The 280405-nt window shown below is 53.6% G+C and overlaps 3 protein-coding genes across 5 annotated transcripts; 1 reads left to right on the forward strand and 2 right to left on the reverse strand.

The window, feature by feature from the left end:
- Positions 1-3205: 3205 nt before the first annotated feature.
- On the reverse strand, positions 3206-20923 carry MBTD1 (mbt domain containing 1). Its single transcript, XM_064150490.1, is given in 17 exon segments — positions 3206-3941; positions 4984-5061; positions 5655-5889; positions 6244-6326; positions 8627-8774; positions 9552-9659; positions 9876-9905; positions 9907-9932; positions 10817-11051; positions 12242-12330; positions 12778-12923; positions 13678-13751; positions 13753-13783; positions 18591-18675; positions 18767-18881; positions 19690-19823; positions 20726-20923. Coding segments are annotated over 17 exon segments (1890 nt in total). The 5' UTR covers positions 20880-20923; the 3' UTR covers positions 3206-3822.
- A 7778-nt stretch (positions 20924-28701) lies between these two features.
- On the forward strand, positions 28702-35687 carry UTP18 (UTP18 small subunit processome component). Of its 2 annotated transcripts, XM_064150492.1 has the most exons (14): positions 28702-29023; positions 29236-29363; positions 29465-29560; positions 30029-30108; positions 30205-30290; positions 30709-30834; positions 31780-31954; positions 32271-32371; positions 33131-33221; positions 33510-33633; positions 34207-34381; positions 34962-35104; positions 35434-35493; positions 35566-35687. In XM_064150492.1, exons 1-13 carry the CDS (start codon positions 28733-28735, stop codon positions 35456-35458), a joined length of 1641 nt encoding a protein of 546 aa, XP_064006562.1. In that variant the 5' UTR covers positions 28702-28732; the 3' UTR covers positions 35459-35493; positions 35566-35687. The 2 variants fall into 2 exon arrangements, with proteins under 2 accessions (XP_064006562.1, XP_064006561.1); XM_064150491.1 differs by having other exon boundaries at positions 35434-35687.
- A 45300-nt stretch (positions 35688-80987) lies between these two features.
- Positions 80988-222911, reverse strand: CA10 (carbonic anhydrase 10). Of its 2 annotated transcripts, none has more exons than XM_064150496.1 (10): positions 222660-222911; positions 221625-222103; positions 190769-190843; positions 160757-160899; positions 109508-109693; positions 92105-92200; positions 90321-90393; positions 86060-86214; positions 83703-83877; positions 80988-82191 (listed from the first exon to the last, which is right to left on the reverse strand). In XM_064150496.1, exons 2-10 carry the CDS (start codon positions 221683-221685, stop codon positions 82169-82171), a joined length of 987 nt encoding a protein of 328 aa, XP_064006566.1. In that variant the 5' UTR covers positions 221686-222103; positions 222660-222911; the 3' UTR covers positions 80988-82168. The 2 variants fall into 2 exon arrangements, with proteins under 2 accessions (XP_064006566.1, XP_064006565.1); XM_064150495.1 differs by having other exon boundaries at positions 221625-222106.
- Positions 222912-280405: the final 57494 nt, after the last annotated feature.

Genomic DNA, 280405 nt, shown 5'->3' on the forward strand with positions numbered 1-280405 from the left:
CAACGCCTCCAGGGACAGTGATAAGCTGTAGATGAGCCACCTTCAGGACAGTTTGGTGGCCTCGATGACTCCACCCTAGTCCTGCTCGAGCCTGCTGCTGTGGCCATGCTCAGCCCAGCAGCCCCAGCTGCCTCCCCCTGGGTTTTCCACGTCAGGGGTTTGAATCTCCTTGGAGGGGATCTGCAAGCTGTTTCTGTAGGCTGAGGAGCAGCTAACCAAAGCACCCACGGCTCAGAAGGGCTTTTTATCGTTTTTATTTTGTGTAAAAAAGGCAGATTTAGTGAATTATTTTTCTTCTTGTACACAAAGTTATAGTTTTAATGCTTTCCACATCCATGCTGAAAAATCTGCAGGTCTCGTAAAAAGGAAAGAAACATTAATCCCCTCCAAAAAGCATATTCCACGTGGTTATGTACAGCGTGAGAGAGCCTGAACCCACTCTCCCACCAACCCACACGATGACAAGAAATAAAAGTATCATTTGTACAGATACTGATCTCTATCAAATACAGACAGAAACGATGTAAAAACCCTTTTGTTTTGTTTCACCTTGATTGCCGCCCCAGCGCTTCCCCAGGGGCCAGAGCCGATCCTCTGCTCTAAAAATGGCTGTGGCTTCTGCTTTTAAATACCAAAATCAAAAGGAAGAAAAAGTTCATTGAAATCACAGTTTTCCCCAAATGCCTTCCCAGCAAAGGATTGTTACCAAATGTATTAGCACCATGGTACAGAGACCGACGGGAGAGGGCATTCACGTCACAGAACAGAAACGAACGACACTGAGACCCGTGTTAGTATCCGAGAGCGAGGGACCGGGCACTGCTGCAGCCTCCCTCGCAGGCAGCGCGAAGAGGGTTAAGGGTTGTAGTTAAAAGCCCGAGGTCAGCAAAGGGGTTCTGAGCAGCAGGGAGGGTGCAGAACCCGCGCTCCCCGCAGGTACAAAGCCTGCTGTGCCCCTGCTGCGGGGAGCCTGACCCCAGGAGAGGCTTCAGGTGCCCGACACTTTGCTGCTTTCTAGCCAAGTCACAGAGTTTGGAGTGAAGATGAAGCTCTCTAGAGCTGTGCCAAGCACCCTGAAGCCCCCACTGTGGGCACAGCAGCCAGCTCGCTCTGGAGACCACTGACAGTGCCTGCTGGTTTGGCTCAGGTGCTCCTGCAGCCTCTCCTAAGCAGCGGCCATCGCTGCGGTGCCTCGCTTAGGGCAGGTCCCGCTGTCCTTGACAGACACGTTAGGGGCCTTCTGGATTCAGAGCCAGCCAGGAGGGGCTGCAGGCAGCTCCTGCTGCGGCCAGGTGTGTGCTACCGGCACCCGACACAGCTTAGTGTTTCGTGAGTGAAAGAGCTGCTCTGACAACATCAAGGACTGACAGACCACCAGCAGAGCTCCCTGCACTGGAGAGAGGGAGGGTTTCAGAGCCTACCTTCCCTCCTGACACCTCGAGACTAAGAGTCCAGGTCGGAGGGCTGAGAGCTGCGCTGGTTAGCAGCCTCCCGAGCACGGAACGCAAATCGAGGCAGCAGCTCCCCTGCTGAAGCCAGAGGCTATGGAGGACACAGGAGCAAGCTGGCGCCAGCCCTGCTCCAGCTGCCTGGGACAACCTGCAAGGTGCTGCATTCAAATCAAACCAAGGAGAGGTACTTACCAAACCCAGCCAAAGCTTCCAGACCTGGAATTTTCAGCAGGTTGAAGTGAGAACAGAGAACAAAGAACAGTCAAGGCTCAAAGTGCCATTGCAATGGCCTCTACTACTTCTCCAATCCAGGCTGTTCAAGAGAGACATCATGGGTGGGTCAGAATCTAAGAGGAAGCATCTGAAGTCTCCCAAGCCTGACAGAGTCCTTTTTATGGCTATTCCAGAGAGCTAAAATGTCTTTGCCACCTGAAGTTACAGATCCCTACAGTTTGAGAACCAGCTGCTGTCAGCACAAGAAGCTTTTGTTACAGAGGGGTCACTGTCTAAGGGACTTTAGCAGTAAGGGAAAAGAGCTGCAGACATTCCTACGTTACACAGGACACTGGTGACTTCCAGTAGCAATACAAAACGTTACACAACTAACCCCTCTTGCATAGAATGAGGTAAACCTGTGCATATCACCCACACCATGTACCCAGGGGTAGAGCAAGAGTCAGAGAAGACTCAGATTGCTGGTTTGCAACTTTCTATGCACGGCTCGAAGCTCAGACAACAATGTACAGAAATGGTCTCCTGGGGCTCGGGGGTGCTGTCCTTAAAGCATATCCTAGGCTGCAGGAACACAGAGGGTCACAGCATGATGAAGCCCTAACTGATGGTCAGGAGTCACTGCTTGTTGTACTGCTCTGAAGGGGACCTGCTGAGCCCCAGAAGCACTTCTAGAACACATGTGGTGAATTCCTGAGAGTTTAGTTAATGAACCTCACTGGGAAAAGCTGAAGCTCTTGGTGCAGTTGTTCCAGTCACAGCTCTGCAGGGCTGCTTCACCCTCTGCTGAGCGACTCCATGGACCAGACCACTCACAAACCTACCGAGATTTCAAGTTTGGAAAGAGAACATCCAGGTGACTATGAGCTGACACCAAGATCTCACCCACTTGCCTGGCAGTTGCCGCACCCTCCCGCACAACCTGGACCGTCAGCATTTGGACAGTGAAGCAAGTGGGGCTAAGGGGGTGCTGAGATAGAAGGATTCTAGATAATGAGCACATCCAGTTCAGGAACCCTCCTCTAGTGTGTGATTTACAGGCTGGTTTCAGTCTCAGCTTGCACACATGGCATCACTGCAGCTGTGCAGAACCGAACTCAGTGTTAACCTTCCATCGATGGCTCCTTTTAGCTCACCTGAAACCACAGAACATCAGCTTTGAATGTTCACAAGGAAGTCATTCAGATGGGAAGGGAACAGCTGGGTCCTTATGAACTGAAGAAAAACTCATCACAAGAACACTCAGAAACTCCTTCCCACTACCAAGGCTTGAGTTACTGTCTAAGCTTCCTCTTCAGTCAAACTCATAGCTGAACGTCCCCAAGCCAGGGGGTGTCTGAAGTTCCAGTTTGGCAGAGGGCTCTGTAAACATCTGCTGAAGCATTCCATGACTACAGACACCAATGTACAAGACTAGAGCTTGACAGTCCCAGTCCACTGCCTGCTGTGGTCAATGGATACAAGGCTACTGATGTTGATGGGCACTGAATCAGACCCTAAGAAAGCTTAAAAAAAGAACTTACACAAACCCAAGTACTTTAAACTAAAGAACATCTCCAAAAGTCCCAATGCTCCCCAGGTGATGGCTCCATTGCAACTGGGACTACTCACTGAGTAGAGCTGTCCAGGACTATCTGCCACAAACAATTGGTTCCTCTAAATTAGGGCATGAAGGCCTTCTCCTAACAATAAAACCCAGAGGCGTGACCAGTGCAGCTGACAAGAGTCTAAAAGTCTCCCAACTTGTACCCAAAAGGTTCATTTGTTACGACAGTTCGTTTGGATTTGAACCCTACCTTCCTCCGACCGCTTCCCACAGCCATGCTGATTAAACTTTAATCTTACCAAAAAATTAGAATTTCAGTTCTAGTTAACAATGCACAATAAATCTGAACTGGAAAATATTACAAAATTCTTTCAAAAGCTTCAAATACAACACAAAAGTGTCCGTTTTTTGTCTGTAATAAATTGAAAAAATCTTTTTCACTAAAATAGTTTCCCACCCTTCCGTAAAAAGTCTGAGCCGAGCCTGCCCCGGCTGCCGCCAGCAAAGCGCCCCGGGGCCAGCAGCACAACCGCACCAGTCCTGCAGAGACGCTCTGCTCCCGTCACCAACACTGCCCTGCTCCTCCCTGCTGCCTCAGGGCTCCTGCTTGATGTAGTAACTGGCAGAGCCATTGCTCTCCTGGTCGGATGCTCCCTGGAGGAAGCTGTACTCCTCCCCATCCAGCAGCTCCTCCTTCAGCTGCAGTGACGGCACTGGAAGGGAAAGATGAACATTAAAGAGCTACAAAATCCCAAGCAGGGACTCCACCACTGCCCTGGCAGCCTGCTCCAGGGCTTGAGAACCCTTCTGGGGGAGGCTGTTTGCTCTTGCCCCATCACTTGTCCCAGAAGAGACTTGCCCCAGCTGGCTCTGCTGCCAAGAACCCATCACAGCTGGGTGCAGTGCTTGGGAAGCTGCCCCCAGCCAGTGCTCCCTGCTGGCTCTGCTGCTGAGAACCCATCACAGCTGGATGCAGTGCTTGGGAAGCTGCCCCCAGCCAGTGCTTCCTGCTGTCTCTGCTGCTGAAGGAGTTTCTGCAGTGGCACAGCAGAACAACAGGAACCTGAGCGTCTCCTCTTGACCTGGCCCCATCACAGCAAAGTTCACTCTGCTCAGTTCTGCTGCTGGCTTCTCAACAGCTCCAGTCAGGAGGTAAAGCTCCACATTAGGGATCTGCACCCTGGCAGCAGCAGAATGGCTCAAAGGCACCTGGAGTGTGCTGTGGGAACACAGGGAGCCAAGACCCTTCTGCAATAGCCTCCAGCTGAAGACACGTGCAGAGGTTCTTGTAACCTGTGGTGACCTTACCACAGAAGCTGTGCACTGCACAGCTCTGGCTGAACCCTTCTGCAAGACTCAGTCCTGAACAATGAAAGGCTCCAGCAGCCAGTTCCCTGCCATTACTTCCTGCGCCTCAGCACTTCTGCTGCCACCATCTATGAAGAATAAGCATGTAGGAGGCAGCCAGCTCTAACTTTTCCTAACCTTGTTCTCTCATCTGCTTTGGAGGAAGAGGATTTTTTAGCACTGAGCAAGCAGAAGAACCCATCAGAGGTTCCTGCTTGTCTCCACAGCTCTGCACTTCAGGTTAGTGAGCAGAGCAAACTCCACCAGAACCCAGCTCCTCATGGCACTAGGAAGGAGATTTTCCTTTCCAGAGTCTGTCACACATCTCCAACTAGAACTGGGACTTCGGAACCTGAGCCCACAAGCTCAAACCAACAGGCCAAGGGCAAACACCACTTTGTCACCCACTTTTCTTGTGTCCTTTGTACTGCTGTGATTTAGCTTTTTTCTTCTGTTTGGATGAACTTGACTGGCTGTCTCTGGAGGCTGCAAACACAAACAGAATCACATCAGAATTCACACCTGAAGTTCAATCCTTTGAAAAAAGCCTTCAGGGTGTGCCAAAGCAGCTGTGCAGCCAGAGGCTGCCCTGCAGTGATCGGATGGAGGCAGAGCACCTCTCCTGGGGGAAGCCTCCCATTGAACTGCTAGCAGCAGCTACCAACCCTGCCACTGCCCAGCCAGCAGCAATGATGACAGACTGGTCTGACAGGACAGGCCTTGATGCACTGAAGTCTTCCCACAGAAAGCCTTCTGCACAAGAGCAGCTCTGCACAGGCTGAGCTCCCTCAGCTGCAGTCTGGGGAGCGCTGCCAGCTCTCAGTGATACCACTCCGAGCTGGCAGCCAAGCACCAGGCTTCCTCCTTGGATCAAGCAAGCATCCTCTGGCATTACAACAGCTAAACAGCCTCAGAAACACACAGAAGTGCTTCAGAAGTTGCAGTGGGAGTGGAGCTGCGTCCTTCCGAGCAGGAGTGGGGACTTGCTCTGGTAACCGAGCGCGGGAAGGACGGAGACACAACTCACCCCCGCGAACCCGTAAGGGCTGGTGAGCAACGGCTTAAGGAGCAGGACTCACACTGTGGTGCTGGAGGCTGCAGCTGGTACCCAGTCAGCTGGCACCAGCCCACTGGGTAGAGGTCTGGGGACTCGCAGTCCACCCACTGGTCGTACTCCTCCTCCCAGCCGTCAAAGTGGATGCGCAGCAGGCGGTGGATGATGCGCGTGACGGTGGCCACGCACACCAGCCGCGGCTCCATCAGGTCCACGGCCTCCAGCTTCATCCCCACGTGGAACCCATGGTTGGGGACCTCCTGTAGGGGCAGCCAGCAGGCACAGGGCAGGTGTTAATGAGTTAGGCTGAGTGTTGAAGCCAGGGCAGCAGGCAAACACCAGAGAGCACTTCTGAAGCTTCCTGCAGCTTTGGCACTTGAGCAGCACTGCGATGGCTCTCACTGCTGACAGCCTCTGCTTGCCCAGCTTCTCAAAGATGTATTTCGTGACAGCACAGAGTCGTTTGGGCTGGAAAGGGCCTCCAAGATGGAGTCCAGCCGCCAGCCTAAGATCACCGTGGCCACTGAAACCTGAGCACTCTGCACAAGTGGGTCATCCCATGGGGCATGCAGACAGAGAGGCAGAGGAAGGCCAAATCCCAGCATGCTCCTTACCTTGTTGAAGAGCTTGACAGGCGCTGCTATGGAGTCAGTTTCCCTGAGGTAGTCAAACCATTTAAAGGGGAGTTTTGCATAACCTGTGAAGTTTAAACAACATTTTCACACATGGACTGCAGGCCTCAGGCCTCTCAACAACAACAACCACCTCCTGCCTACTGAGTCATGGCCTAAGGACAACAAAAGAGCAAAACATTAATACCAGAAACCCAACTCCCTGAGCTTCAGTCTAAGGGGGGCAGTCGGTCACTTGGACACTGCCCACTGGCACCAAAGGAGATGAATGTAAGTTCTGGGCAGTACAGCAAGAGCCACTGCATGCCAAGTCAATCATTCATGCCTGAGGCTCTGCCCACACCGATCCTTTGTCTCTGGCAATGTCCCCTGATTGCCCCAGAACAGATCGTGGCATCGAGCACAAGCAGCGTCTGTCCTGTGGGGAAGAGCTCCCCTGCTGCAACACTCCAGTTGTTAGGAGCAAGCAGGGATGCTTTCCCAGGCTAAAATCAGCAGGAATACAGAAGAGGAGAGGATTGTTACCTTTCACTTTCCATTTCTAAGAGCTATTATGAAAGGGAGAAAGTCTCGTCCAATGTATTCAGCTGCTGGTCAGCTGCTGACTATGCATAAACCACACAGGACTGCTCTGGGGCACCTTCTACAGCTGCTCTACCAGCCAGGCCTCACATTCAGCTGGAGCAGTAACAGCTTGGAAGAGTCTTTGTGCTGGGGAGCTATGGAACTGCTGGATCTTCGTCGTCAGCAGATTTAGAAGAGCTGCCAGGAGCCAGCACTGCAGGGGCCAGCCTCCTCAGGTGACTAACGCCTCACAGCCCAGAATGGCCACACCTTTGTGCATCCCAATCTGAGCAGCTCATCTTCTGCTGACTTCAGAAAGAGGTGCAGATGTTTGGAAGGAATGGGTCCATGGACACAAAGTCCCAGTGCCTTCACAACTGTCACATGGCTCCAGGGGTGCTTGGCAGAGTGCGTCAGGCCAGAAACATCACAGCTGCACCAGCAGCTGGGACTGGACACCTGACTGCTCTGCATCTCCCTGCTTTCCTCTGCCACACCAACACAGCTGCAGGCAGCTCCTTTGCTTAGCTCCTCAGCACACAAACACAAGCAGACAGCGGGTCCCTGCTGCAGCAGGCAGAACAAAGACACTGTCCATTTTCAAGCTCCCAAGTTTGCCAAGTAACAACTGCCCCCCCAGAGCTCTGATCCCACTGGCTGTGTTAATGCACATTTTGCTCTGTGTGTTACTCCTGCTAATTCCTCTCTCGAGTGGTTTTTAGACCACTGCAGGAGAGATTTGTAACCTGAGTGATGGTACCGGAGTGTCAGGGCAGAACTGCCATCAGAGGGAGCACATAGAGGGAAAGGCTGAGGCTGCCAGGGTCAGAGAAACAGAGCATCACCACTGTGTTACCAAAACTCACTGCTGTGTAAGTGATGTCTGAAGAGCCAAGAGGAAAAGGCTCACCCCAGAAGGAGGGGTTCTCCCATTCTGCCTCAGCAGTTCCACGTTCCCATGTGCAGTGGATTGCTGTGCACTGACTGCATGCTGCTATCCTCCCAGGAAACCCTCCCTTTGCAAGTACTCTTGCCCTGCACCTCTCTGAGGGGGTGATTATGCCCACAAGTTTCTTGGGCAATACACTGAATGAACTGACTGCAAGCACCAGAGCCTGCCCAGCTGTGCTGCCTGCAGGCTCGGACAGATTCATTCAGGTGCACTAACGGCAGTGGTAGGAAATGGTCTTCCTCACGTTGCATGAGACTGCCTTTGTGGTCATCACCGAGCACAACAGCTTCGTGAATGCAAGCAGAAGCCTGCAAGAATGGGAGTGGAGAAAAATCCACACAGGATTATCTGCTGGGCCACAGCTAGCTACAGCCCAGGAGCACCGCAGGGGAACGTGAAGGCAGCACAGGGCTGCTGGGCAGGCAGCTTTTCCTCCCAGACAGCTCCAAAGGCAAAGCTCCTGCTTTCTGTGCACATTCTTCACAAAGCAGCTGGCACTGCTGGGCATCAGCCCAGCCTGAGACCCTTGGGCAGTGTCTGTTAACCCTTTTGGTGGCAATGCTATGTTCTCAGCAGGCCTTTGGGTGTCTACCAGAGCTCCCACACACCACAGCTCGGTTGCTATTCTCAGTTCCAACAGCAAAAGCAAGTTGCAGCCAGAGAACCACTCAGGTGTCCATTTGACTTTTTCTAAGTGACAATTTCTTATGGTTTAGGTTCTTCTGAAGTTATGCTGCTGGATTTGCTTCAGACTTGAGACTCAAGTCCTGAGCTAAGAAACAAAGCACATTGCACATACAACATCACTGCAAATATTGAAAGCAAAAGGTGGTCAGAATGCTTAAGTACCTCTGGGTGGAGTTAGTTCAATCATGTTAATTTCACAGAAACCAACAGGGAAAATAGAAGGGGAAGTGGCATGGTAACAAAACCAATCAGACCCATCTGCTGCTTCTGAGCCATCAATCCCAATCATAAGATAGCCATCTGCTAAAACCTTTGTAAAGAGAAACAAAATGGGACATTAAACACCTTCGGCTGGGGAGGAGGCTAGAGAGAAAGCATGCCAGGTTTGAGAGGGTGACAGGGGCTCAGGGGCAAAGGGAAGCACACTGAAAAGGACATTCACTCATCACAAGCCCCCAGTCACAGCCTGTCTCCAAGGTGTGCACTGCTGTCACACAGCCCCTTGCAGGCTGCAGAGGCAGGAGATGAGCACTTCCTTCCCCTCAGCTCTGGTTTTGTTCTCATCAACAGCAGTTCCACTTCCACAGCTCTATGTTTGGGCTGCTCTTTGGCTTGCAAGGACTCATTGCACACATCAGACTCAAATCACAACCTCAACTGCTCACTGCTAGGGTGAGCAACTGCTCTAAGCTACTCTGTACATTTGCTTCCTCTGGTAAAGGAGATTTTACATGGATGGGCTCCCTTTCAACCAAGGCAAGAGAGAAGCACACCCTGGAAATCTCTTCACAGGCTTCTGCAAGGAAGTAAGAGGAGCTTTGAGCAGCCTCTGAATAGCAGCAAACACTTGGTGTAATTTGCACAAATTAATCTCACCAACACATTATATCTTAAAAGTAGGGCTGAATTTCCAGAGACTAAAGCCTGAACAAAACTTGACCTGAGCACACTGCTGTGCACAGGAGATGTGAACAGTTACTGCACCCCAGCAGCTCTCCCTGGCCTTTAGTTTGGTTCTGAGCCCCAGTAAAGGTGGGGGGCAAAAGCAATCCCAGCTACCTATCCCAGACATGGTTTGTTTTCTTACCTTTCTTAATAGTTTGCCACACATATTGCGTGAAAGGTTTAAGGGGTCTATAGCTTCCAGCTTCATTCCTTCTTTAAACCACTCTCCAGCTGAGTCGACCTCTTTTACCTACAGAACAGCACCAGGAGCTCAGACTAACAAGCCTGGAAGAGAAGAGCCCCACACTGCCAGGGCACCAGACTCTGCCAGCTCTGCTCGTGCCCAGGAGGACAGCTCAGCCAAGGGCTTCAGCAAGAAGTGCTTGTGCTGGACTCAGACTTTCAGGGCCTGCTTTACCACACCAGAAGCAGAGCACACAAGTGCTGCCTGCCAGCAAACTCTCACCTTCAGAAACAAGTGGGGGGGAGCATCAAAAATGTCCATCCTGTTTCTTTGTCAGATCTGCAAGGGACCATGGCACAGGTTACTCACAGGTGTAGCAGAGCGACATGCTGCAAGCACCCCTCTGGGAGGTGCTGTTTATCCCGAGGGCACCACACACATCTGGAGGACATTTCCCACTTTTCCTCATTGACTTCCACCCGACAGACCTCTGCCCTTCACCTTCCCTGCCCATCTCCTAATGCCCTCTGCTCCAGCGGAATCTGGCATTGCACAAACCTGCGAGTTGACTCTGCAGCCTCTCCTGAAACACCTGTGTATGCTGCACTGGGCAAGAGCCCAGAATGGAGACACACAGAGCTGGCACTGCAGGGCTGTGCCACCCCAGGCACCAGCAAGAGCAATGCCATGCCTGGGTGCTGCAGTTCAAGGTTTTCCTGCCCAAACAGCTCGCCAGTCACTGCTCATCAGTGACGCTTTCCAGGTACTGACATACTGCAAACTCAACTGGAATTGATTTTGGCTTCTCTAGCAAAACACACAAATGATACTGGTAACAAGTTCCTGGTTGTTACAGAATTGGCAAGACTCACAGCCTGCATGGGTTGGAAGGAACCCTCAAGGCCATCCTGTCTGACCCCCCTGCAGGCAGTAGGGACACCTCCAACTACAGCAGGATGCCCAGGGCCACACCGAGTCTGACTTTGAATGACTCCAGGGATGAAGCCTCAACCACATCCCTGGGAAGCCTGTTCCAGGGTCTCACCACTATCACTGCACAGAACCTCCTCCTGATGTCCAACCTCAACCCACCCTGCTCCAGTTCCACACCACTGCCTCTCGCCCGACTGCCAGAGACCCTTCTCAGGCCCCGCGCAGCTCCCCGGGCATCTGTGCAGAGCAGCCCCGCAGCTGCCGGCAGGGCCCTGCCCAGGCAGGCTCACCCGAGCGCTTGAAGCGGTGCCCGATGCTGCGGGACCAGCCCACGTGGTGGATCAGGGGGCTATACATGTGGCACCAAAAGTCGTCGCTCTTGTCCTCGCTCTCCTCGTACACCAGCCGCAGGCGGCCCCCAATGACGCTCTCCACCACGGCCACCCTGGTGCGGCACAGGTGCGTCTTGTCCACCACCTCCACCCTCATGGCCGTTTTGAATGGGTACTGCATGCTCTCGGACACCTTGAGGTGACAGGAGAGACCCTCGGTGAGCGCAGCCTCAGCCTCCCCTCGGTCACCTGCTGCTAGAGCAGCGCTCTGCGCTCAGGCTCTGGCTATCAGGCCTCGCGAGCACAGCAGGGCGAGTGAAGGCTTCCAGGCAGCCACGCAGGAGGGGCCTGCAGTGCTTTAACTGCATCGAGCAGAGCCCCTCACGATTCTCACACAGCCCACAGGAGCTTTCCACTGACATAATGAATGTTTCTTCAGCTGCTCACAATGGATAAAGCGACCTCGAGAAACAGCTGTAGCCAAGACCCCACCAAGATTGCTTTCTTTGCCAGCCACTCAACATACATCACGTGAGGAAGAGGATGGCAGCAGCTTATCATAAAAGGCATGGAAGAAAAACACCTTTGAGACAATCAAAGCTGGCTACTCACAAACACTTCTCCACAACATCCCAAAAAGGAAGAGCATGGGAGGAGACGTCCCTCTGCCTGGTGGCAGCACGTTGTTTCATCACCGCTGCCTCTCACTTAGGAGCTCCCCAAAGAGCTGAGGTCTTGCCATTTTAATTTGGCTGCCAGCTGAGCTAGACTTGTAGGCAGCAGGACGTGACTGCACAAACACTTTTTGTCTGCTGTTCCTCTACCACTGGATGCAGTGCAAGCCAAGGAGTAAGCCCCAGGTTCCTGCTGGAAGGCAGGTACCATGGCAGAGCAGCGGCGAGCACGCACATCACACTGCAGGGGCAGCTGACAAAGAGACGTGACTTAAACCCAGCACAGCCACCTCCAGCGTGAATGCTCAACAGGAACACTTCCAAGTGCCTAATTACTGTGCCTGGGTCTGCACTACAGTAACACCTCTGGTTCAGTTTCTTGAACCAGTGCACGACAAAAATCATCCCTGAATTAAGAGAATCAGATTTATCGCAGGGTAGCTTATTGGCACTGTTCTAAACTGGGGTGCTTTAGAATTAAAACTGATCAGCTAGTTTTAAAGAAAATGGCTCTCTGCTAGAGGGAAGAGCTCTCCACACAGACACTGACAAGTGTGGACACACATGGAGAAGAGACTCCAAGGAAAACTGCATTTAAGAGTACCACTGCCCCTGCAAGAGGAGCTAACCTGCCACTGCAAGGCACTCCAGCCCTGCCCACTGCTGCAACCTGGTTTAAAGCAGATGATTGACATTGCATCAGCCTTACCTTCTGAGAAAAGTCAGGAGGAAGTGTTTTGGCACCAGTGAGTCGTTTCACTAGAAAAGCTTTCCAGTTTGTGTATTTGTGTTGGATGGCTGTTGCAAATGAAGGGGAAAAAATCAGCCTCTGATTTGTAATTGTGTCCATTAGAGACAGTATTAGAGTCTGGAATACGCAAAGAAGAGATCCCAGGTGACTTAAAAATCCTGGATGACAACAACGACAAAAAGCTCTGTAAAGAAGGAATGCTACCCGAGGTTAAGGCTAGGGCTCGCCAGGGCAGAGAGGGCACTGACACGCTAGAGACCCAGGCAGTGCCTGTCCACGGCACCGACGCCACCTGCTGCCACCTCACTTCAGACACGGAGCTGCACCAGGTGGGTGCTACACCAAAACCGCTTTCAGCATCACTCTTATCTTGCCGAATGCTAACAGGATTTACTCCTAACTGCTGACAGAGTTAAAAACTCTCTGGACCAGGATCAGTGAAGTTCAACACAGATAGACTCTGAAAGCAATCAGCAAGGCCACCGGGTACATACTTCGAGGAGGGACTAAGGGCTTCCCACTGGTTGCACACCAACCAACTGGGTGGATGTCAGACCCACAAACGTTGCACCAGAAGTCAAGACTTGAATCGTTTTCGAAGCCTTCATATCTCAGCAGGGCATTGTAGCCTGGAAGAGAGCAACCCAGGGGGAAACAGACAAACATTAATGGGATTATAAACCACAGATTCCCCTTTCCTTACCAGCTGGGAGCAGGTCTCACCGGGCCAGCAAGACCACACTTCTCCCCAGACCATGCCATGAGAGTAACAATGTGGTTACAGCACAGAACACTCAGCTGAGCGCCTGCGCACTGCCGGGCAACTCACACTGCCACTCAGCTGAGCACCCATGCTCTGCCAGGTGACTCACACTGCCACTCAGCTGAGCACCCATGCTCTGCCAGGTGACTCACACTGCCACTCAGCTGAGCACCCATAGCTGAGCACCCATGCTCTGCCAGGTGACTCACACTGCCACTCAGCTAAGCTTCTGTGCGCTGCTGGCTGACTCACACAAGTGTCTGTGCACTGCCAGGCAACTCACACTGCCACTCAGCCGAGTGCCCATGCTCTGCCAGGTGACTCGCACAAGTGTCTGTGCACTGCCAGGCAACTCACAGTGCCACTGAAACTCTTGAGCTCTGCAGGCTCTCTGGAGGAGGCTACCACTGCCTGCCACAGTACCTTAGCACTGTGACCCTGACATTTTCACTTTGACCTGTCAGCAGTGACATGTCCTGAGGACTCAGAGTCACTCAAGTGCTAAAATCCATTACCTATGTGCACAGCCTTGACAAACCTGGCCAGTGCCAACTCCATGCTGCCCAGGTGCCACTGACAAAGCGATCAGCTCCCGTGAGTGGTTCCCTGAAGTCTCTTTACCTGCTAATTCACAATTCCAGCTATCCAGAAGACTTTGGTGGGCAGGCTGCAGTCAGTGTTTGGAACCTCCACTCGTACGCCTTCCTGAGATGTCGCCCCAGCAGGTGCCCATGGGTTGCCTGTCCATTTGGAGTGGGGGGAAAAGTCACCAGGTTACCACACACCAGAATGATTTTCTGTTCTATCAGGGGCTCATGAGTGACTTGCAGGACAAAGCCACCACTGCTTATGTGCAGGACAAAGCCACCACTGCCTATGACAAGGCAGCAGCATATGTTTAGAAAACATTCTCTCTGTGCCTGGCCTCAGCCTGAAGCTGCTATGCAGGGCCCTGGCTGGATCCAGCTGTTGCTCTATCCCCTGCAGGCTGCCAAGCCCCACACACACAGACTGCACACACTCACAGGCCAGATCTGCTCTGCTGGCTTCCAGCTGGGTGCAAGCTCCTGACTTTTTTTCCTGAAGAGGAAGTTCTTCACCATGAGAGTGGTGAGAGGCTGGAATGGGTTGCCCAGGGAGGTGGTTGAGGCCAGGCTGGCTGAGGCTGTGTGCAGCCTGCTCTAGGGCTGGGGTGTCCTGGGCACGGCAGGGGGGTTGGAACTGGCTGCTCCTTGTGCTCCCTTCCAGCCCTGACTGATTTTGCAGTTTCAGTGAGGACGGTGCAATTCCTCTGCAACTCCACTCGTGGGTCTGGAAGTCCAACCCTGCCCCACAGCCATGCTGGCAGCCAGAAACACTGCTGAGAAAGTGCCCAAGTTCTGCCTTGGATCTGCTTCTGTCACTTGTCACAGTGGGGATTGTCACCCACTGGCTCTCACCCCCTCAGAGAGCAGGCTTGAAGATCGCCTGCAGGCAGCACTCCTCGAAGCAAGAAGGAGCAGCAGAAGCCTCAGAGGTGCCTGGCTGCCAGGAGGTGCCCCACACAGTCTCAAAGGCTCAGACTCATGTGGCAGTACCAAACAAAGCCATGTTTGCTGATCTGTTAAGGGTCTGTGCAAGCTGAAGGTGCGAATAGCATTCAGTTTGCTGTCTCAAGGAGATCTTGTGGTAGAGCAGAGCACCATGACAGGCAGGGCTGGTCCTGCAGAGCCACCTGAAGTGCACAGTGCTGAAGAGTTCAAACCCTCAGGAGTTACTCGGCTGAGGTTATACTAACAAAACAGAAATGACTCAGCCTACATTAAACCTTGGCTACCAGGAAGGGGAAGATTCAGATTTGGGGTATTTTAGAACATTCTAAGGTGCTCTGAGAAGAAATTCTCAGTTCAGAGAGCATCCAGATAGCACAGGGACAGCTGAAGGGGACCTCCAGATGTGTCCTGCAGTGGGCAGACATTGCTCTAAGCTGTCTCACACTTACCAAGCCCTCTGCAAACACAAATGCAGTGGGCACAGCCTCCAGCTCCACAGAATCCTGGCCAAGAGCCACAAGTGAAGAAAGCTGGATGAATCCTGAATGACTGTAAATCACAATCCTGGCTTCTGTTGGCAGCTGGCAATAGACAGCTAGGGCTGCTAAAAGCCAAACTCATCTGAATGGGATACCCTTCCCTGGGAGAAATCTTGGAGGCTGGGCAGGTAGAACTTAAAACTGGTTTTAAGTATCAAGAGAGAAACAAGTGAGGCTGCCAGTTTGCTGTTCCTGAAGCCTGCTCTCCATGTTCTGCTATGTCCTATCTACACCCAGCCAGCCTGCAGAGCCCCTTTGCTACCATCTGGCAGACACAGAACACCACTTGAAGCGTGCTGCAGCTACAGCTTCTCAGTCAAGTCCTGTTCCACCTTCACTGTCACTTCCACACTGACATCTGTAGCTTTTGGGACTGATTGGAGAAATCAACTCTCCCATGTGCCCACTGGAGTAAATCTTGTTGTCATGCATCGAGGCACAGCAGAGAATACAGCAGCACTGAATCCTTTCATCACTGAGCTGCACTCAGTGGCAGCGTTTTACTGCCTGCTCATCTCCATGGATTCAGAGGCAAAAGCACATCCCAGCACCTCTCCTCACAGCAAGGAGCAGAAGTGTTCCAAATCTGCATTCCAGATGTGGATTGGTATAGAGGGAAATAGCAGAAAGGTGAATTTGTCCTTGTCTGTGGAAAGATGGGTTCTGCTAGTTCTCCTACACCAATCCAGATGGCTCGCCCTCCAGGAGGAGGCCATCCTGTGCAGCATCACTGCTGCAGTGCCAGAGAACGTGGCTGTGCTGATGGCTCCCAGCACACTTGGAGCACTGAGCCATCTCCTTGCACTCCTCCCTGAGGAGCACTAAGCCAGGGCTGGAGAAGCCTCCTGCCTTCAGCTCTCCATCTGCTCCATCACCCAACGGTTGCACAGTGCTTTGAGGAACCCCAAGAGCACTGTGCAAGTGTCAGGCCTGGTTTGTCTGCTGGCTGAAGGGGAACTGGCACGGTGAGAACTAGCAGAACCATCATGGACAGGTAAGAACAAATTTACCTCTCAGGCCTGGGGCGCAGAGATCCACTTCATGTCACTCCTCAACAAGGAAGAGCTGGTTCATTGCTTCCTGCTCCAGGAGATGACATGGGAGGGCTATCTGTGAGCAGCAGCTGCTTTTCTGCAAGGTAAGTTTCAGTCAGGAAGGTCCTGTGTGACAGGAGCCCCTACAAGCTAAGTGTCCCCATGCTGAGCTGAGCACAGGCCTCCTGGGTCAGATGAGCTCCTGCAGCTCCCACAGCTTTGGGATGGCAACCACACAGCCAGGGCTGCTGACCTGCAGCTTCAACCAGGACTTTGATGACAGAGTGATGCTACCAGCTCCCAAAGTGTAGGGACACCTGTGCAATAGCAGTGCCCCCACCAAGGTAATGCCAGAGAATACAATGTCCAAAAGGGGCTAGAGTAAGCAGATCCAAGGCAAGCACTGCCACCTCCTGTGGCATCCTGGGAATGCTCCCTGCAGCAAAGCAGCCAGCGACAAGAGAGACCAAGGAAAGGAAAACAGTTCAGCTTAGGACAAAAACTATACTGGAAGACAGAGAGAAATCACACGAGACCTGAAATACTGCAGCGTGCCAGGTTATAAAACAATCATAGGTGAGCAAAATCCTAGGCCTGGTCCTTCCCTGAGTTTCTTTAGTACTGATCCCAGCACTCCCTGTCAAATGCCCACACAGACCCACCTGGCACAGCCAGATTCATGTTTTATCTAATGACAAACCTAAGGGCAGACGTGTCACGATTTTACTGCCAGTGCAACACTTCTATCTGGCCAGAACAAGCCTTAGACACTCACTCACAAGTGTGTCTGGAACCCCTACTACAGCTAGTAGACAAACACCAGCTAACACAAACTGCTGCGCACCACAGCAATGCAGCACCCAGAGGCAGGAACCAATCCAGACAGACACAGGGTGCTGCTCTTAGAGTGGAGAGGCAGAGGCACCCAGCAAGGGCACTGATGCCTGTTCAGCTCTGGCTGCTTTAAACAATGGATTTTGCAGAACTAACTACAGCAGTGCTAACTGCAAATCACACTCCTCTAACACTGACACCCCCCAGAGCAGGAACCTCCCAGGAGATTGCAGGAGGTGCATTTTACCTGTATGAACAATGAAAAGGGGGGACAGAAAAGCAGAACATTCAGGCTTAGCAGAGCTGTTGCTGTGCAGCCTGTGGAAGGGCTGAAGGTTAAGGTTGGGATGGTGCCAGTCCCCCGCCCCAGGGCACGGTGCAGCCCTAGGAATGAAGCAGCAAGAAGGAAGAAGCTCCTCTTGGCATGGGAAGTTCCAGCAGAGTTCCCAAGTGAGCTGGCTGCTGCCGCTGCTTCCTGGCCAAGGATGCTGTGCCCCATAGCCTGTGCTGTCAGAGCAGCACAGCCACCCTATCACACAGCAGCTCTGGATGTGCACTCCTGAAATCACTCACTCCAGAACTGCAGAGCTGCCAGCAGCCCCAGCCTGCTCACTTAGCACGCGGAGTTCCACACAGAGCCATGAAGCTCTGTGCTGGGCAGCACTCAAGGCCTCAGAGCATAAAGGTTGCTATTCAGAAAGTGCCAACTGCCAAGAGCCCTCAGCTCCTACTGGTTTAGGAGTTGACACAGCTCAGCAGGAATCCCAGAGCTGGACAGAAAGTATCCCTCTCCTCCACCCTGGGGAGAGCTCCCACCAAAGAAAATGTTTGTTTTGATTGCAATTTTTCATCAGATAGCTCTGAGCAAAAGAAAGCTTTTGTAAGGAGATGGAAGAGTGCCACTGCCCACGTGGGCAGGAACAGCTGAGAAAGCACTTTCTGAGAAAGTTTGTACTTGGGACAGAAAGCACTGACAGGGCTCGGCAGGGCCCCAGGACTGGGGCTTGACAGGCACACTGAAGACATGTTGATGAATATTTTTCTGACACTAATCGTTGCAGTGACTGAGGTATTTGAAAGCTTTGTAGCTCTGGTACAAAGACACAAAACCTCTCATTTGAGATGTAGAACAAGATTTCCTTTCCCTCTATTTCTGCACTACTGACAGGGAGAGTCTGACTGAAAACTAAGGAAATGAATCCTCAGCCCAGTCCAAACACATCACCTAAAGATGGATTCAGCACCATGGAGCGAGCCTGGCTCAGTCTCAACAGCCTCTCAGAGGTCCTCACACTGAGCTGGTTGGTCTGATGCTTTTGATGATTCTGGCCCTTGAATGTGAGAAAAGGAACTTCCCAAGTGCTGAAGAAGTCTTCCTTGTACCTTGCTCACTGTGCCCGAGAGTAACTGAGTGTCCGGAGCGGTGTCCGGGGCAGACCAACCCGAGTGCAGCTAAAAGCAGTCACACACAGCCAACAAGCTTCACAGTCCCAGGCCACAAAGCAGATTTGGATTGGAGTGCTCTGTCAAGCTGAGCTGGAGCAGCAGCATGGCACTCCCTGTCTCCTGCACACACAGAGGGCAGAGCAGGCACTGGAAGTACTCACGTGTCTAAAGCAGGTGACAGGAGCTGCTGTGAAGCTATTGCTGTTGATGTAGTTACCCCAGCTGAAACCTTCCACAGGGACAGCTGCTAAGAGAAAGAGATTTTGTTTAGGAAGCTGCTGGTGAGCCCCAAGTCCTGAGTAGCAGGGAGCTCTGTCCTGTTTCTGTGCCATTACCTGCTTTTGTCTTTGCCTGGTTTTGCAGGGTTGCCTGGTACTGAGCATAAGCTGCCAACTTAGCCACTAGAGGTTGTTTCTGCAGGACTTTAGCCTTCTTGGTTGGAGGTTTACCCTAAAACACAAACGTCCCAGTAAATAAAGTCAGCCCAAACCCCCAGCAGGAAATTTCCACAGGGCTGTGGCATCTCTCTGCTACATTTCACTACAATCAGACCACCACGGAACCGAGGGTGACTAAGTTCCACAAAACCACATGGAATATTAAATGAAGCCAAAAACCAGCAGCAAAGAAATGTCCAAAAGATGCCTTTTGAGCTGGCATTCCAGCTGGAACAACACCCCAGGCTCACTCTGCTTTACCTGAAAAACAGATAGCTTTTAACAGCAGCTCACAACCTGCAATCCCCCTCACACCACTGCAGGCTCCTGGCATCTGCTGCACTCCACCCCAGCCAGGGTGGGATGATGCCTGTGCAGCTCTTTGGAGCTTTGCTCAGATGTTACAAATGCACCTTTGTGACTTGGGGATTGATACTGAAAGCGAACAGACCAAGCCCCACTTTGCCAGTCCCTCCAGTCAGAAAACCTTCTAAAGCACACCACAGCAATTCTAACCTCTGACAGCCTCTAAAACCAGGCAGTACCTGGCCAGGATAAACCATGCAACTTCAGGTCACTACAGATGGAGACTGGAGATCTCTCCTGACCCGACTCTCACAGAGGGGCCCCTGCATCCGGACTGTAATCGGGAGCCATCTGCCCTCTGGGCAAGGCAAATTGGTCATCACTGAGGCAGTCTGGAGCTCTGGCTTAGGAAACCCCTTCGGTGAAAGGTTCCCCCACACGTTACCTGCAGGCATCACGCAAGGCTGACACACACAGACAAGAAGTAGGTAAAGAAACTGTGTCTGTACCGCTACCTGAAGCCTGGCCAGAATGCTGGCCTTCTTGGAGTTGGAGGAGTAGCTCCTGGAGCAGGAGACGCTGCAGAAGCGCTTGGTTTTGGAGTAGAAGGCGTCCCGGACCCCAACCATCCCACACATCTCACAGGTGGCTGTTGGGAGAGCAGAGAAGCCCAGGGTCAGCAGTGCCACAGGGCAGCGGCAGAACACAGACTAGGCAAGGCAGCACCACTAAACAGCTTCCTGGGGCTCGACCCTGGAGGCAAATGGCAGCACCAGTGGCAGCGAGACAGTGAGAACCCCAAATGCATGGGCAAAGAGAGGCCTCCTTTCTGCTTCCTGTCCACTTCATCCCGGTGGAGTGAGTGACCCAGCTAAAGCAGCTGACAGTGAGCTGTGTGTGCTCAGGGAAACACTGCTCTGGGTCTGGCCTCCCAGTCTTTGTTCCCTCTAAATAGGGAACACTGCTGCCTGAAGATAAAAGCAGAAAGCAGCACACCCAAAGGCCTCCAGCCCGGCAACTCTCTCCTAGCTGGAGTCGTGCTTCAGAGGCTGACAGCAACACCCACTGAGTTGTTCCATGATGAATGAGGGTTTGCAACCAGCTTACTGAGGCAACACCAAGACTGTACCCAGAGAGCTTTACGCTGGCACACTTCATATGGCAGCAGCTAAGAAGCTTTCCTAGGACAGGCAGAAACACCTCAACACATTTTATGTGTAACACAGGAAGGAAGAACACAGGCCCAGGCTCAGGGAACACAGTGCCATGCCATGGCCCTCAGGGCTCCAAGGATAGTGTCCACAAACGCACACAGCTCTGCACACCTACATGCACAGCACACAGCTGAAGGCAGGGTGGATGCTGCCAGAAGGATTCAAAAGCTTTTTGCATTTCATTTCAGCAAAACCCAACCAACTGCTCCCTCCCATAACAAACCAGCCCCAGCCCTTCAGCAGTTTTGGTCCAGCTCTGGAACCAGACCCTGTAGACTCATGGCACAGGCTGAGCCCCATCAGTAGCAAACTCTGCGCCCCTGCTCCATAGACTTACCCATGCCAGATTTGCCATCTGGATACGTATAAACCTGTCCATTGTTCTTTATAATTGGGAGGCTGGACGGCAGAGGGGCAACCTCCTCTTCACTCTCGTCTGAGCTGGAGCTGCTGCTGGTGTCCTCACTACAGCTATCATAGCCGTCAAACATCCCGAACGAGTCGCAGCTTCTCCTTCCTGCTTGTGAAGTTTGCTCTGTCTGAAAGCAAAAATACCACCAACAGCCCCTCCAGAGAACAGCTCAGCATTCTGAATGCAAGGATTTCGAGGCCAAGCTCCAGACGTTTCAAAGTCAGCCTTCCAAAGCAGAGGCACTAATGCCCTGCTCCATCAGCACAAGCCAGGTGTTGCCCATTTTGTGAGGCTTGCTGCAGCCAGAAGTGGTCAGGGTTTGATACTGGGATACACAGGAGGTCAAAAGCTCTCCTAGCCCATGGAATGCACAGCAGCAGCTCATGCACTGCTTTTTCTTGGTACCTCCAGAGTTCATTAAACCTGGCGTGCTGGGTAACTACAGCCACAGATCTTCCATGCAAATGAGCACACTCCAGATGGCCGCAGTCAGCTGCACTAAGATTCATTCATCTGAGGAAGCTGGGCAGAGAAAACCCAGTTCAGCCAGGAGGGCACTGCTGGTAGAGCAGCAGAGGTAACTGCAGCTCTCTGCTCTCCCGGGCTCAGGGGGCTATCAGCAAACCCCTTGGCTTGCTGGGACTCAGAGTCCCTTGTGTGCGTCAGGAACCCCTCTCCACCTCCTGGGGATGCTCTGAGGATTAATCCATTAGCAGTGATGAGGAACTCAGTTACTATGGCAATGGGGGCTGTGTGAATGCTGGAAGATAGAAAGGTGACTAAGCTGGCACTGCCACACAGAACTTGTTACGTAAGTTTTCCTAGAGCCACAGCCCTGAGGTCAGGTCACTGCAGTTCGGGAGCAGTTTCCAAAGCCATCACACACTGCGCAGATGCAGTGCAGATGCAGTGCTGGCTGCCTGACATCCAGTGCATGGCCTCAACACACTGACAGCCTCCACTTCCACTAATGCCCTGCCCAGCTCTACTGAAACAGGACTACTGCCACGTGAGCTGCCTTCATCGAACCACAACAATAATTACACCACTTCCAAGTGTTTCCATTACCCTTAACAGCCTCTGCTGCCTGAGAGCAAAAACAGATAAAGAGAGGACAAAGGAAGCACACGTTAGGAGAATGGAGGACAGCCAAGAGAACAGAAAAGTCATTAACAAAGCCTTTGCCTCTACTTCCTCTTCCAAGAGCTAATTTTCCTGCAGTCACTGCAGACTGAAACCCAATAACAAATACCAACAAGGACACACAATCGGACTTGTCCTTCTGAAGTTGTCTTTGGAGTTGTAGCTTTAAGGTTTCATCACAGTAATTCCCCAAATCCCTCTCCTAGAGAGTGTGTGCCTGAACATCTTCACTGCTGGCTCCCAGCCAAGCCTTTTCCTGCCATGCTACCCCTTTATTAAAGTATTCTCTGATCCCCTTTGCAATCTGACTAAATCCTATTGTGGAAGGATTTCCTTACAGTTAAAAGGGAACACCGATTTCCACACTGACCCCATCCTGCATCCAACAGAAAGAGCCCAACAAACAAAAGGCACTCAGCACAAAAGGGACTGCAGGAAGGTAAACAAATGTAAATGCCTTACAGCAGCTGGCAAAGCCAGCCTAAGGCCAGGGTGATGTGCACCAGGCACTCCTCAGCCTGAAAGCATCTCCAAGCCCAACAAAGCTCAGGACAGGGCAGAACTCGCAGCTCCCTGAAGGAACTGCCACCTGCCTGCAGCAGGCAGGGTAACAGGCACAGCCCTCGGAGGAAGCCTGAGCGCGGCAGTCCAAAACCCAGCCCTGGCTGTACTGAGCCCTACCTGCGTGCCACCACCGGTGCCAGCCGGGAGGGGCCCGAGCAGAGCCTGTTGATGTGTGCACGTGTGTGCAGGCCCAGGCAGAAGCTGAGCACAACGTTGCCATGGATACACGGCTCTGCCAAAAGTGCCAGGACCCCGCAGCACTCCCAGGCCAGTCACCCCTCAGGAGCTCAGCAGCTCCTGGCTGACTCCCAGCTGTGCCCTCCCCTGACAGTCTCTGCTAAGACGAGAGGCGGCGCCGTGCTGGCCACTGACACCGGTGCCAGCAGAACGCCACGGGCAGGTCCCAGAGCTGTGGCAGAGCACACACGGGCAAGCTCCCTCCTCGTTCTCTCAGCCTCTCCAAGCCAGCTGATCTGACTTCACCAGGATATCAGGGCCTCATCCCATGGAAAGAGGGCTCAAGCCTTTAGCGCAGGCGGCAAGTGAAGGCAGCCCTGGGAGAGCTCTGCCACACAGCGACTCTGCTTTGCCCAGGCTCCGTCAGCTGAGGTCCGAAGTGCTGCGGCACTCAGAGGGCAGACGTGCAGCCCACTGCCAGTCCCTCCAGTTGCCAGTGCAATGGCAGAGCAGCCCTCCAGCCAGCGCTGCCCCCGGTGGCACAGAAGGGAAGCCAGGCTGCTCCAGGCAAGCTGAAGCATGGTGCAAGATCACAATCACAGCTCCCACAGTAGCACAGTTGGCTCTTGTTATCTCTCGGCATCACATATATTTAGAACCTCAATATTACTGCCAACGCTTCTTTGCCAAAATACCCTCAGCTGAGAAAGAAAACATTTTTGCTTCCTCAATGGGAAGCTGAACCCTCCACTAAGAAATTCTTTCCTCAGCACGCTGCAAAGAAGCAAACTTGCTGCTGAGTCAAGCTGCACTGTCAAAATGAGCCTCAGACCTCACCTTTGCATCCACTCCATCCTGGGCCAAGCAGTCCCAGTTCAGGTTGTTTTGTTCCTGGTTTTAAAGGCGAGCTGGAGGCTCGGTGAGATTTTTATCCAGCCTTTTTGCCAGAGAATCTGTGCAAGACTTTCTGTACTTTATAGTTACTCTCTGGATTGCAGTTCTGGGGGAACTGCTCAAAATCTGGTTTGTGAGGCACAGGAAAGTATGAATTGAGCAGCAAAAATCCTACCAAGTACTCCATGTGCAGAAGCCAGCGGAATTAGGGAAGATGGTAAGCAAGGAGCCACATTGGAACTCTGTTGAAGCAGTTCAAAACACCTCTGTTTTGATAACAAACACCAGAAAGGTTCATTTGAACCCATGTTGAAACACAGCACTTGTAGAAAGCAGTGAACAACACAGGGAATCTCTGACAGCTCTTCTGCAGAACTTGGATGGAGCCTGCAAAAGAACAGGACCTCCAACATTTGAGACAGGCAAAGCCCAGGGCACAACTCTGCACTCAAAGGTCAGAACTGGCATCCTCACAGAGGACAAGACCTGCCTGAAGCAGAGCCACAACCAAGTGAAAGCAGCTGCCTCAGTTACAGCAGCAGCCTGCCTCTCCTGGCGGGCCCCTGCCAGCTGTGAGCAGTGGTGTGCTGTGAGCTGACCAGCAAATCTTGTCCGACACAGAAGCACCCAACCATGGCAACTCTGGGATGGAGCCTCAAAGAGCAACCTGTGAGGTGTCCCCACTGCACTGAGACACTGTCCATCACCCAGTCCTTCCGTCCAAAAGGCTCTCAGGCTCCCAGCAGTAGTAACTCAGTCTAACAGTGCCAGCCCTGGTAAAAATCAACTCATGTTTCGTAACACAGGCACAAAAGGAAACAAAAGTTGTCCGCTCTTAGAAGCTGAATTTAGCACTACAATTCATGTCAAGGAGGCTGCCTTGTCCTCAAAGATGAACCAGAGTAGTGCCCTTCACCTAACAAATGAGAGAACCGCATCCTGCCTCTCTGCAAAGCATTCTCTGAGCAGGAGGCTGCTTATGACAAAGGGCAGAACCTTGCAGCTTCTCCACACCAAAAAAGCAGCAGCAGCAGCATAAGTAACTCCAGCACCAACAGGGAGTCTACCAGCACATGAAGCAAGAGCAATGCACAGACAAAAGAACAGGACAAACTTTAAGGCTTATTTTCTTAATGAGATTACTGGCTCCTCACAGGGAAGATCTTCAGAGTAACCCCAAGGCCATGGGAAGAAGGCTGGCAAAGCCACCCCTATGCTGATTTGCTTGGGGCTTTCCTTGCATGCTTTTCTTTATTGAAGAGATGGGTGGGGAAAGGAACTCTTAAGAACTGCTTTCTTACTCTGCCCAGCTTCCCATTTTCCTGTTCTCCCTCTCTCCTTCCTGCAAACACTTGCCAACAATGTGTTTTTAAGAAATACTCCTAACTAACCATTACAGCAGACAAGCAGCACAGAAGAATAGGCTTAAGGAAACTGTTTTCCCTGAGAGCAGGAAGGCAATGAACAAAGGCGGAGCAGAGCTCACTCCTAGCACAGTCCCAGAAACACATCCACTTGCACTTGGTCAGCACACGACAGCAGTGTTCTGGGAGCACTAGGAGCATAAAAAATGGTCCTGAAGGAAGAACAATGCAGGGCCAAAACACAAAATAAACCCAGTCTGTGTTAGACTCAGGAAATCGCTTCAGTGGGTCGAGGAGAGGTGTGCTCAAGCATTGGCCAGGCTCACGAGAAAGTTCTTCTGACAGTGAACACTTGCTACAAAGACATACCCTATCAAGTACCCAAACTGTAAGAGAGTGCCCCCAGGTAAGAGCAGGATGGCCCAAAACAGTCACAGAAAGATCTCCAAATGGTTGCTGTTGCTACTGAACCAATCCAATTCCCAAAAGCAGTTGAGAGTGCAAGAGCTGTAGCTGAACAAAGGCTGAGCAGCAACCAGGCTGGAACCCCAGAAACAGAAGTACAGGCAGATGGTGTTGGAGGCCAAGGTCAACAAGGTCACCACAACCTTCCAGCCAAGGGTCCATGGCAAGACCTTTACTTTAATCACATCTCCTCAGCCTGTACATTTCCAAGTGGTGATCGGTGTGGTACACAGCTTTTGTTTGCAGAAGCACATCAATGTTTAATGCTTTGAGCTTGGTTTTAGCTCTGGATGTCAGATTAAGGAAATGAGAGGATGGGACTAATTTATTACAACTCTTGTGAGCATAAGCTGGCCAAAAGAACAGGGTGCAGCTATGCCAGCACGCCTCTGCCGGGCTACAGTCTGACTGTGCCTCAGAGCAAGACACAAAGGGCAACTCAAGCCTGGTACTACGGTAAAGAAAACACACTTCAGCCTCCATTAGAAACAAACAAGGATACCCCAAAGCCAAACACCTTGGGATTCCTGGAAACCAGAACCAGCCACACTTACTTTTGCACGTGAGCAACTCACCTCTCTCTGGGAGTGTGCCTTCTGCTCCTATTAGAAGCAAAATCTCTGCTGGAAAATTACAGAAATGTGTTTTCCTGTCTCTTCATTTGCTATGTCTGACAGCATTTTGTCTGAAGCCAGTTTCTGCTGTTTGCCAATGGTTTTGTCCATAGCCTCTTCCCCAGGGGGTTTCACACAAGAGGAGAGACTCTTTCATAAAAAAATACACCGCATTAGCAGGCAGTTCTGGACAGGGCACCTGAAACAGCCAAGCTCTGAGCACAAAGCCCAACATCCAACACAAACTCCACTCTGCTTCTACAAAGCCTCTACAGAGCATCTGCAAGAGGCAGCCCCCCCCCCGAAGCTAAATATACCCCCCCAAACACACCATCAACCCCAATCCCAGGTCTCCAACACCTGAATTCATTCCATGTGCTGAGAGGCAGATTTAGCAACCAGCGCCGACTTACCTGAGGAATGGAGGCATGCAGCAGTGGAGTGCAGCAGGGAGCAAAAGCCTTGCAAAAGTCAACCAAATTTTAGGAGGTGAGAGAAATGAAAGGCAATGGAGAGGGAACTTTTGCACACCTTATCATTACTGCCAGTCATCCATCTCTTTAGGGAACAGCAATGAAGAGAATTCACTTTAATCTACAGGCTGCACACTCTGCAGAACACCTAAGCTGCTCCTGTGGCACCACCAGCATCTTCCACACAGGACAGCAGAGACTTCTGCTGTGCCTCCCTATAGCTTAGGCACCTGCTCCACAGGATCCCCAGGGAAAAGCAATGAGTAGAGGCTACTGACCTAGCACGGTGGGCTGCTTTTGCAAAGGAACAGATTGGTTTAGTTCCCATTTAATGCTCCAGATTAGAGTCTCTCACAGCCTTTCTACTCCATTCCTTACAAGTCGTAACTGGACTGCAACAGACAGAACAAGGAAATCAGTCAGTGCAGGTTCTCAGACCTGCACAGTAACTTGAATTTCAAACACGGGAGATTGCCCTGCAGCTCCCTGCTTCAGCTGCTGCTGGATGTGAAAAATCACAGGGGCTGGCACCCACATCCTCGGTCGTCCTCACATACTTCCAGTTTCTCCCGTAATCAGCAGAGACTTTGTAGCAGGATTTTATTTTTTTTTTAAGCCACAGTGGACAGAAATTGCTACATTTAAAACACTTCCAGCAACAGCCTGACAGTGGAACTGGTTTCACAGGTTTACTGCTCCTCACATGAAGAGTAAAGTCACAATATCGACAGCCATAAAAGCTACACAGAAGCGTCAACCGGTTGCAAAGAGACCACAGCTTTCGAAGCGCTAATATCAAAGAGAAGAGCACTTTAAACGTGCGCGCTGGGAAACTAAACCTTAGAGGTCTTAACTGCAAGAGAACCCTGCTGCAAACCCGGCACTTGAGCGGACCCGCAGAAGCGCAGCCGACTGCGCCGGACTCGCTCGGAGCGAGATCGACTCGAACTGCTCCCGGCCGCCAGCAGGAAGGAGGAGGGGGACGGAGGAAGGGAAAGCCTTACCCTAGCCCGGGGGGAGCGCGGGGCTCGGCCGGCACCGGGGAGCACAACAAAGGGGCCCCGCCGCTGCCTGCTCCACGTGCCCGCCTCTCCTCCACCGGTGACAGGTCCGCGGCTCTCCCCGCGCCCCTCGGGCCCCCTCCGCCTCGGAGGGCGGCTCAGCTCCGCAGGGCCGTCCGCGAGAAACTTTTTGTGGCAACATTCCGCAGAAAGCCAGCCCGAAGCTACCCCACCCCGCGGGGAGCCGGCACGGTGGAGCCCCCCGCCCCAGGCTGCCGCCCCCTCCACTCAGCGGAGCCCCGCGGCGCCCCTCCGCACACCTCCAGAACCGGAGCGTGCCGGGGCTGCTCCCCTCCCACAGCGGCGCGGCGGCGGCCGCCGGCCTCCACCGGCACCGGCACCCACAGGAGAACCGCGCAGCCCCCAGCCCCCCACCCCGCTGCCTCTCCCCCACGCCCCCAGGCTGCCTCCAGTGCCCCGTCGCGGGCTCGCCTCGGGCGCCGGGGGGCCGCCTGCTCCCTCAGCGGGGCAGCCCCCGCCGCGGCTGCTGCCTCCCCGGGGCTGCGGAGGCACTCACCAGGTCCTTTGTGTTTGCCATCAGGCCCTCATGGGCAGGAGCCGCCCGCTGCCTCTGCCCCCTCCCCTCGGGTCGGCCCCCTCCGCCTGCCGCCTCCCCCTGCGAGGGGCCGGGCCGGCGGGGCAGGAGGCGGCCCGCGAAGTTGAGGCTCCGCTCGGCGGCGAAAGGAGCCCAACTCCTGCGCCGAGTATCAACAACATCAGCGCAGGCCCCGCGCATGCGCCGCGCCCGCCCGCGCGCCATTGGCCTTCGCCTTTTGGGGCCTCCTCGCTCGCCGTACCCCCGGGCCGGACCATTCGGAAACGGAGGTGCCCGGAGCTGCTGCAGAGGCCGGGAGCAGGAGCGCCCCAGCGCTGCTCTGCTTGCCGTTCGCTAGGCAATCGGAGCGTGGGGCGGCTGCCGAGCGGCCGCTGAGGGACCTCTGTGGCCAGGAGGGGGAACCCCCCCCGGGGGCGGAGTGGTGCGGCCCAGCCGCGAGCAGGGTCACGTGGGACGCGGGCTGGGGGAGGGGCGGTGGAGAAAGGAGTCACGTGATATATGGCCGGGTACGTCCGGATCACGTGATCGGGGCGGGACACAGCGCGCAGCCTATCACGGCGCGGAGAGGTCACGTGCCCCCCGCATGCAGTTCCGCTTCCGGCGGGCGGCAGGCGCGGAGCGATGGAGGCTGCGGCGGGCGGCGCGCCGCGGGGAGAGCGGGCGAAGAGGAGGAGGAGGAATGCGAAGGAGGCGAAGAAGGCAGCGAAGCAGCTTCAGCTGCGCGCAGAGGCGGCGGCAGCCCAGCGGGCGGCGGCTAAGCAGGCGGCGTCTGAGGCGGCTCGCCGCGCCAAGCACTTGAGGGTTCTCGGCCGCACGTCGGGCGCTGAGAGGGAGCTGGAAGAGCTTGTGTTCGGTGACAGCCTCAACGTAGAGGAGGACGAGCTGCTGCACCGCCTGGCGGACCCCACGCGGGTAAGTCTTGGGGCCCAGCGGGCAGCCGCAGCCTCTCGGTCTGTGCTGAGGCCTGGCCGTGCCAGCGGGAGCGTGGTGAGGCGGCGGTTTGTGTGGTCCTGGTCAGACGCTGGCTTCGACTCTTGTCCTCAGCCTGCTCCCCGATGCAATGTCTCTCACTTTCCAGTACTGGCCTGTGGCTGTGCTGAAATGGTCTGTCTGGTTGCTTTCAGCTAAATGCTACAGGGAGGAGTAGTCTGCAGAAAGACTCCAGCGATTCGGAGGTAGAAAATGAAGCAAAAGGTAAAATCTCGTCCAGGAAGCCAGCCTGGGTGGATGAAGATGATGAGGCTGAGGAAAAGTAAGCCCAAGTTTGCAGGAAGGAGTTCAATGTCACACTGAGAGTGACTCTGAGTGACTTCAGTTGGAGTAATCTTCATGTTCTGTGTTTTTTCCCTCTAGCGTTGATATGACCCATAGGTATAGGAAAGACTTCATGAAAAGTGATGCTGAGAAGGTGCTCACTAAGAAGAAACTGAAAAGAAGGCTTGAAGAGCAGTGAGTTCCATTAACGTTTTCCTGATGTTTGGTGTCACTTTACCCACTGCATTCGTGTGGTCTGTGTAGAGCAGGTGCTTCTTGCAGGCTTGGCAGTGTTTGTGTATTCAAAGCAATGCTAAGAATACCAAAGTCATTGCTGTGCAAGTAGGGTGGTGCAGTCTGCCTGCATAGTGTGGCCTGCAGGAATGAGTTGGGCAGCAAAGCAGAGCTCCAGGTGGCTTTGGATTGCCTTGGTATCAGCGTGCAGCCTTGCAGAAATCGGCTCTGGGGTGTCAGCTTTACTGTAGTCAGCAAACCAGCACAGCACAGAAAGCATCTGCAGAGTGTTCAGTTGTAAGTGGGCTTGGAGAATGATGACTGTAGAGCGATAGAACCACTGGGCTGGAAAAGATCTGTACTGGGGAGAAGGAAATCAGTCTCTCTGAGGAGCTGTGTTTTTTCCCTCTTCTCATCCCTCTTTGCTAGGTTTCAGCGAGCTGTGGGAGGAATTCCTGCTTGGGCTGATTTAGACAACAGGAAGAAATCCAAAAAGACTGCAAGTGATAGTAAGTGAATCCATGACTGTCCTGCTGAGTGCCTCTGATTCTCTGTTCAGCTCCCTCCCTTCCTGTCCCCTCTCCAATGGGCTTTGTCTCAACTAGGTGACAGTGATGAAGATGATGATCTGCTCTGTAGGACTGGCAATTTCATAGCAAGCTCAGAGTCCCTGCCCAGAGGAATTCTGAAGGTAAAGGCAAGCCTGCTTCCACCTCAGTTCAGCCTGTGTCTGTGCTTTTCTGTTGCTGTTTGGGCTGTAAAATTAGTGAGTGGGTGAACTGTAACTGGAAACTCTAAAGAGCAAACGGCTGGAGAAATTGAGAGCTTACATCATGAGAGCATGAAACATCAGACCAGAATGGATTGTGTGACATCAGAAACACTTCATGTACCCCAGAGTAGCATCTCTTGGTAGGATTTTCGTTCTGCAGGGGAAGGGTGGAATTCTCCAGCTGTGAGGCTGCTGAAGTGGCTCAAGAAGCCGCAGCCTTCAATGAGTGTGTCACACTGTCTGCTCTACAGCTGTTTCTGATGGGTCAGGGTAAAGAGCAATGAACTTGGCTGTTCCCCAGCATGAGCTGTGTTTCTGATCTGCTCTGTCTGTGCAGCTGAAGACCTGCCTGCCTGCCAACCAGGAGCGCTTGGCTAACGGCAAGCTGGCCACGGTGCAGTTCCACCCTTCTGCCCAGGTGGTCATGACTGCTGGGCATGACCGCTCTGTGTCCCTCTTCCAGGTGAGCAAGCTGGGTCTCTGCTGTGCCAGTGCCTCGGGTGGCTTTCTTTGCTCTCCCCCTGTGACTCTGCTCACAGAGACTGTGGTGTTGGGGGTCATGGAGGTTAAAGGCAGCTTGTTGGAAGACGTTTCCGCCTGTGGCTCCCTGCCTGCCCCCTGCAGAGTGCAGGCAAACTCAGCTGTATCAGAAGGGTTTGGTGAAGGTTTTTAAAATGCTTGAGTTTCAGGTTTGCAGGGGGGAGGGCTAAGAAGATTTGACTGATGTGGTTTGCAGAGCAGCACAGGGAGCAGGCCACTTGCATCCTCAACTGTAACTGCTGTGAAATCAGCTCGGAGGTGGAGAGGCTGCTGCAGCAGCAGGAAGCTGCTTAGTTAGGGATGCTTCTGCCCTGCTGTTCGAGGGTAAAAGATCATAACTACTTAGGAGCTGCAGGAAAGAGCGATGCAAAACAAAGATATCTGTTTAGAAAGGCACAATAGGAGTGTTTATGTGAATCAAGCATGGGCAAGGCAGGGAAGAGTAAGAGTTGTGGAGCAAATCCAGGGAGGCTGGGAGCAAGGAGCTGGAGGGAAGAGAATGCTGCACACTGGTGTGACTCTTGCCATTAAATCTCTTGTACTCCAAGGAGTAATAGGCACTGACTTGAACCTAGGAAGCTGCATCTAAACATGAGAAACTTCCTTACTTTGAGGGTGGTGGAGCACTGGAGCAGGCTGCTCAGACAGGTGGATGAGTCTCCATCTTTAGAGTCATTCAAACCCGCCTGGATGCTGTCCTGTGCAGCCTCTTCTGGGTGAGCCTGCTCTGGCAGGGGGCTGGACTTGATCTGCTGAAGGCCCTTCCAATCCCTACCATTCTGGTTCTGGGTGCTGCTGGTCACTGTGGATTTTCTGTGTCAGAGTATTTGGTGTGTTCCTTAATGTGCTGCTCTGTGGCTTTTTGAAGGTGGATGGTATAAGGAATCCAAAAATCCAGAGCATCTATTTGGAGAGCTTTCCAATTTACAAGGCTCGTTTCAGTGTTGATGGAGAACAAGTTATAGCCACTGGAACTCACCACAGGATGTTCTTCGTGTATGACATGATGAGTGGAAGCATCATTCCCATACAGAAAGTGAGAGGTAGGCTTTGCAGTGCTCCGAGGGCCTGGCTGTGGCTGAAGCTGTCCCTAGAGCAGATGGCAGCTGAATGTGCTTTGGAAGGAGGGGCCCTGGACTGCTGGAATTTAGGGTTTTAACTTGTCCCTAGGGCTTCTCACTGGCCTAGCTTTGGTTTGTCTGGGATGTTAATGGCCACACCTAGACAAGGCTGAATGGCAGCTTTGCTGTGAGAGGGCAGTTCAGGGATGAGAAGCTGAGGTGGGGTCAGGACGTGCCTCTGAAGGTTGGGGCAAAGGGTGAATGATGCCAGTGTGAAGCTCTGAATCTCCTTCTCCAGGTGTGGATGAAAGATTCCTCAGAAGCTTTGAGCTCTCTCCAGATGGATCATTTATGCTTGTGACAGGAACTTCGGGGTACCTTCACCTGCTGTCAATGAAGGTAGCTTCAGCTGTTGGTGCTTTCCCTTTGGCTCTGCTTGCTCTCCTTGAATGGGCAAAGCAAGCTGCCTCCCAGCTGAAGCAAGGGTGTGATGCGCGCTGTGACAGCCCTCAAAGATGAGCTGCTGAATGACTAAACAGCTCTTTTGGGGGGCTGAGAATTCTTTTCTGCCTTTGCAGCTCCCTCTGGAGCTGGTGGAGCTCACCCAGGGTTTGGTGGGGTCTTTGCAGCTGTCACTGCCGAGAGCCACAGGTCCTGGCTGTATTTCAGCTGTTGCATGAACACTGCTGGCAGAAGGAGATGTCTCAGCATGAAAACAGGCATCTGGGGGAGGAGGCAATGGAGACCTGCTTTTTTGGGCATGGTGCTGGTGTACCCTGCTAGTGAATCATGCCATCCACTGAGTCATGCTGCAGGCAGGTTCTTTCAGTTACCTTTCAAAATGCCATCTGCTCGCAGCTGGACTTGGCCTAAACCTCTGCTAGGAGAAGTGTCTTCTGAAAAGAAAGTCCATTTCCATTGCACCATGAAAAGCCCTCAGGGAGAGAGCAGATGAGCAGCTGTGGAAGGAGCTGAAGTGGTGTAATAACAAACTGCCCCTGCACTCCTGAGCACTGATCTGTAGGCACTGAGGGTGGTGAGGCTGTTCTTTGAGTGTCAGAGTGGCTAACTTGAGATTTCTGTGGGACAGGAGGATGGAAACCACCTTCCTGCAGATCTCTGGTAGCATCATTGTCACCATTGTTGTTCATCCTGTAGACAAAAGAGCTGGTCAGCACCATGAAGATAAATGGGAGGTGCACTGCCTCTGCTTTCACTCCAGACAGCAGTCAGATCTACAGCTACTCCAGTAAGTGTTCTCTGGCAGCACTCATTCCAAGCCCACTTCCATCACACAAGGTTTTCTGAGTCAGTCATTGTTTTACAAAGGTGATAAAAAGACTTTATGCCTTGTGAGCTCTGAAAGTCCAACCAAGAAACAGAGGAATTATTTTACTGTGTCCTTAGTTGGGTTAAAAATATCCTAGACCTGATAGTTGTAAATCAGCTAACAGCTGGCATGATGAAACTTAACAAGACAGACAAGCCTTGTGCCCTGTGAATGTCACTTCTATCATCTCCTTTATTCTGCAACCAGAGGAAGGTGACGTTTTCATTTGGGATGTGAGAAGCAGAAAGTGTCTGCACAAGTTTGAAGATGAAGGTTGCTTGGAAGGAAAGTGCATTGCTGTTTCAAGAAATAACCAGTATGTGGCATGTGGGTGAGTGGCTCCTCTCCATCTCATCTGGGAGCTCATGTGCTGGTGACTGGAGGGTGAAGGGACATGCAGTAGGCTTGCTTTTAGTAAGGTGAGAGCAGAGGTGAAGAGATGAATATTGCCTATTGCTGATGATAACTGAGGTTGTTCTAGGGGTACCTTGAGACTCTGGCACTGAGCACCTGCGCCACTCCTTGCATGTTGCTGTTGCCAAGTATGGGGGTTGCAGTTGTGTGCTCATACTGAAACCATAACTTCTGTGGCACAAACGCTGACTCAGGCTCAGGTGTCTGGTCTGGTTCTCTTTTGTGTACTCAAATGTGGCTCCTGCAAGATGCCTTCAAATGTGGCTTTGTGTGTTAGATGTGAACTGCGTCTGTGTGCTAAAAGAAGCCCTAGGACAGCCCTGTCCACTAAATGCTGTTGTAAACATCTGAGCACAGTCAGGCTCCAAACAAGATACCCTTGTAAACCCCCATAGCTAGTTGAGAATGACAGTTATAGCTGCATGGTGTCTGTAGGCCAGTGCTGTGAGTGTTGCTGCATGGTGTCATCTCTGCTCATTTCTGTTTCCAGCTCAGCTTCTGGAGTTGTAAATTTGTATACGACTGATGTCTGCCTCAGAGCAAGCCGCCCTAAGCCAGTGAAAGCCATCATGAACCTGGTCACAGCTGCCACCTGTGTCACCTTCAATCCCACCACGGAAATCTTGGCAGTGGCTTCCTGTGAAGCAGATGAGGCTGTCAAGTTGGTATGTCCAGCTTCAGAGCCAGGGCTTTGTGTCTTGGTCAGAAGTGTTCTGGGGACATCGTAGAGCTGATCTCGAGCAGATCTGCAGACTCGGCTGGAGCAAGCAGCTGAGGAGGTGCCTGGGGTCCTGTACAGCTCCAAGGAAAGGAGGCTTTCTCTTAGGGCAGCTCTGACACTGGCACTTGAGGGGCTGGGGCAGCTTTGCCCTTTTGGTTATGCCCTGATTGCAGTGTGGTAAGAGCGAACTTCAGCAGTGTGTGCTGCAGCACCCTTGCTCAGTGGAGGTTTGCCTGGCTCCTTCACAGCGTTGCCAGCATTGTCAGAGCTGTGGCCAGCAGTGGAGCTGCTGAATTGACTTGAGAAGCTGCAGGCCTGCTTTTATTGGTTAGCTGCCAGCAGCAGGAAGGGCATTGCAGTAACTTGCTTCTTGCAGTGCCCCTGCACCTTCTTTGCAGTACAGCTCTAAAGTGCTGTGGGATAGGAGTGACCTGAACACTGAGCTTCAGCTTCCTGTTTGTGCTTTGGCTGGGATGTTGATGGTCTTCCCTGATGGCCACCACTGACCAGCTGCATCTCCATAGGTGCACATTCCTTCCTACACTGTGTTTGCCAACTTCCCCGTCTTCAGAAGAAAACAGATTTATCTGGCTCAGTCCATGGACTTCTCTCCCAGGAGTGGCTTTTTCTCTGTAGGAAACAACAAAGGCAAAGCTTTGCTCTTCAGGTAAGCACTGGGTCAGATTCACTAAGTCCAGGAAACACATTTGGAGGAGGGGGCAGACAACTGGCAAAAGATAAAGCTTGGCTTTGTGATCAGGGCCTTGGACCAGATGGTCTCCAGAAGAGGTCCCTTCCACCCTCAGCTGGGTCTGCATCTTGTGATGGCTCTCCAGGGCCATGCAGCACCTGCTGCTCCCTCACTTTTGGTACACCCACGATCCAGTTTAGGGAGAGCAAAGCAGCCCTGCAGAAAGTTGTTGCTGCTTTGGTGTGCACTCAGCAGGCTGCTGAGGAGTTTTAAATCTGTCTCAACTGTTCTGTTTTTTTCTTCAGGCTGAAACATTATTCAGATTTTTAAAAGAAGATACAGGAGAAGGTGGAGCAGGAACTGAGGTAAAAGCAGCACCAGAACTGGTGACAGTGTTGTCTTGAGGAGCAAGATCCTCTGTGCTGCTCTTTCCCCAGGTGCTGTAACCTGCACAAGGATGCAGACAAAATCCCACAAGTCTTTTATTTATCATGGAAGTCCAAGAAGACTCCTCCAGCATTGGTGGTTTTTAATAAATGTCCCTGGTGGGTTTTCAGAAGTTGATCAGCTGTTTGTGATGGTTTGTAGAAGCAAATGGCTGAGGTGATTTTAATGGTTGGTGCTTGCTGTGTCTTCAAGAGATGCTTAAATGCCTTCACTTATTAGAAGCACGTGAGGCACCCCAGTGCCCAAAGCCTGGTTTGGTGCAAGCTGCAGCCTCTGCTCCGTGCGTTCAGCTTGAACTTTTCCATCAGGAAGGTTCTTTTGGAGCTGAGTTGGAAACTGGAGCTGGTTGACTGGAGGAGCAAGTTAACCTCAAACCCTGTTGCTGTAGGTGCTCTTGTGCAGCCCAGCACTACAGATGAAAGAGTGAGGAACAGCACCCTCAGGAATGCCTGCTGCCTCCTGCTGCCACGACAGCTCTGTAATCTGGTTCTAATTGAGGAGGACCCCGGTCTTATCTTTCTGTGAGAGCTAAGCATCCCAAGTATCACTTTGTACCTGATTCCTGAATGTGACATTCTGGTGCCATTAGGGTCATCTAGCAAGGCCTGCTGTACAGCTGTTGTTGGTACCTCATCTGATGCACTCCTGATCACTTTGCTCCTGCAGTGGCCAGCTCTTTCTTTTTCAACGTGAGCATAAAGTTAACTAGGAATGTGCTCAGTGATGGCATCATAAATAACCTTGCTTTGAGGATAAACTAACATGGCCTGTCCACTCTGCATGAGGGAGCACTTGGACAGTAAGAGCAAGAGCCAACTGCTCCAGTGAGCAGTAGTGAAGTTGTTAAGCCCTGGGTGAAGGTGGCATTACAGAGCAGGAGCTCTGAGCACGAGAAAAAAAGCTAATTCTGGAACACTGCTAAAGATGGGCCAGGCTGTAGTTAAATTCCTGGCATCCATCTCTGATGTAATGGGGTCTAAATGGCTTTGCTGGGGATTCAGTGTCAGGTGCGAACTCTGATTCCAGGAGAGGGAAAAGAGGAACCTACGCTGGAGGTGTTGGGCCTGGTGTTGGACCTTCTGCAGTGCTCCCCCTGAGCTGCAGCGGGGGAGTCAAATGAAACCCTCGGCAGCTTCCTCAGGGCGGTCGCTGCAGCATTCCTCTGTTCCCAGCAGTCCCGGTGATATGGGGCTGCTGGGCGCGGGCTGTGTGTCGCCACTAGAGGGCAGCAGGGGGCCGCCGCTGGGCGCGGGCTGTGTCGCCACTAGAGGGCAGCAGGGAGCCGCCGCTGGGCGCGGGCTGTGTGTCGCCACTAGAGGGCAGCAGGGAGCCGCCGCTGGGCGCGGGCTGTGTGTCGCCACTAGAGGGCAGCAGGGAGCCGCCGCTGTGGCTCTGCTCACCTCTGCGGCCGTCATTAGCGAGGTGCCGTCGGTGACGTCAGTACTACCCCATGGCAGCGCTTTAAACCAAAGGCTTCCAAAGGAGGAGCGGTTTCCAAGTGTTCGTTTTGCTAAAGCTCTCCGAAGCAGCCGGGAAGTGTTTTAGCAGCCCTCGGTCCGTGTGCCTGAGGCGCTGCCCTCTGCACGGTGCCTGCAAGTAGCGCCCGCCCCGGAGCAAGGCAGTGCAGGTCCGGGAGCAGGACTAGAGTCAGTGGGTTGGGTGGGGCTGGTGCTCAGCCTTACCCGTCCTGCTGGTCTGCGGGTGTGCGGGGCGTGGGTTGGATGGGGCAGGAGAATGCATGGAGGTGTCATGGACCCAGTGAGCTGCTGGGACTCGCTGCAAGCGACCTGGGAGAGGTGAACCTTTCTCTGTGTGCCTTCCATGGTGCACATGGCACGTGTTAAGCTCTACACAGTTCTGGAGAGCACAGCAGGGTGGGAGGTGGTAGATTTTGTATTAACTGCCTTCATTTTTGCCACCAGAAAATGTCCTGCCTCATCCAATATCAGCTAGGGAAAGCCTTTGCCTCACGAAGCAGAGCTCAAGGTGCTTGTTGCGTTTCTTGCCGTGACACTTGGTGTACTGAGCAGGTCCTGGAGGCTGCATAGTGGCAAGCACCGTTCCCAGGGGGTCCAGGCACGTGTCTGTGCAGTGGGGTGAGTTAAGAGCACATGGCTGTGTACTCTCATTCAAGGAACTTGGCTCTGTCAGCTTGCCAAGTGTGACGAGCAGAGAAGTTAAGAGCTCCTGACCTATTTAAAACCTCTTTGTGTTTAATTCCTTGTAAAACTTCTTTAGCATTGCTTATTTCCTGGCGTTGCCAGGCTGATGTCCTTTTAATGAATTATTTCTCTGCTTTCCCTCTCCTTCCATTCTCCTTGGCAAAATAAATTTAATTGATGTAGTCCATTAAATATTTATCAGGGCAGCCTTTCCCCTCCAGGCTGTGATCTTGTCTGATTTTGCCAGCTGAAGAGAATTAGTCTGGTTAGTGGTTAGAAAGGAAAGCTCCAAGGGAAAGAAGCCCTGACTGGCACTGCTTGTTTAGGAGCTTATTGGCTCTGCTGCTGCTGAAGAGCTGTTTATGGTGCAGGTGGTTTAGCAAACTCCAAAAGGACAGAAGGACTTTTTCCCTCCCATGTCTTGCTCAACATCCAGGGCTGCTGCTCTCAGAACTGCTTGGCAAGCTACTGTTCTGGAATTCCCTGCCATATGGAACTGTTTCAACTGCCACATGATATTCCCAGACAACAAGTTGGGTCCTCCTCTTTGGCTGGAGTGCTGAACCCAGCCCCTGGATGAGGCAGTTGCAGCACACCTTGGCGGGGAGCTGGGTTCTCTCCTAAGGATGTGTCTCTGAGCATTTAAAGGCCTCTGGTGCTTCTTTAAACCCCTTTTTGGCTGTAATGTGTAGAAACTAGGGGAAGATTCAGAGCTCTTCTGGAGGGTACCTGAAACAGGTCTGTAGAGGATAAACTCAGTCAGTGCTGTCCAGTAGCTGTAGCAGTCTGGCAACCACCAGTTCCTCCTACTCTGGATGCTGCTGCATTTGTGCTGCTTTGCCTCTTGCATGACAAGCAGCAGCTCCTGCCGTCACCTCAGAGCAGCTGCAGCCCTGGAACCCAACTTCACTCTAGTGACTGTAATGCTTTTGCCATGTGCTGATTCTCCCCAGAGGGAGAAAATCTGAATGCCCTAGAAGAGTTTCCAAACAGAGTAACAGACAGGTGGGTGTTGGAGCTCTTGAGAGGAGGTGAAACTCTGAGGCTGGCTTTGCTGCCTTAGCTGCACAAAGTAAGCCCAAACCCAACGTTTTCAGGTGCCTGCACCTCCAAAACCTGTCTGTGCTGGTGCAAGAGGGTGCCAGGAGCAGCTGAAGGTGAGGCTCCCAGGGTGAGTTAACGGAAGATCCAGCTCTGGAAGGTCTGACTCAATTGCAGCTAAAGGACAGGTTGGTGCCAGAGGGCTCTGGGAAGAGGCAGCCCTGCCCCAGGTGGAGCTCTTACCCAGGCAGGTCTTGGCTGGCGCTGGCAGGAGTTTTGGGTGGATCCTCGTGGGTCGTGATCTGAGGCTGCAGACCACCTATGATTAGAGAGATGCTGAACACCTGAGCTCTGGCTGCTGCCCCAGCAGGGGCTCACCTGAGGGGCTCAGCCCTCCTCTCCTGCACTGCCCGAGGGGAGCTGCTCACCTGCAGGTGCCCTGCAGGCCGTGCCAGCCTGGCAGAGTGGAACCGACCTAGGGAATGCCCAGGCCGGGCCCTGTTCTGCAGCACGGGAGAGGCAGGTCCCCATTTCTGCATCCAGACTCTCCTGTGCTCACAGCACTGCCTTTGTCCCGCTCCGCAGGGCCCTGCCGAGGGTCGCAGTGCCTGGGCTGTGCTGGCAAGCAGCATCTCTTCGTTTCAGTGCTGGGCACTCAGGGGCTGCTCCATCCCAGAGCTCAGAGAGCATGCTGGTACCTTGGGCATCACCAGCAGGTCTCTGAGCAGTGATCGGTTCCTTACGTTTGTAAATCTTCCACAGGCTCACTGTGTGCTCTGGGGCTGCCCTGGGGTCTCCATCCTCTTCCTCCCCATGGCCTTCAGCTGCCTGCCCGTGGTCTGCTGGCTCTCTGGCAGAGTTGATGGGACAGACTGACCACTCAGTTTGCTCTTCTTTCGTGCTTCTTCCCCAAGCCCCCAGTTCAAGGTTTTTATTGCTAACCAGCTAATGACTGTCAGTTACAGATACATCCTGTGAGCATTGCAGACTCCTAAGCAGTCCTCAGCTAACACAGGATCAGTTGAGTGGCCGAGGTGGTGTTAGGTCAGTGGTTGGACTCAACCTCAGAGGTCTCCAACCTCAGAGGTCTCCAACCCCAACGGCTCTGTGGTTCTGTGACCTGTAAGTGCCTTCAGGAAGACAAACCCTGATTGTTCCACCCAAGGCTGTCACACAAAGGGCAAGTGCAGGGGTTTGAGTCTGGGGGGCTGCAGTTCTTCCTTTAAAAGCTCCCTGAGATCAGCACTAAGCCACCCAGTACAGAGCAGGAGGGCAGCAGCTCTTCAGGCTCCCCTGCCCTACCTGCTGCCTACGGGCAGGAAACGACTCCCACAGCTCAGCTGCCGCAGATGGCAAACGCAGCAGGGACTGCGCCCAGAACGCGAACCACGTCGGGGGCTGCTCCTCTGCTCTCAGCTTCCTCATCCCAGCCCATCCTGCTCGCCTTGCCGAGCTGAGCAGGGGCATGGAGACCCCAGGTTCGCTCCTCCTTTTCCAGCAGGCAGCTGGAGAGCCACCGTTGATACAAAGTTCACAGGGAAGAAACACAAAGCTTCAGCCTGACAGTTTTACCCGTCTCCTGAGCAGTCAAGGGGAGGATTCGGCTCTGCTGGCAGCCCAAGCTGCTCTGTATTCCATCTTCCTTATGCTGCTGGTAGCTTCCGGGCCCCGCCAAACCCACCCAATTAGCACATCTCCTTCCTACAGCGCAACTACCCTGCGGCTCTCGGAGCAGACTCGGACTGTCTGCAGGCGAGAGGCAGCGGAGCAGCCGCTGCGGGTGTGGCTCATGGTGGGAAAGGAACTTTGGCTGTTAAATCAATGGGTAAACAAATGCACAGAGCTTTGCAGCGCCTTAGCCGAAAGCCGAACGGCAACAGCTGGGATCAGAGAAGCTGCTCACAATTCCACACCAGCCCTGGCTGCAGCTGTCTCAGAAGCAGAGGGGCAAGGCAGCCAGGGAGGGGGCCCCAGCTCGCTGCCTCCGCTCGGCCCCAGCCCCGCAGCGGCAGTTGGCTCCTTCGGGGAAGCCTTCTCTGAAGTGCCCTAAGCCACAGAATTTCTTACAGCAGTCAGAGCTCAGATCCCCCGGCCAGGGGAACAAGGTCGAGGGGCTGTGAGCACCCTCCCCATCTGTGCAGAGCAAGCTCTTTGCCCCAGCCTCCAGCTTTGCCTCAGCGTCCCCACAGTGCTTCACAGCAAACCCCCCTCAGTCCCCTGAGAGAGCAAGCAGCCCCCTGCCCCTCCCGGAGCCCCTCTCCCCTCCCCGCGGTGGGGCTGCTCTCTTCCCTTAAGCCTAAGGGCTTCAGCACCATTCAAAATCCTCAGAGGAATAAAAGCACCAAATTTACTGTTCGTTTGGCTTAGGCAGGGGGACCAGAAGCCAAACAAACATCTTTCAGTGAGTTGAAGGTACTCTGTGGGTGGATTTTACTGCTGCTGCTGCTGGGAGCGGAGGAGTTACTGCAGCTGGTTCGTGTCTGACTGGTTTGCTCCTGCACGCCTTGGGCATCCAGCTCAGGGGAAAGCTGCGGTGCTGAGAGCCAGCTCGTTCGTATTGCAAGGCACCGAAAGCAGCAAAGCCTTCCCCAAGCGACCCCAGTGACTGATCTGCTGATGGCAGCACCCACAGCTCCCCTGATAACCTTCTCTTTGATCAGCTCTTTGACCTCCAGGTCAGAGCACTTTTGATGTAGCCTGCCAGGCATTAACCAGCTCTCATTTACAGGTCCTGTTTCAAAGCACAAGGCACTGTTTAGGTTTCTCCAGGTGCATTTCTGCCTGTCTTTAAAGGGCTTGCACGCAGCACTGCGAACCCAGACTCGTGTTTATGTCGTTCAGAACTCAGAGGAGGCTGTGAAGATGTTCAGTGGGAGCTTTGCTTTGCTGTACACTGAGAGAGCAAAGCAGAAACAAAAAGCTCCTGCTAAGGAAGGCTGCTGCCATTTCTGAGCAGCAGCCTGGTGGGTAAGAAGCAGCCCCAGCAGAGCCCTGCAGACGCTGGTAGTGGCACGATGGATGGTGGTGTTTGTTTGCTTTAGCGCCTGTGTCTGCACCGGGCCCCAGCTGCCGCCGCTCTCCCAGCTCTGCTGCCCCTGTCAAAAGCTCTGCCATTATTAGCTTGGTACACCCCAGGGATTTCAAAGCCCCAACTTCTGCTCCTGTTGTATTTCCTAGTCTATGGTCTTTAAAAGAAAAAGGAGAGAACATCTACAGAAGCCCATAAAGTGTTATTTACTCAAGAGGTGGACGGTTTCCTTCCAGCAGCCACTACCTATCTTCTGTACAGATGGAAGTGACAAAGTGTAGGAAGGCTTCACACAACGGCCCTGGGGAAGGCAGGGCTCCTGTGGGCAGTCACCACCTCCACTGGCACTTCTTCCCACACAAGCTCTTGTCACCTTTCCCCCTCGCCCTACGAGTGGGCCACGTGCCAATGGCCATGCCATGCACCTTCAGGAGAGCTCCACACCATCAGGCCTGGTTGCAGAGCACCAGGTGGTGAATAGTGCCACATCCAGCTGGCAGTTGGCACCAGTGGTGTTCCCCAGGGATCAGTGCTGGGAACGGTCCTGTTCAATATCTCCATTGATGATCTGGACCAGGGGATTGAGCCCAGCGTCAGTATGTTTGCAGATGACACCAAGCTAGGAGCAGCTGTGGAGCTGTTGGAGGGTAGCAGAGCCCTGCAGAGGGACCTGGCCAGGCTGCATGGGTGGGCAGAGGCCAAGGGGATGAGACTGAACAAGGCCAAGGGCAGGGTCCTACAGTTTGGCCACAACAACCCCAAGCAGCACTACAGGCTGGGGCCAGAGTGGCTGAGAGCAGCCAGGCAGAGAGGGACCTGGGGGTGCTGGGAGAGAGGAGCTGAAGATGAGGCAGCAGTGCCCAGGTGGGCAGCAGAGCCAATGGCATCCTGGGCTGGCTCAGGAGCAGTGTGGGCAGCAGGACAAAGGAGGTTCTTGTGCCCCTGTGCTCAGCACTGCTCAGGCCACCCCTGGAGTGCTGTGCCCAGTTCTGGGCTCCTCAGTTCAAGAGAGATATTGAGGTGCTGGAAGGTGCCCAGAGCAGGGCAGCAAGGCTGGGGAGGGGCCTGGAGCAGAGCCCTGTGAGGAGAGGCTGAGGGAGCTGGGGGGGGTGCAGCCTGCAGCAGAGGAGGCTCAGGGCAGAGCTGATTGCTGCCTGCAGCTGCCTGCAGGGAGGCTGTAGCCAGGTGGGGTTGGGCTCTGCTGCCAGGCAGCCAGCAGCAGCAGAAGGGGACAGAGGCTCAAGCTGTGCCAGGGCAGGTTCAGGCTGGATGTTGTTAGGAAGTTCCTGGCAGAGAGAGTGATTGGCATTGGAATGGGCTGCCCAGGGAGGTGGTGGAGTGGCCGTGGCAGGAGGTGTTGAAGCCAAGCCTGGCTGGGGCACTTAGTGCCATGGTCTGGTTGGTTGGGCAGGGCTGGGTGCTAGGCTGGGCTGGGTGAGCCTGGAGCTCTCTTCCAGCCTGGCTGATTCTCTGAACATCCACAGACAGGGGTTGGGAATAGCTTTGCTCTGGTGGTGGCAAGTTGGAAGCCAAACACTCCGGGTGAGGCAGGTGGAGTCCTTTCACAAGCTGGTTTCCTCAGGCAGCAACTGAGGCCATGCAAGTGCTGCGTGTTCGGAGTCATGCTCCCAGCATTGTGTCTCCGGGAAGGAGAAGGGATGACTGCGAGGGGCTCGGGCAGGTTTGCTTTGCTCCTCGGAATGGTATCGTGCATGATTGAGCAGAGCTTTGCTCAATTCTCAAAGCAATTTACCAGAATTGAGAGCAGAACGTTGGGCAGCCCAAGCTGCTCAGCCCTGGATGATTACTTCTTATTCCAAACCAATTACAATAAAGGGAAAATGGGTTATGTTCCTGGAAAAATATGACTCTTGCCAAAGAGCGGCAGAGGAACAACACTGATACACAACCAGAGCCACAGAACCCACTGAAGGAAACAAAGTCCACAGCAGGCCCGGAGATGCCTCATTAAGACCCTGAGTTCTTCATGTTTAGTGCTGCTAAGAGAGTGCTCCGAAGCAGGCTGTGTGCTGCGGGGCAGGGACTCTGCTTTCCCGGCTCTGCATCCTGAGCTCCGGCTCCACACGGGGCAGAAGCTGCTGATGCAACACTGCTGCTGGTGGATCAAAGCCAACCAACTGCCTCTGCTGTTGGCTGCTCTCAGTCCATGGACACAGGACCCCTTCCCAGCTCTGGAGATGGACACTTTGCACTGACGAACTCTGGGCTGTGTTCCTCACACCACTGCCTGCTGTTGCCTTTCTGCAGCTGCAAACAGGGGAGGGAAAGCTGCCACTATTTCCAGAGATCTCTGCAGCTGGGAGTGAGCCCTGTTTGGAACCCAAGACCTCATCAGCCTCTGTCTGAGGGAGGCAGGTGGGGGCTGCATCAGCCACCAGTGCTGAGTGTTTTCTGTTTACCAACCACAAACTGACTTTGGGAACTGAAAATGTTTGGTGTCCACACCGTGCCCCCTGAGCCAGTTTTGGACTCCCTCCCTTGCCCAGCACATTGAGTCCAGCAGTAAACCTACACTTGGGAAGTCCAGAGAAATTATGGAGCAGAACTTGGAGGAACATTCCAGCTTCCCACAAATAAATCAGTTAGATGCTGCTGAGGGCTGCCAGTTGAACAGGAGACTCCAGCACCTGCTGTCCCTGCCTGAGCAGCAGTCTGGTGCCAGGTGACGTCAGGCACTGGCACTGGCATGCCAGCCACGTACAGACCCAATTACTTGCAAATGAAGCTGACATCTTTTGGCCTCCTGTGCTGGAGCTGTTCATCAGCTGTCTTACCTCTGCCAGGTGTCACTTGATTCTTTGGGAACTGATCTGCTGCCTCACGGCAGCTGCTCACTAGAAGCTTTCTGAAGGCTGTTACCTTTTGGAACCCTCTTCCGTACGATTTGGACTCAGTCTTACTCGTGGCTAAGCAGCAGAGCAGATCAATTTACCACCTCAAGGTGATAACCAGAGCAGGACACACTGCATTTGCCTTTGCACAAACAAGGCCTCACAAACCTTTTGGGGTTTTACAGCATCCTTTTGCTTTGTGCCTGCCCACAGCAGAGGAGCTCTGCTCTGCGGCTGGACTCAGAGGTGCCCTATTCACACGCAGTAGCAAACGTTCAAGGGAAATTAATTCAGGCCTTAGGTGTGAGAAGCTGAAAATGGATTTGTGAGTCTGTGCAAACAAACAAGAGAGTCCCCAGGTAAAGCAGAAGGCAGAAGAGGAAGAAGCCCAGCCCTACAGCAGGTCCCTTCAACTCTCCTTTCCCCAGCTTCACCGAGCACTTGTGCTGAGGTCTCCTGTCCATTCCTCCCAGACCTTCACTCCAGCTCTCCCCCACCTGTGTCACCACTACAGAATTTTTCCTGACTGCTGGAAGAATCAGGAGACAGCCCCAGCACAGCTGTCCATGCCTGGACTTTTGGACATGCCTTTTGGACTTTTCTTAAACCCCCCTAAGCTTTGTGCCGCCACTCTAAGTGCTGCAGAGACACTGCGGTAGGATGTTCAGAGACTCTTCAGCCTCTTTCTCCCTTCCAGCAGCAGCAGATGAGGTTATTACAGATTTACCTCTCCCAGCTCCAGCCCCAGGTTACAATTAACATCCTGAGCTGCAGGAGCTTTTCAAAGCTATCAATTTTACCCAGGGTGCAGCAACTTACTCTTTGCCTTTATCCCACTTGGGTTAGTTATATCAAAAAGAAATAAGTGAGGTTGGAAAGCAAAGATGCAAGGGGAGAAAAAGCAATTTATCACTGTAAGAAGGATTTAGTCCTGCAAATGAGTTTTCCCCAGCAGTTACCAGAGGCAGCAATGGCAGAGCTGCACCCTTTGGCAGAGCTGCCAGAGCCAGGGAGCCCAGGGACCTGCAGCCCAGAGCAGCCAGGAGAGTCCTAGCTGAGCACAGTGCTGGGGACGAGGCAGCAAAGGACAGCCCTGGAGAGCCACTTCTGCTCCTGCAGGCACCAGCAAAGCAGCTCCCTGTGGGAATGCTCACAGGAGGTGTGTGCTGTGTGATGGAGGGGCTGGGCAGGGGTGCTCTGGGCTTTACCCGCTTGGGCACTCTCAGCTGGGGCAGTCCCCGGGAACAGAGAGATGCTGCTTCCTAGGGGGCTTCTCTTGCCATATTTGCTAACAGAGTCACAGAACTGTTTGGGTTGGGAAAGCCCTCTGAGTTCCAGTCCAACCATTGACCCAACACCACCATGGCCACTAAAACGCGTTCACACCTTTCTTGAGCCCCTCCAGGGAGGGGGACTCCACCACCTCCCTGGGCAGCCTGTGCCAGTCCCTGAGCATTCTTGCAGCAAAGAAATTTTTCCTGATCTCCAACCTGCCCCTCTCCTGGCACAATTCCAGGCCATTCTTGGCTTGCTCTGTGACCTCAACTGCTTCATATGTCCCCGGTGGTGACTTTCATGCTGTCGAGTGATACCAACCAGAGTGCTGTGACCTCAGCCAGAGGCACTTGCCATGTCCTTGGGGAGGCAGAGCCAGCTTCTGCTGCGGGTGTGCTGAAGCTGGAGCAGGCACTTGGGAGCAGCTCACCCAATCCCTTCTCGCCAATACTTGGTGCCCAGGGCTGGGGCATTGGCTGAGCTGTCCCCTAGGACACCACAGGCTGTGCTTTTGACAGCCGAGGCCCTCAGCCATGCCTCGCAGCTGAAGAGGCAGCGCAAGGGCTGCCTTTGCCAGGACGGCTCTGTCGCGGTGCAGCCCGCAGGGGAGAGGTCTGGGTCCTGTGGCCACAAGATGGCAATGGCAGAGCAGGCGTCCGAGTGCCTCGGCCGCGGGAGCAGGCGGCGCCCACCCGTGCCGACCCGTGCCGTGCAGCTGCTGCTTCCTCTCCCAGCCCCCGGTGCAGCTGCAGACCAGTCGAGGCAGCTGCTGGGGAAGGTCTCCCGGTTCCCCCTCGCCCGGAGGCCAGTGGAAGGCAGCAGCACTGCCGCGGTGTGGCTCTGGCGTTCCCGGCCCGCTGCAGGTACCCCAATCGCTGTTCAGTAGTGGCCTTGGTGCTTGAGCTCGCAGCAGCAGCTGCACAGCTTCCCTGCTTGCTCTCGATCCTCGGTCTTGCCTGTACAAAGGGGTTTGGAATGTTCCCTCTTAGAGGCTTTCACGGGGCAGGGGCATGACGTGGGACATTCCCACCGAGGAAACAGGGAGCTGTCAGCACCTCATTGCTGCAGGCTCCGTCCTCACCTCCTCCCCACTCCAGAAAACCTGCCTGGGACCGGCAGCACTGACTCCTGCGGCGTCCCAGCCCCAGCAGCTGCGTGCTCTGGTCCAGCTGTCTGCAGAGGTGGCCAGAAAGGCTCTGCAGTGGAGTAGGGAGGCAGAGGTAGCTTTGTGGCAAGGCAGGAGGGCAGTGAGAGTCAGGAACCAGAACTCCAGAGGTAGGACTAGGGACTGGGGAGTGAGATGGCAAAAAAGCAGCTGTGGGAAATCTGAAGCTAGCAGGCTGGTGATGTACCATAAGGCAAGTGGCAGTTCTGCGTCTTGGTTCGGGTTTCTCTGCTTGTCTGGGGGGCGTTGGTTTGTTTGGCGTTTTTCTGTTAGGCTGGGGTTTTGTTTGGCTGAGGTTTGTTAGAGGGGGAAGTTGGTTTGGTTGGGAGGTTTTTGTTTGTTTGTTTCAACAAACTCTGACCTCTGCAAAGCCTAACTGGGAGTGCTGTCAGTGCCAGTACCTGCAGCTGTTTCTAGACGTCTGGGGTTCAGTCCTGTGAACAGGAGTCGAGGCGTGGCAGAGATGAAGGTCTCAGGAGAGGTAACTGCTGGTTGGAACATGGCAGGTATCAAAGATCAGCCCTTAAAGAACTCACATGCTGTTTCCCTGCTTTGATTAAAGTGATGTTGCCTTAAATCCTCTCCATTTTGTGGGATCCACACTGTGAGCTGGCTAGGAGGAGAGACAAGCCCAGGTGCAAGGCTGAAGGCAGAGCCCTCTCTGGATCTGGCTGCTGCTCACAGCACATCTCTATTTCCTTTCCTTTCAGATGCTGCATGTGACATGGCTCAGGCTTCCTAATAGAGCTGGCACAAGTTCAGGCTGCTATGGCTGTCCCAGCAGGGCCTGTCCTGAGCCATCAAGGCACACTGGCTCCTTACATGCTCATTTTTCACATCTCCTGCTTGATTCTGTTGGAAGCTTATAGCAGAGGTTAAAAACATCATCTGCACTGGGGCTCCTCTCCAGCTGCTGAGGGCTTATTTCAACCCTGACCCTTTAAGATGCTGCAGCCAGCCTGCTTCATCTGTCACTGCCTGGAAAGGAGGCCTGCTCCCCAGGCACGATGCATCACTTGCTGCTGCTGCTCTTTCTGGCCCTGTGGACCCAGCCCACCCCATCTCCTGTTAACAGTGGCTCTGGCAGATGCACAGGAAGGGCAAGGACCTGCTGGCACCAGCAGAGCATCTCACCTCTCTTGGACCAGCAGAGTTTTTTCCACATCATGCCCCGGGTGATTTGAAAATACTCTGCAGCTCTGTAAGGAAGAAGAGGGCTGCTGAGGGTCTGTGTAACTGAGATGGTTGCTGATGAGCTCTGTTGGGTTGGCTTCTCAAAGGCCTCTACTGGGAGCCCCCCCATGTGAGACTGATCCCAGAGCTCTGCCACCACTCTGCTGAGGATGGTGCCCTGGCAGTGCTGTCTGGCTGCCTTTGCCCTCATGGATTGCAGCTCCTTTGCTGGTCAAAACCCTCCACCCTCAGCAGCTGCAGAGGGAGTCCCTTCTCCCCCCAGTGTTTCTGAGAAAGAGCCTTGTGCCAAGTGCTTGGGTCGAGTGTTTTGTGTTAGCTCAGGACGCTTTAACCTGTGTAAATGCAACCGCACAAAGTGTCAGTGTCCTGCCCTGGTCACTGCTCAGGAAGATGGTCAGAAACAGTCCAGGCAACCAGGGTCTGGTGTCCTCATTAGCCTCTGAACCATCTCTCTTCTTCGTCCTACCCAACAAAAAACATCTCAAGAGCATCTGCAGCTCTGAAATCTAAATCAGGAAGCAGATCTGATGGGAAAGCTCAGTCTAATGTTGCAGTGTGCTGCACAGTGAGTGCAGTGAGGAAGGCTGGGGGACTGCTGCTGGTCTGGCAATGCTGATGGCAGTGTGGGCTCTGCTGCCTGGTGCTGTGCCGCTGCTGCTCCCAGCTTTGTGAGACTTTCTTCCAGGGAAGAGTTTTAAAGGCCCTGAGTTATCCACTCCCTTCCTGTGCTGCAGGGTAATGACTTTGATCTTAGATTCCATAAATTGCAGGGAGGGTCCTCAGGTACCTAGAGCTGAAATGTGATGCTGAGAACAATTTTAAAAAAGGATCAGTCTTTTATAGCTCTAAAATTTGGAACAATTTTGTCCTCTATGAAATGCTGGTTCTGCCTGGACACCCAGCCAAAGCCCCGGCTCCAGAGAGCACCTTTACATGCTTCCTATCAATGCACAGAGGCTTTCAGCTTGTGGCCTGGCTCCCTATAGGCTTTGGGCTACCTGCTGGGACCAGAGATGCTTTCCTGCCTCAGCACAGACTGTGGCCAGAGCTGGAGGTCAGAGGAGCATTTTCTGACGGCTTCATGTAAAATTCAGGAGTCCTACACTTGAAAGTAAAAGGAAGCTAAGACTGGGCAGTCTGGTTAGGGTTTTGCTGTGGTTTTGTTCTTGGAGTAAAATCTATTTTGAGTTGACTCAACCATCCAAAGTGAGTCAGAGTGCCAGGATGTGGCCCCTGGGATGCCAATCGGTGAGCTCTTGTGGCTGCAACATACCTGAGTCCCTCCGTGTAGGCAGAGCTCAGTCTCCCTGCATGAATCCAGCTCATGGTGAATGGAGGTGCTGGGACCATCTTAGCCTTGGATGCTGGCTACAGGAGAGTGCCAGACTCCCCCTGCGACCAGGCTGGCATAAACTGGCATTGGGTTTGTTGGTTTAGGCCTTGCTGTAACTTTGTGAACCCTGTTGGTTCCTGGCAGGACAATCCAGCTCTGCAGTGTAGCATCTCAGCAACTGATCCAAAGCTTCCCAGCACTGAATCACAGCTTCTTCCTCCAGCAGCCCGGCTGATGGAGCTCAGCCTTGCTGCAGCCCTGTGAGGTGCCAGGCGTGGAGTGCAGGTGATGTTCTGGAGATGGATGGGGCAGTGTGCAGGGGAAGACAGGGGAGAGGAGGGGAAGGGCAGGCTGAGAGCGTGAATGGAATCCGTGGCTGAAGTCTTCACTGCCGCTCTCATGGAGTGTGAGGAATGGGGAGGTTTCAGCAGACTCTGGTTTCAAAGCTGAGTAATGGTAGTTGACAATTACATTGTTGCAGACGATTTAGTGTTGGCCACCTTTGCCCCGCTGGTGCGGGTCCAAGCCTGCTCTGCTCTCGCTGCACATCCGTCAGGGCTGCACAGCTGCAGAGTATTTCCTGCTGTCACCACTGACCTTATTGGGAGCAGTGCTTGATTTAGGGCTGCAACCTTTTGCAGTAATTCCTTCTAGCAGCAGCACAGACCACAATTTGAGCAGAATTAATATGACTTTAGCCTGCAGTCATAAAATAAATCCATGGGCTTTTTTTCCTGGCCAAGGAATCAGCCCTCTTGTAATTCCTTCCCTCCTTCCCTCCTTCCTTCCTTCCTTCCTTCCTTCCTTCCTTCCTTCCTTCCTTCCTTCCTTCCTTCCTTCCTTCCTTCCTTCCTTCCTTCCTTCCTTCCTTCCTTCCTTCCTTCCTTCCTTCCTCCTTCTTCCTTTTTCCATTTTCCCTTCTTGTTTCCCTCCCCCCCAATTTAAAATTGTGATTCCCTCAGCCCATGCCAAGCCTGAAGAGTGCATTTCGATAGCATTCCCTGTTGCTGTCCTGCCTGGAGGCCTCATCTCAGTGCTGTTAACAGAATCCTTGGCTTAGATACAGTCAGGGTGGAAGCATCAAATGTCAAATCAGTCCCAACAGCTCTCTGTCCACTACTGGCCTGCTGGGCTCTGCTTGGGGAAGGGATTGAGAATAGCAGCCAGTGACAAACATTGCTGTGTGGGATGCCCACTGCAGGGACACTGCTGCTCTGCATTTGGGTGCTGCCTCTTGGTGTGGCTCCTTCACAACTGTTGATCTGTGCCTCAGGAGAACAGCAGAGCTGGGTAGATGGAGCCAGCACCCACAGGAAGGGATGCAGGCTGCAATTGGGGTGGCAGTGGCAGCAGGTCAGAGGTGATCATCAAGGAGCAGCAGGCCCTTAGAAGTGGTATGCTCCAGCTCTGACTTGTGATCCCTTTCCCCTGGCCTGGAACATGTCACCCAAAGCAGCAGTGCAGTACCTGGCCTGCTGCAAGGCAAGGACAATACTTTCTTCTCTGGGAGAAATGAGTGTTAGGGTCTGTCTGTCAGTGCCTAGGAAACACTCCTGCTGGTCTGACACAGAGAGCAGGCAGCTGCTGCTAGGCTTGCTGCAATAACTCAGCTTTGAGAGAAGGCAGCAGGCAGCCACAGGAATTAACTTCACCAAGCAGAGGGGAAGGGGCCTGGGGCTGCCTGCTCTGCCTCCCGTGGCAGTGACACTGGCTGCAGAGGCAGGAGCTGTGCTGCCCTCACTGCATTCACCCCCTGCAGCCCTGGCAATCTCTTATAAATGGAAGGGGAAAGAAGATGTGACTCAATATGTGACTCAGTATGTGACTCAATATGTGCCTCAGTATGTGACTCAATATGTGCCTCAGTATGTGACTCAGTATGTGCCTCAGTATGTGACTCAATATGTGACTCAGTATGTGCTTCAGTATGTGACTCAGTATGTGACTCAATATGTGACTCATTATGTGCTTCAGTATGTGACTCAATATGTGACTCAATATGTGCCTCAGTATGTGACTCAGTATGTGCCTCAGTATGTGCCTCAATATGTGACTCAGTATGTGCCTCAGTATGTGACTCAATATGTGACTCAATATGTGCCTCAGTATGTGACTCAGTATGTGCCTCAGTATGTGACTCAGTATGTGCCTCAGTATGTGACTCAGTATGTGACTCAGTATGTGACTCAATATGTGACTCAGTATGTGCCTCAGTATGTGCCTCAGTATGTGACTCAGTATGTGCCTCAGTATGTGCCTCAGTATGTGACTCAGTATGTGCCTCAGTATGTGACTCAGTATGTGCCTCAGTATGTGACTCAATATGTGACTCAGTATGTGACTCAATATGTGACTCAGTATGTGCCTCAGTATGTGCCTCAGTATGTGCCTCAGTATGTTGTTTAACAAGTGCCTCAGTATGTGACTCACACCTCAAGGTGTGATTTAATGCTCATGGCTTTGCTGGTGGCTTGTCAGTGTGTGGAGCTGCCTGGATGTGGTGTGGAGCTGCATTGGATGTGGTGTGGCAAAGTGTTCTGCCCTCCTCAAAGTGTCTTAGCCAGCATTTGCTTCTTCCTTGCTGACTCCTGTGTGTTGTCATAGCACCAGGGGTTTAATGTGCATGGGATTAAAGGTATTTTGGGACCCTAAACTGTGATTTTCTTCTTTAAAACTGTCAGCAAAACATGGGCAGCCTTTCTTTCTGTGCTGCTAGCTGAGAAGAGATGAGTGTTAGGGTAATTTTGATCATTTCAGGGGAAACTGCCCCTCTCTGTCCTGATGGGATTGGATGGCTTCTCTCTGGGGTGTGGTGGTGGCAAACCAAGGGCTTTAGGTGCCCTTTGATAACTTGGTTTGAGCAGTCCAAGGGAAGCTTTCCCCAGTGGTAGATGTGTGGTGGCAGCATGCTAAGAAACTCATGCAGCTGGGCACAGCAGAACTTCATTGAGGCGCCTGAGCTCTGCCAGCACAGGGCAGCTGTGCTAGGTGAGGAGTTAGGCACAGGACCTGTGCTGGTGGCCCCTGACTAACTTCCTCTGCTCTGCGCCGAAGATTTGCTGCTTCATTGCTGAGATCAGGTGAAGTCACCACCATGGAAGCTGTCACAGGGTCTAGGTGACTTTAGAGCTCTAAAGGCCAGACTGAGAGGTCACCTTCCTAAGAGACACCAGTCCTGCAGCAAGTGCTGGGCACTGCAGGGCCATTGGCCAAACCATCCTGCAGGGTGCATTTCTTACGAGGGCCTTCCTATGGGATCTTAAAGTGCCCTAACGATGCCTTGCCCCTCACGGGAAGGGCTTTGGAGAGTTATCAACCCCATTACACGAGTAAGTGAGGCCCAGAGTGGTTAAGAGATTTGGGCAGTGGTGCACAGCAAATCCAGTGAGCCATGAAAACGACTCTGCAGTTCTTGATCCCATTTCTGTCTTTGAATTCAAAGACCACATCTGAGTTTTGAGGTGGGAAAACAACTCAGAGCTCTCAGGTCCTCTTGCTCCAGCCTTGCTGCTTCTCAGTTCTGTAGACAAAGGTGGTTGGAAAAATAGTTTTCTCCTCTTCATTGAAGAGGCCTTTTGAAAGCAAAATTGCTGTGGCCTTTTACTGTGCCATCTGCTCCAAAAACCTTCAGAAGAGCTCAAGTCTGAGCCCAGCAAGCTCTAACTGGGACTGGAATGTCAGGTGCCTTGAGCATGCTGGGGGAGGCTCTGAAGCTCTCTCACCACATCTCACTGTCTTTGTCCTGGGTCTTTTTGTTCTCCTGGGTGAGCTGAGCTGTGGATGAGGCTGGTCAGATAACTTCTGTGTGAGCGAGTCCTGCAGCACAGGCACTGAGGAGCTCTGGGAGCATAATTCTCCACCTTCCTTCTCACATGTGCAGCAGCCCTCAGGCTGCTTCTGTTTCTCTCCCCTTCCCCTTCCTTTAACCAATATGGATTACCCCAAGCCAGGTTATTTCCACTGATACATATTTTCTGTAGGTATTAGATCCATTATTTATGTGTGCAGGTACAGCCGAGCTGGCTCCAATTTCACAGAGCAGTTAGGGGCTATTAGCAGTGGTGGTCTCAGCTTGCTCTCCCTGCTGCATGCTGTGCTGCTAATGTCCCCTGAGCACAACAAATATCAATATGAAAAATGAAAACTATCCAACTGAGAATCATCTCCATGACTTCACTCATGAGAGGAATTTATCCTTCACAGTCTGGAAGAGTCATAATGTTTCCAATTCTGCCAGTGCTGGACTAGCCATAAAGAAAAGCTCCTCAAGGGCTGAGCCTTCCCTGTAATTCATTTACTTGATTGATTGGTTTTGATGAATGTGGCCATAATTATAAGCACTTTCACTGGGCAGGGATGTGAGCCGTTCTGAAGGGGCTGCTTTAGTGGTTGCTGTTGTTTTGCTAAGCTGTTAGAGAAGGCATCATCATGACATCAAAAGGGAGCATTGCATGAGACTGGGAAGTGAGCTGGCTGGGTTTCACCTGAAGGTCTCTACAACTCTGGGATGAAGACCCAAAGATTTCAGGGGTGCTGTGACACAGACCTTGCTGTCCTAGCCCAGCTCAGCAGAGCTCTGAGGGATGCTGTGACACAGACCTTGCTGTCCTAGCCCAGCACAGTTCTGAGGTGCACACCCAGGGCTCACCGTTGATGTATCTCCATGGAGAAGGTTTATAACATTCTGAACAGATGTTTGCTCTGATCAGCCCCTTCCCCTACTCCCTGCTGCTCTGTGGAGCTGTGACACCGGGGGCAGTGGTGTTCATGACTGCCGACTCCAAGTCACGGGTTTTTGTTGTTTTTAAATCTTCCTTACATGGCTTTAGCTGACAATTCTTGGGATTTAAAAGATATTTTGAATTTCTTTCTTGTTGGCCTCCTCACTCTCTCCCTTTGTATTGATGACAACAGCCCAAGCACATCTCTGCCTCTCCACACTGCCACTCGTGTGATTTTTAAGTGGAAACAGTTTCAGTTCCCCTCGGCATGTTTGTTTTGCACTGGACTCGTGCTGACATGTGAGCAAGAGCTGATCCACGGCAGGGGAAATGGCTTTGTTTGATTTCACTGGTCATTGCTTTTGGGCAAGGGTTTGGTGTCCAGTGGAATGGGAGAGGGATTGCTTCACTGAAGGATGTGTGAACGGGAGTGCAGCTCAGGAAAGGTGTGCACAGGACGTGTCCCCTCTGCTCCCAGCCTGCAATTGCCCTGTGGGGATTTACTGAAATTCAGAGCGTGCTGCTCCCAGACTGTTGGATTCCAAACACGAAATTGGAGCTGGCTCACATATATCCTTATATATAAATAACAGCAAATAGATGCACAGCTAAGTGCCTGCACAGGCAGAAAGCCTGGGCATTGAAATGCAGATTGCTCGATGAAGATGCATCCCTGCACCCTGCGCCCAGCAGAAGAGTTGTGCTGGTATGAATCACAAAGCTGCAGAAACCAAAAAGGCCCAGCCATGGTTTTCGTTTGGAGTTGGTTCAGAGTTTATGAAAGCCACGAAGGTTATTTTCAGTAGGTGTAACTGATCATGACTGGTAGAGCTGCCCTGCTCCTGATAGCTGCAAATCTGCTGTCAACTGATGGAGCATAAAAAGCTGTCCCCTTGCAGGAGAGAACATGCTCAGGAGATAGGCTGGCTGCAGACGCAGGCTCCCTGGGTTCAGCACTTGTCAGAGCCGCTGATAAAGGAATGCCACCACCCATCTGTAAACCAAGAGCCAGCCCAGCTCCAAACCTTGAACATAATCTTCTATTACTTTCCTGTACTAAATTCTTCCCAGCGTGTTCAGACATGTCACAGGAAGAGATTCACTCAGAATCTGTTTCTGCTATTACATGATACATTAAAAAAGGGTGTTTAAAGGACCCCATTTATTGACCAGGGCAGAGGATGGGAGGTGCCATCAGTGCCACTGCATTTCTGGCTGCTGCAGAAGTTACCGTGCTTGGTTGACAGAGTTGAGCACACACTCAGCATCCCTGCAAGCCCTGGCCCCCGGCTCAGGGCAGCGTGGCTGAGGTCAGTTCAGTCATGTCCATTGCTGCCAGATGAGGAGAGCTGCCAGGTCAGGTCAGTCGTGTCCATTGCAGACTTCATGCATTTTAGGTTCCCTCTCGGTTTCCGTGTGAGGCTTGCTGTGCTCAAGGCTAGTGGCATTGCTGGGGGAAAATGCTGCAAGGGAACTGTGCACCTCAGGAGGTGCTGCTAGCAGAAAGGAAGGCAGGCAACCAACTTCCCTTCTGTATGTTCACGAGGGCTTCACTAGCAAAGTTCTGCTCGCTGTGTTGTCCTGAGTGGCCTGGGCAGACCAGGAGAAGCTGGGCTGTCTGAACACTTCAGCACATGGGACAAGCTCATACCACATCTCTTGTGGCACAAGTGTCGTGCTCAGCCAGAGTGAATCAAGGCTTCTGATTTCATCCTGTCATTCTTTTTACTGTGTGGAAAACTTAATCTGACTTTCAACCTGGCTCTGAGCAGTGGAAGAGGCTACAGTTTTCTGGCTGCAGATAACAAAAGGTATCTAGAGCCCAAAAACGAAAGGGTGAAAATCCAGGCAGTCCGTGCTGCGTGCCTGCATGTGGGTATCTGCTGTTTACCCCCTTTGAACGAGGCCCCTGCTGAAGAGATTTGGAAGGCGTTTGGTTGTTCTGGTTCAACTCTAGCATCTGGTTTTGTTTTCTGCTCTTTTGAAATTAAGCTTGTGAGGAATCTTTTCAAGCCGGGGTTACGCAGCCCCTTTTATCCTAACTGCAAAGCATTAGTGGCAAACGCCTCGTGCCAGAGGGAGCTGCTCTTTGCGAGAGGCTGCACAGATCAAACAAGTTGTTATTAAACCCGGATTCTTGCCTGATAACATCCACCATCTGGGAGCAGCGATTGCAGATACGAAATTAGATTCACCAGGGGAGATGGTTGTGCTGCCTGATGTGGAAGCAGCTTTGATAGAACAGGGAGCAGAGCTCTCTAGGACACAGGGAGCTCCGGGGATTTCTCACAGGAATGCGTTTCTGCCCTGAGGGCAGTGGGTGATGACAAGTCCCAGTTTCACGCACTCAGCCTTGCCTGTCACTTTCTTATGGCACTTCTTTGTTTCCACGCAGTCGCGGTTATCCTGGCATCACACATCTGTCTGCTACCGCGTCCAGGTGAGAGCTGCCACCAGACCGGCGGCGCTCAGGCAGATCCTGCTCTTCAGACAGCATCTGACGGGGTTCTCAAAGTGCTGAGTACTTGGAGCTATCAGCAGATGCTGAGCAGATCTTTGTGCCTTATCCTTGTTTTCTGAGGCTACGGAAAGGTTTTTGCGGAAGAGGATGAGTGAGGATCTCAGCACTCCCGTGCTGGCCTCCAGCCGTTAGGCTGCTCCCCCGGCGACTGTGTCGCACTGCACTGCCCTTAGGTGTTTGCTTTGCATTTGAATGCCAAACCTCGCGGCCTCGGGAGCTGACTGCTTTGGTCTCTTTCTCAAGCTGTACTTTGCTACCTTGTGCAGTCTGGTGAAGTCAAACTTCTCCACAGACAAAAGGTTAGCAAAACTTCCCCTGGGAGGGGCTGGACCAGAGCCGCCAAGCGCAAGCACCTCCTGTGGATTAAATCCCTTTGCACGTAGAACCTCTTGTCGGGTTTCTCTCCACCCCCACACTCAAGGAAAATGAACTTTTTGGACTTTGTGTGGGAATGGAGAGCCACTGCCTGTGACACCGCGACATGGGACCTGATGTGCCCCCATCTGACTCCTGCTGGGCCAGGGCTCTCTTGGATTTCCTTAAGCAAACCAGCAGCACCAGGGGACAAGGAAGTGATGTTCCACATCAAGACCCAGAGCTTAGATGTCCTCCCTCTGGCTCTGCCCACAGACGTTCAGCCCTGAACCCAACTCCTGCTGCGGGGGAAGGTCTCGTGGAGCGATATGAAAACCCTGCAGCAGGAAGCATGTTTCACATCTGCAGCCAGCTAATTGTTTTCACAGATCAGTGTCTGCAGTCTGCTGCTCATTCCTCACCTTTGCTGTCATTAAAAATGGTAACAGCCAAAGACTGTGCTTGTCACAACACTTACACCTAAAGCAGCCGAAATGATGCCAAGGCAGCTGCTGAGTGGTTCCACAGCGCTTCTCATTCAGACTTTACACAGGGCTGAAAGTGAAAAATACCTTGTGGCTGCTTTGCCTCTTTGCTTGCTTTTGGGATGGTTTGCCAAGGCCACAAAGCTCCACTTAAAATCAAGTTATTGGCTTAAAACTCTGAGGCAGGTCTGCAGTGAGCAAAGTGAGCAGAATGCCCCTGCACAGACACTTCTTGTGCTGCTGGTACTCTGGTTAGCATCAGCATGGCCAGGCTGGGAGGGGCAGGTGGAGCTGGAATACCTTTTCTCTTTGTGTTAAGGAAAACTGGGGGACTTAGAAACCCTCTTGGGTAAAGCTTCCATTTTCTTTGACTGATTGCTCTAAATCTGCCCTTTCCTAAATCTTGTGAGGGGGTGGAGTGACAGGAAGGGGGTTTCAGTCAGAATGTTGCCTCTGAAGGAGCTGTGATATGTAAAGTGAAAGATCTGCAGCCCACCCTTCTGAAATCTCTGCTGGTCCTTCCTGTTGGGAGAGCTGCAAACACTATGAAAGTGTTTTAGGTTCCCTAATCTGCTGGAGGCTGAAGTGATGAGGCTGTGGGAATTTCTTCCAGGGCAGTGGCATCCATGTGCAGGTTTGTGTCCAGGCTGAGCTTTGTTGGTTATGGTCTCCTATTGGAAGGCAAGAGCTGAGCAGGTTGGTACAATAATGCAAGGCCTTTGCTGGAAAACAGGAATCTTTTCTATGTTAACTTCCAGCCAGCAGAGGAGCAGTAATGAAACAGCATCACACAGGGGTTGGCAGCTGTGCAACAGCTACAGCTTAGGTTCTCGACTCTCCTTTGACTACTGCAGCTCTCTACTGAGGAGCAGAACAAGCACTTGGATTTGTAATTTTCTCCCTACAGAAGGGGGTCTGTGTGTGTGGGGGGGTTATTGTTGGTCAGTGGCAGCCCCCTCACACTGAGCCTCTGGCAGGATACTCCTCTGGAGAGCCTGTGGAAGGGGCTTTTAAAGCTGTAGTGGCTGACTCTGGTGTAAGTTCTGTCCTGTAGAAAGTTCTCGTTATTCCCTTTCTCTAGAGGAAGCAAAAAGCTGCCTTGAGAGCTCCCTTTGATGCACAGCCTGCCTGGATGGAGGGCAGCTCCTGCTGCTGCCCATGCACATCTGGAGCTTTGGTTTTCAGCCTGAATGGGTGCTTTGCATTAACCTCTGCACCTGGCTCTGCTCAGAATGTCTTTGGACATAATTCAGTGAGGAAAAACTCCTGTGTGATGGCTCCACCTGAAGATGCAGCAGGAATCAGGGGTAGCCCGGAGCTTCTTTCCCTTTGTGCTCTGATGGAATGCCCAAAGAAAGACATTGCTGGCTGAGGGGTGGCTTAGAAGCAGCAGGCAGAGAGAGCATGCATCCCCCTCCTCACTTTTGAGGTGCACTGGCTGTGAATGATGAGCTGGGGAGGTGTCTGTGGGTGCACTGCACTGGTGGGACTCAGAGGGTGGTGCATGGAGTTGAAGGGAGGCTGAATGCTGCCCGATGCTGCATACTGCAGCACAAGGCACAGGTCCTGGCTGCACTGTGGCTCTTACTCTTGAGTACATCGGATGTGTGTTGAGTCCAGAAGCACTCTTGATTTCAGTGGGAGCAGAACTCCACAATGAATTGCTCCTTCAGCTTCAAGAAACTAATGCTTCAAAGAGTGTGCTAGGGGAGGTGAGAGCAGTGTGTTGATCACAAGGGTCTGTTTGCCTGCAGTCCATTAGCACAGTTGGGAGACAATGATAATGCCATAAATGAGCACACTTGACCAGTGCTTGGGAAAATTGGCTTGTTAGCCGGAACCAATGGGCTGGGAACCTGAAATTAGACCTGTGGGACTTATTACACTTCAGAGATACTTAGAGCTGGAGGCAGGAGGATCGAGATTTTAAGCACCAAAGAATGCATACCTTTAAATGCCAAGTTAGGCAGGGAAGGCACAGTGACATGGCTTTTAATTGCTGTTAGCTTGCAGAGATGATCCTGACGCTGGAAGACTTTTCTCGAGGCCATAATGAAAATCAAAGTCCACACAGCCCAGCATTCTGCAGCCAAGCACAGAGGAGCTTTGAGGCTGGGTGAAGCTGCAGGAGGCTGCCGAGTTTTGTCTGTTGAGAGCAAGGCTGTGCAGAAGTGGTGCCTCATGAGTGCTGCTTCGAGGAAAGCTCTGCTGTGTGCTGCTGGAGCCTTCTGAGAGTTTGTGTTGGTCAGAAACAACTGCACAAACATTTGAGGTCTCAGCATTGTCACTGATGCTGCACCTTATGGTCACGGAGTGCTTTACAAGTGCACAGAAACACTGCACCTCTGTGCTGGACTTGCACAGATGTCTCACAGGGGAGAAGCAATGAATCTGATCCAGGCAGAACTTCTGTCCCTCTGCAGAGCTGCCTTTCATAAAGGAGTGAATGTGGCCTAGGGCAAAAAAAACACAAACCAGCAACAAACCATCATCATAGTGGCTGTAGGGGCTGTGGTGCCTCATCACCAATGTGATGAGCAAAGTAGTTCTCCTAACGACAGAAGGTCTTTGATGCTAACCAAGAATGTCCAAGGCAAGGAAGCTGCATGGCTCTATTGACAGGGTCTGTTGATATGACCTGTGTGAGCAACGCTGCTGTGATGTTACATGTTCACAGCTAATTAAGCTTCTTGGTGGCTTAATGAGGCTTGCTCTTAGCCTGCAACCTCATTGAAATTACAGTTGCTATCTAGATTAAAATTATTACTGGGGAAAAGAAGTTGCAAAGGGATATTTTAGGAGTGATAAAAAGTAGGCAAGAGGAACGAGAAGTAAGAGTGGGTGAGAGGTTGGCATGGAGCTGCTCATGGGAACCACAAGAGCGCTTCTGGTGATCTTCTAAACTCCCCCCCAGATTTCCTTCCTCTTCGTGCTGAGCTGACTGCCATAAACCAGTGTCCTTAGTAACATCTAGGCATGACACTGCCCTTACTGGGGCTTTGGGAGAAGAAATGTTGCTTTGGAACTTGTGGGAAGGATTTGCCCCAGCAGAGGAAGTGGCAGTGTCGTTGCTTCTCACACGCATGCCTCATGCCCTCCTGCCTTAGGAGCTGTGCTGTATCTCTTAATCTTACCAGGTGAGGCCGTAGCTCTGTTGGAAGCAGAGCTCCAGACAGCTGTTCAACAACATGCACAGCAAATCTATCATGGAATTCATATACCTGCAAAGGTTGGTAAGCAAAACAGCCCTCCCACAAATTAAAGTCCTAATAGGATTTATGCAAATCCCATCTCCCACCTGAAATGCTGCCTGTTCTTTATCAAAACTTCTTTCCCTTAACACAAGCTCGCTGCCACTTCTGTTTTTCATGCTGCTTTAAACAAAAGTAGGGGGAAGAAATAATTTAAAGCTGATGCAGAATTTGTAATTAAAAGCACCCAAAAAACAAGCAACAACCCCCAGTGTTCTGCATGCTGTAATTCCCAAAGCAGTGACACTCTCAGCTCCTGCCTGAATGTTCTCAAGCCTGAAATCCATACACTCTGGTCAAGGTCTGGCTTTAAATTGTGTGTTTGTTATTATGTTAAGCAGAGGAATGATGATGCTTTGGCTGGGGAGAGGCCTCTCAGACTTTGCATCTTTCCCCTTCTCTTTGCTTAGCACAATTTATAACCTGCTTTCTCATCAGTATTTTAATTGCAGTGAATTCTCTGCTCTGTGCCCAGTGTGCTGCGGGAGCTTGCTTTGGCTGATCTCGATTTACAGTTCTGCACTGAGCTGGCCAAGGTGCAAGGCTGGGATGTGCAGCTGTGCCCTCCACACTCTACCTCTTCCTTCAGGTTTGAAGAACCAAGACCCTGATGTACTCACATCTTGCTCTGCAACAGACACATTTCCCCCTTAGGCCTCTCTCTCCATCAGATATCCTCTGTTTTATCACCACAGCCTCTTTGCAGTCTCTTCTGTGTGTGGCCGGGGGCAGGAACTGGCTGTGGGGGGTTGATTGCTTTTTCCTCGCCCCCCTGCGTTTCAATCCTTGCAGTCTTTGACAGCTCTTCAGTTGGATTCACCAGACTTCGGAGGGCTCAGTTTCGTGTGGAGGCAGAGAGGAGTTAAGCGAAGCTTTGCCGTACCCAGAGGAGTTTGGCTGAAGTGCCCTCCGGAGTGCTGCTCTGCTGGCTCTGCTCCTGGAGGAAGTGTAACTGCTCCAGGGATTCTTCTGACTTATTTCCCAGGCTTCCACTGCAAATGAGGGGTGACCAAAACAAACAAATAAACAAACAACCAAACAGCAGATCAGACTCTGGGGAGATCCAAGCTGGATGTGCAGAGGAGACTCCTGCTTTGCTGTGTGCATGGTTCCTGCTGGCGTGGCCCAGGCTGCGTGCCCGTGCGAAGAGCAGAGCACAGCTGAAGCTCTGAAGCCGTTGAGGTCTCCCTGGAGGTCAATAAGCGTTTCTGGTGCTCAGCCCTCCTTCCTGTCAGGCCTTAAATGTCAGATTTTTGATCCACATTTACAAAGGTGACTCATTGTGAGTGCTTTGTTGCATGCTGGGCTGGGAAGGACAGATAATGGAGTTTTGATACCAGGATGCAGAAGAGAGCTCATTATTGCAGGAGTCAGAGAGTTAACATCTGCATTAAAGCTGTGACAGCTGTGACAGCCTGGCAGTGCCAGCCTGCTATAAACCTCCAGGGCTTGCTCCTCGTTCCTCAGGCTCCTGTCAGTCTCTGCAGTTATCACACACATCAAGACTCACAACACAAACTTTCTTTCCGTCTCTGCCACACTGTTTCTGAGCCCAATGGGATGGAAGACGTGACCTCTAGTTTTGTTTCAGACACACTTGGCCAGCAACTGCTGCTAACAGGGTGAGGAGGAAAGCCCTACCTGGGACCCTGCACACTGCTCTGAGTGCCCTGCCGTGGGAGGTTAACACTTTGCTCCCTGCTGTGCAAAAAGGGGGTGAGGAGAGGGGAAAAAATAATGGAAAGACAAAAGAGTTTCCTTTTGGTGAGACTGGGGTCATGGGCATGAGAGTCAGACAGTGGATCTCTGCATCGTGGGCATGAGAGTCAGACAGTGGATCTCTGCATCATAGATTAAATTAGGGTCAGGCAGTGGGCATTAGAGTCGGACCCAGTGGATCTCTTTGTGCTATGGCTACAGGGGTGTTCCATGGGGACATTTATTCATAGGCTCATGGACCAGTTTGGGTTGGAAGGGACTTTGAAGATCATCTACCTCCAACCCCCCTCCATGGGTAGGGACACCTCCCACCAGCCCAGGTTGCTTAAGGCCTCATCCAGCCTTGCCTTGGACACCTCCAGGGAGGGGACATCCACAAGCTCCTTGGACAACCTGTTCCAGTGTCTGCCCACCCTCACTGTAATGGATTTCTTCCTAATATGTAATATTCTGCACTTTGCTTGCATTTTTCTGCAGCAGTGTGCTCCCAAAGCAAGCCTTTGGCAGCTGCCTGGAGGTGCTGAGGACAGAGCACACCAAGGGCTTCCCCAGCAGCTTCAGCTGTGCCAGCAAACAGCACTCTCAAAGTCCTTCAGTGGCTGTGTTCCCCTCAACTGATTGCTGGTTTGATTTGTCTTTGTTTTCTCGTTTCGGTCTGCTTGGTAGTCTGCAGTGCCTCTGGTGAGTGGTGCACCTAAGCACCTACAATGAACGACGGCGATAGCGACTGCAGCCCTGGGGCTGCACAGCGCACTCTATGGGGACTTGGTTACTTGAGCCCGGAGAAGGCTCTTCTCTTGCTACTCGAACAGCTCAGTCTGTCACCTCCAGGTCTACCCACACAGTTTCTCATTCTTTGCCTTGTGTCCGGCCCATGCTTTGAAGCCAGCCGTGTGGTTCAGCAAGCAGCAAGAAAGCCTGCTCAGTCTCCTCTGAGCCAAGACACAACACATTTTTTTCTCTGCCTGGGTTATTTTCCCCTTCTCTAAGTTAAACAGTGTTAAGTGCTTTGAGAGCTGATCAAACAGATTGCTTTGGTAGCTGATCCTGCCCTCCTCATTGACCTGAGAAACAGGCTGTAGATCCAGGCCATGCTCTTGTTCCGTTTCACTGAGGATGTTCTCAATTTGCAGGCTGCACAGATGTTTGTTTTAAGATTTTCCAGCAAATGGAAAGCTGTCTGCAAACGGCTGCCTGTGGAGGGAAGGGATTCAGAAAGACAAAGTATGCATAAATGCAAAAGGTGGCAGCAAACCCTGCTGGGAAGGTGTGCCAGGGCCACAGACGTGTGTGGGAACTGCAGTGGCCTTTGTTTTCCTGGTACTTGCCACTAGTGCCAAGTGGATGTGCAGCGAGCACAGCCCCAGCTGCCGGGGTCCGTGTGCCCCTGTGCCGGGGCCTCGGCGTCAGCTCTGAGCTGAGGGCACAGCCCAGCCTCCTGCCAGCTGACTTCTGGATCTCGAATGCAACTGTCAAAGGCACAAACAGCCCCCTCGAAATCTGCAGCGCCCAACCCAACCACTGCCTTCACTCACACGGCAGAGGTGCTCGCAGCTTTCCCGAGGGGTGTTCATTTTACTGTCGTTGCTGTCTTCTTGGACCACAGCTCTTTCTGCAGAGGGCAGGAAGGGGAGCACTGCTCACACTGTGGCTTGTGAGCTGCCCCTGCTCCCAGCGTGGAGCTGCCCTTTTTGGTAAGCAGCTACAGCATAGCTTTACTTTCACTAGTTGTATCTTGGCTCCATGCCTGCCAGCGAGATGACAGCCTTCCAAAATGCAGGGCTCCCATAACTGCACAGACAGGTTCTCCTCATAGCCCATTCCCATGTGATTTACCCTCCAGTCCATCATCTGTCAGTGCTCAGTGACAGCTTTTAGTGAAGGATATCAAAGGGGTAAAATCTGAGGCTCTCCAGAATTTCCCAGGGCTACTCCTCTCTGCCTCACACACACCACCACTCCCCCCCCAACACCTTTTTTTAATGTTCTTCTTGAACCTGCCACACAACAGCAGATCATTTTGTGCGGAAGGGCTGGCTGGGTTCTGTGTGCTGTGGTCTGTCTTCTTCTGGTGTTGACCTCAGCACATTGCATTTATTTTCTTCAGATTTGGAGAACTTCTGCCCGTGCTCTTCCCTGCCTGTCAAATGCAATGGGATCTGATCGATGGAGGAAGAGCTGCCAATGAGATCCTAGTCCTGGAGAGAATCTTCAGTGATTTAAAGGGCACTTAAAGCTAGGAACAAGGCTTAAATATGTGTTCTGGGGCCTCAAGCAATTGCTGAGCACCTGCCTTCATCTCTTCATCCTGAAATTTGGGTTGCAGGGCACAGTAGCTTGCCAGCCTAACCCAGGTCATGTGATACAGCTGCTCTTCTGGTCTCTTTTGTGTCTTCCCTGCCCTTTTTCTGTAGTGTTTTCTGCTGCTGTATGGAGGGAGCTGATTCTGCCTGTAAATCAGCTGGAGCCGGAATGGGAAGAGTTCACTTTCCTTGCAGACACTGCAATATTCAAATCAAATCATATATAAATCTACAAACTGCTCTTGTAGTGCCCAAACCCTCTGGAGTCAGGCAGCAGTCCCCGTGTGCAGACAAGGCTGTGAGGAAGGCCTTCCCAGCACGCCAAAAGCAGTGCTGGAGCTCACTCAGGAGCTCTCCTTTTCAGCAGTGTGCAGGTTCCAAGTGTGCTTTTTGAGCTGGGGGTTGCCTCTATTGGGTTGCAGACAGTTTCACCCCAAACCTGCCTGCCCTGTGCACAGCTCCCGTGGGTGCAGCACGCTGCGGGCAGCACAGTGCAAGGGTGCGCGGCTGCGGCAGGGCAGTGCCCGCCCAGGTGCCTGCCCAAGGGACAGCTTGCAGAGCCCTACAAGAGTGACTCGGAGAGACTTGCACCTTCTGCCTGCTCTCAGCTGGTGAGTGCAGAGCCAGAAGGCTGCAGAGGCACTGCTGGAGTGCTGCTTTCTCTGATGAGTGCAGGACTGCCTTTATCCCATGGCAGCACTGAGTGAAACTCGCACTGCTAAGACGCTTTGTTTCTTAAGGAGCTTAAGCTTCTGGCTGCAGCAGTGTGGAGGAATCCTGGCATGGCTGCTACCTGCAAGTGCCAGGGGAAGCATCCTGGCAGCCAGTTTCCTTTGGGTGTTGCCGTGCTTGTCCTCTGACTTGTCTGGGGTTCTGTTCGCAGCTGTGAAGCTGAGCAGGCTGTGGACAAGAGCAGTCCTCATCTGAATGAGCAAACGCCATTGCCATTCACCCCTCCCGCTGGCAAGGAGTAGCTGCATTAAGGATGCTCACCTGGCCACAACTCTGGGGGCAGTTACCTCCAGTGTTCACCACATGTCAACTGCTGAAGAAATAATCAAGCATCTCCTGTGCTGGGGGTGGGGGAAAGGGCTCAGATTTCTTCACTGAGTAAATGCATCACGAATTTTGGAAGCTTTACAAGTAGAGGAAGGTTTTGCACTGAACTCTGTGGCTGCTTTTATGTTGCTTGCTGACCAAAACTTGAGCTAAACCGAGTGGGAAATCTGCAGTGTCTTTCTGTACCCAGTCCTTGATAACATTTTGTTCTGTAGCTAAATTGTAATTTCAGTCCCTGTTATAATTGGAGTAATTTGATTTTAAGAGTGCTGAACCATGAGAAATGCTCCATCAGCCGAGGAGATCACATAGGGTGTGAGCCAGCTGGCAAAACCTGAGATGGGCATGTCTGTGATGGCCTTGGGAACAGCAGAGTCTTTGGGTGGCTTCTTCGGATCCCAGTTCCTTCGGAGCAGAGTGCCCAGGCCATTGGCACTGGAGTGGTTTTGCACTGGGCAATGTTTCTGTTTTCCATCTTGACATTTCCTCATCTTCAATACACAAAAATTGTCAACAAGTAAGCTGCATCCCCCCCACCTCCCCCTTTATTTTCCCTTCAAAGGTGCCCTTGCAGAGACTGAGCTTTGGTGTGCTGCTTGCTGCTGGACAGAGCTGGCAGAGCCAGCAGGAATGAGGCTGGCTGTGCTTTGTGGATGGGAGGGAACCTTGCAGCACAAAGCTGAAGCCAAGCCAGATAGTCGCATTCAGCTCGGTGGAGGCCCTTGGCAAGCAGACTTCACTCCGTGGTGCAGGCTGCTGAGGTTCTAGTCCTGGCCCTGGCTCCTTCCAGTAGCAATTCCAAGGTAAACTTAGCTCACTCCAGTGCAAACATGAAACCTTTGCTCATCCCTGTGGTCATGGGAGAGCTGTGTTGGTGCTGTGGATTTGTTTGATCCACTTGAGCTCTCTCTGAATGTTGTGTGTGAGTCTGGGTCTGTGTCAGGTGTAGCCCAGGCAGGTCATGAGCTGCCTTTGTCTTATGGCCACGCGCACCTGGGACCAGAGCCAGCAGCCCCCGGCAGCTCTTCAGTGGCTGTTGGCATCGTTCTGCTGGCAAACTGCTTGTGAGCAGATGGGGAAAGTCCAGATTTAGCCAAACATCAAAGTTTTTCCAATTCTGCAACCTGAACAATTGTCTCTGAACAGCTGAGGATGTGTAAGTTTACTGCCGTTGTGTTGTGCAGTCACTTCTGCTCCCCCAGAAGGCCTGGCTGCAGCACTGGTGCCAGCATGGGTGCAGTCACTTCTGCTCCCCCAGAAGGCCTGGCTGCAGCACTGGTGCCAGCATGGGTGCAGTCACTTCTGCTCCCCCAGAATGCCTGGGTGCAGCACTGGTGCTGGCCTGGGTGCAGTCACTTCTGCTCCCCCAGAAGGCCTGGCTGCAGCACTGGTGCCAGCCTGGGTGCAGTCACTTCTGCTCCCCCAGAAGGCCTGGCTGCAGCACTGGTGCCAGCCTGGGTGCAGTCACTTCTGCTCCCCCAGAAGGCCTGGGTGCAGAACTGGTGCTGGCCTGGCTGCAGCACTGGTGGCAGCCTCTCAGCGGAGGGAGATGTGATGAGTGTTGGAGTTCCCTGGCACGTAGCTTTGTGGCTGTGGTGCTTCCTTCAATCCATATGTTCATGAACTTTCATTCCCTTGCTTTTCAGTCTCAGTCTGGCCTGGCTCCCACTGTGTCAGCTGCCATCTCTATGGAAAGTCCACCAATTCCAGTTCTTTGGTGTCAGCCATTCCTCTGCTGACACAGAGGCTCCAGAGCTGTGTTTTGTATGGCCCCAGGAGTCTAAAGCTGTCTGTGCTCTAAGTGTCCTCTCATGAGCTGAGATGTCTTGGGCTGTGTGGGGTTGGGCTTTGTTTTTCAGGTAAAGAAGCTCTTTTGGAAGTAAAACATGCAGGGGAGGAACTACAAAACACTTAGCAAAGGCCTTACTGTAAAGCTAAATATTTCACCCTAACAGACTTCTGGGCTCTACCTGAGCTTTCACTCACAGCTTCGCCCGAGACAGCACTCAGCAAAATCCTTCAGTGAGATCTTTTTAATAGCTGAGTGTCTTTGTGGGGGCCTCCTGGGGTCAATTTCCTTCCTTCCTTCTGGGGTTAAGCTTTATTGGTTCGTTAGTTTGGGATTTTGGGGGTGTTGATCTTGGGGTTTCTTGTTTGATTGATTCTTTTGGTTTTTAACCAGTGAAGAGAGCAGAAAACCTCAGAGTCCAGAGGTGCTGCTGTATAGTGAAGGGAGCAGCCAGCTTTAAGGCTCATTTTTTTGCCTGCTGTGCACAGCTTTGTGGTTTCGAGGGAGGTTATCGATGCTCTCTGCCTCCATCCTGGCTCATCACCGAGTGTGGAGGTCTCTAAGGGGCTTCACAGGCTGTGTGTAGTCACCATGGCATCAGCAAGGCACGTGAGAGGTGCTTTAGGTGTCACTGGACTCAGCTCCAGGCTCTGTTGGTAACCTAAGTCACTGCTTCAATGCCGAAGGGGAAACAGCATGACCTCATCAAGGGAAAGCTCCACAGAGCATCTGAAGCTCTGCATTTCCATTCCCTCCTCTTCTTCTGGGGGCTTTGAAGAACCTCAGCCTTTTAAAATTCTGAGATCCCTCTCTGACTGCATGATAAATTTGTGATTATCTAATCCAATTTATATGGTAAGAGGGTAATTTCTTTATCCTCTGCATTAGGATTCCTGTCCACACTGTGGTAATTCCCCATGGAGGGCAGGCTCTTTTATAGGGTGCTTAAATCTGAGTCTCATCTAATACAAAATCTAACAGGACCAGGAAACACATAAAGTAATGCTCAAGCTCCAGCAATAACTCCATTGATTATTTTAAGGCAAACTGTAAACAAACTCTTTCCTGCAGCACCACCATGTCATAAGCACAGCACTAATGATCTCCATGAGCTGTGATTTGCCAGCCTTTGATCACTTCGCTCCAGATGATCTGCGTTCTGAGCAAGGGGCCCAGCTGATAGCTACAGCCCTGGGGCCTGATCTGCAGAGGAAGAGCATGGAACAAGGACAGGGCACTGGGGGCTGAGGAAATGGAGAAGTGACCTGGCCCTGTGCATCATCTATGGTTTGGGGAGGGAAAGGGAAAGTCCATGTTGGAAAGATGGGGGGGATGATGGGAAGTGATGTCCCATGTGAAATGTAAATGTCTGACAACTTTTGCTCCCTGACTTACTTTTCTTTATGGCCAAATATTAGGATGCTAGGAGCAGAGTGCCGACATCTGCACTGGGCACGCTCATTCAAGGGCACAGCTTGGTGAGTCTAATAAAAAGAGGACTTTAAACCCCCACCATAATAATGGTTACCACTGGCTTGTAAAATCCAGCCCAGTGAACGCTGGCACCAAATAATACTGGGTTTGACTGCAGTAGGAAAAATATTTCCCCTTCTTGGTGACTCAGCTGTTACAGATGTGGTTCAGAGGGATCCCAAACCCTCAGCCACCTTCTTGGGTCACTCCCCAGCTGGGCTGTGGAGAGCAGGAGGTGTTTCCCTGCAGCTGCATTTAGTTCACAGAGCTGCTGTGTACTTCCCCCCCTTACAATCTCCTTCAAGTAACTGATAAACATTTACCTGTAAGTTCCAACAAAGTTAAGGTTTTGCCTTCAGTGGAAGCTTTGAGGAGATGACCTTCCCTCAAAGAATGCACACTGCAAGCCCTTGGAGTGGCACAGATGTGAGTCCTTGGCGTGGCACAGGGTGCAAGCCCTTGGAGTGGCACAGATGTGAGTCCTTGGCGTGGCACAGGGTGCAAGCCCTTGGAGTGGCACAGATGTGAGTCCTTGGTGTGGCACAGGGTGCAAGCCCTTGGAGTGGCACAGATGTGAGCCCTTGGAGTGGCATAGGGTGCAAGCCCTTGGAGTGACACAGATGTGAGTCCTTGGAGTGGCACAGGGTGCAAGCTGCTAAAAAAGAGTGCCAGGAAAAGGCTGTTCCTGTGCTGAGCAAAGGGAGTGGCTGCCTGGTGCTAGGGAGAGCAAAGGTGCCCAGCTCTGATCGTGAGCGAGCACGAAGGGGGCTCAGGGGGCACCGTGACTGCGGCAGCACTCTGACGCTTTGGCGTCACCCAGGGCCAGCCGCGGGCCGTGCCGAGGGACATGCCCCGGGAGCCGCTGGCGCTGGCTCGCTGCCGCCAGCCTTCTTGCAGGGTTCCCGGCTGAGCTCAGTGCGGTGACAACCACACTGAGCGAGAGGCTTCTTCTGGCAGGCTGCGCCCAGCGAGTGATCACATCTGGCACCTGAGGCGAGCAGAGGTGTGGAGATCAACGTGGCAGGAATATCATGGAGTGCTTCGTGCTGGGGCCCGGAGGTGGATAACGACAACCAGCAGCACGGACCGCGGGCGCAAGGCTGCGTCAGTCAGGTCACTGATTCCCGCCAGGAATCCCCCAGCTCTTCTCTTACCTCACAGCCCTGATGCTTTTCGTTTTAATTGAAAGGGAATAATAAAAGCTCTTCTCTACCGTGAATGCAAAGTGGATTCGTTGAAACCTTCTTCAAAGAAGAGTAAACAACAAAGGAAAACAGCCCCGACCTGCAAACAAGCTGACAGCTGTGGGGAGATGTAAACTTGCTTGGGGACTATTTGCACCGCTCTGTCCCCAGCAGGGACTCCGGCTGCTAACGCTGAGAGGCTCTCCTCGCTGGATGCAGATCGGGGGGATGCTGCCCTCGGAATGCTGAAGGAGACTGCCAGCTGCAGAGGCTTGGGACAACATGTGCCTGGCTGGCCTGTCCCTCAGCTCCCCAGCGCTCACCTGGGCTTGCCCCAGCCTCCTTCCTGTGCTCTGAACACATTTTGGAAGTTTAGTGCTTCAGGCACAGAGAGCTGCAGCTGATGCTGAGTCAGGGCAGGATTCAGGCTTTCGGGAGTGCCTTCTCTTCACTGCCTGTCATCTATGCCTGCAAACCAGCAGCCTCCCAGTTCTCCTATTTATGCCTCTTCCCTCTTGCTGAGTTTCCAGACGTGCTGCAATGCTGCTACTCATCTGAAATTCCGGATCAGTGAGGTGTGTAGCTGGCAGTGCGTTGGTCATTATATCTGTGGCTCACCTGCTGCCTTACCTCTTAGGACACACCATTAGTTTGCTTCTTAAAGAGTGTTTCTAAACGGGTGCACAGGCAGCCCTGAACTCTTTCATCATCTTCCCTTTGAAGAGAAGAACTAGATCCTTGTAAACTCTTTTATTAGCTCCAGTAATCATTTGCAGCAATACTTAGCACGTTCAAAATATGCTTTTAAGGTGTCAGTTCTGCTCCAACACCTTTTGATTCACTTTGCAGCTTTATTTACTGAATCCTTCTGCAGCCAAGAGATGCTGGCTGCAGCAGTAATTGTGTTAGAGCATCGCCCTGTGTGCTCCCGGCTGCCTCAGGCCTAACTCCAGTGTGCCGTGCAGCTGGACAGGCTGATTGTGCTAATGAAAAAGACAATGAAGCTGCAGCGTGCTTTAGATCCTTCAGTCACAAGAGACTTCACGTTCAGAATGTGAAAATTAACAGCCAGTCATCATACCTTATGTACAGCCCTTGGTGCCTCTCTCTTCATACTTAATCACCAGGCTGTGCTGATGTAAATGCCATGGGCGCACTGATCTGGCAGGATCCAACATCCCCATTAGCCTTCCTTTAATGAAGTCATTTCTCCAGTTTGTAAAGCACCTGGAGGGGAAGGGGCTGCAAGCATCCCCTGCGCTGTGCTGATGGGCTTGGGCAGCAGGGATGTGGCCTCTGAAGTCTTTGGCTTTCTTTCTTTCTTCCCAAGCTACCAAAATGAGCTGGGCTGAAGAACCAGAGCCAAGCTGGATGTGGATCTGGGCCACCTGATCTAGTGGAAAGTGTCCCTGCCCATGGCAGGGTTGGGACTAGATGATCCTCGAGGTCCCTTCCAGCCCTGACAGCTCTGTGGCTCTGTGAGAGCAGGAATCGCCAGGTGCTAGGATGTGGTGTTTGTAACGTGGAACTGCAGAGGCAGTTATCCAATAAAATCCTCCCTTGAGTTCTCCTCTCCCTAAGCCCTGGACCAAAAGCTGGGCTTTAGCTGAAGGAATGCCAAAGGGCCACACAAAACCAGAGCTCCCGGGCGAGCGACAGCTGAATGTAGTGCAACAGAAGGAAATTTAAGGGCATTGTTTCCATTGAATTTATTTACACCTTAAAGGGTGAATTATCTCCTCATAATGTGAAAAGCTCTGAATTAACCGAGGGAGAGAAAATAAATGCACAAAAGGCAACTCCTTGACAGCCTTGTCAATACACGTGCTTGGAACTGGCAGCTTGAGGAATGATGGTATCAGCCTAAAAAATGAAAATCCAGAGGGCTCTGCAGACATGAGGTGAAGATGAGAACATCATCGCGGCAGAGCTGTGATGGATGAGCCTCCTTGCCCGCCGGAGCCCCGTGCCTGGCAGCCTCTCCTATGGCACTGCGTGAGAAACCTGCTCCTGGCTGAGCGGTGGTGCTTGGAGCAGCAGCAGCGGGGAGAGGAACTGCTCTGCAGTGGCACTGGTTCCACACATGAGCCCACGGGAGAGCTACGGAAGCCCTCGGGGGTTTGGGTGCAATCTGGAGTCCATTTGCCCTGGCACAGGGAAATCATTCAACGAGCTTTTTACAGCCGTGTTCACCTCTGCTTTGGGATGCTGTACAGCCCGCTGCGGAGAGCAGCTCACTGCAGCCTGCTGGCACCGAGAAACAAAGAGTTTGAGTACGGCAGGGGGAAGAAAAGAAGCTGCTGGAGAGAGGAGTAGATGTAGCTGGTCACAGCGGCTGCCTGGGCGCCAGGCGTGCTGCCTGGGGGACCTCAAGTGAGACACCAGCTGACCCCGCCCTGCTCATCGCTTGCAGCTGGGTTGCTGCTGCTCCGTGCACACCGTGGGGGTGTCTGAGGAGCTTCTCTTGCCCCAGGCCTCTCCTTTGCACAGCTTCTGCAAAGCTCAGGTGCCAGGGTTTGCAACCACCAGAGTTCCTCAAAGTAAGTTAGGTTTTGGCTGACTGAAAGGTGGAGAAAAATGATTCCTCTGGAGCATGGCAGCTTCGTATCACCTCCCCCCCCCGGCCTGTACCGATGAAGAGGATTGTTCTGACCCAGGTACCGGACCCTGTGCTTGGGCTTGATGAGTCTCATGAGGTTCACCTGGGCCCAACTCACCACCTGTGACCCAGCAGCTCAGGCTGTGTTAATCTGATCCCTGTTCACATTTGGTCTTTACCTCCAGGGCTTGATCTTCTGCTTGTCTTCAGAGTTTGAGGAAGCCAAGGGGCTCTGCTGCATGCCCAGGCAGGGAGCACACAAGGCTGCTTCGGCAGGGGTCAGCTGCTGCAGGTAACAGCACTGCTCGCAGCAGCTTGCGCCGGGGTTCAGGAGGCTCCGGCTGCAGCAGGACGGCTGCTGTAGCCCTGGGTGTGGGCTGGGGACTGCTGCCTGCAGGGGTGAGTAGCTCACCATGTCTTTGCTCTTTGAAAGGCCAGGCCCAGGTCTGGACTCTCTCACAGGGATGAGCTCAGAAATCCTATGAAAACCTGAGGGGAGGAAGCAGCCCAGGCCTGAGGCATTCCTGGCTGCAGGCACTGCCTTGTCCTGGCTCCACTGTCTTTCTGGATTTTCCTTCTGGGATCATGTCTCCAGTGGGATCTAGTGTGGGTGTTTCTGGGGTGCTGAAATGCCTCTGGGAGAAGAGAGAACTTCCCCCGATATTAGAAGGGAAAGCAAAATGCTAGGGCATGAATTTGAGCCTGGAACTTCCACAGGCATTGTGCAGCTGCTGGCAGAACCCCAAAGCAGTTAGGGCAGCTGGAGAGGCTTCACTCTCTTGTCTGGGGTGCTGCAAATAACCCCGGTGCCTAGGGGCTGGGGGGTGCTGCTGTGTGCAGCAGGTAGCTGTGGTTTGGAACTGCCTCATGCATGTGCTGCAGAGCATGGGGTGACTGTCCCCAGGCAGGCATCCCAGGGGCTGCATGAAGCACCCTGCTCTGCTTCCAGTGGGCATTGCTCTGCAGCCCTTGCATACTGTGTGCTTTCTGTAGAGTCACCTTTGAAAATGGATCACTGCTGGACTGGGGCCTTCAAACACATGGAGAAAGAAGGAGGCAACATTTGTCTCATGGCAACAGCTCCTCAGCACAGTGCAGAGGGCTGGGGAGAAGGTTTCTTTGTCTCACAAAGCACAAGACACTGCTGTGTACAATTTGTGTTCCAGTTCCTCCCAGGAGAATGTTCCCCACTCTAAAGCTGCTCTGGACATGGCTATTTCTCAAAGGCCTGGCTGATGAAGCAGGATCACATCCCTGAGCTGGGCTCGTTCCTGAGTCACTCATTTGCCTGGTTTGGTGTCTGCCTTGCCCTTGCTGTGCCACTGCCCAGCAGCAGCCTAGCAGGAGAGCATGGAGAGCTCAGAGAATCATTGACTACTGCTGCACTTGGGTTGCTCTGAGCACCAGGACATAGGAATAGTCTCTACTGGTTCTGATTTGCATTTGCTCCACTTTACAACCATCTCTTTTTTAACCTCACCCTTACCACTTGGCTTTAAAGTACCATTTCCCTCTTCTGACCACAGTTTGGTTGTCTTGCTGCTTGTGGATGTTATGAAAGCCTGTTCTGAGCCCTGATGGGATGGACTCTGGTGTGCTTTGATTTTGTTTGTACCCTGTCTGCTGCTGCTCAGTGAGCTTTTCAGTGTTTGATTTGTGCTCACTATGGGGAGCGAGAAGATGCAGAGAGAAATATACAAGCAGTGAAATGATCTGGAAATGGAAAACAACAAATTGGAGGTGCAGCCTGGGCACAGAACCTGGTGTTTGGGTGGAATTACTTCTGTGAGTAGCCCTGTACTAGCTCCTGACGTCTGCCATGGTCACCTCACCTATAAAGGGTGGTTTGTCCCTTCCAAGGCATCTGGAAAGCTACCATCATTCTCCAAGTGCTCAGTATTGTTCTCCAAGCCTTGCCGGCTGCAGTCTGATAGCTCAGGTCTGCCTGGTCAGATCTAACCATGGTACTGCTGGGGATTGCCTTTCTCTGGTGATACTGGCAGGAATGGGGAAATCCTGCACTGTCCTGCCTGTGTCTGTGCTGTGAGCCTATCCAGAACTTTCCAAGGGCTTCCCTTGCTGCAGCCCCTGACTTGTTGCTGTGATCATTTTTACACCAACCCTTCCCTGCTGCGCTGTGGTTTTATGGTGGTGTCTGAGGTGCGAACACAGAGCGAGGAGGGGCAGTGATTTGTCACAGGCTGCAAGCACGGGGCTGGTGGAACAAACCTCCCCCAAGCCCCGGGCTGTGGGCAAGTCCCAGGAAGCTGATTACTGCTTCTCCCGAGCACACATGGTTCCTTCTGCAGCACTGGCAGCTCCTCACTCTGCTCAGCTCAGCTCAGCTCAGCTCAGCTCTCACTGTAAATAACTTCCCGAGCAGGGAGTGCTTTAAAAGATGGCTTCTCTTGCTGGGCTCTCTTCCCATCAATAACCCTGATGGCTGCTGACACAGGCCAGCCCTCCTGGGCTAGGTTGTTTGCACGGTTTATGCCCTGGGTTCTCCTTCCCCCGGATTTTTCTTCCATCAGTATTCCTCACTGTAAAATATTAATCATATTTGGTCTGCCCATAGCTCTTAGGCTGCTTTAACGTTAAGAGGAAAATTATGGATGCGTTTGTGAGTGACTGTCTTGAACTCATGTTCCCCTCAGCACCACAAAGGGCAGCAGAGGTCTGTGCCAGTGCATTCCTCTCTAATACAGCCGTGGCGCTTATTTTCTCTGCCAGTGTTTGTGATATCAATCAGAAAAGATTTCCAAAGTGAGTTTGATTTGCAGTGGCTGTGCAGAGCAGATGGACATGTGCTGAGTGTAGTCACATCCTGCAGTGCACTGCAGGGTGGTTGGGGTCTGCCAGCAGAGCTGAGTGAAGAGCTGTGCCAACTGCCTCCACTGGGTGCTCCAGGCTGAACCGTGCCATGAAGCGCATGGCTGTGTGGGCTGTAGAGATGGAATCTGTCCTGGGGAGTCTGTCTGCAAGTTCACAGGCTCACAGGATGTTAGGGGTTGGAAGAGACCCAAAGAGATCATGGAGTCCACCCCCCCTGCTAGAGCAGGACCATACTATCTAACACAGATCACAGAGGAACACATCCAGGCAGTTGTTGTGAGCTTTCCACAGCCAGTGGGAATCCTGCATGCATTTGTGCAGCAGGACAGAGACATCCCTGTGCCTGTGGCAAATGGAGCAGCTCCAGGCAGACAGCATTGAGACCTCTGCAGCACCTTCTGCAGGCCTAACCTCTTTGACATAGAATGGTCAAGATCTTTCAGGCAAGCAAAATACCTGTGGTGCTTTGATTGAAATCACACAAGGGAGGCTGTTGAGAGAAGGAAAGCTCTGTCCCACACATCACCCTTGTGTGAAGGTGGTGCTTCCAGAAGGCTAAATACAGGCAAAGGGCTTCTTTGGGTTTCTGAATTAGCCAGGTGAGGAACATAATAATAGCCCCAGGAAGTCTATTCTAAATGTTTTCTGCCTTTCTGCCCATGGCAGGGGGGTTGGAACTAGATGGTCCTTGTGGTCCCTTCCAGCCCTGACTGATTCTGTGATTCTTGCACAGGTTGGGCTGGATAGAAAGCAGGCAGCTGCTCTGAGGAAAAGATGGTCAATGGGAGCCTACACCTGAGCTTGTCATGACCCAGGGGGCAGTTTGAGCCAGGCTGTGTGGGACACAGAAGTTCAGTCCTCACCTGCTGGACAGAGGTACTTCAGAGCACATCCAGCCATGGCTGCCGAAGGCTCTCCGAGTGCCCTCTCCTGTGCGTGGCGCATTGCTGTGCAGACAGGCAGGAGCAGGCACTGCCAGCCCTTCTTTTCAAAAACGACTTTCCATGGAGTTCTGAAATGTGCCCAAGCCCCAGGAACCAAACACAGCAGTTCAGCATCATTCCGAATTGCAGTCGCGTGCTCCTGAGCCATCAAATGAGCAGAGAGGCTTTGTTTGTGTGCTCATCCTTCTTGTGAACAACCTGCTGAAGGTCATGGCTCGAGCAGGGAAGTAATTGGATTTCAGACACCATATGCTGTGGGATGCTTCTGACGTCCCTAAGGAATGATGCAGGCTACCACTTCTTCCCAGGATCTGTTGCCATCCCGCCGAAATGACTGTTGGCTCCGAAGCTTTTGTGGAGAGAAGCATCCTGAAGCCATTCTTGGCTGCTCTTTTCCCTCTCTGCCCACCACCGGGAGGTGCCCAATGCAGAAAAGAGGGAGCTGAGGGGCAGCTCTCTCAGCACCCTGCTGGGTGGAAGGCTGGGGGCACTTCACCTGCTCTCCTCCTGCTTTCTGTCAGCCACCAGAGGCACAGCTGCGCTGACACTGCAGTTGGGGCCACTGAGAGTCCCTGCAGAGACTTCCCCCAGGGTGGCAGCCGTGTCCTCTGCTGTTTGCCATGCATGTCCTCTGCCTCTGCGGCAGGTGAGATGTAAGGCGCTGGGAAAGGAGTCGCTTCCCAAAGTGTGGAGGCTGGAATCACTCTGCTCCTGGCTCCCTGTTTGTACTCTGAATTACACTGGGATTCAGCAGGGCTTTTAGCAGCCAAAACCCTGTTGGTGTGTGCTGTATCTTGGGCCAGCTGATTTAAGGTCTCAGAAGGGGATGTTTGCTTCAGTTAGCTCAGTGCTCTGGGGAGACACCACACAGCCCAATCTGTCTGCCTGCTGCTGGGGTCAGCTCCGAGGCAGAGCTGGGCCTGGCCATCTGTGCTGGAGGAGCGTGGGCAGTGCTGGGGCGCTCGGCAGGGCAGCTCCAGCACCCAGGGAGAGATGTGTAATGGAGCAGGGCTCCAGCATGGCAACACTTCGGCATGGCCGGCTGGGAACGGCACAGCCTTCCTGCTGCTGGCACGGTGTAAATCACCTGTGAAGGGAGGCAGGAGGCTCTGAAGTCAGCTACACTGCTGCCTCATTCCAGGGAAAACTCGGGACAGAGGGAAAAGATCAGTCTGTCCCCTTCTGATCCCTCTGAATCCTGCTTTCTGCTGCTGTGCCTGTGACTGCCTGTGCTGCCCTCACGTAGCTCCTCAGACCTGCACCACTTACTCCAGCGCGGGTATGGTGTTTCCTCACCATGTCGGCACATCCCCACCTGGTTCCCATATGTAGTTTATGGTCACTCACTCATCTTACAAGCTAAACCTGGCAGTTAGCCAAGAGGCTTTTGGCTTTCTCTCAGGTCCTGGAGATTGGCTCACAGAACCACCCCAAACAGCACCGAGGAGGCTCCCCCAGTGTTGGTAGTGAAGGAACTGAGAAGGGCCCTGTGAGGACGACTCAGCGTTGACCAAACTCAAGCATCACACTTGTGCCTTGCAGTGTGCTGGATGCCAGTCCCTGAACCGGTGTCCCTGAAACGGGATCTTTCTGCTGGCTGCTGCCTGTCTCCTGTGCTGGGAGTGGCCAGCCCAGGCTGAGCTTCACAGCCTTACCCTTGCGTCCTGGGGCAGCTGTGACCTTGTTTAGACTCTGGTTCTTCCCTCCCTGGCAGGGTGGGAGCATCTGCTTGAATTCATAAACTGGCATTTTTCCCCCTTTCTATTTTTCTAATGCCTCTTCTAGGGATTTCCCCCCCCCCCCCTATTAAAATACTGAGAGTTATTTCCCCATCCTCAGAAGATTTATTATCCTGTTTCTCATTTTTCTGTTCTGAGTATATGTTTGACACATCTTTAGTTATTAGAATAGAAGCCTGACACTGTGGGAAACAGAAAATGTTTGCCTGCATTACATCTCACATTATAAATGGTTCTTGTTCTCTGCTGTGCAAACAGGCTTCTGGAATAATTTGAGGGTAGGCTGCTGAGAGCTGCAGTAAGCCACTGCCAGTAAATCAGCATTTCTTACAGCAAACTCTCCCTGCTTTGTCAGCCACTAGAGCTGGGGAATAAAATCCAATACAGAGCATCAAAGCAAGGGACAGTTCTGGCTGATCTGCTGGAACATCTCTGCAGCCAGGAGCCAGGCATTGGGGGATTCCTGCGTGGGGTCCAGCACAGAGCTCTGAGGCGTGCAGCAGGACGTGCAGAACATCTGCACTGTTGCTGCTTTCCTGGTGGTTGCAGTAGAACATAGCAGCCAGCTGCACTTCTTCCAGACCTTGACTTCTGGGGAAGGATCAGCAGCTAAGGAAGGTTTCAGCTTTATTTGTGGGTTGCAGGGGAACTTTATGGCTACTAACATTGTTGGGTGCTACTTGGACAAAGGTTTTGGCAGCTCTGCAAATTTGGGTCTTCTGGTGTTTTGGTGATCAAAGGAGCTGGGTAATTTTGGTACCTGCTGTGACAGCACATTCTTACCTGGCCCAGCAGAAGGTCACTTTTGAGCATCTCCTCCCAGCAAGAAGCTCTTCATGCCTCTTCTCACCAGACGTGCCATGGCAGGCAAAAGATCTCCATCTGAATAGCTTGAGCAGGGATGGTATCAAGGCCATAAGCTCAGCTCTGTGAGCATCCAGCCTCCTGCTGAGCACTGTGGGCAGAAGACCCTGGAGGGGCTACCATGTGCACATGTGACTGCGCTGCCAGCCTCTGAATACCCAAGGGTTGCCTGTGCCAGCTGCTTGGTACTGGAACTTCCTCTTTTTGCTCAAGGGCATGTTGAAGAGCTGTGGCTTCTCTGGGTGCTCAGTGCCTCCTGACACAGAGGAACCTGACTGAGCTAACTGGAGCTAGATCAGAGCTAGCCGGAAGGTGAGGAACGTGCAAGGTGTTCGATTGTGAGCTTTACTTTGGTCTCTTTCTGCTGCAACCTCTCATTAACCCAAAGCTCAGCAAGCACCGGCAAGAAGGGGCTCATTAGTTGCAGAATGGAGCCGCAGTGTTGACAAACACATCTGCAGAGCCCTGGAGCGACGACTCCGTTTCTCCATTCGCAGGGCTCCTGTGCTGCAGCCTCACCTAATCCAAAGCCCAGCGTGACTCCTTCCCAGGACCAGCTCCTTCTATCATATCTCTCCCTCCTCTTAAATCCCTTCAATCAGCTTTCAGTAAAATAGAAAATAGGTTTTATTTCTTATTTAAAGTTTTATAATTGAGGTCTGCCTTATCTTCCCTACCTTCTGTCACTTGCAAACTTGGTTCAACAACTGCCAGATGCATGTCCAGAAGTACAGACTGAAGCACTCTGCACTCCGTGCCCTCAGGAGCGCCACAGCCTCAGCAATCCCAGAGGCTTCAAAAACCCAAGGCTTCCCAGAACATAGTGGGAACGATCCCAACCCCACAGGTTTCAGTGTTACAGATCCCTAGAGACCCTCTGCACTGCTGTGTGTGACTGGTGCTGTGCTCAGCTCTCTGCTGGCAAGGTAAATGGAAGGTGCTAAGTGTGGTTTATTTCAGCTGCAGACATTATTCACCCTCCACGGAACAATCCCCGTGTGACATTTCTGTGGTGGTGCTGGGGATTTCTCAGGTTGCTGCACAGAGTTAAGCTGGTAGATGGAAATCGTTTGGAATGCTCAGAGTGAAATAGCTCAAGGGTCAGATGTGCTAATAGGGTCCTGGGCCAAGGTCCTCAGACCAGAACCCTGCTACACATGCGGCACCTCTGTCACACCCACCCAGGCCACCCTCTGCTCCTTCACTGGTGACTTCTCTGCACCTCTCCCCCAGCAGCTGCACTGTTGGCAGCTTCAGGCTGCTGAAGCCAGCGTCTGAAATGTCTTTAGAGTGCTCCAGGTCCCTCTCTTCTTGTAGTGCCTGTTTCCCACTTGGTACAAACAACTCACTGCTCAGCTCTGGTACCTTCTCAGTTCATTCATTTTTCTGCAAGCTTCAGTGTGATCTCTAGATCAGTGCTAGGAATGATGGAGCAGTGTGAGGTCTGCCCTCTCCTCAGACTACTCCCCCCCACACCCTACAAAAAGAGTTCTTTCGTGTGCAGGAAGGTCAAACGTGCGCTGTGTGAACTTGTTAAACACATTTATTGAGCTCTTGACAGTAACCAAACACAGTGAATGACCATTAGAAACAAGAGAAAAGGCATTCATTCCACTCGGCCAGCTCCCGCTGCAGCTGCAAGGATCCCTTTTCACCACCGCCTGACGGCGGCGGATTTGTTTCTCCCAGTAATGAGTCAGGAGGGAAAATGAGGGTTTCAAACTGAGATACCTTTCAACTGCTTTCTGTTCTGAGTCCAGCTCCTGCCAGCAACGGACCATAAGGTGGAGTTGCAGTGGTACCAGCTCTAAGTGCATTCTCCACTGCTAGCAACTCACTTAAGGTGGCTGCAGCTAAGTGAATGGGGGGAAGAGGGGAAGGAAAAAAGAAAAGAAAGATAAAAGAAAACAGCAAAACTAACCCAAAGCCCCAAACAGTGCAGCCACCAGCTGTAGAAAGCAAAAGTAAATCAAAGCAAGGTTCCTAAATGAACTTGTTAAACACAGTTATTGAGCCGTCGGTAGGACCGACACAAGGCCTGACCCGCTGTAAAACAAGAAACAGAGAATGGATCACTTCTGGTCTTGGCAAAGCCTACTACAGATATGTGACAAAGAGGGAGATAGCTCAGCTTCCTTTGCTGCTCTGCAGTGATATATTTACAACACTTATCTCTCGGAGTCTGTCCCTTTTTCATTCAGTGAGCAGAAAGATCATAACCTAGAAATAAGTTTCCTCTGCAGTCTTCTTGCACTGCCTTGTCAGTACCCATGAATGGTAGTGAAATGATGAGAGCTTTCCAAGGATTACTTGGCACACAGAACACAACTCCACTTTGGTGCTGCACCCAGCCACCTTTTTGTCTGTCCTTTGTTTAACTCTTTTTTTTTTTTTAAGTTTTATGTTTAGTTTGAGGGAAGGGGAGAAGGAGGAAGAATTTCCTATGTACAAAGGCTGAAAAGTCTTTCTTTGTGAAGCTAAATTAGTTCAGGAAAACGGTATCAAAATTGTAATCACATTTACTGCCAGACTGTCTTTTGACTCGGCTGTGTTTAATGATCACCGACCACATGAATGAAGTGTGAGCTGAGTTCCCCCCTGGCAGCTCTCTTCTCACCGCGCTGCTGCCGCAGCCCGCAGAGGGAGGCTGCAGTCCAGGTTGTGTCCCGTCCACTGAGCTGATGGCTTCTGCCTGCTCTGCCTGCCTTACTTCAGGAGCCATTCGTTTACTGAAAGAGGAACAAAGGACAAAGGGCTGTGCTTTAATCACCCTCGAACACGAGGCTCTGGAGTCAATACCACTGAGCACTTCAAATGTCTCGGGAAAGCCAGGAGGCTCCGTTCCCTCCTCCTGGAAGAGAGGGAAGTCTGAAGGACTGTGTCCCTGAGGCCCTGCTGCAGAAAATGTGCTTTCTTTACTACCCTTCAGTGCTATCGTTCAACCCTAGGATGGCTCAGGTTGGAAGGGAAATCAGAGCTCATCTAATCCAACCTCCCCACCGTGGGCAGGGACCACCTCTCAACTAGACTCATCCAGCCTGGCCTTGAACACCTCCAGGCAAGAGGCAGCCAACAGCCTCCCTGGGCAGCCTGTGCCAGACTCTCACCATCCCCACACTGGAGAACTTCTCTCTCAGCTCCAGCCTAACCCTGCTCTGCCTCAGCTCCAAACCATTCCTTCTTGGCCTGTCTTGGACCCCCTCAGCACAAGTCCCTCTGCAGCCTTCCTGCAGGATCCCTTCAGCTACTGGCAGGTGGCTCTAAGGTCCCCCTGGAGCCTTCTCCTCTCCAGGCTGAACACTCCCAGCTCTCTCAGCCTGTGCTCACAGCAGAGGTGTTCTGTAGTGCTTAATGGACTCAGTTCCTCTGTTCTGAGGAAGCCAAAGGGTTGTGTGGGACCCATCCAGGCTGTGCTGTGAGCCCAGCCGTGGCAGTGTGAAGCTCCACCAGTGGGTGACTGGCTGGGCTCATGTAATGCGCCCTGTGCAGTCCAGCACTTCCCAGTGGGGGTGCTTGTTATGCTGGGGCACCTCTAAAGCTCAGTCTTTTCTTGTCATGAGGTCAGCTCTCATCAGGACCAGCTGATTCTTTCCCAGGTGGGCAACACAGAGCAAAATGCACTTTGTAAGGTGAGACGACTCTAAAATGAGGCTAGCAAACAGCCTGTCCTGCCTGCTTTTAGGTGTCCCAGCCTGTATCCTGTCATGCCTCTCCTAGAATCAAAAAATCATAGATTCATCCAGGTCAGAAGAGACCTCCAAACTCATGCAGTCCAACCTAGCACCCAGCCCTTTACAGTCAACTAGACCATGGCACTAAGTGCCTCACCCAGGCTTGGCTTCAACACCTCCAGGCATGGCGACTCCACCACCTCCCTGGGCAGCCCATTCCAATGCCAATCACTCTCTCTGCCAACAACTTCCTCCTAACATCCAGCCTAGACCTGCCCTGGCACAGCTTGAGGCTGTGTCCTCCTCTTCTGGTGCTGGCTGCCTGGGAGCAGAGCCCAACCCCACCTGGCTACAGCCTCCCTGCAGGTAGTTGTAGACAGCAATGAGGTCACCCCTGAGCCTCTCTGGGCTCGTTCCCTGATGCACTTCCAATGTGCCAGGTCTGACTCACAGCACTGTCCCCAGACCCAGAGCCTCATCTCTGGCTGCAAGCTTTGCTCCGCACTTGGGTTTGCCAAGGGAAGGGCTGGGTGCCAGCACAGGCAGCTGGTTCTGGAGGCAGCACCTACCTCTATACTGTAGTTTCTGTGCTCTATTGTTTGGGCAGTCTTTTCCCTGTAAACTGAAGTTGATGTTGGTTCGGATGCAGCGGTTGTTGAGGGGCTGGACCGGCCGGAAGTTGTCGCTCATGCTCAGGAATATCTGGGATGGCTGATTCTGGCTGAGCAGGCGTAAGGAATGCATCTGCACAAAGCACAAAGCAAGGACTCAGTGCTGGGCAGTGCTCATGCTGAGCAACAGGCAGCACCGAGCTCACTACAGAGGGTGGTGAAACAGTGTCACTGATTTTAGTCAGTGGTGGCCTTGGAAGAGTTAAACCAAGGTTAAAACAATTCCTTCCCTACTCCTCTGCTTCTGAGCCCCATTTTAACTGGAGGTAACTGGTTTTGTGTGGAGCTTGCCAGATGTTCTTGGCTGACCAGGAGACAAATGGCATCTGCAGTTCTGGATGGCAGCAGCTGCTGCAGAGGACCTGATGAACAACAAAAGCTAACTCTGAAGTTTTGTAGTTGTTGGTGCAGCTTCCACTTAAGAAGGGTGATGCTCAAGCACCAGGTAGGGCTGCTCGGGGTGGCGAGGGTAACTGCCAGGCATGCTGCTGAAGTCAGGAGATTAATGGTGCCAAACAGTGCAATCCTCTCCCTGTCGACAGCTCTGCCTTGATGCTCTGCTTGTGCTGCTCTTACAGCAGGCTCTGGCCTTCCTTTGAGCTGGGTATGGCTCAGGTATTGAGCTGGTATTGGAGCTGGATCAGGTATTGGAGCTGGGTATGGATCAGGTCTTGCTGAACCACCCAGGTTTGTTAGTGCCTGGGTGCAGACTACAAGCAGACAATGCAACTGTGCCACCAGCAGAGGGTGTTTACTGGTGTGAGTCAAACCCCTTCAAACTCTCTGTAACTGGAGAGAGCAGGGGAAAAAAAGGCTCACATTTGTGAATTGCAACCCCCTGAAGTATTTTAGTTTAAAAACACATAAAGGAAATCTTTTCCACGTCAGTGTACAATTTCAGAGGTGTGGCTGGGGCACTGAAAGCTGGAATGGGGAAATGCAGGAGCTGGGTTTGATGTGCTGAAAATCTTTAGCAGCTTCCAGGGCAAACCTGGGCTGAGCATTACTCTTTCCACCCGAGCACACAATGCAATTAGTGAGTGTTCCATGAAATCAATTTGCAGCACTAATAATGGAGGATGTAACTAAGCAGCAAAGCGTGACAACAGTGAGCGTCAGGAGACTGCAACTCCGAGGTGCTGGCAGAGGCTCCAGACATGTCCTGATCCCTGTTCCATGCGTTAATGCTGTCGCTGAAAACGCTGCTTGTAGCAATGTTCAGGTCCCTGCTTGAAGAGTGGGAAAGGCCTGAGCGTGGCTGTGCCTGGCTGCCTCCTCCTCCCAGCCTGCCCGCTCAGAAAGGCAGCAAAGAGCCTCCTCTGCACCCGCACCACGCGGGACAGGAGCACCACAAAGCTAAAACACCTCTCAGGCTTTTTAAAGTCATCTTACCTCCAGTGTTCCTGCGGCTTCATATCCCACAGCAGCACTCCTTTTGTCATTCCTCCTTTCTCCCAGGCCAGGCTGCTCTGCTGCAGGCTTGGGCCTCAGCAGACAGTGGATTTGGGATTCTAATGGGTGTTAGTTCAGCTCAGCTCTCAGCTCTGTGAGCAGCTCACTGGTGGCAGCTCTGCAGAGGACCGTGCTTGCTGTTGGGTTTGTGGTTGTCTGAGGTTAGGAATGCGAGTGTGAGCAAGGAATGGAGGCTTGGTGGCTCCCAGCTGCTGTGCTTCCTCAGCAGCAGGATCTGACCCAGAGACTCATGGTGCTTTCTTTTGCATCGTTTATCCTGCTTCTCCCTAAGCAGCTTCAGTACAGCAGTCTGAGCTGTCTTCAAGTATTGCAGTGCTGCCCTGCCACCTGGCTCCACACCGGCAAGCACCAGGTGCTGGACCTCTGCCACCCTGATGTGCTGGCAACGTGCACTGAAATGGCCACAAGTGTCACTCCCAGTCTGTCTGCTTCCTCCTGGCCTTGGTTACTCTCAGTAACCTCAGCTACTGCTCTACAGCACTGCCAGACATTGTGTGGCACCCCCACATCGCCACTCACAGAATTAGAGAAGAATTTTGTTTGGACCACTTGGTTCAGAGCCTCACCACGAGCAGAGGCCACCCCCGGGTGCCCCTGTGTGTGTGTGCAGACACTCAGGGAGCCCTGGAGAGTGAACATTATTCTTCTGGCAGAGCTGCAGCAACTCAGGCAGAGATCCCTACAGCGAAAGGTCGAACCTGGTTTCTGCATGTAAAGCCAGAACCCCCTGTTTAAAATACTCCTTTGCAGCAGAAGCAGGCAGAGCAGCCCTTTCCTTTTACCTGCATCCTGGTTATGTAGACAGGCTTGTTCATGATGATCCAGCTCGCTGTCTCGTAGCAGGGCGGGATGGTCATTGACCCGTCGTACGTGATGAAGCTGGACGTCTCGGGATACAGCTCCTCGATGTTAAGCCCCTGTAGCAAGTATGCATCATCTGCAGAGCAAAGAGGGGAACAATGCAGGTAGAACAGCTCCCCACAAAACCTCCCACCGGCACGCCTCTGCCAGTGTCACTGGAACAGGAAGCACAAGGAGAACCTGCACTCAGTGCGTGGGACAGGATGCCCAGGAAGCCCTTCGGTGAGTTCAGCACAAGCACTCACAGTGCAGCTCTGAGTTGGGCTAAAGGGCTGCAGTTAAAGGCTTCTAGAAGCTGCAGTCACTGATTTTGATGCAGCAGCCTTTGGGGAATGTCACTGCTTCGGGAGTGGGTAACAACTTCTGCTCAGCAGAGCCTCGGCAAGGCCAAGAGTGTTAAAACTGAGCTGTGCTTCTACCCCGGGGGGAAGTTAAGGTTAATGCGTGGTAATAAAGCTGCTCAGCGATGCCTGCTCGCCCTTCATGTGCCCCGTGGGGGCATGCAGTGTGAGCTCACTCAGAATGCTACAGCCAGATTGGGAAAGTACACCAGAGAGCAGCTTGTGGGGGCCCTGCTTTTAATGTGTCTCCGTGGGAATTAAGGAGGTTCTCTCTGCAGCAGGACTCACCCTGGGGCCATGCACCACAATGTAATGAGATAGGGTTGCGCCTTTCAAGGCTCAGCCTTTCCTGCACTCTGCACACTTCTGGCCCTGGAATATTTTTGGCAATGCTGTCAAAACTGGAGCTGTGGTTTTCCTGCCAAACCTTAGGCTGTAGGAGTTCCTTAATGGGAAATGGGGGTTCAGACTCTTCACTTCTTGTACTCTACTGCTGTGAGGCAGCTGGAGGAAGCTGTGCTGCTCACCAGCCACGACACTGGGAGGTTTCTTTGTGTGCTATCAGCTGCATGGATGAGGGCTAAGATGTGGGCAAGGGAAGAGACTTATTCAGTTGTTTGCCCTTTTGAAACACAAGAGGAAGTGGCACTGGTCTGAGTAGATGGGCAAGGAAGATTGCATAGTGAACCAGGAGACACTAGGCAGCCTCAAGGACCGTGTTGTGGGTGCATCATGTATGGCAGTGTCAATAAGGAAGGCACTTCTGCTGGGTTCTCTCATGGGTTTGTGCCCCTTTCACCCTGAGTTTAAACAGGTTTTGGTTTTGTATTATTATTTGTGCCTGTGTTTGGTTTATATTCCCATGGGAAGTCAGGTGAGTCCAGGGAATGGCCTGAGAAAAGACTGCAGGATGAGCTCTGGTTATCCACATGTTCCCACGGCAGCTCTGCTGCTCCCCTTGTCCACATCCTGAGCAAAGCTTCCTGTTCTCAGCTGGGGCTGCACCAATATTAGACCACAACACTTCTGTGCCTTGCCTTACATTTGTTGCAAGGGAACAGTTCAAACTGGCCAAAAATCTCCGTGTGTGATCTCTTGCCAGAACCAAAGCTCTGACAAAGCCATTCGGCCTCTGCCAGGTGCTCAGCATCCTTCCTGCCCTCAGCCAGCTTCTGTTTGCCTGCGCCTGGGGGTGACTCCCAAACAACTGAGCTCTGCTCTCCACAGATTAGGTTTCACCTTCATTTTCATCAAGGCCTTGCCTGACAATTGCTTAGCAGATCATGGAAATCCTCTAACATTCCCAGGTGTGCAGCAGGTGTGTGGGGTCTGCTTTCACAGCAAGTTCCAGCAGCACTGCTAGGGAACATTTTATTCACTGGCTGCAGGCAGCTCCACAGGACCCTGCAGTGGTTATCCAAGAAGGGGGAGCACAGCTCTGCCCAGATTACATTGACAGGAGACTGATGCTCAGTTTTTCATCCTCAGCTAGAGTTTCTCCACTTAGTAGCCTGCACAAGTCACATAGACCCAGGCTGACAGGGACTCGTTTTGAGTACCTGAGGTTAGTCCCTTGGGGCCCATGTTGAGACTGCTGAGCTCATTCTGATTGTGACAGGAGCTTCAAGAGCTTAGTCCTTCAGAGAATGCCCTGAAACCTGGACCTTGAGATAGCCAGAGCCTCCTGTGTCCAGAAATCTGATCTGGAGCTTTTCCAGGATCATGTCTTAGAAAAGGAGTCATTTATTCACTTGGTCATTACCTATGGAACAGCAGAAGGTGGATCTGGGGCCAGCTAGGAGAGCTGCAGCTCCTCTGCTAGCTGGGTGTGGGGCAGTGCTTTGGTGGAGAACAAGCCCAAGCTTTCACACTGAGTTTGGGAAATCTGAAATGTGATGTTGAGCAAACACTGAGTGAGAGCTAATGTGCCATAACTGCTCTGAAAGCAAGCTACCAGCCCCCCAGATATCCATCCAGAGGAATATTAAAGCAGTTTTTCTTTCGAGATAGTCAGAGAGCTCCTGGCCAAAGCCAAGTGTTTCAGCTCGGCCACAGCAGGTCACTTGGGCTGTGAGGCAGGAATAAAATAAGCATTTAAAAGCTACTTAAAAATTCCTTGGGGTCTGCTTTACTGCAGCCATCAATAGCTAAGAGCAGAAATTCCCCTTCTAAAGCAGTTTGCCAGTGGAAATTCCATGCAGCAGCATGGAGCTCTCTCAGTTTTGTGGCTATTCTTAAGAGAGATATTCCTCCAGTTCTGTGCCCAACTGTCCTGACTCTGAGCCTCTGCTCCACTTACCAACTGCTCCATGCTCCTATCCAGCATGCTGGGACTGGTCCTTCTGTCTGCAGCCTGCTGGGTATTGACTGCAGGAGTGGACCCCTAAAGCACAAGCTAAAATCCTGCAGGTGCTGATGGCAGACCAGAAACCCTGACAGTGTGAAGGGGGCAATCAGTTTTCAGCAGCGATGCTCTCATCCATCAGGCCAGACAACTGCAGAATTACTTTCAATAACACTTTCACGTTGCCAATTTACACCATAAAGCTCCCAGTCAATACTTGTTACTACAGCCAGGAGCTCAGCCTCCTGCAGAACATTCTGGGCACTCTCTGCCCAGGATTTCAGCTGGAGGTAGCCATGGTTAAAATGGAACCACTTCTGTTAATCGTCGATTTGCAGCCGGTTTTGAGTTCACCTGCACGTGAGATCTCAACCAGTAACCCCACATTAGGTGTGATTGGAATTGCATTTTCCTTCTGAAGAGGCAAAGCCACCGATACAAGGTGGCAGGATGGTGCCAGCTGCAGAGGGCAGGGGTGGCCACTGCCAAGGGCAGTGCACAAGGCAAACACTTGCTTTTGGGAAGGTGCTGCTGTGGGCGACGCTGCACACTCAGCCTTGCAATTGGGAGGTGCTCCTGCCCCTGCTCGTGGCCTCTCCCCTGCTCTGAGCCGCCACAAGCTGGCCAGCCTCTGCTCAGCTCTAGTGGAAGTGTGACGCCAGCCCTGGAGTCCCAGTGCCCATCCCAGCTAAGCGCAGGTAGTGCAGCCTCTGTCAGGTGTTCAGCGCTCACTGTGCAGCAGCCAGAGGCTGGGTTTTACAACACTTTGCTTTTTCAGATGACTGTGGGCTTTCTGCAAGTTAAATTCCAGCATCATTGAACTTACTAACTTGAGGGCTGCTTGCAGTCCAAGTGGGTATTTGACAAAGGGAATAGGATTTTGAGAAGAGGCTTGATTTGTTCCCCTCAGATGTGTGCATTTTCCATGGCTTCCTCTAGAGCAGCCTCATTTCACTGACATTTCAGCTCCAGTTCTGCACCAGCTCCATATAGTTTCCAGGAATTATTGATCATTATTAGTGAAGGGCCTCCTAAATGTGAGTACAACATTGCACACACTGTGTTGAGCTCTCCATGCAGCCAGCAATGCAGCAAGAGTGGCGCAGGACTGCCAGGAAAGCATTAATGAGCCCAAAGCCATAGCTAATGGGGCAGCAGCCCAGACAGTTCCATTTGCTGCAATCCAGGCTGCTCTGCGTGCTGCTTTTGCTGCTAACAGCAGGCAGCTTCTGCCCAGTGTTCTGTGTGAATACTGTGGGTATTTGTTCAGGGTCATCTAATTAATTTATTGCTCCTTCAAACATAAAATAGACTTTGAAGCTCAGACCTCACTTGCTGAACTGATGACCTCAATAAGTTTACCTTGTGGAGCTGCTGTCAATGCAGACTCTGATTTCTGCCCATAATCAAGAGCCTCCCTTTTCAGGGGAACACTCAACAGGTGGTTTACTACCAGAAGCACACAACTGCTAGCCAAGGAAAGGAAAAAGAACTTACTTTTATAGGTTATTCTGGTTATGGTGTCTCTGTTCAGCATTCGGTTTAGAAATGGGTTTGATGACTCAGACACCTGCAGGAGAGACAATGCAGAGCGTCAGCACCTCACTGCCACCTCCTTCCTGGCACTGCAGCTCTTCTGTGCACTCCCTCCCTTCATTCTCTCTCTCCTGCTCCTCCTTCAAATGGCTCCTGCCTTTATTTTCCACTGTTGAGGGAAGAGGCAATAATGATTAAGGTATTTTCCTAAAGGAACTCGTTGGAAAGTTGGTGGCTAAAAGCAAACAAGCCCCAGGGGCTGAGCAAGTAAACCCCAGTTGGGTGAGCAGCCCTGGGAAGGGTCCTGTCCTGCAGCCCTGCTGGGATGTGCAGGCAGTGAATGCCACCAGGCAGGGGTTCACACAGCTCTCCCTGAGGTTTCAGTTTGGTGAGAAATGCACTCTCCTGGCAGCAGAGGGGTCAGGCTGCAGGTGACATCTGTCTGCCCTTCGTGTGGGGCACAGCTGGGCAATGTCCACATTTCCCCCTCCCTGGATACCCACAAAGGTGTGTAAGGACAAGTGCAGACCCTGCACCAGGCACCAGCATAGATTGGGGTGGTCCTGTTGGGAAGCAGGTCCATGGAGAAAGTCCTTGGAGTGCTGGTGTTCCTGTGTTCCTGTGTGCCCTGCCCTGGGTGATCCTGCTCTGGCAGGGGGATCGGATGGGATGATCTCTGGAGGTCCCTTCCAACCCCTACCATCCTGTGTGCAGAGACACTGCCATGTGTGCACACACACAAAGTGCTCAGGCTACAGTGACAGAAAGGGACCTGAAGAGGATGTGAGGGCTTCAGAGGCACTGTTGTGGCATTGTGCTGGGCTGTAAGTACTTTACCAACAGGATCACTGCTGATCATCACGGGTGAGTCAATGAGTCACTGCACTGCAAGGGGTCTGTTTATTGCTGGTTAGCAACAAAAGCTGTGCCACAATTCTACCTGGAGATGTTACCTTTGCAGGCAGCCTTCAAACCCCCTTGTGCTAGTTTGAGGCTAACTGGAATATTTTAATGTGAGAGATTAGATTCTAGGCTGTGAAAAGGAAACAGTGGTGAAGCACTCACAGGCTTGCTGAGATGCACACAACAAGGACACAAACAGAGATGAGACAGAGTGTCTCTGTCAGAGCCTCTGTTTCTCTTCAGCTTGGATCTGTGTAACCCAGCTAATCTTTCTACTTCTAACCCCCCTTGCTGATCCTCCAAACTCACATGTAAGGCAGACTCTGGGGTAAGGTAGAGGGGTGGAAAGAAGGTGGAAGGGTGGTTGGGAGCCCCTCCTGGGGACTCTGGCTTCTGGGAGGGCTGTTGTGTTTCTGGATTCCCTTAAACTTGTATACTGCTGTACACATCTGTAAATAGCTGCCTGTACCTTGTGACTATCTGCTTGCACCTTGTGCTAAGCTGTGAATAGAAAGCTTCATTCCTTAACTAGTCTGGGTGGTTTCATAAGAGTGGGAGGGGGCAGGGAACTGCCAAACCATCACACCCCTGCTCAGCTTGCAGCCGTTCTGTGATGTGGTTGTTCTGTCGGGCACTGCTGCTCTTGCACACCTCTTGCTCATCCAGCAGTACCTCTCTGTGTTTTGAAAGCTCAAGGCTTCACCAAAAGTTTAGTTCAGACTTAGGAAAAGAGCCAAGGCCACTGGACAGCCTGGCAGCAGCTCTGCCTGGCAGGCAGCCCTGGGGAAAGCCCAGCTCAGGTTCCACCCTGGCTGCCAGCTTTGATCACACTGGGCACTTACCTTCATAAATATGGAAACCACCACCAGCCCGTTGGGACTCTTGGCAGCCTCTGTGACATTCGTGTACAGCTCGTGGTTGTAGTGGATTAGCTGAACCTAGGAGAGAGGGGAGGGAAAGATCACAATTAAACGGCAGCAAATCATCCACCAGGCTGTTTGCAAACACTCTATGGTAGGATCCCAGCCTTGGCTCGGCTGCTGGGCAGCAGGGCAGCTGTCCAGGGCTGTGCAGCAGGCCTGGTTCCCACCGTCTGGCTCTGACTGGCACAGCACCAGCAGGTTTCCTTCGGAGCTGCCTGTAAGTGAACCTCCCCACACGGAGTTATGAATTGCACTGCAGGGGCTGACATCATCTCTCTGTCACAGCAGCTCGGCCATGGGCAGCAGGTGAGCTGTGCCTTTCAGCCTGCAGCCATGCACAGGGGAGCCAGGAGTTGAAATATTTGAGGAAACATATGGGAGAGAGGATTTGAGCTGTGTAGCCAGCACTGGCAGGGCTCCAAACGCTGACATCCGACGGCTCCAGACTTTGCAAACTCACTCACAGAAGCTCCTGCAGCTGGGCTCTTGCTCTGCTGTTGTTAACAGATTCTCCCCAGCTCCTGCGGCTTTCCTTCTGCTCTTTGGCTGTATGATTTGCTGGGACTTGGAAATGCTGCAGCCACAGCTTCTCTCTCTCTCCCTGCATGTCAGTGTCTAACCCAGATCCACAGCAGGGACTTGGCTGGGCTTGTGGCACACTGTGGCCACAAACACTGCAGTTCTTAGCCTTATGTTGTTACTTAAAAAGATGAACAACTTTGGTGAACTCAGAGGCAGTTGAGTGCTTTTAGCAACAGGGAAGGCTCAGCCTTCTGTAGCCTAAAGATTCCTGTCTTAGTTTCCAGCTGTCAGTTAGCAAAGCAAGGTCACTGCTGGCGTTCTCAGACCTGCAGCAGTCTGGATTTGAACATCTTCCAGGTGCTGGCAGAGATCCAAAGGCTGCCCACTGCCATTTCTGGACTGACACACTCTGGACAAGAGAAGTGTTAGATTGCTCTGTGTCTGGTGGTTGTTTTTACTGCGCCAATGACCAAAGGTACTCCTGAGCAGGACAAAGCCAGGCAAGGGGGCAGTGGGGCTCAGTGCCTGCCCTGGTGGCTGTCATTCAGGTGAAGGCAATGTCTGTGCTTCAGTGGGGAAACACAGGTGCAAGGGTTGCCCTGCAAGACTGACCTAGCTGCACGCTCCAGAGTCACAAAGCCACAGCCTTGCTGTGCCATCCAGAGCTGTCTGTCCATCTAGAGCTGTCCATCCACCACTGTGCCAATGGTGATCTGAACAACAGCAGCATTCAAACCCACCTGCAACCTGCACTGCCTGTGAGAGGCTGAGAAACAAAGGCTGTGTCCAGACTCCGGGAGTGGCACTGGTCAAACAAGTAAGGTTAGGGTCAAAACTACTGCACTGATGTCTTATTCCCAGTTACTTCTGCCCTGTCAGGAGTGGGCACTGTGGGCTGGCCTCTGAACAGCTACACAGGAGGCATTTCTAGAGGCAAACCATCCAAACTGCAGCAAGAAGTGAACATGTCAGAGCAGCAATGGCCTCATCTCCTGCACCCCGTGAGCAGGCAGCCAGGTGAAGGCAGCAGTTTTCTAGAGGCCTCCTAAAGAGTTAGCAAAAGTATTTACAGCACAAAGAGCTCAGGAGCTCGTTAGTCAGCACCTCCTGCTGCTGCTGAACTTGGAGAACATCGTGGTTCTGGGGGCTGCACTCTGCAGTCTGAAGGCTCAGGAAGGTGTTTCTCTTTGCCATCCACAGCAGCTTGTGAGTTGTTGAGGAAATCCGTGGTCAGGTCTGCTTCAGACTGGGATTTCTTCTGCATGAGGTGCCAGAAGGGCGAAGCATTGGGTTAGGAGCCCAAAAGGTCTGGTGCAGTAAGGGGTAACAGCAAGTACAGACTCCCCTCCCTGCCGCAGAGGCCCTGGGTCAGCATCAAGCTCTCAGTGTTCCTGATGAGACTTAGAGAAGCAAACCCTCTGAAGATGTCACCCCACAGAGATCGTTTGTCAGGCTCACTGTAAGGAGTCTTCTGCCCAGTGCAGTGCCAGGGCACACAGCCACATCCTCTGCCCCATCCTGCCGATTCTCTTCTCACACCTCACTCTGGGAACGAGCTGCTTTGCTTTGCTCTGCTCTGCCAAGCTGCCCTCACCATGCCAGGCTTCACTGTTTCTCAGAGGTCCCAGAGCTGAATGAAGAGAGGATTTTTTTTCTCCTCCGTCACTTTCTCTCTTAGAGCTGTCTCTTTCCTCCTTGCACCCCAATTCATTTGAAGCTGTTTCCATGGCAGTGTGGTTTGCCTTGCTTAAACAGGAGGAGTGCCCATGTAAGGAGAGACAATTTTCCAGGTTCCTCACACGGAACAGACTAATTTAGAAGGGTACAAATGAATAAAGATGTCTTAGAGAACATGACATGCAGGGCAAACCCCATCACTCCCTGGGAAATTCCTTCTTTTGCGGATAATTGAAAGTTGCCCAACCCCTGTCAGCTTGCAGCCTGCACCAAGTGCGACTGGAATCTGCCGTGGAGCTGGACCCGCTGATGTGAAACCCTCCCTCTTGCAAATGATATTGCTGAATTAATCCCAAAGCACAACAAGAGCAACCCTGCAGCGCTCAGAGTGCCCTTGAGTACAGCTCGCGTTGCGGGGCTCAGACGCAGCGCAGGATCTCGTTAGAACCTGTCGATAGCTTTCGAGGGTTCCCCCTTTAACATTCCTCTGCCCCAGCACAATGGAGAGTTCTTTGCTGTCCTCCGTCTGCAGGGAGCAGAGGAGCATTAAGATGAATCATTCCCTTTTAGCTGATGGGACTCCAGAAGGTGCCCAGGAGCCTGCAGCGCACCGAGAGCAGCCCCAGCGCTCTGCACCACCCGACGGCAGGGCTGAGCTGCCGAGCACTCCTCAGCCGGTGCCTGGCGCTGCTGCGGTGGCTCCTGCCCTGCCCACGCTGGGCAGAAGAGCCGATTCCCCTTCCCCACACTAGTGCCCGTGCGCTCCCAGCCCTGCTCTCTGCCTGCGCCCTGGTGCAGCTCAGCCCTGAGCTGCCTGAGCTGCCTGCTCCTGCCACGCCTCTGCTGCCTGCCCTGGTCTTTCCTCCGGGCGCACTGTGCCTCCCTGGGTAGAGCTGGGAGCAGAAGGGCTTCTGTGTGGCATCTGGCCAAGGCTCCTTCTGGCTCAGTTTGCCGTGCTGATGGAGGCACAAGTCCCAGAGACTCTTCATCAGTCTTCTGGTGATTTTCTAGGCTGGGCCATGACCTCCTGTGTGCTGCAGAGCTCTGACCAAGCCTCTTAAAAGGGACAGCTCAGCCTGAAGTGTGCTGCTGCAGGGAGAAAAAACAAAGGGAGAGGATCTGAATGTCACAGTGCTCGATGCACAAATGTTTCCACAGTCACCTTGTCCTTTATTCTCACCTGGAAGTGTCAGAATTGAGTGCAGAGATGTTTTGATTTGGAAATGACAAAGGTGTAGGGCAGGAAGTGGGTGGCAGCAGGGACCAGCTGTAACTAATGTTTGTGCTGTGTTACCTGATAAACTGTTGGGATACCTGATGGAGAGCAAGCACAAAGCCTGTCTCCAGCACAGCAGGGAACTAAAGCAAGTGGAATTGCTTAGGAAGACACCTTAAATGCTTGTTTTGATTCAGAGTCCTTGTAAAAAGTGGCTAAGAGTTCTGTGAGGAAGAAAGGACACGTTTTTGTTTATCCAAAGTTCAGCAGCAACAGAAACAGAAATGTCACTTGTTCACGGCAGGTGTCCAGAGAGGACAATCATTTGAACGAGTGATTAGTAAGAGCAGTGAGCACTGCAGTGTTACACTGCAGCTGCTCCTGCAGGGCCTGTGGAACCCTTGGGAAGAGCAACAATGCCACATCACCCAGGAGCCTTTTATGAGTGGATCCGAGCAGGCTCCTGCCCCATGGAAATGTCCTCCTCTCTTCCAGAGAGCTGGATGAAGGGAACGTCCAAGCTGAGCCCCAGAGGTGCACAGCTGGGTCTGTGCTGCTGGGTGACTTCAGGAGGGTTTCTGGCAGGGTCTTCCATAGCCCAGAACCCTCAGCAGGGCTGGTGCTGGCTGACCTGCCAGTCACCCACTGCTGTCATTCACTGTTAGCTGGTGAGCAAGAGCTGGGTAAACAGACCAACCACACTGCTCTGCAACTCACTCTGCCTGAGCATCAAAGTCAATGTTTAATGTTGATGATGACTTGGCTGATGTAAAATTGTACTGCAAGCTGTAATTTGGCACTGACCCAATCCACCATCTACAGAAGATACATCTTAAGAGGGAGCAGGGAAAAAGGCTGCCAGCATCTCTGGGCTCCTGCAGGATGTTCTGCCTGAACACTCCATTTCCCCACTTCAAGCACAGCAGATGCTCAGACACCACGGCGGTGAAACCTGTGCTTGGGAGATGCAGTTCTGCAATGGTGCTCTGAATGGCTGGCAGAACTCTGCATTTCTTTTGCAGCCAGCCCAGAAAGCAGCAGAAAATGGCTCCTGTGCGTCCAAAGCAGTGTTTGTTGCTATTTCTGCCCTTCCCTGTGCTGCCCTGAGCCAGAGTCAAAGAACACAGGTGCAAGGTCGCCCAGCAGTGCGACAGCGGCACACCAGCCGCTCAGTCCCTCACCAATACCTGATGCCAGCCAGGCTCTGCCTGCCTTGCCAGAGCACCATCTGGAGCCACAGTCCTGTTCCAAGGCTGGCATGATGGGCAAGAGCAGACAGAGAAGTATCACAGACTGATGGATGAAAGAATGGGGGGACACAGCTACAGACTCTGGGCTGGGGAGCAGCCAGTTGTTCATTCTGGCCTTCGCTGTCCTCATTTGAACTCCAGTAGGGAAATACTGGTCCAGCTCAAGTCAGCCTGGTGCTGACTAACAGCAGAGAAAAGGTATGGGTTAGGATTGCAAACCAGAAGCAGGAAGGAAGCAGTTACCAGCTGTACCTGCTCTCCTGAGTGCAGAAGTTAAACATTGTTAAAAATAGCATTTTTCTGGGGCAAAACCCAAGCACAGGAGTTTATATTCTGAGACCAGCTGCATGGTCTGCATGTGAGGGAAGCACAGAAGAACTCAGGCTGTGTTTTAAGAGGCTGTTGGTGCAAAAAGAAGTTCAGAATACAGCTTTGAGAGAAGACTCCAGGGGAACCTCAGAGCTGCCTTCCAATAGCTGAAGGAATCCTCTAGGAAGGCTGCAGAAGGACTTTTCATGAGAGTGTCTGAGACAAGCCAAGGGGGAACGGTTTGAAGCTGAGGCAGAGTAGGGTTAGACTGGAACTGGGAAGAAGTTCTTCAGGCTGAGGGTAGTGAGACTGGCACAGGCTGCCCAGGGAGGCTGTGGCTGCCTCCTCCCTGGAAGTGTTAGAGGGCAGGTTGGATGAGTCCTTGAGCAGCCAAGTCTAGTTGAGAGGTGTCCCTACCCATGGCAAGGAGGGTGGAGCAGATGAACTCTGAGCTGCCTTCCACCTGAGCCATTCCAGGATTGTCTAACGCAGACCCTCTGCATGCCTGCTGCCTTTGCCAGGCTGACATCACTGAGGGGGAGCCGATGCCAGCGTGCGGCAGTGAGCGCTGCGCTGTGTGCCGAGATGGTTACCACCTGCAGGCAGCGCTGAGCAGGGCCTCAGGCGCAGACAGTGCTGCCTGCAGAGCCGGAGCAGCAGGAGCTGTCCTGCTAAAGCAGCTCAGTTTGCCAGGGAGGAGAGCTGGGAGTGCAGTGTCAGAAATGCTGCCCGCAATGCAGCCTTCACTTCAGGCACCAACGCTGCGGCCCGGGGGGCTTGCCAGGCTGCTGCCAGCACAGCAGCCCAGGGGCAGTAAGGCACCGGGGACTGACTAGCAGCAAAATGATAGCTAACAGAGGACTGATTTCTGGTTTAGTAAGTGCAGCATCTCTGCCAAGCCCACGTTCTACATTCTAATCAATCTAAATACCCAGAGCTGGGGTTAACTGCACAGTTAGGTGCTGCTGTCACTCCAGCCTTGGCAAAGCCCCTTCGTGCCAGTCTGGAGGGAGACACAGAGTGAAAGGACAAGGAGAAAGCTGATTTCTCCTTGCTTTACCAAAACATCCTTGAATGTGAGCTCAGCTGAAAGCCTGAATTCTGTCTCGGGGTCCCCTGATCTCCTCGAGAAAAGATGATCCTAGATTCTATTAGAAGTTACTGGTTTCTCAGCAAACAGCAGGGAGTTTTTCCTGGGAGAAAGGTTTTAATAATTCAAATTAGTCAATACTGGAGCACAGGAGGTTATTTGATCTTGTTCAGAACCTGACACTTTGCAGAAGGGAAGCAAAAATGCAATCTCTCTAATAAATCACTTTGTGCAGAAGTGGGAGCCAAGCAGAAGAAATTTGCTGCGGGAGAAAAGAGGGCAACTCACCAGGGAAATAGGTTGGCTCAAAATAATTGTGAGCTTCAACATCAAGGTTGAGATTTTTAGGACATTTCCAGAAAAAAAAGCAATGTGCAGGGCTCTGAGGAGGAGCTGTAGAAGTGCATCTGTTAGTACCTGGGGGCATTACGTCTCTCCAACACGCTACAGAAAGCTGCTGTTGGCTCTCTGCTCCAGCCCAGGGTTCAGTTTGTCTGCTCTTCCCCTGGAGTTGCTGCCCAGCTCAGCTGGTCTGCAGGCTGGGCTGGATCCCTGCACAGAGCTGAGGGTGCCCACCTCGATCTAACTGGCTGGAGTGTGGCTCCAGTAGGCCCCTGTCAACTCTGAGTGCTGTCAGCAGATGGAAAGGTGAAATCGAACCCATGCTCATGCACCAACGTGCCCAGCACGGGCTGGGCTCTGGCTGAGCCACTCCTCCTGCTCGGACGTTCCTGCAGTGCAGTCTGTGCCACCTCAGCCGGCGGCGCTGGCCTTGCCCAGACGCAGAGCTGCACATTGCCCAGCAGCACCGAACTTCTCCCTGCCCTTTTCTCCTTCTTCCTCTCACTTCACACCTGTCATTTTCTCATCTCAGTATCGCTCCCCAGCTGTGCCATTCCTCACTGTGCATTTCCTCAAAGAACAAAATGGTCCTTAAATATACCCTGGGCTGCTCTGGCAATGGTGCTCAGAGGGCAGTGAGTATAGCTCTGAGACCAGACTGCTGCTTTTTCCAGGGGCTGTCACAGCGGGAAGGGGCAGCTCTGCTGCTCTGTGGCCAGCATCACACTGAGGATGTCACAGGTTGCCCTGCAAGCACTTCTGAAAGCACAGAACTATCAGGTGAGATGCTCCAGCAGGGTACAGCACTGCCCCTTCTCCTTGTGCTCTGCATCCTGGTTTTGAGCTCTGATGTCACACAGCATCACTGAATCTCAGACATGCAAAGGCTCTCAAATGTTGCTTCAACTGTGCTTTAAATGGCATTTAGCTGTGCTTGAAACACCTCGCTCCTCACGAACACTGGAGGCCTGGCCTGCAGCTGACAGGATGATGCAGCTCAGCAACTCCATTGGTTTTCTGGAACCCTCCATTTGTTTTATTTTGTGTTGTAAACGATGCACACCTTCAGGTTTAATAATGCTCATTCACTGTGAGTTATCAGCTGCCACTTCCAGAGCACAGCACCAGGAGCACCATCCAGCAGCACACAGGTAAAATCGATCTGCCTTCAGCTGCCCAAAGATTGTTTGATGATCACAACCAAAACATCAATGAGTTTACAAGAAAGATGGATGGCACCATGAAGCTCAACTGCCTGCTAGTGAGCAAGTCTGTGTCTCTTTAAAAGCTCTCTTTTCACTCTCATCACTTGGTAATTCCTACAGTGCTGGCAATTTCTAGATCCTTTATCACTTGGCAGTGCTTTCTGTGCATCAAATAATCAAAACTGAACGTGAAGTCCATAGATAAGATCAGAGTGAAGCCAAAACCTGTTGCATTTGGGTGGATTTCAATGTTTTCCATCCCAGGGGTTGCATCCTGCTTTCATGGTGCTGTGGCAGGCACTCTCTCTTGTGCACTGTGGACACATCCTCCCTCCCTTCACCTTTGCTGGCATGCCCATGGGTCACTGGGCTGTCGGTGCCCACGAAGATTTGCGGGGCAGACCCGGAGGAGGCTGCCTGAAAGGCAGGATTCCAGCAGAAGATTTCCATCTCTCTTTGAAGTTTCCATGCCCAGCACTGGCTCTCTGGCAAGGAGGTGTGCGTTTCAAATAGGCCACGCAGAAGGGCTTTGGGAACTACACATTCTGCTTTGAGCTTTTTTTTTCACCCTCCCATTTTTCCTGTCATCATTTTCCTGGATGTCTCAGCGGCAGTCCCGTGAGAAGGGAGCAGGCAGGCATTCATTACAGCCGGGAAGAGCAGGGGGGATTCCCCCCCTTTTTTTCTAATTAAGGGCCCCAGGGAGCAGCTCTGGCAGTGAGGAGGAAGGGCAGGTCCTCCATTGTGCCTTTTGTGGCTCAGGAACAGTAGAGAGGGAGGCTCTAAGCTACAAATCAAACAGTGAAAATCCTCTTAGCTGAACACACCCTTGGGCTTCCCACAGAAGGAGGCCCTGCGCTAACCAGGGGCAGCAGCGGTTGGTTTCGCTGAAGCAGAGCTTTGCTGGGAAATGCTGACGAGCCGAAAGCAAAGCGCCTCCTGCAGGGACCTCGCCTGGGGAGGGCTTTGCCTGAAACACGAGCAGAGGCTATCAGAAACGTCCCTGTCTGCCTGCCACGTCGTCTGGTGACCTAGCCACGAGCTGGAGACCTGCCAGACCTCATCTCCAGTTTGCCCTGCAGGAATCTGTGCATTCGCCCCCAGCGGCGCTGCCCCTGTGTATGAAGGGTGGGTGTGGGTACAGGCAGATGGTCCACAGGAGCTTCCAGGCTCCTGTGGAGAAGACTGACTTGAACCACACTCCTGGGACTGGGCTGTAATTTGCAGCCTTGGAGGTGCATGGAAATACTCCTGCTTGATGCCTGTCTCATGGCACTGCCTAAAGCTGGAACGGTCAGGGATGGATTGCACAGCTTAGAAGCACAGCAGCACCACCCTGCCTGGCTCGTCTGCTCGCTCACAGCGGGCACTGCCCCTGCAGTTACAGTGGAAAAGGATGTGCCAAGGTCCAGCCTGAGCTGGGGGTAAAACTGGCTCCACGGGTTGGTGTCACAACGCTCCTTAGAAATGATCCACAACCCCCAGAGCCACAAAGTAATTCCACAGCAGACAGGAGGGGGACCAGAGCGCTGACAAAGCTCTGCCTCAGCTGTGCTTTCCACATTGGATGTGCCTCAGCTGTGCTTTGCCCACTGGATGTGCCTTGCAAAGGAAAACAGTATCACTTTCCCCGCCCAGGACTTCTGCAGTGTGCCAGCTGCCTCTGAGCAGCCCCACCCCCAGGGGTCAGAAGATGAAGGCTGTGTGGCCAGCTGGTCGTCTTACCAGCAGAAGCTCCGAGGACTAGATGGCAGTGCCACGTCCAGGTTTTGATAAGAAAGAGTGAACAGAAAGTGAGATGATGGTGAGAGATGGACAGCAATGAGCCTGCCCATTCCAGTTCAGATCCAGACCTGTCTTTGCCTTTACAAGGTGCTCCCCTGAGGTGCATGTGGGAGCTGCTGGGTAGGAAATGTTCTCATGGCAGCTGGGCTGCAAACCCCAACCAAACCACTGAAAAGGAACTGAAGAGAATAAATTAATTTCCACCAACTTTTAAAGCAGCAAGCCTTGGCAGCTGTGTGCAGTAATGTCCAGCCAGAGAGAGTGCACAGGGAGAGGAGAGATGTCAAAAGACACAGGGAGAGATAGCAGACTTTGAATGTCAATTCCAGCTCTGCAGAGCCTCAGCACTGATGCTGTTGTGCCTGCTCTCACTCAGGCTGTTTTAAAGGTAGCTGTGCCTCAAAAACGATCTCATTTAATTACCTCAGGGAGCTGCTTATGAACTGATAGCAGAACCCTCAGCTTTCTCCCCTTTAGAGCTGGTAAAACACCCAAACCCACTGTCTGCCACTGTTTTGCCCACAGACAGTATTTCCTTCTCGGTCTTTACTGCAAGCATCAACTATCTAGATGGTTACCCGCCCCCGCCTGAGCTGTGGAGTGCTTTGGCTTTCGGTGGCAGTGTGCTTTTAATGAAGGGAAGGTTTGCAGTGCCGGGGGAAGGTCAGCCTGGAGCGGCTAAATGAGAGCGGAACCGCAGCCTCGCAGCCTGCCCTGCCTGCCCTGCCTGAGCAATCAAAGCCGCCGCAGCCGCCGGGCGTTAGCTGCCTTCGACCGGGACAAAACACCTCAAAGGGACTCCAAAACATAAGGTAAGGGGCAAAGGCCCGGGAAAGGAGGCTCAGAAGCGACAGAAATAAACCGAGGTCAGTGAGCTAATGGTGGGGGTGCACGGCTGGCACTGGGCATTAGACACCACTCATTATGAGGGAGGAGGGAGACCTCTGAGCTGGAGCAGCTCCTGCGTGACTCAGTCCTAGGAGACCGTTCTGGGCTCAAGCCGCAGTGACCAGAGCAGCCATGTGGAAGACCTTTCATGCTGTCTGGGCTCCTTTGCCTGATTCAGACGTGGGCATGAGCCAGGCACTCGGGAGACCTTTACCAGTGAGTTTAGACTGGTCAGACAGGGTCACGTTGGCTGTCTGAGGATCTTCCATTTGCACAGAGTAACATAAAGAGGACTGAGGAAGGGAGCTCCCAGTGTGGAGCCCACTGTAGGCTCCGAGGGCCATGCCTGTGCCCAGAGCTGGCTCTGTCTGCAGCAGGCAGTGACCAAGCTGCTGCAATCAGATGTGCTCAGCACCAAACCTGCCAGTACTTGAGGAACTGCTGTGCTTGCTGCTGCTGGGCCACTAGCTTGTACACTGCATTTCTTCTGTCCTCACTCTTGGGTTCTGCTCATGATGCTCACCCTCCAGCACACAGGCAGCACCAGTCAGGAGAGGCTGGGATAGGTGGAATTGCCTTTCTTGGCAGCCTGATGTCCATGCTTGGTATAGAAATAACAGGTGATGTGGCTTTGCTCAGACCAAAGGCTACTGCCTCCACCAGAGCCCTGCCCAGGGCAGCGTTTGCAGTTTGGTGGACTGCAAAGGTAGTAACAATTCACATATGCTTGGTTCTGTTTTCCTTTGTCCTTGGCCATAGCAACTGCAAGACCTTTTGTGCAAGCAGCCAGCCCAAGTCCTCCTTCTTCTGGGATGTTACATTAAACACATGGTGGTGGGAGTTAAATTTACAAGAAGTGTAATGGAAAAATCCTTGCAGGTAACATAAAGCCCATTCCAAAATGAGTATAGTGTTGTGGCTGCAGAGGCAAATTGCTCTTTAATTAAGGAAGGCTCATCCTGTAGCAAGGTAAGTCACTCTCAGCAAATGATCACCATTTGGAAGGAGGTAAAGAGAATGCTTCCTGAGTGGCACTGGAAGTTTAGAGTGCTGAGTGTTTTAACGTCCCAGTGGTTTAAGAGCAAATCCTGCAGCTGCTACTCTAAGCAGAAAAACTCCACCTTATTGCTTCATGATGCTGAATTTCAGAATGAGGGCAGCGAAGGGATTTAGATTGGGCAGCCTGTGCTCGGTGCGCTGACGCTCTCCCCTCTCCTCCCCTGCCAGCAAAGAGAGCAGCTGCTAGCAGAAAAGCAAATATGTGCAGAAGTGGTAAAGATGAAGCTGGCAGTGAAGGTCACTCAGGATGAAGATGCATTTTTAGCGCGTAGCCTGTGTGGGAAGTTTACAGTGTGTTGATGTAGAACACACCACAAAACATTTCTGCTCCGTGGAAGTCATTTTTCTCCTGGACTCCAACAGAGTAGCCCAGAAGGAAAGACTTCCTCAGCAAGGGATGCCAGCTGCATTCTAAACCTTGTCCTCTTGCTGCTCACAGAACATCTGGATGTGACCAGGTGATTCTTGATGGAATTTGCCAGCAGTGTCACTGCCCTGTAACCCTGCATGTCGTTGGCTCAGTCCCTGCCCAGCTTTCCACCCATTCTCAGTTTCTCACCTTCTCTCCTCCAGTAGTGGCTGTAGCTCAGATGCTTTGAGTTGTGTAAGAAATGAAAGCACACGAGGGTCAGAGGCAGCCAGCAAGAGAAATCTGGGAAATGAGCCCTAGCAGTCAGGTTTGCTGGCCGCTGGGAATTCCCTGCAGTACCTCAGGACACCTGCAGATATCTCATAGTTTGTGGCTTGTCTCTTTCTACACTCTTGTAGGATGGGAGGGCTTTGCTTGTTCAGTTGCTGTGTGCCCCAGATTTTCTCTCCTTTGCTTCCACTGCAGCTGGTCAGGACCAGGCAGGAGGCTGGTGCTGAGCTGAGCTGCAGGAGCTGTTGCAGGTGACTTGGACTCTACAGAGATGAGTGGCATGGTGAGAGCAGCCAGAAGCTCTGAGAGGTGTCTGCAGTGGAGTAGAGGGTTTGGGCTTCAGATGTTGGGCTCTCCCTGGGAGCCTCAGGGATGTTCAGGTGTCCTGTGCTGCCCAAGAGTCTCAGGGCACTCTGAGCTGCCCCTCCAGCTCCTGCCTCTCTCAGAAGTGAGGCCACAGAGTGACAGCTCAGCAGGCTGTGACCTCACTGACAGGTCCGTGCAAGCAGACCATGCTCAGCTCTTGCGTGCTGCTTCCTCTGGCTCTGCAGCAGCAGCTGTGGCTGTTTCGTTGCTGCCTCCAGCACAGCAGTGTACCAGCCCTAGCACCTTAGTGGCTCTCCAGGCAAGGAGGCTTTTGTTCAGCACCTCGATACCACCTCACTGCTCTTTGGGAAGTACTTTGGGACAGGTAGAAATGCTTTAGACAAGTAATTTCCAGGTGTACCTCCCTGCAAGCTCTGCTGTCTGGATCACCCCAGCAGTGCTCTTCCTTGGAACACACTCTTTGCTCTCTTCCCATGGGCCATGTCCATCCCAAATCCAACTATTTTTAGAGGGGAGACAGAGCAGGCAGCCTGATGCCAAACCACATCTGCTGCAGACCTGAACTTCCCTATGAAGTCGAGAGAGCCTGGGAAGGGTTTTCCCGGGGCTCAGCCAGACCACAGCCAGGTGTGAGTATCCCTCAGCCTGTGCTAATGTGTTGTTCAATCCCATTTTCTGTTATATTAACCAGCAATAAAACCTCATTTAACTTACAATATAAAATCGATTTTGGTTTAGAAAAACACAACAAGCAGCTGCTGATGAATAAGTGCCTGTTGGACTTTAGCTCTGCTTTTTATGGGTATGAATATTTGATAGCATCTCTGTAATCTGGAGGGTGGACAGAGGTGCACTCTTGCAGCTAATGCTCATGTTCACCTCCCACTGGCTTTGAATTACTCCTGTGAATAGTCTCTTCACACTGCAGTGATGACAATACCACCACCTCTTCCTGATTTATATTCTGCTCCTATAGCAATTTAATTCATTATCCTATTGACTTTCTCCTCTGAAGCTGAACATTAATCTGAAGGTTATAGAGATTTTATTAAAGCACCCTTCCATTAGACATGTGTTCCCTCATCTGCTGCTTTCCTTAGAGGCTTATTTCTCACCATTAATAAGCACTGGAGTACAGTAAACTTATCTGCTGGCTGAGAGACTCAAACACGACCTGCATGGTTCCCAGGAAAGCCTCCCAAGCGGAGCAGAGGTGGCCTCTGGCAAAGCACGGCTCTGAAGTTCAAACTTCTGCAGGCTGTGGCCGCAGAGCTGGCGTGAGGAGTCACAGGGGCTGGCATACAGCTCACAGGCAGCAAGGCGGCTCTGGGGGAGCCGGAGATTCCTGGCCCATGCCCACCTCCAGCTGGTGCAATGCTCCTCCCCTGAGGAAGAGGAAGGACTATGTGCTAGCACAGTCTGATGAAGAACCATGCTAGGCTCACACATTCCCACATCAGAGAAGCTTCCTACAGGGAGCACAACAGAAAAAGACCTGGGAAAGGGATCTGGATGTTGGGAAAACATAGGGAACTGTGTGGAGAAAATGGGCTTCTGTGCAGAACTGTCCCTGGGTTCAGAGAAGCAGGCAGAGCCCTAGGACTTGTTCACTTTCAGGTGCTGAAATTCTGGGGAAGAAGTCAGGAGCCTTACAAGAGAAAGAGCTGTGAATGGTTTGTAAAGGGAACAGAGCAGGGAGCTGCCTGCACTGGCTCCTGTTGCTGCGGGCCCATCACCTGCTTGCTCTGCCAGTGGCACTGCAGCCATGGCACAGATAGCACTGTTCCAGCTTTGGGCTTAGTCTGGAGTTGGGTTTGCTCTGCATAACCAACATTAGGGTCATTGGAGAGGCTGCTTGGAACCATGCAGGCAAGTCCAAGGTGCACAGGAGGCCCCAGTGCCAGGGCCACTGTTCCTGATTTACTGGTTCAGGCTGCTCTAATTCTCCAGCAGGCTGGATTAAATGGTCCCAGCTGGCCGGATGCTTCCCCCAGGCTGTCTGACAGCCCTGCTGCTAAAAATACCAGCAGCGGGATTGGCAGCCCTGATCTCTCTGATCCCTCACCCTCCTGGACCTTCCCACTCAGACTGTGCCTGCAGTTAGGGAGATGGCAGTGGCAGAAGGCTGGCAGTTCAGCATTGTCAGCCGCTCCCTTTTGCTCTCATTTTCCTGTATTTCATTTGATTTCTTAGTGGCAGCAAAAGCAAATCTCAGTTCCAGAGCATCTGCACAGCCTGCAATGTGTGGTCATTTACCTAGACACTGCTGGCTGCTGTTTGACTTCTGCAGCTGGTGGAAGGAATCTCTGGGTGTTGATAATCTGCCAGTGGCCTTGTGGAGGGTGAGTTGGTGGGCAGAGAAAAAAGAATCTAATCTCTGTGTGGTGTGGACTGGGGTCTCTTGCTTGAAGTCTATGAAAAGTGCCTAACCCCAAGCAATTAAGCTCCTTGACCTCCTGCCCCTACATGGAAGAGGCTGCTCTAGGGCACAGCCACAAGGCCCAGGGCTCCAGAAACACCTCCTGCATTTTTCTGCTTAGGGACAAAAAAATTGAAATGGATTTTTATGACTTTGCCCCATTTTGGCCATGGAACTTTCAGAGGTTGTTACCTTCTCTTTGGAGCAGGGCAGGCAGTGCCCACAGCACTCTGGTTGGTGACTGTGCTGCGTTCTGTGCCACAGGTGACCTGTGTGGGCTCTGCTGCATTCAGAACTGGTTTGCACAGAGCCATTAGGCAGCAGACAAAAATGATTGGTGTCTTAGCTGGGGACTCGGCTTGAGCCAAGACTTTCTGCTAATCATTATTAGACAGCAGGATGCTTATGCAAAGGGCAGGGAATTAAACACCCTCAAGTATGCACCAGAGGGACAAAGAAAGGCTCCGTTTATTTATCTAAGCGCTCCAAACCTGCTTGTCTTTGTGTCAGCAGTGCCAAAGATATTGATGGTAATCTGATAGACAGTTTTAAAGCCCTTGCACTCAAACTATTTAAGCATTAGTTCAGTTGTTCTGCTGCTAAAGTGATAATTAGGGGCTCAAAGGTAACCAGATTATTGCAGAGATCTCTCCTGACAGCCTTTCACACCTAGTTAAACGTTAGAGCCTGGCAATTACAAGCCTCTCGATATCGTTCAGACCCCAGCATCTTTTGAAGCAATTTGCTGTTCCTGAATCGGTTTTCCTGCCATGGCACCACTGCAGTGCTCTGGAGCTGGCTCCGAGTGCTGTTCAGCAGCAGAGCATCTTCACCAGGCAAAAACCAAGTCCCCAGGAACAAACTTATGCCTTAGATGTTAGGTGGCATTTTCAGATGTGCAGAGGGCATTGTAATACTTGACCCGACTGGGACTGCCCCAGGAACTGCCTGGAAGCTCTGAAAACACATCCTCAAAGGGCAGGGCCCATCTCACCTCTGAAAAGGACTCTAAGCTACCTGGCCTGCTGCTTGTCTCTACTCTGTTGTCAAGGGAGATGTATCTCCACGGAGCGACTCGTCCTGCCCTGGGATGTGTCTTTGGCTATCAGGAGTGATCACCCCCCGAAGATGCTGATCTGCTCCTGTTGGCTGCAGGAGGAACCAGATAACCAGCTGGGTCCTGGGGACACTGTGGATCCAGCTGTGCGTGGCTGGCAGAGCTTTCCACTTGGCCAGGATTTCTGCTTTCACTAAGGAAGCTTGAGGTCTCTGTCAGCAAACCCCCAACGCTGGCAGTGCTTTCAGACCCAGGAGAGCCTCGCTAAGAGGCACCATCAGGTGCGGCAGAGCAGCGCTCCACGAGTGTACCTTTCGCGGTGGTCCAGCTCCCTGTGAAACATCGGACGCGATGCTCCGAGCACTGTGGCATCTGCCCCCGGAGCTGTGCCCTCCTCTTCAGTCCCCGGCTTTGCTTTGAGTATTGCTGTGCTGTAAGTGGCTGGCAGAGCACAGACCTTGCCTGCCGCAGCACACCGAGCTGCCAGCAATGCATCACGTGGGCCCTGGGCACAGAGCTGAACAAAGGGCACCGGGAGTCAGTTGTGTAAGACAGGAATGATTCCAGGAGAGCTGCCACTGGCTGTGCTCTACATCTCTGCAGCTTACCAACCAAAGCAAATGGTTACCAATTACAGCACCAGCGCTTGACAGCCGCAGCTAATGCCCTGCTCCTTAATAGCTGCAGTGACTGACTCATCCCAGGAGTCTGCCACAGATGGCACAAGGGGCACTTTGCTTATTCACCTCCAAGAAAGAGATGCTTTGTTAGGAAAAGCTGTTCCTCTGCGTCTCTGAAAGAAGGGCAAGAGGGGTACCTGCAGTGCCATCCAGGATAGCCTCTCCAGTCACACAGAGCCATTCTGAAGCCGTTCACGTTCATGGGGCGCAGCTGCTTGCCAGGCAGCACACAGGCCTGGCTGGTGCCACCCAGTCTGTGCTTCAAAGTACAAATGCTTCTGCACAGGAAAGGGAAGGTTCTGCTTCGCCTGCCAGCAAGCCTGCAAACTTTGCTGCATACCTGGGAAAGGTCCCCATAGAGAGACTCAAATCCTGACCAGCAAGGGCCACCCTGCAGCAGCTCTCAGGGTCACTAATTGTGGTCCTTCCAGGGACAGCTCCAGACAGGGATTTAAAAGACAAAGCAAGGGTTTACTTGTGGAGTTAACTCTTCTTGAGCAGACCAACAGATTCCTGTGGAGCCATCTCTAAAATGAAGTACTTCCTTACTCCCTCGTGAACCAAAGGCAGAGTAGTGCTCAGTGTGAGTGTGGCACACCAGTGAGCAGCATAAGCAGCACTTGGCTTTGTGGCCCCAAAAGGGCCCATCAGAAGACAGCTGATGGACAGGGTTTAGTGGCCATGGTGGGGTTGGGTTGATGTTGGACTGGATGACCTTAGAGAGCTTTCCCGACCTGAACCATGTGGTGATTCTGTGATGCAGGGAAGCAGTTCTGCTGAGTGCCCCTCTGTGTGCAGCCCCTCTCAGGCAGCAGAGGCGAGTGGGTGGCTGGTGCTGGCTGCCCCCTGCCCTTACCTCCCCGGAGAAGGCCTGGCCGTTGAGGAGGTGCTCGGAGCCCTGGCTGTCCTCGCTGCCGAAGTGCAACCGGATCTCCTCCAGGCGGTGGCTGTAGGTCATGGGCCCCCCGGAGATGTTGACCAGGTGCTCCTTGTCTAGCCGCAGCGACACGTGCCTGCCCGTGTTGTACATGGTCCCGCCGACCTGGGCACAAAGGGCATCTCGTCAGAGCAACCTGCTTCTGCTCCGACCCAGCCACCCCATGCTGCACGTTCAGACACTATAATCCACTGGTACAGAGGCAATGGATTGGAGCTCAGAGGGCAGAATGGGACTGGAGTTCAGGAGGAAATCCTCTGCAGGGAGGGTGGTGAAACACTGGCACAGGAGGCTGTGGATGCCCCCTATCTGGAGATGTTCAAGGCCTGCTTGGAAGAGGCCTTGAGCACCCTGGGCTAGTGGGAGGTGTCCCCACATGGGGGTTGTGACTGGATGAGCTTTAAGGTCCATTCCAACCCAACCCACTCTGTGATTCCGTGAATCTGCAAATCCATGGACCCAGGCCCAAGCACAAGGCTGGCACAAGAGCAGCCTCAGCTCACTCCTGCACAAGGAGCCCTTCAGAATACCTTTTATGCAAGCTCTGAACAATGGCTTCATTACAGGATTTCTGCACTGAAAATGAGAACCTTGTAGCTGACGTCAGTTATTTAAGTACACTTGAACAAATCTGGGGTTTTATACACTTTTTCCGTCTTTTAAACCAACCCAAAGTAAAGGTGCTGCAAGAAGCTGAGCTGTGATCGTTCCCAAACAGGAGCCCTGCTCCTGCTGGAGCTGCAGGTAGAGGCTTTCACTGCCCTCCTCTGCAAGTCTCTTTGTTTTGCTGTATTTCGTCTTTGCCAGATACTTGCCCTGTAGCAGTAGAGAACTAAGTAGAGCCTGAGCCTACAGCCCCAGCTCCCACCACACCTCAGGCAGTTGCTGCCCTCCAAGCCTCCTCTCTGCTGGAAAGAGACCAAAGGTTGTGCAAACTGATGTGCAGCTGCTGCAGTGAAGGCCAAAACGAGTGGGGCATTTTTCATATGGAGTCTACTGGTGACATAATGTCCACTGCCAGAGAAGTCCCTTAGGAAGGAGCTCCTCAGCTGATGCCATCAGAGAGCGAAGTGTGCCAGTCAGTGTGGTTTACCTCAGCGTTCTGCACGGGCACAGGCACTGCCCTTGGCCAACAGCTGCTCGCTGTGAGCAGGGGAAGAGCAGCAGTGCTGTGCTTTGCTGCACTTCAGTTTAGAATCAAAGACAGGGCTGCTCTGTGTTCCACCCCACAGGGCACCACTACTGTAGTAATTAACGCTGCTGCAGTGCCATTTTATGGGTGATACTAATTACTGAGTGTAAATGACCTGCTTTTTGTGGTGCCTTGTAAAAAGTTACAGGGAGCAGACTGTGCAATAGCAGCCAGAAATGGGGGAGATTAACCAGCTCCTGATTGCTCTGGGTTTCAGACTGGGGTACAGATGTTCTCGTGGTTGTGTTTGTTCCAGTTCAAAATAAGCAGCAATAAATATGAAAAGCAATCAACAGAAATATTCCTCTCCACTGCAAATAAAACACAACGACCTCGTTTACAAACACTGCTTGGATTTCAGCAGGGCTCCGCAGGCAGGGTGATTAAACACCCAGTTGGGCTAGGAGGTGGGAGAAGGTCAGTTGCTGAATTAGCTTCCCCTGTGCTGCATGAGAGAGACAGGAAAGTGGGAAGCAGAAGTAAGAGCCATAGCTTAAAACCAGAGGGAGAGGTGCAAAGCCTCTCGTTCAGCTTTGGAGACTCTGCTCACTGCGCCCTCCCCTCCTTTAACAGCTATGCAAAGTGCTCAGAGGCCACCCTCGCACCTCGGTCAGTACAAAGCTCACACTAGGTTACCATGATTTTCTCTCTCAAGGTGAAAGTGACCCAAATAACCCCTAACATGAATCAAACAACTGGAGAGCAGAGAGGGGAAAGGATAGGAGGCAAATTCATGGCCAGGAGCAGCACCTGTCTTGCTCATTCTCTCTCATCAAAAGGCTGTGCCTGTAATGAGGCTGCTCTGGCTGCTTCAGAACAGAGCTTCCCTTCCCAGCTGCAGGTGAGGAACACACTGAAGGAGTGAAGGGTCTGACCTGCAGTGTCTGCCTCGTGCCTGACCTGCAGGCAGGGATGAACCTTGAAGGAGGACTGCGAAAACCTCCTGCATGAGCACACAGGCTTGTCACCAGGAGAGACACAATCCAAGAGCTTCAGCAGCAAAGCTGCAGGCTCTCATCTGCCTTCTGAGGTGCAAGTGAAGCAGAAGCCTTCTTCTGGTGAGTGTGTGCCCAAAGACCTGCAGATTCCAGGCCAGAGTGCACCTTTGGGACATACCCACGCCCTTGCCCATTGCTTTTCCTGAGGCTGTCAACATGGACCACCATTAGCAGCAGCTTTTACTGGGCACTCCTCTTATGGGCATTTGCTGGCTAGAACAACAACAGCAGTGTCTTGTATTTGCCATCTACTCAGGCTGTGTCTGAATGCAAGGATGAAACATTTCATTGTATTTGTATCCCTGATGACTTCCTGACGTGCCAGGACTGTAGAGTAGGCTGTGCATGGGTTTGGGAAGTAGCAGCACGAGGCTGTGTGGAACTCTTCAGTGGAGTTCAAGATGTTGTCTGCTTTATGTACAAATCCAGTATCTTGTCACCTTGAAAAATGCACACTTCAAGTCTAAGCACTTAGAGCTGCCAGGGCAGAGTACCATGTAAGTGCAGGCACCTTCTGTGTGTCAGCTCCCAGGCCACCAATGCATTATCCTCAGCAAAGAATAGCTCAAGAGAAAGGCAGCTGGCCCTCTGCTGTTGTTGGCAGAAAACTCTGCCTTGTCTTCTCACTGTGTGCAGTGCTAACTGCCTCTGGAGGGAGAGAGAAGGTTCTGATCTCACCCACTATGAGCCTACAGACAACAATGGGGTTCCATATTTTGTGGCACTGGGCTTTTGAAGTGATGGCAGCCTCCCCCTTTGGAGCAGCAAACTCACTCGGTTTGTGGCAGGCAAAGATGGACCTGGTCTTGTCAAAGGCTGTGGGCACAGAGGGCAGCGCAGGGCTGTTCCCTGGGTTTTCTGGACACTGCTGGGAAAGCTGCTGACTGCTGCTGGGGCAGCCAGCACTGCTGTGCTGCAGCACGCGTGGGGCTCTGCTCCAGTTGTTGTCTGGACTGGAGGTGAGGCCCTGGGGCAGTTCACAAGGATAACAGAGCAGGCCAGTTAAGATCTGTGTGACTATTTCCCTCATGAGGCAGACTACTCCTTGGCACCAGGCCCTTCACAGGGACTGTTCTTGTGCTGCTCCTTGCTCTGCTGTTGGGTAGCTCTTTTGTTCTGTGGTTCTGTTTGGCCTGAAAGTTTACATGGAGATGAAAACACAGCAAAGAAACCTGGGGAAAAAAGAGCACTGAGTCTTGCCCTCCTGTTTGTCAGAAGGATCAATATCCACATTTATCTCATGCACCGGAGGCAGGGCTGCAGTGAAAACCCATCTGTTAAAGCCCATCTGAGGGCACAGCAAAGTCCACCATTGTCAGAGCTAATGACCATATCACATCCTTAGCTGACCCCATTTTCCTCACACATTAAGGAAGGTTTCCAACAGGTAGTTTTACCTGGGATAAAGTTCCCAAGTGGAAGAGCAAGAGTTGATAGGCTGCAGCCTTAATTGTGGAAAGGTTCAACTTTGGTAGACTTTAATTAAATGATTAACACCCTCCTGATGTAGTTATTTTCTATTTAATCTCATTACTTCTAAATCTTGCTTCACAGAGCTTTGTGCACATAATTCCCCAGCAGCATTATTCTCTCTTTATCTTGATACAAGGCAGCCACACAGGCACAAGCTGCTAAGATATTCTGTGCTGTGCTTCCAAGGAAGATCTGAATACTCCTGTGGAATCTGTGTACAACTTGCTGCTGCTGTGATCAGAAAATCATCCCAGTTCTGCTCTTTGAAAGGTGGAACAGAAGCCAAGTCAACAGAAATCCTGATCCCTAATAAACACAAACTCTTTGGTGCATGTTTATCTTGGAGCTCCACAGACCTTTATGACCACTAGGAAACAAAAAAACCTCCAACCCCCAGAGCTGTCTCCAAAGATCTTTTTCTAATGATGTGCTTTAAGCCTGCACTCGTGGAAGGATTCTTCTCGTGTCCTAGTTAACTGTACAGCTTGTTCCCTTCATCTTTTCTTCCACAGCTACTCCTGAACTCAGTATTTCCAGAGCTTCCTTTGTGGCCTACATCTTTACATTACAGTCTGTGTTAAAATAGCCTTCAAAACCCTGAGCACAAGTGATGGAAAAAGAATCCTGCTGAAGGGTGAAGCCAGGCTAGACAGGTAAGCAGGGCATGCAGGAGGGCAGGAGGAGCAGCTGAGATGCACTCTTTCCTTCCAGTCCCACTCTGCCTTCACTGTCACCTTTCTCCGAGGAGCAGGGCAGGCTCTCTGCTTGCAGGGACCCTTACAGCACAGTGGGGCAGCTCATTTGGGATTCATGCAGGGAAGAGTGACCTGAAGAGAATCAGTTCCAAGAATGTTTTTACTTGCACCAGTACCTGCCAGTGGAGCTGCTCTGACTGTAAGGAAGCAAGCAAATCCATTGTGTGTGCCCTTGGATCTTCTCTGCACTGTTAGGTGGTCCTTTCTTTAGGATGGAAACAGACGTGGTCTAGAGAAGGCCTGCTGCTGTGCAGGGAAGCAAGCCACCAAGGACTGAAAAGTCCTCTGCAAGTGTCGTAGTGTCCCACTTCTATATCCTGCAATAACCAAGTTTTGATTATCTGCCACCTGAAGCCCACATTTTCCTCCTGGGTCCCATACCCCAGCTGAAGAGGAACAGTGAAACATCACCACTGATACTGGTCTCAAAGGGCTTAAAAAATGCCAACCCCACAGCTGCTTGTTGTCTCCATAGCTGGATCAGGAGGAACTCCAGGCTGCTTTTCTGGCTTCCTCACGCTCAGATGAGACTGTCCCATGCAGAGTTTCTGCCTGTAGCTCATGTCACCTGAACTCGAGTTTCTAGGTGCAGTGATGAACTGAGGTTCATCTCTAGGTTTAATGATTGTTTGCAGCAGTATGGGAAGGAACAAGCCCTACGAGGAGAGGCTGAGGGAGCTGGGATTGGTTAGCCTGGAGAAGAGGAGGCTCAGGGGTGACCTTATTGCTGTCTACAACTACCTGAAGGGTGGTTGTGGCCAGGAGGAGGTTGCTCTCTTCTCTCAGGTGGCCAGCGCCAGAACAAGAGGACACAGCCTCAGGCTGCGCCAGGGGAGATTTAGGCTGGAGGTGAGGAGAAAGTTCTTCACTGAGAGAGTCATTGGACACTGGAATGGGCTGCCCGGGGAGGTGGTGGAGTCGCCGTCCCTGGAGCTGTTCAAGGCAGGATTGGACGTGGCACTTGGTGCCATGGTCTGGCCTTGAGCTCTGTGCTAAAGGGTTGGACTTGATCTGTGAGGTCTCTTCCAACCTTGGTGATACTGTGAACTGCGGCAGGCTGTGAGGACACCGTTCCCAGTGCTGCCTGCAGTGACCAGCAGGCTTCTGACCCTCCCAGCCAAGATCTTTAGATGTGCTCATAAATGTCTCGGGGCTGGACTCAGCCTCACATTTCGCAGTCTTCTGCCTCCTTCGACGGCAGCGGCAGGTCCCAGCCCTGCTTCCCGCAGCCTCCCCCGCTGCCAGCAGAGGGCGCTGCTGGCCCGTCCCAGCCCGTCCCCGTCTGCCAGGGGACTCCGCAGGCGGGACACGGAGGGCTTCTCTCTCTGTGTCACACGGAGGACTCCCCTCTCTCTCCGTGACACAGAGGACTTCTCTCTCCTTGTGACGTGGAGGGCTCCTCTCTCTCTCTGTGACACGAAGGACTCTCTCTGTGTGACACGGCGGACTCCTCTGTCTCTGTGACGCGGCTCTCAGTCGCGGCTTTGGTCCCGCAAGCGTTGGCTGCAGCTGTGCACACAGCCGCGGGGTCTGCTGCAGCAGTCAAGCAGGTTTCCAGTCAGAGCCAATCGTTTGGGGGGTTCAGGCTGCTTGGAGGCCACCAGAGAAAGGAAGCAGCCAGGGTGCCTTTTCTGGCAGGAGTCCGCCAGATTCTATGTGGTGTTCATGAAGAAGAAAGTGTCAGGGAGGGAAGTAAAGGCAAGGAGCAGCCGAGCCGCGACACAGCGCCACGTTGCGCGGCGAGCTGCGGAGCCGCTGTGGCGCTTTGCAGAAGGACAGGCACCAGCCCCCAGGGCTGATTAAAAACGGCCCCTGCCGAGCACGCAAAACGCGGGAGTGCAAAGGCTCACAGCCGCTTTTCATCTTCCGAGCAGAAAAGTTTTGCAAAGGCAGTGATGTTAATGAGTCCAATTAACCCCTTTACCTGCCCGATGCAATGGGTGGTGTACCAGCATCTGGCACCACACACTTGTTGCTTTTTATAGCAGCCTTTTCATAAAAGCCTTCCCCACTCACTCCTCTGCAGCTCTGCCTCTCTGCTTCCCTTCAGTGGCCCATCGGTAGGAAGCCTGGAGCCAGCCTCACCAATGAACTGTTCAGCCTGCCTGGCTGATCAGCACAGGATGGCACTTGCCAGTGGCCCCAGCAATGTGCTTCATCAATGTCTGCCCCACTCTGTAACTAAACCAGGACCGTAATGGGGGTCTGCAGGGTCGTGGCTGGTCTGAGACAATGGCACAGGTCAGGCTGAATGATCAGCAGACAGCTCGGGCTCCTTGTGGGCTGCTGTGTGCCTGTGCTTGCGAAGGCTGCTCTGGGGCTGCACTTGCACCGTGTGGCTGTGGAGCTACCCCGGCAGCTCGCACCGTTGTGAGTCTGCAGCCTCTCTGACGAGCCCCATCCTGTGCTGTGACACAGCACAAGCATAGTATGAAACAGATAAAAGCTACCTTTGTGGTGTGCTGCTTTTAGTGCATTAACCTTAGTTTAGAATTAGGCTAAGTCAATAAGTAATTGTGGGAGTAACTGGGGCTTGGAGAGCTCATTACCCTAATTCAGTTCAGCAGCCGGTAACGAGGTTTTAGTTTGAAGGATCTGCATTAGAGCACTGATAAGGATAATTCTGGTCTCTGACAAAGGATGTCAGAAGAGCTGAAGGCTTCCATACGTTTCAGAAGGCTGCAAATGGTACAGACGTGTCCCTGCTGAACAGGAGACATGCAGCCAGCTGACTGCCTGCAGTTCCACTCTCAGCGGCTGGTGCTTCTCCTGGCTAAATCAGTTCCAGCCTAACCTGTGGCATCTGCTCTGTGTTCCAGGGCAGCTCCAGATCAAACCTTGTCTGAGAGTCAGTGCACAAGTTGGATGGAAGGTGCTTGGGACTTCGGGCTACAGCATGAGCTAGAGCAGCCCAGGGGCAGACGTCGGCTTGCCTGATGGCTCCAGACCTCAGCTGGTGTGTCTCTTGTCCTGCTGGGGGATGTGCACACAAAGCTCTTTCAGTTAGAAACCTTCCCAGGACTTCCCTTTGGAGCACGCTTCTGCTAGCCCCTGGCCAGGAGACTTTGTGTTTGTCTGCTGGGTGTTTTGTTGGTTGGTTGATTTGTTGCCCACTGCACGTTCCCTGCTGTTTCCAGATTGCACAGCCCCGGGGAAGAGCTTTGTTCAGTGCGCTCCGCTGCTGAACGGCTCCCGGGCTCTGCACTCCTGTAAATTAGTGTTTTTACAAGGAATCAAAAGGACACAAAGCTCTGAACGCCAAGCACCAATCTTTCCTCCTGCACCACTCCCAAGCATGGTTTACTCCACGCAGAGTGGAAGGCACTCTTCTGCTGGCTGAAGTCTGACAGGAATGGGGAGAAGCTCTTCTGAGAATGGCCATTAGAGAACCAATTTGTGTCATGCCAATTTGCCATCAGCTCCCCTCTGCTTTTCCTGTTCGCTGTGCTCACCAAACCAGATTGCTCTGGCTTTGCAGTGGGGCTGGTGAGGAAAGGAGGGAGGGATAAAGTGACCTAGGAATCAGCATGGGAGAAAATGCTTTTCCACTGGGGCTACAATTCAGGCTAGACAGGATCTGAGCTTTCCAGTCATAAAAGACAAGTTCATGTTCAAGAGGCCTTTGATCATTCATATTCTGAAGAGTTTCAAGAATGTGTAATCTGCTGAAACAAAAGTGCTGAAGTTCATCCTTGTTCCCTTCCCAGAAAGGCTCCTTCAAGCCAGCAGCTCCTGTGCAGGTAAGGAGCAGCATTCCCATTTACTGGTACTTGCTTTTCTCCTCCTGTTTTCACACTGCTTTCCTTCTCTGTAGCAAAGCAGAGGCTGGGTGAATGCTCCCCAAAGCCTGTGGCATGGTTTCTTGCCCACCTCTGGGGTCTGCACTTGCACTCGTGTGTGCACATTCCTGGTGTTCCCAAGGGCTGGAGTGCCAGGACAATGGAGACTGGCAGTCGTCTTCTTCCCAGTGAGGGTGAGCAGACATCGGTGCATGTTGCTCAGGGAGGCTGTGGATGTCCCCTCCCTGGAGGTGTTCAAGGCCAGGCTGGATGAGGCCTTGAGCAAGCTGTGCTGGTGAGCGGTGTCCCTGCCCATGGCAGGGGGTTGGCACTGGATGAGCTTTGAGGTCCCTTCCAATCTAAACCATTCTGCCATTCTGTGGATCTGTGAACACCTGCAGAGTGCAGAGCCAGTCCTGCTCCCCCTGGCTGGGATGAGGATGAGTTGTAGGGTTCATTCCCACCCAGGTTTGCTGTTCTTGCCTGCAGCAGAGGAAAGGCTCCAAATGCTCTTCCTAACCAGACAGGAGTCAGGCAGAAGCTGAGCTGCAGCTTTCACAACTTAAGTCTGGCAGATCACAGCAAGTATTTCTTACAAGGCATTAATGAAAATTTCAACACTCTTGGTATTTTTAACAATTTTAAATGCCCTGGTTCTGAATAATGAGTCTGCCCCTGAGCTACTGGAATCTGCCAGCTGTGCCAGTTTTTAATATGTAATGGGTGACTGATAGAGACTAAAGACAGGAGCTGCTCCCAGGCTTCACTTGCAGGAAAAGACCCACTCCAGAAGTAATTGAAAGATTTGTGAGTCTATTGTGGCTTATGTCTCATTATTCTCATACCAACTATTTCTAAAGCCAAGATGATGCCTAATAAACAAGTCCTTTAATCATCTTTAAAATAACAAACCTGTGGATAAATTGAATTCTCTCCTGGAAGATATTGCTGTATTGATTTTAGGACCCCATTTTTAATAAACAGAGACTGTGCAGAATTGCTTGCTCTGACAGTCTGGAAAGTAGGGCATCAACTGACTCTGCAAACAGCTGCATTTATGAGGGGAGTTTTTCGCTAGGACGCCAGTCCATTATCCCTCTGCCGCTGACACCTTCCCCACCCGGCAGGGCTCTGGGACACACAGGACTCCAGGCCAACAGGATGGCTGAGCCCATCAGAGAGCAAAGGTGATGCAAGCCTTGGAGCCAGGCCAGCAGGTGCCAATTGCAAGTGATGCTGCTGAAGATCTCTTGCTGTTGTCCGGGGGTGTGAAATCTCTGCACATGCTGAGGAGCGTCGTGGGGTCTGTAAGCCCAAAGTGGCAAAGGCTCAGGGGTCAGCAAGAGCTTTCAGATCAGCTTTGGTTGGCTGAGGACAGCACATCTGGCACCAAAGCAAGCACAGAAAATGGACACCATGCACAGCTCTGCTGTGCACTGCACTGTAAGGAAGCAGGAGTGTGTCCAGCAGATAAGGGAGGTTCTCCTCCCCCTCTACTCTGCCCTGCTGAGACCTCATCCTGAGTACTGCCTTCAGTTTTGGGCTCCCCAGTTGCAGAGGGACAGGGATCTGCTGGAGCAGGTCCAGCGGAGGGCTAGGAAGATGATAAGGGGACTGGAGGGCATGGCTGATGAGGAGAGACTGAGGGCCCTGGGGCTGCTTAGTCTGGAGAAGACTTAGAGGGGATCTGATAAATGTTTATACATATCTGAGGGCTGCCAGGAGGGGGGGACAGGCTCTGCTCACTGCTCCCTGGGATAGGACAAGAAGCAATGGATGGAAGCTGCAGCACAGGAGATTCTCCCTCAACACAAGGGGCAACTTCTTGACTGAAGGGTCCCAGAGCACTGGCACAGGCTGCCCAGAGAGGTTGTGGAGACTCCTTCTCTGGAGCCTTTTCAGGCCTTTCTGGATGTGTTCCTGTGTGCCCTGAGCTAGATTGTGTGGTCCTGCTCTGACAGGGGGGTTGGACTGGATGATCTCCTTGGGTGCCTTCCAACCCCTAATATCCTGTGATCCTGTGAAGAGGGCAAACAGCCTGAACTGTTTCAGGTTGGAAGAGGAAACACTTCTTTCACCTCAGGAGGTGTTGCTCATGCATTGAAACTGTGGCTTTGCTCCTATGCAGATCAGTTAGCAGATCCATAGTCAGCCAAACACAGAGGTGCCCATTTGCCCATCTCTTCAGGGGTAATTTCAGCTCTTTCACCAAAGCATTCTTTCCCCCCTATCAGTTTATGCTTTCCTAGCACACACACACAAGTCATAAATGTAGAGAAGACAAACCACAGCAGAAGCACCAAGGGATAGCTGAACACCAGGTGACACCCAGGCACTGACAGGCACTGAGTGAAAACCTGAACAGGAATGTGATGGCCAAATCCCCTTTAAGGGCTATCAGGTCCCTGCTGCAAGCACTGCTCCTTCTTGTCCTTTTCTGTCATGGATAAGCAATGCTCACAAATCCCTGCCTTGCCTGCCTGCTATGTCCTGGCACACAAAAGCAAACCAACAGCTTCTAAGACAAGAATTCCAAGCTCCAGGCCAGCAGTGCTGCTCAGGCTCTGGCTCTGCTGCCACCACACTGAGATGTGGTCACAGAGTCCACTGCGGGGACCTGCAGGCACAGGAAGGGTGATGAACCAGAAGTGGTGCAGACAGGCTCAGAGGCTGAGGCACTGATCTGGGTCAGCACCTCCCACGGCTCGGCACTGTAGCAGACATGGCCTCGTTCTCAGACTGCTGAGCAAGCAGAGTCCCCAAGACACAACATTTCCATGGGGAGGTGACTTTAACAACCCTAGGGAACACCTCGATCTGTGCCTTAGGCTACAGGGAAAGGGCCAGTCCCGATGCTCTCATCTCTAACTGCACAGGGATTCCTTCCCTTCATCTGTCAGTGCTTACTTTGGGCTCCTTTTCTCTGCCCTGCTGATGTGGGCAGTTGGCAGCCACAGCTGCAACCCTGCTTTTGCTGTAGCAGCTGCTCCTGGGCACCTCTGCAGCATCTGAAATACACCAGGAAAGGTCTCTAGGGTCTCCTGCTCTTTGGGTAAACCCACCACCTGTTCCTCGCCTCTTCCCTTGGTGATGGTGGCAGACCTGAGCGCTGTCTGCAGTTTGCTGCCTGCAAGATCCCCAAGCCCTGACAAAAGCAGGCAGCAGTGGGAGCGTTCTGCATGCCCAGTGATGCTCAGCAGATGTTCCTTTCTGTTTCCACGGGGCTGTGCTGCATCCAAGCTTGGGAACACATCTTTTCCTGATCAAGGCTGTGGACCAGATCATAAACCCTCATCTAAACGTGGATCCAGTAGTGCTGTGGGAGCAGGAGACAGAGAGCAACACGAACCACGCTGCCAGCACTGACCTGCCTTCCTCTCTGAGCCTGAAAGGCTGTGCTCCATTGTGTGTCCCTGCTGTAGCCACAGCTGAGCTCCCCCCGCAGAGTCAGCTGAGGCAAGGGCAGGGGAGAGCTGTCCAGAGAGCCACCCATTTCATGGATCCGTACCAAAACCCTGCCTGCCGTCATGGAAAGCTCCTCTTTAACTGTGGGGATGAGCCAGAAGCTTCTCTGGAAAGCACTGAACCAAAGCCCCTCCTGGTCCTTCTGCAGGGTCCTGAAGCTGTTTTGCGACAGAATTTGTCAGGGACAGAATGCTGGAACTGGGAGAGTTCAGACTGCTGCAGGCTGTCTGCAGGGGAGGCTGTTAGAATGCTCAGCAGAAAAGATCAGCACCAGGCTCGCTCACCCTGCAGCTTGCTCTGCTGGCTGGCTTCAGTGCACCCACGTCTGCTCTGGTCACCGAGGAGGCTCATCCATTTCACATCAGCAGTGAGAGGATCTGATGTCATGAGCGAGTGAGGGACCCTCACCCTCTGATCCTGCTGGGGTAACCAGCACCTCCAGCCACCGTCCTGCTGGGTGCTGTGGCTGGAGCATGCCTCTGCTCCAGAGCCCTCTTGGCCCTGCCCCTCCTGCCCTCTGCAGAGTCCAGTTCTGGGATAAAGGCACGAAGTAGGCAGCAGCCGTGGCAGAGAGGTTGAACAGACCCTGGTGAGGCACAGGACAAAGCAGGGATTAAAGCCTGGACGCCTGCCCCAACTTCCCGTACTTGTGATGAATATTTCAGCTGAATTTAGCAGCCTAGAGGGAATAATCCTGGGGTATTCCAGCCCGAGGCTGCAGGAATAACTCACCCACCAGCATGCTGCTCCTAGCAAATCAGAGACCTCAGGCTTAATCTACATCATCTAGAAAGCATGTGTGCAGAAAATGTGTAATGCCAGATCTTACTATGGAAAAGATTAAGGCTGAAAAAGGATTAGGAATTAATTAAGGAGCTTCTTCCTGTTTCCTGATATCCTTCTCATCTGTGACCAGCCTATCTTCAGGGTCTCTGCTACTGATACAGTTGTTAGTGAGAGCTCAGCCCACAGTCACCACAAAGGATTAGCAGTATGCTGTAGCCCAGGCTGCACCCTGGGGCCTCGGGGCTTGTTCCCTGCCTGCACACTTTGGGATCTGCTGCAGGGATCAGTGGGAGCGCTGCAGACCAGGAGCTCAGCTTTCAGGGCTGACGCTGCTGCGAGTAAGGAGCCCTTTGGTGGTGGGCAGGCTGCAGGACTGCAACGAGGAGCTGCTCAAGCACCCTGCAGAGGTAGCAGCAGAGCTCTTAAAGTGCCCCAGCTGGGGGCAAGGGAAGGGGTCAGAACCACGAGCTGACTGACTGCCAGTGAGGAGCTGGCAGCTCCTCCCTGATCTGTCTCCTCCATCTGCCAAAGCTCAGCAAGCCACTCCTGGGCTGGCTGTGGGAGTGTGGCAGCTCTGGGATGGCTGGGCAGCCTTGGGCATGGGCACACGAGGAGCCAGACACTGGCCTGGTGAACACAGTGTCTCAGGCAACGTCCTTCAGGCTTTGCAGGGTGCTGACTGGAAGTGTTAAGCCTTACGTGCTCCGCTTAGAGGCTGGGGGTATGCAGCAGAGAATAATTAATTCTGATTGATATTAATTAATTCTGGTTAATATTAATACACTTTAAATTAATTATGTGTTTCCTCTGCAGACAGTTTCTCATTTACAACAGGAGGTGTTTTCCATTTCTGGAGCTTGATTATCCTCTAAGCCCCAGGTCAGCCCAGGGAGGCAGAACTGCTCTTGTTTTGTTTGCAGTTCACAGCTGAACTCCACAGCAATGGAGCCAGCACTGCGTGACCGTGAGAGGGATTCCACAAGCAGGGCCCTCAGGCTTGTTTCAGTGAACAACCAGATGTGGTTTGTCCCCTTGGTGAGCACCAGCTCTGAGCAGGGGCTGAGCAGGGAGGGCAGTGTGCGCGGTTACCGACGCCAGCGGTGATGGCAGGCAGCAGGCAGTTCTGAGGGAAAGAGGAGGCAGTCTGGGTTCAAATGGAAGCTCTGGAAACGAGCAGGGCCAGGCTGCCTGGCAGCAGGAGGATTCGTGCTGGTTGTGTGTACCCCAGCACAGACAAACAACGGCCCCTGCAAGCCCTCCCAGCTATGACACTGGTCAATTAGGCAGAGCAGAAGCCTGACGCCAGCTGGGTGCTTCCAGCACTGCCAGTGGGGTCTGGAAGTGACTGCTACTCCCAGGAGACAGTGCAGGATCCAACAGGGCCTGAGACAAAGCCAGGCTCTCACTGCTGCAGACAGTGCTGCTGTCCATGAGCAGCTCCCCCACCGCAGCCATGCTCCCTGGTGGTTTGTGCCAGCACTTTTTCCCTTTTCCAGGACAGATTCCAGGAGGAGCCCATCCTCTCTTGCATGCAGCTCAGGAGCTACTTCCATCTCCACTTCCAGTTGCAGGTTCCCACATTTCCATATTGCTGTGGTCTGCTTTTTCTGCTCTAACTTGTCTGACGTGGTGTCTGGGGCACAAGGCAGGACACTGCTGCTTTGCATCCATGCTGTCACCCTCGGCAGATCCCACAGGATCGCCATTCCTCTTCCCTCTCCCTAACTTGCTGTCACTCGCAGCTGCAGACTACTGTCCCCAGCGCTCCAGGCTGGCTTCTCAGAGGGTGCTGGTGCCAGACGTCCTCTGTCTCCATTCAGACAGCAGCCTCTCAGTGGCACAAGCTCACGTCAGGCGTGCCTGCTGCTCCAGGAGAACATGGAGCTGCTGCTGCACAGGCAGCCCAGCACCAGGGACAGAAGCTCCCCCAGCAGGAACCGGTCCCGGTGAGCTGGCACCAGAAAGCTGCTCGAAAGCTGCCTCTGCTGAGCCCTGTGTGCCCTCGGGCCATGCTCCCACATGCCAGAGGTCCGCTGCCAAACTGCTGCCAGCCGACGGTGGCTTTGCCGGGAGCCCAGCAGATGAATCACTCACAGCCTGTGCAGGCTGCTGCCCTCCTCTCTGGTTTGAAACCGAAAAGCTGTTTGCAGCAGCCCTGTCATTGCCCAGAGAGCACAGGCTGCTGAGAGAAGTTCTGCTCACAGCTGGAGCTGCAGGGGCAGAGGTGGCCAAGGAACGTTTAACAATACCTGGAAAACAAGGGCAGGGATTCAAACCTGCTGTGGGCTCCACATTTAACTTCCTAAGAACTTTGTCATGAGGGAAAGCAGAGCTGGCAGCTGTTCCTCTGTCTTCTGACACATTAAGGCAGCAGTTACTGCCTGGCATGTGTGTGCAAATATTTATTTATCATTAGCTTTATGATTCCCTTTCTTTTTGAACCGCTGCAGCTCTTCAGCTCCTCCAAGCCTTCTAACAATTATGTAAAGATGCCATTTGGGAACCCTAAATTGTGCATCTCCTCCATATGTGGCATGCCAGCAGCCTGCTGCTCTCACACGTTCGTGGAGGTGGCTGCAGCCAAGCATCCTGCAGCTCCTGCAGTACAGCAGTCCCTGAGCATTACCATACAAACATCAGGTGAAATACAGCACAGTGTAAAAGGGCCTCATTAAAATGTGTTTATCAATAACTTTTACCAGCTGGAATGGACCCAAGGAAGCTTCTTGCCATTTATTTCTGTGAGCCTGCTGCTTTATGGCTGTGGATGAGAAGCTGACTGATTCCTCTCTCATGCTGGATTTACTGTGGTATAAATTCAATGCCTCCAGTATGGCTGATGCTGATTTACACTGCTGTGAGAGGAGAATCAGATCTGGAGCTGGTAGCTGAGGGTCTCTAAGGGGCTGCTGGGAAGATGAAGCCTCAGGGTGCAGATGGGAGGCCTGTGAGAGTTACTCACTCTCTAGGTGCAGTTAATTTGGTTTCTGCTTTGACAGTCAGTGACTACCTACTGCAGAGTGCTCCTGAGAGAGGAATCAGGTTTGGGCTAAGTGTTGGACTTTGCTACGTAAGGTGGCTGCAGATGGGGGCTGCCTGCACTGCCCCAGGGGCTCCTCAGCCCACCTTGAAGCTGTGCACATGGGGAAGGGCTCCTAGGCACCCAGCAACAGCTCAAGCTGTGCCAGGGCAGGTTCAGACTGGATGTCAGGAGGAAGTTCTTCACAGCAAGAGTAATTGACATTGGAATGGGCTGCCCAGGGAGGTGGTGGAGTGGCCATGCCTGGAGGTGTTGAAGCCAAGCCTGGCTGGGGCACTTAGTGCCATGGTCTGGTTGGTTGGGCAGGGCTGGGTGCTAGGCTGAGCTTGGAGCTCTCTGCTAGCCTGGCTGAGTCTGTGATTCTATGATTCTAAGCAAATACTCTGAATTTAAGTTTCCAAACTCCTTGGTGAGGTTTGGTTTTGGCAGTGAAATGAAGCAGTCTCCTGGCAGCACAGGAGCTCGCAAGGGTGCAGGCAAATGCAGAGCTTTGCAGGTTTGCAGTGGTTAGGAACGGAGGGCAGGGCATGCTGTGAAAAAATACAGGCTCTGGGGTCAAAACCCTGACAGGATCCTGCACTGAGGCTTTGTCTGCTGGAGGAGCAGGCACCAGCCTGTCCCAGCTGGTGGTTGGGATTTTCTCTCTCAGCAAAGCCCCAGACGTTCCTTGGGTTGGGCAGGGAGGCCTCTGGAGTCAGACAGAAATGCCATCCTGACACCTCAGTAACAAAAGGCCACAGACAGCAACCATCCTGTGCATGGGTACCATAAGTACCAGCAGAGGCTCCTTGTAGGGCATAAGCAGTGCCCCAGATGCACCTTTGGGAGTGCTGAGGGATGGGACAGGCCTTGATCTCTTGCCTGGTTGATGGGGTCTTGACGTGCCCCACACTGCAGTGCACTGCACACAAACAGCTGTGGGTGCAGGGCCAGCTGTGGCCACTGCTCGGGAGCATGAACAGCACTGGGGGGAGTTGGCTCTGGTGGGAGGAGACAGCAGCATGTGGGCAGGAGCTGCAGCTGGGGCAGGGGGCATGTGGGCTGTGGCATGGGCAGGCACCACTGCACCAGAGCGCCAGGCGCAGCCATCCTCCTCACAGCTCCATGCCCCTTTGCCTAAGGCTCCTCTGCTCAACCCAGAGCTCCTCAAAATGCTTCTGTGTCGTCTCCTGCAGGCTCCCCCCAGGGCCCCACGCACACCAGATGGGCACTGGTGTGCATAGAGAGGATCTGGCTACTCTGATATCAGTTTCATGGGATCGCTCCAAGTCTTTGTCTGAAACTGAGTCAGAGCTCCATGGGTTCGTTTTCAACTGCCAGGACCACCAAACCTGGGCAGCTGGTGGCCAGGGGGGGCTGTGCCCAGGTAACAGAGCTGCTGTGCTGCAGACAGGACCCGCAGCTTGGCAGCTCTGCCAGCACCAGCTGGGGAGGTCTCAAGCCAGGTCTGGCTCACTCCAATGATGACAGCAGAGGGAACGTATCACTAATTTTATTCATGGAGGGAGATTTTAAGAGGCCTGATCACTCAGAAAGTGCAGGCCCTGTCCTCAGCTGTCCTCAGTCGGGGGAGCCCTCGCTCAGCCAGAGCGGCGCAGCAGAGGTGCCTGAAGATGCCCCCAGATGAGCACAAAGCTTTCACAAGCTGGCAGCGAACAAGACACTGCCCTCTAGGGCAGAACGTTCCTGTTTGCATTCCCACGGGCTGCTTTCCTACCCCTTCTCTCATTCAGGGTACGTTTGAACTGCTGGGGACTTAAATGCCAGCAGTATTCACACGGCAGTGATCCCTGCATCAATAGGGAGTGCTGCTGGGCTCTCTTTTCAAGTCCTGGGAGACATCACAACAGCATCTCTGTCTTGCCTTGTTCCAGGCAGCTGAATAGAGGAACACAGCCAAAAAGCAGCCACAGAGTTGCAATTCTACAAGCAAGTGGATGGCATCAGTCAGGCAGCGCAGCATGGGCTGTGTCTGAGGGAGCCCCTCTGCTCCTCAACACTCCTGCCATGCCAGCAGCCGCCTAGCAAGGTAAGGTGACAGAATCATAGAGTCCAGCAGGTTGGAAGAGAGCTCCAAGCTCAGCCAGCCCAGCCTAGCACCCAGCCCTGCCCAACCAACCAGACCATGGCACTCAGTGCCCCAGCCAGGCTTGGCTTCAACACCTCCAGCCACGGCCACTCCACCACCTCCCTGGGCAGCCCATTCCAATGCCAATCACTCTCTCTGCCAACAACTTCCTACTAACATCCACCTTGAACCTGCCCTGGCACAGCTTGAGGCTGTGTCCCCTTGTTCTACTGCTGACTGCCTGGCAGCAGAGCCCAGCCCCACCTGGCTAAAGCCTCTAGAAGTGTCTAAGCACAGCTGCAGACATTCACTGTGCCAATAACTGCATTGGAGTAATTGAATCTCCCCAGACCTAGAGGAAGATTAAATTAATGGAGCAATGGTTTGACAAGTTTGGCTTTGGTTAGTAGACATAAGCAAAATGATGACTTAAGCACGTTGTTAATTATGTTTAGATCAAGAATAAATTGAGTGATGGCTGTTAATTAGGCTCATGTGCACGAGGAGATGAGGAGTAAGGTTAGAGCAGGCTGGAAAGGTGTTGGTGAGCCTGCACAACATGTTAGAGGGTGAGATGGAGAGGGAGTGGCTGAGGGATGCAGGGAGGCTGGGGCAGGTTCTGCTGGCTTTGTTTCAGGTTGAAGCTGGTTTCTTGTTTAAGGCAGATGGATGAGCAGAGGCTCCAATGCTGCTGCCCCTGCAGTGAGGCATTCAGAGAGGGTACCCAGAGGAGGATCTTCATGAAGTGCAGTCCTCCTGCACACCCTGAGAGCCAGGCAGGGAGCTGAAGGCCTGCATCTGGGAGGAGTGGGTCAGGAGGGGGCAAAACCTGCTGGGTATGTTGGGGTCCTCAATGCCTGCATCCTGCAGACTGTGGCACAAGGCCATGTGGGTGTCCAGATTGCACTAAAGTTCTCCATACAGGACCTGGAGAAGAGCAGAGAACTCACATGAAGTCTCTTTACACCCCTGGCTGGTTTCCTGTGCTCTGGGTCACCCCAAATGCATCTGTGCCCACACTCCAGTGTGGCCATGGACGGTGGGGAAGGAAACCTGCACTGTCATGAAGGGATTGATGCTGTGAGCCCAGCCCAGCTCTGCAGCTACTCCTGTGCAGAGTCCAGCAGCTGAGCTGACAGGACAGAGCTGTGCATGTGAGCTGGCTCTGCTGTGACCTCAGCAGTATCAGGTGGACATCAACTGACCTAAACCTGCAGGTCAGCACTGCTGCACTCCCAGCAAAGAGCAGAGGACAGCTCTGCAGCCAGCCCCAGCTGGGAGAAGGCTCTGAGCAGAGTTGCTCAGGTTTCAGCCTGGGCTGGCTTGCAGCCTGTACAACTCTAACAGAACCAAGGGAATGCTGCAGCTTTCTTTAGGAGGGGGAAGCAAATCAGGGAGCTGTGCACTTCTGTGCCCTCCTGGAAATCCTACTCAGTGGAATTTCACTCAGAGGGGCCAAAGCTTTCCACTGCCAGTTGCAAAACACCTTCTGCTGCTTCCCAACCAGCACTTCTCCAGTCAGTCCCACTTGAGGAAGCTGGGGCACAGTTTGACAGCACCAAAGCAGGCAGGTTTCAGAGCAGAGATAGGGTGGTGTTGGCAGTGCACACGTGGGGAGTTCTCTCCTTTGGGTCCTGCACAGAGCACCAAATGCTGGCAGCCCCGCACAGATGTGCGTCTGGCATTCCTCTGATAAAAGGGAGCTCTAATGTCTGCCATTTAGCTCTTGCTACCTTTGGTGCTTCCCATTACAGTCTAAGATTGGAGGAAAATTAAAGGTTATCACTCAGCTGCACAAGCTACAAGAGCAAGCAAACGTCAGTCAGCATTAAAGAAGTCTCTGCCCGGAGCTGGGCTGATAGCTAAGTCGCTGCGTGGAGGCAGTGCCTCTGCGGCTCAGGCACTCGCTCCCTGCCACTCTGACATCATCTCAGTCTCAGCTCTGACCTTTCTCTCAGGTGCTCACTGAAGGCCGTTTGCGTCTGCCCCCCTGCTGGGCTCCATCTGCTTCCGAGCGAGCTCAGACCCAGACATCCTCCTGCTCACACATCTGACAGACAGGGGCAGCTCCTGCCTGCACTCACTCATTGACTGCAACCAGGAGCAGCCTGCGGCTCTGGAGTAAGTCAGGAGAAGGGAGCAGGTAGGAGATGTTCTGCTCCGAGTCCTGAGTTCAGCAGCTGGAGCTGTCCCTTTGCTCTGCCGTCTGCATATCTGCTCAGCTGCCAGCACGGCAGGTCCCAGCTGATGTCCCCTGCAGTGTCACCTGTCCTTTGGCACCTGCGGCAGTGCTCTGAACCCAGGAACTCAAGCTGAGGGCAGCAGAAGCCACTGAGGGTTCAAAATGAGCAATGGCTCCCAGATTTCTTAACTGGGAACTGAGCTACTTTGAAAAGCTGCTCAAAACCCAACTGCACCCAAAGTGCCTGTCCAGGTATGACTGCCACAGAGAACAACCCCCAGAGCTCCACAGGCTCACTGCGTGCTCACCCAAGGGCAAAGAGGACACACAGAGGCAGCTCTCATTGGCTCTGCCTGTTTGGCCACCCTGAAGTGTCCAGAACTGACACTGCAATGGAGAGCGCAGCTTAAGAAACATGGAGTGCTGCAGGTGACTTCCTCTGTGTTCGGGCCGTGCTGTCTGCACCCCTGACGTGCCTTGGCTTTGTCCAATGCACCTCTCAGGCCCAGCTGCAGGGCTGGCAGCAGCTCCATGGAACTGGAGCCCTGTTGGCAGCACTCGCTGAAAATCAGGCTCAGGGATCAAGCCCCTTCAGATTCCAATTTGTACTCCAGACACTGCCAAGAAAGTTTCTCCATCAAACAGGGCACAGCTTCAAACTGAAAACTTGATCAAGGATGTGAGCACCAGCCCCTAGAATTGGAATGTCAGTAATCACCAAGAGAGGCAGAGGCACTTAAACCCCAGCAGAGCTCCTGCTTGCCCCCATGAAGAACCAAGCTCAGCAAAATGAACTAAGGCGTGAGGAGAGAAAGCAACATAAAGACTGAAAGAAAAGGCTACAGCAGGTACTGAAAGTTTGGTTTGAAGGTACTCAGTGTGAATGTCTCCAAACAAAATCAGAGGGAAGGTGGAGTCTTGATTAGGTAGTGTTAATTAATGCTAATGGGTAGCTCTCTTCAGGAGGAAAACAACCTAGTTAATGAAGGAGGTGCAATTAGTAACTGCTGTGGAAGGTTTCTGAGTCTTGGGCTGCCTGGGCAGTGCAGGTTCAGAATGTCTTATCCCCGGTACTCTCCGGTAACTGTGGCACAGTGGCGAGGACTTGGCCACAGCTGTCAGCAGAATCTGTCTGAAGTCTCTCCCTGGCTGCTCCCGAGGAGCTGATGAGGCTGTTTCCAGCTCAGCCATTGATGTGCTAAAAGAGGAGCCCCATAAAAACGTCAGAGCAAACAAAAGGAGAGATGAGGATGATTTCCCCAGAGCTGAGGGAGTTCCTGGTGCTCCAAACACCACCGTGCTAAGCAGCTGAGGGCTGCTCTCTGCTCCCTGCAAAGGCATTTCTGAAGCAGCAGTATTTTGCTGCAAATGTCACTAAATTACACAAGATTGCAGACATTGTGGAGGCACTTCCCAGGGAGGTCACTGCCACTGCTCTGTGCTGCTGCCAGCTGGAAGAGCTTATCTCAAGAGTTTACCTCTCCAGCTCACCTCACAAAAGGGAAGTAGTTGAAATAACAGGAGATTGAAACCGAGGGCACTTCTGCTCTGCCAGCTGAAGCATGGTGCTCAGGCATCACTGGAGGTGGCTGGTGACACCTGCCCAGCTGCAGCACCAGGGACCACCAAGGGAGGGTCATTTTTGCATCTTATTTCAGTTCATGGTTAAGTTCAAAGCCAAGGCAGCACCAACCTCAGCAGCCCAGACAAAACGTTAGCACCATCTTTATGATAGCCAAGCATGAGAAAGCAGAACACATCAAAAGCTCTTCTGCTCCCATTCTCAGTATGCCTCTGCAATTAGTCTAAGCTGTAGAGTGCCTTTGCTGGAGCCCCAGACCTCACTGTCCCAGGTACCCGAAGTTTTGGATGGCTGGAGGGAGGCTCTTGCTGTGAGAAGTGTTCTCAGATGGCTTTGAAACTCCTTGCATCTCCCCTCATCCTCACCCATGATAGTGCCCACACACAGTGGTGTTTCTGCTCTCATGTTAGGTGGCCCCTTAGATGTGAACTGAATCTCTCAAGCAGAGGAGGAAATCTGCCCTGGAAGCCCTTCCTGGAGCAGAGCAAAGCTCTCAAGCAGATGCAGATTTGAGAACCCCAGCTGGCTGCTGCAGCGTTGGGCTGTGACAGACACAAAACACTGCTGCAGGCACTGACCTGCTGCTCAGAGCTACTGGGAGGGCCAAGGCGACGCTGGCATGGCAGCCACAGGTGCTTACAGTTACCCGAGGGTTATTACACCTCCTCAGGCTCCCTGCCTCGTCTCCCAGAAATGCTTTAAAAGGTTGGTGAGGTCCAGAGGCACCCAAGGGACTCGCACAGAGCCCATCCTACGTTTTAAAAAATCCAGTGAAAGATTCCACTCCACACAGACCATAATAGCAGAGCCTGAAGAGAAGAGCCAACCCTTGCTCTGCTGCCCAGCGATTCGGGGGCAGTAGCTGGCAGAGGCAGCGATTCCGAGCCCATCTGCAGCTCCCAGCTCCCCAGCAGAGGGTCGGCAGTGCTCAGGGGGACTCCAAACGACAGTCCCAGCTCTGGTCCCCCTCTGGAGTTGATCACTAAGTAGGGACAGAGAGTTAATGGCTGCAAACACAGATTGCTCTGGGGAGCTTTGGGTCTGTCAGGAATGTTGACTTCCATCTCCCCTTCCCACGTCCCAGCGCTGGCAGCAGCTCCGCGGGTGTGCAAGGCGCACGTCACTGCCCGGCTCAGGCTGTCACTGCTCTGCGAGGGACACTGCGAGCATCTGCCAGTGCCAGCACCCCTGGGGAGGCCTTTCCATCCCCGGCAGCTGCTGTCTGCCTGACAGGCACCTTACACAGCCCGCTGGAGAGGGGGTTCGGGGGCACTGAGGCGCGTCCAGGGCTGGCCAGCGGCTGACGCGTCCCCGGGGAGCAGGCTCGGCTCAGTTCCACAGGAGCCTGCCGCTGCCTGCCGCTGCGACTCCGGCACGCCTCAGGGGCTTACAGCAGCAAGCCATCGCCACATTTACTGCACCCGAAGTGTTCTGTCTGCTAACTAAATTCTGCTCTCGCTTCTGCCCTGTTGGCTGTTCTTTCAGAGCGTTTCATATGCAGCAGGGAGGTTGCTGCTCTTCCCCATGCTGCTGCCAGTACGAGAGCAGCAACACCGATTTCAAGAGCAGCGTCCTGGCTTTCCCCTTGTCCAGGACACCTGCAAAGGCAGGCAGGACAAAGAATGGAATCTCGGGCTCCAAATAAGCACGGAATTCCTGTTGATTGCATTCTGGGATTTCAAAGCTGGAGGGGAGCTGCGATGACAAAGCCTGACACGAGAAGGGCTGCTTTGGCCACTGCAGCTTTCTCAAGACTTGCAACAGCAGCAGCTTGTGGTAGCTCAGACCTCCTTGTGAAGACAGTGAAAGAATTGGACCAGGGCCTGAGCTACTTAGAAGCCAGAGGTGGCTTGACTGGAGTGGAATTGTTCAGGTCAGCATTTCCGCCAAGCCTGCGAGGCTGAGGAAAGTGCTTCTGAGACAGCAGGCAGTGAGGCTCCTGAGCTGGCATTTCCCTGAATGTATTCTGCAGGGACAAGGAAGGAAGCTTCCTTCTGATCTCACCAGAACCACAATGACAAGCAACCAGACCAAGTTTTGACCTTCTTTGCTCTGATCTGACCACATCTACTAGCACAGAAGAGCAACTTTCTCTTCCCAGCTGGGTGTCAGAGCATCCCTGGCTGTGCTGTGGCTGTAATGCCAAAGGAAAGCTCTGGTTTGGTGTTTTAGGAGTCACCTTCTGTCCGTTGCATCAATCTGCCAAAGTCCATCAGCACAGTTCAGCTCTCGCACAGTTTGTCACACGCACACAGTCTCACACACACTGCTTCAGCTGTTTTTCTTCCTGGCAAGTCACAGGTTTTCCTTCACATTGGAATCTGTTTTGATTGAGGTCACTCTCTTTTCAAACTAGAAGCCTACATACTCCCTAGCCCTAATTTTTGTTCCATCTGCATCTGAGCTGCAGGGCAGATATCTGCGTTGTGACAAAGTGAGGCACTTAGGGAAAAACTCCTCCAGAAGTCTGTTTCTCAGAAGCAGAAGCTAATCTGCAGTTTGGGGAGAAGCACTGCAGCTGCAATCCTGTGCTCATAATGTGCCTGTTTATCATCGCTGGGCACTCCTGACTGGGAGAGTCAAGATTTACTTCAGAGTTTCAAGACATTTACAAGATGATAAAGGAAAAAACAGTTGGTGAAAGATGATCCCATATGTTATAAATAATGACTTCTGTGGTGTCACCATAAAATATCTTCTAATAATGAACCCAGGTGAATAATTCAGACAATTTTCTATTGGCTTGAGGAATGGGATTGTTTCTGAGGAGCTAAGTGAACAATAAATTGCAGCTCCCAACCAGCAGCACCGCATTGTCTCCAGCCCTTATGCAAATAGCACTGTGGGCAAGGGAAGCAACGGCTACAGTCAGCACTGCCACACTGCTTGTCCAAGCAACAGGACCTCAGAAGCCCCTGCAAGGACAGACTCCACCACTTCCACCAGTTTTTAAAGGCTTCTGAAATGCATCTCAAGCTGCCCTGCAATGGTCTCTCAGTCCTGGTAGAGCTCTCATCGCTGTTCAATGCCAACCACAGGATCAGAGCAGCAATAGCCACCGACTGCAGAAAGGATGTAATGGTTAATGAGGCTGGGCTCACTGCTGCTTTGGTCCTCTCCCTGCTCACACACCTTTTTGCCCCCAGATTCTCTTCAGACTGTTTAGACCTGGATTAATAAGCTGAAAGAAAACAGCAAACCCTCCCCCCCCCAGTCTGAAGTTACTAACAGCCTTGCTTGGGCTGCCAAACCCAGGGGCTGCATCTGGAGAATCCTGAAATCCATTCAGATTTCTGCATCTGCTGCTGTTAGGTGGTTGAGATGAGTTCAGACAGGAGAGTGATAGGTGGCTGCAGAGCTACAAACGGGGCCCTGTGCCATGGGAGCTGTGTCTGTTCATTTGCCCATTGCTGACTCAAGGTTTGGATGCTCAGGGGACCAAGCCACTCAGCCAGCACTGCATCCAAACAGGAAATGGTGCCCAGCTGCCCTCAGGGATCCTGGCCCTACCTGGATCACCAGAAGCAGAGCCAGCGAGTGCCAGCTGCCTGACAGAGGCTCTGGAAGCTGCCAGCACCCCTGGGCCTGTGGGGACATTTGAGTGTTCTCCTTCACGTGGGGCTGTGGAGCAGCAGCAGCAGCAGCAGCCTGCCCTGCCTGGGCTCCCCGAAGGACTTTGTGAATGAGCTGCATTAAGGAGCTGCTGAGGCCTGGTGGGAAATCTCTGAACCACATTTTGTTTGGAATCAATTCTTTATGTGCCCTGTAGCATATTTTCTCTGTCTCTTCTCTGCCGTGCTGGAATCCTTATGAGAAAAGTTGTTGCCTTTTTTGGGGCAAGATTTCCATTACTGTCTCATCTCAGCCCGCATTTCCATCTCTAAGTGTATGCTGTTTGAAGCAGCAATTAATGCAGGCTCTATTCCCCAGGAAGAAGAGGTAGGGATTTTTTTCTCGGGGAGGATGAACGGCAAATGAGAGGCTTGCGGTGGGCTCAAAACTTCTGTCGGCTTGCCTGAGGAGGGTGCAAGAGAGACACAGGAGAACCAGGAGCAATCCATTCTTCTCCTGATCCTGGCTGGAGATTTTCTGAGCAGGCCTTCGGGTGGCTCTGAGGATGAGCAGAGAGGCTGGAGAGCCAGGCTGTGCAGGGTGCAGTGCAAGTGGCAGCATCTAATTTCTCCTGGGCTTTGACAAGGCAGAGAGCAGAGCACAGTCAGCGCATCAGACGCTGGGGATTCACCACCTCTCGTTCCACTGCTGCCACCTCCTTTGTCACCAAAGCAAGACCTTAACAGCAGTGAGCCAGCAAGATTGAACAGGATCCAGGGCCCTAACTGCACTTTTGCCTGAAAAAATGCTATTACTGATGCTAGAGATCTGGCCAGCCCGGCTCTGCCTTCAGTGACATGGCACTGTGCTTTCCTTAGGTGGCATTTGGAATTACTGCCAGAAGGTGGTTGTTCTTCCCAGCATCAGGTGGCAGAGGTGCCCATGACATCACTGGGGCATCATTGCTGGGGCACCGGTTTGGCAGCCACGATCCTGGCCAGCTCTCCAGGAGAGGTGTTCAGGAAAACTAAACCCCTGATGTAGTTAAAGGTGATACAGAAGTGGTAAGACAGACTTAAAGCTGGACTAAATCCTTGAATCCAAATTACAACTGTGTGCTAGTTTGAAGCAGGCTGGAATGTTTTGGTGAGAAGAACCAGATTACAGGCTGTGGAAAGGAAACAAGGGTGATGCCTGCTTTGCTCACAGCCTTGCTGAGATGTACAGGCACGAGAAACAAAAACATCAGAGAACACTCTCGGCACCACTCTCGCTGGGGCTGCTGGCTGAGCTGCATCTCTCTAACCTCACCCTCCAGTTTGGCCTAACCCACTTTGCTTCATAACCACTGGCCAAACCTCTGTTCTTCCTTGGGACTGGGGTAAGGTTGAGAGGGGCAGGGGGAAGGTGCAGGGGTGGTTGGGAGCCCCTCCTGGGGACTCAGGTTTCTGGGAGGGAAGTTGTGTTTCTGTATTACCTTTTACCTTGTCTATTTCTGTCTATAACTGTATATACTGTAAATAGCTGCTTGTATATTGTGCCAGCTGTAAATATAAGATTCATTCAATTTCCAGAGCTGATGAGTCTAGCCTGGGTGATTTCTAAAGTTGGGGGGGGGCAGGGAACAGCCAAACCATTCACAAACTGCATTTCCGAGGGGAAACTTCTTGTAATAAGCCCAGAGTGGCACAGAGCACTGTGATGTCTGAACTGTTTGCTTTTAAGGGTAGCAAGAACCCCTGAAGAAAACAGCAGCCACTGTATGGCAAAGGCAGACATGGGCAAGTACTGCTGGAAGAGGCATCTAAAAGCTGCAGGGAAATCTTCCCTGGCATGCAATGCACAAAAGAACAACGATCATCTTTTAATGATGGAAATGGTACTTTAGGATTAACTTCCAGTCTTTAACAGGGCTGGATGATGGCAGTGTAACTCTGGAATTAAAGGGATTTTCTCTGCCTTCACTGGTGGTTATTAGAGCAAACCCCAGGTGGTAGCAGGAGTAGCAGCATTTGGCTCTCTGTAACTGGGCACTGCTTCACCTTGTATTACTGCAGAGGCCCAGAGTGCTGCAGACGCTGTGCCTGCTCAGGAGCCCCACCTCAGCTCTGAAGATGTTCCAGGCACTGAGCCGCTCCTGTGGCCTGGTCCTGGGCAGTGGCTCTCGCTGGAGCTGCTGCTGGAATCAGAGCAGGTTCTCAAATACATGAAACAAAACGCAGAAGCCCAGGGGAGCAGAGGCAGCTAAGCAGCTCCTGGTGCCGCCGCGCTGCCCGCACAGGTTAGTGCCCAAGCAGCCACAGGCTGATGCCTACATCTGGAAGCTGCCTGGCACCTCAGGAGTCATCTCCTGTTTAATGAGCTGGAGGCCACTGAGGGGCCTTTTGCCACCGTGACTGGTGTGACCGCCACTCCGCCCTGGGTGTGGCAGCCTGAGGCACAGCAGTGCCATGTTCACCAACTCCTGCTCGCCAAAGCAATCCCCTCCTGCCAGCGAGCGCAGGCTGCGCCGAGCACTTACTGCAAGGGGGTCAATGACAAATGGGAGTCATTCACTTGCAATTAATCCACGCTTTAAAGTTTAGTTTTCTGCAAGGTTAACAGGTACCACGAATGCTCAGTTTATTCATCCATGCTTGCCAGAGCCTTTCCAGAAGACAGCAGGTGCAAGGACCCCATCACCCGCAGCGAAGGCTGAGGGCTAGCACAAGCTCCCCACCGGCACTGCAAGGCACTCTGCACCTCACCCTCTTCTTCCTTCCGTTAACAGGAAGGCAGCCTGCAGAAAGGGAAGTCAGGATGTTGAGTGAGTGCAACCTGAGAGAGGGCCGAGGAGCTGCCACGTTTGGTTAAGGTGCACGGAGTGGAGGGGTTGAGCTGGGGGCCAGGCCCTGCTCTGCACACTGCAGCCCCCCTGTGCTGTCACCTGAGGCATTTTGTTTGTTTGGCTCTCGGAGAAGGTCCCCACAGAGGAAGAGTTTACAGATTGGGTCCTGATTATTGATGATAAATGTTCATCGACTTTCATCTCAGCAGGAAGCTCAGCAACAGTTACTGTGGCACCACGTACAGGAACGTTGCAGCTTGCTGCCCTTAATTTATCTCTCCTCTTCCACTGGGTTTGTATTTTTGTTGGTACACTGGATGCAGAAGTGCTGCTTAATTTGATTTTTACATTCAGATGTGGAGAAATCACTGGAGGCATTGAAATGATGAAAGAAGAGTTATGCTAATACCACAAAAAAGGATGCAAACATGATTTAAGTTACTTTCTTCTCCTATTTGCAGTTCATTAAGTCACTGTCGTCTTGTAATGACCAAGTGAAAATTAAAACACTTCAGAGAACTTTAGGTTTAAGCATCATTAGAGGAAGAGAAATGGGTTCTTTGATGAACTTGACTGCAGAAATCTATAGAGCACAACTTAATCAGAGTGCACATTGATCTTTGATGCTTGAAGGCAGACCCAAGATTGAACAAATCTTTTCCACGCCTGTTTTCCCTTTTAAAAGTAGCAGATGATGCAGGAGAATGATTTATAGTGAATATTCTTCAAGGTGCTGAGGTGCAGTGGTGCCCTCTGCTTTGTACTCACTACAAACAGACATCTGGAAGCCCGGGCAGCTCCAAGGTGAGCTCTGTCCTCACACACCTTGCATCGGGCAGGCTCTGTGACTGGGCTGTGGCGCACTGCTGAGCTGAGGAGCTCCCAGTTCGCCCCAGAGGCATCGTTTGCATCTCTCTGAAACAGGAGCCATGAGGTACAGCTAGCAGGGAGCTGTAGATGCTGAAAAGATCCTCAGCCTATTGGCTGCCTCTCCTCCCGGAAGATATTGTAACAACTTAATTGATGGCAGATTGAATTCCACTCAGGCATTTGCAAGACCTCTGACTCTGTAAGGCTACTGCAAGGCTGAACTCACAGGAACTGAGAAGAAAGCTGGGGGGTTCCTGTGGCGCTGCGCTGGAGGGTGGCAGTGACTCTGCTCCCAGCCCTCGGAGTGTGCAGGAAATGCCTCACTTCTGAGCTCCGAAGGGAATGCAGAAGGCTGGCATGGGAATCTAAAAGGTACGAAGGTTCCTTCCCCTGTTGACTCAACAACTAAGACCCCTTCTTGAAGAATTCAAAGGCCCACTCCTGAAACTCCTAACTCCTCTTTCCCTTTCAACTTCTCCAGCTGCCCTTGTTTAGCCCACTGCTGAACATCTCTGACAGAGCAATCCCTGCTCAGCCTAAACCAATGCTGCCAGGGCAGCAAAGCTGCTAGGCAATAAATATAGGATGATGGAGATCATTTTTAATCAGGTTAATGTGCTTTAATTACTATAAATTAGATTTCATTTCTCTAAGCAAGCAGAGGGTATTATTTGAGCTATTTAAAGCACTGACTCTCAGAGTCACTCAGAAGGCAGGACGTGGCTGCCCTTGATGTGCCAGCACCTTCCTGCTTTCAGCAGCAGCGTCCCGAGGAAACAGGAGCCACACAGGGAGGGCAGTGGGGGCCGAGCAACACTAAACCTTCTCAAGTCTTGCAGAAACAAAGACCAAGCGTGCAGAAAGAGCGGAAGGGACCTGCTCACATCAGCAGCTCAGGTCTTACACCAGGAAGTGTTGCCTGGGAACCACCTGCCTCTCTTCCAGGTGTTCAGGGGATCAAGGTCTGGAAGCAGCACTCTGCCACCAAGCCCTGCTGTGAGACTCCCTTGGCTGGGCATTTGCACCACTCAACTCTCGAGTGCAGGAGACAAGCTCCACAGGACAGATCTTTGTGCCAGTGGAGCCACATTTAATGAGCAGAGGTTTTCTCTGGAACCATCTCAGCAGCTGTGTGTGCAAACACTGCAGTGGCACATTTCACCCGGGAACAGCCCACCCTTAGTCTTCTGTGTCCAGATTGGGTATCAAAAATAGTTACATCTTTCCTTTCTCCACGTGGATGTCCAGTGCTTGCCTAAACATAGAGCTAACAAAGCCTGCCCTTGGTTTCAAGCTCAGGGACACCTAACAGACGTGAAAGCCAAGTGCTGGCTCTGTGTGGCAGAGGCACAGCAGACACCTCCTGCCAGCTGAAGGCAGGGGTCTGATGGGAAGGTTTCACATCTGGGCAGTGTCAACTCCTGGTCTGTGGCAAGCAAAGGGAGGGGTTTTTCCCCCAGCTGAAGCCCTGCCAGGCCTCAGGCTGAGGCAGTTTCACTCTGTGTCCGAAGACAACAGCGCTCTTAAGGTGCAGAGAGGAGGCTGCCCCAGCAGCTCTGCCAGCTGCTCATGTAGGGGCACAGAGCATTGCTAACTAAACCTCTGGACTGCAGACAGGGAGGGAGCAGGGAAGCCTTTAAAGCTCTTACATCATTTGAAAATCAAACAGGTCAAATGAAAGTGCAGAGATGGACACAGATTTGGAAACTGAGAAGGGGCTCTGGGATTGCTTAATCCTTGCCTGGATTCTGACAGGCAGTGCTGCTGTCCTTGGTGGAAGTGCAGAGAAGGACACAGAGTGATTTACAAACTGAGCAATGGTCTTGGACTGCCTGATTCCTGCCTGGCTTCTGATAGGCAGTGCTGTTGTCCTTGATTCCCACCTTCCCCTCCCCTTGGCTTCTGGGGATTTATAAAGCAAAAGATTTCATGAGCGCTCCTCTGCCAGCAAGTCCGAGGGTGAGAAAACTTCAGGAGACCTTCCCTGCTTGCTGTGGAAGCCTCACCAGATGCAGGCACTTTCCAAGAGGCAGGAGCAGTCAGCAGAGACACCTGAGTACAGCAGCCTCAGGAGCTTTGCCTGCAGGCTCTGGATGGCCTTTGCTGTTGGGTGTGGGTGCTGGTGGCACTGCTGCTGGCACTGCTGTGGACAGTGGGCTGGAGGGACCGAGTCAGCTGCTGCCGAGCGGGGGAGGGAAATGCAAGGAGCAAAGATCCGGGAGGCCCAACAAGAGACGCCCGAGCTGAGCATCTGTCTTGATTTTCCCTCTGGCAGTGATGCATGGAGGAGAATCTGGAGTACTTAATATCCAGGCAGGAGAGCATGAGAAATCAATAGATGGATTGTACCAGTGTATCATGGACCTCTTGTATGTTCTCTGTCAAGTATGTTTAAATATTAAGCCCTTCACTATCTTGGGAGAACTCTATCTGTGCCTTACAAGCCCTCCCCGTGATCCCGCCATTCCGTCTCACTGCTGCCGGTGACAGTGACAAAGCTTTTCGCCGTCCTGCTGCCTCCTGCCGCCACCACAGCCTGCTCACAGCTCTCCGAGCGCTCTGACTGCCGCGGTGCTCGCAGCTCCCCTGGATGTGCTCAGCTGCGTTTGGAAGAATACAATATTTGTATTGCATAATAAAAGAGAGGATAATTTTTATAGGTTTTATATGTTAGGTAATCAGCTTCACAGATGATCAAAGATTAACTTTAAATGGATGCTGCTAAGAAAGATCTTCAGTCTTAAATCAGCTTTTCTGCTTTAAACCTTTCCCTCTAATCCTCAGCTTCAAGTAATTTTATAAATAGATAAAATTGGAAAATCTTTTAAACTACAGAAGAATAACAGAAGCAGCTGAGCCTCGGAGCTCTCTCGTCCTTACTGGAGGTAACTGAGCAAGCCGCCGGAGCTTGGCTCCTTGCGGCCGCACTGCACATGAGCAGCCCTGGGAAATGACAGCTCAACGAACCCTGCTCGTTTCACACAGCACAGCCAGCAGAAGTCCTTCTGCCCACTTATGTAATGCTCCTTGTTCGTGTGTCAGGATCTAAAGCCAGGCTACACTCCAGCACCTCCCAGCACACGCCTGCAGCTCAGGGCACCGCTGCCACCTCCTGCGCCGGGCTGGTGCTCCAGGCTGCGGAGCTGGGCTGGTGCTCCAGGCTGCGGAGCTGGGCTGGTGCTCCAGGCTGCGGAGCTGGGCTGGTGCTCCAGGCTGCGGAGCTGGGCTGCCTGCGGCTGGCCCGAAGGCTGCACAGCAAAGGCCACCTCCTTATCTTGCCGTGCTTATCTCACACACAGTCTGAAAGCCTCCGCAGTGATACAACCATCAGCCAAGTGAAGCCAGAAGGTCTTTTTCCCGAGGACACGCTTTGTGTCCATTGTTTCAGCTGAGCCAGGGCCCAGGGGCCTCTTGCCTTAGTTTTGCTTTGTAACACCTAACTACCTTGTATATCATAGTCCTGTCTGCCACTAGGGCCAGGGGAGACTGATGGGTGCCTGCAGAGGGCAGCCTGCTCACTTGCCCCCAATCAGAGCAGGACAGATAACTTCTGGGCACTGCTGGAGCCTGAGTGGCACTGGCTGCTTACAGTGACAGGAGCTGAATCCTGTGTCAGCAATCAGGTCATTAATTCCACTGCCCTGGTGCAAATCTGGAGCACTCTGTGCTGCTCACTCCATGCTGTGTGACTCCAGCCAAGCCACACTTCAGGTGCTCCAATCCACTTGTGATCCGCAGCTCAGCAAGGGCAGTTTCAAACCAGCTCTGACATCAAAAGAGTCCCTGAGGTCTTGGGCAATTTGTGCAGCTTCCTATTCACAACAATAGCTAATAAAGGCAATAATAGTAAAATGTTATTGCTACTGCAAAAAAAAAAACAACACATCAAGTGAGAGAAACTGCTGGTGAGGGAGGTGCTAAAGGGGAAACAGTAAGCAGGAGCTGGAAGAGGCTCTGCACCAGGTTTAATTAGTTTTAGCTCTGCTGGCAGTGAGGTAGGCACAAAGTAAGGAGATTTCACACTGAAATGGGGCTGCAAACCATGCTCCTGCTGCCTGTGGCAAGGGCAGCCCTGGCTGTGCTGATGCCTAAGCTGGGTCTGCAGGCCACTGGCTCCTGACTGGCTGAGCTAAGGAGCCCAGTGCCATGCTGCTCTCTGCTTCCAGAGTGCACTGGAAACAACCAAATCCCCTTCCCCTCTCATGCCACACTTCATGGTGTAGGTGAACGCTTCCAAGTCCAGCACACAAGGCACTGAGAAGAAAGACTGCAGGTAACCACCACACAGAGCATGGGGAGCTGGCAGAGCTGGAGGGCAGCAGCAGCAGCCACAGCCCAGCTCTGCAGAAGTAACAGCAGACAGAAACAGTCAGGTCCTGTGCCACGCAGGCTGCACCTCCACAGCCCAGACTGGGGAGAAGTGCCTAGAGCTGGCTATGAACTGATCTTGGAGTGGCACTAGAGAAACAAGAACTGCCCTGCCAACACTTAGACGTTTTAGGAGCCTTCCAAGCCCTCTGAGAACAGGCTAGGAGGGTAAAGGAGGGTGGAGAGAAGCTTCTGACTGAACAATAAATGCTCTCTGCTGTGTCTCACAGACCCCAACACCTCCCAGCACGTTTGGGCACTTCTCTTGCACAGATTGGTAAGGGGAGGGTAAGGAACCATTTCAGAGAATGTTTTTAATCTCCCATAAGAAGCAAGTCAAGGAGCACCAGTGACAGGCACAGAAGGAACAAGGGCTTCTCCTTCCTGGTAAGGCCACAGTGACCTGCACATTCTCTGAGTGCCTTGAGCATGCCAGGAGGAAAGAGGAGTTGCAAAGCTTCTTGAGATGATTCCTTGTAGAACACTCTGCCCAGCTCAGCTCAGCCTCTCCAGGGGAAGAGTCTCTCTCATGGTTTCACATGAGAGAGTCCTTCATGGGCTGGGAGCTCCTGCAGTTGGGAATCTCTCCCTGATCCTCAGCTTCACTTTGCTCTCCAGGTCTGCCCCTGACTCCAGCCACACTATGCTCCTGGCTCAGAGGGTAACCCAGGCTCATGCTGAGCCTTCCCAGTGATAATTTACTGCCTTGTCACAACCAACAACCAGCAGAGTTCTCCCAGAGACACTCTGAGAAGCCATTTCAGTGCCTGGGGATGGTTACCTGAGGCAAGATAACTGTTATCTCTCACTCTTTGAGCAAGGATGCACAGGCTCTGCACTCCTGCCTCTAGCTCTGCCCATGGGTAGCATCACTTCTGCTTATAGCACATCGAGGGCCAGACTGGACTCTGCTTCCCCTTTCCTGAGCTCTGGGTGAACACTGCAGAAGCAAAGCCAGTCCCAGCAGCACTTGGAGCTGTTAGGTGGCTCTGAGTAGAGAAGCAGTATTCAATTTCACTTACCCCTGAATCAGCCTTTGAGTCAGAGGTTTTTATCCCTCGGAGGTTTTTAACCCTCCTCTCCTGAATTTTAACGTGGGCATCTTTCTTCTTTCTGTGCCAAGAGATGCAGCCCCCAGAAACACTAAAGGTGCCATGGCAGGTAGTTTGGTTTGTTGCTGGGGGATGAATCTCACCTTGGTGGTGCAGAGTGTGCTGGAAATACAAACAGAGCCTGCTGGTAATTATCCCTTCTGCCGGTGGGGCAAGGCAGGCACTAAAAATGAACAGCGAGCTGTAAAGAGTCCTTGCCAAGCAAAGAGCTTCTCTGCAGTTCTGCACTTCAGGAGCACATCTGCACTGGCTGTTGCCTGAGTAGGCCCTCACCATGCTGCATTTGTCTCACTGACCCTTTTTTATCCTCTCCTTGGACAACAAGGCATGGCTTAATAAGGGTCCCAGATTAATTATTGATGGAGGTGATTATGTTAGTAAATAGAAATGCAAATCTGCTCTCTGGTCAGAGCCAACATTTTTAACCTAACACTAAACCTGTGCTGCTGCAGCACTTTGGCCATTAAAGTTTAATCTGGCTCCAGTGCATGTTTCAAGCACTCTTTACTCGGCCAGACTAAAAGGCAAATCAAGACAACCAGGTTTAAAAAAGCCCCATGGAAGTCCAGCCCTTGTTAAACTAAAAGCAAAGGCAAATGTCAGTGGGGATGAGCTACACTCAGTGCTTATCAGTGCCAGGCAGAGCCTGCTTCTGACCCACTTAGACTCTGACCTGTTGGACTGAGATGCTGTGGTTTGGGGCCCGTTTCTAGCTCATGGTTGGCACACGAGAGAGCAGAGCAGTCCTCTCTTCCCTTCCCATGTCCCCATTACACAGCCCCTGATCCTCTCCCGAGTGTTTGCTGATGTGTTTGTGGTCTCCAGGAGGCAGCTGCTCACTGTGTTTCTGGCGTGCCTGGGGACTGCTAACATAGATTGGGCATCACAGCTCTTGAGCCAGGTGCTATGAGCTATGCAAAGCCATGTCCCACAGAGACTGCTGCCACTCTCCTGGCTGCTACCAGCTGCTCAGCTCCTTCCTGCAGCTCTCTGCCATCTGACCTCGCTCTGGAAATGCCTTTCTCAATCCCATGTTTGTGGTTGCTTTAAGGGCTGCCGGCAGCATCCAGAGGAGCACAGAGAACAGTAGGCACAGAGCTGCAGACTCTGCTTTTACCTCTGCACAAGTGGAACTCCACCTGCACCGGGAGGACAGTTTTGTTCACTTGACAAAGCCACAGTTTGCTCCCTCTGTTCCCAGACATTCACCTCTTAGGCAGCATCTTTCTGGGGAAAAGTCTGCTTTGGAGAGCTGGCAAGGTGAAACCAGTGCAGGGGGAGCTCACGGCCAGCACCACACCTGCCTGGACTCAGCCATTTCTCTCCAGCTCACAGCCAGGCAGCTTATTCACGTGGAAAGTGTAAAATGAGCAATGGACAAACACAGCTTAAACAAGAACCAGAATAAAGCCCCAGTTCAAACCATACAGCACATTGCCAACCACTTCAAACCCACAGCAAGTAGAACTCTGTGATGAATCACCACAGAATTCCCATTTAGCAGAATGGATTTTTCCCTACCTTCCCATGAAACTCTGACTTTATTCCTCTGAAAGCACTTTAATGAACTCCATAAACTATTTGCTTGGCAGAAAATGATCCAGAAATGAATCACCAGGGGTACAGAAAAGGAGCAAGGAAACAGAAGCAGGCAAGCCCCTAGATGGGAGCCCCACGGCTGCTCCAGTGGGCTCTGCACACCCAGGGTGCTGGGTGCTGGTAGCCTGGCACCTCTGAGGTGCTCCACAAGCACACCCCTATGGTGTCCCCAGGCTGTCTTAAGAATCATAAATACAATCATAGAATTAGATAGGCTGGCAGAGAGCTCCAAGCTCACCCAGCCCAACCTAGCACCCAGCCCTGCCCAACCAACCAGACCATGGCACTAAGTGCCCCAGCCAGCCTTGGCTTCAACACCTCCTGCCACGGCCACTCCACCACCTCCCTGGGCAGCCCATTCCAATGCCAATCACTCTCTCTGCCAGGAACTTCCTCCTCACATCCAGCCTAGACCTGCCCTGGCACAGCTTGAGGCTGTGTCCCCTTCTTCTGCTGCTGGCTGCCTGGCAGCAGAGCCCAACCCCAGCTGGCTACAGCCTCCCTGCAGGCAGCTGCAGGCAGCAATGAGCTCTGCCCTGAGCCTCCTCTGCTGCAGGCTGCACACCCCCAGCTCCCTCAGCCTCTCCTCACAGGGCTGTGCTCCAGGCCCCTCCCCAGCCTTGCTGCCCTTCTCCAAACACCTTCCAGCACCTCAACATCTCTCTTGACTTCAGGAGCCCAGAACTGGACACAGCACTCAAGGTGTGGCCTGACCAGTACCGAGCACAGGGGACAGGCAGCTTTGGTGACACTGTGGCACACTTGTGAGAGCCATAAGTTGAGCAGCCAGGCCTGGGCACACTGCTGGTCACAGCTAGCATAGTGGAGCAGCAGCCTGAGCAGAGAAGTGCAGGGGTTGGAGCCAAGCCCCCTGTGCTCCAGCCACCAGGAGATGCTGGCTTACAGGAACGTATTCCAAGATGTAAGTTCCTACGACATGGGAAGCATTGCTGGGAAAAGGCTCTCATGTGCTGGACGGCCTGGGATGGCACTGCTGGTTACCCCTGGCAACAGCCAGGGAGCAGCTGGGTTCCAGTGGAGGGAGCAGGCAAGGATAGCTCAGCTCTGCACTCCCATGCCCGCCAGTGATGAGGCTCTGAGGTGCTGGTGATTTTGCTGTGCAACCCATGTGATTGGCAACTGGTGCCCTGCAAGAGCAAATGTGGCACTGAGCAGGCACCAAGGAGGTCACTGTCCCCATCCTCCTGTTTGCTGCGCGCGGGAGGGCGCTGAGCCCAGTGTGCCATGAGCTACTTTGTGTTGGGTACCAGCAGCTTTCTGCTGGCCAGCACCATGCCTCAGGGCAAAGCAAAGCAGCTTCTGCTGCAGGGCAGACGTGCCAGGCTGCCAGGACACAGGGCAGGGCTGGTACCTGACTTGGTGAGCACAGTGGATGCCTCAAGGTCACCCTAACTGCCTGCTGCTCCTGCCATTTTCTGCCCTGCAGAAGGCATCGGCTGAAGGATTCCTTTTCCTGGCACACCCAGCAGCTCCACTGCTGTGCCTGATTCATCCCTGCCATGGCTGCCAAGGATTTATTTGGGCATTTGGTGTGCTCTGAAGCTGATGTAATTTGAAAATTAGAGCATTGTCAGATAGGCAGTGCCACAGGATTGATTAAAAACACCACTTCAGTGCGTCCCCTGCTCGCTCCCCGGGAAAGATTAGTTATGGCCAGCAGGAAAGAAAGAAACGAGACTGCAAACGAGGGGGGCATGGGTTTGGGCCCCCCTCCCTGCTGCTGGTGGCTGCTCAGCCAGCCTGTGGCACACAGGGAGATGCCTGCAGATCACTGTGCGCGTTTGGCTGGAGGCACTCGACTGGGCTGTGAGCAGAGGCACAGAGAAAGGAGGGGTCCAGCCGGGCTGTAATAAAAGCTACCTCTTGCCATCGCCGCCTCGACGCCGCTACAGGGACGCAGACCTCTCGGTGCTCTGCAGTCTTGGCATTAATCAGCTTTAAGGGAAGCTGGAATTGTTTGTCCTAAACAATTCTGTCATGCATTAAAAGGAAACAGGTGTAAGATGCAGGAGTCAGGGAGGAGATTCTGCCCTGGGTTTTGTTTGAGCTGCAAAGCCAACATCTCATCTGTTGCATTCGTTCTCCTTTAGGAAACATTAATCTGCACAGATGGTGCAACCTCCTAATCTCTGCTACCAGCTGCAGAGTGGAATTTTTAATGAAATGGGAATGGGAAGGTTTTCACAGAAAGCACTAGAAGCACTCCCCTTGTGTTCCCGCGATGCCCACACCACCCTGGCTGTGCTCTGGCATCTCCTGCTCTGTAAGCACAGCCCCGTGCCCAGCCTGCAGCCCACCGGTGCCAGCAGCCCACTGGCGCCAGCAGCCACAAGCTGCTAGGCTTCAGCCACGGAGAAATCCGGCACCAGCTCTTGGCATGCCCACTGCAGAGAGGCTGGCAACTCGGAACCTCTTCTCTGCAGACTTTCTTCCTCCTTTCTCAGAGGGGTAGCAGTTCTGGCACTTCTGTCACCTGAGGTGGGCCAGGGATTGAGCAGAAACCAGGCTCAGTGCGGGGAGATGGCACCCAGCAAACAGCCACCAGAGGAGACTACCCTGCGGGGTCAAGACTCTGGCTGCTGAAGGTGCTCCAGCACTGGCAGTTAGGAACCAAGGGAAACAAGGAAGAGAATTCCAGCTTGGGGTAGCAGTCCGCAGCACCTCGAACTCCATCAGCCTAGACCTAAGCATGTGAGCGACCAGCCTGACACATACAGAGAGGAATCTTCTCTGGAAGCTAGGGCTAACCACAGCAGTGCTCCCTGAGCTCAGGGCTCCCCTGAGCCCAGCAGTGACTTCTGCCGAAGGGCTCCCCCAGGACTCCTTTGGGTGCTGTGCTGGCACCGCAGTGAGCAAGACTTCCAGGCCTGCCTGCAGGACAGACGTTGGACACTACAGCCAAAGCTCAGGCACTTGGTGCTCTGCTGTTGTCTGCTTGTGGGAGCAGAGGTCCAGGCTTTGCTGCTGCCTCCCCACCACAGACACCATCAGAAGCTGCCCTGAGGGTCTGCAGATAAGCTGAGCTTCTAGGAGTGAAAACTCCTCTTGCCTTCAGAACGGGCAAATTCAGGCGCTCATTCGACTTCGCTGGGGAGGGACTCATTTCTGTCACACCTGATCTGCTCCTAGCAGTCCAGACAGAGGAAAACAAGCACCAGAAGATGCATCAGAGATTAGACAAATTCAGGCCTAAGCTCTGAAGTCTTGGTCCCGTTGGGATGAGTTGTAGGGCACTGTAGATATGATGATGCAAAGCAGGGGCAGAGGCATTACCCCTGGGGACTGGGGACTTGTGTGTTACCTGCATTTGCCTGCTCCACCTGGTCAGAACCAAAGGGCCAGGAGTTCACAAAATAACCCAAGGGTAAGGTAAATAGTTTTGAAATGAATCAAGTCAATGATCTGTGTTATATGTGTGCAGCCTCCATGGCAAAGGTGCCATCAAAGTGTTGGGTCAAATCAAATCCATCAGTTAAGGTGCTATAAAATATGAATGCAGAGGGAACAGAGGAGATCTTGATGTGAATAACAAAATAGCCTCTAAACTGCCTGAAATAAATCAACCTCCCTTTCGTGCAGCAAATGCAGAATGCAGTCCACTTCCTATCAGTGCAAACACATTCAGATGAAGACTCAGTATTAGAAGTCAATTTAATCTGGTGGAGGATGAGGCTGCCTTCAGTGATCATTTACTCCACAGAAGGCTAAGGGTAACAGCTTTAACATTAGTTTGGCCCTTAAGGTGCCAACAGACACTTGAAGTGATTTTGAGAGACACAAACTCATCCTGGCACTGAGTTCTGTGGATGAAAATGGGGCTCAGCACCTTTGTAAACCCTCATTGGGTTTGTCATGGACCCAGAACCCTCACAAAGCTCCTCTGGAAATTCTGTGCCAGAAGTGGCTTTGTGGTTCACAGAGTCCTGATGGCAGAGCTGTATTTCTCCTGAAACATTCCTCACTGTGATACTTATCCTTGAGGAGCAGAGAACAACAGAATCCCTGCCTGTAATTAAAACAAGCAACAAGCACTCTGTGCCCTCTCCCCAGGCACACCTCATACCTTGCAATCAGAGGCTCCCTCTGGAAGCAGCTGGCCTTGCTGCCCCCTCCCCAGGCACACCTCATCCCCTTCAAAGGCTCCTTCTGGAAGCAGCTGACCTCGCTGCCCTCTCCCCAGGCACACCTTGCTCACGTTCCTGGCTGGAGGACATCAGCTCTTTGGCAACAGAAGAGAAAACACAGCTGCAAACCCAGTCCTGACTGAAACTGACCAAACCTGGGTCTCCTCTGCTGCCTTCCTCACACCATCTCTCTGTCTTCTCAATGCAGACAGGAGACACAAAAGCTGCCTGAGGAGGTTTGCTTCATCTTCATAAGAGAGACTGGCAAGAGAACAACAAATGGAGAGTTTGAGGGCCAGCCTCTGTCCTAGCTTGAAACAGGAGCAAGTGACTCCAGTGCCCTTTGGAGGACAATGAGATCTTCCCAAAGGAAGTCTCTAGGTTTGCTATCTTTGGTCTTCATTCTGCTCCAGGTGCAGCTGTTGAGATCCAGAGCACATCTCCAGCTGACAGAACATCCAGGACCACTCATGCCAGTCCTGCCAGGGGCTGTTTTTCCCACCGAGGGGATGACATCTCTTGCTGCCCTGCACAGCCCCCAGATGTGTGTTGCCCAGAAGCACAGCACAGCTGTGGGAGGCTGTGGTGCCCTCTGGATGCCTTCCATGCCTGCAGATGAAACCTTTCTCCCCTTTGTGCCTCTCCTCGTGGTGCCAATGCCTGCTCCCAGGCTGCTTTCCCAAGCATGAACAGTGCAGAGCTCACCTCTTCCCCGTGGGGCTGCCACCAGCAAAAGCTGCTGCTGGCTCTGGGTGGCCTAAGGAGTGCCAGTGCCACCTCTCCCTGTTCAGCCAGAGGTTCAGTGCTTTGGGATTTGGCCTAGATAAACTGAAGAGGGCAGAATGGATAAAGATAGCCAAGGGTAGCTTTGTGCTCCAGTAATACTGGTGCAAATCCAGAATTATACTGGATTTACACTGACCTGAGCGAGGGCTGCGGTGCACACAGGGGTTACAGCACTGCTGCACTGCTTGCATGCATCAGCCAGTAAATACTGGCTTCCCTAAAACACACTGCTCTTGTAGGAATGATTAAAGGACAGGATGAGAGTAAAACAACCCAAGAAACAACTACTTGGAACTGCTAACCAGATTTGTTCCTGCCTGATCTGATGAGCTCTGGGTTGCAGCATATGGCCCCAGTCTCGGCTGGGCAGTGAACTCCCACGATTCCTTTCCTATTTCCCTTTCACAGAAGATGCAGTCAAGGTCTGATTTATAAATGAGAAAGGCTCTGCTGCAGCTCTCAGCCACGGACACAAGAATGTCTCTGTGAGCCACTGCAGACCACCAAATACTCCTGCCTGGGACTCGAAGTTTCCTTCCCCTTGTTTTCCTGGGCAGTTTCCATTTCCCCTGAGGGCTGCTGGCCTGGGAGCTGTTCTGGCACACAGGTTGTGCCGGCAGTTCACTGCGGTGTCACTGCGGTGCCTTGCAAACTGCCAGGGCAATCCCCAGCTGCTGCTGCGTGTGCCAGGAGGCTGGGGCTAAGAAACGGCAAAGGCAGCTTCAGGCACTGTCTGGGACAGGGGGCAGCTCTGAAACCTGCCAGCGCTTGGCAAATGGTCCTGGGCGAGAGCACAAAGCATGTGCAGGGGCGATGCTGCGGGGTGTCGCTAGGGAGAGGCTGCTTGGGCTGAGCTCTGCCTCCAGAGCAGAGCAGGACTCCGTGGGACACATCCCCCAGCGCCGCACGCACAACGCTCCTGCTTCCAACATTCTCCTTCAAGGCTGCAGCATTCCTGTTAGGAGATCTTTGAAGTGCTGGAGAAAGGAGAGGTGAAGACACCACTGCAAAGAAGAAAAATGCTCAGCCCAAAGCATGAAACACGAAGGGTGTGGCAGCAAGAGCCAAGAAAGGAGCCGGGAATAAAGGGGAACTCTGGTAGGGTGGGGAGAGGAGAGCAGGGCTGGCATCAAGAGCCTCCACAGCTCCTGGAAGAGACATTCTGCTGCTTTTATCCCAGGCAATTGCTCTGGAACTGCCTCCTGTGACACCGAATGCGGCACAAGGAGAGGCACTCAGGCGCTGGAAGCGAGGAGGGCAGATCTGCCGGGGAGGCGAAGGCAGCGCAGAGCTCCCCAGCCGCTGCCAGCCCAGGCGAGCAAAGCTTCTGCTCCCTGCCGGGGCTGCTGAGCACAGCTTCTCCTCCTGGCGGGCTGCCTGCTCACAATAAACAGCTTTTGGGCTCGCAAGGCCTCAGCTTTGCTCACTGTGTTTAATCACCTGCGAAAGCTGTTTATTGCCTTGTATCCTCCCCCATCATGGGCATTAGCCTTCAAGGATAAGGCTTTATGGGGAGGCTAAGCAGGCCGAGAGATGCAGGGGACACTGGAAGCTGTGTGCAAGCACAGATGAAATAAATCCACAGGAGGACCACAGCCCCTGAAAGCAGGCAGATAAGCTATATATAGCCCTGCAGGGCACTCTGCTTGCCCTTGCTTGTGGACAGCCACTAGGCAAGCTCCTCTGCAGCCAGCAAAGAAAGATTTGAGCAGGCAATGAAAAGGAGCCAAGAAGGCTGTGGATGTCCCCTCCCTGGAGGTGTTCAGGACCAGGCTGGATGAGGCCTCAAGCATTCTGGGCTAGCAGGTGTCCCTGCCTATGGCAGGGGCTTAGAACTGGATGAGCTTTGAGGTCACTTCCAACCCAGCCCACCCTAGGATTCTATGACAGTGCTTAGCTGACCAGTAGTTGCTGGCTGGCTGTTCAGAACCCGCTCTCCTTTCTCAGAAGGAGCCCTGCTAGTGTCATATTTGTTACTGTATCTTGCTAGGGAATGAATTAAATTTACCACCTAGCCAAGCATGAAATTATGTTTTCAATAATAATCCAACAAAAGCTGCCTGAGCTGGGGACAATTACACATCTCACTGAGGGATCTGGTATCACCGAAGGTGTCCACTGGAGCCATTAAATGAAGTGATTGCCCATCTGTAGTGCACCAGGACAGGCAGCTGATAGCCCTGTTAGCTTCAACGAGCCAGCAGAGGCTGCAGGTAGTGAAGCTTATTGATTGGGCTCAAAACACCATAAAAAGCTAATGAAATGTAACTTCCATCGTGCAAAAACCCTGCAAAATACATCTCCTTGATGCTTTGTGGTCTCTGGCTGCCACGGCAGAGCTTGAGATGGGACTACCCTTCTCACGGTGGAGCTGCAGCTCTACTTTGCCTCCTGCCTCCCCCACCCGGGCCCCGGCGACGTCTGATGTGCAGGCTCCTCCCGATGGCTCCCCGTGCCAGTGCCAGTGATTGCAGCCAGACTGCGGGCAGCAGTGATGAAGTTTGCTGTAGTCCTTTGCAGTCAGTATTTCACCTGGCACAGCTGCTTGGCTCTGCCGCTGCACACCCCGGGTGCTGTGAGCATCCCTGCTCTCTGTGCCGTGCTCTGGCTCACACTCTCCCCAGTAGTCACCTCTGCTGCTCGCGGGGGAACAGGAGTCCCAAACCTTCTCAAGGCAACAGGTGGCACCTGGCAGAGGAAGAAGGAAGTTCAAGTGCTGGCAAGCATCTGGCTCCTCCCAGGAGTAGCTCTCTTTAGCAGGCTGTAGCTCACTGCACAGCCCCTTGCTCACGGGGCAGCTCTGCAGGCACAATGCTCACTGCAAGAGGACAAACACCAGGCAGAGGATTTCAGCTGCTGAGATGGATCCGTGGCTCTACAGCTGAAGGGTGTCCAGGAAAAGAGAGGATACCAGCAAAATCCATTGGCTCACAGAATCCCTACTCCTGTCAAGGTGGCAATCAAGGAGCCCAGAGCAAGCTGGGGCAAGAGACTGGGTTGGGAAGACCTCATCAGTAACAGCAGTATCAGAGCTGCAGATGAAGCAGGTTTTTACCCAAAGAATGATGGAGATGAAAAGGTCCCTGCCTCGAGGCTGCTCCTGGGTCTTTCCTACTGCCTTGTAGAGGCTTTCATTAGCACAGCCTGCGGTGAGCAACTGACCTGCCTGAGCTGGAAAAGGGGTTTGGAGTCTGTGGTGGGGAATACGTTCAGCACTGAGGCTCTGATCTGTTACCTTCTGCTCACTTTGCAGGGGAGGAGCTGTAATTGTTAGAGCCCAGGCCTTAGCACAGCCCACAGGAGGAGCTACTGAGCAGGAAGGACTGGTCCTGCCAAGAGGACATCCTGGCTTGACTGGCAGAGATGAGCACTCGTCATGAGGCTGGACTAGGACTCCTTCCTGCTAAGCAGCTCCTCCTCTTGCCCCGTGCTGAGAGAGCAGGAACCGGAGGTGCAAAGGCAGCTGGACACATGCAAACATCTTGGTGATATTTGCAGTGATATTCTGAGGGGATATGAGCAAACCTTTGACTTCAAACAGCATTTAAAGAACATGACATTTGGAAAAATATCAGCCAGCCACAGAGCCTGAGCTGCTCAGGCAGCAGCTTCCCCACGCCGCTGAGACCACGCGGAGGTGCCCACCATGGCTGCAGGAGCTGCAGACCAGCTGTGCAGTGCCAGCTCAGTGCCCTGCCTTCGCGCCTCCCCTCCTCCCCTCTGAGCTAGCTTTGGTAGTTCTGAGCAGATGCTCTTCTAGTGCAGCTCTGGCCTGTGGGCCTTGCCACACAGCTGTAAGAGGATTTCAGCTGTCACCTTGGTCAGTGGCACTGCAGCGGCACTGGAGTGTGGTGTAAGCACTGTAAAAAGCCTGGGCACAGCATCCAGCCAGGTAAGGGTAGGCAGAGCCTTACCTGCACGGAGAACACCTCAAAGTGCCAAAGCTTCAAGCCTGCAGTTGAGTTTTAGAGGCACAGATTTCCTGTTGGATGGCTACTGGATCCAGAGAGCTCTCCAACGTCCCTGCCTTCTGCCCATGCCAGATCCACCTTGGCAGGGAGATTCTGGGTGCAGAGAGTCTCTCTCCAGCTGTCCCTGGGCAATGCAGGCACCCATGCAGTGGTGTTTGTGTGCAGCACAGACACCCCCACTGCCCTGCCACCCAGCTGCCAGCATGCCCAGGAGCTGCCGGCACAGCCTCGCTTTGTTCCTCAGACACAGTTCACTGAGCACTGCTTTGCTTTCCCCTTAAGCTCCTTTCCAGCCTCTAATCCTCACAGACATGCTTTAATTCTCCTGTCCATAAGCAAACTCTCAGGCACCAGAGACAAGCAGTGCCAGAGGAAACCCAACCAGCCTGCCCTGCAGCACCTCGCTGCTGCTCATAGCTCTGCCTGGCACATCACTGCCCCAGCAACCTGCACAGCCCCAGCAGCAGGGTGGCTCAGCCCCCAGTGCCAGCCTGCAGCAGAAGTGAAGTGTCTGCTGTGGAGTGAGAAGCTGCTGCTGTGAAGTGCCCACTCCAGCTGCAGGACAGGCAGGAATCCCTGCCAAGCAGGTGGTGACTGCTTGATGATAGGGAGTACAAACTAGCCCCTGGGCCTGAGGGAGCCCTCATCTGAGTGCTGGAGACACAAAGCCATGGGCAGTTTCCCAGGAACCAGGCTGCAGCTCCAGGCACTGGGCAGCTGAACCTAACCTGAACTTCCTTCTCTCTCACCCCAGTGACCTGCTGGATACATCCTAAGTTTATTTCTCTTCTCTGGGTTTGCTGCAGCCCAGTGACAACCCAGGCAGTCTCCAGCCCAGAGCTTGGACCACTTTAAGAGTTAAGTTGAAGAGGGAGGAGAACCCTTGCCCGGAGTCCTCACTGGCTGCATCTGTCAGGGTCTCCTACAGCCCACCCTTCCCAGCTGCCACCAGCAGGTCCCAAGGCAATCTGGACCACAGAATCAAGACCCGAGACAAGATGTGGTACCTTCACCTCTGCAAGGTGGAGTTATAAACAGGCCGAGTAAATCCAAACAAGACACCAAACACTGCAGGATGTACAGCAATGACAGAGAAAGGACAAGGTTGGTACTGCTGGAGGCTCCTTTGAACGTATCAAACCAGTGAGCAGCTGGAGGCCAGCTGCTGCTCCAGCCTCGTTGTGATGCTACGTCATTGGGGACTCACAACTGGGGAGTAACTATTGAAATAAACATCTCAGGGGGCAAAACAGCAGGCAGCAGGCAGGACCTTTGGCTAGAATCAGTCAGCCCAACTTCAACAGTTCCACAGCCTCTTTAACCTCCTGATGGATCTAGTGCCCTGCCCCTGGCAGCAGAGCCCCTAATGTTTCAAACAACAACCCAGTGAATGCCCTTCAGGGCCAGCACAGCCCTGCAGGGATGCCAGGGGCTGCCTTGAACCAGGACCCAGCTGGGATAACATTTAAGAGCTCATCTGAAGGGCACTGCTGCCAAAATGAGGGCATCTCCTGAGCTCTGGCCCAGGTACACCACAGCCTGGGGAGAAGCCCCCTGAGCCCCTCCAGTCAGATCTAGGATCTGCTCAGGGGCTGCCCAGGGCAGCCAAGGGAGCCTGGTTTATGACACCAGACAAGAAGAAATGTCAAGCAGAGCTGGAGCAAAGCCCTTGACCCTGTGAAGAAGCTGCCAAATGCACTCTTGTGCCCAAGCAGCACTCCTTGACCACTGATGTGGTGCTCACTACAGCAGCCAACCAGAGCACACTGAGGTGCACACTGGAGGCCCCACCTGCTCCAGACTGATCCAGCCTCAGGGAAGGGTCACTGACATGGATTCAGCAGCCCCAGATGCTGAGCAGAGAGACAGCTCCAGACGCTGCACGTGCTCCTGCCAGCCCTGCCAGCAGCCAAGGCTGCAAGTCCCTCTGAAACTGCACCTGGGGCCTTGCCCTGCTCTAAGGTCAAGAGTGGTGCTGGCCCACCCAGTCACCTTACCCCTGCCGGCTCCTGCCCCGGCGCAGGCAGCAGAGCCAGCGCTGGCACCGCTAAGCAGCTCTCCAGGCAGCACCTCTCCAGGCAGCACCTCTCCAGGCAGCACCTCTCCGCTGCATTTCTTATGCATTAAAGTTTGCCATGCTTGCGTCAGGCTTTTGACTTTCTGAAGCCGCTCTAAAGCCAAACATCATCTTATTAAACCCTCTAAAAATTCATCACAAATCAGTTTACAGGTGACATTGATGTCTTATTGCTATCCATTCCTCCCGGACCACTCCAACAACTCCTGTTTTATACTCCTGCAGCGCTGAAATATGGCTCACACCAGCAGCTGCCCTCTTAGCAATCACCAAAGCAGAGCTTGGCAGTTGTCATCCATTGCACTCTGGAGAAAAATGCTGGTAATCCTGGGGATTGATTGAGCAGCATGGAATCAGGACTGGCTGCCAGAGAGACCATTTAACTGATTTAAATTCATAAATCTCTTTTCTCCTCTCCTATTTTAGTTCAGAAACTGCTAAATATCACCATTGTCTTGTGATGCAGGGAAGGAACCAATTCTTCAGAACGAGATCCGTTTAAATAATACCTGATTGCATTCATTAGTGCTCCTGCTCAGGCGGCTCCTGGACCTCAGGGAGCGCTTCCAGCTACGCACACCGAGCTAGGGAGTGCACCTCAGAGTCCTGGGCCAGTGGAACTCCCTGTGGTTACCTCCTCAGAGGTCAGTGTCAGGCACAGAGGCCTTCCCTGCCTTCAAATCATAGAACATAGAATGCCAGGGGCTGGCAGGGACCTCCAAAGCTCATCCAGTCCAACCCCCCTGCCAGAGCAGCATCACCCAGAGCAGATCACCCCGGGCAGGGTTTGAATATCTCCAGAGAGGGAGACTCCACAACCCCCCTGGGCAGCCTGTGCCAGGGCTCTGTCACCCTTACAGGGGAAAAAAATGCTCCTCATGTTTAAATGAAACTTCCTCTGCCTCAGCTTGCACCATGGCCCCTTGTGCTGTCATGGGCACCACCTAGCAGAGCCTGGCTCCAGCCTCCTGGCACTCACCTGCACATATTTGTGCACACTGATATGCAAATAAAGTGACCCAAAATAAAGAAGTGATCCAAGCCACAGCTTTGCCTCTTCGTGTTCTGGAGGATGTCAGAGAATCATAGAATGCTATGGGCTGGAAGGGCCCTCCAGAGAGCATCGAGTCCAACCCCTCTGTAAAGCAGGGCCACTTAGGGCAGGTCACACAGGAATGTGTCCAGGCAGGTTCTGGAGGTCTCTAGAGGAGACTCCACAACCTCTCAAGGCTTGATTCTCCTCCCAGCTCCTTTCTGAGAGGTGCCTAACTCTGGCTGTGTGCAGCTGGCTGTCTCTCCTGCTCACTATGCCTGTCAGGTAGCTTATTACAGCTCTGATTTGAAACCATAGCAAATCCCTTTTTTATTTACTCATCATTTTTCTCAGGATCAGTTCCATAAAATCCTTCCTTGTACAGCATAATCACAGCTAAGTCTTGTCTAAGGCATTCCCTGGCTGCTACAGCAATTGGTTCACTGCCCTGCAAGCTGAAGTGCTTCAGCCCATCTGACACACAGCTCCAGCTCTAACACAGGGAAACAGCACCAAAGAGTGAACACAGACACACCACCTGCCAAAGCAAAGGCTCCCTGGTGCCCAAACCAGCAGCCAAGAAGGGTTTAAAAGGCATTCGAAGTGCAGCCTCTCCCCAGAACAGAACTGTGATCTGCCCTTTTCAAACCTCTCTTGGACAGAGCAGCCACAGCTAGAGCAGACCCTGCTCTGGTGGCAGGACATGGCTGCTGGGCAGGGAGAACATCTCACAGGCTCACAGGATGTTAGGGGTTGGAAGTGACCCAGTTTGATCATGGAGTCCAACCCCCTGCCAGAGCAGGACAATCCTATCTGACACAGATCACAGAGGAACACATCCAGACAGGCCTGGAAAGGCCCCAGAGGAGGAGACTCCACAACCTCTCTGGGCAGCCTGTGCCAGGGCTCTGGGACCCTTCCAGTAAAGAAGTTCCCCCTTGTGTTGAGGCAGAACCACTCTTGCCGCAACTTATACCCATTGCTGCTTGTCCCATTCCAGGCAGCAGTGAGCAGAGCCTGTCCCCACCTCCTGGCAGCCCTCAGATACATTTATCAAATCCCCTCTCAGTCTTCTCTTCTCCAGACTAAGCAGCCCCAGGGCCCTCAGCCTCTCCTCATCAGCCATGCCCTACAGGCCCCTCATCATCCTCCTAGCCCTCTTCTGGACTCTCTCCAGCAGATCCCTGTCCCTCTGCAGCTGGGGAGCCCAAAACTGAAGGCAGTACTCAGGATGAGGTCTCAGCAGGGCAGAGTAGAGGGGGAGGAGAACCTCCCTTATCTGCTGGACACACTCCTCCTAATACACCCCAGGATCCCATTGGCCCTCTTGGCCACCAGGGCACATTGCTGTGCCATGGGTAACTTGTTAGCCACCAGGACCCCCAGGTCCCTCTGCACAGGGCTGCTCTCCAGCAGCCACCTCCCAGCCTGTTCTGGTGCAGTTTGTTATTCCTCCCCAGGTGCAGGACTCTGCACTTGTCCTTGTTGAACCTCATCTGGTTCCTCTGTGCCCAGCTCTGTCTGTCCAGGTCTCCCTGGGTGGCCACACAGCCTGCAGCTGTATTGCCAGAGCATCTCCCAGGTTGTTGTGCCAGTAACCATCAGGCACCTCAAGCTGGTACAAAGCCCAGCTGAGTTCTTAGACAGCTGAAGACATGAAACATTCTGACACTCGCTGACAGCTCCATGTTCTTCTGTCCCTGCCCTGGTGTTATGCCATGCTGGAATTCAGGAACAATCTGAACTACCTCAGCCTCCAGACGAAGAGCAAAGTCAGTGACATTCTTCCTGGGATCAGAATGAAAAACCTCACTGCACTGCTCAGAAATCCGAGGCAGAGCTGGCAGCACTTTGTCCTCCAGCAGCAGCACTGCCACCTCCTCACCCTTCCTGCGACGAAGCTGGCATCAGCTCTGATGGATGTGCATGGGGACCACCAGACCCTCAGGGGCAAGCACAGGGCATGGCCCCAACTTCTCCTGCTGTTCTCAGCAGAAATCTCATTTGTCAGGACAACATCAACCACTTTGGAATAACCTCTGCCTGGACTCTGTGGTTGCTGTGACACTGAGCCACCAACGCAGCTTCATCTGCATCACTCTGTGTGAGGGCTTGAGGGACAGAGAGCTGCCTGCATGGACCCAGCAGCAAAACCTTCACAACAGCCTTCCAAGCAGCCCCAAAAACCTTCACAGCAGCCTTTAGAGTACCCCCAAAACCTTCACAAGAGCCTTTCAAGCATCCCCATCTATGGGGAGCTGCACACATCCTTCTGAAGTCCTGGCTGCTCCCAAGAGAGCTGAGAGGCCCAGGGTGGTGTCTGTAAAACAGCTTGAGAACTGCAGTGTCAGCCTCGGAGGTGATCGGCAGAGCTGAGAGCTGCACCTAGCCTTGCACACTGAACGCATCCTGTAGTGGCAGCAAAACCATTCAGCATGATCACCAGGACCAGTTTGATGCCTGCAATGCTTTCAGGCCACCTCCTCTCTTTGAAAGGCAATTTAGGAACCAAGTAGATCTGAGAAGTGTTTTGGATACACCCTGCAGTTTGTCCCTGCTCCCAGTCTGTAGCAAGTGTAACTACTTAAGTAAGGAATTAGGCAATCTGCACCATTTGCAGAGCATCGCTTGGTCAAAACTGCTTCCTGCCTCCGCCTGGGACCAGCCTAGAAGCTGAGCCGGAGGCAGCCACATGATCCAACCCAGAGTGGCTCTCTCCATACCTCAGTTTACTCAGATGTACTGCCCAAATCTGGGTGAGCAAGATAAGGTCTCTGTGCACATTGTGTTTGAGAACTGCTGCTCAGAAGCAGTGGGCAATGAACTCCTCAGCCGTGGCAGCCACTTTTCAACTAGCACTGGCTGTGCTGATCTCAGCTGCACACAGCAGTCTTGGCTAACCTCTCATTTCCCTCTCACCTTGGGGACCCAAGTCAGTGCTAGCATCCTGGTTTCTAACTAATGTTGGTGAGGAAATGTGCAGTAAAAGCCTTATACTGAGCACCAGTGTGCTGTAGAGCACAGAAATGATCAGTTTTGGCACACCTCTGCCTGCCTGCCCCACGCTGAGATTTGCATCTTGTAGCTGTTCTCATTCCATAACGCAGAGAAGCTCTCAGCCTTTCCCAGCCTCAGGGTGACAGCGATGCAACCTTAGCCTGATAGAGATGAATGCAGGAAGGTCCTGCCCGTCCCAAACAACACTTTCAGCACAGCACTCGGGAGGAAGACCACGATTAATGATAAGACATAGAGCAGCAAGTGAGGGGCTCCTCTTCCAGACAGCGGAGTCCCACGTAACAGTCAACAGGAGAACACAAATGGGTGCAGGAAGACACCTGGCGGTGCCTGGCTGCTGTCCCTCCAGCAGTGGTGGAGCCGTGTGAGTTGCGGAGTGTTGTCACTCCACCTCAGAGCTGACTGAGGTGAAAGAGTAACTGCTTTGGAGCCAGCCCCCAGCGAAGGCAGCAGGCCAGGCTGCAGCCGCGGAACCCGACGCCACACCTACCTTTCTTCCCCCTGTGTTTATGCGAAGTGGAGTTAGGAAGGGATCAAAAATCATATGGCTGGTTTCAATATTGACAGGTGACTGCCTTTTCCCAACAGAGCACAGGTTCCAGGCTGAGTTCACCAAACCCCAAAAGGAGGGCACTGCAAAACACAAAACAGGGCAAGTGTGAGAGGCGCCTGGAGAGGCTGCAGACGTCTGCGCGGCGCAGGAGCGGGCAGCTGGCGCAGGAGCGGGCAGTTGGCTCAGGAGCAGGCAGCTGGTGCAGGAGCGGGCAGCTGGCGCAGGAGCGGGCAGTTGGCTCAGGAGCAGGCAGCTAGTGCAGGAGCGGGTAGCTGGCGCAGGAGTGGGCAGTTGGCGCAGGAGCGGGTAGCTGGCGCAGGAGCAGGCAGCTGGCGCAGGAGCGGGCAGTTGGCTCAGGAGCGGGTAGCTAGTGCAGGAGCGGGCAGCTGGCGCAGGAGTGGGCAGCTGGCGCAGGAGCGGGCAGTTGGCTCAGGAGCAGGCAGCTGGTGCAGGAGCGGGCAGCTGGCGCAGGAGCGGGCAGTTGGCGCAGGAGCGGGCAGCTAGTGCAGGAGCGGGCAGCTGGCGCAGGAGTGGGCAGCTGGCGCAGGAGCGGGCAGTTGGCTCAGGAGCAGGCAGCTGGTGCAGGAGCGGGCAGCTGGCGCAGGAGCGGGCAGTTGGCGCAGGAGCGGGCAGCTAGTGCAGGAGCGGGTAGCTGGTGCAGGAGCGGGCAGTTGGCTCAGGAGCAGGCAGCTAGTGCAGGAGCGGGTAGCTGGCGCAGGAGTGGGCAGTTGGCGCAGGAGCGGGTAGCTGGCGCAGGAGCGGGCAGCTGGCGCAGGAGCGGGCAGTTGGCTCAGGAGCGGGCAGCTAGTGCAGGAGCGGGCAGCTGGCGCAGGAGTGGGCAGCTGGCGCAGGAGCGGGCAGCTGGCGCAGGAGCGGGCAGCTGGCGCAGGAGCGGGCAGCTGGCGCAGGAGTGGGCAGTTGGCGCAGGAGCGGGTAGCTGGCGCAGGAGCGGGTAGCTGGTGCAGGAGCAGGCAGCTGACCCTGCGAGGTGGCCTGCATGCCCCCGTGCCTGGCAGCAGGCACACTCAGCCAGCCCTGCAGACACCAAGCTTGGCACAGAGACCCAACGCCCCACTGCAGGAGGCTCTGTCTCAGCCGAGAGGGTTGTTGCCGTTCCTCTGCTGAGGATGCCTGGGCACAGTTCCCAATAGCTGCTCTGAGCACTGGGGAGCATTTACGGGGCAGAGGGGACAGGGCTCAGCTCCTCGGGCTCATTCTGCATGCCCTCCAAGTGTCCTTATACTGAAACCATTCCACTCAACCTTTTAAAGTCTCCTCATATTTAGAAGTCATGAAAGGCCACAGAATGACTCTAGGAGAAGCCCACCCAGTGTGAGCCCAGAGAACAGGCCGGCAGGGCTGAAGCAGAGCTCCTCCCCCGGATGTGCAGCAGCCTGGGGCATGGGAGAGCTCCTGAGTTTGGCAAGCTGAGTTATTTTCTGTAGCCCTAACTGAAAGAAAGGGGGAAGTCACCTCAGCCTGCTTCTGCCGAGGGAGCTGCAGGCTGAGGGTCCTGCTGCAGCTCATCTGCCAAGAGCAGCCTGAACTCCTCCTTGGGTGCTGAAAAAAGTCTGATCAATGAGTATGGAGCTACCAGGATGGACAAAGGCCACAATCAGCTTTGTGCCTGCTGACCTTGGCCCTGCCTGAGGTACAGAGACAGCCCTGGCTGTGTCTGGGCTCTGCTGCAGTGCTGTGGCAGGTGGCAGTTTCACAGGGCAGATCTTGATGCCTTTTTGGACCTTTTCACCTGCTTTACAAGTTCCCATAACTTCTGAGCTGCAGAACATCTTCTGATGTGTGTGACCAAGTGGTGCTGGGGCTGGAGCCTGGGGCTGAGTCCTTGGGGCAGGTGCTCTGCCCAGAGGGTGGAGCTGAAACCAGCCCAGCAGCCCCTTTAAAAGCTCTCTGGTTCCTGGGGGCAGCTGCATGCAGGTTTTGCAGTGCCTGCTCTGGCAGGAGCTGTGGCTGGGTTGGAGCCCCATGACTTTACTCCTCTGAGAAGGTGCTCCTTGGAGGGCAGACATGGGACATAGCTGCTATGAGGGGGGTCTAACACTGCTGTCTCTCCTCTTGGCAAGGAAACCTGGCACCTGTGCGGTGCCTGGCAAGCCAGCCCTGCCCAGCAGGGTAGAGAAGGTGGAGCTCCAGTGTCGTGATGCTGCTCTGCAGAGGTCCCACTGGTCACCCAGACATGTGAGTCTGTTCTTGCACTCTTGATTTCTCTCTGAATGCCCAGAAGCTCATGGTCAAGAACTCCCCAGCATGTGCCTGCTGCTGGTCCTGGTCTGGCTGGCTGGGCAGAGGGCAGCAGTGGTAGCTGTGACCCCAGGGATCAGGAGGGCTTTGCTTGTGCTTCCTCTGAAGATTCATGACGGGTGACTAACCTAAGGCTGCACACCTAAGTGAACTATTGGATGGGGACATGATGCAGTGTTATGTCTGATACATTAATTAATTAGTGTTGCTGCTAAGATGCTTAAAGTAGCAGGAAAGTGTTCAAGCCACGACAGAAATCCAGGGAGGCTTCATGTAGGAAGCCAAGGTCTGACCTAAGCACAGGGCCAGAATGAGAAGTTAGTGCCTGAACCTAGCAAAACACATCCAAGTGTTTGTTGTTGCATTATTGCAGCTCAGCTAATCACTGCTGAATCGCTGCCCCCTGCCCCACACCTGTCTGTGGGAGTGGGCAGATGCTGCGTGCGTGGCCCTGAGGCACTGCAGGCAGCAGCCTGCTCCGTGCTGTATGAGCTGGCTTGCATGCAGCCCACACACCAGCTGCAGTCTCATCTACAAGCTTCTCTAGACAGTGGTTGTGCCACCACAAGGCTCTGTGCTGATCACCTCTGCCCTCATCCATGGACGCCCCTGAATTTGCACCACTGGGCAGCTGCTCCAGATCTGACCCTGCTGCATAGCCATAAGGAAGCCATCCAAGGGGCAGAGCTGTGCCCAGGCCAACCTCAGGGCATTCAGCAAGGCCAAGGGTAAGGTCCTGCACCTGGGTGGGGGCAATGCCAAGCACAGCTGCAGGCTGGGTGGGGAATGGCTGAGAGCAGCCCTGAGGAACAGGCCCTGGGGGTCTGGGCTGATGCAAAGCTCCACAGGAGCCTGCAGTGTGAGTGCAGCCCAGACACAAGCCTGTGCTGGGCTGCAGCCAGAGCAGTGTGGGCACAGGGCAAGGGAGGGGATTCTGCCCCTTGGCTCTGCTCTCCTCACACCCCACCTGCAGCCCTGGGGGCACTTCTGCAGCCCCCAGCACAAGCAGCACATGGAAGGGTTGGAGCCAGTGCAGAGGAGGCCACCAAGATGCTGAGAGGGCTGCAGCAGCTCTGCTCTGAGCACAGGCTGAGAGAGTTGGGGCTCTGCAGCCTGGAGAGGAGAAGGCTTCCAGGAGAGCTTGGAGTGGCCTTGCAGGCTGTGAAGGGGGCTGCAGGAGGGCTGGGGAGGGACTATTGACAAGGTCTGGGAATGAGAGGAGGAGGAGGAATGGGTTTGAAGTGTCAGAGGGGAGATTGAAAGTGGCTATTAGGAAGAAGTTGTTTGCAGTGAGGGTGGTGAGAGCCTGGCAAAGGATGCCCAGGGAGGTTGTGGCTGCTCCCTCCCTGGAGGTGCTCAAGGCCAGGCTGGATGAGGCCTTGAGTGACCTGTTGTGCTAGTTTGAAGCAGGGTAGAATGTTTTGGTGAGAAGAACTAGCTCACAGGCTGTGAAAGGAAAACAATGGTGATGTCTGCTCCCCTCAGAGTCTTGCTGAAGAAGAATGTAAACATTAGATAACACTCTCACCATTTTGTTGCACTCTCTGCCTTGGACTGCTGACTGAGCTGCAGCTCCCTAACCTCACCTTCCACTCACCTTTGCTTCTCAGCCTCTTGCCTGAACCTCTGTTCTTCCTTAGGACTGGGGTAAGGTTGAGAGGGGCAGGGGGAAGGTGCAGGGGTGGTTGAGAGCCCCTCCTGGGGACTCAGGTTTCTGGGAGGGGAATTGTGCTTCTGTATTACTTTTACCTTGTCTATTTCTGTCTGTAACTGTATACACTGTGAATAGCTGCTTGTATATTGTGCCAGCTGTAAATAAATAGCTTCATTTATATTCCCAGAGCTGGCTGAGACTAGTCTGGGTGATTTCTAAAGTGGGGGGGGGGGGGGGGGGCAGGGAACACCCAAACCATCTAGTGGGAGGTGTCCCTGCCTATGGCAGGGGGTTGGGACTGGATGATCCTTGAGGTCCCTTCCAACCTGAACCATTCTATGATTTGATAAGTTTTGGGCTGATCCAGGTCCTGCCTCCAGCCCTCTCATGGCAGAAAGAAAACTGGAGCCACACAAAGCCTCTTTGCTCTCTGCTGGCAGGCTGTGGGCAGAGCTGTGTGCACTGGGGAGCAGGGGAGTGAGGCACTTGTGTTGTATACCTGTGCTAAGGTCCCTGCCGTCCTTAGCCTGTATCTTACTGCAGCTGCTCTGTTTTCAATTTACTGGAACCATTTCTATTGAGATAGATGAAGATGCTCTGGTGTCAGCATGACACAACAGGATGAGGGATTCTGATGGCTTTTCCCCAACCTATGCATAACAGCAGTGAAATAATAGCAGCTGGGACAATAAAGCAAGGACTGAATAATCTTCTGCTAGCGATGAGTAGCACAGATTTGCCTAACTAATGCAAGCCTCCCCTTTGCAGAGCTAGGCAGCGGGAGAAGAGTGTCCCACGAGGGTGCCCTTCTGTAGGTGCAGCAGAGAAGGGTAATGGTGCTGTCTGCACTGCCTGCTGATGGATGTGTGGCTGCATCCCTGTGCTGGCAGCAGCCTTCCCACTCAGGGATCAGAGGTGCTTGCTGTGTGCAGCATCTTGATTACCTGAGCTGGCCTACGCTGCACTCTAAGGCCTGGGTGGTGAAAGGAGAGCTCAGAGCTGTCTCCCACTCATTTGGCTGGCTGCTGAGAGCTTGCTTTGTGTCAGACTTCTACCCCATGCCCTGCTCCTGCACCCCCAGAACGAGACACAAGAGAAGACTGTTCTGCCACTGACCCCTGCCACTGGACTCTCACCATCCTGCCACCGACCCCTGCCCACTGGGCTCTCGCTGTCCTGCCACCGACCCCTGCCCACTGGGCTCTCACTGTCCTGCCACCGACCCCTGCCCACTGGGCTCTCACTGTCCTGCCACCGACCCCTGCCCACTGGGCTCTCGCTGTCCTGCCACCGACCCCTGCCCACTGGGCTCTCGCTGTCCTGCCACCGACCCCTGCCCACTGGGCTCTCGCTGTCCTGCCACCGACCCCTGCCCACTGGGTTCTCGCTGTCCTGCCACCGACCCCTGCCCACTGGGCTCTCGCTGTCCTGCCACCGACCCCTGCCCACTGGGCTCTCGCTGTCCTGCCACCGACCCCTGCCCACTAGGCTCTCACCGTCCTGCCACTGACCCTTACCCACTGTGCTCTCACCGTCCTGCCACTGACCCCTGCCCACTGTGCTCTCACCATCCTGCCACTGACCCCTGCCCACTGGGTTCTCACTGTCCTGCCACTGACCCCTGCCCACTGGGCTCTTGCTGACCTGAGACTCCTGTTTCCTGCACCAGCACTTGGAATGAGCAGGGCATGGAGCCAGTGTTAGCTGTGCCAATCTTTCCCTGGGGAAAACACCTCGGGCTTGGGCCTGAGCAGTGCAGGGACTCTGGTTTAGGAGCAACTGCAGAAGCAATTCCACTGCCAGTCTGCATCAGTTTCACAGATGAGAACTGGCAAACGTGACCCAGCTTTTACAGTGCTCATTTTATTGCTGCTCACTTGCCCCAAGGCATCTGCTGCTGCTGTCAGCAGGAGATGGAGTTGAGCCATGACAGCCTGTGCTGCCCTGCCCTGAGACCAGACCTTCCTCTCTGGAGTTTGCTCATCTCTCAAGACACAGATTTTCTGAGCTTAGGCTCCCCCAGAGCCCGTGAGCTTAAACAAAAGCAGTGACCTTACTCGTGCAGCAGCTCCATGTTTATGCCCTTAAGCTGTGACACCAGCCCTGGCAGTAGCACACAACACAATCAGGTTGTATTTGTGCAGCAATTATTCTTGCCCCGTGTAATTACTGCCCCCTCAGATGAAATCTCAGGCTCCTTATTGAAAGTGGGGATTGAAACACGGAGAGAATCAGCTATCTGTGTGCATCAATAAAGCAGTCCATTAATTATTTCCACCTCCTCAACTTGAAGCAAATCACCCTGCTAACGCCTCTGGGTAACCTTGTGCTTCTGCACAAAAGCCAAACCTCAAGTCACAATGGCAGTGAGAACTAAGGCAGGACACCAAAGGGAGGGTGGGCTGTGGCATGGCTTTTGTGGCAGCCACTGGGCACACAGGGCCTCAGGCTGCAGAAACAGCAACAGTGTCACAGTGGCTTCAGAGCTGAGAGCTGCCAGCTTTGCGGGGTCTTTCTCAGGAGCTAGAAGCTGATCGCAGAACTGCATCCTGGTGAGTGGAGCAGCACTGCCTGGGGCGGCTTAAGGGCTGCGACCTGGGATGTGCAGTGGAACTGGCACAGGCTGCTCATGAGCCTTGGGTGAAGCAAATCCTTGGTAGAGAGATGAAAACAAAAGAGGGGAGGAAGGCTGCAGCCTCTGCCCTTCTCTGCACTGAGCACACACACACTGGCTGGCTCAGTGCCTGTGTGCCACCCAGCCCTGTTCTGTCTGCCAGTGCTGGGCCCCCTGTGTGACCAACACTACAGCAATCCCTTGGCACTCAGTGGGCATTTCTTAACTCCACCTGGTCAGTCCCTTGGCCATCAGTTGCTGCCAGGCTTCAACAGCCTGGCAATCTTAGCTGAGTTTGCCTGGCACCTGGGACATCTGGGGGGTGGAAAAGAGGGAGTTTGGCCTGGGTTTAAATGCAGAGGGAAAGGGGAAGAGATGAAATGCTAGAAATCTGCACTGGGCATCCTGCCCTTTCCAGAGGGCACTGGAATGCAGGAGAGCTAGGTTCTCAGCTATGCCTCATCTCCAGAGGCAACCTTTCCTCTGCCTGATGCAGCTTTGTTCATGCTGTGGGTTGAGCTGAGGCTTTGGCAATCCCAATGTGACTGTTCTGAGGCAGGGTGAGAGAGATCTGAGGGTCCAGAGAGGTTCCAGAAGCCAGGAACGTTCACAGAGGTGAAACTAGACCAGAGCAGAGAGTTGTGGAGAGAAAAGTAATTTGGAAGTGATTGTTTTAAGGGCAGAGAGAGAGAGGGGAGAGAGACTGCTTATCCAGCAGGGCTGGGATCTTCTGTGGACTCAGCTCTATTTTAATGTCTTTGGGGTGCTATCGATCCTCTCGCCCAAAACATAGCAATGAGGAGAGGAGCAGAAACAATTACAGAGCAGAGTGCATTTATTCCAGCAAAGAGCCCTTCCTGCCTGTCCCTGTGCTCCACAGCTCCCTGCTGCTGGGAGAACGCTCAGGTAGCAAGCTGGAATTTAACTGTTCCTTGCCGCAGGCAGCAGCTCTCAGCACTTTGTGTGCCAATGCAAGATGCAGAGCAGCCTGCAGCTCTCCAGGGCAAGGGGCCTGGGCTTGGGCAAGGCAGAGGGGTGCGAGGGTGAGCACAGACCTGTGTGACAGTGACCTCCCAAGCATGACTGCAGGACTCTTACAGCCCATGACAGCAGTGGTGCAGGAACCTCCTGGCTCTGCCGACTTGCAGACAAGGGAGGAGCAAGCCCAGAGTTCAGCACCGAGCCCTGCAGCTCCTGTCTGGTGCTCATGTCCCATACTCTGCTGTCTTCTACAGCAAGCAGATTTCTCTGACTGCATTCTGCAGAGCTCTGGCCCTCCTGAGGGTGCTCCTTTCACTGTGAGGTTGCCCAAACTCTCCCCTGGACTGTTCTTGGAAGGGCCAGGAGTGCTCAGGACAGCTACACTGTTCAGGGGCTGGAGAAGAGGTGTCTGGGCAATGCTGGTATCTTAGAAATCCCCCAGGGTGCTGCCAAGGCACAGCTCTGAGCAGAGCCTACAAAACACTATGGAAGGGGATGAAGCCTGAGCCTCTCCTCAGCTCCCTGCTGTCCAAGCAGTGACCTCCCCTGGGTGAGCTGCTGCACCCTGCAGTGCTGTGTGCACCCCCGGGATGCTTTCCTACCCAGCTACCTCCTGCACCCTCCAGCTGGGAGCCAGCGTGGCCGGTGCAGGGCTGGAGGTTGCTGGCCTGCTCTGTAGGGATGCTGAGAGACATTCCATGAGGGAGATGGGGAAGGATTATTCCCTTTGTCTCGAAAGCCTGGGCCACTGACATGGCCTGGAGCTTCCACCAGCCTGGTGCTTGCCCAGAAAGATCCACTGCAAACACGAGCAAGGAGTAACTGCTTCAAGGGGAAGCAAAGTGCACTGATGCCAGGCTGCCTGCAGACCCCCAGGAGCCGGGGGGATTAACTCTGTCTTCACCAAAGAGCTGAAATGCAGCAGACAGCTGCAGAAGCAGGGGCTGGGGTACACCTCCAACCTGCTGCTCCTTACAGCCACTCAGTGAGCTTCGCGGTGCTCCTGTTGGCTTCTCTAGCAAATGCCAGGCAAATCCTGGCTGCTGGAATTCCTCTCCCATGACATTAATTGCCACCTGTGTAGCTCATGCTGCTGTACTCCAGGAGGAGGTTGTGTTCCAAACCTTTTGCTCCATTAATGCATTCTGGTGTAATGCTGCTGTGAATCTGAGCTTCCAAACAACCTTGCAGATCTTGCTGTGACTGCTTTTGGACAGATACAGCAAATGAAACTGCTGAGTTCTGTCAGTGAGGAAGCATTTTGCAAATGTATTGGTTCTCACAAGGCTGAGAAGGCTCTTAAATGCTCACCTAAAGGTGTATTTAATGATCCCAGCAAGTGTTTTCTCAGTTACTTTGAAGTTTCTGTATCTCACTGCAAATACAGCTCAGAATACAGATTCTCATCTCTGCTCTGCTCTCCTATTGCTCTCCGAATCAACTGTCTGCAAAAGAGGGCAAATGGGTCTAGAGCTTGGTTACTTCTGTGGCAGGTGCTAGAGCTTGGTGCTGAGGGATGTAAGGCCAGGACAGCCATCACTACTTTAATGCTTTGATTAGTTTAAGGCAAGGCCTCCAGGCTAAGCCATGCCAGGTCCCCTCGCAATTGTCCCTCTAAAATCACCCCCAGGGCACAGGACATTTGCCCTGAAAGGGGCTGGGGGCTGCTCAGGGATGCGGACTGTGCAGGACACGCAGGCTTCCCCTGGCTCGGTGTCTCCAATCGCCTTGTGAGTGGCTGTGCTGGTGGATGGGGGCACAGGCCAGGGATTACATAAGGAGGGAGCAAGTGGACAGGCGTGGAGGCTGTGGCAGGGCTGTGGCAGGCTCCCAGCTGCTGGCAGCAGGCCAGGAGCTAACAGGGCTGAGCTTCAGGTCAGAGAATAGCCCCACGGGACAGGCTGTTCAGAGAGGATTACTGCTAACAGCTCAGGCAGGCTGCTGCTGTGAGCCCCAGGGCCAGGCAGAGCAGACTCCTGCAGGTGGAGGCTAAAGGACCTGTCTGCCCTGCCGCAGGGTGACTCTCACCCTTGTGCGGCTGATCTGCCATCGCAGCTCTAACCCGACCGTGCCCGAGCTCACTTGGGCACACAAAGGACATTAGAGAGGCTCCCCCAGGCTGCTTTAGAAGCTTCTGACTGCAGGCAAATGCACAACTGACTCCAGCAACTGAATCATCAGATCAGATTTGCTCTGATGTGTCAGCAAGAACCGATGCAGGTAATGGGCAAGGCTTGGGCACTGCCTGGGCGTGAGGCAGGGTCTGGAAATGTGCTGCTGTGCTGTGGAAATGGAGCCTGCTGCCTTGGCGAGGAGAGCCAAGGGGGGCAGCTGAGCTGTCAATGCCAGGCGTGTGCCCCTGCCAGGACACCTCTATCTGCACCTGGCAGCTGACTGGAAAGCTGCTCCACGCAGCAACCTTCCCAGAGCCCTTCCTTAGCTGAGTGCTCGCTGGGTGTGTCTCATGCCAGTGCCACCAGAGCACTACAAAAGGTGCTGCTCAGCTGACCAGTGCTGGCAGCTGGCACAGGTTAATAACCATGGGGCACTTCCTTTCTGTGGCTTGTGAAGAACGGCTGCAGCCAGCACGCAGATGAAGTCAGAGCCAGAGCAGTGCCCGGGCATCACCCAGTCTGCAGCTGTCTGCTCCAGCTTGAAGAGGTCACAGCAGCACCCCATGCTCTGGCCAGACTGAGGAGAGGCTGGTGAGAGGTGTGGGGCACAGCATGCAGGATCCTGACATCTCCCACAGGCACAGAGACCACACAGACCCGGTGTGTGTGTGGGAACGGAGGGCCTGCAGCTCTAGAACGCTCCTGACAGCCCATTCCTCTCTGCCAAAGCCTGTGACAGCTCCAAAGGAAACAGCAGCAATTGCTTCCCAGGGAGAAGCGTGCAAGATAATGGATGTTGCCTTTGTGGCAGCAAAGATCCACTGGAGGATGCTGCCTTGGGGGCTTTATTACTTGTGACCTTCACACAGAACCACATGCATCTGAGTTTGAGTAATTTCAGCCTGTGGATGCAGCAGTTGAGGCTCTCTAGCAGCAGCTGAATAAAATCACACCTTCCTTGAGAAAAGGAGGGTTGTTAGATGGTTACATCTGGACAGAGCAGAAAATGTAGGGCCATGCACACAGGGAAAGGTGCAGAGATGGCTCAAAGTGCCCTCCTATGGATGCAGGCTCCTGAATCACCTCCATGATGCTGGGCTGCTGTGGTTAGCAAATGCAGCAGGCAACCAAACCTTGCTGCAGGCAGAATCTGTAGCCTCATCAGCACTGACAACCTCAGTTTCAGTTGCCCTCTGTCAGAGGCTTGCAGCTCTTAGCCATCATCACCAGCCCTGGGAGTTCCTCATGCTCTGCAGCCCTCAGCTCCTCACCTTTCCTGCCAGATGCGAGGTTTGTTCAAGGAAAAAAATCTCCTCTAGGTTCCACCTTGATCCTTTGGTCTCCATCTGACTGAACATGACTGAAGGAGAGGTTCTCTGACTTGGAGAAACTGCACCTGCCAACTACCACAAACTGGTTCCATCTCCTGGCCAGCAGCTCCCTTTGGTGCACCAGTCTGGCTCCAAACCCAGCAACACATCAGCTCCTTTTCAAACAGAAGTGAGGTTAGGTGGTGTGGATACGTTCAGAGTTAGCTGACAGGGTCCCAGTTTGCTCTCTCAGTGGCGAGGTGACCACAAGCTGTGCTTTAGGTCCATGGCATTGAGCCTTACATCACTGAGGCTCTGCTCATGGAAGGCTTAGTAAGGACAGAGCAGAGGTCTGCAGTGTTCTTGCTTTTGTCTAACATGAGGCTGCCAGGGTGGGTCAGTAACCATAAACCCTGCCAGGTGCCCATTCCCACCCGCCCCAGCTGAAGCTTGTTCTGGGGTTTCCCAGCATGAGCCCCAGGCTGGCAGGCCAAGCTGTGCTTCCTCCCTGACTTTAACCCAGTCTCTGCCCTGCCCCAGGCAGGCAGGAGAAGCAGAGATGTCTGAGCCTTGATGGGTCAAGGAGATTGTTCTCCTTTAAGGAAAGCTGTCCCTCTCCACCTACCAGAGCAGCACACCCCAGGACTTTGCTGTCTGAGCTGTAGGACTCAACACGACTTGGTTCCTATGCTGCTTTTCAAGCAGCTGCTGACCTGCCGAGGCACACACTGAGATAAAAACCCCTCTCGGCCTGCACTCATCTCAGCAGAGAGCAGCAGCGTTTAGCAGCTCTGCGCTGCCTGCAGCCTGCCTGCTCTGCCTCTCCAGCAGGGGCATGGGAAGTGCTTGCTGCAGGAATGGTGTCTAAGTAGGGGCGAACAGGAGCTGCGAGACCTTGGCAAAAGAGCCGCACACAATTCGCAGGGCTGGCGGCAGCGACGCTCTGCAGCCTGCACTGTGCCAGCCTGAGCTCCCCGGCTCAGAGCTCCCCGGCTCAGGGCGGCGGTGCAGGAGCAGCAGGGCAAAGCCTGGGCCTGGCAGCCAGGCAATTGTCACCCACACCAGCAGCGATGCTTTCTCTTTGTTCTGCACTATTAGCTGTTGTCAGCCAGGGTAACAGATACATCCATTATGCTGCCAGAGGAAACCAGCAGAGCAATGGAATGACAATTCCTGCGCCACTTATAACCAGCCTACTACCTCGTCTACAAGGGGAGTATTAATTTATTTTCTGTAGCATTAACTGTGGCCAATTTAATCAGAAAATAGTCTCTATACATCACTTCTTGGGCCTGGCTCACTGATCTGCTCCTCACTCTCGGGATCAGCAGCAATACTTTAGGCTCGGCTTGCGTGCGAGATGCTCCAGGACCCTGCCAGCACCTGGGGTCCTCCTCTGATTGTGGCTTTTAGTTCTAATCACTCTTCAGAAACCTCAGTGTGATGATTTCAGGGGCAACACATCCTCGGCCTGAAAATCCTAGCAGCTTCCAGAGGAAGCAATGTGAGCACTGAGTGTTTCCCACCAAGGCAGAAACAGCTACCAGAGAAAGGGATTTGGCTTTGCAGAGAACAGTGGCTCCTGGGGGGCTGAGTGGATGCCTTGCAGGTTGCTTTGGCTGGGAGGATATACAGGTTTGGATTAGTTGAAGTTCCCTCCCGGTGGTTCCTCTGTGTGTGTTACAAACCATTCTGATCACTCGAGCACAGCACCCTCCAGTGCTTTGCTTGCTCAGAGATGCCAGAGGTGCCAAGGCACCCCCCACTCTGCCAGCTGAAGTGCTTTATTGTAGGTCAGACACATCATGGGTGCACCTTGCTTGCCAAAAGACAGCGAATTAATCATCCATATCTAATGCCAAATGTATGCTCAATGTCTTTTACAACCTCTGGACTTCCCCATTTCACTTCTCCCTCCTGGCACGTTTCAGCCATGTGCTACCCTCACTGCACAGCACATGAAAGCCAGGTGGGCACAGCCTTTGAGCCTGAGGCTATCTGCAGGGTGCTAAGGAAGAGTCTCTGGGTTAGCTCACAGGACCGAATTTGCCCATTTTCAGTTTTTCCTCCTTTAAAAAGTACTCTCCAGTTTGCAGATCGAAGAACTCCATCAGCTGTAGCCCCTGGAAAGTGTCTTCCCTAATCCCATCTGAAGCTTCTTGCTGCCATCACTGGTGGAAGAGTTTTGTGATGCATTCTGAACCAGAAGCTCTTAGGAACTGTTCAGATGGGCTGCCTGATGTGCAGGGCACAGAGCCCTCATGGACCTGCCTGCATCTCTCCAAAGGTGGCAGTCCTGAGGAGGTCTCCAGCTGGAGGCACTGAAAGGGCAGGCAGCACAGGCCCCGCAGACCTCCTTTCCCTGGGGTAACACCTCTCGACTCCATGCACGTCCAAACCCCCTCTCCCTAAGCAGATGCTCCTCACTTTCTGCAGTCAGAAGGAACATGTCACCTCCAAGGCCACTCCTGCTCTCCACAGGACAAGGATTTAGCTTCTCCACCTGCACACAGCTCCATGTTTTGCCATGGATGAATGAGCCCAGTCCTCTGCACTCTTTCCCTGAACAAGATGATGCCAATGTTTGGCCTTGGGCTCAACGTTAAACAAGATGTAAAATTAAGGCAGCTTTCCTCAGCTTTTGCCACAAGGTAGAAGCACCCTGGAGCCAAAGAGCTTCAGCAGCTCTCAAGAAAGCAAACCACAGGAACCTCCCTGAGGTGGTTCTGGTCACCAGTTCCACTGCTTGCCTTGACTTTGGAAAGCAAATGAACTTGTGGTTTCACACTGCTCTGAATCTGGGAGCCCCTGAATTTGGGCAACTGCATGGCTCTGGCAGGCTCGTTGAGGTGTGCCCTCCATCAGCAGCATGCCCAGCTGCTTGTAACCGCTGCCAGGCTCTGTCCTTCTCCTCTGCCCACTACGGCTGTGCACACCAAGCTGGTCAGCATCAACACCAAGGCTGGTGTGCAGCTTGCCCTGTAGCACCTGCAGCCAGGCCTGGCAGCTCCTCACATCGAGACACATCTACTCTTTCCAAACACATAAAGTTCCCCAGCCCTTGACTGTTCCCTGGCCCTGTGAACTTCTCCCATGGTGCCTGAGTCATCTCATGATGAGCTGGCAGCAGCGCAGGTGTGCTGTGCCACCGGTGTGCCCTTCCCTCAGCAGTGAAGTTTATGGAGCTCTGCTTTACTCAGGCAGGTTATGAGGCTGAGTGCAGGTGGTGGGTGGATGGCACAGTCGTGATGTACAGAAAATCCATACCCATTACCCAGCAGCATCCTCTGGCCTTGAGAGCTGTGAGTGTACTGACTTGCAGCTACGGCTAACAGCGGTGTCCAGCAGGGAGCTGTGCCCCCTGTGCAGGGCATTAAACAGAAGTGGGAAAGGTTGCCAGGAGGAACAATTCCTCACTTTCTGCTAAGTGCTAAAACTTCTGGCAGCCCAGGGGGTTTGTGACAGTGCTACTGCTAGGAATGCAGCTGGGGGAAGCAGCCTGGTTTGCAAGGCCCCCTCGCTGTTCACCAGCCTCTCCTGCTGCAATGAACAGCCTGAGCCACTCAGGCTTTGGTGTCTGAACTGAGCATGGCCACATCACTCGCAACTCAACGCAGCTGCACCTGCTGCCAGCTCCTGAGATCCCTGACAGTCACTCCTGGCCAACCACCTGTGTCTCTTTTGATACATGCATTGGCACTTCCCAGCCATACTGTCTGCTGAGCCACCTTTCACACTCAGTGTCACCCAACCTGCCTGGGGGTGGCCACAGGTTGCACTGAATGGGATTTAATATCTCAGCAGGCTCTGAGAAGCAAATCCCTCAGTGGCAAAGAGGAAAACACTGTGGAAACCTTCATTGCCCCTTCTCTCTTCCTGGAGTAAAAGAAAGTGTCCAGTTCTGGGCCCTTCAGTTTAAGAAAGATGCTGAGGTGCTGGAAGGTGTTTGGAGAAGGGCAGCAAGGCTGGGGAGGGGCCTGGAGCACAGCCCTGTGAGGAGAGGCTGAGGGAGCTGGGGGTGTGCAGCCTGCAGCAGAGGAGGCTCAGGGCAGAGCTCATTGCTGCCTGCAGCTGCCTGCAGGGAGGCTGTAGCCAGGTGGGGTTGGGCTCTGCTGCCAGGCAGCCAGCACCAGAAGGGGACACAGCCTCAAGCTGTGCCAGGGCAGGTCTAGGCTGGATGTGAGGAGGAAGTTGTTGGCAGAGAGAGTGATTGGCATTGGAATGGGCTGCCCAGGGAGGTGGTGGAGTCCCCATCCCTGTAGGTGTTTAGGAGGAGGCTGCATGGGGCACTTAGTGCCATGGGTTAGTGAATTAGAAGGGTTAGGTGACAGGTTGGACTCAATGATCTCAGAGGTCTTTTCCAACCTGGTTAGTTCTGTGGCTCTGAGTGCCAAGGGTGGCAAATTCCCCTCCCCATCAGGAGAGAGGAACGCAGCACTCCCACTGCGCCGCGGTGCTCTGTACCAGACACCTGAGGAGCAGCCTTTTGGAGGTGGCTCTGGAGATCAGAGAGCCCAGAGGGGGCAAGTCTGTAGAGACACCACAGGCCTCTCCCTCATTTCCATTGCTCACACCTGTGTGTCCCCGGGAAGGGCTTTTTGTCGCTAAGTTGCTGCTGCAGGCAGAAAGTGAAGGGAATGCTTCTGCAGCACTGGCTGAGGGGAGCGGATCAGATACTTCCCCATTCAGGTGGCAAGAGCACCATCAGCTAGGATCAGAGGCTGCAGCAAGGCCTCTAATTAAGGTTCCTCATTGCTCTGACATGATTTTCCCCCGGGGATCCTTTTAATTACCAGCTTCAAACCCAAAACTTCATGAATGCAAATACTGTGTTTGAGACTCTGCTCCATGATCCCAGTGCCCATTCTGATCCTGAGGAGTCCTCTCCAGGAGCACTCTGGTGGCAGCAGCGATCTGCACACCCAGTCATGGATAATGCAACTGGGCTGTGGAGGGAGCACTCTGCTCCCAGAGCCAGGAATTGGGAGTTCCTTCCTCTTGGCCTGCAGGGTTTGCAGCACAAGTGCACAGACCTGCTCTGCAGCCTGCAGCAAGTCCTTTCTCAGCCAGGGTTAGAGTGAGTCTTGTGTTAGGACTGTTGGGAGCACTCGAGGGAGCGAGGGGCAAATTCCTCTTAGCCCCCAGTGAAAGACACAAACTGTTCCAATGAGCCAGGACAGCTCTTGCAAGATCCAGAGGGGTGTCCACACCAGCAGCTAGTTGCAAGGAAGGGCTAACTGGATTTTTCTTCTACTCAACTGTGGTGTCCCAGCCAGGCTACAAAGAAAAATAACCTTCCACAGTGCTGCAGAAGACAAAGTGTATTCATCAGGTGATCTCTATGGGACCAGTGATGACTCCTGTGCTTGGAAGGATGGGTTCAAGGAACCCCAAACAAGGACCAACAGCAAACATACAAGAACTAGAGCCAGAAAATTTTGCTCTTCAAGACAGAATCTGAGTCACTCTGCCACTGCAAAGCTGATTTCTTTGGCTTTGGTAGATGCTCAGAGGAGAGCAGGGTGCCCTGAAGGCAGGACGAGAGGAGAGCAGGGTGTCCTGAAGGCAGGACTGGAAGACATCAGGGTGTCCTGAACAAGAGTGGATGATGGCACTTTGGAAGGTGCAGTCCCTGCAGCCTGGGGGTGACAGTGCTCAAGACCAAGACCCACTGGCTGATCCCATGCAGAGGTGGAAGCAGTGGTTACCATGACCATAGAAGGTCCAACTGCCTGTGCAAGTATCGACTGCAGAGTCACAGACTGAGGAATGAAGTGAGGAGGAGGCTGATAGCCACCTGTGGAGGAAGCTTTGCTCTTTTCTCACGGGCTCCAAAGATCATGAAGCACTGCTGAGGCTGCCAGCTGGCCTGTTGCCATGAGGCTTCACTGTTCCATCAAACAACCTCTGGGAAGCTTGCCCATGCAATCATAGCACACATCTCAAGGCAAGCACTGCTTGCTCTTCTTCCCTCTGAAAGCTGATGAGAAACAGACTTCTGCCCAGCGCTCAGCTCTGGCCGGTTGTGCTGGGGGCATGGCAGGATCAGCCTCAGGAAGCTGCTGACAGCAGTGCCACAAGAGCTTACCTGGGGCTTGCTGCCTCTTCTCAAGCCTTTCTGGCTTGCTATGTGAATTCTTCCTCATGCCCCATTCCACAGTCTGTGGCTGAAGAGCATCTACTGGTTTAGAGTCCTCTAGGTCCTGGCAGCTCTTCAGCACGGTGAGGACAGGGGATGGCCTCTTCCTGCCCTCAGTCAAACAGGGCTGCTTCTCCAGCAGAGAAATGGAGCTCTCCTGAGGAGAGAACTGGGTCCTCAAGCACACAGGAAGCCTGGATGTGCTTCTGCACAGGGATGCTTTGGGAGGCTGTGGCAAGAGGGAATCCTGAATTCATTGGTAGGTTTTTTTATAGTCAGCTTGAGTGTAGAGATGGAAGGGGAGCTACACACCAGTCCCACACAACTACACCCCCTGTGCACCTACTAACCAAAGGGCAACCATTTTCACTGATCTATTTTTAGACCTTGTACTATGATCATTTTGGTCGTGGTGGAATGCAAAAGCCACCCCCCACGCCCAGGTTATCCCCCACCCCCTCCATACGAGGACAAAGCCGAAGCGCGAGCGGCGAGCAGAGGCTCGGCGGCACAGGCTCCACATTTAGCACGAGAAATACCTACAGAAGATGGTGAGCTCAGTAGGTGATTCATTTCCTGTTGAAGATGGTGCCTAAAAGCTCCAGTACCTCCAGAAGGTCACCCCCACCCTCAGAAAACACACACAACAACTTATTTTTAGAGCCCTGCAGCACTGCCTTGCCCACACACTCGAGGGGACATATGGTCCCAGGCTGAGCTGCCAGCTCTGAGCGAGTTTAAGAACCCTGGGCTCGCTGGGGCTGCTAAATAAAATTCCCCACTCCCTTCAGTCAAAGCAAAGCTCAGCTTTGCATAAAGCTCTTGCTCCTGGCCCCAGCGGTGGGAGCCAAAGCTGCTGGTGGCGTCCGCAGGGTCCACTGGGGGCTGCTGCTCCTCCCAAATGCGTTCCTAATCTTAGCCAGAGCAGGTGGGGGGATGCTGGACACAGGGCACGCTCAGCTGCGCTGCTGCTGCACCTCTCCTCCTCTCTGTTGCTGTCCCTGCTCCACACGGCTGGTTTGGGCAGAGGATGGCACCTCCCAGGCTTCCTCTGCTGCCGTGATGGGTAGCTGCGGTGGGTTAGGAACTCCCCCCAACTACTGAACTTACCAGCCTAGCTCAGACAGCTTGGATCAAGCTGAAGCTCTCTTCAATCACTTGCAAGCACATAGGCACAATGCACAAAGCAGAAATGACACAGAAGCCAAACTCCCTCCTGGACAAAGGAAACTGCCAGAAGGGGCTCAAAGCTGCCCTCCCTACCCTCTCTCTCTCCCTCTACTTTCCCAGACAGGCAAACAAAAGCAAGCAGCAAGGCTTAAGTTCTTGTTATTTGTTAGTGGAGAGCTACTAGAGCAGAGTGAAGGAGAAGCAAAAGGCAGCAGCGTCCCAGAGGGGACAAATTGTTTCCATTTTGGCTTTCTCCCCCTCTCAGCAACCAGGGAACGATGCAGACTCCAGCATTCTGTTCTTTTACAACCAATGATCACATTTCCCTCATTAAAATGTCCCAGTTAGCCTCAACCCAGCACAGTAGCCTACAGAAGAGAGGATTCCCACAGCCAGACACTCCTCTACCAAATGAATCAGCTGCAGCAGAGCCAATACCAGCAGCATGGGGAAGATGTCTCACAGCTGTTTGAGGTGAGGCACAGGACCACCTTGGGGTCACTGAAGATATCCACTGTGAAGAGATAAGCCAGGGAGTGAAAACACCAAACAGAGAGACTTGAACCTGGTTGCTTGTTAAACTGCTGCTGCCAGAGGGAAGCTTTTCACCACAAAACGCTGGCCTGCAGCTCTAACGTGGCAGGGTGTGCAGCTGAAGACAGGCTGAAAACTCCAAGTCCTGCAGAACATGTGCTGGGCTGGGCACTGCCCTGCTCCTGCCATGGGTTCTGGCTGTGAGGGCAAGCCCCTCGAGCTGCAGAACTCTTCCCCTGTCGGAGGGGAAGCACAGCTTTGCTGACACAAGGCAAGATTGGCACAGCAAAGCATAGCAGAAACATTTCCTTACCCAGGAACAGCCACAGGCAGTGCTTTGGGCATCTCTTCTGTCTGTACCAGCACCAGAATCACACAGAATGCAAAGCAGAACCCAGCACCCTCTGGCCACAGCCCAGTCCCATAAGCAGGTTTCCAGACAGCAGTGACCCTGCAGGTGCCACCAGAGCACCTCAGCACCGCTGGGGCAGTGTGGCTGTAAGTGTGGGACTGGTGAGGAGATTTCCTGATTGGAGGCAGCTGACATTACTGCCACAGCTTCGACTCAGGAGCCTGCAGCAATGAGCCTCCCCTCCTGCAGTCCCCAGCAGTGTGCACCACGGAGCTGCTGTGGGGCTATGGCCCAGCCAGAGCAGCGTGCACCGAGGAGCTGGAGGTGCCTGTGTGTGCATTATGCATAGTGCACACTCAGCTTGCAGAGCAAGGTCAGCCAGGGAGTTGAAAATTAAATGCCAGAGTCTCAGTAACAGCTTCCTGAAGGGTGCATTAGAAGCAGTTTACCAGAAACCTTCCCAGCAGCAGGCGGGAAATAGGAACAGCTTTCACCTGAGCCCACTTCTGCCTCTGCTGCTGTCCTGTCTTCTGAGTCCCTCTGGATTTCCACTTCATACATGGTAGGGGCTGGGAGGTGGGGAGGGGTAACTCATACCTCATTTACCCCAATTTCAGCCCCTTTACTTCTTCCAGGAACTAAAGTTCTGCCTTGCAGATGATTTAGGTACTTTGGAACTTTCCAGTCAGCATGAGGACGGTCCCCAGGCGCTCAGTGATACAGAAGGTGCCTCCTGGGATCTTATCTTCTTGCTAAACCAGGATGCCCAATTCCCAGAGCCCTTTTGGAGGATCTGTATCTCATGTTCTGAGCTCCTGCTCCACAGCCACTCGTTTGCATTTTAAAGCTCTTCAGCAGGCTTTGGAGCTGTGGCCATCAGTCTGAAAGCCACTGGGACCCAGCCTGCTAAACCAGTTCTGCAAGCTAGGAAAGTCTCTGTGTGCAGCTGGGCTCCCTGACTCAAGAGTGCTTGGCTGTGACACTGAGAACTTTCTTCCTGCTGCAGCAGTTTTCAGTGCTGCCATTCTGCAGCTTCTTTACATCCCTACAGCCTGGTGGTGTTTCAGGTGGAGGTTGGGTGCAAAAGCAGTGCAGCTGTAAAGTGCTTGGTGAATGAATGCTAGCAGTGAATGTAAAGACTCAGGATGGTGTAAGCAGCTGGGAGAATCATAGAACCAGGCAGGGCTGGAAGGGACCACAAGGAGCAGCCAGTCCCAACTCCCTGCCATGCCCAGGGACACCCTACCCTAGAGCAGGCTGCACACAGCCTCAGCCAGCCTGGCCTCAAACACCTCCAACCATGGGGCCTCAACCACCTTCCTGGGCAACCCCTGCCAGCCTCTCACCACTCTCCTGCTCAACAACTTCCTCCTCACCTCCAGCTTCACTCTCCTCACCTCCAGCTTTGCTCCATTCCCCCCAGTCCTGCCACTCCCTCAGAGCCTCAGAAGTCCCTCCCCAGCTTTTTTGTAGCCCCCTTCAGATGCTGAAAGGCCACAAGAAGGTCCCCTGGGAGCCTCCTCTGCTCCAGCCTGCAGAGCCCCAACTCTTTCAGTCTGTGCTCACAGCAGAGCTGCTGCAGCCTCTGAGCATCCTCCTGGCCCTGCTCTGGACACTCTCCAGTACATCCAAATGTTATGTCTGTGTTACTTTCTCCAGTTATTACCTGTAGCTCTGCCTCCTCTAGTGTGTGTCTGTGCCTGCCCCGCTGAGCTATGGGCTCAGAGCACTCACAGAGGTAGTGAGAGCAGCAGCAGCAACACAGGAACGATGTCAGGACAGACAGGAGCCTGCTTCACATGGAAGTTTTGTGTCTTTCTGTTGAGTGCAATTTTGCCACCTAAGTGTTTTCCCTTCAGTCCTCTCTGGAATCCTGCTGTGGTTACCCTGAGTTAGAGATGTAGGAAAAGAGCCACATCTCCACAGGCTCAGAAGGACACTGAGGTGCTGGAGTCAGTACAGAGAAGGGCAACGATGCTGGTGAGGGGTCTGGAGAGCAGGGCTGGGGAGGAGCAGCTGAAGGAGCTGGGAGTGTTTAGTCTGGAGAAGAGGAGGCTGGGGGCAGAGCTCATTGCTCCCCACAGCTCCCTGAGAGGAGGTTGGAGTGAAGCTGCTGTTAGCTTCTTCTCTCAAGGAACTAATGACAGGACAAGAGGCAATGGCCTCAAGCTGTGCCAGGATATTAGGAAGAATTTCTTTGCTGCAAGAGTGGTCAGGGATTGGCACAGGCTGCCCAGGGAGGTGGTGGAGTGCCCATCCCTGGAGGGGTTTGAGAAATATGTGGATATGGTACCTGGGGACATGGTTTAGTGGTCATGGAAGGGTTGGACTGGATAGTCCTGGAAGGCTTTTCCAGCATTGGCAAACCAATTGGGGTGCAGCTACTCAGTTCTGAGAATGGATTTGCACTGGACAGAGCTTTTAACTGGGAAGGTGAGTGGAAGCAGTGAGAATGCAGTGACCATGCCCCCGAGGCAGCCTGGTCAAGCCTCCACTGATGTCGGCAGGCTCCCAGCGAGGCACCACCTGCCATAGCCCCTGGAGCTCTAAAGCCACAAGTCCTGCCACAAAGCAGTAAGCTCATAAAAGTGAAATTACACTGAGCAATAAAACCTTGAGAGACTGGTTTGTCTCTTGCTGTAATTTATGCTCCTGTTAACCAATTTTAGATGCACATTAAAATGCTGGGGAGCTCTAAAGATGTCAGTGAGTGGATAAGAGCTGCCAAGGCCCTGCGATGGAAGTGTCTCAGCCATATCCCATCAGACTTCAGCCATTTAGCTCTTCTTTATTTTAAGAAAGCCTAATTTGAGACTGGGGGGGGAAGCCATTTGGAGATGCCCAGTGGCTGGATAGGAAAAGCCAACCGGAGTCAGAAGGCACTGCTGGGACAGGAGATGTGTGTTCTGCAGCTGTCCAGCCTGGGAATACAGCACAGTTGTCTCCGTGACCTGAGCTGCTTCTCCCGTGCCAGAGGCTGTGTGCTCTGAGTCACACAGAGCAGCCAAGTCCTGCAGCTCTAAACTGGGACCAAGGCTGGGGATTAGCCATCGCTGCTGGCTGCGTGCTGCAGAAGGGCAGCTGGCCCTTGGCATGGCTTTAACTGCATCTGATGGAGAGTTGAAGGGGCAGAACCTTCAGATGCTTCTCTCAAAAGCCAGCATCTACCTGCCAGTGACGTGGTGACAGGCAGTCCCCAGCACAGAGGCTCTCCACGGGAAGCAAAGCAGCCCGTGGTGGCAGGTGGCAGCTCCAGCGGCACATCGGGAATGCCTCTGCAAACACTCCGGCGCGGCAGGCTGCTCGCAGCTGTGCACAGAGGGCTAGAGCTGGGGAGGGGTGGCCTGAAACAACCCCCCTGTGAAAGCAGCACTCCTGTAAAGATTGGCTGCTGATTTTTGTAAGGAATCAGATGCTGCTGTCCCTGTTGAGGGGATGTAGCACTTGCCTCAGCAAGCAGATCCCACTGCTCTCAGACAGACCTGGGGCTGGCAAAGCTGGCAGTGGCTAGCATTTGTAGGACTGCTTCAGCCAGACTTGCTTCCCTGCTCTGCTGCTGTAGAAACAAAGCCACTCAGCTCAGCAGGAGCAAAGTGCTCCTTGTAAGCAAGGGAGAGAAGTTGCTCCTCCTCACCACCCGCCTGAGGTGCTGTTTAAATGCCTTTGAGCTGAGCCCAGTGGCTGTGCAGCAGGCTCGTGCCTGGCTTCCCCCCTCCACACCCCTGGAATGCTAACACTGCACAAGCTGATGCCAACCCTGCACTGCACACAGACATGGAACACTGCAGCTCTGCTGAACGAGCCTTGCCAAGGGAGAACCTGGTCCTGCTCTGAGGGAGGAATGCCAAGTCCACAGTGCCCATCCTGCTACTTACTGTGGCTTCGCTGCTGGGGCAGCTCTACCTCTTGATGTAGTCATCCAAGAGACAAGGTTTGCCCACAGCTCCTGCTCCACACCTTTGTCATCACCAGCAGAGGGGCAGCAGGCAAAGCAGCCTGATGACGCAGGGATCTGAACTGGCTCTTTCATTCTCCCCCAGCCTCCACACTGGTTGGTCAGGGATTGGAACAGGCTGCCCAGGGAGGTGCTGGAGTCACCTGTGTCCAGGGCACCTAGGGACATGGTGTGGTGGCCATGGTGGTGTTGGGTTGATGGCTGGACTGGATGATCTTACAGAGCTTTTCCATCTCAAACAATTCTGTGGTTCTATGAACCCTTCTTATGCATCTCTGCCTACATATCTAGCATCTGTAACTGGACCTCTCTGTGTGCAGACCTTCATTGCCCACCTAAGTCCCCATAACTGAAGGTCCTGGATGTTAAACACACAGAAAAAATCACTTAGGCATAGGTGCTGAAGGCCTCCTAGAGAACCAGCTCTGTGTGCTGTGGTGTCAGGGGCCAGCTCCTGGTGTGACCTGGTTGGTTCCTGCTGCCTTCCTCTCTCTGCCAGGCTGTGGAGGGCTGCAGGCTGCTGCCTGCCTGCCCTGGTGAGTTACAGCAGTGCCATTTGCAGGCGGTGGTTAACGACCTGTCAGCTTCCCCATTATGATGTTTGCTGTTATTTCCAGGGTTTATGTCCTGACTATAAAGTTGGTGACTGCCTGCTCTGGAAACACTAATGCATTTCTGTACATGATATAAACACAAAATGAAGAAGTGCCCTCATAGCAAGCTGCACTCTGTTCAGAAAGCAAAAAGTGACAATTTTAAGTAGTATTTCCAGGAGTAGAAAAATCCAATCAATAACGTTCAGGAAGGTTCCTCCTTTGGGCAGTCATTAAGTGTAATGGGATTTACAGCTCTGAGCTGGGGCAGCAGGCAGCCACAAATGCATTAGCTGGGTGAGGGTATTTTATGGTGAGCCTCTTTGTAAGGGATAGTAAAGTCTTTGCATGACCACAAAGAGCTTGTGCCCAGAAGCGCTGCACTGGAGCGACGCCACAGGACAGCTGCATCGGCATGGGTATGAGCAGCAGCTGCCAGACCTCTCCAGATGATGATCCCAGGTACTGGGAGGCAGAACACAGCCAGGATAAGCCTGGGCTGTGCTCCTGACTCTATTCAGCACTTTCCTGGCTCAGTGAACTCACAAGCGCCCCTTCCAGAGAGGTGTTACGGGAGGAGGGAATGTTCACTGCGCACAAGTGAGCGGTTTCAGACTATCCAGTCGCCAGCAGTCCCCCTGGCTGCAGAGCCTAACTAATCCTACACTTGCAGATGGCTCCCTCAGAAATAGTTCTTGCAGGCTACTGAATAAACACTGTGATGAAACAATCCTCTGCTTCCCTCTGTGCAGTGCTCACCACGGCAGGCTGCGAGCAGAGGGCTTGCATGCCCAATGATGATCTGCCTTTAGCCTTGTTTCCTTTTCGTCTCGGCCTCCTTATGCATTGGGCAGGGGCAGGATTTGGCAGGGAGACTCTTTGAGAGTAACAGCAAAGCTTCCACTGCCAGCAGCCAAGGAATGGGGCTACTCCCTGCAACCACACACAGAGCAGTGCTGCTGAGGACTGCAATTCCAGCCTGGTGCTGGCAGGTTCACTACGTGCAGCACTCAGGTGGGTGCCCCAGACCCGGAGCTGCCATTTGATTACCACTCACGGGGACACAAGCAAAGGTTGCTGCCTTGGTGTCAGAGCTGAGCCCAGCAGCTGCCTCCCCTCGGCACTGCTCCCTTCTTCCTCCACACTAAAAGCAGGCAACTCTTCTCTCCTTTGCTATTAGAAGGAATTGTATCAGCAGTTCTTTGGGAAGGGAGAAGATGGGATTGCATTTCATATTTAACTCCCCTGCAAAGACACAAACCAATCCCATTTCCTCTCTCTTGTGAACAGGCAGGTTTTGCAGAGTCACCACAGAAACCAAGAAAACATTTGGTGCAAAATGTTTTTTCCTTCAAGCCACCTTTAACTGACAGCCAGAGCTGAAATATGGCACACAGGAGCCCCAGTCTGAATCAATCAGTGACTGATTTCCAGCACCCAAGCCCTATCACCCTGAAGAATGAAGTGTTCCAATCTATTGCTTTCTAAAAGAAACCTGCTATCACTGTTCCAATAAATAATTATCCAGGCTTGCTTAATTCTTCAGAGGCAGCCCCAGGCTGAAGGGTCTGGAGCGTGTGCAGGGTGACTCAAACACTGCCACAGCTGCCACAGCACTGACAGCCAGAATGCAGCAGACCCTGAGGGATGCTGCAGCCTGCTGGAGCCCAGAAGGAGCCTGGAAGCAATGCTGTAGTTGGTACCAGGGCAAGCAGGGCAGGAGCAGCAACCAGCAGGTTCATCTCTGGTGTTTTCCAGGCAGCCAAGCTGAGTGCTCACAGGTCTGAGGGTATGAAACAGACCCTGGGGTGGCTGGGGATGGCACAACAGAGGCGCTCTGCAGAAGGCTTAAGATGTGCCTGGGTTTGAAGTTTCACCTCTCCCTTTCAGGCCATGGACAAAGAGCTCAGAGCTCTGACAGTGACCTGCTTGTCCAGGTTATTTCTGGACATGGTCAGAAAGAAATCTGTACTTTAAAAGAAATCTTAACAGCCTACCTAGGGTCTGTGAGGGCCATACAAAGGCACGTGGTGGTAGCAGGGAGTTTACAATCAGCTTTTGGCCCTCACGACCCAGACTGTGAATTGTTTCAGCCTTCTTTTTACTTTAAATCATTACCAAATCCACACATTTCCTCCCCGGGGGAGCTTCTCAGTGCTTCACAAACACTGCCCATGGCCCTTGCAGTCAGTGTAGCCTTGCCAGCTGGTCTGTGTGAGGGCATAACCCCAGCAACGTGAGCCCTGCAGAGGCAGCAGCATTAGAACTGAGGGCTCTGGACCCCTGTTCCTTCAACTGTCAGGGCAATAGGAAGCCTTTGCTTGGGATCTGTAGCCAGGGATGCATGGCAGTGGGTGTGGTTCTTTAGCTGGAAGTAAAGCTGCTCTGCACCTGTCACTGTAAGGAAGGAGAAGACCAACACCTGCTCCTTCAGCAAAGGTGGACTTCTCTTGGCCAAGGTGAGCACTACCACCCTGGAAAGTTTATGCCCTCCTAGAATTATAGAATGGTTTAGGTGGGAAGTGACCTCAAAGCCCATGCAGTTCCAACCCCCAGCATAGGCAGGGACACCTCCCACTAGAACAGGTTGCTCAAGGCCTCATCCAACCTGATCCTGAACACCTCCAGGGAGGTTGTGGAGCACAGAAGCAGCCAATGTGATCAAAGATCACATTGGCTGCTTCTGTGCTCCACAACCTCCCTGGGAAACCTGAGCCAGAGTCTCACCACCCTCACTGTCAAGAACCCTTTCCTAACATCCAGTCTGAGTCTCCTCTCTGCCAGTTTTGGCAAGTGGATTCCAGCGCCACGAGTCAGAGTTAACCACCTCTGTATTTTATCCTTACCAAAGCCCACTTCAAAGATGCTACAAAGGAACCAGGAGCAGTGTGAAGAGAGCCTGGACAGACACAGCAGAGTGCCAACGGCTGGGCATCTCTGTGTGGCGCAAAAGAAGTGGTACAGAATGGTTTGACAGAGCCTTTGCCACCCTGAACACTCTTGCTGTGCCTCCGCGGCACTGCCTGGCCACAGGCAGGAAACAGCCAGGCAGGAGAGATTGCAAAGGCTGCTGAGATGCCTTTTAACCCATCCTGAACCACTCCTCACTCAGGCCAGGGAAGGTGGCAGTGCTATGGATTGCTGAGATGCCTTTTAACCCATCCTGAACCACTCCTCACTCAGGCCAGGGAAGGTGGCAGTGCTATGGATTGCTGAGATGCCTTTTAACCCATCCTGAACCACTCCTCACTCAGGCCAGGGAAGGTGGCAGTGCTATGGATTGCTGAGATGCCTTTTAACCCATCCTGAACCACTCCTCACTCAGGCCAGGGAAGGTGGCAGTGCTATGGATTATTGGATTATTATGCAAATCAGCATGCCTGGCAAAAGCATCCATTTGTCATCCTTCAACACTCCCTGAAGCTTAATTTGGAACCTAATCTGCATTCAATTAACATTTTAAAGCACCACTTACTTGCTGGTTTGTTTGCCTACATGATTTAAATCCTAGGAGCAATCCTTTGCTTTTAGAAGAGGTGAGAGATGGGCAAGTGCCTTCTGCATCAGCAGTCTGCACAGAGCCAGCTGTGGGGGCACTTTCCTGCCCCTGCCCCCTCTGCACCCTCACTTGCAAGGCTGGGCACTAAGAGAGAGCTGAGCCACAGCTGCCGCAGGGGGAAGACCTCTTGGCCACCACTGCTCTCTTCTGCTGCAAGAAGGGAAGTTGGGAAGGAGAGTGTGATGGGCCTGGGAGCTCAGCTCTGGCTTCCAGCGGCACAAAGCCACATCCAAAGAGCCTACTGCATTGGAAGGGGATTTGCTCTCTAAAAGCTGTCCCAGCATACAGAAGGTCTGGAATTTAGCGAGCACAGTGCCTGGCCTCAAGTTGCACCAGGGAAGGCTTAGGTTGGACAGGAGGAAAAATTCACTCCCTGGAAGGTTTGGCAAGCCCTGGGCAGTGGTTGAATTGGCATTGCTGGAGGAATTGAAAAGCTGTGTAGATGTGGTGCTGAGGGATGTGGTTTAGTGGTGGTCTTGGCAGATAATGCTTGGACTTGATGATCTTAAAGGTCTTTTCCAGTCTATAACCAGTTCTGTGATTCTAGAACGCAGAGCATTTGCTAGGACTTGAGTGCAATGCACCCAAACCAGGGCAGTGAGCAGAAAAGCTTAGGGATGGCATCCTCTAAGCCAGGCTTGCTGAGAGGAGCCTCAGTGCACTCGCACCACTGCCAGTGGCACAGGTGACAGCTCAAAGGCAGGCAGTGGCTTTGCCTTTGAGTAGGTGAGAAGCACTCTCACAGCCACAGCTGTGACAGACAAGCTTCAGCTACTCATCCTGGAGTGTTTTACAAGGCTATTAGCCCCAATTAGTCATCTCCATGCTGGTGGCTGCTCCCCTAAGCAGCCAGAGGGCTGTGCTCATGTCAGTCAGTGCAGCTTAGCTGCCAATTGTGAACTGCAGTGACAGACTCTTGGCCAAGTACTCCCTTCCAGTGTCTTGGGGAGTGCCAACTTCAGCCCTGGGACACGACACAGCTGTGGAAAGGAAGCATCTCAGCAGATGGCTATGGCTGCTTGCTTCAGTGCACATCAGTCAGCAACTTGGGCTCCAGCTCCTCAAGCTGCCTCCCAGCTAGCACCTCTCAGGTGCTAATTAGCATCTCAGGCGAGAGCTGCTACGTGACTGCTGACGTTATGGGTGAGCTTCATGTGCACTTCAGAGTCTTTGTGGTGTGTTTGCCCGAGATCAGCACCATGAAACACAGCCTTGAGGTGCCTTAAGGACCCTTTGCAAAGGCTCCAAAATCTAGGTGCTGCTACCCAAAAGTTAGTTGATGTCCTGTCAGAATTCCTGGGACTCCTCTTCTGCTGAGGCTTGCAGCTTGAGCTGGAAGGAGGCAGAAAGATGTCCCCACATCAGCCCTGCCTTCCTCATGGCTGCTTCAGGGAGCTGTTGGTAGGTGTCCTGGAGCAATCCCTGAGGATGTGAGCCAGGTTAGTCCCAGACTCCACACGTGCTGGGGTCACTCAGGGGGCTCTGATGAAGGAGGTGGCTCTGGTGAAGGTGTCTCTTCACACTACTCTGGCAGTCCTGCCTCCTGAGACTCTGAATCATGACTATTGTCAAGCTCCTAAGGATGTTCCCAAGCCATGGCATTAGGACTGGACCAGCCCAGGCACCACCTGCTCAGCTGTTTCCTTCCATGCTGGCAGTGGCTGTTCTCAGCAGCTTTAGACTGGGGCAGGGAGCAGCTCTGTCACACAAGCATGGGCTCCAGGCACCTTCCCGTGGGTTGTGCCAAGCAGGAAGGCTTACACTGCTTGCAGGCAGCAGGTTACCTTCCCCAAGTTTCTCCCCATGCCCTCCCACCAGGGAGGTGGTGGAGTCACCCTGCCTGGATGTGTTTCGGGGTCGTTTGGATGTGGTGCTTAGGGCTATGGTTTAAGGTGAATCCTGTTGAGTAGGGTTCTAGGTTGGACTTGGTGATCCTGAAGGTCTTGTCCAACCTGGATGTTTCTGTGCTTCTGTGCCTCTATGTGGGGAGCTGAACACACTTCTGCTGGGCCATCTCACCTCAGCTTCGGTTCGGCTGAGTGGCCTCAGTGGGAGCATGGGGACAGGGGACAGAGCAGGCTCAGGCCACGCTCACTGCACGGCAGGGAAGGGCTTGCCTGGGGCTTATGGCACTTGTAAAACACTCTGCAGTTTGTCAGGTGTCCTCTTCTGGGTTCCCCCAGGCTGGGGGCTGGGGGTGGTCCCCTGTTCTGTCTGGGTTTGTGTGTGGTGCCCCGGGTTTCACAGCTCTCTCTGCTGTGTCCTGAGCACCTTTTCTCCTCCTCTCTTTGTTTTCCCTTTGTGTCATCTGAGATCCCTGCAGCAGAGCTGCAAATTGTCCTCATCTCACCTAACACCTGGGCCTCTGTCTCCTTTCCTCCTCGGAAACCCCTCTGTTGGAACTGTGCTGTGGGGCTCAGCTGCTGGCTGAGTCCAAACCAGGACAACTTTACTACCCCCTAGAAAGGTTGGGCCAGATGACCCTTGAGGTCTCTCTGTGCCTGTGAACAATACCCTGCAGCACCTCTGACAGCCCAAAACAACCCCAAGGTTCCAAATATGGACAGTTGCTTCCCACTCTTCATTTGGATTGAAAGAAACAGCAAACACAACCCCCCCACCCCAAACCACCTCCTCCCCCAGACTCAGCCACAGCTGTTCCAGAAAAGAAATCAAGAAATTCATAACCCCTCAGGCTTGTTAAGTGACACTTACCTGGAACAAAGCTTCCCTGCACCACCTCCTTGTAAGCCCACCAGCCTTCATGGATTTTTGGTGAATTTTGTTGAGCTAGAAAGAAATAACCAAAGAGGCATAAAGTAAAGGCAAGGCAGAGGAAGTGCTTCACCACAGAAGCTCTGGCAGCACTGCACAGGGCACCTCCTGCTACAGCAGGGCCAGCCCCCCAGCTGGCTTGATTGACTTATGCTGCCCATCCATACCTTAAAGACCTTGTCTGCCTCTCACACAATAGAACACTTCTGTCTGCTGGACTGCTGAGGCAGAAAATGAGGAGCTATGGCACTGCTGATGGCTTCTGTGCCACCCACAGATCCAGGCCCAGAGGAAACGCAGAGGAGAAGTGTGCTCACATACAGGGGCCAAGAGCTGAGCCGAGCCCCCGGGCTGGGAAGCAGTTTCTCCCCTTCCTTTCCAAAGGAACCTTCTTAAATGACATCTCCAAATTCCTGGACAGCCAGGGGAAGAAAGGGCTTGGTCAGTTTGCTACCCATAAGGTCCTTGCTTGGTCCCGAAGGAAAGCAGAAGCGGAGCAAGACCTGAAGTGCACTTCGGGACATGGTGGCCTTAGGCTGAAGGTTGGGCTCAATGATCGTAGAGGTCTCCTCCAGCTGAAACAGTTCTATGGCTCAGACTGGGGCTGAGATGCAAAGCCTCTGCTAACTGGAGGTGCTCCCAGAGGACAGACGCAGTGGAGTGCTCAGCCTCGGCAGGACAGCTGCAGCGCATCCCCCACCGCTGGTGCTCGCCTCGCTGCCTTCGCGCTACAGCCGCTCCCTCCCGGAGCCACAGGCAGCTCAGGACCTTCTCAGCACGGCACTGCGGCTGGCAGGCGTTTGTAAGACACTCGCAGGCCTTGCATTAAGCCAAGGAACGATCTAACCCCAGCAGAGAGCCACAGAAGGCGCTGGGTTTAGCAGCCCCAGCTGCGGCTTCCTTTCTGGATCCCACACAGCACACCAAAGGCACAATTACCCTGGGAAGAGCTCCAGCCACTTACTAAAACTTGTTGTTGTCACCATTAAAAATGACAAAGAGGATGTGACAGGCAGGCTGGAAGGATCCAGGCTGAGCACCATTACATCCTGTTCTAACAGTTACAAAACAGTGTTTATGATTTAACTGACTGTAAATTGCAGAAACAAAAGTGAAGCTGAAGTTAATTAAACACAGTGACAGAAGGACCAACACTCTGCTGTCCCAGCAAGCCAGGCCCAGGAGTGGAGTGGGGGTGGGGTGGGTGCAGATTTCTCCTCCCAGTGCTGAAGCCTGTTCCATCAGTTAAGTGGTCTGATGAGCTGGACCAGGAGATTGAGTCCAGCAGCAGTGAGTTTGCAGATGACACCAAGCTAGGAGCAGCTGTGGAGCTGTTGGAGGGTAGCAGAGCCCTGCAGAGGGACCTGGCCAGGCTGCATGGGTGGGCAGAGGCCAAGGGGATGAGACTGAACAAGGCCAAGGGCAAGGTTCTGCACTTTGGTCACAACAACCCCAAGCAGCACGGCAGGCTGGGGCCAGAGTGGCTGAGAGCAGCCAGGCAGAGAGGAACCTGGGGGTGCTGGGAGAGAGGAGCTGCAGAGGAGGCAGCAGTGCCCAGGTGGGCAGCAGAGCCAATGGCATCCTGGGCTGGCTCAGGAGCAGTGTGGGCAGCAGGACAAGGGAGGTTCTTGTGCCCCTGTGCTCAGCACTGCTCAGGACACCCCTGGAGTGCTGTGTACAGTTCTGGGCTCCTCCATTGCAGAGAGATGTTGAGGTGCTGGAAGGTGTTTGGAGAAGGGCAGCAAGGCTGGGGAGGGGCCTGGAGCACAGCCCTGTGAGGAGAGGCTGAGGGAGCTGGGGGGGTGCAGCCTGCAGCAGAGGAGGCTCAGGGCAGAGCTCATTGCTGCCTGCAGCTGCCTTCAGGGAGGCTGGAGCCAGGTGGGGTTGGGCTCTGCTGCCAGGCAGCCAGCACCAGAAGAAGGCTCAAGCTGTGCCAGGGCAGGTCTAGGCTGGATGTGAGGAGGAAGTTCCTGGCAGAGAGAGTGATTGGCATTGGAATGGGCTGCCCAGGGAGGTGGTGGAGTGGCCGTGGCAGGAGGTGTTGAAGCCAAGCCTGGCTGGGGCACTGAGTGCCATGGTCTGGTTGGTTGGGCAGGGCTGGGTGCTAGGTTGGGCTGGCTGAGCTTGGAGCTCTCTGCCAGCCTGGCTGAGTCTGATTTTATGGTGACACTTCAAACTGCAGGACTGCTCCCTGGGCACTGCTAGCAGCTTTCAGATGTCACCACCTTCGTTATTTCAGCTTTGTGTCACTGCCCAGAGGACTCAGCCTGTGCATGGCTTTGCTCTGCTGGACTGCACTATGCAAGCATTTAGGAAATGCCAAATCTTAAACCACTATCAAAAGCCAAGGCTGAGGCCTTGGCTCTCAGCACTGGTTTCCATAGGTGCTTTTACACCTCTGTGTTCTGCTGCACAGCCCCTTAAAGATTTCAGAATGCTGCAAGTGACAGGAGAGGGTCATGAGTGAGCCCCAGCAAAGCACAGCAATCCTTCTGCTTAGCACTTCCCAGGAGATGGCATTGCAGTGAAGCTCATCTTGTGGTGACTGCCACAGCCACAGGTGCTGCAGCCAGGCAGAGGCAGCTGACTTCAAAAAGGAGTGAGAAAATGTATGGAGGGTGAGAAGGCTTCAAGGTAGGATGAGCATTTTCCAACACAGCAGCTGACTGTCAGCAGTCGTGGATCCATAGAATGGTTTGGGCTGGAAGGGACCTTTGAGATCACCCAGTTCCAACCCCTCATCCAATCCTACCCCTCCCACCAGCCCAGCTCGCTCAAGGCCTCATCCAACCTGGCCTTGAACATCTCCAGGGAGGAGTCATCCACAACCTCCCTGGGGAACCTGTGCCAGTGTCTCACTGGAATTTCTTCCACTTTAAATCTCCTCTCTTCCAGCTTAAAGCCACTGTCCCTCATCCTGTCCCTACAAGCCCCAGAAACAAACCAAGCCCTGTCCTGCCTCTGCCTGGTCTCAGTGCAACAAGAAGGCAATTGTGGCCCACGATGCAGAGCTGAAACTGAAGCACGATCTAAAGGTGCTGGCTCTGCACCTCTGCTTCTCTCCGTTGCCTCAACACCCAGCAAAGAGAAACAGGAACAGGAAGGTTTTTCTCCTGCACTGGTGTGGAGCAGACTGCTTGAGATGAGCAAGACAATTAGATTAGCAAAGTGCTGTGCTGAGGAACTGCCTGAGCAATTGCTTCAGCTACCCAAGGGCAGGACCTGGCACCACTCTGCACATTCCACAGATGTCAGATCCTTAGCCCTTCAATACAGATGGAAATGCAACACAGCAAAACCAACCAGCGAGTAAGATGAGGCAGCAGAGCCACCTCACAGAGCTAAGGGCATGGGCAGTGGTGGCAGTCCTGCTGACACACGGACAACCCAGGCCTGTGAGAGCAAGACGCAGGTGGTGGTAGCGAGAGAGCAGCCAGAGAGACAGCCCCTAGTGCCAGAGAGACAGCCCCTAGTGCCAGAGAGACAGCCCCTAGTGCCAGAGAGACAACCCCCAGAGCCAGAGAGACAACGCCCAGAGCCAGGCTCTCCCAAACCCTGAAATCTCAACACGTTGCAGCAGCTCAGGCAAAGCATCCTGGCAAGGAGTGCAGAGTGCCTGAACACAGATCTCCACTCTGCTCTGCATGGCACGTCCAGCCTGCTGCCAGAGGCTTGCTCTGGTGGACCCTACAGGGACTTTGCTTGGAGAGGAAAGAGGTTTCTCCAGCTCTCATTTCTGGAGTATGAAAGGGCAGGGTCTGCTAAGGCCAGGGAGGGAAGTTTGGCTTCTGAAGACTTCTCCCAAACCATGGCTCCAACCCTCCTGCAGAAGTGGGCAGGAGGCCTTACCAGCAGAGACAGAAGCTGCTCTCTGCTTCTGAAACATGGCCAGAGCCATACCTGGGTTAGTGCTGGCACAAGGAGTACAAAATTAGAGTGAGCAGCCATATGGGCAGCCCTTGCTGGGAATCCTATCTGGGACACTTACACCTGATGCACACACAGCACAGGCTCTCTGCAATTGCTGTAGCAGTGCCCATCTGACAGCATGGCACTGTGCCTGGGTAAACAGGTTCAACCTTATGGCTAAGCAACTGTTGCCAAGCAAAAAGATTCTTCATATGTGCCAGCTCATGACACTGAAAATAGCACAATTCTCTCAGCATCCTTGTTTCAGCCAAGCTATTGTGCCTCTGCTTGCAGTTCCCCCCTCGGGGGCTGCAGAGACAGAGTGCTGCTGGGTGGGCTCGGAGGCTCCCATGCTCCTAACAGAGCTCTGCAGCTCCCCCCCTTGCCATCACCTCTCATGGGAGACACTGGGAAGACAAAAGGCCTAGAAAGCCACTCTATACTCCTAGAGAGGCTCCAAGAGCTGCAAAGAAGTCATTTTGGCTAAGTCCAAGACTTCTGCTTTCAGTGCTAAACTCTGGAGCATGCCCTGGGCTTCCCAGAAAGGCTGTTGCCTCAGGAAGGCACCGAACCCCAGGCCCTGCTGCCCACCCCCTTGCTGTCAGGAGCAGGCTACCTGCACAGGTAGCTCAGCTGCAGCAGTGTTTGCCCTCAGCACCTCTGCCGCCGCAGGGACTGTCCCAAGGCCACGCTGGTGCCGGCTGTGGAGGCTGCTGAAGGACTCTGCCTGGTGCAGCTCTGTCCCTCGGCACTGGCACCTCCCGCGGCTGAGCTTAGGGCTCAGTTGCTCTTACAGCATTATGGCAGCTCTCAGAGCAGCTGCTGGAGAGCAGACAGGGTCCTTATTTGGAGCTGATCTGAGGTGTGCTGCTTTCACCTTGTCAGATTACTGCAGGCATGGCCCATTGTGGAGCGTGGAACTGCAGGCTCAGCTCTGCAGGGTGCTGTGAATTCTGTCTGTGGTGGCTCTCCTGGTTGTGGAACAGCCCTGAGCAGCTCACAGAACCCTGCAGTCAGTGCAAGCAGTGAAGGATGCCAGTGCCCCACAGAGCCAGCAGTGGCTGTGGCTAGCTTGGAGGGTCAGAGGAGCAGGCGCAGGGTGCAGGGAGAAGCTGGGGCTCAGCCAGTAAAACTCTTCTCAAAAGATCAGCCAAGACCCTGCCAGAGAGCAGGTACCAGGACACAGATGCTGAGGTAGCCACATACCACTGGCAGCACAAGGAGGTCTTCATCTTGTGGGAGTGCTAATGCTGAGGCGCTGTGGGGTGCTGGAAGTAACACAGGGGCTGCTTTGCAAGACATAAACCAGTCACCTGCAATCACTGCTTTGCAGTAGAAGGTGGAAGGGCACTGCAGGGCACTGCCTTCTCATCTGAGCAAAGCCAGGAGCAGCATCCTGCCAGACCAGAATCCTCCCTTCACTTCACTGCCATTTCACAGGGGAAAGGGATACAGGACTGAGGAAAATTAGACTCTCAACACCTAGGAGAAAAATCCTTCTTCACCTGAGTGTTACTGATCTGAGCTCTGCTGATTGCTGGATTAACCACTCCACATGCAGAGCCCCACTTAACTTACATCCTAAGAGTCTTGCTGGTGCTGACCTGGCTGGCATTGCCCTGCCATTAAATACCTGATAACCTCTTTAGCACTGCTGTCCCTTCTGCAGAGTTAAGAGATTAAAAAAGAAGCCCAGTTTGGTACTCAAAATGAGCCTGGTGCAAGGCATCCACCCCCTGTGACTCTGGCAGGAAGTCCACAGCAAAGTGGCACAGTGGCTGCTGCAGGAGAAAGAAATCCTCAGCTCTGCCCTGCCACTGGGGAGCACTGCAAAGGGAAGATGTATTTAGAGGGATGCTGGGGTGGACTTCACTTAGGGCCACTGCCTTTATGGGCCTCATCCTGCTCCTTCCCCAGCTGGGAAAAGCTGTCCCTTAGCCATGTCATTCTGCTGGATTGGCCATGCAGAGGTCTACAGCTCACTTTGAGCAGCCTCATCACTCTCAAGGTACCTGCTTCAAGCACTGAGAGGCAGTCCAAGGTGGCTGTGTAATACAGCAGGAATCAAACCCAGGGGGGTTTGCTATGGCAAGAATCAAACCCAGGGGGGGTTGATGAGGTGTTCAGCAGGTCAAGCTTTCAAACAGAAAATCAGCCCTCTGGAGAAGAGTGCAGGGTGAGTTAAAAACACAGCTGTATGGAAAGGCTTTCTCTTTTTTGCTCCACCTGCAGACTCTGAGGTGCTGCCACACTTTGCAGTTATGTAGCTGGGCTTAATTACCACATTCCTGAGGCTGTTTCCATAGAACCATAGAACCAAGCAGGTTGGAAGAGACCCCCAAGCTCAGCCAGGCCAGCCTAGCACCCAGCCCTGCCCAACCAACCAGACCATGGCACTAAGTGCCCCAGCCAGGCTTGGCTTCAACACCTCCTGCCACGGCCACTCCACCACCTCGTGAGACCCGAGGATGGGTTGCTTAAGCTTCAGAGGGAGCACAGACTTGTCAGCCTAAATAATCAGCCTGAACAGCTTCAGCTGTGAGCTCCCAGCAGCAAAGGGCCCTTCCAGCGAGTGGGACAGCAGTGCCCCACGTGGGGCTGGCAGCAGGGGGCTGCAGCAGATGCAGGGGGCTGCAGCCTCAGCCCACTATAGCTAACGTGGGCTTGTTTAAAGCCAGCCCCTGCATAATCGCAGCTACTGCTGAGGGTGTTTTCACACAGCCTTTTTGTATGAGGAGAACCTAAGCACACACTCCAGGCACTGCATACATCACCACTCGTGAGTGCACAGTGGCAGGACAGGAGAGCTGAGCCTGCTCCTGGATCCCGCAGCCACCTGCCTGCACCGCTCTGCGCCAGGGAGGGGAGGAAAACAAAGGCTTGGGAAGGGATCAGTAAACAAAACGCTTTCATCAGCCACGCCGGAGCCCCTTCCGTGCAGCGATTTGCTCGAACACATGCAAATGCTCTTTCATTAACTTAATACTTTGCAGTTCCACAAATCCTTCTCAGCAGCCCCATGTGGAAAGGCTCTCACTGCTGCTGTGAATTCCAAGCAGTATCCAAGGCAGGCGCAGGGACGTGACCTGTTTTTATCACCTCCGAGGGCAGAAGGGAGGCACTGCCATGGGAGCTGTGCTGTGGCACAGAGACCTCACTGCTCTCAGCCTTTTCCTACTCATTGTAATTTTGGCTCTGATAAGATTCCAATTAAAATCCCGGGCCAAAGGGTGAGGTTTGCTCCGAGCAGCCTCATCCGTATGCAGGCAGCAGTGGCAGAGCATTACAGCACAGCTGACTGCTGCCTCTGCTGTGCCTGTGCAGCTGGCCATGGGCAAGAGCCACCCAGTGCCCAGGTGGGCACTTGCCCGGGCAATGCTGTGTGGAGAACCATGAATGAGTGTCTGCAAGGGCTCAAGCCCACCTTAGGCTGCTCCCTCACCACAGCTCTGCAAGGCTTGGGGAGCATCTAGAAACCTCTGCAGCAAGTGGGAAGTGTGTCTGAGGCTCAGCTCTGCTCAGCAGAGAGTAGGACCCTGTGCTGCAGGTACTCCTGGCACCCCTTCCACTCAGCTCTGCTGGTGAACCTTTTCACTGACAGGTTTCAAATCCCACAGGCAAAGAAAGGAGAGCAGGCAAGGTAGAGCTGGTCTGAAGGCCACTGCTCAGAGCTGGCAGGCAGGGCTCTAGGACATCGTTTCCTCCTCTGCCACCCATCCTGCCAGTGACTGTGAGCTTTCCTTTACCTGCCTTCTCAGACCAGTTCTTTCAGCCATTCTCTGAGAAAGGGCAGAAATGGAGCTAGTTAACAACTCCCCTGCTTTCTGACCTCGGAATACTGCCAAAGTAACTCAAATGAGCTCTGGTGCAAGCAGGATCACTCCCAGTGAGCAATGCTGAGATGATCTTAGATCTTTTCCAATCAAAACCGATGGCCATCAGGTAACTGCAGGCTCTATCCTGCTGGCAAAGGAAGGTGCAGAAGTAGAGGGGTTTGGGTGGAGGGTCCCAGCTTGCCATTACTCACTCTTCCATCAAGCATATGTCACTGAAGTTATAATGTATCTGAACTAACTCACAGGTCGTGTCTAAAGCTCTGGGTGCCAGTGAAAACCTTCCGACCCTCTCTTCCCAAGCACCTGGGAGCAGCAGGGTCACTATGGCACTGCAGGGTGAATTACTGCCTGGCCCTACACCCTGGTTAGCACCCAGCTCTCCACACTGCTCCCAGCTCTGCTTCTGGAGCACACAGCCCTGCAAAGCTGCTATCATAGAATCACAGAATGGTTTAGGTTGGAAGAGACTTTAAAGCTCATCCAGCTCCAACCCCTGCCATAGGCAGGAACAGCTCCCACCAGAACAGGTTGCTGAAGGCCTCATCCAACCTGGCCCTGAACACCCCCAGGGAGGGTGCTGTCCTTGCATTGCGTCCAGCACACCCACACAGGGCACAGACACCATGGCACAGCCAGCTCTGTTCTCCTCTCCAAGCAGTTTCTGGCTCTAGTGGCTGGAGCACTGCAGCAGTGCTGCACCTGATGGCTCAGGTTTTAAACCAGTACTGTTTGCTAATTTCTTCTCCAGCCAAAGCCCTTCTGTCTGGCTCTGGCTGCTGCCTGGCAAAGCTCTGCAGCTTTGTCTGGTATGGGGCCATGCTGAGGGTTCTGCCTACAGAGTGCTGTCAGCTAGGGACAAGACCCTCTGCTTCCCAGACCCCAGCACATCACCCATGGGATCCATGTTCCTTTGGAATGAGCTACAGCTCTTCTGCTCTGGCACGACAGGCAGAGCTGCATCAAGGGAAGGGACTTTTGACATGGATAGGGGGGTTGGAAGTGGATGATCTTAGGCCCCTTCCAATCCATCCCTCTCTGTGACTCTATGACTCAAAGCTGAACCATGCAAGAAATGAAAGCAATGAAATGAATGCAGGAGAAGAACATAGAGCAGCAGTGCAGCACTCAGAGCTAAGCCTGACTTCAGGCAGTGGGGGAGACCCAAAGCCAGGCTCAGCACCTTTCATCTGAGTTGCCACTGGCAGTCTGAGGCTTTCCTGGCTCCTACACCCCACAAGTACTGCTTGTTTGCCTCAGTGCCCTCCAGTCTGACAGGAGCATCAGCACACACCCACAGCTGCTCTGCCTGGTGCAGGAAGGGGCAGTTCCTCTCCAATGAGTTGTCTAATCATGTCTGGAGACAAAGTCTGAGGAGCTCTACAGAATGATGCAGTGAGAAGCAGCAAGCTATCTTGTGGCATGAACTTCAGAATGGCTCTTCCTTTTCATCACACTGCATGCCTTCCACTCCCATTCATTTCAGTGTGGTTTGGGGACACTCAGCAGCTTCAAAGAAATGGCCTCAATATCCTTGAGCCCTTAAAGTTCAATACATTATTAATGCTAAATTAATAGGGCTTCCTCTAACAGGAAACCACCGAGTTCCTTCCTCAGGAGCACAAAGCTATCCATGTCTCCTCGGGTTCCTGACCCCAGCTGCTCTCTGCACTCTCTGAACAGAGAGTTACAGATCAGGAATGGCACAGTCAGGGGCTGTCCTGTCAGCTGCCACAGGCAGAGCTTTGTGTCCTTCCCAAAATCTTTGGCTCCAGGAAAGCCAAATCATTTCTTCAGCAGTTTTCCTATGAGGAAGCTGTGCCTAGAATTGAAGTATTCATCACTCCTTAGGCAAACTCAAAGGGAAAAAGTAAAGGCTTTCCAATTAACCTCAAGAGCAATGGCATGGCACCAGTAATAGGTGCTTGCTCCTACAAAACACACAGCAGCCCCAGTCCCATGGGATTCTCTGGTCCAGAATGTGCCATGGAAGCAGCCTGTGGAGCTGCACCATGCAGAGGATCCCTAAAGCTCAAGCAGTGCCATCATGGGCATCCCTACTACCCTGACCATGGGGCACGCCTGGAAAAGAGGGAAGGCTGCCCTCAGCCTGCCCTGGGAGCCCAGCAGGGCTGCAACTGGCAGCCTGGGAGCCTGCATGGGCATGGCCCCAGCCAAAAGGGAGCATGCAAGCCCTGAGCACACAAGAGTCACCTTCCCCTGGCACCATGACTCGGGGCAAATGACTACAGCAAGTGCCACAGGGCCAGCCAAGAGCCAGCAGCAAAGGGGAGGCTGAACTGGCTGCAGAGCCCCAGGTTCCTGCTCATCCTGGGGCTGACAGGCAGGGCACTAACCCAGAGCACCTCGCAGCTTGCTGGGTCCCCTAAGCCCTCAGCACTTAAACTGCATGTCCTGCTGCTTTCTGGGATCACAACGTCCAAGAAGTGCTTTTCTGGCCAGGCAGTAACAGCTTTGCAAGAGGAAACCTGCTGTCAGAGGACAAGCAAAGACATGGACCCATCCCAGGCATGGGCATCCTGATGGAAAACTGCCCCCACCCTCACATGGCTTCATGGCTCCCCACCATCACCACAGCCCTCCAGCAGGTTCCCAGCCACCGCTGGCTCCTGGTGACTGATACTTCTCAGCAGAATGGGGGGGAAAGCAGCTTTGTAGCTGACTTTTCTGAGCTGCTGAGTGACAGCCTCTCTGCCAGCCAGGAGCAGCACCCAGCAGTGCCAAGGCTCTGATGTATTTTTCAACACAAGCATTGTTTCAGGCTGAAGCAGATCTTGACTCTGCCAAAGCAGAGTCTCTGCATCAGGCAGGCCTCCAGAGGAGCCCAGTTCATGCACATTCCCACTGCTGCACACGGCAGGAGTGGAGGAACCTGAAAACCAAAGAGCTCTCTAAATCCCTTTAAACCGGCAGTGAGGGCTGGGATCATCCAGGCTGCCCTGAGTGCTGCCAGACCGTGGGATGCCACCAGCTAGCACAAAGCCCAGGGCCCACAGTAACAACCCAGGGGTCCCTTCACTCCCATGCCCAGAAAAGCTGGCACATGAAGTGTGTGCCACTGCAGGCAAGGAAAAGGACTAGGGAAGGGTATTTGACTCTGAGGCAGCTGGGACAAGGGTACCAGGCTAGAGCGGTCCCTCCCGGGCAGAGTAAACCCAGTGCAGCAGGGAGGCGTCGGAAAAGCCAGGAAGCAGGAAGCTGCACTTCTTAGTGCTCAAAGGAAACAGTGTAAGGAGAATGAGCTGCTACAGAGACTAAGAGCCTCAGGGCAGATGGGGACAGGGCTGCAAGAGCAGCAGCAGCCAAAACAGCAGTGGGGGAAGAGAGCAGCAGTGGGCACGGCAGAAGCAGCAAGGGCAAGATTCAAGTTGTGCTTCCAGACACAAAGCTCCTGATGCTCCACTGAAATGGTTTTAACTTAGCCACTGCTGCCAGTCTGTGGCCTGTCCCCAGGATGTTCACCTCTCCACTCAGGGCTTCCACTCCTATGTTCCTCTGTTGGCACTTCCCTGTCTGCCTGAGCTACACATCCAGCTCATGTGGCCACGGGCAAGTGAGGGCAACTCCCAGCTAGGAAACGGTCCCGAGTCCCCAGGAGCAAGCAGAGCCTCTCAGCCTGCAGCATCAGAAGCTACCTGAGGTTGCACAGTGCCACACTGCTCACCTGGGGTGCCACTAATGAGCCCCAAACCACTCAGCAAAGCCGAGTGTCCAGCTCAGAATCCTACCAGCAGTGAAGTGGCCAGAAGACAACAGGAATGCTGTGCATCACCAGCACCTGCCCTTGTGATGCAGCAGTGCCAGGCACAACAACCCCCTGCGCTGCAGCTGGGTGTCTGCTGCCCAGAGCCTGCTCTCCCTGACCTTTGAGAGCTGGGACTTTGGGCACTGATGAACGAAGAAATGATCAAACCCACTTTGGGTCAGAACTGACAGAGAGTATTCAGCTGAGGGAGTGGGCTGCAGAAACATGGGGCTGCAGAGGCTTCACCAGGGCTTCCCTGGCTTCCCTCCTTTTCATCTCTCTGCTCTTCTTTCTTCCAGCTCAAGCTCCACAGAAGTTTCAGGCACTCTTTTATCCTTGTCTGCAGCAAGAGCAAAGAACTCTTTTATAGTGAGGGCTGACCAGCTCGGGACTGGGAACAGGCTGCAGATGTGACTGTTTGCTTCTGAGCAGCCTGGCACATCTACAGCAGAGACACCTGCAGCTCCAGTGCCCTCTGAAGCCCAGACACACTGCACCTGCATCCAGGGCTCTGCCCTGCTTCATTTTATTTACCTGTGCTCTAAAGACTTCTAAAGGTTTACTTCCAAGCCTTTGTGTTGTTGAGTGTTCCGCCTTTGGCCTGGCCTGGCTGGAGCTCCACGCTGACCTCCAGGAAACCCAGGGGGAGCACACAAACCACAGCCCAACATCTCTGGCTGGTGACCCCCCACAGATGCAATGACCAACACCACTGCCTGTAAACCCAATTTTGAGCCCTGTTAATTAGATGCTTAAGGTGAAACTTGGGTGATGAAACTGGATGCATGGAAAGAATTCTTTACCCAGCTTCATACCTGCTGCACTGCAACTGGCATGCCACAGTGCCAGGTTTTCACTCAGTTACACAGGAAACCAAACTCAGCACCAGGAGATGCCAACTCCTTTTGCATTAGTCAGACTGATCCCCACCCTTCCATACATGCTTGGAGCTGGTCCAGCCATGTACCTAAAAGGATTCATGTTTTCTTAGGTCCTTATGGCACTGTGTATGCAGCATCTGTTTGTTTTTTCCCCAGCACAACTCTGTGCAGCAACATCTTGATAGGACATATTGATAAGATTCAGCTCTCTGAGCTCCCTGCAGCAGCACCAGGCTGCAGAGGTCATCTGGCACCTGGGCTGGCTCAGCAGCAGTGTGGCCAGCAGGACAAGGGAGGCTCCTCTACCCCTGTGCTCAGCACTGCTCAGGCCACCCGTGGAGTGCTGTGTCCAGTTGGGGAGGTGCCTGGAGCACAGCCCTGTGAGGAGAGGCTGAGGGAGCTGGGGGTGTGCAGCCTGCAGCAGAGGAGGCTCAGGGCAGAGCTCATTGCTGCCTGCAGCTGCCTGCAGGGAGGCTGTAGCCAGGTGGGGTTGGGCTCTGCTGCCAGGCAGCCAGCACCAGAAGAAGGGGACACAGTCTCAAGCTGTGCCAGGACAGGTCTAGGCTGGATGTTGTTAGGTAGCTGTTGGCAGAGAGAGTGATTGGCATTGGAATGGGCTGCCCAGGGAGGTGGTGGAGTGGCCGTGGCAGGAGGTGTTGAAGCCAAGGCTGGCTGGGGCACTTAGTGCCATGGTCTGGTTGGTTGGGCAGGGCTGGGTGCTAGGTTGGGCTGGGTGAGCTTGGAGCTCTCTGCCAGCCTGCTGGATTCTGTGATTCTACTCAAGAGACCCACTCCACAGCTGGGCAATAGCTTAGGCACGGCTGCAGCTGCTTCAGACTGTCTGCTGACCTGCAGGCTCCAGGCCAAGCCCTGCTGCCTGGTGCCTGCTCTGCAGTGCTGGGGCTCTCTGCCTTCCCCTGCTGTCTCTCTCTCTCTCCTGCCCGTTGCTGCCCCTCTCCTGGCCCATCAGCGCCTGCAAGCAGCCCGAGTCCATAACTCTGAGCACACAGCAGTCTGTGTAGCTGGCAGAGTCCCCTGTATGAGTGAAGATTAATAAGATTTAGCAGGAGTGCAGCAGCACTCTGCAGAGGCAGCACTTTGATGAATGATGCTCTCACAGCAGCTTACGCTGGGCGCATTCTAAACCAGCGGAGCTGAGAGGAGCTCTCCCCTCGACTTTGAATCCACCCTGAGCATGCTGCTGGGACAAGCAGGAGCTGTGGTGACCCAGCTATAGTACAACCTCCTTTCTGAGCACGCAGTTCTTTAACTGTGCCTTCACCAGCTGCAGCACAAGGTAAATGTGAAGAATGTGGCCCTGGGCTTGCAGTGCTGCTGCACAGCTCAGCTGGCTGGGGCCTTTGCCAGCAGCAGGGTCACCCAACAGTGACAACATCTCCTTCCCAAGCACTTGACATTTCCTCTCATTATCCTAGAATCATAGATTCAGGCAGGTTGGAAGAGAGCTCCAAGCTCAGCCAGCCCAACCTAGCACCCAGCCCTGCCCAACCAACCAGACCATGGCACTAAGTGCCCCAGCCAGCCTTGGCTTCAACACCTCCTGCCACGGCCACTCCACCACCTCCCTGGGCAGCCCATTCCAATGCCAATCACTCTCTCTGACAACAACTTCCTCCTCACATCCAGCCTGAGCCTGCCCTGGCACAGCTTCAGCCTCTGTCCCCTTCTTCTGCTGCTGGCTGCCTGTGCTCCACCTGGCCACAACCTCCCTTCAGCAGCCTGTGTGTGGGAGAGGTCAGGGCAGCAAAGAAACCAGCCTCTGATGGTGAGGGGCAGGGAAGGTCTGGCTACTCTCAGAACCCAGGAGGCTACTCAAGCAAAAGCAATTTTGTGTTCACACTTCTGTTCCAAGGCAATCTGACAATTCTGCCTGCGTGCCCTGGCAGTCCTAGGGCAGTATTTAATCTGTCAGCCTTTGTAGGGATAAGAGCAGGCTGGATTTGTGCTGAAAGGAGATCTACAACCTTTCCTCTCCCCTGCTCCAGAAATAGCTCCTAGTGAAAGAAGAGATTTCCTGCTTTAGGTGGGGTTGGATTAATTCAGCTGCAAAACCTCTTGGTGAATGTGGGGTGAGCAAAATGCCACTTTGGCACAACTGGCATTGACCAAAGTCTACCTTTACCACACAGGGACATCAGCCTTTCCTTTCTTTCATTACTTGGGTGGCAATTCTACCTCAAAGAGTAAAACACCAACATGTAAGGCTACCTCACAGGCTACCCTGCTGAGGACGAAACCAAAGCCAACCCATGGGACAAGGCCTTCCACGGTGGGAGTGAGGCCAATCGTCTGCAAGTGATCACTAATTGCTCCTCCTCATCTGCAGAGAGCTCTCACTGGACAGCTACAGCCCTGTCACAGACCAGAGGCTCAGCACACAGGCAGATGGGAACTCGGAGCCCTGGCAGCCCACTGCAGCCACTGCTCCTGGCACATCAAGGTGGAAGAATCACAGATTTCAGACATGATTCAAAGCCCCCCAGGTGTTTGGCTCCTGAGTGCTCCTGCAGAGCTGCTGTCCCTTCTCTGCAAGAGGGCAGGTGCCCTCCCGACCCAGACACCCACTGCCAGGCAGTTTGTAGCCCCAGTCTGCAGCTGTGGCACTACTTAGACTTGCAGAGCACTTGCTGGACACAAAACCTGCCTCCCATTGACCTGTTTCAGTGGTAGCTGCTCAGCACTTCTGCAAATCAGGCCTTGGGGAAAACAGCAACATACAATTAGTGATCACCCTGTAAAGTTTGTCTGGAGTGGGTTGCCAAGCAACACAAATTCTATCAGGGGCAGTGATAAAATCCTACCCTCTAGAGAATCCTGAAGTCCCTTTGCCACTCTCCTCTCCCTGCAGTCCCCTCCTTAACCACCAGGTCCCACAGCCTCTGCGGTGAAACGAGTGGTGCTGCATTAGAGTCTTCTCCCCCCGGCCCTTGCTCAGGCAGCCACACCCCTGGCATTTCCAAAGCGTTAAGACCATTTCAGTTGTGAGTGTGTCTGAATTCCTCACTTGCCTCTCCCCCACTCTGATTTCTGAATAGGCCCAAACCAAATCCTACCAGCAGGCAGCACTCGGCACAGCCACCCACCAGAGCGCTGCCAAGCTTGGGGCTTGCCTCTGGCTCTCCCATGCAAACTGGCTCCCAGGGCCCCATTTCCCCCTCTCTTTCTCTGCCTGCCTCCAGCACCCCACAGCACCCTCTCCTCCGCACCAGCTGCCTGCTTGTCTTCCAGCAGCAGCAGCAGCAGCAGCAGCACAGCTGCCCTCGCCCAGCCCTGCTGCTGGCAGATACCCAACTGCAGCTGCGGGTGTGGGCTGGGGACTTCTTTCAGGCTGCTGAAGGAAATCTCTTTCTCTGCCATGCTAGCTCCATTTGTATCACACTCCTGTGTGCAAATAGATGTGTGTGAGATGTGTGCACCTCTGGGTGTGAATGTGCCAACGCTTGCAACCAGGGTACATGTGCATGGAATTGATAAGGAAGGACAGCAGCAGATCAGCTCAACCAAGCTGCCAGAGCCCTGCAGATGGGACCCAAGTGCTGCCTTTAAGAGTGGGCTACTGAAGAGCTTCTGGGAGCAGAAGAGGAGATGTGCCTGGGCAAGTCAGCAGCTGGGCCAGCAGCTGCAGCAGTGAAGGGAAGCTTGAGGAGAGGGGCAGGAACTGCACTCACTGAGAACAGGACCAGAGACCGAGCTATGGAGATGAGCTCCTGCTTTTGGCAGAGGTCCTGAAGGAAAGAAATGCCAGTGGGGGAAGACTGCGAAGCTCTGAGCTCCATGGACCCTTCTTCTTCCAGATCTCTCACATCTCCCCTACCCCACCTCAGAAAGGATTCTCAGAGCTGCTCCATACACCACTATCCCATACGTGGGGCAAACAAAGTGGGGACCTGCTGGGTCTGCAGCAAAAGTGTAGCAAAATGAGTACAAAGTTGTCAGCAAAGAGAGATGCTTCACCCAAAGCCCCCCAGCCAATTCAGCTAGAGGCTTGGGAACTCCTGAGCCAGAGGTTCTGCTGCATTAACCTTGGAAAGCTGAGAACAACAATGCTGCCTGCAAACACCTGCCTCGAGTTCCCCTGCTACCTGCAGAGCAAACCAGAGCCCACACAGCTCTCACCTCTGGGAAGAGACAGCCCACAGCTAGTGCCAGTCAGCTCCAGGCTCACAGCCTCACAGATGTCAGGGGTTGGAAGGGACCCAAGGAGATCATCCAGCCCAACCCCTGCCACAGCAGGACCACACAATCCAGCTCAGGGCACACAGGAGCACATCCAGACAGGCCTGGAAAGGCGCCAGGGAAGGAGACTCCACAGCCTCTCTGGGCAGCCTGCACCAGGCTCTGGGACCCTTACAGTAAGGAAGTTCCCCTTGTGCTGAGCTGGAACCTCCTGTGCTGCAGCTTCCATCCACTGCTGCTTGTCCTATCCCAGGGAGCAGTGAGCAGAGCCTGTCCCCCCCTCCTGACCCCCATCCCTCAGAGAGTTACAGACATTGATTCAATCCCCTCTCAGTCTTTTCTTCTCCAGACTAAGCAGCCCCAGGGCCCTCAGCCTCTCCTCACCAGGCAGTGCTCCAGGCCCCTCATCATCCTCATAGCCCCCCCTTGGACTCTCCCCAGCAGATCCCTGTCCCTCTGCAGCTGGGGAGCCCAAAGCTGAAGGCAGGTTAGCAGGAGCAGGCAGCTGTGCTGGCTGGGCACAGCACCACTTGGGCTGCAGCAGCATCCAAAAGCTGCAGTTAGGAAGTGAGCTCCATCCCACCAGGCACCAGAGGAACGCTGCAGCCACACGTGCCCTGCCCCTGCAGCAGCCCAGGCTGCTTCTGCTTGGGTTCTCCTGCACACTGAGCCTGGAGCTGCAGTGTTGGCAGAGTGCAGCTCTTGGTTTACTCCACTGGGCTGGAACTGAACTGCTCAAGTCTCTCCCTTGCCCACACCCCAGAGGGCAGAAGGCAGAGGCTAATGATAAGATATAACAGATACCTTCATCCTCCACGCTTCTGACAGCCTCATCCATTTCTGCCTATCATAAAACCCTGATCTCAGCCCTGCAGGCTCTATAAATAGGACACTCACACTTCAGACACCTTTAAGTGCCCACAGTAAGCTGCTAGCTCCATCCAGCTACTGCAGGTGATGTTTGCACCTTCCTTTCCTTTTGGGGAGGGAGCCAGGGGAAGGAGAGAAAGAGGAAGAGATGATGCACCCCCATCTCCCCCAACTTCCTCCTTTTTTCTCCTGCATCAGACAGAAATTGGTGCTTTCCTGGTGGCCACTGGCAGTTAGTCTGCTTTTGAGTCAGGCCTTCCTCCTGCTGCTTTTAATCATGATACTCACACGATATTTGTGACAGCTCCTGCAGGCATCTTCACCAATGCAGAAATGCCAAGCACCTAAATCTGACACGAGAGCCACACTGCCATTTACATGGTAACTAATCAGCTCTGTGAGAGGGATCATTAAGCTCATCATAAGCATCTTAGCGCTGTTTAGAGGCTGAGAGGAGAACGAAAGCAAAGCCCAAGTCCAAACGATGTGCAAATTGCACCCTGTAAAGGAGGAGGAGAACATTCTCCTGGGGGCAGCAGGGACTCAGGCTAACTGCTGCCCTGCTGCAGCAGCAGTGACGTTAGCTGAGGCACAGGGGAAAGGAGGCCACACAAGAATTACAGAATCAAGCAGGTTGGCAGAGAACTCCAAGCTCAGCCAGCCCAGCCTAGCACCCAGCCCTGCCCAACCAACCAGACCATGGCACTAAGTGCCTCAGCCAGGCTTGGCTTCAACACCTCCTGCCATGGCCACTCCACCACCTCCCTGGGCAGCCCATTCCAATGCCAATCACTCTCTCTGCCAACAACTTCCTCCTAACATCCAGCCTAGAAGACACTGGTAGCATTTCAGCATCAGCAGAGTTTGGCCTGGGAAGGCTTTTCCTGGAAAGCTTCCAGCTCTGCCAGGACTTTGTTACACGGTGGATCTGACTCCACAGCTGAACACCTTCAACACAACACAGGCATGCAAAGCAGGAGCAGACTGACTTCTTGGCAGGCAGTCAACGTGCAAATGCTCATCAAATAATGGCAGTGAGCAGTGAGACTCCTCAAGGGTCAGCAGGTAGGCAGTGACCAACCTCAGCACTCAGGTTGTTAACAACTTCGTCTTTAAGGATTCTGACAGCCTCTGTGCTTTAAGTGAAGGGTTTAAAGACCATAGCAGGACCTGACAACTGAGGAGCCAAGCTCTGCACAGCTCCACACACAAAGGCTGTCCTGCCCCTATGGACACAACAGCAGAGCAAAGCGTCACAGCGAAGTGATCCCAGGGCAGACCGAGGGCAGCTCAGGAGGAATCTCTTCACCAGAAGGGTGGTGGAAGCCTCATCTCTGGAAGTTTGTAAGGGCAGCCTGAGCTAGTGGAAAGTGCCCCTGTCCATGGCAGGGGTCTGGAACTAGGTGAGCCCTGAGGTCCCTTCCAGCCCTGACAATCCTGTGATTGTGAGATCAGAGTGACAAGCAAATGGGGGACACACACGAAGGGTTACTGATACCCAGGTTTAATGCCTGCACTGAGGCACTGCTCTCTGAGGGAAGAGCTGCTGCCTCTGAGCTGCCAAAGCACAAATGCAGCAGGGTGAAAGAACCTCTGACACTTCTGCCAGTCTGGGAGAAAGGGGCACACACCTGGGCTTGGGAAGGGAGAACACAGCACCGATGCAACTCCTGCCACAGCTCGGCAAACACTGCTACTGAAAGCTGCTCACGAACAGCACAGAGAGTTCTGAGTGCCCTCCACACACCATGGTCTGTTTCCCAACATCTCTGCAGTCCTTGGAGAGGTGTGGCTGCAGATTTAATGAGCAATGCAAGCCATCTGCTACTGTCTCTCAGAGCAACTGAGAAAACCCAGAACAGAATCATACAATCAGCTGGGCTGGAAGAGACCTCCAGGCTCACCCAGCCCAGCCTAGCACCCAGCCCTGCCCAACCAACCAGACCATGGCACTCAGTGCCCCAGCCAGGCTTGGCTTCAACACCTCCTGCCACGGCCACTCCACCACCTCCCTGGGCAGCCCATTCCAGTGCCAATCACTCTCTCTGCCAACAACTACCTAACAACATCCAGCCTAGACCTGCCCTGGCACAGCTTGAGACTGTGTCCCCTTCTTTTGCCCCTGGCTGCCTGGCAGCAGAGCCCAACCCCACCTGGCTCCAGCCTCTCTGCAGGCAGCTGCAGGCAGCAATGAGCTCTGCCCTGAGCCTCCTCTGCTGCAGGCTGCACACCCCCAGCTCCCTCAGCCTCTCCTCACAGGGCTGTGCTCCAGGCCCCTCCCCAGCCTTGCTGCCCTTCTCTCAACACCTTCCAGCACCTCAGCATCTCTCTTGATGCAGGAGTGCAAGAGATGGCAAAAGCTGGAGCAAAATGGACCATCGGCAAGAGGCTTCCCTTCAGGGTTGCTGTGCAGACAGCCCCCAGACAAGCACTGACATCTCCATTCTGCAGGTCTTGGAGTGTCTAAGGCAAGGTTAAACCTGGACTAGAACCATGAAGTAAATGCCCAGGTTGACAGAGCTGATCAGCATCTCACTGCTGACCACAAGCCATCCTCACCAGAATGCATTGCCCTTGGAGCTAATCCTGCAGCAGCCACACTCCTTTCCCTCAGACTCTAGAAGAGATCCTTGGAGTTATGCAGATGTATGCAAACACAGCTGCTGCCTGCTTTACACCCAAGGTAAGAGCTCCTGGCAGTACTCCTCACTTGCTCAGCAGGGTTACAGCCAACCCCTCTGGGTGCTGGGCAGTGGAGAGTCAAGCCCCTGAGCCCCAAGGTGTCCCAGCAGAGAGCCAGGTCACCAGCACAGGGTGTTTGTAGCTACCAGCTCGGGCAGCTCAGCTCCATGAAGCCACCCAGCAGGCAGTCACAAGTGCACTGCAGGGATGCAGGGATACTTCCTGCTGTCTCTCTGCTCAACAAATCATGGAGCCATAGAATCAGCAAGATTGGAAAAGCCCTCTGAGATCATCCACTCCAACCATCAATCTCACACCACCAAGGCCTCTAAACCAAGTGCCACAGTCATGGATTTCAGCATGCCTCCAGGGCTGGGGACTCCACTGCCTCTGTGGCCACTCCTTCACTTGTATGTGGTGTGAAGCTGAGGAGGAGGAGGATCTGCACTGGTCTAAGTGCTAGCTGAAGGTCAGACCACTGTTTTCCACCCTACTGTGGGACCTATAGTTCAGCTCCAGGTCTAAATCACTTGCAACTGAAGATTCAAAGCCTGCCTGTGAAGCTGCAAACAAGAGGTTGTGTTGTGAGGTTAATTAGTGTCTGGGTCTCACAATCAGTCTTCTCCAGAACACGACCTGAGGACAGGGCTTGCTTTAGCTGCAGTCAGGTGCTCCACTGTCTCCTCTCAGCATGTGCCACCCAGGGTTCAGCTTCACATTCATCATTTCCTCTTCCACGAGAAGGCTTGGAGAAATTGCCCAAAATCCACTTAAATGCTTTGGGTTTATTTCCACAGTCCCAGTTTTATTTGACCACAATATTAAAGCTGGAGGGAAAGAAATAACTGCGGGTCCATAGTTTGCATGATGAGGTCTCTTTGGCCTACTTTATCCTGCACAGCTTTGTGGCAAGAACAGATGTAAAAGCTCCTTGCATCCTTAATCAAGACATACTATTACTGAGATAAGCAGAAGGCAAGGGAATAAGCCAGGGTTCAGAAAGAGAGATGGCTGCATGAAATAAAGGGTTTATTTTAATCACCAGACTTCCCTGGCAGGGCTTAAGTCAATTACAAAGTTAAAGCCACCTCCCTGTGCTCTGTGTCAGTACAAACACAGAGCATACATCTGTAGCAATTCACTCATCAGACCTATTTGCTACCTGCTGACCCTTTGCAGCAGCACTGCATTATTTCCCAGCGATTTTAGTGAGTTGCTAATCTATACCAGTGACTAATGCAGCTCACCAGCTCACCCCTCTGTCCCAGGCAGAGGAACGGGGAGCAGGCAAAACGCAGGGTGCCCTCCTATGGCTTTTCCATGTCTTCCTAATGCTGAATAATAATAATAATACAATCATAGAATCAGGCAGGTTGGAAGAAAGCTCCAAGCTCACCCAGCCCAACCTAGCACCCAGCCCATGGCACTAAGTGCCCCAGCCAGGCTTGGCTTCAACACTTCCTGCCACGGCCACTCCACCACCTCCCTGGGCAGCCCATTCCAATGCCAACCACTCTTAACAACAACAATAGCTTAAAACCACTCAGAGCAGGACAATTCAATAATTCACTTTTCTAGAACTCAACATCAGATTCTTCTTCTTCTTTCTTTGTTTTGGTGACTTTTCAGAAGGGAGTATTTCACAACATCACAAACACCTGAAAGCCAAACCAATTCTGGTTTGGAACCCTAACACAGGTGTGGTAAGTGGGGCCCAAAACACATCCAGGCGGAGCTCCATTCGTCCCTTTGCCTGGCACAAAGCTGTCACCCAGACTAAATGCCCCTGACCTCTCCCAGCCACAGGCACAGTCTGATGCCCTAACTGCTGTCTCTCTGTGCTGTGCTGGTGGGGACCTGTTAACATTCTCTTCATGCACCTTGTTTACCACTCCCTGCTGAAACCCAAACCACTGCACTGTTGTGCCCACAGCTTCTTCCCCTCCCAGGAGAGGGAGGAACTGCTCCCTAACTGCCTGCCTCTCTTTTGTGTGTACCTTGTTCTTCATCTGGGGAAAACTTCTCCCACCTGCACAGGAATGAAGCACTGCAAGGAAGTCTGTGCCAGACCTCTGGGAACAGCCCCGAGCCCTGACGCTCCAAGTGCTGCTCTCCCTTACAGGGCAGCATCTCCCCAAAGCCTGAGCAGCCATTCTGCTGGAGCTGACATCTTCAGACATCAGTGAAACCCACTTGAGCGGACAGCTGCTGCTGTTGATGCTGCACAGATTGAAGGAGGACAGAGGCCACCGTGTGTAAGGATGAAGTAAAACTAATCTCTGATGTCCACTGCTCTCACGTGAGCTACAACTGATGTCAGCTGGCACCCAAACACAGCAAAGCCTCCTTCACCCACACCCACTGCAGACCACACTTCCACTGTGCAGTACAGCAACACCAGCAAAAAAAGCCTAAAGCTCACTGCCACTGCGGAACAGCCAAGATCAGTGTCTGGAAGAGCAATAACTAATAGGATACTGCTAACACCAAACATCAAGATAGTTAAAACCATTACAAATCCATATCTCTGGGGAACTTAACCATCTATAGGTTCAGTCAACTTAAAAGATCTAGGGAGCAGGGTTTAGTGGATTAGTAACAACAGACCATTAATCTCTGCAGCCTCAATTTTAATCCAGCACTGCCCAAAGTGATTGAAAATCAGGCTGCCACATGACTGCTGCAGCTGCTGAGCAAGGCTCTCTCCGCACCTGCAGGCCAGCACAGAGGTCACACCGCGTCCCTGATGGGGCTGCTCGCCGAGAGCCTTCTGCTCGACGCTCAGCTGAACCCAGCAGCTTTGGCAGGGCAGTTCAGTGCACACCTCCCTGTGAACCCAGAGCTGCTCTGAAGGCTTTTACTGGGCACTTTCTTTCAGCCTGGATTAGCAACATTTGCTTCTTGCCTGGCAAAGTACCCAGAGCAGACTTGTGCAAAACAAACACTGCTTTGTTTCTACCTAAGAGCTCGAGAACCGTGTAGGAACTGACGACTGTCATTGCCAGCAGATGCCAGGAGATTATTTCTGTGCACTTTATGTAACATCAGCAAAGTTCTGCCCAAGCCACCTCAGGAGCCTGCAAAGCCATGCAGCACTCGCGCCACGGGCTGCCGCGACACGCTGCTGGGGTCTTTACCACCCCAGCACTGAGGTCCTTTTGCCTGGATAAAAAGAGCTTTTCTGCAGAACTGTGCGAATTAATTCGAGATGATGAAGGCTCCTGTTCCTGCTGATCTTACCTGAGCTTTTCCAAAGGCTTTGCCTTACACCACTGCTGCTCCTTGCTCCAGCAGAGCACCGCAGCACATCCTTCGCCTAGGTCGGTTCATGCAATGCCACAGTAAGACTCAGAATCACAGAATGCTCTGGGTTGGAAAGGGCCTCCAAAGCTCATCCACTCCAAGTCCTGCAGTCAGCAGGGACATCCTCAACTAGATCAGGTTGCCCAGAGCCCTGTTGAGCCTCACCTTGAATATCTCCAGGGGTAAGGCCTCAACCGCCTCCTTGGGCAACCTGTTCCAGTGATCCACTGCCCTCCTGGTAAAGAGCTCAGACACATCAAAACACTCCAGCATGTCTCTTAAGCCTTGCATTTTGCTCAATCTCTGTATTAATGCACCACAACAGAACCCGAAGGAGATGACAAAGTTTTCAGCTCATACTTCTGCTGCCTGATGAAAACAAATCACTTTATTGATTGCTCTGTTTTGCATCCTGTTCCACCACAGTGAGTTAAATACCTGTGACTCCACAGCCAAGGCACAATTACAGCCTGGCAAAGATGAATTGCTAACAACTTGATGAGAGTGCCAGGGGGGCTGCTGAAGATAAAAATTATGCATCTGCAGGTAACTTGAAATCCCACCTGCAATTACTAACTGCCAGAGAGCACCCTCAGGATCACCTGGGCAAACAGGAGAAGAGTGTGGAGTCCTTGTAGATTGCTCATAAATATGGATGTGGACAAGAGCACACAAAAGGTGTAGCCAGGTGAGTACACTGGGAAATAAAGAGTGGGAGGCTACAGGCATCATGGGTTTGCTGCAGGACATGGGCACCCCAGCAGCACTTCAGACCCTGCAGCTTCCCATAGTCACACACACTCATCATCTTTCTGCTGGCATTATCCAGGCTCACTCTGTAGGAGTCCTGCTGTGCCAGGCTCTGTGCCCATGGAAGAAGAGAAAACTCCATCCTGGAGCCTATTCCTGAAGCAGAGCTGTGCACTACAGTAGTTAACAGGAGGAAAGAAGCTAAATTGGAAACAACCCACAAAGCTGACAAGAGGATGATTGCCCAAACCCCATGTTTCCCTCTAAATCCATCTCCTTAAACACTACTTCCAAAAGCTAGAGATGTCAACACATTCAGAGAAGGGGAGGAGAGGAGAAGGTTGCTCAGCTTCTTCCTGCATGCCTGTGCTCAGGAGCCCCTTGGGCAGTCAGTGCACAACCTGGCCTGTTCCATACTAAAAGCCAAGGATGCAATCCTGAGCTTGGTCAAGTTAAGCACTAAAGGGGGAGGGGGGGGGGAAGGAAAAGTGTCAAAATAAAGAGCTAACATTATGGGTAATTTCTTCTCTCCCTCCTTATTTTAGTATCTTGGTAAAAAGTGCATTCAAATTAGTTATACTGAATCACAGCTGCTGTGGTATTTTTTTGGCAGTGCTATTACACAAGAGCAAACTGTGGGGCATTTAAGTTGAGCACTGATGCCACTACAGAAATGCAAACCTCACAGAGCTGTTCATTCCCACCAGAAATGATTTGGGATGGAAATAAACACATCAAACAATGATCGCCTGCATTGTCTTCAGCTCTGCCCACTGCTTTCAGCGCAGGCTGCATGTGGGAACTGCTCAGCTGCCGTTTGCCACGCTGAACAAAAGACAATGAAGTCTTTTGGGGCTGTAACCCTGGGTAGGCTGTACCTGGCACTCCACAGCAGCACACAGACCTGCCATCTAAAGCTTGTCTCATTGTCAGGCTTTAAGATTTTGCCACTTGTAAGCCCCAAATCTCACTGGGACTAATGCCACTGATAACATTCTTGGGGTTCCAAGGCCTTTTAGGGTGGCTGTGAGTGCAGGTTCCCTCGTGCCTGCTGCCAGCTGCTAAGCACCGCATCAAAACACCTCCCACACTGACAACTAAGTTTATTTCTCAACCAGGGTACCAGAGTTGTCCATAACTGACTGTCAGCTAGTTCTGACTGCTGCTTCACCTAGTAATGAGATGCTGCTGCTAAACCAGCCCTAAGTATTCTTCTAGTAACAGCCCAGATGGGTCAGTCACTGACCTCAGCATTTGCCATGCTGAGTTTCGCCCCCAGCAGTCAGTAATGATGCGAACAGAAGTTCCCTCATCTCAGTTACAACCTTTCAACAAAGCAAGCAAGAGATACTCTGCCCAAGAGCAACAAACAGGCAAAGCAGCCTTCCAGGGTAAGCAGATATTCCTTCTGCATTGCTCTACACGGAATATTCATGATGCAAATGGAAAAGCAACTCAGTCCCTGCTGAATTTAAAATCTGACTGTTGTAGATTTCAAAACTGAAACCTTTCCAAGAATACCAGCAGCAAAACTTCTCTGTAACATCACTTCTATCTTGAACACTTAAAGACAACCTGCAGTTGAGAGCGCTTAGGTGAGTTGGGGTCTGGTTCCTGCTTTTAATAAGGTGGTCCTGGAGGCTTGGTGTGGTTCCACTGCAGCGACAACGAGCAACACCACGAGGCAAAGGGGTCCCTCTGAAAACTGGGTTACCTCCACCACTGAGATGTGGGAAAGAGTAGCAGCCATTGCCAGCCCCTGGGATGGGAAAGAGCTCAGCACAGGCTGCGCAAAGCTATTCATAACCGTTCCCTTCTCTTACCTTTACATAAGCTACAAGCTGTGTGTTGTGCTGGCACTTCAGCGCCTCTCTGGTCACGCTCGAGCTGCAGAGCCAGCCCCGAAAATAGAACGCAGGCCACAGGAGCCCACCCCTACAGCAGGCATTTATAGGAGGCTCCAAGGCTATTTCCATAGCATCTGAAAGCACAAACATCTTCACACCGTTAGGGAAGGCAGCAACATTTCTGAAGTGAGAAAGCATCCAAGTGCTGAGGAGCTGAGAGTCCTGGGATCCAGCATATGGCCTCCATCCTGTGTTTGATGTGAGCAGGAGGACTGCAGCCACGTGGATCTTCAGTAACACCAACAAACTCCGTGCAGGCAGGAAGGTTTGCCCACACACATGAAGCTGTGGCAATGGGACACACAGAAAGCACTCTGCCATGGCCTGGATGCCAAGAGCTGCACCATAAACCTTCCCCTGCCTGCCCAGCGAGCCCATCCTCTCCTGTATGCATACACACAGGCATGCAGCACGCTGCACAGATGATTCCTTCCCCTTGGATATCACATTCCTTACTTAACAGCTATTCCTGTGATAGTATTTGAGAACAATTCACTTGCTGTCAACATTTTTGTCCAACCATGACAACCAACCACTCCCTATTAGCTGCTAATGGACATTAGAGCCTTGATATTCTTCTCTCCTTCAAGACTACCTCAGCTTGAATTATATCAGGTTGAACAACACTGAGAGAAGAAGAATTATCAGACCTTACAGACCATCATTCAATAGATAATTCAAGCCTTGGCATAATTTAGAGTTCCTGTAGGACAGCTCTGTGTTATGCCAGGTAATAAGAGCTCAGAGACTGCAGAAGCAGCAAGACAGAAGATGAAGTGCAACTGGGCTCTAAGTACACCCAAGACAGAAGATGAAGTGCAACTGGGCTCCAAGTACACCCCTGGCCCTCAATGGCAGGAGGTGCTCCATACACACTGCAATTCCTTGACAGACAGCAGGATTTTACAGCATCTTGGCTGTCCATAATGCATGATTTATGAGCCTTGTGTGCTGCCAAGCAGGCAGAAGAAGTCACATCATAAAAGGGATCTGTCCCTATGTGACTGGAGGATGACGACAAAGCAGGAAGGGAGCTGTAGGGATTGTGTGAATTTAATCCATGTTAGTTCCCACAAGGCAAAGCAACAGGAACTAATACATCCATTCATAGGAAGCTCCAAACATGTTGATCAGGAAGGTTCTAGAAATCCTGTTGTGATGGATTGGCAGAGAATGTACACAGAAATTTTCTTAACCAATGTCCACAACAGCAGCATTTTCTTATTGAAATGAAGTACCCTGCAAGGGTCTGCACACAGCATCCTGCTGCTGTTGTGCAGGTTGATGGTTGATATCTAGGATCACCCCAAAACTGCTGTGCAAGCATAGCTGGCAGCCATGATGGGATCCACAACATCCCACCTGAGAACACCAAGGCTCCCTCATCTTTGGTGGTACTGCTATCCAGGAAGGAAATTCTGGGTATCCTACCAGCAGCTGTGATCCTCTTTCCATAGGGCCAGTTTCATCCCTCTGCCATGACTATCTCCATCTTCAAAATAACAATAACCACAGAGGTCTTACATCAGCATTTCACCTACAGGACATCTCCCATCTACAGGACATCTTCCCTTCTACCACCCTTCTAGGCTGTACCATCATTGCAAGGAGCACAACCTCCAAAGCCATAACCACGACTCCATTTCCTGAGCCCATGCAACTCAAAGGAGTAAACATGACTCATGCCTTTGAAGGAAAGAGAGGGCTTTCATTTCTTTCTAAGGGATGGAAATCGGTTTTGTGGTCCTTCAGTCAGTTCCTGTTTCTCATTTGCATCTGCACAAAGAAACCAGATTCCGTCTTCAAACATAACTTCAAGTAGCAAACCCCTTAATTCAGTATGCCAGGAAAACAAAAATACTCCCTACAAAGTTCACAGGAAATTGTTTTGCCAAGCACAAGGGCCAGTAATTTTTATATATATACACATATCTCTCTAAATCTCAGCATCATTTCTTCCAAAGCAAGCAATCTGTCATACACACAGGTAAAAAACCCCGGGTACAACGTGCTTGGAGACCATATATGCCTCTTCTTAATAGCTGAAGTCATTACCCATAGACTAAGTCTCACACAAATTCCTGGCCACCAAACAGCCACCTGTGTAACTTCATCACTTCATTTAAGTGAGGAGCACAGCCTGAGTGCTACATCCAGCACGGCTCCGATGTCACGCAGCACAAGACAAGGCAGCGTAATGCTGAACCTGTGTTTAATTACTGACAAACCAGCCAACAGTCCATTGCTTCTAGTGTCTGACATCATCTCTTTCACAGCAGCCCTTAGTAGGCCCCAGCCCAAACAGCCGCTGGAATTAGGAGGAGGCTCCTGCGTTTCAACGACACGGAACCGAGCGACTGCTAATGTTCAGCAAGATCCGGGCACACAAGCCCAGCCTCGTACCTTCCCTGCTGGAACAACTGACCTAGAGGAAAAGGACAAAATAATGCTCCCAGACTGTCTAATTCACAGTTCTGTCTTCTGCAGCTGCGTGCTCAGCCAGTGAGTGGGCTTTGGAAGTAACTCGTTGATGGAATGACCATTGCTGAAGGGCTGGAAACACAGCTTCTGGAACGCAGTGTGGAGGCAAACGCCAGCCAGCTGCATTACACCTCCTCTTACTCACACTGCCTCCCAGATATCCCAGCTAGATTACATGCTACAAACCCTAGCCTAAAAAAGATGACAGAGGAAAGATACGAAGCATTAGTGCCAGTCAGATATCTACACATCTTAATCCTTTTCCCAAGATGTCAAATACCAGGGAGTCCTGAGGAAAATTAAAATCCCCGGGAGGAGAACAGGCAGGAAAGGCTAAAGCACGCAGACTTCCTCAAAAGAGTTAAAACACCTGGAAGCACAGCTCTGACCCCGCAGCAAAAGCATCCTACCCGTCACTTACTTTATCCCCCTAAACAAAGCACTAGAGCCAGGAAGAAAGCAGCGATGGCTATCGGTGTGCTGGTGCTAGAGGGAGACGGCGAGCGAGGACCGCGCCGAGGGCTGAGCCCACTGCCTCCTGCCATGCCTGGGCTCCCACGTCTGAGGATGAGGAAAGCAGGGGGAAGATGAGGAAGCTGGCAGCCAAACGTGTGCCATAAGGCGCTGCACAGCATGGGACAGCTTCTCTCTGGGTCAGGGTATTACTGCCAGAACAGGCAGGGAAGCCACAAGCCTCACTTCTCCATTCTCACTGCGCTGTCTGAAGCGCCTCATCTGAGGAGCTCCGGACAGGTGGCACCTCACGTCGAGTTAAACAGGTAACTGTGACATTTAAATGACAAGAGGCAGCAGGTTTTGCTGCTCTGAAGAGTGAGGGAGGAAACTATTCTGACGGTACCAATGGGCACACCCGGAGGCCAGCCTGGGGTACTGCCGGTGTCACCTGGGAGCCTGGCGGCAGGCGGTGCCGCGCTCTGGGGACAAAAGGGGGTCTGGCGTACCCCATGGGCTGACTGCAACACTGTTTGCTCCGGAATATGGAAGTCTGGAGGCAGACGCAGGCAATACAAATCAAACACCAGTGCTGCCGCCCCAGCTATTGGTGTCAGTGTCACCAGTGCAAGGGCTGCAAGGGTGGCTCAGCTGGGAAGTGCTGCAGACGGTGCAGAGGGCGCAGGCACTGCCAGGGCGCTGCTCTCTGGGGGCTGAGGATGAGATCTCTGCATAGTCCCGAGGCAGCTTGGAGCTCGTTCTCCCTAACCAGCTCCAGGCTGGACACCAGGATGTCCTCTAGGATCTCCTGCCTCCTGGCTCAGCCCTCCTGCCGGTGCTGCCTGCGTTCCCATTTCCGGACTTACGCAATGCCTGGAGGGCAGAGGCAACCTGCAGAGAAGGGGCACAGCGGGAGAGGCTGGCAGCCCGCATCCCCGTGGGGCTCCCTGAAGCGTCCCAAACTAAAAACCTGGGCACCTCCCGGATCGTGCCTCCTGCAAGGCGATGTTCCAGCATGACTGACATGACAAACGAGCACGGCGGCAGGGCTGCAGCAGCAGAAGGCAGTGTTTTCCCCTAGAATAAATTGTTCCCTTACGCCAGACACCCGCCCGTGCCTACTCATTAATTGGACAAGCTCTGGTGACAACTGGAATTACCCAACTGCTGCACACCGGAGGGCAGAGAGAGCTCCGCAAGCGTAAACCGAGCAGTCTGAAACTGGAGTCTCAGCCTCCAAGGAGCCCTCCGAAACGAGGCTGTTGTTTATTTAAACTCATTTCCAGGGCACAGCCACAGCAAAGCCCCTCCGAAAAGCCGAGGCACCATTCCTGAGCGTTCCCCCTCCCTTCGCGAACCCCGAGCCGTGGCAGCCGCGCACGACAGCCCTGCCGACGAACCGCAGCCATTCGGAGAGCTGCGGATCGGCCAAGTTTCAGAACTTCGGGAGCTGTGGAATCCTGGGATTGCCACAGTGGTGCGATTAAAACCACACGCAGGTATATTGGGAATGCCACACATCTGTGATCAGCACATTGAGGTACCCACTGCTGCTACTGGATCACAATTACTGCCCAGGTACTGGAACGTGGGGGGGGAAGCCACCGATTTTTTCCCCTTTCTGTCGCGACCCACTCAAAACACATCACTCGAGGATTTTTCACCTGCTATTTTGACGTGGGTCTTGCTGTACCTCCTACCCCTTGCTATGGGGAAGCCTGGGGGACCCTGTATGGTATTTCCCTCCCTTGCCCTTCTGCGTACCTGAAATGCAGACGATGAAATTCGCTTGCAGAAGAAAAAGCACCTCCCAAACAATTTCCATCCTCTGATTCTCATGCCAAGTGCATCCCTCGGCGAAAAAAAACAACAAAGATCAATATCGCAGTTTGAACGATCCCAGCAAATTCCCGTTCGGACCCGCAGCCGGTATTCCCCAGATGTGCTGACAACTCATGTCCGAGCGCTGCCTCCGCACGGCTCAGCCGAGATCCCTTCCTTCGCCCTCCAAAAACCACCACGCAGCCAAGTGCCGGCGCCGGGCTCTTCCTCCAAGAGCGAGAACCAAATCCACCAGATTTCTCCACACGACATAGACAGCAGCCCCCCGCCGCTCCGCTCCGCAGCCTCCGTGCCAGGGCGGCAGGCGCCGGGCAGCCCCCAACTCCGCAGGTCTCGGCGGGGCAGTGCCGGGGATCCGGCGGCGGCAGGAAAAGGGGGGTCCTGTGCTGCTCCTGCTGCTGCTGCTACAAAACGAGCGGAAAGAGATTAGCCCCCGTGCACCGCCCCCGCCACGCACCCACCCCCGCACCCGCGCTGCTGCCAGCGCTGCCGGAGCTCCCGCAGTCTCCGGCGCTCCCCGGGATTTCCGCCAGCCGACTGCAGGGGTCCTCCGTGCCCCGCGCACCGAGCGGCTCAGCCCCGCCGCACCGGCCCCACAGCGCCCGGCAACGGGGGAGCTGCATCACACCGGCGCTGCCGCGCGTGGGACCCTCCCACCCCACCCCATATCTGGGCTGCCGAAGAGGGGAAGCCGCAAGCGGCGGGGCTGCGGGCACGGCCGGGCGGGGAGTGCCGGTACCGATCAACTTACTGAAAGAAGACGGAAAACAGCCCCGAACTTGCGGCGGAGGACGGCGAGGGGCTGCAGCCCGGAGTTAACCGAGTGCCTGCGCTGCAGGGCTCACGGCAGCCCCCGCCCGCGGCACTTCTGCACAGATACCCCCCAAAAAGCCCCAACCATCCAACCCCACAAGCCAAAGCACGGCAGTGCCGCTGCCGGGGCAACCTCCTACTTACCCCCGAATCCTCCTGCTGCTTATTTCCTCAGCTCATGGGCTCTGCCTCTCTGCCTGCAGCCCCCCAGACAAATCGAGGTCAGGCTCCCAGCCGCTGGCTTCGGCCCCCTCGCCTCAGCTGTGAGCAGGTGTCATAGCCGCCGGCTCTGTCCCCTCTCCTCCACCGGTTCCCGCTATTTCGCCATTTCCCGCAGCCGGAGCCGGTGCTGCGGGGTGCCGGGGGCCGGCGGGCGGCAGCGCCGGGCACGGCGGGGCTGGGCGCGGCGGCGCGCACGGGCGGGGTGGGGGGCGCTCCGCCGCGGAGGCGGCGCCTGGGCGGGGGCGGCGGGGCCGCGGAGAGCCGAGTCTGCGGCTAGGAACGGGCCGGCGGTGGGGCGGGAGCGGCAGGAGGGAGAAAGCCTCGCCCCGGCACGGCCGCCTCGGCTCTGCCCGCCTCGGCGCATCCCGGGAGCCGCTGCTCACTTTGTTTGAAATGTGGGTCCAGGTTAATTAATTTCCCAGCCCTCGAAAAGACAAAGCGGTGTCCCCGGCACGGGCTTTGCCTTCCCGCGGAGAGGCGGCGGGGGCAGAGCCGGTAGCTGCGGATGGGGAACGGCTGGGGGTGGGTGGGTGGGAAGGAGTGGGTGGGCAGGGGCTGCTCCCAGGCACAGTGCCCTGTGCGGGGAGGGGGACATCGGTGTGTCGCGGCGGAGGTAGAGGGACAGGCGCTGTGGGCTGCACAGGGAGGTCCCGGCTCGGGGCAGGTGGGGAGAGGTGACCGCGCAGCTGCTCTGGCTGTTGGCTGCCTTCGCTGCGAGGCTGGAGTGGGGGTGGGGATGGTCGGGAGTGGGGGGTGAGGGGGACGGGCAAGGAGAGAGGTGCTTGGGGCTTCAAACTGATGTCCCAGCCCTTGACAGGGACACGGAGGTCACGGTGCGGATCCCCCGGCGGGATGTAGGGGGAACGGATTGGACAGGATGGGTTTGTAAACAGCTCTGCAGCCGCACGCGTGCGATGCACCTCTGGCAGGGCTCTAGCAAAATGAGGACGCGCGGATCTCTGAGCGGGGAAGGAGAGGATCGCTCAGCGAAGGCACCACGGGCTAGGTCGTTATTCCCACCGGCGCTGAGCCGTGTGTCCGAGTGGCAGGTTTCAAGCCGTCCCGGCGGCGGGTAATTGCGGTAGCTCAGGGTTTCTGAATGCTTCAGAGCAACTGGGTGGGACAGAATCGTCGTTCTGGGGAAGGCAGAATTGGGCTGCAGGCTCCCTGAGTGCTGCTGCTTTGCTCGTTCTCGGGGTAAAGTGCTCTTGGCACTGCAGCAGCCTCTGCTGAGGTTCGCTTCGTCTCTTCTGGGTTGTAACGAGACTCAGGATTTTAACAAGATAATTGCCTTCGCCTGCCCACCGAGAAGAGCGAGGCTGGGCACGGAACACAGCCACCCGAGGCTTCGGGGGCAAAGGGCTGAGCCAATTCCCGTATTTTTCAATGGATTTTCACTAAAGGGTGGGACTGTGCAGCAAAAAAGGATTGCTCTCCTTGACAGGATTGCAGAATGCCGAGTGTCGTTTGGGCACTGAATTTAGGCACTTGACAATTGTCCCTCTTGGCCAAAATGAAATGCACAGGATCTGGGGAGCTAAGGCAGCCATGGGTGAGCAGGCATCGATCAGGCACTGCTGTCGTGTAGGGATGACTTTGAGCACCGAATGTGTCGTCCAGGAGCACCAAACCCCTACAGCTTTTTAAAGAGGTTGAAGTATTATTTCATCTGGTTCTTGGAAAGTTAATGAACTGAAGGAGTGCAAGGAGTCCTCAGCCATTCCTTTAAGATCACCTTATCAAATGAAGGCTTGGATCAGCAGAGGAAACCCTGAGAGCTCGCTCCCTGGGCGTTCTGTGCCTTCAGAGTCACGCAAAGCAGCACGTGCAACCTTCTTCTTTATGCCTTTTTAAATCCAGGCTGATATCTCCTCCTCTGGTACTATAAAAGGCGCTGGTGGCATCCTCTACCTGTGCTCCAGAGGCATTTAAACATGCTTTAGGAAGTGCTCAGTAAACGTTTCCGCTGATGTTTACTAAACTGCTGTACTCAAACAGACAATGATGTCTCTGTGGGGCTTTCCCAGCCGATTTCTTACAATAACATCCCAATCCAGCCATAACAAACTCACCAAGGGCCCTTTATCTGTTATGCTCAGATTTACACAGGCAGCCTGCTTCCTACTCTCCTTGAAATTCTGGCATTGCATTTAGGAGAATGAATGTCTGGAGCAAGTGGGCTGACCTGTGGTGAAGGGGGTGTTGTCCATTAAGCCAGCAAAGAATTGATTTGATGACAGGAGATAATATCAAATCCTAAGCCACAAGCGCATGTTTAATTCCCGTCAATGTCAGTGGAACTTTAATAGGAGTTTAATGGCAAGGGGAAATTAGGTAGCTCCTGTTGGCTGCCAGCAGAGAGCCAGAACTCCCAAACACATTAATTTCTGGGCATCACTTGAGTGTGGTATGTTTATCATCCTCGTACAAACCTTATTTCAGGGGCCCGTGCTAGATAAGCACTTTGTGACTCAGACAGAGAAATCTGTGAGGGCTCAAAGGCAAATGGAAAGTTCCCTTCACCTGGCAGACAGGAAAGTGAGCTCAGCAAACCTGCATGCCCTTAAACCCAGACACATAATCAGCAGCTCATGCCGCCGGCGCTTGCTCGCTGTGGCGGCGCCTGGCTGGCAGTGGCCAGGACTTTGGGGCTGCAGTCACTCTGGCCTCACTGGCTGCTGCAGCTCCGCAGGAGAGCTTAGCTCAGTGCAGCTGGCTGGATGTTTGATACGGACTGTCCCAAAGCCCGCTGGCATCCAGTGGAGCCTTCCTGCAGAGCTGTGGATCAGGCTTTCACTTGGCGCAGTACATCTGATCCCGAAGGAAATGTTTTAAGACAGTGCAGTGTGTTCGGGGTAGAGGCAGACTGTAACTCCCCTGTGTGTCTTGGTGCAGGCAAACGTGCTGGTTGCAGCCTCCATTTCTTTCACTGTACGACTTTCCACTCCAGGCTCCTTCAGAAATGCAGCTGGAGTGAAGGGGGTTGGTATTTGCTGTGGTGGTGGTGAGTTCCACTCATATTTATACAGCTGGCTAAACTTCTTAAGCTCAGTCTTGCCAGCCTCTGAGCTGTGCTGAAGTCACTCATGTGCCTAGAGGTAAGAATGACTGCAGAGTGCTTTCAGACAGGTCTCCGAGGCATGTTTTGTGGATTGTAATGGTGAGGATTTCACTATCTGGAAGCAGCGGCTGGGAGCTCTGTGAGGATTCTGGAGTGCCTGCTGTGTTCATTGCAAGCTGACAATTTCTGCAGGCCACATTTACAGAGAAAGACTTTCTGGGCTAGCTGCACAAGCAGCGTTCACAGAGTGCTTACAAAATCCTCACACTTGAAGGGTTTTGTACCAACATCACACGTTCCAGCTCAGTGCAGCAGGAGCAGGGCCCCTTCCTTCTCAGAGGAACCAGCATTTTGACTCATTTGACCCCATATCAGCTTGGAACAGGGAAGATCAGTTGCAGAAATTGTTTTGAACCGAGGAGCTTCTGAGCAAAATGGATTGAGCTGTGGCTTACCCTGTGTGGAAGGAAGAGGCTGCTGCCACTCATCCCTGCTGTGCTCCCACCAAGCTGGTGCAGCAGCTTGCTGCGTGCTCCCTGGCTCAGCTCTCTCAGGTAGGGCAGAGCATCAGATGCCTGCTTTTGAAGTTCTCTGAAGCTCCTGGCATGTTTCCAGCAGCTAAGCTGGCAGAGCTGGAACGGTTCCCACTCTTACTTGTTTCCCCCTGTCCCAGGGACTGCTGGCCCCGCTGCAGGGGTGAGGGAAGGACTTGTGAGTCTTCTCCTGAGCTGCCCCTGGGAACAGCCTGAGATGTCAGCATGAACCCACATCATTGTTAAATGCAGATCAAAGGAAGGGCCAATGCTGCAGTTTGGTCGGGTGGAAGACAGCTCAAGGACCTCCAGATCTAGAGGAGCAGTTGAGCACCCAAATCTGGAAGCTAGTGTCCAGCTCAGGGATCTTCAGAAAGCTGTTCCAGAGCTGGATCCTAACCACCACTGAAATGGAGCAAATTATCACAGTGCTATCACTGAACCTCACTGTCCCAGGTCACATAAATGTGACACTTCCTCCTGGTCTCAAGTTTATTTACACCTAGATCTCAGCTAGAACTTACATTAGTAGGGTTTTTTTGCAATTAACTGAATTCTCTGTGGAAGACAACAAAGACTTTTGTGTTTAGGCTGCAGATTTGAATGCCAAATAACTTCTGATGAGGCAGTGAAATGCCATGACAAAGTACAAAAGCCTGCCAGAAAGCTTCTGTGCATGGAATGCAAACACCCAAAGCTGTGATAAGGAATTACCTACATATTCACAGAATCATAGAAGGGAGCACAAGGAGCAGCCAGTTCCAACCCCCTGCCATGCCCAGGGACACCCTACCCTAGAGCAGGCTGCCCACAGCCTCAGCCAGCCTGGCCTCAACCACCTCCCTGGGCAACCCCTGCCAGCCTCTCACCACTCTCCTGCTCAACAACTTCCTCCTCCCCTCCAGCCTCACTCTCCCCACCTCCAGCTTTGCTCCATTCCCCCCAGTCCTGGCACTACCTTATTCCTTTCTAAATGAGAGGTAAGAATTTGTCTGCTCAAGCCTTCGGTTCCTATTTCCTTAACCTCCAGGATTAAGTGGTGAGGCAACACAGTTCTGGGCCAGCTTCCAGTCCTCCCTTTGTGTGGGATGTGTTGCTTTGGTGGCCTAGTCCAAGTCAGCCAAGGAGGCTGGGGCTGAAGTGCTCTGCTTGGCACTGCTGGGCTTTCAGCGCTGTCAGCAGTCTGCTGCATGGAACAATTTCCTCTGAGTCGGTGTCTGACCTCAATCCTCACCGCCAGTGTCTCAGCTTAAGCTTTTAGGTAGCCTCACTTAAATGACAAAGATGCTCAAGTAGCTTCCTCGTTCGGAGGTTAAGCAAGTGGATATTAGCAAGCCACTGGCAACAGGTGAGTTGCTGGGAAAACAGCTATAAATCCTGAGGGATAATACTGCCATTTAATTTCTGGCACCCCTGCTCCTGTGCTGTTCCTGCCATCCTGCCTAGTATTTTGTGAGCATCTCTGGAGTGCATATAAATAGTGCTGAGCTCACTGGGGAGGCTGATAAAAGATTTAGCAGGTGGCTGTGAACATGCAGCCCGGAAGGATCCATCAGTGCAGTGGACACTGAGGTAATTATTTTCCTGTGCTGATGGTCTTTACCAAGCCCAAGATGGAATTCATGTCTTACTGGGGGAGATAATGATGCCATTTATTTGAAGTTCAAACCAGCCCAACAAAGGGATGAGGAGCATGACTGGCAGTTAACTATGAAGTCAATCAATGTGGTTTTCCTGGGAGTCAGTCAATTCATTATCATAAAGTCTCCTCTTCAGTCCAAATCCCTTTTTCATGTCTGAGCTCCAGCAAACAGTGTTAAGACATCAAGAGTTTGTGAGGTAACAGTCTTCTCACTCAAACAGGAGATGTAAAGTGCAGTGATTCCGATTCTCTGGAAGTGAGAAATCAGTCCCTGAAGTGTTCAAAGCCTTTTGTTGTCTTGCAGTTCCTCCATAGACCCCGGGAGGATCTCCGAGAGCCTCGGCAGCTCAGCGCCCACCAAAGGAGGTTCCTCTGAGCAGGCACACGGCAGAGTGGGAGAGCTCCCCAGGCAGCACCGACTTTGGGTGGTGCAGGGACTGCAGCAGCTGGTAGCATCCTTGCAACATCCTCGCTGCCCGCAGGCAGGCAGTCTGTTAGCGCCTCGCCTGACGAAAATACCCAGCAGACAAAAGCAGGAGACCAGGAGGGGGATGGTTTCTGTCCTGAGTGGCCAGCAGTGGTGGCTGGCGAGCAGGGACACTCTGCACCCAGCCTGTGCCTTTGCCTCGGTTCAGAGACTCTGCGCTGCTGTGAGCTGTGCCAAACCATCTGTGTGCCAGCAGGGCTCCTGGGTCTCCAGTGGTGCCACCTCTGCACCCCCCTTGTTTTGGCCTAGCAGCCAGGGACGGGCTGGTCCAGCACTCTCCTTGCAGCTCGACCTCGTCCCAGCATCCATGCAGAACCATCTCTGCCACATCCAGGGCAACTTTGCCTGGTGAAAGGGAGACAGAGTTGCTGTCGCCCTCCTCAGCACGGCACGCTCTGTCTGACTCTTCCAAAGCCCCCTGCAGCAGCTACAAAGCAGCAAAGAGAGCTTCCCCCTTTGTTTTTCTGCCTCTGTCCTTCTCTCTCTTGCGGGTCTGAATTAATTAAAAGATCAAAAGCAAACTATATTTTCTGGTGTTGAGGATTCTTTGTCATCTCAATCTAAAGGAAAAGCAAATTGTGCTGACATGGGTCTTGCTGGCTCCTCATTACAGATTTTGACAGCTCCTTGTCACCTGGTGCCTGTTGCATGTAATTTCTTATGCCACGCAGAGCCGTGCTGATTGCAGCCCCAGATTAATGGGAGTGGGGAGTAGGGGGGTGGGGTGGGGGACTCCAGGAGGCCATGCTGTAAATTTTCAGGCTGTGCTGCTCTCAGAGTGGATTGGGTTGGGAACCTGTGCTCCCAGCTCATGCATCTATGGATTAGATAGAGCCCATGCAACACAGATCTGCTTGCAGAGTGCTTTCCCCCTTGTGCTGAGATTTGCCACCAGGGCATTAGGTAGGAAGGTGACTGAGCACACATCATGTCCTGTGTCACTGCCCAGTGAGCAGTGCAGGAGTACTGGAGCAGTTCTCTGCCAAGCTTTGTGCTTCAGTCTAAAGAATGGATTGTCTAAGAGACAAGAATCCTGTTCCCTGGCTTTGTGTGTGGACATTGTTTAGATTGCTGCAGGCGTGGGCAGTGGGGGACAATCCTCTTCAGAGTCCTGCCTGTTTCTACTCACTGCTTCTCTGTGTCGATGCATCAATCATGGAATCATGCAGTGGGTTGGAAAAGCCCCTAAGGATCATTCAGTTCCAGCCCCCTGCCATGGACAGGGACACCTCCCACTAGCCCAGGTTGCTCAAGACCTCATCCAACCTGGCCTTGAACACCTCCAGGGAGGTTGTGGAGCACAGAATCCCCCAATGTGATCTGTGATCTGTGCTCCACAACCTCCCTGGGCAACCTATGCCAGTGTCCCACCACCCTCACTGCAAAGAACTTCTTCCTAATCTCCAACCTGTCTGCTCTCTTCCAGCTCAAAGCCATTGCCCCTCTCATCCTACCACCACAAACCCTTGTCAAAAGTGCCTCTCATTTTGCCTTTGCTGGGAAGGACATCTCTGGACTGGTCTGCAGCTGGGAGCAAGCAGCTGAGAGGGAAGAAGCAGCAGGGTCAGCAGTGTGGTTCTTGGCTGTCCTCAGCCTTTTCTGCAGGTGGGAATCAAGGTGTTATTTCAACAGACTTTTATGCAGCAGAAGACAACCTCAGTTCTCTGGTGTGCTTTGAGGCAAAAGCAGCTCCTCTGTGCTTGCTGACCCCAGAGGCTGATGTGCCCATTTCAGCCCTAGGTGTTGTCCCCTGCCACTTCTCAGGCGCTGCAGTTACTCTGTGCTTGCTGACCCCAGAGGCTGATGTGCCCATTTCAGCCCTAGGTGTTGCTCCCTGCCCCTTCCCAGGTGCTGCAGACGCCCACAGAGCATCAGCTGCGCTCCCATTAACGCCAGCGGCAGCGACACACTTTGCTTCTTAACACATCTCCTTCGGAGTTCAGGCTCCATTCAGCCTCTCACCAGCTGGATAACTTTCATCACAGAAGTAATTCAGCAAATGGAATTATTCATGGGCTGGAAACAGACCAGGGACTCGGGTTGCTTTGCAGGAGGCTTCCAGAGGCACAAAGTCTCACACAGCACAACTACAGTTTAGGGGCAGTAGGTCCCCGACCACGGTGAGAGGCTCTTGCTCAGCCTCGGTCTGAACTAGATGTGCTGGTTTGGGAGTTGCCTGCCCCCCTCCCCCCCGCAGTGAAATCACCCAGACTAGGCTCAGCCAGCTGGAGTTAAGGAGTGAAGCTATATTTACAGCTTAGCACAATTTACAAGCAGATCTACACACAAATATTTACAGTTACTTACAAGTTAAAGGTAATACAGAAACACAAAATCCCTCCCAAAGCAGACTGCCAGGAGGCTCCTGACCCAAACACCCTCCCCCTCCTTCCCTCCCTTCAGAAATAACCAGATCAGCCCCCATGTATCTCACCTGATGAACCTGGAGAGACTTGAGAGGAGAGGCTGAAAGAACAAGGAGGTTAGAGGGGAAAGAGACCTAGGTTGGGCTGAAGAGTAGGGCAGAGGCAGCCACAGGGGCAGACCACCAGACAAAGGAGCAGACCTGAGAGCTTACTGAGCAGTGCATGAGAAGTGAGTTTCTTGTCTGTACTTTGACTAATTGTACTTCTGAGGCAGCTGAGGGAGCTGGGGGGGTGCAGCCTGCAGCAGAGGAGGCTCAGGGCAGAGCTCATTGCTGCCTGCAGCTGCCTGCAGGGAGGCTGTAGCCAGGTGGGGTTGGGCTCTGCTGCCAGGCAGCCAGCACCAGAAGGGGACACAGCCTCAAGCTGTGCCAGGGCAGGTCTAGGCTGGATGTTAGGAGGAAGTTGTTGCTGGAAAGAGTGATTGGCATTGGAATGGGCTGCCCAGGGAGGTGGTGGAGTGGCCGTGGCAGGAGGTGTTGAAGCCAAGCCTGGCTGGGGCACTGAGTGCCATGGTGTGGTTGGTTGGGCAGGGCTGGGTGCTAGGCTGGGCTGGGTGAGCTTGGAGCTCTGTGCCAGCCTGGCTGAGTCTGTGATTCTCAGCAGAAGCATGAGTGATACAGGCTACTGTTGCTTATTCTTTCTTTCTTCTCACAGCTAAGATTTAATTTCTCTCACTAAAATACTCCAGTTAGCCTCAATCCAGAACACCAAACTTCTGTGGTCCTCTGCAGCAGTTCAGGAGGAAGCAGTCCTCTTCTGACTCCTTCCCCTTCATCACTTGCAGTGTGATTTACCTGTACTGCTGCCTGGTTCTAAGTTAGATCTTTAGGAAACTCTGTGAAATGGGGACACTGCTCCCAAGGATGCAAAGAGACAGCAGCTAATGCTTGTGGTGAGCTTGTAATGGGGGCTCCAGAGCAGTACTCCAGGTGGGGTCTCAGCAGAGCTGAGCAGAGGGGCAGAATCCCCTCCCTGGCCCTGCTGGCCACACTGCTGCTGCTGCAGCCCAGGCTCTGCTTGGCTCTCTGGGCTGCAAGTGCACACTGCTGGCTCCTGCTGAGCTTCTCCTCCAGCAGCACCCCCAAGTCCCTCTCCTCAGGGCTGCTCTCCAGTCACTTACTGCCCAGCCTCCATTTGTGCTTGGCATTGCCTCAACCCAGCTGCAGGACCTTGCACTTGGTCTTGTTGAACCTCCTGAGCTTGGCTTGTGCCAACCTCTTCAGCCTGTGCAGCTCCCTCTGGATGGATCCCTGCCCTCCAGCCTGGCTGTTGCAGCACACAGCTTGGTGTGGGCAGCAAACTTGCTGAGGCTGCACTCAGTGCCTCTGTCCATGGCACCCACAGAGATGTTGAACAAGACTGGTCCCAGGACTGGTCCCTGAGGGACTCTGCTTGGCACTGCCTGCACTTGGTCATTGACAGCCACTCTTTGGGTGCAGCCATCAAGCCAGTTCTTTACCCACCCAGTGCTCCACCCATCAGTCCCATGTGGCAGCAGCCTGGAGGCCAGCTCTGGAGGGAAATGCCATGGAAGCCCTAAGCAAAGCTGTTAACTAGGAAGAGGCCCAGGCTGGTGGATTTATGGGAGCTGGGGAATTTACTTGTGGCATTTCTCTAGAAAGAGGTGGAGGAATTGGCACCTAACACAACTCCAGAGGATGAGAACAAGCCCTCAGAAAGAGAAAAAGGCTCTGCTGACTTTTAGAAATCTTTACCAACGTCATGTAGTGTCATTTTCAAATACCTTGAAGGGATCATAAAACTTTGCTCTTCTCTGATCATTGAGGCACTTAGAAGAGGGAAGGTATGAGCAGCCATAACCCCAGCACATTTGGAGCGGTGCTCAGGACCAAAGGGGATTGTAAGAAGGAAGCTTTGATAACGAAAACATAAAGATGTCATTGTCAACTAGCCCCAGATATACAGGCTGCTTGTGAGCCCACAGCTAAGCCACCGAGAGCATCTCCTTTGTGTCCAAAGTGCTCCTGCTGCTGAGTCCCTTAACTGCTGCTGCAGCCCCAGGCTTGTGTCCTGCCGTCTGCTTTCACAGAGACACAGACTCAGCCAGGCTGGCAGAGAGCTCCAAGCTCCCCCAGCCCAGCCTAGCACCCAGCCCTGCCCAACCAACCACACCATGGCACTCAGTGCCCCAGCCAGCCTTGGCTTCAACACCTCCAGGGACAGAGACTCTACCACCCCCCTGGGCAGCCCATTCCAATGCCAATCACTCTCTCTGCCAGGAACTTCCTCCTCACATCCAGCCTAGACCTGCCCTGGCACAGCTTGAGGCTGTGTCCCCTTCTTCTGCTGCTGGCTGCCTGGCAGCAGAGCCCAACCCCACCTGGCTACAGCCTCCCTGCAGGCAGCTGCAGGCAGCAATGAGCTCTGCCCTGAGCCTCCTCTGCTGCAGGCTGCACCCTCCCAGCTCCCTCAGCCTCTCCTCACAGGGCTGTGCTCCAGGCCCCTCCCCAGCCTTGCTGCCCTTCTCCAAACACCTTCCAGCACCTCAACAGCTCTCTTGAACTGAGGGGCCCAGAACTGGACACAGCACTGCAGGGGTGTCCTGAGCAGTGCTGAGCACAGGGGCACAAGAACCTCCCTTGTCCTGCTGCCCACACTGCTCCTGAGCCAGCCCAGGATGCCATTGGCTCTGCTGCCCACCTGGGCACTGCTGCCTCCTCTGCAGCTCCTCTCTGCCAGCACCCCCAGCTCCCTCTCTGCCTGGCTGCTCTCAGCCACTCTGGCCCCAGCCTGAAGTGCTGCTTGGGGTTGTTGTGGCCAAAGTGCAGAACCCTGCACTTGGCCTTGTTCAGTCTCATCCTGTTGCTTTCTGCCCTCATGCTCCCTATCACTGCAGCAAACCCCTCCTTTAGCACGGGCAAGAGGCAAAACCAGGCTGGAATTTCAGTTCTGCTCTGCAGCAAGGGAGTGAAATCACAGCTGCAGAAGTGACCCCTGCTGCAGGAGATTGCTGCTCCCTTTATTAGCAGTGGGATGGGAGCTTCCCTTTTCAGTAAAACAAGAGGTGGCCACAGGTGGGAGACTAAACTCAATGTCTGAGCTCCAAGGACTAACTTGTGCCCCAGCAGAAGCCTGTGCTCAGCACTGAAGCATGTGGTGGCAATGAAGCACTTGATTGTGCACACCTTGGTTCAGCCTGCAGGAGGGCACTTTGCTGACACCACTCTGAGCTTCAGGTGCAGCAGGAGAGATTCTGACCTCTTGGGCTCTGTCCCGGTGGTCACTCAGCTGCTTGTGGCTACCACCAGGCTGGAAAGTGCTTCCAAGAGGCCTTGGTGATTGCAGAGCTGCACCCTTTTGGGGAGCAGGAGGTTTGAGCACTCGAGATTGACTTCTTCTCACTGTGTGACGTGGAGAACCTGCTGCTGGCTGTGTGATCAGGTCAGTCCCGTGGAGGGGGAAGGCATTCAGCTGAATTTGTCTACCCAGGCTGTTTATGGGCTTTGTTCCTCCTCATCTTGATCACCTGGCAAAGAACAGCCCCAGGCAGCAGGATAGGTTGGGGACTGAGCTGCTGGAGAGCAGTGAAGGGCAGAAGGAATTGGGAGTGCTGGTGGGTGGCAGCATGGGCATGAGCCAGCAGTGTGCTCTGCTGCCAGGAGGGGCAGTGCCATTCTGGGGTGCATTAGAAGGGCTGTGGGTAGTAGGTCCAGGGAGGTTCTCCTGCCCCTCTGCTGAGGCCTCATCTGGAGTGCTGTGTCCAGTTCTGTGCCCCCCAGCTCAAGGACAGGAGCTGCTTGAGAGAGTGCAGTGCAGAGCCACAAAGATGGTTAAGGAGGTTGTGAGGAGAGCCTGAGGGAGCTGGGGCTGGGAGCTTGGAGAGGAGACTGAGAGGTGCCCTCAGCAGTGGCTGTCAATGTGTGCAGGTGAGTGCCAGGAGGCTGGAGCCAGCTCTGCTGGGTGATGCCAGTGCCAGCACAAGGGGCAGTGGTGGGAGCTGAGGCAGAGGAGGTTCCATGTGAACCTGAGGAAGGATTTTTTCCCTGCAAGGGTGACAGAGCCTGGCACAGGCTGCCCAGGGGGGCTGTGGAGTCTCCCTCTCTGGAGATACTCAAGAACCACCTGGATGTGTGTCTGTGTGATCTGCTCTGGGTGATGCTGCTCTGGCAGGGGCTGGACCAGATGAGCTCTGGAGGTCCCTTCCACCCCCTGCCATTCTCTGAATCCATCATCTCTTCTCCACTTACCTTTACCAACCCCCAGAGCCACCATTCTGCTCCCCTGGGCTTTGCTCACATTTTTCTCATGTTCAGCTTGGCCGTGAGGAGGAAGTTGTTGAGCAGGAGAGTGGTGAGAGGCTGGCAGGGGTTGCCCAGGGAGGTGGTTGAGGCCCCATGGCTGGAGGTGTTTGAGGCCAGGCTGGCTGAGGCTGTGGTCAGGCTGCTCTAGGGTAGGGTGTCCCTGGGCATGGCAGGGTGGGTTGGAACTGGCTGCTCCTTGTGGTACCTTCCAGCCCTGGCTGGTTCTGTGATTCTATGATTCTATGATCAGATAAATCTGGATGGGTTTGGCAGCAGCAGGAGGCTTTGGTGTGAGCTTAGAGGTGTGGAAGCTGTGGAAGTGTCCTGTGCCTAGAGAGAATCCAGAGGTGGGCAGGGAGCAGAGCAGCCACACATGGCCAGAGCCTCCAGCAGGTGTTGGGAGAGGAACTTCCTCACATGCCCAGCTCTGTAACCCTGGTGGAGGAGAAGCTCAGCTGGAAGTTGCAGGCTGATGAGTGGCCTAACTCAGCTGTTAAAAATCTGTTCTACAAATTGCCAGTCGTTAATAATTAATATTATGAAACCTATTACATCTTTGATTGGGGAGAAATGGACTGAGGCTAGGATTACATTATTCAATTAGACTGCATTCCATTTGCTCTGTGTTTTACTTTATTTCAAGTGCAGCCTGTAAAAGGATCGTGGTAACAACCACCCCAAATGTCAATTAATTTGTGTATAGAGCAAATAGCAGACATAATAATTTCATCATCGGGTGCAGCTCTGCTGACTGGCAGGGGAAGTGCTGTTGGACTCCCTCTGCTTAATTAGATTTCTTTATGCATTGTACAGTAGCACTGCAGACAATCATTTATGAATGAGTTGATTAACATTGATGCATCCAGGGGCTGGCAGCATGTTAACCAGAACAGCTCTGCTGGCACCTTTGGGCTTTGCCTCTTCGCTAGGAAAGGCAAATCCTGTCCTGGCAGTGTGGGCAGCAGGGCAGGAGAGAGCATTCTGGACCCTTGGCTTTGCTCAGACCTCACCTCCAATCCTGCCTCCAGCTCTGCTCTCCCCAGCAGAAGAAGGACTCAGAGCTGTGGAGTGAGACCAGAGGAGGCCACAGAGATGAGCCAAGGGCTGGAGCAGCTCTGCCCTGAGCACAGGCTGAGAGAGCTGGGGGGGTGCAGCCTGCAGAGGAGAAGGCTCCAGGAGCACCTCAGAGCTGCTGCCAGGGCCTGAAGGGAGCCTGCAGGAAGGCTGCAGAGGGACTTGTGCTGAGGGGGTCTGAGCCAGGCCAAGGGGAATGGTTTGGAGCTGAGGCAGAGCAGGGTGAGAGTGGAGCTGAGGGAGAAGCTGATGAGTGTGAGGGTGGTGAGAGTCTGGCCCAGGCTGCCCAGGGAGGCTGTGGCTGCCTCCTGCCTGGGGGTGTTCAATGCCAGGCTGGATGAGGCCCTGAGCACCCCGGGATAGGGGGAGCTTGGAGCAGATCAGCTCTGAGCTCCCTTCCAACCTGAGCCACTCTATGATTGTCTGAGGGGGTGGAAGGAAGTAAGGCCAAAGCAGCCTGGGGGTTGGCAGCTCAAGGCAGAAGAGGTCAGGGCTTGCTGGGCTGCTGACAGAGGGAATAGGAGCCTTCTCTTCCCTGGGCTTTCATCTTCTGCCAGCTGGCTTGGACTCCATACATTCCCAACCTGCAAATATTACTCATATCTATCTCAGCAGCTGAGAAGTTCAATATTTGTCTCCCAATTTGCTGGGTTTCCCACCACATTTCCCTCAATCTGTCAGCACTGCCATGAATCCAGCTTTGCATTTCCTTCCCAGCCTTTCTCATCTGATTCCTCTCTTCACTGGGGGTCGTTAGGAATTCCTTGGCATCACCACCTTGCACTGTGTGGATTTCCTTCTCTCTTCCTGAAACTCTGCTTGCCACCATGAGGAGAGCAGCTTGATGATACAAGTAAGACACTGAGGGCTGGAGCTTGTCCAGAGAAGAGCTACAAAGCTGGGGAAAGGTCTGGAGAGCAGGGCTGGGGAGAGGCAGCTGGGGGAGCTGTGGGAGTTCAATCTGGAGGAGGCTGAGGGAGACCTCATTGCTACCTCATTGCTCTCTACAGCTCCCTGAGAGGAGGCTGCAGTCAGGTGGGGGTTGGTCTCTTCTCCCCAGTCGCAGGTGATAGAAGGAGAGGACATGGCCTGAAACTGCCAGGGGAGGTTCAGGATGGAGATGAGGAAAATTTTCTGTGCTGCAAGAGTGGTCAGGGACTGGCACAGGCTGCCCAGGGAGGTGGTGGAGTCCCCACCTCTGGAGGGGTTCCAGGATCCTGTGGCTATGGCACTTGAGCCATGTTTTAGTGGCCGGGGTGGTGCTGGGTTGATGTTTGGACCGGGTGACCTCAGAGGGCTCTTCCAGCCCCAGCTGTGCCACGATTCTCTGGCTCTGTGAGCATCTGTGTGGCAGGATTGCTGTAAGAAATGCCAGGTGGAACACACTCTGCACTAATTGCTTGTTGCACAGGACTCACCCACTCTAGAACCTTGACTCTGGGCAAGTCCCTTCATCAATAGAGATGTCAGAGCAGAATCAATGTGGTCAGAAAGGAAAGTGTTGAGCTGTTGAGCAGAGCTCTCTTTGAGCATTCTGCCTGCAGCCTCTGTCCTGTCTGAGCTGAACAATTCAGACACATAAAACAGAAAGGAATTGACCAACAAGTTCCAGCTGCAGCTATTTGAGTGCTTTTCCCATCTGCAGAGGGCTGTTCTGCAGGCTGCTGCTTGCTTTCCCCTGGAGACCCAGGGGCACGTGTGGCAGTTGGTAATTTGTGGATGTAGTCAGGAATTGCTTTGAAGTCACAGTTTTATGGGGGAAGCTCTGTGACAACTGAGCCCAGCCAGAGTGACAAGAATGGGGAAAGGGACAGCTGGCAGAGCAAGGCAGGGAGGTAACTTGGTACTGCTCCAGCCATGCCTGTGAACTGTGCTGCAGGAGGGGAGGGATTTCTCTGGTCTGCTTTGGGGGACACAACTGGAAAAGGCAACAGAGGACTTAGTAACCACACCAGGGGCATTTCTCAGTGTGATCCATGCGTTCAGATCCTTTGGCTCCTGCTCATCTCCTCTGCCTTGCCTTTGTCCCACGTCTGAAACGTGTCACTGGGGGCTTGCTTTGGCAGGCTGCAGAGGCACCCTTGTGGGCAGCCTCCTGCAAGAGAGCTGCTGACACACTGCTGCTGCTGGCCCCGTTCTGCAGAGCTGCAACCTGCAGCAGAGCTGTTGGACTGAGTGCTCTCTTCTCACTGCTGAATGTCTGTGCCAGCAGAGCAGGGCATGGGAGCCTTGGAGCTCAGCAGAGGCTCAGGATGCCACAGCTCTTGAGTGCAAGAGGAGATCCTCACACCCATATGCTAGTTCCTTACAAACTCCTGTTCTTCCCAGAAGGGAGTTCAGAGCCCTGGTGAGATGCCTGCAGCCAGGGCCTCTGTTCTTGACCTTTCTGCTCTGAGGAGCAGCTGGGATGTGAGAAGAGTGCTCCTGGCACACCTCAGACAAGAGCCAGGCAGGCAGGTAGGCACTCACACCCTCCTGGGCGCTGGCTTGCTGGGGACACCAGAGCTCACCCCCACGTTTCACTCAGCAGGAGCCCCAGGTCTCCAGAACACAAATCTGAGCCCAAGGGAGCACCTGCCTGCTGGAGACTCGCTCTGGTCTGGCAGTGCTGCAGGACAAGCCCATAGATGGGGCCTTTGTTTCAGCTGCTGCACACATGCAGCCTCACACAGAGCACCCAGGGCCAGGAGGGTGGGTTTGCTGCCTCTCTGGGTTACAGCAGTAGGACACTTACGCTGCCTGCAGAAGTTCTCTTTAGTGGAGCTAAGTCACCTTTCTCTCAGTGCCAGTGCCTCTCCACATGGCTTCGCAGACAGCTCCCAGGGCGGGCTGGTGTTTAGGGATGCTCTCTGCAGCTGGAGAGCACTTGGACACCTTCACCTAGTGTGAGACCTCAGGCCAAACAGAACCAGAAGCTATCAACACATTGATCCCAGGGAGTTCTGTGGCATTCTGTGAGCCCAGATCTGCTTGTTTACCCATGAAGTGGGGAGGGGGGGTGATAATCTCTACCCATGTTATCAGAAAGGTCTCCCCAGCAGCACTGTGGCCTCCAGCTCCAGCTGTCTGGCCAGCTGCAGCCAAGCAGACAACCGCCGCGTGTGGAGGAACTCCATTCCTGGAGGGCAGCGAGCTGGGAAACAGGGAGAAGAGCTTTTACCTCTCGGTACAGCACGAGGTTAAGCTCAGAGCTCCGCTGTGCCCTGCAGTCTCTTCCAGACAGGGGCCTTTCAGCCAGACATTGCCAGTCAGGTGTTACCCTGCTCTGGGATACTCATTCCTGCTCAGGGGAAGGCTGTGCATGAGCCAGGCACGGCATAGGCACCACTGGGACCACTGGCGTGGAAACTGCCCACGCAGAGCTGCTGTGGGAGGGGAGCAGCCCCGCAGTATTTCCTGGCATCATAATTAATTACCCTGTTCTTCAGCAGAGCTGGCAGGCAGCAGCCTGCAGACGCTGCCGGCAGCGAGGCTTTCGTGTGCAGCACATTGGCACCACAACAGCCTGTGTGTAGGGCTGTGCCTTGCAGGGCTCTGCCCTGCGCTCTGCGAGCTGAGCCCTGGTTCCAGGCGCACTTGCTGCGAGCAGGCTTCTGGCACAGGCTCTCGCTCCTCTTTGGGAAGCCAAGGCAAAGAGGAAGGGGAGGAACCCTGCTCTGCAGACCCAGCCTGGGCTCTGCTGGCCTGGCGTTTCTGCCCTGCTCTTCCAGGCACTCCTCTCCCCTCTGCCTCCTGTCTCCTGCCTGCTGGCCGGCGCTGACCCTCGGACACTGCTTTCACAGGCGCTACTGGAAGCCCTCTTGCTCTGACCTGTGCTTCCCTGGCAGGCCCCTGGTGCGTGCTCTGCCCCCTGGCAGCCTCAGCTCTCGCTGCTGGGCTGTTCCCGTGCGAGCCGAGGCGAGCTGCTCCAGGAGGGGTGCCGTAGGCTGGCGCAGTTCGTGAGCTGCCTGCTGCTGAGGTGTGCTGGCCCGGCCGGGGGAAGCCTGTGCCCTCCTCTGCTTGTCCTCAAGCTGCCCCTGTCCTGTCGCAGGAGTTCTGCTCCTTGTCATGCCACTGAGCTTTGGGGCAGGTCCCGGAGGGGCTGACTGATAGCAGCCTCCTGAACCTCCCGAGCCTGCGTGGGGCTGCAGACTGGCACAGCCGACGGCGAGCCAGAGCAGCTGCTTCTCCTGGCTGCCCTCTCCAGCCTTGCTCCAAGGTGCTTTTCTCTCCCATGTTTTCATTTCTAAAGCAGTCTGTGCTGCCAGCTCAGGTTTGTCAGGCAGAGACCTTCCTCACCTTTCGTTCACAGCAGGCAGGTTTCTTTCAGCAGCAGAACCCTTTCTGGAGGAAGGTCTCTCTCTGGCCAGAGCCCCCAGGCCTGTTGCGGTGAGCGAGTGCTGCAGCGTGGTGGTTGCACAGCACTGCTGCTGGTGAAGAGGCAGGCATGGACTGGGGAGAGGCAGGTGAAAGGCTGGCAGAGAGAGCACCCCTGAGCCCCTCTGCCCTTCTGTCGGCTGAAGGACTGCCTCTGGGCACGGCTGGGGAGCACCTCTGGGCACGGCTGGGGGAGCACCTCTGGGCACGGCTGGGGGAGCACCTCTGGGCACGGCTGGGGAGCACCTCTGGGCACGGCTGGGGAGCACCTCTGGGCATGGCTGGAGAGCACCTCTGGGCATGGCTGGAGAGCACCTCTAGGCACAGCTAAAGAGCACATCTCGGCACAGCTGGCTCCGTCACAGACCAGAAAGCAGCCTTGGGCACAGCACCACAAGGGCACTCTGCTGAGGAAAGAGAAGGCCTCTGGCAAGGCACCGTGGGTGCTACTAAAGGGTTTCTCCTCTGGCAGTGGAGGGGCTGAGGAGGTGCCCTCATTTCATGTGCTCCTCTCTCCCTTCTGTCCTCTATGTCTCACTTCTGTGCAACTTTCCCCTTAAAGATGCACAGGAGCAGTGTGGGCAGCAGGACAAGGGAGATTCTGCTGCCCCTGTGCTCAGCACTGCTCTGGACACCCCTAGAGTGCTGTGTCCAGTTCTGGGCTGCTCCATTGCAGAGAGATGTTGAGGTGCTGGAAGGTGTTTGGAGCAGGGCAGCAAGGCTGGGGAGGGGCCTGGAGCACAGCCCTGTGAGGAGAGGCTGAGGGAGCTGGGGGGGTGCAGCCTGCAGCAGAGGAGGCTCAGGGCAGAGCTCATTGCTGTCTGCAGCTGCCTGCAGGGAGGCTGTAGCCAGGTGGGGTTGGGCTCTGCTGCCAGGCAGCCAGCAGCAGAAGAAGGGGACAGAGGCTCAAGCTGTGCCAGGGCAGGCTCAGGCTGGATGTTAGGAGGAAGTGTCTGGCAGATAGAGTGATTGGCATTGGAATGGGCTGCCCAAGGAGGTGGTGGAGTGGCCATGGCAGGAGGTGTTGCAGCCAAGCCTGGCTGGGGCACTTAGTGCCGTGGTCTGGTTGGTTGGGCAGGGCTGGGTGCTAGGCTGGGCTGGGTGAGCTTGGAGCTCTCTGCCAGCCTGCTTCATTCTATGGTTCAATGCTATCCCTGCTATCCCCTAGACACTTTGCTATGTACCTAAGCCCCAAGCAGATCTAGAGCTCTGCTGAGGTGGCTCCCTAGAACCTGTCCTTTGATGTTGTGGCCTCCAGCCTCTCCCACCCCACCTGCTTTTCACACCGCACAGTTCTAGAGACCTCTCCAGGATGCAATATGGTGAGAGGAACACAATTACAGTCTGCAAGTTTTCCCATCAAGCCCAAGGACAATGCCTCTATCTGCTCTGTGGGAGAAATATTATTAAGAGAGAGGAACTAACTCTTCCCTGTAGTTCAGTTGCTACTAAAGCTGGGGAGCGCAAGAGCAAGGAATGTTGCCAGGAAGGAAAGTCAGATCAGCCCAAAGGTATGAGCTGCCTCGGGAGCTGAGTGAAGAACATCACCATGCAGGGAGTGTGGAGCTGCTGTTGATAAATAAAGCCTTAAGGATAGCCCTGTAGTCAGAGCAGCAGCAGCACATTGGAAAGGATGGCAGTGGCAGAAGTTCAGAACACAGAGGCTTTTGGTCCCCTGTCACTCAGGATGTGACTTGAATCAAGAGCTTGCTCCTCACCCCTAATGCTCTCCTATTTTACTGAAGCTGCAATACCCCGAGGAGACCCAGGGGAGTATCAAGCAATAGAAGCAGCACACAGGAGCAGGGGAGAGGGCTGAGATGCATAGACAGAAGTACAGATAAACCAGAGCCACATTAAAGTCACCCTGTTACAAAACAAGTAGGGCTGATTTTCCTCTGCATCGCAGCTTCCCTGCGCCACTTTGTCAGGATAATGAGGCCCAGAGTGTGCAGAGCTGTGATTGCTCCTGCTCCAGAGGGCCTCTGGGCTGACAGCCTGGGACAAATGGAGCCTTGTATCAGCGGGAGCTGGGCTCAGTCTGGAGCGCCCTGCCTGCTCCTCCCAATTCCAGCTGCAGCCTGAAACTCTCAGTAAGAGCAGCGGCAGAGCTCTCTCCCTCTGTGGGGAGCCTGTGTGTGGCAGAGCCAACCTCTTGTGTCTGGAGGAGGTCACTGGGCTTCTCTGAACAGCTGCACAGCTGCTCAGAGGTGGTGAGGCTGCTGCAGAGTGCTGCTGCCTGAGTTCTGTGCCAGCTTTGCTCAGCTGTGGCTGCAAAAGAGACTCTGACTGCAGTATCTCACCTGCTGCTGGTCGATTCATAGGACCATGGAATGGTTTGGATTGGAAAGGACCTTGAATACCATCCACTTTCAGCCCCCTGCCATGGGCAGGGACACCTCCCACCAGCCCAGCTTGCTCAAGGCCTCATCCAGCCTGGCCTTGAACACCTCCCTGGGCAACCTGTGCCAGTGTCTCCTCACCCTCACTGTCAAGAATTTCTTTCACATCTCCAGTCTAAATCTGCCCTCCTTGAGCTCCAATCCACTCCCTCTCACTACAAGCCCATGTGAAAAATCCCTTCCTGGCTTTCCTGTAGGCTCCTTTCACAGGAATGTGCCAAGATGCTGGGAGACACTGAGCAAAGAAAGGGGAAACTGAGACACAAACCAGCCTTAACCCTTCTGGTCTTGTCTGTGGCTGCCATCCCGTGGGATTCATCCAGCAGCAATGCTGAGCCCAGGGGAGGCTTTAGTGGGAGATTATCTCTGCAGTGCCTTTGCAGACTGGAGGCTGGCATTCCCTGGCAGCAATCCTCAGGTATCAGAAGCATCAAGTACTGTGTGGAGTACTTCTGCCCTTAGCTGAGGAAGAGATGGGCAGGCTAGAAAGATGCTTTTAAAAGCCTGAGCTTTCTGTAGGGGTGGGATGAGGTCAGAGCAGCTGGGGATGTAATAGAAGGTTCTAACAAGGAAATTGAAAAGCAGCTGAGAGAAACTGCCTTTCAAGATTCTCCTTTATTATTTCCCTTTCTTCACTGAAATTCATATCAGGACAAGACCACACAACACTCAGCAGCCTCCAAACTCTGCTGCAGTATCAGATGTGCTGCTCTGCCCAGGTGGATTGTTCTGGCTGTGTCTCTGGGGTTAAGGAAATCCAGTCCTCCATTCTTGTCGACCCCCTTGAGCAGTGACCAGCTGCTTCCTTTGGAGTCCTCACCCTGATGTGTCTCCAGGTCCTTTCTACCTCTCAGTCAGTGAGTTTCTCAGGGAGGTTGACTTCTGAAGCCCTGCTGCTTTTGGATCACATTGAAAACACTTGCTCCAAGATGCAATGGTGACGAGAATCTCTGGCACACGACTGTGGCTCTGCCTTGCATTGGTTGCTTTGTTTATTTGCATTATTTTGTTCTGGCAGGCTCCCTTGAGACCGTTTGATAAAGTTGAGCAGGGTGAATGCAGCTCTGTAGTGCTCTGAAGGGCAATGCTTCCTGGCTAGCTGCTAGCTGGCAGCCTGACTGTCTTTACAGTCCAAAGAGCTGAGTGCTTGCCCTGGAGTAATTAGCTGCAATGGTAGATTACCATCACACCAGTCACTGGTGGTGTGCCCCAGGGATCAGTGCTGGGCACTATCCTGTGCAGTGTCCTGTTCAGATCTGCACCAGGGAATTGAGTCCAGCAGCAGTGAGTTTGCAGATGACACCAAGCTAGGAGCAGCTGTGGAGCTGTTCTAGGGTAGCAGAGCCCTGCAGAGGGACCTGGCCAGGCTGGATGCGTGGGCAGAGGCCAAGGGGATGAGAAGAGCTGAGTGCCTCTGATCAGTGGTTATGGGATTTGCAGCTTGTGAATTGAGAGCTGAGCTAAGGTGCACCGACTGCAAGGCTGCTTCTGCAAAGCACTGAGTCATCACCCGGAGTCCTTCACTGAATTGCAGCCTGAGGCTGAGCAAGTTGTGAATGGAAAGGCAGCCCCGAGTGCCTCACAGAGATTGGTAATTCCTCGAGAGGAGCTTTCACTGCTTTGTTTTCATTCAGAAAATCCAGTGGAATTAGTCAAGAGCAATAAACCTGCCACCGTTGGCAGGCCTGGAGGATAATCCCCGATTAGGAATGTCCTCCAAGGCACAGCTTCTGCTATTAGCCTCGTTTTTAGCAGCCGGGCTTGAGCTGCTGAGGAATGTTCTTAGCAGCGCAAGTGAAACCCAGGCTCAGCCTGAAAGGAGCCTGAGGCCTGTCCCGCTCCGTCCCGCTCCGTCCCAGCTGGCTGCGGACTGTTGGTGCTGCTGTGCTCCCTGCCGAGCGAGAGCGGAGACTCAGCGCTGCAGCCCGGGGAGCGGAGCGGGGCGCGGAGCCGGCGCAGGCTGCGCCTCTGCCTGCCGCAGGCGCGGGGAGCGGCGAAGCTCCGCTCTCCGACCCGGCATGCCCAAGCGGGGCCGCTCCCGGGGCCGGTGGTTCGTGGCAGGCCCCCGTTATCTGCGTGTGGGCAGGCTCGCCCCCGAGGCGCCCCTTTGTCAGCGCCGCGGCTGCAGACGGCAGCGGATCCCCGCGCCGGCGGAGAGAGTCCTTAACTACTTTAGCCTACCTGCAGCATGAAAGAACCTTTAATGAGATGGAGAAAATTGTGGATAAAGCCTGCCCTGACTTTCGTAATAAACCAGCCTCGGGCATCTCCAGCCAGTGTGTGCTGCTGCAGTGAGAGCCTGCCGAGAGGAAAGGCAGCCCGGCTGGAACCAGGAGCTGCTGAAAGGAGCAGGATGCTCTGACTGGAGGCGCTGCAAAGGCCGGCGTGTTCCGCAGGGATCGGAAAGAATCCAATTGTGTTTTGCAAAGCAAAGTGAGGGAGAATTCCTGCCTTAAAGCAAACATTGGGCGGGGGGGGTGAGAGGTGAGGAGCAGGCTTTGTGCAGCCTAGGGAAATGGCTGTGCTCCGAGGGCCCCTTCAGACGGCTTGGGTGCCCTGCCGGCCGTGCTGCTCGGGTTGGCCCCGCCAGAGGGGAGCAGGAGGCTGAGTCCATCCATTTCAGAGCCTGGCCAGGAGAGGCTCAGGGTCAGTACCAGTCCTGCCAGAGATAACCAAACCAAACCATGGGGGCAGTGTGGCTGTGGTTCGAAGGGGAACTTTCTGCCTTGTGAGCAGAACGTCCACAGGCTCACAGGATGTCAGAGGCTGGAAGGCACCCAAAGAGCTCACCCAGTCCAACCCCTCTGCCCGAGCAGGACCATGCAATCTAGCTCAGGGCACACAGGAACACAGACAGGCCTGGGAAGGCTCCAGAGAAGGAGACTCAAGGTTGCTTTCTTTTATGGCATTTATCAATTTGCCTTCTTTCATTCCCATCCATGGGTGCTGCTTCAGAACTAAGTGTAAAGACTTACTTGTGCCCAGTGTCCCTGCCTGGAGCTGTTAGCTTTGCTACCCCCACTCCTGATTGCCACAGGGCCAGGGGGTGTGTGGCTGCTGGCAGCTCTGGTGCTGTTCCTTGCTCAGCACAGGCTCTTCTGCCTTCATTCCCAGACACGGCTGCTTAATAGGCACTGCACATTCTGGAAGGGTCCCTTGCAACTCTCCAGGTGTAGTGAGGGTTTCTACTGCTCTGTGTCAGCAGGCAGAAGCCATCCATACACTGCTTCAGTGCTTGTGGCCTGTGTGCATTGTCCTTAGCTGCAGCAGTGCTGAAGACCTGGGGGCACTTCATACCTTGAGGGTCAGGTTGTGCTTCCACACCCTCACCTGCTTTCCACTCTGTCACCTTGCTTTCAGCTGGGCAGGCCCAGACACACAAACAGAGCACAGCCAGGACTGCCCTCAGAGTTTTTCAGTCAGCTGCTGGTTGGGATGTGTGCCTCCCGTGTCCTGAAGAGGACAGATGTGACATCATGGAATGGTGGGGGCTGCAAGGGACCTTCAGAGATCCAGTCCAGCCCCACTGCTGGAGCAGGGTCACACAGGAACATGTCCAGGTGAGTCTGGAATCTCTCTAGAGAGGGAGACTCCACAACCTCTCTGGGCAGCCTCCTCCAGGGCTCTGTCACTCTCACAGGGAAAAGGTTTTTCCTTCTGTTCCCATGGAAGCTCCTTGGCTGCAGCTGGGAGGAGATAGGTAGAATCATAGAATCAACCAGGCTGGCAGAGAGCTCCAAGCTCAGCCAGCCCAGCCTAGCACCCAGCCCTGCCCAACCAACCACACCATGGCACTCAGTGCCCCAGCCAGCCTTGGCTTCAACACCTCCTGCCACGGCCACTCCACCACCTCCCTGGGCAGCCCATTCCAATGCCAATCACTCTCTCTGACAGGAATTTCCTCCTAACATCCAGTCTAGACCTGCCCTGGCACAGCTTCAGCCTCTGTCCCCTTCTTCTGGTGCTGGCTGCCTGGCAGCAGAGCCCAACCCCACCTGGCTACAGCCTCCCTGCAGGCAGCTGCAGGCAGCAATGAGCTCTGCCCTGAGCCTCCTCTGCTGCAGGCTGCACACCCCCAGCTCCCTCAGCCTCTCCTCACAGGGCTGTGCTCCAGGCCCCTCCCCAGCCTTGCTGCCCTTCTCCAAACACCTTCCAGCACCTCAGTATCTCTCTTGAACTGAGTGGCCCAGAACTGGACACAGCACTGCAGGGTTGGCCTGAGCAGTGCTGAGCACAGGGGCAGAAGAACCTCCCTTGTCCTGCTGCCCACACTGCTCCTGAGCCTGCCCTTCTGCTCACCCAGGGCTTCTGGACAGAGACTCTGCTGGGTGTAGGAAAGGGCTAAGCCCTGACAACCAGTTGTTGAGCCCTTCCTCTTCTCCTTAGCTCTGCAGCCCACATCAGGGCAGGAGGACTTCTGGATGGGGGGGGGGGAGTCTTGGAACAGTTTCCAAGGCGATCAGGAGTGCAGGGGAGCACTCACAGGGCTTTGTAATTGGAGGAGCAGAGTTAGTGCTGCTGTTTTCGGGAGCTGCCGATGGGTGTCTGGCAAAGCAGAGCTGATTTCAGCCCTACCTCTGGTGCAGCCTTGCCGTGTGACCTTGGGCAAGCCACTTAACACCTGCGTTCCCCTAGTGCCTGCTGTGTGAAATATTGCTGATGCTTATCTAGACTGGAGAGCAGAGAGGCCCTGGTCATTAATTATTGGAGTGTTCTGAGCTCCAGGCCCGCCAGGGGTAGGAGACAAAGCTTTGCCCTTCTAGGAGAAGGCAGAGCATTGGATCCTCCACCTCTGTGTGAAAAGAGGGAAAACTGAAGCAGCCCTTGGAAGCCTCTTTTGGGTTAGCTCTGTTGTTTTCCTTCCTGTAGGAGGCTAAATTCAGAGAGGTGTTGGTTAGAGGCCAGGTGATGCACACAGGCTGCAGTGCTGTCACCTCAGCTGGCAGCTGGACCCCACACGGGCATCACTCCTGCTCCAGTGGGGTGGGGGCAGCATCGGGGGAGTGGTGAGTTGAGATAAAGACAACTTAATAGATGAGGCAAAAGGCTAAAGCAAGACACACCAGGGAATTCCTTGTCCAGCCAGCACTGCAGTGCTGTTCTGTGTCCAGTTCTGCTCTCACTGGGGGCTCCTGCTCTGCTGTCACACCTTGGCAGCCAGGCAGGGGCTTCCATTTCTCCCCTCTCACACATCCCCACTCTCCCTCTCCCCTGTGAGGTGTGCTGGGAGTGCAGTGACTGTTAACACCCTGAATACTTAGGACCAAATTAGATGTTTTTGTCAGCTCAGAGCAGCAGCTGTCTTGGGTGGATAAAACCTTCCTTTGGTTGATAAAGTTGGAAGAAAATGAAACAAACCAGGGCAGAATCAATCATCCTCCCTGCAATGGAAGGGAGGTGTCTGGTCCTTGGCCATGTGCATACTGATCATCTTCTGCCTCACCGATCCTGGGGCAGTTTCCCTCTGCTCCTGCTCAAAGCTGTGGCTCCAGGTAGCCAGAAATTGCACTTGGAAAACTGTCTTTAGTTTTCCTCCCTGTGCTAGAGCTCCCCAGACAGTCCTGCTGCATTTCAGAGCTGGATGCAGTGTTTGGATGCTTGGCCCAGCACAGGCTTTACTCCTCTGACAGCAGAAGCACCCGGGATGGGTCTTTAAGGTCCCTTCCACCCAAACCATTCTATGAGTCTATGGAATTGGCACAGGCTGCACAGCTCCCTGTTAGCCTGGTCAGATGGTAGAAGATGAGGGTTGTGTCTGACTCCCAAAGGAAGTGAGAGGAACCTTCATTGTCAACGTCTGGGTTTGTTTGTAGAGCTCTTTCCTCGTCTGGGCTATAGTCAAGATCCTTTAGGAAGGAGCAGGAGAGGATCCTTCTGAAGGAAAGAAGCTGACAGCAGATGTTAACCTTCTCTGTTGCCCTCCTTGCAGAAACAAGGGGGGGTGAGTCCCTCTGTGTTTGGCTGGCTGCTTCTGAGGCTAAGGAGGATAAGCAGAGGTCACTGCAGCTTGCTGCTGAGCTGCTGCTCTGTACCTCCAGGAGATGGCTGCTGCTTGAACCCAGTCAACATGACTCAACCTGGGCTTCTAAAACCTTTCCAAGGAGGCAGAGCAAATAAGAGAAGCATCTCAGCCAACGGCAGCCAGGGCACGGGTTTAAAGCTGCAGAGGAGTGCAGGAGGGGCTGGGTAATTGCATCAGGTAAGCTGAGCTTCCTTTGCTGACCTGCAGGCAAGGTGCTCTGCCCTGAACCTGCCTGCGCTGCCCAGTAGCCGGCTCAGGCGGGCTGCTGGAAGCACCCCCGCAGGCTTTGTCTTTGACTGGCGGATTTCCCCTGCCTTAAAACAGGCAGGGCTTGAATCCTGAGCTCAGGGGAGACTTATTTCTTCTGGAAACTTCAGTGATGCTGCCACATTCATCTCTGTGAGGATCCTTCCCTTCCCTCCCCTCCCAGCTTCTTTTGTTTAAGACGTATTTAGAAGCCTGTTGAAGTGCCAACTGGTGTGCCAAATCCCGAGGCACATCACCTGGGCAGGGCTTGGTGCCTGCACAGGGATGGAGATTTTCTTTGTCCTTAGGATTTGGTGGTTTTTTGTATATTTTTTTAAACTAAGGGGAAAAAAGAGAAACAAAACCAAACCCAAAAAACCCTCACCCCCAGCAAACCAAACCAAGCAGCCTAAGATGAAGAGCCCTGAGATCCCCAGGTGATCCTGAAAGAGCATGAATCAACAAGAGCAGCATGAGGAGTGCTCAGCAAGTAGTTTTCTCTACTTCTGGTGTAGAGTTTAAAGACTTTGTGAGAACTGCAGGTGCCTTTTGCTTTCCTCTTCTTCCCCTCCTTTATTTATTGATATGTTTATACAATCTGAAGAGAAACCTAGGAGGAGAGGCTGAGGGAGCTGGGGGTGTGCAGCCTGCAGCAGAGGAGGCTCAGGGCAGAGTTCATTGCTGCCTGCAGCTGCCTGCAGCTGCCTGCAGGGAGGCTGTAGCCAGGTGGGGTTGTGCTCTGCTGCCAGGCAGCCAGCACCAGAAGAAAGGGACGCAGCCTCAAGCAGTGCCAGGGCAAGTCTAGGCTGGATGTTGTTAGGAAGTTCCTGGCAGAGAGAGTGATTGGCACTGGAATGGGCTGCCCAGGGAGGTGGTGGAGTGGCCGTGCCTGGAGGTGTTGAAGCCAAGCCTGGCTGGGGCACTGAGTGCCATGGTGTGGTTGGTTGGGCAGGGCTGGGTGCTAGGCTGGGCTGGGTGAGCTTGGAGCTCTCTGCCAACCTGGCTGAGTCTGTGAGCTGTGTTTCTGTGTTTTTTCCCCTTTTGGAAATCTGTTGCTGACTGCCACCTTTACATCATGCTTAGAGGCTTCTGCTCTCTGCAGTGCACCCCACAGTGGCTCCTGGCACTGCTTTCTGTTCCAGTCTAGTAAATCATTTAGCACTGGATGGTCCCTCCAGAGAGCTGCTGGGAAGTCTTCTCTAACTTACAGTGTCTGGAAACTTGAGTCCTTGACTGGAGGTGCAGAGATGACTCTGGCACACAGAAAGCAATTAGCAGCCCTGGAGCCTGTCCAGAGCAGTGAGGTCAGGGAGGCTTTGCAGCAGTGCCTTGGCAACGCCAATGACCAACAGCTCCCTGCGAGTGTTTGCTGTGAGAGGAGCATCCCATGGGCTGTCCTGGGCAGCTCCTCCCTGCCCAGTGGGTATTTGAATGCTCATGAGCACGTTTAGAGCAGTGGAGCAGCAGGGAGACTGCAGAGGGCTTGTCTGGGTGGGACTGGAGCAGGCTAAGGATGGAGACAGGAGCAGAGGATCTGGAGTTACCATCAGTGCTGTCTGCATCACCTTCTGAAGGGAGCTGGGAATGCTTTCTCTAGAGAATGAGGTGCCAGTGCTTGCTGTGGTGCCTCTGGTGCCAGCTCTTGCCTTGGTGGCTCTGATGCCAGTGCTTGCTGTGGTGCCTCTGGTGCCAGCTCTTGCCTTGGTGTCTCTGATGCCTCGGTGCCTTTTCAGTGCCTTCTGCTGTGGAGAATGACTCCACAGGGGTTTAGATCACTGCTTGCTTGTGAAACATCTGAAGCCTGATTGTAACTGAGGCTTTTGGGATGCTTTGTGAGTGTGAGACCTTGAAGCAGCATCCAGGCTCATTACAGAGCACTGCTGATGGAATCACAGAGTTTTAATGCTGCCTTTCACAGAGCTGCTCTGAGCAGACTCTGCTCTGCTCTCCAGCTGCTTTCTGTGATGGAATCACTGGTGGCCAGTTAGCTCCAAGCTCCATGTGCCATCCTGCCACGAGCCTTTGCCTGCTCTGGGCACTGATGTGGCACTCAGCAGCAGTCACAGGAGGTGGCTTTCAGTTTGCTGCCCCTGAAGGGCTCTGTGCCTTCAGCTTTCAGCTTCACCACAGGCACTTGGTGCTGCCAGTTACGGGCTCTAAGGTGCAGGGAGAGATGCAGCTGCCTAGGGGACTTGCTGCTGCCGAACAGGTCCTGCTGCCGTTGTCTGGAGCTTTTTGGGAAGCCTTCTCCTGCAGGTCGTTCAGTTCTCCATATCTACCCCAAGTGCATTTTGAGAGCTGGCTTGAGAGCACCTCCGAGTCTGTGTCTCTGGAGCTGTGGGCTCTGAGCACAGCTCAGCCTCCTGCGCCGGCGCTCCCCGCAGCTCTCACAAGGTGTGCAGACAGCTCAGGGAGCCTTGGTGGGTGTGAGGCAGGATTAAACGATCGTGGGTGCTTTTGGGCTGCACTCCCTGCGGATGAGTCCTGCCTTTTGCCTTTGTTAGCAAGGGTCTCGTGTTTGGTTTGCACCACAGGAGGGGAAAACAGAGAGAGGTTAAGCATTTAAACAGCCACAGCTGTCAGGAGATGTTAGATCAAGTTCTGATGTCCTGTCTGCTTCCCCTGACACCAGAGATGTCACTGCTGTGGGTCTTGCCCATCCACTTCAGGCTGTTCAGGAGAACACATTTCAAACTGGTCAGGTCAAAACCTGATTTAGCAAAGAAGAGCAAACTTGCAAACTTCACAGGGTTTCCTTAGGACTCATTAAGTGATGATAAAAATCTTCCAGATGATCCTAATTGCATCTGAATTACGTGGAAGTAAATTAAGTGAAAGACCTGGCTGACCTAAATTATTCAGAGGTGCATTTAGGGTTTAATATTTCATCTGTAGCTGCTTGGGCTGCAGTTACACAGGAACCTATTTGCCAGGCTGAGCAGCTCCTGCTTTTCCTTCTTCCTCCTCGGTGTTCATCTGTGCCTTCGTGGGGGGCTGCCTGCAGGGACTCGGCGAGGTGGATGGGGCAGCAGCTGCTGAAGCTGTGGTGAGCAGCACTGCAGGTGCCTGTGGCCTCAAGCCCTTGGCTCTCTGCCTCACAGAGCCAGTGTGCCATGGCAGCTCTCAGCCTTGGCACTGCTTTTCTTCCCCACCTGTGAGATGAGGCCCAGGGGTGCTGCAGTAGGTGTGCACCCCCCACGCTGGCACAGGCCACAGGTTGGGTTACAAGAGCAGGAGTGTTCAGAAGCAGAGGTAGGGTTACTACAAGTAGTGCTTGGGCTTCATTAGCAGACCCCCTCTTTATTGCTGATGTCAGCATATCTCTGCTTCTCCTTTATCTCCTTCCTGCTTTCCTTAGTCACTGCAGGCCTGGGCCTTTACAAGATTAGGCATCACAGGTCTCCAGCTATAGCTGCAGACACTTGGAATCACAGAATCACAGATTCAAACAGGTTGGCAGAGACCTCCGAGCTGAAGGCTGTGGATTTCCTGTGGCATTTCTGTGATTCCAGCATGACTGCAGCACCAAGAGGACAGCAAAGCCCACAGCTTCTGCAAGAGCTGCTGCCAGCACTTGCAGGGGCTCACAGATGAGCCTCCTCTGCACAAGGTCATCCTCAGTCTTCCAAATCCAAACCATGTGCCCTATTGCAAAAATTAACCCCCAAACCCTTCTGCTGTTTCAGAGAACCATAGAATCCAGCAGGTGGAAGAGAGCTCCAGGCTCACCCAGCCCAGCCTAGCACCCAGCCTAGCACCCAGCCCTGCCCAACCAACCAGACCCTGGCACTCAGTGCCCCAGCCAGAATCATCTTGAGCACCTCCAGGGACAGCAACTCCACCACCTCCCTGGGCACCAATCACTCTCTCTGGCACAAACACCTCTGCAGTTGTTGTTTTGGTTTGCATATTATCAACTGACTACTGTAAACAGGATCATGAAGCTGGGGAGGGACCTGGAGCACAGCCCTGTGAGGAGAGGCTGAGGGAGCTGGGAGGGTGCAGCCTGCAGCAGAGGAGGCTCAGGGCAGAGCTCATTGCTGCCTGCAGCTGCCTGCAGGGAGGCTGTAGCCAGGTGGGGTTGGGCTCTGCTGCCAGGCAGCCAGCAGCAGAAGAAGGGGACAGAGGCTCAAGCTGTGCCAGGGCAGGTCTAGGCTGGATGTTGTTAGGAAGTTGTTGTCAGAGAGAGTGATTGGCACTGGAATGGGCTGCCCAGGGAGGTGGTGGAGTGGCCGTGGCAGGAGGTGTTGAAGCCAAGGCTGGCTGGGGCACTTAGTGCCATGGTGTGGTTGGTTGGGCAGGGCTGGGTGCTAGGCTGGGCTGGGGGAGCTTGGAGCTCTCTGCCAACCTGCTGGATTCTATGATTCTAAAAGCATTTCTGCAAGTTTGGTCCTTTGTGGTTTGCCACAGACACCCTCAAAATGCATCTGCTCCCTGAGGTCCCTCACCAGCACTCCTGGCCTTTTCTGCTGTCATTCTGCAGTGGTCGCTGCAAACATTGCAGGGATGCATCTGGAGCACTTCTCACCTGTTTCCAGGGTGCCTTCCTCCCGAGCCTTGCTAAACAGGCTGAATACATTTGCATGCTGCTGTGCTTAGATGATGCACTCAGATTTTCCTTCCTTTCTCTTTTTCTCTCCCTGCACACTCTGCTTGGGCCTAGACTCTGGGTTTTTAATCAGAAAGTGGCAGGATTCCAAGCCATTGCTTTCTGCTGTCTTGTTTGGGGAAAGAAAACAAAAAGGTGTCCTTCCCTCCAAGGAATTGCAAACCGAGAGGAGGCAGATTGAGGGCAGGCTGCAAACAGCTCCGGAGTGATTTCAGCCGAGATGCTCAGTGATGACTTTGAAAACTTTGCAGGCAAAACAGCAACTTTTCAAGTACAACAAAGCCATCAGATGGGCAACTCCCTGGGCCTGCCTCCTCCCTGCGCCTTGCTTCTTTCCCTTTGTTATTGCCTCTGCTGCCAGGGGAGGCTGAAACTGCTCTCATCCTCCTTTTGTGTAAGAAAACTTGGGCAGAGCTCCCTGCACTTCTGAAACTTTGTGTGCTCTTGGGCAGTGGTTTCTTGGTGCTGTGAGAGGGGGGTGGCTTCTGGGAGAGGACAGAGGGGCACGGGGTGAGCCCCAGCACAAGGAGACCCTCATTCACCCACCCAGCTTTGGAACAGACATGGCCAAAGTGCCTGCCCAAAGCCGCTCCTCGTTGCCCTGTAGCCTGGCAGCTTGGGGCTCCCCGGGCTGAGATCCATTTCTGCCTGATCTGGAGTAGGAGTTTGGACTTTGCTGCTCCGAATGAGGCATCCACAAAAGGAGTAAATAACTACGACTGGAGGTGCCTGCAGTGCCAGCAGGATCCTGGCACTGAGAGAGAGGTGGAAGGGGGGAAATCTGCACGGGGGGGTCATGGCAGCATCAGGAGGAAACCCAAAGGCACAAAATGAGGTCTTCTCTTTCCCTGAAGTTCAGCAGCCCGTTTGTCTGGGGCCTGATGAACACCACCAGGACTGATTCAGAAGGGCTGTGGAAGGCTCAAAGGGCAGCAGGTTGCTGGCAGCCTGGCTGCAACTCGTGCTCAGGATGGGCCATTGCCTTGGCACTCTCCTTTGCAGGGGCACATAGTGAACTGATTGTTGTCTCCCCTCTGCTTTTCCTTTGCCTAAAGCTTGTCACCAACTCCTCTGCAAAGATCACTGCCATTTGCATAGCAAAGCTGCTTCAGCCTGCCAGAGGCTCTGAGCCTTTGGCTGCGCTCGCTCCAGCTGCACCCTGCTGCTGTGCTGAGAGTCCAGCAAGTGGCCGAGTGTGTAAGGGAGGTGGCCTCATGCCACTTCTGGGAGGTGGCAGTGGCTTGGGAGGGACAAAGGCAGTAGAGGCCATGAGGCTTGGGCTGCCAGAAGCTGTGGCACTTTGGCCTTGTGGAGGGTGTCTGAATATCACAGCATCACTGAACCAGTTAGGGTGGGAAGGGACCACAAGGAGCAGCCAGCTCCAACCCTCCTGCCATGCCCAGGGACATCCTACCCTAGAGCAGGCTGCACACAGCCTCAGCCAGCCTGGCCTCAGACACCTCCAGCCATGGGGCCTCAACCACCTCCCTGGGCAACCCCTGCCAGCCTCTCACCACTCTCCTGATTAACAACTTACTCCTCACCTCCAGCTTTGCTCCATTGCCCCCAGTCCTGGCACTCCCTGAGAGCCTCAAAAGTCCCTCCCCAGCTTTCCTGTAGCCCACTTCAGATGCTGGAGGCCACCTCCTGTGATGCAGTACCAAGCAAACAGTCCAGCCCTACACACCCTCCACCTGCCTCCTGGCACCAGCACTTCTGCCCAGCAGGAGCACATCAGCTTTCCCTGCGAGCTTCTGCCCACGTCGTGGGTCACTAAGGAGTACTTTGGCTCAGCTACTGCCTCTGGTGCCTGTGGGGCTCCGTGGACAGTAGAGATTATGCTCCACTCAGTTAAGAATATTCAGTTCCTTATTGGAATCTTACTTCGAATATCGAAGCTCTAAACTCCTGTCCAGGAGCTGCAAAGAGCTTCCACAGGGAGAGGGCTCCCCTTGGCTGGGTACCAGGAGGAAGTGTGACCTACCTCAAAGGCTTCTGTGCCACCGAGGGGCAGGAGGGTTGCTGGGGCAGCGCTGGGAGGCAGAGCCAGGGGGCTGGCAGCCTGTGTCTGGGCTGATGTAGCTCCACACTGGAGTTGTGCCTCTGGGAGGCAAATGTTCATGTGGGGGAAATGCAAGGGGATTAAAAAGGAAATTTAATCTTCCATCATTTTCTCTGCAGAGCTGTCAATGCCTGGGTAATTAAACTGTTTGCCTCCACTCCGAGTGCCTGCTGCTACAGCTGGATGCTGTCACCCTCAGCTTTTTCCACTCTATAATTTAGAGCATTAGTGAGCTGCTGAGACTTCACCTGCCTGCAAACATCCACCCTTGGAGTGGAGAGAGGCTTGCACTCAGTGTCTGGGTGCTTCAGGCATCTGTTGAAGGAGAAGGATAATTTTGTTTCATAGAATTTGCTGGGTCCTGAATTGTGCCTGGAAGAGTAGGAGGAATCCTTGCTGCTGTGAGTGAGGGGATGCTGGGCAGTGGCACTCTGCAGGGCAGCCAGCCAGGGCCAGGCTGCTGCTTGGGACTCTGTTCATGCTGCTCAGTCTGACTTGCAGAGGGAGCTTAGAACCTGCAAGAGGTGCTCTTTTCACCATGTGCATGCCCCATGGTTAGCTTGGGCACAGCCTTTCTGGCTAGGAGGTGGTGATGTCTTCCTGGCCCTGCTTCGTGGGGCTCAGAGGAGAGCCAGGAGCCAGGCAGCCCCAGCTGGGAGCAGCAGCAGCAGCAGGCAGGTCTCCCGCAGCAGGGCAGGACCCCTTCAGCACCCTGTGTGCACAGCACGGCGGTGTCTGCCCACGGCTACCCCTTGACCATGACTGATAAGCTTCATTGCCAGTATTTGTTCCCTGCTGTCTTCATGCTGCACACAGAAAGCAGTCACTGACTTGGGAAGTCAGCAGAGAAGCTGCTCTGAGAGCTTGGACATTCCTGTCCAAATCTGCCCTTCCTGGGCGTGCTGTGCCCTGCTGCCAGCCCAGCCCTGGCCCCTCTGGCAGGCAGTCTGGGTGCTGCTTCTGCTTTCACTCCTCTCCAGCACAAGCAGAAAGCAGCACAGGGGAGTTGATACAGAACCTGGAAAGCAAACCACAGCAACCTGTAGAGCAGCAGGGAAGGCCCTGGGCACAGGCAAGCCCAGACCACCCAACCCCCTTTCCTCTCCGTGGGTGAGTTGGGCTGCTGCTGGAAGCTGGGGCGGCTGCTGGCAGCAGCACTGCCAGCCTGGCAGCAGCTTTGCCAGCGTGGCAGCAGCTGAGAGAGGCCACTTCAGCAGCCCTGCAGCACCGAGGCGTGAGGCAGGAGCTGCTGGGGCTGTGCCGACGCACATTTAACGGCAGCACTTTCTCCCCCTTGGCTTTCTGCGGCACAGAGAGGGAAATCTGAGCTCTTTGCTGCTAAAAACTCACATGTATTTTTCATGCCCAGGCAGACTTGATTTCAGGGCTTGTTTACCAAACTCAAAGTAGTTTTTGGTCTGCCTCTACGTAACTGTTTATGTTATTCCACATTATGTTTTCCCTGCTGAAAACAGTTCAATTATTCATCCCAGCAGAATCTGCAAAGCAAGGAACAGGAGGAGGAAATAAAACAAAAAACAGAAAGCAAAACTTCTCTGGAGCAACCCAAAAAGTTCTGAAAGATTAAATCTGCTGGAAAATTGCTCTTGACAAAACCAAAGCAAAGCCTCCCAAACACACGGGCAGCATCTGAAACTTGGGGCTGAGTCTGTCCTTACTGCTCAGCTAAGGACCCACTCAGTGCCTGGGACTCGTGAGCAAAGCTGTCTCCTCAGCCAGAGCCAGGTTTGAGCCATCTGTGATTCAGCACTGCCAGGCTGCCTCTCTCCTCCTGCTTCGGATGGGAGAAGTCAGTGGTGTTTGCAGCTCTCTGACAACACTGTGTGGTAGCATTGCACAGAGGATACTAACTGAAGTAGCCGAGGCGTGTGGCAGGCAGGGCTCCCGGGCACCAGCAGCCCTGGGGAATGCCTGCTTAGGTCGGTTGCTTCTGCAGAGCACGTTCAGGCTCTGACATCCACCACACCTGTGACTCAAACGAGCTAAGAGACTGTGCAGAGCTGCTTGGGGGTGCTGAGGCCACCTTCCACCCACCCCAGCCAAGGCTGGGATGTTCCGCTCATTGCCTTCAGTTTCAGGGGAGGTTTTGTCCCTTCTCAGCCACTGTCTCGATGTTCAGCCAAGCTTCTGCAGCTCCCTTTTAGGGACAGGAGCCCTGCCACAGCAGGTTTGGCCTTGGTGGGGTTTTAGTGCTCTGGAGGAGCTCTTTTGCCTTTACATTACCACGGACACTGCTGGAGGCCTGTCCAGCAGCTGAGCTCTGTGAAAGCTCCCAGGTGCCATTATTTCACCTCCCCTTAAGGAGAGATGATGACAGTGGTTGAGTGGAAGGTGGGGAGCAGAGAGTGCACCAGGCTGAGCAGGAGGTGAATGAGCACAGGCAGAGGCAGGAGAAAATGTCCCTTGATCCCCTCAGCCTGCTCAGAGGACAGGGCAGGCGTGGGGGGAAGGAGCTGATTTGTAAGCTGTGTGAGGGGGGAAGCTCTGACTGGTGCCTCCAGCCAGGAGGATCTTGTGACCAGGCAGCCTGACCTGGGCCCCTCACATCTATGCCTCCCTAAACCCCTCTGCACTGGGATCGAAGTCCTGGCTTCTGGCTCTGCTCTCTGCTGAGCCCTGGGGGGGTGCAGGGAATCATCTACCCTGAGCCCTGCTCTCAGTTCTTAGGGTGGGGGCTGCCAAGCATTGGTCCTGCTGGGAGCAGAGGCTGCTCCATATCCATGCCAGGCTGAGATCTGACCTGCTGATGCTCCACAGCTTTGGCCATTTCCACCTGCTCATATGTTGCAGGGACCAAGGGGACCACTGTGATCTCCTTCTCTGACCTGCATAGCACAGGTAGCTTCAGGCAGCTGCAGGCAGCAATGAGCTCTGCCCTGAGCCTCCTCTGCTGCAGGCTGCACACCCCCAGCTCCCTCAGCCTCTCTTCACAGGGCTGTGCTCCAGGCCCCTCCCCAGCCTTGCTGCCCTGCTCCAAACACCTTCCAGCACCTCAGCATCTCTCTGGACTGGAGGAGCCCAGAGCTGGACACAGCACTCCAGGGGTGGCCTGAGCAGTGCTGAGCACAGGGGCAGAAGGACCTCCTTGTCCTGCTGCCCACACTGCTCCTCTGATCTTTGGTAACCCTAACCCAGTCCTGGGTCTCGTTTGGTTTTTGCAGCCCTAACCCAGTCTGACCTCTTTGTGTGGTTGGTAAATAGCAGCTCCACCTCTGCAGCTGATTCTGAGTCCTGCTGATGTCTCAGCTTTGTGCTTGCCTGTGTGACAGACTTGGGAGAGTGTCTCTGAAGCACTCCAGAAGCTGTTCTTGTGGCCTGGTGATGCTGCTGGTGCTCAGCAGGATGAGTGTCTCAGTCGTGTGTAGTGTTGGTCCTCCTCCTGTTTTGTGTCATGCCACACTCTGGCTCTCCTCATCCGATGTGGTTTCATATCTGTTTTGTGGGTGGTAGCTATTTAATTGAGAACACTGACTTCATCTGCCTGCTCAGGAGCTTCAGCCAACTACTCTTGGTTTCCTAGTGAGGGTGATGAAGACATTCAGGACTGCTTTGTGTAGTGGCTTCACCATTTACATTGCATGGAGCTTGTTTTGGTGCTACTATGAAAGTCACCTTCTAACCTTGACTCCAAACTGTGTCCTGGCACTTAAACCCCAACTTTCTCTTGTCAGAGCATAGCATCCCAGGGTGGGGTAGGTTGGAAGGGACCTCCAAAGCTCATCCAGTCCAACCCCCCTGTACTCAGCAGGGACATACTCCACTAGAGCAGCTTGCTCAGAGTCCTGTCAAGCCTCACCTTGAATATCTCCAGGGATGGGCCCTGGGCAACCTGTGGCAGTGTTCCAGCACCTTCCTGGTGCAGAACTTGTTCCTCTCATCCAATCTCAAACTGCTCTGCTCTCATTTCAAACCACTGCCCTGGTCCTGTCCCTGCAGCCTTTGCAAGCAGTCTCTCTGCAGCCTGCTGGCAGCCCCTTCAGGTACTGCAAAGCTGCTCTGAGGTCTGCCTGGAGCCTTCTCTTCTCCAAGCTGAGCACTGCCGGCTCCCTCAGCCTCTGCTCTCAGCAGAGCAGCTTCAGCCCCCTGATCATCTTCGTGGCTGCCTCCTGGACCTGTTCCATCAGCTCCACGTCCTTCCTGTGCTGAGGGCTCCAGAGATGGAGGCAGCACTGCAGGGGAGGTCTCAGCAGAGCAGAGCAGAGCAGAGGCAGGATCTCAAGCCTAGGGTGTGTGAGGAGTTTCTCACCTTCTGCTCCCAGCTGGATGCATCCTCCAGAGACTCACTTCTCTACCACCCAAATGTTTTACCACACTTGGCAGCAACTTTGAAGCATTCTGTTTAATTCCTTCACATCAATTAGAAGCCATGGATGCGTCAGCACGAGGGAAACAGAGAAATGGGTCTCTAAAGGAGGAATGTGAGGGTGAGCTGGGACTGGATTGAGTACTGAAAAGCTTTTTGTTGTCTAATGAGCATCAGAGAATTTAGAAAAGTATTTCTTTGCTCAGAGCAGGGCCAGAGGGTTCAGACCCGTGAACAGTTTGCAAATTGAAGGTACAAATGCATTTTCCAGCTTACTGAAGGCACTTGATGGAGGTGTGACCCCTTTCATGTAGAGCAAGGACTACAAGCACCCTGTGGCTCTGAAGTCTAAATGAAGAAGTCCGTTACAAAACGTCACCAGATGAGTTCCCAGCAAGCTGCAGCTCCTCGTCCCTCATGTCAGAGCAGAGAGCTTCAGCAGGGGAAGAATCACAAAGAGCTTCCACACAATGATTAGCAAATCAATATTTATTAAGAATGATTTAAACATTGATGAGCAGCTCTGGTTGAGATGCTTCAGCAAATGGCTCAGACAAGACACTTGAGCATTCACTGTGAGCCTCCTGTCTGGCTCCTCCTCTACCAGCCCGCAAAGAGCCACCCCTGTGCCTCAGCCTGGGGGATTTTGGTCCTGCTTCGCTGCTGTCTGCCACAGAGCACCTGCAGGTCCTCCCCCCACAGAGGGATTTGTGTTCTGGAGCCTCACCATCCTGGTACTGAGGAGCTCCAGTGTAACCCTGCAGAATACACCTTTCATTTCATGGATGGATCTAATCTCATCCATCAGAGCAGCTCCACCTTTCAGTTTGCTCTTTGGTGAAGTCACCAGGCTGGAGTTGGAGATCTGCCAGTGCCCAGATGTGACACTTGATTGCTCAGCATTTTGGGTGAGAGCCAAGCAAGCCTCACCACATGGAACCCCAGAATGGCTCAGGTGGAAGGGAGCTCAGAGCTGATCTGCTCCAAGCTCCCCTCCATGCCCAGGGACACCTCTCAGCTAGGCTCAGCTGCTCAAGGCCTCATCCAGCCTGGCCTTGAGCACCCCAGGCAGGAGGCAGCCACAGCCTCCCTGGGCAGCCTGTGCCAGACTCTCACCACCCTCACACTCAACAACTTCTCCCTCAGCTCCACTCTCCCCCTGCTCTGCCTCAGCTCCAAACCATTCCCCTTGGCCTGGCTCAGACCCCCTCAGCACAAGTCCCTCTGCAGCCTTCCTGCAGGCTCCCTTCAGGCCCTGGCAGCAGCTCTGAGGTGCCCCTGGAGCCTTCTCCTCTGCAGGCTGCACCCCCCCAGCTCCCTCAGCCTGTGCTCACAGCAGAGCTGCTCCAGCCCTAGTCGTAGGTGTCCCTGCTGACTGCAGGGGGTTGCACAGGGTGACCTTTGAGGGTCTCTTCCCACACGATGCATTCTGTGCTCTCTGTAGCCAGGCACTTAGGGGCTCTGAAATCCAAAGTGATGCCTCTGCAGACTCGGTGTGCTTTTGCACGAGGGAGTTGCTTCAGCCCGCAGCGATCTCTCCTGAAGAGTGAGCACTGCTGGGCAGTTCCTGGTGCCACCTTTGCTGCGGCAGAGCCTGGCGCTGGGTTTAGCACAGGAGCCAGCTCCTCTGGTGACTGAGGAGGGCAGGTGCTGCTGTGCAGCTGAGCTAAAGCTCCAGCCAGTGTCTTCTGGCAGAGAAGCAGAAAGGAGTTTCTTGGTTTCCCAGCGGTGCTGCAGCTGATGCCAATGCACCAAGCCCCCTTAGGAGGGCAAATGCTCCTCATGGTCTCTGTGTCTCTTACAGGCAGAGAGGAAGCACAGCAGCCTGGGGTGAAGCGTTTCCAACCCCCAGGGTCTGGCAGGCAATTCTTTACCTGCACACTGCTCTCCTGCCACACATTCCAGCCCTGCTGCCACCTGATTCAGAGGTGTCTGGGCAGCTGAGGACTGCAAGTCTGATGTTAGCTGGCAGCCTAGCATCTGAATGTGGAAATAGCTGGCACGGATGAAATGCAAACCAGGGCGTGAGGGGAGATGAAATGGTTGCCTTTTGTAGTGTGCGTTAGTCACGGCAGCAGCCAATTAGCAGGATCATGCAAACCAGAGCGGCTGGTAATGGCTAAAGCAGTGTGGGCTGCGTGGAGGGGATGCTGGAGCTTTGTGGAGGCGCTGGCATAATGTAATGATGGAGAATAGAGTCTGGGTCAAGGCTGAGCTGCGCATGGTAGATCAGGCAACTTTTACTGTCTCCTCGGGATCACTTCATCGTGAGCGTCCGTGGAAGGGGCTGCGAGCTGGGAGGAGCTTTGCAGAGCAGGGTTCTCATCTGGGCTCTTCAGGAGTTCTTTTCAGGCCAGATTTGGGCTTTGCCCGGTGGTGGCTGAGGTCAGAGTGGCTGGAGGTGAGTTCTGCTTTTTCCTAGTCTGGGCTTTACTCTTCCTTCACCCAGGATGATTTAAGTAGCTGTGGATGCTCCATGGCACTGTATTTGCGACACTGCCACTGCTCTCCGCAGTCTGCTGCTGCTGACCATTAGCGAGCCTTGTTCTCCTAATTAACCTAACGATCCTTTCAGTTTCATCTGGTTAGCTACAGCCTGGGTAAAGCCACAGAGGAGTGGCCTCTGGAACCACTGACAAAGGCCAGAGGACACAGACGTGGCTGTTTGCCCTCCTGACCCGAGAGCACAAGGCACAGCCCAGTGACACTGGCAGCACTCTTGGAAAGGGCTTCCATTGCCCCCATCCCATTCCAAACTGGCGACAGTTCGTTCAGTACCTTCAGCTTCCCCTTCTCCTTGGGAAGAGCAGAAGGATCTGAGCTGTGGAGCTGACGTTCTCGCAGCAAGGCTTTCTGGTCTTGCTTGTGTGACAGCCTCAGCCCTCACTTCAGTCCTGTCAAAGATGCTGCATCAAGCAGCTGCCCAGCTGTTGTGTTCAGTAACGTTTGCACAGCCCCAGCCTCTTGCAGACTGTCATTTGCTAGGCCAGCACTTTGTGCACCCAGAGTGGTCTGTGCCTCTGGACACTGCACCGTGTTGGCTTCCTTCTGAAGCTCCCTGACGGGCACAGGCAGCAGGGCTGAAACTGGCAAGATGGAGCTTCATACTGGGATGAAAATGCCCTTGACTGGAGGATCTTCGTGCTCAGTCACAGCACAGGAGGGAAACAAGCCTTTCCTCTTCCCCTGGTTGCCCTCCTTTTTGCCCCTTTCTCCCTTTTTCTTCCCTCTTTTCTCCCCCTTTCCCCCTTTTCCTCCCCCTCTCCCTGGTGGAGCTGGTGCCTGGGGACATGGTTTAGCTGTGACCTCGCAGTGCTGGGTGGAAGGTTGGACTGGATGATGCCGAAGGTCTCTTGCAGCTAAAGCCCCTCGGTGATTCTGTGCAAAGGGAGTTCTCTTAGTGCAGCAAGAGGCTGCTGGCTCAGCTGCTCGGAGCTCAGCACTCACTCTTGTGGCCTGACACAGAGGTGCTCGCAGCAGGGACACCTGAACTGCTCCTCCTGGGAGGTTTCCTGAAGCTGCAAGGGAGACGTTTACAAGGCAGTGTTATCGATGTGTGAAGGTTACTGCCAGGTAAAGCTGTTCCTGGTGACTTCCTCCTGCACTTGGCAGCCTCTCCTCCCCCATTTTAGGTGTGGTTGTGAGGAAGCAGAAGAGAAAGGGACCCCATCCTGTGGGGATGTCTGGAGCTGAGGCTGCAGGGAGGAGAAATGTGAGTGCTGTGAAGAAGGTACAAGTGCCTGATCAAAGATCACATTGGGTGCTTCTGTGCTCCACAACCTCCCTGGAGGTGTTCAGGGCCGGGTTGGATGAGGCTAATCCTTGAGGTCCCTTCCAACCTAAACTATTCTATGGTTCTATGCTTGGCAAGCCCACAACTCACCCAGGACTGCAGGGAATTGTTCCAGTCTATGCTGTCAGAGCCACATCAGCTCCTGCTGAGCTAGGAGCAAGAGCCCTGCCTGCTGGCAGCCACACGTGGTCCTGCAGGCTGTGCGTGGAGGCTTTCCCATGGGGTTTCCTCACTGCTCTCCTCCCGGGGCTGCCAGAACGGTGGTCAGCTGCAGTGCTGCTCCCCATGCCGCAGGCAGCAGGTGGTTTGTGAGCTGGGTAGGCTCTTCTCATGGCTGACTTCCCACCAGGAAGTGTTTGGGTAATCCACTGCCATGTGGCTTTGGTTTGCAGTGCCCTCCATGGGCCAACACGTCCAAAATACCACTGCAACTTACTCTGCACGGAGAGTCTTAGCAAGGGACAAAGCACCCCCGGAGCCAAGCCTGGTGAGATTCCCTACACCTCTCTGCTCCCCTGGCGAAGGGATTCTTTGCACTCCCTGTGCTGTGAGGCTCTGTAAACCTGCCTGCTCCTGGGCCACAGGCTGTGCTGCTGTGGGGAGTCAGATGCCTGCTGCCTCTCATCAGCGCTGCCGCTTTATTAGGGGAACAAACCAACGATGACAATGAAGTGGTTCAGCCAAGCAGGCTGGGAGGCAGTGACTCAGCCCTGCCAGGCTTACCCGGGCATGGGTGGTCTGGCACGCAGAGGCAGTGCTGGTGCTCAGCATCTGGTTGCCTCTCTCGCCAGTCAGTGCCCATGTCTGTGCTGGCATTGCTGGGGAGGCTGTGCCCAGGTGGTGTGGGGCAGATCCAGGCTGGAGGGCAGCAGCAAGTCGAATGAGTGACAGCCACTGGCTTGCCTGACAGCCTGCTCCCTTAGAGGGTACTGGTGAGGAGCCGAGGAGGGCAGGGATGCCTAAGGAAGGTACTGGAGGGGTCCTCATCCTTAGAGCTTCTTGAAAGATGGGCCTTAAAAAGGGTCTGCTGCAAAGGAAACAGCTTTGCCTTGCTCTTGCTCAGCACCACTCTGCATTAGGGCTTGGCTGGCTGCTTGCCATCTCAGGGCACTAGCACAGGTAAAACTGCCCCGCATGAGCTGCTCCTCCTCTCTGAGTCCTGGTTCCTTTGCTGTAGTTGCTTCAGAATGAGAGGGAATTCAACGAAGCAAGGGACAGAAGTTCGTGATAGTGTAAGCAGCTGTGCCGGTGGGGATGAGCCCTGGGCTGGGCTGGGTGGCTGAGCCTTGTGCTGAGTCTCTGTGCCCTGGGCTAGGCTGGGTGGCCATGCCCTGTGCTGTGCTGAGTGGCTGTGCCCTGTGCTGGGCAGGGTGGCCATGCCCTGTGCTGTGCTGAGTGGCTGTGCCCTGTGCTGTGCTGGGCTGGGTGGCCATGCCCTGTGCTGTGCTGAGTGGCTGTGCCCTGTGCTGTGCTGGGCTGGGTGGCCATGCCCTGTGCTGTGCTGAGCGGCTGAGCCCTGTGCTGAGTCTCTGTGCCCTGTGCTGGGCTGGGTGGCCATGCCCTGTGCTGGGCTGAGTGGCTGTGCCCTGTGCTGGGCAGGGTGGCTGTGCCCTGTGTCTCGCTGGGAGGGGGAATGCATTTTGCACTCCTGTTCAGTAAATTCTGAGCTGGATTACTGTGAGCAGCAGCAGCAAATCCAGCTGTGCTCTTTGCTAGCCCCTCCTGTGGCTACCTTGCCATGCAGGATGTATTCCAGCAGGTACAAGCAGGCTACAAAGCCCTGTCACCCCGAATAAAACACCCACCCCTTCCAGCAAGGCAGAACTCCAAACCCCAGCCCCAGTGCAGGCTCTCAGGCTGTTCAAATACTCAATGAAAAGCTTATTTTGTACATCTCTGGCTTGCAGGCAGCTGGGGAAATTAATGCCCTAGCCTGAGGCCTCTGCTAATGACCCCTGGCTATGCCCTGATGAAAGGTTTCGTGCAGCAGCTCCTTCCCTACTGATGAAACTTTGTGCAGCTACGTCCTTTTGTGCCGGGTCCTTGAAAAGAGACTGTCTAATGGCATCAAAGGTGGGCACTCTCCTTCTCCCTGCCCCCCTTTGCATTTGCTGTGATCCTGTTGGAGTGGATGTTTACTGGGGAGCTGAGCTCCTCTTCAGAGCCCTGTTTATGGAGCCTTAATTGGCCTGGCCAGTGTGCTCTGAAGCCTTCTCCTCGCAGACACAGAATCAGAGAGCAGGGTGACAGGAGAAGGGCATCACGGTCCTGCCAGCTGCCTGTGATTCCAAAGTGTCCTCTTTGTCCCCCTGCTTTACACCCAGCCTGGCTCTGGCCTAGGCTCATTTGTCCTGCTGCCATGAGGGCTTCAGAACTGCTCTTCCTCTTCCTCTCTGGCTACTTCTACCCCTTCCATTTTATGGCATTATCTTACCAGTCCCAGATCAGCTCCAAGCTTGCTGGGTGGGTGAAGAGTGCTCACCAGAGTCAGGCACCTCAGGGCACCTCTGCTCCATTCGATCAAAGGAGGCACTTCTGTCCTGTCGGTCTCTGACAGTGTCCTGGTGTGTGCCTGATGAAAACATTCTTGGTGTGGGTGGTGAAGCATCTTGTGCTACGTAAACTCAACTCCCGTGGGCTCTGGTGGGTGAAGCCCTTTTCCTGGGCACTAGGTCCATCCATCGGCGAACAACTGACACAATACACGCCCAGCTCCAGGCAAGCCTGAATGTGGGCCAGGGGAAACTGGATCTAGGCAGGAGAACATGAGTAGATGCTGAGGCCCAGAAGGACCATTCAGCCTGGCTGGCCTGACCTGCTCCAAATGGAGTAATTCACGTTGGTTCTGTCCTCTCTCCTTTCCCCAGCAGGAGTGGCAGCTCTCTTTGTCCCTTGCATTAGCTGCAGGGTAGCTATTAACCTCCTCAGCTGCAATTATCTCCCAGGCTCTGGACTATTCTGCTACAGGTTAGAGGGCTGCAGGAGGCTGTGTGCAGCCCTGGGATGTGCTGGCACCTCTCATCCCAGCAGAGCTACGTTCCAGCTGCAGGAAGTAGCTGGCGAGGAGGATTTCAGGGCATTGCTAATCAACTTGTCCCAAATCAGCTCCTTGCTTTAAATGAATCACAGCACAAGTGTTAGTGCAGGTCTTACAGGTGGGAACTTATCTTCTATTGAATTTACAACCCTGGAGTGTGGGATGAAGATGGATTTGATTCTGAACCAGCTGAAGACTGTTCTCAACAGCTTCTGAATTGCAGCCATTGCTGCTGGAATGGGCACTGGTGATCTGAAATGCAAAGTGCTCTGCTTATTGCATCTGCACTCTTTGAAGAGCCTTTGGGGGATGCTTTCTGAAGCACTGGAGGAGCATGAATTAATTTCTGACTATCAGAGCTGGGCTTCTGGACACCATTTCCTTTGTCTGATCAGCCCACAGGTGAATGTGCTTTATTTGTGGGGCAGCCTAAGAGCAAGGGCATGGCTCCTGTGTTGCACCAGGGCATGGCTCCTGTGTTACTCCAGGGGATGGCTCCTGTGTTACTCCAGGGGGTAGCTCCTGTGTTACTCCAGGGGATGGCTCCTGTGTTGCACCAGGGGGTGGCTCCTGTGTTACTCCAGGGGATGGCTCCTGTGTTACTCCAGGGGGTGGCTCCTGTGTTGCACCAGGGGATGGCTCCTGTGTTACTCCAGGGGGTGGCTCCTGTGTTACTCCAGGGGATGGCTCCTGTGTTACTCCAGGGGGTGGCTCCTGTGTTACTCCAGGGGGTGGCTCCTGTGTTACTCCAGGGCATGGCTCCTGTGTTGCACCAGGGCATGGCTCCTGTGTTACTCCAGGGGATGGCTCCTGTGTTGCACCAGGGGGTGGCTCCTGTGTTACTCCAGGGGATGGCTCCTGTGTTGCACCAGGGCATGGCTCCTGTGTTACTCCAGGGGGTGGCTCCTGTGTTGCACCAGGGGGTGGCTCCTGTGTTGCACCAGGGCATGGCTCCTGTGTTACTCCAGGGGATGGCTCCTGTGTTGCACCAGGGCATGGCTCCTGTGTTACTCCAGGGGATGGCTCCTGTGTTACTCCAGGGGATGGCTCCTGTGTTGCACCAGGGCATGGCTCCTGTGTTACTCCAGGGGATGGCTCCTGTGTTGCACCAGGGCATGGCTCCTGTGTTACTCCAGGGGATGGCTCCTGTGTTACTCCAGGGGATGGCTCCTGTGTTGCACCAGGGCATGGCTCCTGTGTTACTCCAGGGGATGGCTCCTGTGTTACTCCAGGGGATGGCTCCTGTGTTGCACCAGGGCATGGCTCCTGTGTTACTCCAGGGGATGGCTCCTGTGTTGCACCAGGGCATGGCTCCTGTGTTGCACCAGGGGATGGCTCCTGTGTTACTCCAGGGGATGGCTCCTGTGTTGCACCAGGGGGTGGCTCCTGTGTTACTCCAGGGGATGGCTCCTGTGTTACTCCAGGGGGTGGCTCCTGTGTTACTCCAGGGGATGGCTCCTGTGTTGCACCAGGGGGTGGCTCCTGTGTTACTCCAGGGGATGGCTCCTGTGTTGCACCAGGGGGTGGCTCCTGTGTTACTCCAGGGGATGGCTCCTGTGTTACTCCAGGGGATGGCTCCTGTGTTGCACCAGGGGATGGCTCCTGTGTTGCACCAGGGGGTGGCTCCTGTGTTGCACCAGGGCATGGCTCCTGTGTTACTCCAGGGGGTGGCTCCTGTGTTGCACCAGGGGGTGGCTCCTGTGTTACTCCAGGGGATGGCTCCTGTGTTGCACCAGGGCATGGCTCCTGTGTTGCACCAGGGGGTGGCTCCTGTGTTGCACCAGGGGATGGCTCCTGTGTTACTCCAGGGGATGGCTCCTGTGTTGCACCAGGGGATGGCTCCTGTGTTGCACCAGGGGATGGCTCCTGTGTTACTCCAGGGGATTTGCTGGTTCCCTGTCTGGTGGGTGAGGGTTCTGGCCAGGTGAACAACACTGGAACTGGAACTCACCCAGGGCTTTTCATATCTTTATTAGTGGCTTGTTTACACTTAGATTGTCTTCATAAGAATTGGATCATAGCAGTCAGGCTCCTCCATCCCAGAAAATACAATATATTGATTGAGTGAGTGAGAGACTCCAAGCCATGCTTTAATAAGGCCAGTCGTGTTTGCATGTTAGCAAAATGAAGATGATAGGCAAAACAATCAGCAGTTAATCACTGCTAATGCCTCTGCCAGTCCTGCAGGTGCCGTTAGCAGATGCATCCGGAGCAGAGCTCCTGTGCAGGAGAATTTCATGGTGGTTCAGAGGCTGTGGGAGGATCACAGCAGCGTGCTGCAGGGCTACCTCTGAGCAGCTCTGCATTCCAGCCACACTGCCATGCCCTCCCCGAGGAGGCAGCAGTGCCTGACTTGATCACTCTTCGGTGTAACGTCTTTTGGAGAGTGATGAGTGCAGAGAGGGATGGGCTGGGGGGAGTCCTGGCAGGCAAACGCTCTGATTACTGCCGTGCCGTGATCTGGGACTGTAAATGAGAGCGGGCAGTGGGCATGGCCAGCGCTGGCCCCTCAGAAGGACATGAAGTCATCCCTGCAGCTGCGCCTGCTCCCCTGTCACCTTCACTCTGGACTGCTCATTAGCTCCATGCCAATTAGCTGGGAAGGTTTGGTGGTCACTGTCAAGATCCTCCTACCAGGCTCCTGGTTTGATGTTTCTTCTTTCCCTCACCTCCTGGGACTCACTCAGTGCTGCCTGCAATTCTCTGTCTTCTCAGCAGCTTTCAGTGTGTGTATCTGTATCTATAGCTCAAGATGGATGTGTGAATTCCCATCTCAGTTGTTTCAGGCTGCTGCCAGACTCAAGCAGAACTCAGTTTAGCATCTGGATATTCTGGTCAAAATACAGAGGCTCTGTGGAACTTACCCGAAGTCCTCAGCTCCTGGAGAACAAACCACCAGCAACTGCAGACCATCCCAGCTGCTGACTTCTAGTTATCCTCCTGCTTACTCTGTTTGCTCTTGACCAAAAGAGCCTGGAGGCAGCATCCCTGGGAAGCTGAGGCTGGCCTTGATGATCCCAAAGGTCTCTTCCAGCCTCAACAGCTCTAAGATTGTGTCGTGTTTCAGGTGTGCTCTGTGCATTGCTTCTGGCTTCAACCCCAGGAGCTGATGCTGCTGATTACATTTTAAGCAAACAGCTGTCAGTCACGAGGTGACCCCTGCAAAGCTGGGTCTGACTTTTTCACACCTCAATGTTTAATTAAGAGTCACTTTAAAACACAAACCCGAGGTTTCCCCTGGGCTCTGTAGTTCCTGAGCAGCAGGATTTTGGGCAGGCTTCCCGGAGCTGCCGTGTGTGATGTGGATGAAATCTGATGATGCTTCATGCTTCTAAGACAGCTGCAACAATAAATCACAGCACAAACTAACAGAAAATCAATCCTGTAAGCAAAAACTGTGGGCAGCACCAAGCACGTTTGAAAATGACAGGGACTGCTAAAGCCTTGGCAATGAGTTTGACTCTCAGAGCTAACCCCCCCTACCCCCACACCCCGCCGGTGCTCTGCGTAATCAATACCAGCACTTAACATGCAAAACTGCCAGGGAAAGGGACAAGGAATCTCTAGGAGCTGGGAGGTGCTGGGATTGCTGCAGCCCAGGAGAAGCAACATCTCTATTGATGATCTGGAGCAGGGGATAGAGTCCAGCATCAGTGAGTTTGCAGATGACACCAAGCTAGGAGCAGCTGTGGAGCTGTTGGATGGTAGCAGAGCCCTGCAGAGGGACCTGGCCAGGCTGCATGGGAGGGCAGAGGCCAAGGGGATGAGGCTGAACGAGGCCAAGGGCAGAGTTCTGCACTTTGGCCACAACAACCCCAAGCAGCACTACAGGCTGGGGCCAGAGTGGCTGAGAGCAGCCAGGCAGAGAGGGCCCTGGGGGTGCTGGGAGAGAGGAGCTGCAGAGGAGGCAGCAGTGTGCCCAGGTGGGCAGCAGAGCCAATGGCATCCTGGGCTGGCTCAGGAGCAGTGTGGGCAGCAGGACAAGGGAGGTTCTGCTGCCCTGTGCTCAGCACTGCTCAGGCCACCCCTGCAGTGCTGTGTCCAGTTCTGGGCTCCTCCATTGCAGAGAGATGTTGAGGTGCTGGAAGGTGTTTGGAGAAGGGCAGCAAGGCTGGGGAGGGGCCTGGAGCACAGCCCTGTGAGGAGAGGCTGAGGGAGCTGGGGGGGTTGCAGCCTGCAGCAGAGGAGGCTCAGGGCAGAGCTCATTGCTGCCTGCAGCTGCCTGCAGGGAGGCTGTAGCCAGGTGGGGTTGGGCTCTGCTGCCAGGCAGCCAGAACAAGGGGACAGAGGCTGAAGCTGTGCCAGGGCAGGTTTAGGCTGGATGTGAGGAGGAAGTTCCTGGCAGAGAGAGTGATTGGCATTGGAATGGGCTGCCCAGGGAGGTGGTGGAGTGGCCGTGGCAGGAGGTGTTGAAGCCAAGCCTGGCTGGGGCACTTAGTGCCATGGTCTGGTTGGTTGGGCAGGGCTGGGTGCTAGGCTGGGCTGGGTGAGCCTGGAGCTCTCTGCCAGCCTGGCTGATTCCATGATTCTAAGCATGAGCTCCTCTGGCAGCTCTGCATGGACACCTCTGCTGTGGCTTTAAGGTCATCCTGCCCCCAGGGTCAGTGCTGTGGAGCTCTTTGGTTGTGCTCTTTTTGGCTGCTTAGCTTTTTATGGATTGTTTGGGATAGTTTTGGGGTTTTTCTGGTTGTTTGGGTGGGTTTTGCTGGTTGGGTTTGATTTTTTGTTTCTTTTCCCCCTGGATGCAATCACTTGTAGCCTGACATGAGTGATTGGCTTCTGCTTTACCCCTCTCTGAAGAAGTACAATTAAAAATGCACTTATGGTGTTTAATATCTGTGCAGCTTCTCAGGCCTGTGCCTTTTTATCTGTTTTCTCATGGTAGTCTCCATTCTGATGTGTTTAGCACAACTGAGGGAACTTATTAACATAGCCAGGGCGAGGGAACACATTTACCCTGTGCTGTTGTCTGCTGTAATGCAGAAAACATTATCTTAACCCCCCCAGCTGCACATCTCATTTCAGTCTTCCAGGCCTGATTATTCTTCAATTTATACTAATGTAATTTAACAGTAATAATACTGAGCTCAGCTGGGCTCTGCTGGAATAGAAATGGGGTAGGACAAAAATAACTGCTGCCTTTATTTACAAAACCACACCAGTTCCTGGCTCTGGAGTGTGCAGCCTCTTGCCAAAGAGCTCTGGAGGACGGAATCAGTGCTCTGCCAGTTTGTGGCTGTCTGCAGACACTGGAGGGGTCTGTGGGTGCCAAGCGCCCCTGCTCCTGACGTGTGGGGAGTCTTAGGAAGGTGCACAAGAAGAGATGCTTCACTTGGGCTGCCTGCCCCTTGCACTGCTCTGTGCACGTCTGAAGCTGTGGTGAAGCTGTAGTGGTGCTGTGGTGATGCTGCGGTGATGCTGGGGTGATGCCGGGGTGGTGCCATAGTGATGCCATAGTGATGCTGCGGTGATGCCACAGTGATGCCACAGTGATGCCATAGTGATGCTGCGGTGATGCCACAGTGATGCCGTAGTGATGCTGCGGTGATGCCACAGTGATGCCACAGTGATGCCATAGTGATGCTGCAGTGATGCCATAGTGATGCCACAGTGATGCCATAGTGATGCTGTGGTGATGCCACAGTGATGCCACAGTGATGCCATAGTGATGCTGCAGTGATGCCATAGTGATGCCGCAGTGATGCCATAGTGATGCTGCAGTGATGCTGCAGTGATGCCATAGTGATGCCACAGTGATGCCGTGGTGATGCTGGGGTGATGCTGCGGTGATGCTGCAGTGATGCCATAGTGATGCTGGGGTGATGCTGGGGTGATGCCTCTGGCAGGGTGTTGGAACTGGGTGATCTTTGAGGTCCCTTCCAACCTAAACCATTCTATGATTCCATGCCTTAGTGGTGCCGTAGTGATGCTGTGGTTGTGCCATTGTGGTGCTGTGGCGATGGCAGTGGTGATGCTGTGGCAGTGCTGTGGTGATGCTGTAGTGGTGCTGTGGTGATGCCCTAGGGATGCTGTAGTGATGCCGTGGAGCTGCTGTGGTTGGTTGTTTGCGATAGCCCTGGTGCGGTGCTGGGCTCAGCCTGGCGTTTCTGGGGCAGTCCCGAGGAGCAGTGCCTGGCTGCTCTTGTGCACGGCCCGAGGAAGCTGTCCTGCAGCTGCTGCCAGACAGCACTGCGTGCTCAGGCTTTGTTCCTGCAGCTTCACTGTCTGCCTGCCTGCTCCTGGGTGCCAGCCAAGTGCTTTCTTCTGTCCCTCCTGCGTTTTCTCCCCCTGTGCTTGCCTTCACTTCCAGGGTTGCTGTGTGTGCTCAGGGAACTGAATTCAGTGCAGGCTGTGAAGGCAGGATGCTGCCTGCCCAAAACTGTCTCTTCTACCTGGTGCTCATGAGGGGTAAGAAGATTCCTCACTGAGTCTTTCAGGACTGAACAAAACCACTTGGTGCAGGGGACCAGGCCACCTAATGGGATGCATGCAGGTGGATGCCTGCATTGGTGAGGGATTGACACTGGAACTGATATGGCCACTGATGTTTCCTGGACTGCTGTTATTGGAACACAAGGCCAAGGCCACTGCTGGTACTAACTTACCGAGGGAGCTTGGCTTGGTCTGTGGCTGCATGGCCAATGTGCCACAGCTTGGCCTTCCTGGCACCTGTGTGTGAGCTTTGTGCAGCTGGAGTTAACCCTCGGGGAGCTGCTGCTTGCTGAGGTGGCTGCACAGTGACGTTCTGAAAGCTCTCGAGCCCATTTTTGCTGGGACTCTCACTGCAGGGCTGGAAGTTGTGCAGAAAGAGCACTTGGGGAGTGCCTCATCTGCATGTATTGGTTCAAGCAGTAAATGAAAAGGTGTTTGCCTTCTTCTGTGGAAGGACATGCACCAAATCGCTTCCCTGCTGCAAACCAGACCTGAAACCACATCACAGGGCTTCTCCAGTGCCCTCTTGTTCACCAGGGTTAAAAGCAGGCACTCTGCAGTGGCACTGAGAACCATTCCAGCTCAGTTGTCATGGAGACAGCAGGATCTTGGCCATCTGGATTATTATTTTAAAAGCTGAACCACTTCCTTGTGTGCTTCTTCCTTCCTCTTCCCTGACCCTGAGCTCCCACCAGGCTCTGGAAACACAACACTCTTGGAAGTGAGTTGCCTTTCTTAGTGATCCTTCCCTCGGCAGGACCTCTGGCCATCACCCCCTGCCTCCGAGCCTCGCCCGCCCCCAGGAGCTCAGGCTGTAGGAGGCTGCGAGTCCTGTGCCACACCAGCACCACAGGAGCCAAGGGTGCTCAGTGCTTTGCCGTTGCAGCTCAGCTCCAGTGCCTGCCCGATCCTTCCAGAGGCCAGGGGCAGGTTTCCACACTCAGGGACTCTTCTATCCGGGCTAGAGCTGGAGGTCTGCTCGCACAAATCCAGTCCTGTTGGGACATGAAGGGCATTTTGTGCATCTTTCCCCTCCTGGCTGAGTGCTACCAGCTGCAGAACATTGGCTGGGCTTTACTTAATGGGATAAGGTGACACTGTTAATGGCATCTGTAATTAACTCGTCATTAGCGCTTCTTTGCTACCCTTAGGCAAACTCCATTTAAAGCTGGACCTATCGAGGCTGTTATGGCTGACAACAAACTGTGGTCTTGGAGGAAAAAAGAGCCACTGGAGTCATCTCCCAGGGCAGGCAGTGGAGTCTCCTACCTTGGGCACTTAGAAGACTCATTTCAACTATACCACAGCCAGCTGGAGCAGATGAGCCTTGGGGTCCCTTCCCAGCCTGGCACTCTGGGATTCAGCGAGACAAATTGTTAGTCCAGAGCCACGAGGGATGTTTTCCATCTGTGAAGTGCTGGCAGGTGTGGAAAAGAAAGACAAGCTAAAACTTGGGGACACACAGACCCCACCCCAAAGCTCCCTCTGTAGCTCCTGCCCTTGAGAGGCACCACAGCATCTTCCCTTGCTTAGTCATTCCACTCCACTTTGCCCTCTCTGCCGTTCCACAGCTCCAACAAAGAAGGTGACCCCAAGTATTCAAAACGAGTCTGGAGTAACACACTAATAAAAATTCATGTGGTGTTCTGGGAGGGGGGAGAAGAAAGAGGCAAAGGCAAAAGGAAACTGCAGTCTTTGTTCAGGGGCCATTAACATGGACAGACCAGGCTGCCAGGCTTTCATTAGCCAGCTCCTGGCTGCAGAGAGGCCTGCCCATGGTGTGATGGATCCCCCCGGGGTTACTGCCTGCCTTGTCCGCTCCTCAGGCAGGAGCTGGTGATCAGCACCATTAACAAAGAAAAGGAGGAGTGCTGCGGTGGCAGAATGCTGCCAGCTGAAGCTCACATGCAGCCTGGCAGCTGAGGCTCACATGCTCACTTTAGACTCAGTCAGGGCTGGAAGGGAGCACAAGGAGCAGACAGCTCCAACCCCCTGCACCCTACCCTAGAGCAGGCTGCACACAGCCTCAGCCAGCCTGGCCTCAAACACCTCCAGCCATGGGGCCTCAACCACCTCCCTGGGCAACCCCTGCCAGCCTCTCACCACTCTCCTGCTCAACAACTTCCTCCTCACCTCCAGCCTCACTCTGCCCACCTCCACCTTTGCTCCATTCCCCCAACTCCTGCCACTCCCTCACAGCCTCAAAAGTCCCTCCCCAGCTTTTATGTAGCCCCCTTCAGATGCTGGAAGGCCACAAGAAGGTCCCCTGGGAGCCTCCTCTGCTCCAGCCTGCACAGCCTCAACTCTTTCAGTCTGTGCTCACAGCAGAGCTGCTGCAGCCCTCTGAGCATCCTCCTGGCCCTGCTCTGGACACTCTCCAGCATCTCCACAGCCCTTTTGTCCCAGGGGCTCCAGAACTGGATGCAGTGCTCCAGGTGGGGTCTCAGCAGAGTGGAGCAGAGGGGGAGAATCCCCTCCCTGGCCCTGCTGGCCACACTGCTGCTGCTGCAGCCCAGGCTCTGCTTGGCTTTCTGGGCTGCAAGTGCACACTGCTGGCTCCTGCTGAGCTTCTCCTCCAGCAGCACCCCCAAGTCCCTCTCCTCAGGGCTGCTCTCCAGCCACTCACTGCCCAGCCTCCATTTGTGCTTGGCATTGCCTCAACCCAGCTGCAGGACCTTGCACTTGGTCTTGTTGAACTTCCTGAGCTTGGCTTGTGCCCACCTCTGCAGCCTGCCCAGGTCCCTCTGGATGGATCCCTGCCCTCCAGCCTGGCTGTTGCAGCACACAGCTTGGTGTGGGCAGCAAACTTGCTGAGGCTGCACTCAGTGCCTCTGGCCATGGCACCCACAGAGATGTTGAACTCTGCAACACTGCAGCCCTAAAGAGACCTCTTCCAAGGCAACAAAACCCAGAGGCAGAGGTGAGAGTAAGGCCTGGAATCACTCCTCCTGGCTGCAGCCCCTCGTGCAGTACAGGATCATTTGGAAGCGGTCGCCTGCGTTCCGGCAGAGCTCTCCTCGGCTGTAGGAACTAAGGGCTAATGTTGCTTAGGAACAGCCTGCACCTTCAAACACTGCTTCAAACTCGACTTCCACAATTCAATTAACAAATGCCAAGCTCTGGAGCTCTGATTTCTGGCCCTGTACCTTGTCTACAAGCTGGCTTGGCTCGCAGGTGCGTGGGAACACGCAAGAGTGACTTCCCAAACCTTCAGGCAGCCTGTAGGTTTATTCCCTCTTCTTGTCTTCCTGTGGAAACTTTGCAACTGGTGCCAACCCCTCCATGTTGGCACCACACATTCTCTCATGCCTGTCTGAGCAATGGGATAACCTGAACTACCTGCGTTTGGTTCTGTGTCCCTAGACACTAAACCTCCCTGCCTCTGAAGCCAGCAGCCCTGGGGTTTGTTCTGCACGTTGCTGAGTCGATGGTGAGAGCTGCACTGTGCTTGATGAGCTGCTGTGGAGTGCTGCAGGGCTCAGGAGGGATCAGCGATGGGCTGTGGGGATGGGGGTAACCGTGGCTGCACCTTTGCTGTAGCACCTTGAGAGCAGGACTGAGATGCTCTGGGTCACGTCAAGCTTGGACAGTAGCTCAACTGCAGGTCTTTCAGTAAGGCTTGTGAGTGAAGGCTGCAGGGGCCTGCTCCTCCCTCGCCCTCATGCGGATCTCAGTGGGCTCTGCTGCTCAAGACAGGGTGGACTACTCCAGGTGTGTGCCACCCTGGCCCACAGCGCCCTCCTCACACAGGCAGTGCCTGATGTTGCTACAGCTCTCACTGAAGTGCCTCCTCGGGGCTGGTGGGGCTGCGGTAGCTCTTCCTTCATGTTCAGGTTTGGTCCATGAGAAGGGTCCCTGCACGCATGAGGAGGGTTTCAGTTTTCACCTGGATTGCCCTGGGTGCACAAACACTTTACCAGCTCGTTTCTTTGCTGTGTTCTATCGAAGGGTTTCTAACTCCTCAATAAACATATTAAAAGAGAGAGGAAGAAGGGCAATGCAGGAGATAAAGGGCTTGGAATCAGCTCAAAGCAGAACAGTCACTTGTGATAAATGGGAGGGAGTTTGCAATTGATCAGATATCGAAGCATTCCACCTCCCTCAGCAACCTGGACTCCCACTGAACGCTTCCCAGGCTGAAGCAAGCCCGGATCCAGGCGAGCCGTTGGTAACCGAGATCAATCAGAGCTGCTGTAAAGATCACCGTGACGGCGAAGCCCTTTAGTGCAGGCGTTGCTCTGCAGCCCTGCCCATGCACTCTGCTGGGCAGTTGTGCCTCCGGGCTCGCCGCAGTGGCGGTGCGGGGGGCAGCAGCCTCCTCGGCTCTGCCTTAGGGGAAGGAAGCGCAGAGCAGAATCTGATGAGCTCCGCGGCTGAAGGTCAGTGTGAGAGAGCTTCGCAGGAGATGAAGCTGGAGATGCGGGCAGGCTGTGCAAGCCCATGAATGCGAGAGCGGCGCGGCAGGAGAGGGCTCCCCGCAGCGCAGGCAGAGCTCGCTTTGTGCATCAAAGTGCGGGGGTTTGCCAGCGGAAGGGGTGAGCTCTCTGCTCCTCTCCCCCTTTGTGGCTGCTTGTGCGTCCCGCTTGCAGCGAGCGCAGGCTGCAGGCATCACACCCGTGCTTATTGCTGCGATCCATCACGGCAGCGGCACCTCAACGCCGCTGATCTTAATATAATTGAAGCCAATTAATTCTAATAACGAAAACCTGAACATTAGCATTAGTTGAAATGCGAAGAAAATTGTTCCCATCTCACGTTTAAATTACTGCTGCTTTTCACAGACACGGAACCAGCTGACTCTGGATCCCTACCTCCGTTTTGGGGGCGGGGGGGGGGAGGGAGAAGAGAAATAGTCATTACCACTGTTTTTTAATGGGGGCTCCTGCAGAATTCCGTCAGGGGCTGTAGTTATGCTGGAGATAAAGCACAGCAAAAAGGCTGACTGCTGCAGCAGAGGCACACAGCACTGCAGCAGCCTCTCCTAGTGCACAACGGAGCACCCCCAAAGGGTGCAGCACAGATTTATGGCTCCAAGTGGTCCAGGTGGATGGAGCTGCAAAGAAAAGCCAAGGCTGTGGCTTGTTGAAATAAGTTCATTTTCTGACAGCTTCTGTGGGTTACTTGTTTTATTCTTGCACCAAAACACCCAACTGGCTGCTGCTGGAAGTGTTTGGACCTTCCTTCCAACTTTTCCCAGTGCTCTTGTTCTGCTGCTTTGGCCTGGAACGGCTCCCCAAGGGAGGTCATTTTCCTAACCCTCTTAATGGAAGTGCCTAACCAAAGCTCCCTAAATGCTCTCGTTTGGGGCTGATCCTTGCCGAGCCTCACAGCAGCCTGACGTTGGTGCAGCCAGCAGGGGGGCACCACGTAGAAAAGGAATGTGGTTCCCAGCTTGTTGCCTGATCCCACTGGAAATAAAAGCTCTCCACCCTTTCCAGCAGTCTTTAGACTTCATTGCCCCAACTCTGCAGTGGGAGAGGAGTCCCCTGAGGATTCCCAAGGCCTGGGGTATCCTCACTGCACTGCTGATGGGTGAAAGGGTTGGAATTCATTCTGGTCCATGGGAGCTGAAAGCAGGAAGCGTTGTGGCTTCTCTGGCTCTGCCAGCTGGCTTGCCTGGCACTGTGGAGTGTCTGAAACTTGTTTATATTCAACGAGAAAAAGATTTTGCCCAGCTCTGCCTCCCCTCTGCTGTTTGGTATTTCACTTCCATGCCACGTTCCTGGCTCTGGCCTGGAAGGCAAATCTGTGTCTACCATAGAAAGCTTCGTGTCTGGCTGCTTGTATTGATCTGGGGAGCTGCAGTGGGGGAGTGTGTTGGCAGAGAAGTGCTGCTGGTGGATGCACTCTGGTTTCATGCTGTCCTGACCCGGCTGATGAAGCAAGTGGAGCTCCAGATGTTTATAGCTGCAATGAGGAGCTGCACAGTCCTTTGAGAGAGCTGTTTGGGCTGGTTCACATGAACAGTCCTGACAGTCCCAGGGACCCTGCTGAGTTTTGTGCTGTGGTTTGAGAGATGCTGTCCTGTGTCTGCCACTCAGGAACTGCTCCATATTAACTTCATCCCTCTGCTTACAAAGCTGCTTGTAGAGAGCCAGCAGTGCAAACCAGACCGGCTCTTGGTTTGGATGAATGAATGAGGCAGCAGTGTGCCCAGGTGGGCAGCAGAGCCAATGGCATCCTGGGCTGGCTCAGGAGCAGTGTGGGCAGCAGGACAAGGGAGGTTCTTGTGCCCCTGTGCTCAGCACTGCTCAGGCCACCCCTGCAGTGCTGTGTCCAGTTCTGGGCTCCTCCATTGCAGAGAGCTGTTGAGGTGCTGGAAGGTGTTTGGAGAAGGGCAGCAAGGCTGGGGAGGGGCCTGGAGCACAGCCCTGTGAGGAGAGGCTGAGGGAGCTGGGGGAGTGCAGCCTGCAGCAGAGGAGGCTCAGGGCAGAGCTCATTGCTGCCTGCAGCTGCCTGCAGGGAGGCTGTAGCCAGGTGGGGTTGGGCTCTGCTGCCAGGCAGCCAGCAGCAGAAGAAGGGGACAGAGGCTGAAGCTGTGCCAGGGCAGGTTTAGGCTGGATGTGAGGAGGAAGTTCCTGGCAGAGAGAGTGATTGGCACTGGAATGGGCTGCCCAGGGAGGTGGTGGAGTGGCCGTGGCAGGAGGTGTTGAAGCCAAGGCTGGCTGGGGCACTGAGTGCCATGGTCTGGTTGGTTGGGCAGGGCTGGGTGCTAGGCTGGGCTGGCTGAGCTTGGAGCTCTCTGCCAGTCTGACTGTGGCTGTGATTCTGTGACTCTATGAATGCTTGGAAATGATGTGTTTGGTCTCTGCTCAGCCTAACTGAACCACCTTACCTTAGGGTTTGCCTCCTCTGCCTCCCCTCAGTGCAAAGGGTGCAGAAACTTCCCCGCGTTGTGCT

This window comes from Pogoniulus pusillus, chromosome 11, assembly GCF_015220805.1.
Source record: "Pogoniulus pusillus isolate bPogPus1 chromosome 11, bPogPus1.pri, whole genome shotgun sequence".
Lineage (NCBI taxonomy): Eukaryota > Metazoa > Chordata > Aves > Piciformes > Lybiidae > Pogoniulus > Pogoniulus pusillus.

Coding starts and splice junctions, on each gene's coding strand:
- UTP18 (XM_064150491.1), top strand. CDS start 28,733: ATGGAGGCTGCGGCGGGCGGCGCGCCGCGGGGAGAGCGGGCGAAGAGG. Junction 29,561..30,028: donor AAAAGAAGGCTTGAAGAGCA/GTGAGTTCCATT, acceptor CCTCTTTGCTAG/GTTTCAGCGAGCTGTGGGAG. Junction 32,372..33,130: donor TTCACCTGCTGTCAATGAAG/GTAGCTTCAGCT, acceptor TTCATCCTGTAG/ACAAAAGAGCTGGTCAGCAC.
- CA10 (XM_064150496.1), bottom strand. CDS start 221,685: ATGGAAATTGTTTGGGAGGTGCTTTTTCTTCTGCAAGCGAATTTCATC. Junction 92,201..109,507: donor GCCAGGCCTTCTCCGGGGAG/GTAAGGGCAGGG, acceptor CCTCTCTCCTAG/GTTCAGCTAATCCACTACAA. Junction 86,215..90,320: donor AACCAGAATAACCTATAAAA/GTAAGTTCTTTT, acceptor TTTGCTCTGCAG/ATGATGCATACTTGCTACAG.